Here is a 205093-nt window from a genome sequence, read left to right on the forward strand (position 1 = left end):
CACCTTTCGGAGCTCCAGTTCTCTTCCAAAAGAAACAAGATGGGAGCCTCCGATTATGCGTCGACTATCGAGCCCTCAACAAAGTAACGGTGAAGAACAAGTATCCCATCCCGCTCATCGCGGACTTGTTCGACCAACTGGGCAAACTTGCCCAAGTATTTCTCAAAACTCGACCTTCGGTCGGGGTATTGGCAGGTGCGCATTGCTGAAGGCGACGAAGCGAAGAATACCTGTGTGACCAGGTATGGAGCGTTTGAGTTCTTGGTGATGCCTTTCGGCTTAACCAACGCTCCGGCCACATTCTGTACTCTCATGAACCAGCTATTCAAGGAGTATTTGGATAAGTTCGTGGTCGTCTACTTGGACGATATCGTCGTCTACAGCCAAACGCTCGAGGAGCATGTCAAGCACCTTCGGACGATTTTCAAGGTTCTCAGGGAGAACACTTTGTTCGTAAAAAGGGAGAAATGCTACTTTGCTCAAACTGAGATCCTATTCTTGGGGCATTGAATCGGTGATGGCTCCATTCGGATGGACAAGTCGAAGGTGCAAGCAGTTGCGGAATGGCGAACTCCAAATAAGGTGCCAGAGTTGAGATCCTTCCTTGGTTTCGTCAACTACTATCGACGCTTCATTGCCGGGTATTCGAAGCGGGCAACCCCACTGACGAAGTTGCTGAAGAAGGAGCAGCCTTGGAAGTGGTCGGACAAATGTGAGATAGCATTCCAAGACCTGAAAGCTGCTGTCCTAGAAGAACCAGTGCTCAAATTGCCAAACTATGGAGAGCCCTTTGAAGTCCACACAGATGCTTCAGACTTCGCTATTGGAGGAGTACTCATGCAGGAAGGTCATCCGGTGGCCTACAAGAGCCGCAAACTCAACGAGACCGAGAGGCGGTATCCAGTGCATGAGAAGGAGATGACAGCAGTGATCCACTGTCTATGAGTTTGGCGACACTACCTTCTCGGGTCGCGATTTGTGCTGAGGACAGACAATATCGCCCTGAGTTATTTCCAAACTCAGAAGAAGCTCTCCCCAAAGCAAGCACGGTGGCAAGACTTCCTAGCTGAATTTGATATGGCAATGGAATACAAGCCCGGGAAGGCGAATGTCGTGGCCGATGCGCTGAGTCAGAAAGTGGAATGCGTGAATGCTGCACAACTGGAGGGCAGAGGTCAAGCAAGTCAGTTACACTCCAACTTCCTTTCCCGAATCAGAGATGGACTGTATAGTGATCCCCAAGCAGTTATCCTGATGCAGCTCATCAAAGAAGGCAAGGCACGACGATTTTGGGTCCAGGAGGGACTTGTTTACACAAAAGGGAATAGGGTTTATGTTCCCCGAGTGGACAATTTAAGGCGTAAACTCTTAAAAGAGTGTCACGATTCCCTTTGGGCTGGACACCCCGGCATTCACAGAACGTTGGCTCTCGTGGAGAGGGCCTTCTACTGGCCAAAGATGGGGATTGATGTGGAGGAGTATGTTCGAACATGCCTTACTTGCCAACAAGACTAGGCGGAGCAGCGGAAGCCGGTGGGACTTTTGGAGCCGTTGCCCGTACCAGAGAGGCCATGGGAGAGCATTTCCTTAGACTTCATATCAAGCTTGCCACCTGTAGGGGGACTTGGATCGATACTCGTGGTGGTCGATCGGTTTTCAAAGTATGCAACTTTCATTGCTGCTCCCCTACACTGTTCAACTGAAGAGGCGGCCAGACTGATGATGAAGGGTGTAGTGAAGTATTGGGGAGTCCCACACAATATCATTAGTGATCGTGACGCTCGGTTCCTGGGACGATTCTGGACCGAGCTATTCAAATTGTTGGGGTCAAAGTTATACTTCTCTACAAGCCTCCACCCTCAGACGGATGGCCAGACTGAAAGAATAAATTCGCTCTTGGAGCAATATCTCCGGCACTACGTGAGTGCCAATCAACGAGATTGGGTGAAGCTGTTGGACATCGCCCAATTCTCCTACAACTTGCAGCGGAGCTCTGCATCCAACAAGAGCCCCTTCGAAATTATCACAGGACAACAACCGTCGACTCCGCACACTATGGCAATTGGGTATACTGGGAGTAGTCCATCAGCCTATCATTTCGCAAAGGAGTGGCATCGAAATGCCGATATTGCGCGAGCTTACTTGGAGAAGGCGGCAAAACGGATGAAGAAGTGGGCAGACTTGGGAAGGCGACCACAAGAGTTCAAAGTTGGCGATTTGGTGTTGGTAAAGCTCCAACCAGCATCACTCCAATTCTTCAGGAACAGAGTTCACAAAGGATTGGTGCGTAAGTATGAAGGGCCCTTCCCAATTATCAGCAGAGTAGGCAATGTTTCTTACAAGTTGCAGCTGTCGGCGTGGTTCAAAATTCACAACGTTCTTCACGCCAGCAACCTGAAGGCCTACCATTCGGATCCGCAAGATGCTTCTCGAAGTGTTCCAACTCGGCTTCCTCCCATCACAGCCTCCTACGAGAAGCGAGTGGAAACCATTCTGGCGGATCGTAAGATAAAGCTACCCAGCGGAGCGGAACAGACAGAGTACTTGGTGAAGTGGCGAAAGCTTCCCCGAACTGAAGCCAGTTGGGAGCCTGAAGACGCCCTGCGACATGAAGAAGAAGTCATCAACAACTACCAACAAGCGTCGACGAGGGCGTCGACAGTTTAAGTGGGGGAGAATGTCACGAACGGTCGTCGCGCACCTGCAACAACTTCGTTCAACGAACCGTTCGTCGCTCACACCTGCATGTACAGCTGCTTGACAGTGTGTTTTCTCATGGTTTTGGGTCATTTTGCTTGTAAATATGTAAGTTCGAACAAGCTGCAGCGTTGCAAAGCGATCGCTCACCGAACCGAGCAAAACAGCCCCAAAACAGCTCCGTTTTCGCGTGCCGCGGGAGGTGAGCGGAGAGCTGCCTCCGCTCACCAAAATGTCAGCCATCTCAGACCCCAGGAACCCCCCGGGTGGCACAGGGCTGGATGGGGCTTCGGTTATATACCGGGCGTTGAACACTCTTTCGCAAGTTCGCACGTGACCTTTACGGGAACTTGGTTTTGCGCCCGGGACCAGGTGAGCGGCTGTTTGTGGGCTTGCAGCTGTTCGTTCATCCTTGAAAGCCTTGTTTTTCTCCCTCTCCCTCTTTTCTCTTGTGCACACAAGGTGTTCGACGAATTGCTTGTAAAGCTTTCCTTTTCGCGAGACTTCGGGACTTGTCCGTTGCTCGTTCTTTCGATCTAACTCTCTTTCTCTTTTACAAGTCCTTCGGGACCTGCGAGAGGTTACAAAGTGGCTAATCCTTGCAGAGCAAGATCGCAAGGGCGAAGCACGACTTAGGCAACGCAAGCTAAGTTCGCGTCTTTGCCACACGGGTGACTCGCGACTTAGGCAACGCAAGCTAAGTTCGAGTCTTTAGCCGCAAGGGTGCCTCACGCCTTAGGCAATTCCAGCTAAGGTCGTGACATAACGCTGGCAACAAGCAGATCTTTCTACTTCAAGCTGGTCATACATATCTTCTTCAAGATTTGACTGTGTTTCTTTCAATGGTCATGTTTGGATTTCCTGGAAAAACGAAGGGAAGAGGTCATCACAAACTGAACATATAATTAAACACATTTCTATAATTCATTGGCTTACTGCTGTCAATACCACGAAAAAGAGGGTTAAAACTTGGAAGAACAAATCCATATCGCCACCGTTTCAAATGGCCCCTTTTTCACAGTGGTGAATCATAGAATTAAGAGCTATATTACATGAGGAAAAGATAAGTAACAGAAAGTGAAGTTGGATTTCATAATCGTTAGATCTATCAGCAGTTATGACACACAATCTCCAGAGAACCAACTCTGTGCAACAAGAAACCATTGTGCAGGAACAAAGGAGGCAGATGGAAAGAGTCAAATATAAATGCATGCCTTAAACCAAGAAGTCCAACTCAACCTGGGTTTTCCTGTGTACATGATGCCTTCATCATGACAAAAGGAATCAGCACAGCCTGCTTGCTCATGTAGACATCCTTCTTCTTCTTCTCAAGATGAAATCCAAGCATATATAAGATCTGCTGTGATCATGAGATCAATAAATGAGTTGACGTGAAAGATGGCATGTAAACTGTAAAGGTTAACTAAACTTCATGATTCCAGTTGATTCCTCCTCATCAAATGTCACCAATGCATCCTTCTTCTTCCTCTCATGATGAAATCCAAGCATCTATAAGATCTGCTGTGATCATGAGATCAATAAATGAGTTGACGTGAAAGATGGCATGTAAACCGTAAAGGTTAACTAAACTTCATGATTCCAGTTGATTCCTCCTCATCAAATGTCACCAATGCATCAATTGCACTGGTTTTTATAAAGGAATGAAAGCTATGCATAAGACAGTGCAAAATTTATGATATACAGTTACAGAAAATGGACACATTTATACAAATACACGGAGAGAAAGCAGGGCTTATCTCAAACAGCAGTTGGTCAATGATACTGGAATTTGTTAAGTAAATACAGAATAATGACCACTTATCAACTATTTTATGGCACTATACAAATATTACCGCAGGCCAGGGAAAAATAATCAAATTTAAACATCTTTAAGATAGCTGGTCTTATCATGATTTGCAACATACAGCTGAAAATATTAACTGTTCTGGCCAACATGACTTATGAGTTTGTGTCATCTATTGAGTATGTATCATCGAACAAAATTTATTCACTATATAACGGGGAAAGAAACTTTATTTGTCTTTTGTAAAATTACATTTGGATCTTTGTAAAAAAACTTCCAAATCATGATTGCTTTAAGTGTTACATGCAAAAGTAAAGGACTCCCACCTGCCTACAATGGATAATACACTAAACTGTTTATCAAGAATGCTATCGCGAGATAGAAGATTATTCCACCGACAGCTACGCTCTGACTGCCACTCCATGTGTATGCTGCGCTCACCTGGAGTTCTGGAAAATTAATCTTATGATCTACAAATATCCTAAAGACAGAATGTGCCATGAAACATATGCCTTTAAGGCAATGTTTTACTCATGGCATATTCCTGAGTTACTAAATTGCAGCAATCAGGAAAAGGTCAGTGAAATACCAATTCATTGCATATGGATTAGGTGGTGAAACTAGTCACGAGTTTGTTGCTCCAAGGAGTACTCTCTCCACTCCCATATCATCAACTACCTAGATGGCGTTTTTCGTTTTTACTTCTACATGATTCTGAACTTACCTCTTTTCCTTAAACTAGAAAAATTATGCAAAACAGAAGTTGAATGTAATATAATAATATATAATACTCGAGATCATTTTACTCTTTCTGATCAGATATATAGACTGCTTAAAAACTAGTCACAGATGAAACCACACCGAAATCGTGGGACAACTGAAAAAAAACTACATATCATGTACCTTAATTGAGTTCCAAAGCAATCTTGGGGTAGATTGAAGCAGAAACAAGATATATTATAAACAAACAAATTTACTTTTATCGTAATATACTTTATATGAGATCTCATTAGAAAGTGGAAGACAGCAACCCAATATAAAAATGAAAACAGCAAACAACAACAACAAGACTGTAAGTCCCAACATAAAAATGAAAACAGAACAAACAAAAAAGACAATGACAAAACATAATGTTCCAGTTACCTAATTTCCTCTGCAAACGATGCAAAATGCTACTTCCATTTTTGTTAAGTTGCTGTTCATAAAAGAGGTCCTTGTAATATTAAGCCAAATCAACTGTAAGAACACTATTACCATCCATCTCATCCTGCAAAGAGCTACCTTCACACAGATGCAAATCAAGAAGCTAGAGTATAATCTAGCAATAAATGTGTGAATGATGATACCTGTATCTATATTCCATCTTGCCTAATGGCAATGTTCATGCCATTGTTCTGCACTTTTAACAATAATTTGTATGCTATTTAAGAATATTAACAAAGACATGTTGTAAAAAGAAAAGGATGCAGAACTTCTACTCCACAAATCTTGTTGAACATGAAGTGTACCCTCAGAGTGTTTCATTTTTCTGGCATATATAAGGCACCAATACAAGAACATAGGTACTAGCACTATTTTTCCTTACTGCCAACCCTTGATTGTACAATACTAGTCATTACATCAGATGTAAAACTAAGCAGTTACAGAGATACAATATGGCCTCTACCATTACAATCCAAGTAAAATGAAAGCCCAATAGCAAGTGAACAAAAAAATCTGTAACAACATAGAGAAAAGAAAATATATATGATGAACACAGTGACACACTCCAAATCACTTAAACTCCAATTAAAAGATCAGAATTGCTGACACATATCCAAATATTCATATCTATGCAAATTTGACTGCCTTCTAGCATCCCATTTGTGACAAAAAGCCCTGTCACTCCAATGCCAACTTACAATCAACTTGAAACTTTTCAATCCTGACGTAATCAGAAGTATATTTAGGCCAACCAACCCATTGATCAGGTTGGGAGGGACAAGGTTGGGCCTGACCAAAGTCGCAACCCTGTTTTCCATTGAGGTGGTAATACAAACATACAAGTAAAACTGCATGCTCACTTGGCATGTTATCCAACAAAAAACATTCTGGAGAAGATAACCAAATGAATTCATCAAACATCAAACTGTCAATAGGAGACCTCCATCTCCATACAGGGGTCAAGAAGACACGTACCAATCTAGTCAATCTCGGCTCCAAAATCTTCTAGACAAGGTCATGCACCCTCTTCAGTTTCTTACACCTTTGTTAACACCAGGTTCTTAAAAGCTTCATCAGTTGCCTTGTTTCTTGCAGAATCTTACTTATCCAGCACCTAAGACAAAACATAAAATTACCAATGGCTAGAGGTCTAACATATGACAACACAATGAATGAGCCACATTTGAATACAAGGTTTGGGGAGGGTCACTATATACAACAGAGGCAATTTCATGACTCGCAAACACTGATCATCCAGGTCAAGAATGAGCAACCTTATGTGACACCACTACGCCCTCAAAAATGGCTTAATGTTCAAAACAGCCAATCAATTGAACATGAAAATACTTATTCAAAACTGAAACCCAATAAACCCAACCAAAAACAATTAAACATTTCTACTCATAAAAGTGTGCATAGTACAAAACATACAGTATTTGACATGGAACCTCTATTTTGCAACTCCAACATGATATAGAAAATTTGCAGCTATTCACTGATGACAATAGGAATGGGATCTTAATTAGGGAACGATGCTAAATTTAATGGCAGAAATGAGAATGTTTAGAATACCTGATCAGTGCTTAGTAACAAACAGATGCATTTTAAAAAGAGGTGAGAATGTCATGGAACCTAAAGGCTAATGGACACATAGAAAGGTAGACCTTAATGGTTGCTTCAATCACCTCCTACTACCAAGGAGAAACATCCATATTACTAATAGGGAAAGGATCTGAAACTAAGGGAGAATTATCACATATAATAATATCAGTTATCCTTTTCGCAACACAAAAAGAGGAGGCACAAGGCATCGCAACCTAGCTATATGACTTGATAGACCTAGAACAATGTGACTGAAAATGCTTAAACCAAAATTAGCAGCAGCTTCATCTACCCGTATAATTTTCTTTTCAACAGATAAAGCTAGATTAGATATCTAACCATATAATTCAACTTAACAGATTCTCCTATCACATTTGATGCGGACTAAACTTGAGAGTCAACTATTACTCTAGATTTTACCCATGAAAAAGTCAGATATAATAAGGGCTTGCCATCAAAAAAAAAAAAAAAAATTATAAGTCCAATGCAAAGATCTAAACTCAAAAGAAACAACAATAGTTTATCTCAAAACTCTATATTACACTAATTGAATATGCAAATTAAACATACCTTGAGACAGCTCGAGCCTCCAAGGAAGATAAACACCAAAGAAAAGATTTGTCTTGCATATCAGCTGAAGAGGACTATACACCATGTCAAAGGAAGGCTATCCACAAGCACCTTTAGGCAATCCAATTGCAGCAGTTCAAGCTATTCAAATTTGCACTTAACCAAACACAAGAAAAAGCATTGGCAGAAAATGCATTCTTATAGAAACCAAGAACCTACATGGAAAAACAAACTACAAGAATTGGTAGCCGAGATCAAACATATACAGGAACAAGAGAATATCAAAAGCATCAGATGCAAGGACACCACACAAGGTAACTTCTATAATAATTCACTTTTTATTTTTATTTTTTTATTTTTTGGCTCAATGAGCAGTCTGCCCATTCTCAACACCCAACCCGTACAACACGCCTGCATATTTCTCAGTAGAACCATTGAAGAAAGACTCCTTCAACTTCCTGAAAGCACACGAGGTGAGCAAGCTGTCTGAACCGGCCTGGTGGCAGATCCCAACCCTCTCGACATCGAGCAGCTCGGCGAGCTTGTTGAGCCCCCCATGGAGGCTGTTGCAGAATTTCATGAGGTGCTTGATGTCGTACACGGTCGGAAAGTAGATCTTGATGAGATTGAAGAAGCCGGCCTGGGTCTCCGGGAGGTTCTGACAAGTGAGCAGCTTGAGAAGATACCCGAAATCGTAGCCGCTGTGGAAGGTAACCCAGTGGACGGAGTCATTAAGCACGATGCCCGACGACATGAGGAGTTCGCCAAAGCGTTGGGCGTCGATCCCTTTCTCGTTGTTCTTCTTGAAATCGATGCCGCTCTGACGGAGGAGCTCGATGGAGTCGGAGGCGAACACGTCCCGCTGGATGTCAAACTCGCGGAAATTGAACTGCCAGACGCAGCCGCGGTCGGTGCCGCAGGTGGGGAGGCTGCCGTGCTCGTCGGAGAGGGTAAGTCCCAGTTGGATGAGCTTCAGCATGTCGACGTTGGCCTTGAGGGTGGCATAGTTGAAGTCGGAGCTGGTCCGGAAGTTGCCCAGAGGGCGGCACACGATGCCGGGGAACTCCGTGTCCATGGCGACAAAGGGGAAGTCGTCCACGATCTCGCGAATCAGGGCGAACTCTTGCTCGAGGTTGTTGCTCCACACCTCGTGGATCTGGACCGTCTCGTTCTTGGGCAGGATCGACGACATCGCACCAACATCAATCGAAACCAGGAACCTGAAAGATGATCGATATAGGACCGGGGAAGAAAAAGGACGTATCTTTGGCGAGCAGAGTGGCGGGGATTTCAGGTTTTCAGGGATCACACTAAAAGGGGGGAGAAGGGATCGGGGAGATTCTTTTTTTGTTATTAAGATCGGAGGAGGAAAGAGCAGAGGAGGTGGTGGCGTTCAAGGACGCGGCATGAGCCGCTCCGCGAGGGCTTCGACCATGGAAGAGGATGCGGGGGAGTAGATTGGGAGATGGGCGATGGGGAAGAAGAGGATGAGGGCGAAATAATGCAGCGCCACTCGTTGCCGGTGCACTGCTGGCACCGGTTAGGCCTAAGGAACGGACGCGGCGTGGCGAACTCTGGTTGGTTATCGAAGGGAATATATTTTGTTCTCGTGGACTTCTTCCACTGAACGTTCGACACGTTGTCCGAGTCGGGTCCACATTTTGGGCAACGACGGGATCCCTGGGGACGTGGCGGGTCCCAACTTGGGCCCACGAGAAGGCACGCGTTTTTCTCCTTTATTATTATTATTATTATCATTATTGTTAGTAAATGTTATTATTATTATTACTGTTGTTGATATTAAAACCTCCAGTTTTGGACTTAATTGCATAGTAACTATTAAAGGGTTTCCTTTTTCTTTTTGCTCCTCATAATTTCGGTATATTTAACATGATATATATTAGATAATAGTTAATATATATCGTTTAATTAATTAAAAATATTTTTTTAATTAATACTAAAATAAGTAATAAAATAAAAACGAATTGTTGACGACTTCATACAATATGAAGATAGAGATCGATTATAATATACACAGCCACATAGAGAAAGCGAAGCCTTACGATGACATAAAGAGAGGAGAGTGAGTGGGAGGGAGACGAGACTGGAGTGAAGCAGTAGGCTCGGAATCGGGAGTCTACGTCCTCTCCATGCTCTCCACCATTCCTTATTCTACCTGCCTCTTCCTCTAAGCCTTCTCCCTACATGTGACATCGTTGTCGCCTTACCACAATGGCCAAATGCATGTGACCCGATATCTTCTTCTCCATCGCCCTCCACCCTTCGTCGCAGACTCCGGAGGCTGTGGCCTATGGCCATAAGAGGTCCTATGGCGTAGGCGACACGACTGAGCCGTGCCCCCGCCTCCCGAGGCCATGCGAGTCGGAGCGACTCGTGGAGCTGCTACAAGCGGAGCCCTCCGACTCCGGCTCTAATGAGATGATGGAGGCGGAGACACGACGGAAGAGTGAGGCTTTCAAAGAGCTCCAACGGTTGGTGGGCAGGCTGCAGCTAAGCGGCCACAACACTGACGGGGATCGAGTGGAGGTGGCGATAGCGACAACGATGGAGGCGTGGATGCCCGCGAAGGATGACTCTGAGGCGAGGGAGACTCTCATGATGCTCGAGGCAATAGCATAAGGATCGCTTCAACGCTAGTGGCAACAATTAAGGGTTGGAAAAATGTTTTCTTTAAGTCTTGCCTAGTTCATACGATTTATAGATAACTTAATTTTCTTTTTGTTTGTAAATCAAACACCTCAAATGCGAGATAGATATGAACAAAGGCTAATTGATTTATGTGGGTCCTAACCTTTTGGGGTATGATTTGAACATCCTCTCTTCTTATATATTTTTACATTTTGAGAAATTAAGATTTATAATCTCATAACTTTGATTTTTTATAAGTATAAATCTTTGAACTTTGAAAAGAAAGGGTGTTGGTTCCTCTTTAGGTGCAATGGTAGCTTCTTTAACTTCTCCTCTGCCCATTCTTGATCCATCACTTAAGGCATTGGCCTCAACTCGATCTGATTATCCTTCCACCATTGGTTAACTAATGAAGAAAAAAATCGTGAAAAACGTGACTCATTCTCGGTGAGGAATCAAAGGTGGAGTGGATTCTTGAAAAAGAACCAAATGCGATGTCTCATGCTCCTGAGGTGCTAATATTTTTAAAGAGTTCCCAAATCTTAAAGTCCTCGTAAAGAAAAAAAAAAAACAAAGAGACAAAGGTCAATAATTGACCTAAACAATGGCAAGTTTATGCCCTTCGCATAGCTAAAGATATTTGATCTGTCGAATCTAATTTCAGACATGTCATTATAGTCAAGATAGAAGGGTATAAAAAAGATAGAAAATATAGAGCAATGTCAAAATTGTAAGCAATATTACTGAGGGTCACTATGCAATGGGATAGTAAATGAGATCTACCACTCCCTGGGTTTTGCTCAATGTGGGTTATCATAATGAGGTACTAATAAGTTGAGTCATGAGTTATATGTCGACCCTTAAGTATCCTATTATTATAATATAGTTAATTTATTTATCTTTGATTTATAATATCATCATTACATCATAACTCTTCTTGACCACGTGTAGGGTATCAACTCCATTATTAATCAATAGTCTCTTATGATCGATAATCTCTACAAGGAGGTGAAAATATTAAAAAGAAAGAGAGGACTTCTAATGCTTATCATCAAAGTAGATGCTCGAGAAGTCGAGCTGGTGAGGTAGCTAGAGGAGGCCAAGCAATGCCTCATAAATCAAACTGAATAGTTGAAAATTATATAAAGCAATAATCACACACATAGAGGATAACCTGTTGCAACTTGTACAAGAGTTAGACTTAATGAAGACCTATAACTCTGAGCTTATTGAGCAAATTGTCACAGCCAACGAGTGGATCATGAGTGTGGCTAAACAATTGACCACTTGAATGAGTAAATTCATAATCTGAGCAATGAGATAGAGACTTTAAGGGAGGCGTTGGAGTCTAAGAGAACTATGATACTAAGATATCAAATAGAGATAGGGCTTGAGGAGGTTAGGTGTTGCCTCATATTAGAACAAGTATTATGTCACCTTAGCTCATTTCAAAATGAGCTATCTCAGGGTGGAGATTGATGAAATTCTATCCACCAAGTATCTTTTAGGATCTTAATAGCGCTAAAAAAGGGAGGGGGTTGAATTGGTACTATAGTAAATCTTAACTAACTTTAAAGCTTGATTAAAAGGCCCATATCAAATATATAATTAACCAAATATTAAGTACGAGTAAGAGTTACAAGTGAATAATAATAAGTAATCATAAATAAGAATTACAAGTAAGAGAAGGAATGCAAACTAATTTATAGTGGTTTGGTCTGACAAACCTATATCCATTATCGTTTCTGCTAGTCATAAGTGCCCAGCAAGCCAATCACGTGAGTGATGGCACGTGTGACTTGATACAGAATCTTTTTGCTTATTATATTTTTGGCGTATATCACTTTATAACTATTGCATAAATGCATATGTATAGTGATGTCCTTGGATTTGTGCAATGGGAATCGGATCGTGATGAGATCACGATAATGAGATCGATTCACCTTTAAACACATATCCTAAATAATCCCGGTCATAGGTTACTCGAGAAGGACATCGTGATAACCGGATAGACTGGTGTGCTGTATACCCGTCCATATGATGGATGCAGTTGGTCTCATAGCTGCTCGTGTAGGGACACTAGGGATACAGTACAGGTGCTCATTGGAGAATGAGTTCACTGATTGATCCGCTTACGGAATGCTGGATGGTTGATGATGCCTTATTGTCAGACAACGATTCCGTAGTCCTAGTGGTGTATCTGGTTCTTAGACTTGAGACACCAAGGATGTCCTGTATGAGTGCTCCACTCTTTGATACCAGACTTATAGGTTTGGCTGTTCCCAGATCTAGTACAGCTGGTCATTGGGAGTGGTAGTCGACCTTACGAGGGCTATTGAGTGTCGATAGAGGATCATCCAATCTCGGTATCATGAGAGGAATATCCCATGTGTTCTTGCTCAGACAAATCCCTGGCCAGGGTCATTCGAGTTGAGAGAGAAAGAGTTCTCCGGGAGAATCCGATTAGAGCGAGACTCAAGTAGAAACCGTATGGGTCTGACAGCACCATGCTCGATATACGGTCTCTGGGATATTAGATGGATGAGGGACTATAGGTACATGGTAACTGAGGACAGACAGGTCCAATGGATTGGATTCCCCTGTATCGTCTGGGGACTACGGCGTAGTGGCCTAGTACTTCCGTAGTCGATGAGTCGAGTGAATTATTACAGAGATAATAATTCACTTAGTTAGAAGGAGTTCTGACAGGTATGACTCACGGCCAGCTCGATATTGGGCCTAGAGGGTCACACACATATGGTAGGCATTGCGATGAGTAGAGGTTCGGATATGAGATATCCGACGGAGCCTTTGTCTTATTGGATGCAGATCCAATACCCACTAGGGAAAGGACCCATTAGGGTTTTGACACGGGATCTCTATAAATAGGAGGGATTCATAGCCTCATAGGCTAGAGTCTTTGCTTGCCCTTCCTATTCTCCTCTCCCTCTCCACCTCAGAGTAGGCCTGGAGTCTTGAGGAGCGTCGTCGCAACCCTGCTGTGTGGATCACCGCTAGAGAGGAGGACGCTTGACCTCCTTCACCCTCTCCTGAGGATCTGCAAGGAAACAGGGATATACGATCTCCCTAGGTAACACAATCTCTATACGCAGTTTTGTGTTTTGCGGATTTTGCGCACCAATCTTTGCACGACGACGAACATCTTTTTGGGAATCGGGGATTTTTGTTTTCTTGTTCTTCCGCTGCGCATATGATGTCGCCCCCATGATTTCCCAACAGTTTCCTCTTCCCTCGAGGCTATCGGCTTTTACTATAGATCTTTTTTCTAATGGACAAAGATCAACCATATTTGTTATAACTTTTTTCCTTTTTATAGGCTTATGAGAGAATCTTCACACTCACTTTTATAAGAGATCTCTCACCTCTATAACTTAGTAACACAACTAAACTCAAGAGAGAGGAAGAGACTCAAACAATATTTAAAGAAAAAGATACAACACTTCATAAACTCAAGAATAGATATTCGATCAACTAAGCCTGAGTAAGATATTTATAAGCCCCTTCAAATTCTCAAAATTTTGAGATATAGCTAGCACTACTATTGGCATTGGACAGTACCACCATCATAATTTTTAATATCATAATTTTGAACTCCGATGGTACTATCATCGTAAAGTTTAAACTCTATATGGTATTACTACTACCCTAGATAGTACTATTATTGTCATAGGTGGAACCACTACTAGGAAGGCTGACAAGCATAAACAGTGCTTATCGGTTTACTCATGCGATATTATCGCTTAGGCCTGATGGTACCACCACCTAGGCCTATTTTAGGCTTCCCGTTTAGCCTCCTAATAGGCTCAATTCAGACCAACTTCAAGCCTAATGACTTTCTTGATAAGTTGACATTGTTTTGACACATTTATGAAGCTTTCAGCATGTTGTGCGCTCTTCCAATATGTCATCTAATCTTCTCACACTTCGTTTGAACCTCTAACACATCACCCTTTCCTTTAGCATATCACCAATTCTACTAGCATGTTAAGTTTCTCATGATATCCATTCTTCCGACATAATATCTAATCCTTCCGACATAATGCTTGAACCTATAGAACAAAGTTTGTTCTGGCACGTTGACCAATCATTCGGCTCGATATCCAATTTTTGATACGATAATTATTCAATGCAATATCCAACTCTTCCACTTGATAGTTGGCCCTTTGATGGTCCAAATCTATGGTTGAAGTGTTTCTTATGTCACTTATCTTAAAAATATATTAGTCTAATAAACTCATCAATTACTTTTATCATCAAAATTTGAGATTCAATAGTATCTAAAAGACCAAAATGTTCTTATAGCTACTTAAGTGTCCGTTAATGATGATAAAATTAATTTTATCATCAAAATTTGATGATAAACTAATAATATCATCAATTAATTTTATCATCAAAATTTGAGATTCAATAGTATCTAAAAGACCAAAATGTTCTTATAGCTACTTAAGTGTCCGTTAATGATGATAAAATTAATTTTATCATCAAAATCCGAGATTCAACCAAAATAAGTCCAATAAACTCACTACATTGCCCTTCTGCTTAGTTTGTTATCTTGTTGTGTTATATTAATTTTTTTTATTATTAAATCTACTTATCCGACTTAGTTCATATGTCTTTACTTTATTGTATCACCAGGCTTGTCCACTCGATTTATCTTCAATTTTGATAGGTCAATGTCTCAGTTTGGTTGTAAGGGTTTGATTGAGTTGGTGTTGTCTATTTTAGAGTAACGAAGCTTTCTTTCCTCAAGTTACAATAGCTACACCCCGAAAAAATATATAATTTTACTAGTGATGCCAAAGAAACAATAGACTAATGCTTGATGCTTGGAGCACAATCACCCTATCTTGACCCCAAGTGATACCTTAAGAGTATAATTTTTTTAAAATTCGTAATGTATCATGTTTTTGATAGCACTACTCTTTTTGTTGTTTCAAAGTGATAGGTTTCACCTTGGACAACCTCGATGACCCGATAGGGTCATTCCCAATTTGATGCTAGTTTATCCCAAGATTCAATTAGCCAACTAACTTTAACTTTTCAAAGTACCAAGTCCCCGTAGTCTAACTCCCTAAGAGTGAATACATCGGTTATAAATCTTGACCATCGCTTTTTTGTATCTCAGCACCCTTTTGTGTGCTTTTACTTTGACACTGTTGATTAGGTCGAGTCCAACCTAAAGTTCTTCAATGGAGATTATTTCCAAGATTAGGTATTGGGGATTACGAGTGAGCTGGTGGCATCACCTATTGGGTCAACTAGGAAAAAAGCAAACTAACAACCTATATCATGCCTATTAGCATCTACACTTATTGAGTGAGGCTTAAGAACATATTGGTAAGTACAAGTATATGGTTAAGGATCATTCTTGGGGGTAAAAGACCTAAGTCATTGAATAGATATTAGTATCTCATCGATCTCTATGTCGAGATAGATGAACCAATGTGTGAAAATGATAGCTGCTACCCCCATTAGGTGAAATACTATAAATCAAGGGGCAAAATCTCTTCGCTCGAGCTGCATTTGTATGATATTGGGCCCACCTTCAAGTATCAAAAATATTATGAGAATATATCGTTAACATCGTGGTCATCTCAATATGGTTTTCGACTCATGTATGTAGGATTGTCCATGGTGCAAATAACAAGCTCTCGAGATGCCACTTATATAAAGACCAAGGACGAGAAAAGTTTCATAACCTTATCCCTCCAAAGCTCAAGTTATTAATACGAGGAAGATGAGTGTAATGATAAGCAATAAAAATTGATCCCTTTGTAACTACATAAAAAATGAGCTTTTATGCCCAATCATAAAGTATAACACCCTATTACTGGTCCTACCCATACCCTACAAGTATAATTAAAATAGAATGTCACTTTTTTATTTTTTTTATTACTGCTATTAATAGGAGTGTAGCGAAAAAGTTAATAATCTTAAGAGTAAAATATGTTATTTTACTAAATAAAATGATAGAGTTTTTCTCATATATATATATAGTGATTTTGACACATGTACATAATTTTAATCTCTAACCGAAAAATAAAACACACATGATTTATCCAAAAGTTATACATATAAAAATGCTCATAGGTCATTGTAGATATCTATATCGACATGAGTTCACACATGTTCATTTTTTTATCCAATCTCTTGAGTGTGGCATTAGTATTTTTATTTGTAAAATAGAATCTACTGTGAGTAATCACTCAGTAAGCATAACTTTTTATAATTTTATTTAAGTGAATATGTATAATGTCATATATAATATTTTAAAATTATCAAAATAAGTCATTTAATGATAAATACCTCATCCTTTGACTTTTTTAGCAAGTACAACATACAAAATAGTATATGCATAATAAAGAGGTAAAATTTTACATCAAAATAATTGAAAGTGCTTATATACACATGTAAAAAAAAAAAGTATATTCATTGACTTTTATACATCATATCATAACATATTCATGCACTCCTGTCGCATGTCATTATAATTGTAATGTATATATGTACTCTAACACCACACATAATATGTGTATTTTTACATTATATATTATACTACACATCATAGTACATACATGTATCACATGTCGGAATATATCTGTGCACCCTCACACCACATATAATCATATATGCATACATACAATATATTTTATTATAATTTATATATTTTTATACTTGCATAATATGTATATTAATATTAAGCTCAAAATAATTATATCATTCAAAATATACTTTTTAAAATATATCATAAATATGATAATTTATGTTATCACTATTTTATAGTGAATTAAACTTATATTTATCTAATTTAACTCACAAATGAATATGTTAAGAAAAATCATATTTCTTAATGATCGAGAATGTTATGGACTAGTACACCTATCAAATTAGGAGTATAAGATCATAAGATATCTTATTAAAAAACATATATCTTGAGTTGATGATTTATAATAATTTATAATAATTATTTATAGAAAAAAATTAATAAAATCTCTTATAAAATAAACTATTCTCAACATAAAAATGTATTTAAATTCTACCATTAATTTTTTAATAACTCAATATACAATCAAATGAACTAGTTAATATTAATCAAACCATCGTATAATTTTATGAAAAAAATTTCTTCACTATTTTAGTTGATCGAACTATATTGAATTATTATGAAATTTTACAAAAAAAAAAAGAAGACATATAGAATTAAATATATATCAAATTTTAGCTTAAATAAAATTATTTGAAGGCTAAATTACCCTCTTAATTTAACTATTAATATCTATTTTGTTATGCTAAAACTATTCTAGGACTATCTAAATTTATAAACCTCAGATCTTAGTGTATAAAGGTAGTATTCACTTAATTTTAAATCGTACAGAACCATAAGAAACTTTTAAAAATATATCAAAAGAATAGAGCTTAATCATATCTTTATAGGGGTAGTCAATTTAACTTAAATCTCTTCTCAAAAAATAGAAAATTTTAAGTATCTCAGTACACTTAAGTACATCTCTTCTAAAAAAATAGACAATCGTAACTCTGAACACCAATCTCATATTAAAGTTATACAAGCGGTCTTAAAACTATAAGAGATTCATATAAAACATAAGTAAGAATTAAAGATTAATTTGAAGTAGAAGTTATTCAAAATTAATTAAAAAGTTCAGTCTATAATCTATAACACTAAAATTCTAGGTATAGCAAGAGAAGAATTGAGTTTTTCTTACCTCAATTTTTCTTAAAGTTAGGGTTTCCTACATTATTAGAAAAGTTGAAAGAATAACTAAAGAAAGAAAGAAAGAAATGATTATACAATGTCAAAGTGGGTATAAAGGATAAGACTAAAATAAAATAGAAATATATAAGTGATTACTAATATAATTATTATATTATAATAACTTTAATTGAGTTAATTGAGTTTAATAAAAATAATATTTTTAATCTAAACTCATCCTTTAATCTTAATTTTTTAACATTTTTAGTATAATATTACTATTTGATTACCATCTCTATTTAATTTTTCATCATTTCATCCATTCTTAAGTAGCTTATTATCTTCTACATATGTAATATTTAAAACTCAAACTTCCTTACATCAATCTTGGTCAAACTCATTCAAGTTTTAAGATTTACTAAAGGTTGATTATAATTCAATCATCACTTTCGATCATTAATTCATGCTTATTATCATAACTTAGTCTGATACTCAAACATGATAATACACTTAGGTTTATTGGACTGAAGGACTATGCCATTTTATTATAAAATATGTTTACAGTAAATATTGATGCTAACGCATACGTAATAAATACTTTATAGAATACTAAGAAAAATATTTTTTTAAAAAAATATTTTAATTTTAAAAGTCAAAAATATTAGCACATTATTTATTATATTTATAAATATAGACATCATAAATCATATTACTAAATGATGATAATATATATATGTATTATTTATGTTTTTATTAACATATTAGTTATAATTCAATATATATAAGATCGAATACTAGAAATAAAATATTTTATAAAATATTCTACTAGGAGGTAGTATTTAACTACTAATAATAACATTCACTTGTCCTTTTCCTCCATGTAGGTAATAAACTAGAGACAACTTGTAATTACTTATTTTGAACCATTATTCACAAGAATAGATAGTGGGGGATAACATTTGCCTCCTTTTAATTGAGATGCTATATAAAGATAATGTGTCGACTAATTAATTATATTCTTCCTATCATCGTTATGATTTTGATTTTAAATTATAAATTCTAGGGATTGGAATTGATCATTAATTCTAGTTCAAGCCATTTCTAACTCAAATCATTAGTTTTTTACTTTTACTAAAATTTAAATAAATAATAATTTAAAAATATAAAAAATATATATTTTAAATCATGAATCATTGGTTCAAATTGGAATCGAAACGATTAGTTCTGGTTCTAAAAAATAAGAAATTATAATTGAACAGTCTAACTTCGATTCTGATTTAGTTTGATATCGATAAATTATCGACATAGTTAATTTTAATTCCACCTAATTTAATTTCGATTTAGTTTTGATTTTAATTGAACTACGATAAGAACTACTCTACCGAGGCTTCAGTTCTCTACTAACATGAAGACATTATAGACTCGTACATATTAATGCAGACATTTGACGTATCATTCTCGATGACATCCCAACTATGTTTCCGAACCCATGCATTAGAACGAGAAGTCATGCAACGATCCTTGGAATCGTGACATAACCTAACGACTAAAGTAACGACCCGGCCGTCGCGGTCACGAGCTCGACCACAAAACATGTGCAGACTGAAGTTACGAGTTCCGTTCGCCGTAGAGGCCGTCGCTCGTCGACAATCGCAAAAGCGGATGGTGCTCTCGATGTGCGCCACGTCACCCTTTTTTTGGTTGTCCCGCGTCGGATGGGGGGAAACACCCGTTTCACCCGACCCGAGACGGGCGTGGGTTTAACCCGATTGCATAATACCCAATAGGAACCGTCGCGTCCGCTTAAAACGCCTCCCTGTGAGACGCCCCCTCACCCCGTCGCTATGAAAGAATAGAGGAAACCTAGGCGAGGCAGCCCTAGCTCATCACCACCTTCTCCGCTTGTCACAAACCCTAGCTGTGGCTCGCCCGCCCATCGGCCGTAACGAGGGCCTCGAAATCGATCGCTTCCGCCCCATTCTCTCTCCGTTCCCGAGGATTTTCATGCCGTGATCGCCTTTGCGGGGCGGTTCGGGCTCGGGATCTGGAACCTGGCGAAATGGCGTCCACGGAGGAGTTGGAGGAGCGGCTGCGGGACGTTGGGGACCGGCTCGCGTCTCCTCCAACTGACGTCGGCGAACTCCTTTCCCTGCTCGATGTAACTCCTTTACTTCTGTATTGGTTATAATTTCCTGTTGCTTGGGTCATGGGTTTCTGCAACCGTGCAAGGGAAAAAGGGGTTGCGGATGAACCCTTATTTGGTCAATCCGTCTCTTCTAACTTAACTCTAGTCGTCTGAAAACTCCTATGATTATCCTTTTTCTAGGGCTCTTAGTTGAAACTTTTATCTTCGTTAGCTCTGTTGGTGTTCATTCTCTTTTCTATATTGATGATAACGTGGTACGAAAATTTCATGAACCGCTGAATTATTTCTGAGCTTTGATTGTATTCCATACTGAGAATTGAGTGTGCTGAGTGTTTAGTGTAAGGTTCTTCTTGGTTCTTTTTTTTTTTTTTTTTTTGTGGGGGGGGGTGGGGGACACACCTGTGGAAATATCTTCTCTATTGGTTTTTTTCTTTTAAGTTATAATGTTGCTTTAGATGCATTGATCAGTGGAATTTTATGTTTTATTGTTGTCCAATGAAGAAGTATGGTTAGTTTTGTCCGTCATTGGGTATTCACTTTTTGCTGCCTCAGAGTTATTTAAGGTAAAAATTGGCAACAATTTTGTTAAGATTCATGCTAGTGATTTGGCTTAATTCTGACCTTGAAAATTATTACTTGTACATGATCAGCACTTAAATAGTTACTATAAGGCATCATTGTAAATTAGACAAGAAAATATGTTAATGCCTGCTTCTTCTGTACCATGGGCACTCAAGTTATGTATCTACTGCATGGTTGATCCTGACAAACAAGGAAAGTTGAATTTTAGTGGAGGTGGCTTCAAAATATCATGCACATCAAGCTTCACATTTCTGACAATTGGTCCATATCATTGTTTTGTTGTATATTTAAAATCTGCACTTATAATTGCAGGAAACTGAAAGTCTTTTATTGAGAATTCAACAATCACCAAGTCAGTCGATGTTAGATGCTCTTTGCCCTACAATGAATCTGATGGTTGAGAAGAAGTTTTTGGAACACCCAGATGAGGATGTGAAAGTCATAGTTGCTTCGTGTACGAGCGAAATCACAAGAATAACTGCGCCTAATGCTCCATATGATGATGATTTAATGAAGGTCTGGAGACATGGATTCATAGTCTCTCTCTCTCTTGCATTAGCATAAATTTAACTTTTTTTTTTTGCTTAAATTGGTTTTCTAAAACCTTTTTTCCTTACAATATATAGGTGGTATTCCAGAAGATTGTTGATGCATTTGAAAATTTGGATGACACATCCAGTCGCTCATTCTCTAAGAGGGTTTCAATTCTTGAAACCGTTGCAAAAGTTCAGTCATGCATCGTGATGTTGGATCTGGAATGTGATGCTATGATTTTAGATATGTTTCACATTTTCCTGAGAACAATACGGTGAGGGTAGCTCTCTCTTACGATAGAATTATAGTAATCGGCCACCTTTAATATATTTCAGATGATTTTGTTTGGTGATTGTTTAACTGTACACTTTTGAGCCACATGCAACTCATGTCCTAGCGCCAGCTTATGTTTTCTTTTCTTAATGTTTCTATGAATATCAGGTAATTTGAAGGTTTGTTGGAGGGCTTTCTGAGTATTATTTGCCAAGATAACCTTGCAAGCTTTCCTTTTCAAAGCCTCCCTATAATGCTTTTGCTTCATATGCATAATGTTTCATGAAAATTACGAAATTATATAACCATAAATCCCATTCAAGATGCCTTATAGAATGGAATATTTTCCCATATCTGAATGCAATTAATTATAGCATTCTCTTTATTTGATTCATCTAGGAGTGTTGTAGAGACTCCAAGTCATGCTCCATTTTGATTCTCGTTACCATGTGCTTGTAGTTCATATCATGATTCCATGTTTTGCTCGAGGTTGAATACTACTTCGATGGTCTGTTGGGTTGGTGGCACAAATTCCAACACATGCCTCCCAACACCGTGTATACTCAAATCTTAAAATGTTCCATGGCATGTGCCGATGTACCATGTGTTATTATGCAGCTATGTGCTAGATCCACTTTGGTCTGGTCAAGGATTGGCATTGGCCCAATACCTGAACGTTAAACTATGGTTCATATCATATAATTGTTGTACATCTGATGCTTGTCTTCATTGCTACTGTGTCCTTGGCGACGTTCTTTTATATTTGTGTTCTTTTCAAAATTTTCAGGCCAAATCATAGTGAGAATATTTTTTGTTCAATGGGAACGATCATGACAGTTATATTAGAGGAGAGTGAAGAAATTTCCCCAGAGCTTCTCTCCTGCCTCCTGGATTCGGTGAAAAATGATAACAAAGTACAGTATTGCTGTAATCCTTTTTCTGTCTGTTGGCTTTATTATTTTCTCATGTTTTTGGTTTTTGTGCTCAGGACATCTTGCCCATTGCTCGCAGGCTTGCAGAAAGAGTAATTGCTGACTGTGCCTTGAAATTGAAACCTTATCTGGTTGAATTAGCTAAATCAAAAAAAGCCTTTTTAAGCAAGTATAGCAGAGTTGTTGCTTCTGTATGTCAAGAGTATTCTGATCAAGTGGAGCAAAATGACATGAATTCTGCTGCTGATGCTATGGTGTGCCAATCTTTTTTTAGATCATAATTGAGTTTTTTTTTACAAAGTTCTCCAATGTTTATGCTAAAGTTCAATTTTTCATATAATAATTTAGGTAGTATATGCTGTTTTTTGTCCAAAGAAGCTTAATTGGTGTAGCCAATTTACTACTGGAATTTTTACTTTGAATGATCTTGTGTTTTACATAATTTATCAAGCCTCAAAAGTCTATCTTGTGTGTATTTGTACCACAAAAGACACAGCATCACAGATGGTTTGATCAACACACCACATATTTTTGTTTAATGTGAATCTCATTAGCCTGATATGGTTTTTAGGAGTTGTTTTCTTTTTTGGTTGATTAAGTTTTCATGCTTCAGGCAGATGACAGTAAATTATCCAAGAAGACTGAATCTTCTCAAAAGCGGAAGTCTGAACTCTCTGGTCATGGTAACCAAATGAAAAATAAACGTGCAGCTAATAGAGATTGTTCTGCTATCTTGGGGTTAAAGGCTGGAAGACTAGACGACACTTCGGGTCCTAAGGTAATAAGTTTAGTAACAGATGAGCTGGTTATTCATTATTGAACATTGTCATTTTAAATATTTGCTACACAAGCAGAGCCTTCTTTCTGTGTCTATGTGTCTCCTATTGACAATGGCCATTATTTTTCTAATTCAGTATTTTGTCTATATGTAGAATCCTGGAAAACCAGCTCAGGTTAGAGAACCTGATCAAAGCATTGTTGGCCTCAAAATTAAAGTATGGTGGCCGGATGACAAAAGGTGAGTATGTCTTAATTTCATTCTTTCAAGATTACTTGGATGCCTTGATTAGTTGGTGTGAATTTGGACATGAAATATAGCGGACATGACTAAAACACAACAGAGATTGATGCGTGGCATCATTATGCTATTATCCAAAGTTATTTTGTTCTGTATGAAAAATAAAATGTGGACTACTGCACATTGGAGGTTTGGATTTGAGAAATTCTTTTCATATGGGGTAATGCATAGTGGACATGACTAAAACACAACAGAGATTAATGTGTGGCATCATTATGACCTTGTGATTGCTCAACATGGTTTTATTCTGTATGTTTTGATAAAAGAATTCAAAATTCCATGCTATTTACTTGTGTTTTATTCACAGGTTTTATGATGGTACTGTTGAAGATTATGATCGCACGACAAAGAAGCATAAGGTATCAAATGACTTGATTCTGGATCTTTGATTTTCTCATTTGGCTTGTTGTTCAATTTTCTGGATAGCTTGCTGATTTTGTGTTCCTCTTGAGATTCTCTATGATGATGGTGATGTAGAGGTGTTGTTGCTGAAGAACGAACGTTGGGATTTCATTGGAGATAAAATAAGAACATCTTATTTTATGGTGAGTCAGAATTGCCTAATCTAATTTTTAATTATGTGGTATTCTAGTGCTGACTTCTGCTGTTTTATAATCTGCAGGGGCAAACAAAAGATGATTTCAGTCCTGATGCTTCTTCAGAGTACGTACTGGTTTTATAATTTGAGCACAACGCATTTTGGTGATTAACCTCAACTTTACTACTTATTAACTCTTCATCCAAAAATCTAGTAGACCTATTTGTCTTTGTGAAAGCATTGGACCACCATTGGCTTTAACTTGCTAGTTCCTAGCAGCCTATTTATTCTCTAGAGCTTTGGTCATCAACTTTGCAGGATTGACAGCAGTAGCCCATAGTAAGTTCAACATAATCAAAAGAAATGAGTCCGTTATTGTTATTAGTGGTCAGAATTGAAATTAGGGTATGATCTGAGACAATTTTTGGGTAAATGATGTGCAATATGGTCAGGTGAAGAGAATGCCAATGGGGCATTTGCAAAGTACAGGTGTGTTTGAATGAAATGCTAGCCCAACCATCTCTTTTGTTACACCATGAAAAAGATAGCACTGCATACAAGGTTAATCAAGGTAAGAAGAAACACTTTTCCACAGTAGAACAAGGAAAGGCATGTGTTAAATATTTAAGAATACAGTTGAATCCCCGAGAGCTAATGATAGAAGTTTGTGCAGCAAGTCACAGTAAACATCGAGCTTTATGGCTGATTACCTATAGGTGTTCCAAAAACTTTTATGGGTCCCCTATTGAACACGGCGGAATATCCTCAACATGTTTACAGTTTCATGTTTAAGCTGTTGCTACTTTATGTTAAAGTTATTTTTTGGTCTTTGACATTTTTCTTTTTTTGGGTAAAGCAAAAGAGCGAAGAAACATTCAAACCATGTGGCAAGGGAAACCAATGTGGGAACACCAGTAAAAAGGTTGGTAAATTTACTTCTGCTACACTGTTATTTTCATTTGCCAAATGATGCAAGTTCTGAGTGACTTTTCTGGGTACATTGTTAGTGGCACACATTCCAGCAGTACGGGCAGCACAGAAATTCGTAAGCGGAAAGGTCGACCTCCTAAAGTGGCAAATTCCAACCATAGTCTGTTATCCGGTGATGACAGTCCAAACATATCAAGCAAATCAAAAGAAAAGGCTCCAAACAAGCCAAAAGATGATGTAGCTAAATCTGGCACCAAGCTCAAGAAGGATGGTGAGAAGGCGAAGGAACACAATGAAGAAACCCATAAATTGGATAAAAAACCTAGGGATATGGCCATTTTGGAAGCAACTGGTGAATCAAAGACAAATGGAGTTCCGGTGAAAGAAAAATTGAAGGTTCAAGAAACAGGGGCATCTTCCGCAAAGGTTTCATCAAAAGAAGCAGAAAGTGAGGCATCAGCTGCAAAGAAGCGAAAGATCATGGGCAATAGTTAGGGAATTGTAGGTTTATAGATTGTGTTGTCAAAGACCATCATTTCCTTCAGGTATATATGACTGCTGTCATTTGCCTAGTAACCTTTTATGCTGGTTTTGTTAACCTCTTTTATCTTCTTACTGTGTTGGTGGTATCCCGGCTGAGCTGTCTAAATAGGTTTAGGAATGGATGGGAGAGCTTGTAATGTTTTTGATACCTTGGTTCCTGCGATAGGAAGAAAGATGCAAGCCTCCACTGGCTCTCTTTGAAGCTTATGAACACCCCAGAATCTTTTTTTGTTTCTGTTTCTACTATTTATCAAAGTTTTTCTCCAATCCTTTTTAATCCTCATGGTTTTATGGGTGATGGTTGTAGGTGCCAATGTGCTCGTACGTTTTAGAGTCCCGAGTGGAAGCTTCCATGTCTCTTTGTTTGATCGGTCTCTAGGCTTCTTGTGCGTTAAGATGTTTTCAACGGGTGATTGACGCCTTTAAAATTCGTGATTCAGTTCTGTACGGTCGATGCATGATTAGGATGCTTCGGTTGCCACCTGGGCGTATTCGGTTCGACGTGGTGAGTCAGAAAGGCCGAAGTCGGTTCAACGTGGGCGGGAAGAGCTTCGAGACGACCGCCAGCACCCTCGCCAACGCCGGCCGCCACTCCATGCTCGGCGCCCTCTTAGAACCTCCGGCCGCCGGCTGAGGGCCAGGCCGAGGACGCCGAGTGCTTCGTCGACCGCAACCCGGCGTGACTTCGTCGTGCTTCTCAACCTCCTCCGCGCCTGCAAGCTCCACTTCACGCCCAACGTGCCGGAGAAGCTCCTCTACCGCCGCCCGTTGGCGCCCCTTCGACGGCCACCACCTCCGGCTGGCGGGCTTCCTGTGCGGCCACGCTTCCTGGCACGGCCATCCGCGCCGGCCCCGATGGCTGCTGCTGCTGCGTCGCCCACGGCAACATGGTCCACGTCTACGACTGGATGCTGAGCGAGCACCGACCCATCAGCCTCGACTACCAGCAGGTCAACGACGTTGGCTACTTTGACGCCGACAGCATCGTGGACACCAGCCGCGAGCGGCTGGGGAAGGGCGACGAAGAGATGGCCATCTAACATCAACACCGAGGAGGAGTTATGGTGGTTCCATGTATGATTTCTCCATCGGTGGCGACCGGTTGTTTGCGTTGCACAGTGAGGCGAACGTGTTCGACGTCTGGGAGACGCCACCCTCTCTCCCATAATGCAGTCCATCTCTTCATGTTTCTACGATGACTTACTCAAAACTGCTCATCTTTGTTCTCCCCCCAAACATAACTATTCCATAAAATTTTAGTTGACTGGTTGTTGATGAATGATAAGTCGTCGAAGCTGTATCCGAGATTTAATCATCAGCATAATCTATTTAATTCGCCTGGAAAAATTGGTGGCGGATGGTTCTTTGTTATTGTATGCTGCTATCATTCTGAATTGAATCAGCCAATGCAGAATCACAAGCAATCCAGCTTCGAAGGGTTCATTGTCACATCCATTCAATTAAAAAACTGTAGCAGTCTGTTCTTCCATCAATGCAACTAAATCACTTGAAATTTGTCGCTCATCTGCTTTCTTTTATTGTCACATCCATAGTTCTTTACTTGTATTTTTATTATATATATATATATATATATATAATATTATATTATACGAGTGAATATGTAATTGGCAAACATCGAGAGGGTGTATATGCAAAAGATCCCAATAAAGCCACACTTTCGCCAACTTCATATCATCACATCATCGTCTCCCCAATTCCGCATCGTCTCCCCCTTCTGTTATTTGGATCGCGACAAAGTTTGCGGGTATCGTGGGGGAAATTTTTATCGATCCCCCGATCGTCGATTCCCTTCTATCTATTTCCGTCGCCTCTCGTAATCGAAGGTTTCGTTGATCCGATGATGCGCGTGCGGCAGGAGCGGATCGTCGCTTCGAGAACGGACTAGGGTTTGGATCTGTCGTCTCGGTGGAGATCTTGATCTTCTAGGGCGTGGGGTCGTTTCTGGTGGCGGAGATTGAGACGGACGCCTCTTGCTTCGACGTGGCCTTCGGAAGGGAGCGGTAGAGCTTTTTTGGGTGGATTCTTTTGGTCGGAGGGGGATTCGGTTGCCCGGTGCTTTCGGGTTCCGGTTTCTTGGAATGTAGGTGTCCAGGATCTGGAAAAGCTGGGAAGGTTGGGCGCTGATAGAGTCAATTTTAGGGTTTCCTTTTGGCTGTGGTTGTAGATATCTAGCGGATCGCTGAAAACAAGTGTCTTTTTTGGATGAGCCTCGAGATATAGAGGACTTTAGTATCGCTTGATTCTTGTGGCGGTGAATTTTTTGTCGGAATCTTCCATGGAGCACGTTATTGGTGGAAAATTTAAGCTCGGCAAAAAGATTGGATGCGGATCTTTTGGCGAGCTCCATCTAGGTCTGTTGTATTCTTTTGTCTTTTTAGCTGCTTTGGGTAGTGTCCGATGTGAACTTGTATGCTTTTATTTGCTTCTATTACAGTTGATTTGATGCTAAGGTTTTTTCCACTGGCGAATTTGGTTCAGGTGTCAACATACAAAGTGGAGAGGAAGTCGCAATAAAGTTGGTATGTACTTAATAATGTTGAAAACTGAATCTAAAATCAAAACTTTTCTCAAAAGCTTTATAATGAAACGTTGATTATCTGAGCTTCAATAGGTTTGCAGCCATAATTGTTGAAATGGAACTCTAGATCTGTTTGCATGTACAACTGTTAGCCTATGTAAGTGGGTGGAAGGACATCTAAGGGAACCCAATTATAAGTGCAACCGATCCTTGATCCTTATGATGGAGCAATGCCGTGCAACCGATGCTTGTATTTCCTTTGATATGTATTACATATAATTTAGCATGTGATTTGGTATTCCATTATTGTGCTTATTGAGGTGTTCCTTCCTAAAGTTGCATCTTTGTTAAACATGAAAACTTCAATTATGCTTATGAATTTGTTTTGTAAAATATTTCCTGATAGTTGTTTTCTATAGTTCATCAACAAGTTTTTTATTTGCTCTCTACAGCATCGTTGTCGTTGTTGTTTTCATCATCTTCGTTTGTTGTCATCATTGTAGTATCAACAAGTTTCTTGTTTACTTTTTCATTATTTGATTATGAATATAATGATATTTTTTCTTGTCTTGTGTCTTATTTTGGTCTTTGTGGCATGAGTTGTGTTGTGCTGCAACAGAAAACTTCATAGAATTTACTACTTGAACTCTGATATATCAGGAGTCGGTGAAAGCCAAGCATCCTCAACTTCATTATGAGTCAAAATTGTATATGCTTCTTCAAGGAGGAAGTAAGTTAATCAGCAGTAATGATTACTTTTGTTTGGTTGGCAACGTTGGTGATGATTTTGGTTTTGCCTTTTTAACAAAGCTGGAATTCCACACCTAAAATGGTTTGGTGTGGAAGGAGAATACAATGTCATGGTCATCGATCTTCTTGGGCCTAGTCTTGAAGATTTGTTCAACTACTGTAGCCGGAAGTTCTCACTGAAGACAGTGTTAACGCTTGCTGATCAAATGGTTTGCATATCATTTTTTTGCTTCTTTCTATTGGAACTTTAACATTTACAAATATAAAGTGTAATATTTTTAAAGTGAGACTTTAGTATCCTGCTTTCTAGAAGAATTCCCATAATACTTGTCCTTGTTGGTTTTTCTAGATTAATCGAGTGGAATATATGCACTCAAGGGGTTTTCTTCACCGTGATATAAAGCCAGATAACTTTCTTATGGGCCTTGGTCGTAAAGCAAATCAGGTGGGTAGTCATGTTATGTTTTCTTTCTGATTCTTTCACTTCAGGCAGATAGGATTATACCTTAGTGCTAGTAAAGCTGTATCATTTATGATTAATTTTTTGTCTGGACTTCAAATTCGGACTATAATATTCTATTCTTTTAGGCACTGTTTCTGTTTTTGCAGTGTGGTAATGCTTATTGTTCATATAATAGATTAAGCCTTTGATGCTTAGATTAAATGGTTCGGCCGTTAAAAGTCACCCTTTATTGGCCTTTTTATGCCTGAGATAAATCTTATGAAGAAATTACTGCAGAATCAGAAAGTATGTTCCTTTTGTAGAACTAGAGAAAGACAACTTGTAGATACATTATAGAAGTTCACTCTGGATTTATATATCTCATTGCACCCGATAGTTCACATGAAAATAATGGTTAGATTTCCATAGTAACCAGCTATGTTTGGACCTTGGATGTGTGCTCTTTGTTCAGAAAGTGTTGAACTAATATTGATGCATTAGTTACACCGTTGATGGCAATGTTTCACAGGCGTTAGCACACACTGAGAAATTGCATGGTTTCACAGTTGACTTGACCCTGTCTCGTGGGCCAAGGCACTAGTGAGAGGAAGTTTCATAGGTTTATAACCAAGGATGGTACAGCTATGAGGAAGTTGTAGTTGCTGGGGCTAGCAAGAGACTGATGGATTTGGCAAAAAGCTGACATGGTATTCTCCAACATCGATCTTCCCTATGTTTCATTGAATCAGCATTGGCTCTTGGATCAAACTAGGACCTGCTTGGATCTGTGTCTTCAAAACTAAGCCAAATGGCTATGATCAGTCACAAGACTAGAACCCATTGAGATCATCATACAAGGACCTTTTAAAACAGGCTGGAAAACTATTTGTAACCAGAAAGTGGTGGAAATTGGTGAGATGTGGGCCTGATGGCCAGATTAGTCTGGTTGGTGATATAAACTTTTCTAGATCAAAGTCCTTCCTCTCCATTGGCTGATTGGACAAGGTTAGACATTGGCCTATGCTCCATGTCTTTGTTTGTAAATTGGTTGGTAATGACCCTTCTGATTCACTGGTGCATTGCAAAAACTGTGTCAGGGATCACTTAATTGCTAGGTTTAAGGATTCTATCATGGCTATTAAGGTAGAGTTGTGCATCACAAGGTGGTGGTGGAAAAGTGTCGGAGGAAACTCTTAGATTTTAGGGAGACATTATCTGAAAAACATGGAGAGCTTAACAGTGGTCAGATATTGGAGCTTGGCATGGGGTCATGGCAGGATCATCACCTCAACTCAACTACTGCTTGTTGCACTGGTGGCTTTGTGCTGATTCTTTACCTGTTGAAAACTTGTCATCCAAGTCCATATGGTTCCAAAGGCCCACATCTCTGAGCTGAAGCCTGGACTATAAATTACCTGGAGAATCGGAGGATTGGGCTGCTACAAACCCCAGTCACCATATCGAATCCAGAATTTCTGTATTACTTACCACTTTGCTTGCTAAGCATGTTCTGACTACTATGGAATTATTGTCATACGTCATAATCTCTCTTTATACTTTTTCTTCATTATAATCTCTTAGTTTTGTGAAGATTGATGGGGTTACTATTTTGAGTAGCTGTTTTTATTATGAAGTTATGCTGCAGCAACTTTATATTCTAATGACTTCTAGTGTGGTATTGCTTCTGGCATGTCTTCATTAATGCTCTTAGAAACAAAAAATTCAGAACAAAATTTTCCTTGGATTGCCTAGAGTTTTATTCTAAACAAAAATTTCATTATTCCACTTCTGGCATTCTCTTTTTCTTGTTTCTTATTTGACATTTGCTTTTAATGTCAGGTTTACATCATTGATTATGGCCTTGCAAAGAAATATAGGGATCTTCAGACTCATAAGCACATTCCATACAGGTAACTGTTTCTTGCTTTTGACATGCTAATCCTAAGATTTTCTCCTATCTCCACAGAATGAAACATTTTACTCAACTACACTTTTCATATCTGCTTGTCTAACATAAGGATGCTTAGGAGTAATTGTACGATTGATCACTAATATCATCCAGGATAGGCTTGAAAATTGTTTTCATCTTTGCCTTTTTGTGACTAACAACCTTGTCTTTGTTAAAAGCGATGAGTTCTGCTACTTTTGCTTCTAACATTCACGTCCACCAAAATTAAAATAAAGGCTATGATTGTCTGTGCTAATCTTGTGGGCAAAAATGAAATAATAACTTTTAGTATGAATACGTTGTGACTTGATTACTCTAATCAGAGCATGTCATGGATCAGCTGGTTCTGGGATGTGTGTGGAATTTACTTTTGAGAGAAATAATGGGGTTCCTTTATAGGTGTTAGAGAATGGGTGTGCTCATCACATCCTTAAGAACTTTGACTATTATTGTCAGAGATACCATGTTTTGTTTCAAGGCAACATGTAGATGTGTTCAAGTTCTTTGTGCAAGCAAGTCGATTTATGACTGAAAGTAAATTTTTAGAATTCTAATGTTGGTTCTAATTGCTGTAGAATGTATTGTGATATCTTTTACAAATACACGCCAAATTTTATGTTTCTTGTGCATGTTGTATTGATAAAACATTTTGGTAATTTCTCCATTCCATGTCTTTATTAGCATAAATGATCTTTTTGAGTTCTTGATCAGTTCTACTTGGATGTGATATATATTTTGTTCATTTACAGGGAGAACAAGAACCTGACCGGGACAGCACGGTATGCTAGTGTTAATACACATCTTGGGGTTGGTACGTATCTATCAGCCTGACAGTTGACATTGGTAACAATTTTATATTATTCAGCTTGTGGTTGCTCTTACTGAAGTTATCATGATTGTGTGCAGAGCAAAGCCGGAGAGATGATTTGGAATCTCTTGGTTATATGCTTATGTATTTCCTAAGAGGAAGGTCAAGACTGATTCTTCTCTTTCTTCATTGAATAGTCACTTAGCATGCTGTGATTCCCTTTACTTTTCCTACTCCTAATTTCTGGTTAATTTGATTGACTATAGCCTTCCCTGGCAAGGGCTTAAAGCTGGCAATAAAAAGCAGAAGTATGATAAAATTAGTGAAAAAAAGATGCTTACTTCAGTGGAGGTAATTGTGAATATTCTTTCAAATGACTTGATGGATGAACTATTGCCACTGCATCTTACTGGATAATGAGAAAAGTGAAAGTAAACTTTGTGCAATCTTTGTTGTGAATCAGGTACTTTGCAGATCATATCCATCAGAATTTGTATCTTACTTTCACTATTGTCGTTCCTTGCGATTTGAGGACAAGCCAGATTATTCTTACCTGAAACGGCTTTTCCGTGACCTATATATTCGAGAAGGTTAGTCCAAATATTATGTTTTGATGGCTTCCTTTTTTTATTTGTCATTTCTTAGTTGAATATTTATACTAGAAGTAGCTAATTTAAGTCATGGGGTGCCCTTCAAGCTTTACATACATCTCCCAATGTTGTGTAGGGCATCAGTTTGATTATATTTTCGACTGGACCATTCTGAAGCATCCTCATATTGGTACTAATCCTCGAACACGGGTACGTGTTTAAGAGTTATACATCACTATGATCTGTCGTTTTGTTTGTGTATTAATTCCGGTTCCTTGCACCAGCCAAATGGAAGAACAAGTGGAGCTATTGGTCCATCGATGGAAAGGGCAGAAAGAACTTCTGGTTTGTTTTCTTTCCTTGTAGGACTAATGGAAGCATAATATATGAATTGGCCAGCTGATTCATGTGGTTTTTCTATCAGTTGGGCAAGAGGTTCGTGATAGAATCTCAGGTGCGGTCGAAGCATTTGCTAGAAGGAATGCCTCTGGTTCTGGTCATCATGGTGAACACTCCAAGCACAAAATACCGGATGATGCACATATATCATCCAAGGAAGTGGTAAGTCTCTCTCTCTCTCTCTCTCTCTATCTATCTATCTATCTATGTGAACACACGCAAGTCTTAGTTTGTGGATGGTTAGTTGGGTTGGGTGTGAGGACTGCATGCTTGCACATGTAGTAAACCTGCCGCTTTAAGAAGATTCAGAATAGTTCTCCTTTTATTATATGTCCTTATTTCCTGTCAGTGCTATAACAGTCCCATTTTGCCTTTAATTTTAGCTTGAGTCGGAGAAAGTCCGTCCATCGTCTCGCAGTGGGAGCACATCCAAGAGGGCTATTTTCTCAAGCAGCAGGCCAAGTTCATCTGTTGAGCGTAGTGAGACTCAGCATAGCAGAACAAGCAGGTTATTTTCTAGCAGCCGTCGCCCTGCCAGTGCCCAAAGAGTTCAGCAGCCCATCATAGATTCCAGGTCATCATCCATCTCCAGATCAGCAGCAGCAGCCAGAGGCAGCCGTAATGAACCTCTTCTCCGAAGCTTTGAACGCCTGTCTTTTGGTTCTGAAAAGAGAAAGTAAAGAAAAGCTCAAGTTGCTGCTTTTCTTCCAGAGGGTCAGGATTATGATAAGCCTTTTGTATGAATATTTCACTCCTTATCATGCCCTGTCCAGTCCATATTGTTTTCCGGCCTGATGGTCATGAGGTGCCTTTACAAAGCCACCTTTTGCAACTTGATCCATTCAATAACCAAAGTTGAAATTCCCTGTAGTTCCTTCTGGGCTTTAAGTTGCCCAGGAGCAAGTCAGAGTCACTTGTTGGACACTCGTGAACAAATCCTAGGCCATAAATAACTGCCGTGTGTTGACTCTCTTTAGCCATTCCTCATTGCCTTACATCCTCTTTGGTACATAACTTTTTTTATTGTTTTGTTGCTCATCTGCCTGCAGAAGACTAATCATATGAGCAGGTTACGTTAACAAGAAGTGCTCATCCAGTTGTGATTTGAGATAGTCCAACTGCATGGTGTGTAACTTCTTGGAGGAATACTTGTGTTCCAGAATTTATCCCCCCCTCCCCTTCAATCACAAACATAGGCATAATATCATCTATTTACATGTCTTTACATGGTCATTATTAAGAATTATTACCCACTAATCCTCGTCGCCGCTGGTAGCTGTCTGGGATCGGGTCATCTCGAGGTACCTTTAAGCCGGTCACCCGCTGCTGGCGGAGGTTGGGTCGTCGCCCTGCCATGTCCAAACTATGTTCTTCAACCCCGGGCGGACGTCCTCCTCGCAGAACTTGGTGTACTCCAAGGTATCGCCGGAAGACTTGGAGAACTCCACCACCGCCACCCCGGCGGCCACCTCGAACACCTCCGCCGTCACCGCTAGCCGCCCCATCCTCCCCTCCGTCTTCCCCTCCATCGTCACCTTGTACGACTTGGTTCGCTCCACCTCGAACCCGAGGGCCCGCCCCACCCTCTCCAGCCCCTCCACGATCGCCGCCGCCGGCGACCGTGACGTGAATACCGTTCCCGCCTTGCGCCGGCTCTCGAACAGGGTCGAGAGGTCGAACCCCGTGGCCATGGAGGAGATGAGCTCGAACGCGTTGTAGAACCTCGGCGTCGCTGGTTTTGTGTCCTCGTCCTCCGAGTGTCGTGGCGGCGGAGGGATGTGGATGGGCGGTGGGCGGCAAGAGCCCTTTTTGAACCAAGGGAGCTGCACTATGGCCGGGATAGAGATGCGCTTCCCCGGGTCGACGACGAGGAGGCGGGAGACAAGGCGGCGGGCCTCGCCGGAGAACCATGGAGGTACCTCGTACTCAGCCTTGAACACCTTGCCGTACATCCGCGTCAAGCTCTCGTCCTGGAACGGGAGGAATCCCGCTAGGAGGACGAAGAGGATGACGCCGCAGGACCAGATGTCGGCCTTGGCGCCGTCGTACCCGCGGCAGCGCAGGACCTCCGGGGCCACGTAGGCCGGGGTGCCGCACTGAGTGTGCAGCAGGCCGTCGTGGCGGAGCTGCTCCGGGAGCGCGGAGAGGCCGAAGTCGGAGACCTTGACGTCGCCGTGCTCGTCGAGGAGGAGGTTCTCGGGCTTGAGGTCCCGGTGCGAGACGCCACGGCTGTGGCAGAAGTCGACGGCGGAGATGAGCTGGTGGAAGTAGCGGCGGGCCTGGCCCTCGGGCAAGCGGCCGCGGGAGACGCGGGCGAATAGCTCGCCGCCGCGGACGAACTCCATGACGAAGAAGATGCGGGACCTGGTGGCCATCACCTCCCGGAGCTCCACCACATTAGGGTGGCGAACGAGGCGCATCACCGCAATCTCCCGCTGGATCTGCTCCATCAAGCCGGCCTCACGGCGGATCTTCTCCTTGTCGATCACCTTGATGGCGACGCTCTCACCGGAGCTGAGCTCGCGGCCGTAGTACACCTTGGAGAAGGTCCCCTTCCCCAGGACGCGCCCCATCTCGTACTTCCCGAGCACCATCTTCCGCACCTCCCTATCGGCTTCTTCCGCCTCCATCCCCATTCCCTTCTCTCTTCTTCCTCTGTTCCCGATCAAAAGAACGAACTTGATCTCGCCATCGAACAGTAGCTCCGACTCTTCTGATCTCTTCTCTCAGTTAAAGGGGAGAATTTGACTCAACCATCCCAGGAAAGGCGCGACCTTTACCGCTACTCTCCTCTCTTCTCCTCCGTCAACGCTCGAAGCAGGAACTTGGAATCACCACACCGCGAGAATCATGGGATTTGTGGGCCTTCTGCAGCTGTTGCTCGTCCTCCGTCTTCTCTTTATCCAGAATACGTACCCGTGAAGAAAGATGGATTCTTTGCATCATCTTCCTCATTCTTCCACGCTTCTATCGTCAGACTACCCGAATCAAACAGTAACAGGACACAAGAAGGTCAGCACACTTCCAGTGGGCGGAGACCGGGGAACGCAGGAACCTGGTCAGCACACCTGGTTCGAAGGACGAGTAGAGCCGAGCTCATCGGTTGCTCCTCTCTCGTTCGGTGCGTTTGAGCAGAGAAGGAATCATCTCGGAGTAGAGTAGGACAAGATGGTTGTCTTTGTTTACCTTAATGCATCGCTTACGAGATGGCGGTGGGTGTATCATTATAGACCACAATAGAAGCAGCATCTGTCCCAGTGTTCTCCATGATTGCCAGGTAGAAGGAGAAATGTCTTCCAACACGATCCACACGTATCCTATTTGACTCCATCCATCTGTTACCTGCAATCACTCTCTCAGAGAACCTAACATTCATCCACACCGCCACAAACTCATAGTTTATCGATCAGAGATTGACTCCACGTTCTAAAATATAGTTTTCCTTCGCTGTATCGCTTTCATGAGTGATAATAATGCTATCCATATCAACACCAACGAATCTCTCTCTCTCTCTCTCTCTATCTCTCTCCCTCACATAGCAAGCACAACCTCCTTCGAGAAATCTGAAGGATCAAGTTATACCATTGTTGAAGTGACAAGGAAGAATGCAGCCACAGCCAAGAACATCACCATACATTAATATCTAGGCATCAGACATGAGATACAGACAAGGAGACGCTCATTCTGCATGGCCACCACAATCCCAGATGTCCAGTGATCAGTGAACGGAACCCAGATAAGTTGGCCAAGCTGCAAGCATGCATATTTCCTTTTCCTTGACAGGAGCATCCATGTTCTCTGAGTTCTTGAACACAAAGGTTGAGACACCAGAAAGAGAAGGAAGGAAGCCTTCCACATAGCAGAAGCAAGCAAGGGTTCAATAATTTTCTTTTCTCAGTGGATTATATGTATTTCAATTATATTATCTTCCTATTTTGACCATTTTTAGCTCATACTTCTACCCTACAAAATTCCAAATGTGTTATCCATCCATAAGCTATTTCTTGACTTTGACAGTCCTCCAATGCTACCTAATTCTCAGTGTAGTCTCACTCATCCTTTGGTCCTCATCAACTAGGCTGAGTTTTCTTCTATTCTCAGTCTTTATTCATGAGTGTCATGTCTTTATCAAGAGTTTTAGCCTCCAAACTCTTCCATGTCACATTCATTCATCCTCCATCACAAAGAATTATTGCACACTAGGCATACAATGCACAATTAATTGGGCCATTGGTCATCCACTAATTGATTGATGTAGATCATCCAATAAAAGTCGATTGCTTTCATCAATTTCGTTTAATTTCCCTTTGTTCTTAGCTCAATATCACCTATAAAGTAAAATATGTCAACTTATTTTCTCTTTCCTTTTGGTGAAGAGAAATGCACCATTGAGTTTGATTTAAATCACTATCCAATGAACTTAATCTTCATTAAGCACGCCGATTAGGGCTAGTAATAATGTTTGAAACAGGCCTTAATTTTTAGTAAGAGAAGCCCCAAATTTCAACATATGCTTCCAAACATGTTTTGCTCCATCACACATAGAGATTGCCTTCTGGATTACAAGTGTGTATGCATAGATACTAGTGGTGGTGAAACAGCAATTCCAAGATTCTTTGACTTCAACTGATCCAAATAGCCACTTGATGATGCATTCTGATGATGATTTAGCTTGTTTTATCTAAATTAAAGCATAAACATCCTCATATACCCTAATATATATAAATATATATTGGATCAATGATAACTCAGAAGGGTCTGAAGCTGAAGGAGATTTAAAACCTAAAAAGTAGATAGATAGAGAGAGAGAGAGAGAGAGAGAGAGAGAGAGGGTTATATATATAAACATGCATTTCACTCAGAGAAAAATGCAGTGCACATGAGGAGATTTAGTGCACAGAATAATGCTCTTTACATAATGAAGGTAAGGAAAGGGATGCCTTCCCCTTCCCTAAGGGATTTTGATGTCTATTCATTGGCTCGGTCTCAATGGTGCTTTCACTGTACACAACCTTCACATATTCCCAAGTGATGGGAGGGTCACATTAATGAAAAGGAAGATATATATCTTGCCATATTGATCACAAATGTTGGACCTATGTGTTCATTGATTTGGCTGAGAAAAGTTGCAGACACACATAATTTCTTCTGCTGTATCCAACTGCAAATGGTTTCAGAACCCCACGAAAGTGTCATGCAATCCAGTCAAGAGGAGATGCATGCATGCTGGATTTCCATGAGAGCCTTGGGTTTAGGGCAAGTCTGCGATATGCATGCCTCCAGCTCGGTGGAGGGTGACAATGGCATGCGAAGACAAGGATGCAGGCATCACTCATTGTCTTTGAATTCATAGGATGGTCAACTTGTGCATCAAGTGGATGAAGCACTAATATGGATGGATGAACGAAGACATGATTACCTCTCTGATTGTGATCTGGAGAAAGAGACCTTCTCTGAGAGGCTTTGCTGAAACTACTGTACCATTGAGGTAAATGAACAGTAAATGGAGTTTTCTCAAGGAAAGAGTTCATATGCTCTCTTCTTCCTCAGCTGTTGAGTAGACTGAAGTAGGTTAATGAACGTTTAGGAATGCAGTATTCGGCGAAATCTCTCTCTTCTTCTTAGTCTTCTGCTTCTGGCAGGGAAGATGCCAATCCAGATTGGGCAGCCATGATTGATCACCGTCACCGTTTACAGTTTGCTACTCTTTTGTGTCTTGAGGGAGAGGTCCATATCATGCTTCCCTTACTGATGTTGATAGATTATTATATATGCAGAATTCCTTCAGATCAAAGATCATCAATAGCTCTCAACTAGTAATCAAGCATTTTCTTTGATCTCAGCTATCAAGATTTCGATTCGGACAAGCACTGCATCAAAGATTAAAGAATGAGATCCATCCAATGGTTACTAATGATCCCTTTTAATCTTTTTCTTTAGTGCAGTGATCTCTGCATAAAATATTTGTCCAACCAAAGATTCTTCACAGTAATAAGAGTTTTATTACTGTTTACAATTTTGTGCGGTTTCGACAATCGCAAAAACTTTGGTCTAATGGATATGTTTCCAGTGTTTTATATTTCATTCGCACAAACATTTAGTGTTTTCTTTTCATTTCAAGTAATGATAAATCAGACGTGACTTCAAGATGATAGTTAAGGCCGATCAAAGAAACATTAGTGATATTAAGCACGTAGCTAACACAAATCTAACATAGATCATCTCATAAGGATCAAGATTATTACAAATTGAGCTTGATACCAGTTAGAGATAATTTTTGGTCAATCATTCACATACCAGTTTCTAAATTTGAGTGTGTTTTGAGTCTAGTGTTGATCTATATATGAATTCCTTAGATCTTGTATTTGCACATTCTCTGAAAAAAAGATGCACATAAAGTTTTACTTCCTTACATATATTCAATCCTTGCAGATCATTAGGGTTTTCACCTTTGAACACTTCCTCCATATTCTCATGAACTCAAACTCTTTGTGCATGTAACAATCTAATAAGACTAACAGTTCATTCTTCTACCAACATCAAATCCATGCACTTGTAAACCATGCAAAGTAAGTGTTAGCATCCAACTTTTAGTGCATTGTCATAATAGCCAAAACTATGATGTGGAAAGGTTTAACTTTTGTGAAATTTGCAATTACAAAATGTTATGTATCAAAATGAGCATTGCACAGATATATTGCATCATCTCCCAGTTTGAGCTTATCAAGTCATTACTGTGTATTAAGTAGATAAAGATTGTATGACAGAAAGACTTAGTGTTTAAAGCAACATTGAAAGGGAAATGGTGAAAGCAAATTAGTATCCTTATGGAATCAGAATAGAGAATATTACACTTTTCCTATATCTTCTCTGCAACAAAGATCTATTTAGCCATAATAATAGTTTTTGTTATGGGAGATTAGGAAACATAGAATGCATTTTTCACATGAACCACCTTATGCCACCAGGTTTACCAAAGAATTAGCTTAATTAAACCTCACATTTGAGTAAATTACTTTGTTGATATTGGAAAGAGAAAAGGCTGCAGTGGGAGCTAAACAACACTTTGTTAGTTATGTGTTCATGTCATCAATAAACACATAGACCACATGTTTTCCTCTCTCTCTCTCTCTCTCTCACCATCAATATTGTATTCATCAGACAACATTGAAAGATGCAGGTAACCACTGTTCTTAACATGTTGTATGCATGTTAGCAGGTGTGGTGCAGGGAACTTTGGACTTCCAATAATTTGGTCCAATTGGATTAAGGGGATGCAGACATGAAGTGGACATGTCATGCAATGCCTTTTTCCATTAAATATAGTACAAGGATTTGTAATATGATACAAGTAACTCTGTACTTCAAGGTGGCTTGGAAATCCTATGTTCTGCCCAATTTCTTCATGTAATTCCTAATTAATATTTATAGAGAAATGACACATTTATTCCTGATATGTTTTGTTTTTAACCATATTTGAGAAAAAAAATGCTGTGCTTTGACTCCAAGGAAAATATTAGTAATTAAAAAAGATTAATTATGGGATACATATTACGTGAATCCTCTCAAAATTAAAAGGAATATATATATATATATATATATATATATATATATATATATATATATATAATTTTATTTTTTATTTAAACAAAGTACTACAGGATAATTGGTGGGGAGATGATCTCATGTACTGTCCTTGACACGTGTCCCAACGCAATTGGTTAGTACGTTCAATCGAGGTGACATTACCTCGGGAAAACCGGTTTGCAACCGACCCAGACCGGACCAATTAATTAAACCGATGCGGCCTCGACCGGGCTCCCGCGCCCACCACAGGATCGTACGACCTGCATTCCGCCACGTTTCCCGAGCCAAACGCGATGGCGACGACATCTCACGTCTCGCTCGGGCCCACTTTCCTCGTTTGCCTCGTCCCCTGGTCGGGCGGCCATGATTGGTGCCGTCACGTGGCGTGGCTTCCGGAGCGGGCGTGATCGCGCCACGATTCGTGCGGTCGTGGAAACGGACGGTGGATTTCAGGGTCGCGTGCGGGGAGCCGTTCGGGCACGTGCACGGTGAGGGCTTGGGAAGTACGCTGTGCCCACCCGGCCCAATCGGCAGTCGACAGAGTCCGGAATCCCTAAGAACATTTCCCTCTCCTGCGTGATCCTGATCTCTCTCTCTCTCTCTCTCTCTCTCTCTCTGTGCGCGGGCGTGTACGACGCAAGGACGAATTGTATACGCAACAAATAATTAGGAATCAGCAGCGGCATTTAAGACGATCACGTCTTGATCGCTACAAATGAAGCGAGGCGGCGAGAGAGAGTAGCCGGAAACCCTAATGGAAGAGTTCCGCAGAGAGAGAGAGAAGGGGACGGGCGCGTTCCTCTTCTTCCATCTTCTATTTGGTGGTGGATCTTCTTATTCTTCTTCTTCTTATTCGTCTTGGTTTGAGTTTGTGGTCGATTGGAAGGGGGTTGTGGAGTCTCGTCCGGGGCGGTTGGGGGGGTTGACAGAAGAGAGTGAGCACACGGCGGCGATCGCATCGGCGGGGTGCCATCGCTGTTGCGTGCTCACCTCTCTCTCTGTCATCCCGATATCTCCGGATCCGTTTCTTCATCCGATGGCGATCGTGGTGTCTTGGTGTGGAAGTGGTAAAAAGAGTGGCGACGGGAAAAAGGTGAGGGTGCGTTTTGCTGGACATGCGCGCAGGCTCTTTTTCTATGTCGGCAGCTCGTCTCTGAGCAGTCTCGTCATGGGCGGGTTACCGAGGTAGAGAGTAGGAGTGTCGTATCCGGTTATGATGGTGGTCGTGTACTTCTTTCCATTTCTGGAGGTTTCTATTTTTCCTGATACAGCTACGGAAGCAAGAAATCAAGGAAGAGGAAGACGGTGAGAAAGAAAAATCTCATCTTGGTGGATCTGAGAGTGGAAGCGTGGCTTCTGCGTTGAAGGCGATTTGCATCGGGGAGCGAGCTCGGATGGGTGCAGATTCAGACGTCTCCTCCCTCTCTTTATCTTCTGCTTTCCGTCTTTATCTTCTGCCGCTTACTCGGATTTATGGAAATCGCTGTTGACCGGTCGTCGTCGTCCTCTTCTTCTTGTCTGCCTTCCTCGCCTTGCCTCGCCTCACTCTCCTACTAATGCTTCTTTCCTTCCCTTGCTTTTCTTGTCTTTGCAGATGGATGATGAACTGATCTTTGGAACTCGAAGGCCAGTTCCATTGGTTACGATAATCTCGAGGTGGTGTCCTCTTGCTTCTCGTATTAATATCTTTTTCTTTATTGCTCGAAATGTCTCGGCTTGCCTGCTTTCTGTTGCTGATTCCGACCCTATTCCTCTTACTTATTGCATGCACTTAAGGGTTGCTGCACGCATGCATCAAGCAATCATTGAGTTGGTTTTCCTGTTGGAAGTCGGATGAATCTGTGGATGCTCCATAAGGCTTCGGTAAGTCGTCGGACTTCGTTTCGTGGTCGACGTTCTACCTCATTACTAGTTGAGGAAAGAGTCTCGTCTGCTTTTGGTTATGCGACGGAGGGCTTTATTCCTTTGGTCACAGGAAAGCTTTATCACATCGGGCAACAATGGAGCTTCTTATGGTTTCTTTCTCGGTTAGGGAGTGAAATTGTGCTTTTATATTATATCCAACTTGATGCATATTAGATTACCTAAATTCCTGTCTTCTGATGTGACGATGTGAATGGCTATAGCTATAGGAATGGAATTTAGGAAGAGAAAGTTCATAAATTTAGGTCTTTTCTTTGATCTATGCCCTTTACAATGCCAAGAAAATCTTGTTGACAGAACTGAATTTTTAGGAACCCACATAGAACTTAAGATCAGATATTGTTAATTCATTGGAAAATCTGTGTTTGTTTTCCACGGGATGAAATTAAAATGTCTCCTGTTTAACGAGATTGTCACGTTTGCTAACATAAGATTTGATTGATCTGTGGTAATTTTTTTATTATAATTATACTTATGAGTTTATGAGGCATGACTGACCCTTTTCACCCTTTTTACCATGAAACTTCTGCCAAATGGACTCTTTAACCACAGCATTTTTGGGGACAAGAAGAAAACAACAATACAAAAGCTCAAAGAAAGCTAAATATTGGTTGAATGATTGATGAAGAAAAAGCAAGTACTGAATCATTGAACGTGAAGGGGAAGCATATTGATTGCCTGATGGACTATGACAAGGAATTGTCAGGGGGAATTTCGGTGGTTATAAATCTTTTCATTATAGTGGAAAAGACAATGTCCTACCATTTAGCTCATAATCATTTGACCCAATTCATTTGTGTCATTCCAGTCCTTGTTCTTCTACAGCTATTTGATGTGTTTTGTATTTGGAAAGATGCTATAATGTCGATGTCCTTCAGAATCATTTACTATTTTATTATACTTACACTTATTTACTTTACATATTTATGGTCCTTTTTTGAGTTGCTTCCTATTGCGTAAATGCTTGTTTAAGTTTGGTATCGATTCAGGAGGTTATACAGCTCTTCCCTTAATTAAGTTGTCTATGATGGATAGAAATGAAGTGCATCTTAGTGTTGCTTGTTTTCCTGAACCCTAGTAGAGGCCAGGAATATAATTACCTGCATTTTTCATGATTCTAAACACCTTTGTCAGACTACAGATATGTTCCTGTCTTTATGTTCTTACATTTTTGAGAAAATATTCCATGCTGGCTTTCCTACCCAAGTTCTTTAAATTTTCTTTTATCTTTTCTCTAAGCAGATAGAAGCACTACCAGTTTTACTGGATAAATATTGTTGCTATTGTTAATTCTTGAACATATTATCTTATCTATATTTTGCACAATTTGCTTCAAAATCAGTTAAGTCTGACTAATTCAGCACCATTGCTTTCTTGATCCAGGATTACTATAGTTCAATAACCTGGAAGGACACTTTTATAACAAAGATGTTTCTTAAAGTTAGATTTAAGGCTAACAGGGATTCAGAATTTTGATGACACATAGAACAAGTTTTTTAAGAAAGAATTTACTTCTTCCATTCAAATACTACATAATGTGTGCACAAGACTCCTACAACCGGACTTGGATTCCTTACATTACTACACACATTTCTCCTTGAACAGTAAGCTGTCTCCTTCAAAGACCACACAGTCTAAGTGACTTTGCAAGACAGATATCATCACATTTTAAGTGATAATGTATTACCATGAATGGTGTTTGATTGGAAGAGACTGTAAGCAAATGTTATCTGGGTTGGCATTTGTTGAATTGACTTATTAGTATACATTAAATGTTCGTTAATGTGCTGACTTCTTAGCTCTTAAATGGCATTTACTTTGTTGACCTTCTTTTATCAAGTCCATCATTGATTCTTTTGATACAGAAGGTCTATGTGCTATTTCGAGTGCAACACTGTCATTTAATGTGGCTTAGAAATTGAAATACAAGATATAGATGGATTTATTGGAACTTTCTGAAAGCTTTTGTTCTTCTCGTCTGAAATCTACGAAGCAAATACTATATCTGAAATTTAATTATTAAATCCCTTCTTGATTTGTTTCTCCATGTCCGGACCGTCAACCAAGCTTTTGTTCTTGTTGTCTATCTTTCTAATATATATTTCAAACTATTGCGATATCTCATAGAAGATGAGAGCAGAAAGGCCCCCCATGAGACATGAGAGTAGAAAAGGAGATCTAAGTTAAAAAAGGAAGACACAATGCAGAATGTGGGTTTTGGTAGGGTTAAAGGTTACAATCTTATTGTTATAGGCAGATGAGTTCATTCCCATGATTTATACGATTACCTGAATATAGTAGTCTTTGGTATGCTTCTATTTATCTAGGAAATAATCTGGAAATGCATCTAAAGCTTACATGATTGGAGAAAATTCGTGAGTACTGAATGATTGTATGCTTTTGAATGCTAAAAAATACTTGATATGGACAAATTCATAACTTGACCATATCTTTTACCCGAAGTCCCTTTGTGGATGAGGGATGTCTTCAATTTCAAGTTATTTTCTTAAGGTCTGTTGTGTGGTGCTTTAGGGTTTTGCACTGCCATTGGCATCTTGATGCTTTTGTCTTATCAATTCATAAATCTAATGAAACAGTGGATTTGTGTGAGCTTTTCTAATATAAGAATAGATTGTAATTGTACCATGTTCAAGGTGTGAGTTTTATGATGTGGTTCATATTTGGTGATCATCTTGATATGAGATAGACATAAAGTGATTTATTATGTTTAAGGATTGTAGTAACTCAGCATCAAGCAAGGATTTTTTTTCCCTGATTATATACATAAATGGTGCATCGTTCGCTCTTCTTTATAGCTGCAAACATCTTTCTTTCCTTTCATGATTCCAAATTGGCAAACTCCAGGATTTGATTGCTGATTTAATTCTTGTTGTGGCGCCAAGCTCCGTGATGATACAACAAAATTGTTGCTGTGTAGCATCTACTGTTGCAAAAATTACACATTTGCCAAAGGTATCAGGTAACATCTTAGCCAGAGTTTTGGATCTTTAACCTGATTCAAAGTTTCAATTGAGTCTTCACATCTGTGGGCATCGGTGCTTATATTTTGTTCCCTAAATTTTTAGAATTAATTGATTGTGATGCTGTCATTTTGACGGTAGCAAGAGTTTCATAGCAGAAGAGAGCCATCTCCAGGAGCATCCTTCGACAACGTTTCTTCTTGTGAATCATTAAGCTTGGATTGGAAAGCTGAAGCAGAAGCCATCAAGTTGAGAAGCTTTCATCTGGTAAAGACCCCTTTCTTTAGTTATTGCTGCCCCTTTCTTCATCAAGAATTGTCAATCAGATAGAAGAACTCTTCATTGATCTGTTAGTAATGCATGGAGCAGATGGATCCTGAAGTGGAACCAAACCTGTGACAGCAATGTTGTGGCACCACATTAAATATTTTCGGCCATGCGATTCTAGTTTCCAACATGTCTGCTTTGTTTGCAGATGCGACCGGTCACTGTGCCATGTCTTGGTGATCTTTCTACATGTCAACAATCCCTCAAGAAAAGATGGGAAACAAAGCAGAGCAGCTACACAAAACAGAGCAAGAGACTAAGAAAACAGTGGTCCTGATCTCCATGGCTTGTGGGGAGTGCAGAGGCATCATAAACATGGTATGCCTCTACTACTGTCCGAGTCCCATGCATGTCCAACCTAGATTAGGGTTTAGGAAGTATATGAGTTACAACTCACCATGATTCCGAATTCGAGTGGTGATACCTATAATATCGAAGCGAAGATGTTCTGTAGATGATGATGAATCTTATTGAAATCTACTTGTGCTTTCTGCTTTGGTTGCAGAATACCAGACTTGATGCACTTGATAGCAACTGCAAGAATTAATGTTTCCACGATCACAAGAGGGAAGGAGAGAGAAATGTCGTCGTGGTCTGTAATGTTCACAGGCTGCCATTAATGGTGCTTCGCCAACGAGTGTGTGTAGGAAAGGGAGGACGAGGAGGGAGTCACCGGCCTCATTGTTCCATAGTCAGAGCTACCATGGTGTGATGAAAGCTTTGCCATGTCTTCATTTCAAGCTCGGCTGCGGTTGGAATCCTCCTCCTGCTTTGACTGTCTTGATAGCCAAACAGTCTTTTTTTGAGGTAAAAGTCTCAACTGCTTTTGAGCTGCCATCTTCGCATTGACCTCAAGGCGCTGACTTTTCCTTCCTTTGTCGCATGCGGCACTATCGACGACCAAATCCAATTTGACAGCCATATAAATTCCTCAGCCTCTCGTGTGGAGTCCGTTGCTGCCCCTCTAGAAGTGAAGAGATAGAAGTCAACTTTAAGCCATCAGAGAAAGGTGGAGATCAGCATAAGTCGGTCGAGAGTTGTGATTCGGGCTATTAAGATAGCAAGAGGAAATCTGTTTCACGGATACGTGCCATCAAAGGTGTTTTGACTTTATCCTCACCACAAGATTATTTCTACATGTGTAAGCAATACTTTTTTGATATATTTTGTGCTACTGAGGCGTTGACTAACTATGGTTGACTTTTTTTTTATGGATACTATTACCACATTGAAATATTATCGTATGAACATACTGGAAAATGTTGACTTACTAGCAACAAAAAAATAAACGATGTAGATGATTAGCAATTCCACCAACAAATTTAAACTAATTGCATGGGACCAATTCGCTTTCACGTCTAACCGATTGTTGGTGATTGATCGATTGAGATATGAGGTGAAAGAGAAGATCTCTAAAACGATTACCAATTATTGAGTTTATTATAGAGGGTAATAACTTGCATAAGGAAGGCTATATTATTTTCGAAAATAATCCTAAACAGTATATCCATTTTTGCTAAGAAAAATATAACTCAATAAATCAAAAGAAATTTAGGATTGCATCGGAGTGGAAGGTTTTATGTTCAAATCTTATGCACGTCACTCATTTAAAGAAAATTATTCTTTCCAATTAATTCAAGTTACCCAAACAGCCTATGGCGAGTCAAAGTTCAGCAACCAACAACAGATGAATGGAGGGATGAGAGAATAGTACTCAACTGTTGCTCGACTCGAAACCCCAAATAATCATAGAGTACGTGAACTTCTCCATGAAATCAATTATTTATGTCCTCGATAAATGTATATAAAAGTCAATCGAAACTTAGATGTACAAATATGAAAAGTAATATATTGGTCATCTCGCCCTCTTTATAGATTCGACCACAAACTTTGACAAATTTCGTTGACTTTACCAAAAGTCAAAGCCGAAGCATTCACGAACTCGGCCAAGCGAAGTCATTGTTCTCGGCCGGCCGGGGGAACCGTTTATATGAACGCTTGGTCTTTGCACCCTCTCTTTCTCTCTCTCTGCTTCTAACTCCTCCATGGCATCTCGACTTGTCTTCTCCGTGTGCTGGTTCGTCCTCCTCCTCCTCCTCCTCCTCTCTTCTGTCTGTGGGGGTAGACGCCTCCGAGGAGAGTCGACGGCGCTCACGCTCGAATCGGTGAGGAAGTTCTTGACGAGAGAGGAGGATAGCATAGTGTTCAGCCTCATCGAGAGGGCCAAGTATCCATGCAACGCCCCTGCTTATGATCCTTCTTACTTGGGTCGGGCCACCAAATTCCATGCCCTGTCCCTCGTCGACCTCTTCGTCAGAGAGACGGAGGCAGTGCAGGCCAAGGTTTGACTGTTGCATTCATCTCCTTTCTCATGCTTTGCTCCTCTAAGTTTTCTCTTAGGAGTTGACTTCCTTCCTGCGGAGACTCATCTCCATCCATCCACTCAAATCCTTTCCTACCGATAACCAATTTAAAAATAATTATCATAATATTAGGAGTTTGAATTTTATATATTATTTCTCTGTTTCGCTCGGATTGATATTTGCTGTCAGTGTCGAAGTTAATGTGTGCATTTAAAGCACGATATTTACTGATCTTAACTTTTGTTCGTTTCTGATTCCAAATATTTGCTACGTTACAACGTGAATGACTTGCAAATCAATGTTCTATAGGCTGGAAGATATCAAAACCCTGTGGAGATCCCCTTTTTCCCAAAGCATATGACGTTGCCATCAGTGCCTCCTTACGACTTCCCAAACGTAAGTAATCTTCCTCATCTCTCTGCAAGTGTCAGTCCACACAGTTCTCATCCGTGACTCTAATTGTGCGCGCACCCACCGCAGGAATTGCATGCTGCTGCTGCATCTGTCAATGTCAGCAACACCATATGGCGTAAGTACTTCGATGAATGGCTTCCACAAATCACTTCGCAAGGGGACGATGGCAACTACGCACCGACAGCAGCTGCAGATCTCGTGTGCCTGCAGGTAAGAACGAACGTGAATTGCTGCGCTTACAGGAAATGAGAAAAGGAAGCTAATTTGGGTACTATTTGGCTATGTCAGGCTCTGTCAAGAAGAATCCATTACGGGAGGTATGTGGCAGAAGCGAAGTACAGAGAAGCCCCACAAGATTACAACACTGCAATTAGAGCTAAGGTCAAAATGTCCCACCTATTTAGTCGTCTATAGGTTTGTGTAGATCGATACACTAGAATATATGACGCTTGCTGTTCTTCGTGCAGGACAGGGATGCCTTGATGAAGTTGCTGACCTTTGAAAGCCAAGAAGATGCAGTGAAGAGAAGGGTGGAGGAGAAAGCCAAGGTGTTCGGGCAAGATGTAACCTTGGGGAAAAGGGTGGACGACAGCAGCAACGCCACCAATTATAAGGTCGATCCAATTGTGGTTTATAGACTCTACGGCGACTGGGTTATTCCTATGACAAAGATGGTTCAGGTGGAATACCTCCTCCGTCGCCTTGATTGATGCGTGCGGTGGATTCCATCTCATGCTTTGTTGGATTTGGATGCAAGCGAAAGATACTTGCTCCGGTGAGGCTCCTCCGGCGGTTGATTTGTTCTGTCGTGCATCCCTTTCACAGCTCCATTTGTTCCTGAAGAACAGCAAGCTCTTTTAGTAATTTTCTTTACAAAGACACAGACAACTATTATGAATAAAAAGTGCATCGATCCAATTCAGATCGCGAGTCGGTATAGCTTCAATCAAATTTGATCAGAAGCAAGCTCTTTTCTTATCTTTTGCTTCAATCAAACAAGCATAACAACCTCAAGGCATAGCTTAAGATCCAATAAGATTCGATCGGATTGATCCATCATGTCATAGTGTATCTAATGAAGGGCAGAATACCTACATTTTCGTGTTTAAATGACAGTAGCAAGATTTAGCAACATGGTAGCTTCTCAAAACTAATAGAAATAATTCAACAAGAAATACTGATCGACGGCGCAGTTCTATAAGATGGTATTAGAGGTTTTCGATACCAAAAGGAAAATACAAAAATACCAACAAACATCTGGCCCGAGTGTTAGGCGCGCCATTGGTATCAGATGAATATAACTAGCTCGTCATCACAAGAGGACAACCACAGGATCCGAAAATGGCATCTGCAAAAGTACCACCCCAATTTTCAGAAAGTAATACAAAATTCCAAAGACTTCAATTCACTATGCTCAGATGCAGAAAATGAGGACAATGAGTGTGTTTGGTATGAATCGATTATATTATTATCTTCTCAATCTACACGAACTATACAAAACCTGCAGGCTTTGCTACACTGTAACAAGATGCAAAAGAAAAGAACGATGGATGTACTCAAGCATGAACTTTCAAATTGCATGCCCTTTTGCTCTAAATACTAAGGTTCTGTTAATTGATCGGACTATCACATGTAGTAAGCTGCATTTTGGGCCATGACCCCAAGCCATTCAATTAGCAAGAGAAGAGTGCAAAAGGAAAAGAAAAAAAAAAAAGTCAAAGCGAACTGATGGCATGCTTTTATTAAAAGATTCTGTTTGAAGATCAACAACTTTAATGATCCACTCTCGTGAAGTGAAATCTAAAAATCTCGGACATGATTGCTAAAATCATGGTTCTGTTGAATAGACATGTTGCTTGCTTGCTGCCAACATATCTAAGGGCACAGCTCATTAGTACCTCAAATAATTCGATGGCATTGGGAAAAGTACCCTTGTAAGCGCAATGGAGGGGCTTCTGTATAGCTAAGTACACTAACATAACCATGAACAAGTAAATTCTGCAGTCACATCAAAACAAGCACGTGACCGCCCATGTACGAAGTCATGCAAGAACACTTGCCATAGGATCTCTACAATAACGGTGACAAGTACTTAAATCCATGATCACAGGTCGTACATACACCTAAGACATAATCTTTCTTGATATACTTTATGCCTAACATCCTACAACATAATGTATTTGAAGAGTGTTAAACCTTCCATCTAACAACTGAAGTTGAGCCCAAATGATAAAACAAAACGGTCCTTCAGCTTGGTGGAATAAATCCAATTCAGGCATAAAAACTTGAACAAAATGGATTACAGACGTGCACTCAAGCAACTCAATTTGATATGCATACAAGTTATCTTGAAACCCTATTTCCATTCTCAAAATGGTCTGTTGTGTTTTGAAATCAAGCGTACTGGTCACAAGATGCAACTGATGTCACGGATGCTAAATAGCTAGATTTGTTTGCCTGGGACATGAACGACTTATGACTCATATAATATGTAGTCAAACAAACATAGAAAGCAAGTGTACCGGTCACGAGATGCCAATGGTCATGGATGCTAAATAGATAGATATTTTTCCTAGAACATGGACGACAAATGACTCATGCAATGTGCTGTTTAACAAACATAGAAAGCTGACCTTGAAAGTTTCTCATTGTGATGACCTTCAAGAACTCAAGAAAATGATCAGAAAATAATTTCAAACATTCAAGCATAAAGGTGAAAAAGATCAAGGAAAAAGACCTACCCCAAACTTCCAGGACCATGCCATGGTCGAGGTGCCACGGTTATATTCATCAATGCACCCTGCCTGACTATTACTAAAGGTATTGGATTGCCCTGATTGGACTGCGCTTCGGCCACGAGCCTTGATTGCAAGTTATCACCATTCTCAACATTCCCAAACTACACAAATTCATCGATGAGCAGCAGACCATCTTCTGCAGCAGGTGAGTCATCAGCAATTTCATCAATAATAGCAAAAGGTATGCTCAATACCGCTTCCTCTATTGTCGAAGAATCTTGAGATGTATTTTCAGACAGAGAAACTGACATATCTGCGAGTAAGCCAAAAGTTCTAGTTACAGGATTCAGACTTGAACCTCTAATTACAGTACTTTCTTATTTTAGTCACATACTTTGACAACAACTGGATTAACGGATATGTCAGATAAGTGAGAGTCTAAAAAAATCATATGGGAGCTTATGGTCCTAAATTAAGTCTCTCTTTCCCGCTGGCAAGTTTTCAGAGTTCATAATAAGCACCTACATGAAGTAGTTGCTGTGGACTTCATGCACAGAGTTAAACAACTTAGACAAAGGTTCCAAACAAGCATTATATCTAGAAGCAACGTCAACCTAACATGTGTATATTAAGCATGATTATGCTTCAAAGTAATTTACCAAACGAATGACCATTATCAGATATGCAGCATCAATGTAAACCATGCCAACTTCCTTGTTCCTCTAACCTTAAGTACATGACTAAGCAGACAGCACTGTTTTATTTTAACCTCATACCTGAACTCTTTGGCGCCAACGAGCAACTTTCTGTGATTCCCTTGTGATCCTTTCGCAGCACTGCAGGACAGAAAATATGATTTAGCAGAAGATTACATCTACTCCTTTTTTTATGTATCCCAATAGAGAGCAATAACAAAGAAAGAACCACATCAGGCCTCTTAAGCATCTAATTTATCATATTTGTACTCCCTCATGTGGTTCAGAAAGTGTCAAATGATAGAGTACTTGGCCAGGTAACAGATCCCACTAACAGAATATATAAGATGGGTGCCATCAGACTGAACAAGTCAACTATAAATTGAACTAATGCTAACAAAGTGCAAACTGATAGTAACATGTGATGTTCTAAATTCAAATTCAGCTGCAACCAAAACATATAATTGAATCTTAGTCCACTAGATAACTCCATCAAAAAATCTCTACTACAGCAGCTGACAATACCCAGGAGAGTAGTAATTGCAATACTAACATAGTATCAGACCACCATGCATCCCTATAAATTACAAGCATAGAAGACATCACCAGCGTACCAGAGAGCCGATGACGTTGCGATCGAACAGCCGGAACTCGATATCTGCCCTAGGAAACCCCTATATCAACATCGAAGCTCAATTTTAGAAGGAACGAAGGGTTTCCACTAAATACTCCGAAAATCGATCAATCCGAAGACGTAGAGCATGAAAGCGATGGAGAGATCAAATTAGAAGGACGGAAGGGAATTCACTAAATAGAAGAAGAAAGGGATCCCGTTGGTGTCCTCCTCGATCGGTAACGGGCTTGGGATTTGGGGAGAGACATCGTCACCTCGGAGTCGACAAGGTTGCCGGAGAGCCCGGGGCCACCAGGGCCGCAGAGGGACTCGATGATAGCGTTCATCTCGCCTGCATGGCCGCCCGCATGTCCATCAGCGAGATCGTCTCCGCCTTCAGATTCGCCGCCACCATTCTTGCACCGGAATCGTCGGGTTGCTCATTATATATATATATATATATATAATATTTTTTGGTCACGTGCGACATGTGTGATGCCTCTTCCTGTGGAGGAGTATCGTTTGGAGCGTATCGGATTCGGATTCGAATCCGAAACTAAAACGTATCGAAGTGGACGCTTCGCCCGTCTCAGTCGAACTCGTCCCCTTCATCGTTGCAAGCGTAAGAGCTTGCGAAGTGTCTTCATCGGCTCTAATGTAGAGGAGAGATCGAAGTAGAGAGAGATGTTGAATTCCCTTCATCAGCCTGCGATGCTGAGTTCCCTTTCGATTGTATGTAAGAGAGGTCAGGTTTGTGTTTAGCTGACTTAGATAGATAGGCTAAGAACCAACAAGTCTGGTTAACTTATGTTGAGAGGATGAGGAAAGGATACCACATCTGGCTGATGAGCAAAGGTGGCTGATCTCAACATTGTAAGGATTGCATCATTGATAATTTTTCATACACACCATATGGCCCATCTGAAACACACTGTTGTGAGAGAATAATGCAACAGAAATTGCCATCAAATAAAACTATCCTTTGTTAACATAATAAAATATTATTCTGAAGCTTTTGCTTCTAGCAATATGCTAGAATTTCATATGAACTGTAAGCCAACAAAATAATGGGCTCTTACAGAATTTTGTATTACAATACTGCAGCAGGATGAAGATGAAGAGCCTTTTGGCATGTCAGATATACTCTGAATGACTACTTACAAGGGCATTAATCTTCTGTACTTGAAATACCACAGGAACAAACAAAAAATAACTAGGCCACATACTCCAGTAATCACAAGTACCCACTGGAATGCGGATGGTACATCAAATAAGGCGATCTCAAAGTTCATGCCAAAGATCCCTGCAACAACCCCAAATATGGCGACGACAAATGTTGCAGTAGTTAGTAGCAACTCAAACTGGATCAACTGATTCCGGACATCATCCTGAAAGAAGAAGTAATCCATGTCAAACGGAAGAGCAATATGACTCGTGTAAGGATTTTGCTAAATCAATTATTCAAAACAACAAATGCATATGAGGAACAGAACTGATGGCCTTTTTTTTGCATAAAATACTGCGATATGTATTCTTGATGCTGAAGCAGTGTAAGTGCAGCGGAAAAATTTATATGTCAAATACTAATGGATTTAGGATCACTTGAAGTTATAAAATTGATGTCCATTTCATGAATGATACAGTTTGATAACAAACTAGTGCCGTTAGTGATAGTAAAGAAAACAAAACCCGATAGATGGCCTGATGGTTCAATCCTTCACGACTCAGTATGTAATTTATTGTACAATTTTCCAAAGCAAAAAAAACATGATACAAACAGAAGAGTATCGACCATAGTATCACTACAATGCTACTTACAATTATCAGATGGAAAGAACAATGCAAGATACATGATAATTCTATGAAAATGCAAGCAGTGTCCGGCAAAAGTCTAGCAATATAACTCAACTTCATTTAACCTTAAGATATAGTACTAGTCCTCATAAAAAAATTTGAGGTTACCATTTTCACTAGAGATCTACAAAGTACAAACCTACCTGCAACCTCTCAGATGGCAGTTTGCTTGGCTAGCAAAGCAAAGGCTTTAACAAAAACTAGACAAAGAGCCTTATTCCAACTGAGCGCAGTGTAGAATAGTGTCTACCATATCTGAGTAGCAAAGTTTAAGCTTGAGGCACTCATTCAAAAACCATATCTGACCGTTCAATTATAAACTACCATTGTTCTTATCTTGTCTTATGTCTAATACAAAGCCACTTCCATAGTGGCTAAGAGTGTAATTTTTCAAACACGATACATATACTGATACTTCTTTCAAGGAGATGGGAATATCCTTCACCACTCGAGTGCAAACTGAAGTAAAGAAATTTTGGAGAAATAAATAAATTTTGATCAGCAGAATAAACAAAAAAATTTCTGTTGGAGTCAAATGGTTTGATGTCCTATAACAAAACAGCAGTTGCTGTTTTATATGCTCCGAAATTAGGGAAAGTTGAACTTGTCAAGTTACTATGCCGCTAAAAGTGCAAGATGTTTCCAGCGGATTTAAATTCCTGTTCCATAAGGCTACCTAGCTTGGTATAGCGACAACCTATATGTGAACATAAACTGCACTGGAGATTTTGCTGCATTTCAGTCATCACAGCTGGCATCCTTGTCAAGCAAGTCAAAGACTCTATCAACAATGTAGACCATTCAACATACATCCATCATTAGATAGCAAAAGTTCTTACATGAACTGGTGAAGACATAATATTATTCAAATATAAATGTACCATTAAACCATTCCATTACAGTATAAGCAGGTTAGGTAGCAAAGAAATTATTAGATCCATGTCATCATGTTTTTCGTCAGTCAGGATTTTAAAATACAAGTTAAAGAATATGGATGTAATTGTTCACCAAGTCTGCTCTAAATTGTACACCATATGATAATAAGTGATTTCAGTTTGGAAATAAGCTTCTTCTTTTTCATTTCCTCGTATTCGATGATAATGGATCAGTACTCATGCCCATTAACACTTACAAGCTCGTACTCTTTGTTAATATAATAATTATAGAACACTCTAGCAACAATTTCGATATAAATGTCTTTTACAAATGGATACAAGCAATTAATAACCTTGATTTAAAAAACATCAGGAAAGCAAGAGCAAAAAATACCAGCTGAATGTTAATGAAATCCTCTGTGTCATCAATATACTCCTTCAACTGCAAAAAAAAAAAGTGCAACAGACCAACTGTTCAGATTTTCAAATATATGATAACAGGATAGTTATGAAAATATTGCAGTGCTTACCGAAGTTAGCTTGTTCAGGGTGCTATCAATGACCACAAAGTAAGCTTCCAACAGCATTTCCAACTCTTCTATGTTCGATGTAGTGCTGCTGGAACTTTTCATACTGTCATGTCTGCTCCTGGCAAGACTTAAAGCCTTCTCGAGCCTTTTAGATTCAGGTGGTGAAGAAACAGGTGAAACTGGAGCAGAAACTGATACTCCACCAGCAGAATTGAACCCATGGAAAGATTGATCACCACAAAATGATGCTTCCATCCGCCTTTTTTTGTCTGTTAGATACATTTCAGCCATATCACCATCATCATCCATCAACTGCTCTATTTCATCTCTGACCTACAAAAGCTTGGCATATAATTAGCAAGTCTGAAAACAATGATAAATTTGTTAAGCAGCAAATAACGTGTTGGCATACCTTTTGAACTCTCCGAGTCAAAGCAAGAAGCCTGCTTTTTAAGCGACGGACACGTTCCAAGTTAGAAGTACTGATCTTCGATGTCAACTCATCCAATAAGGGGTACGCTTCAATTTCTAGTTCTGCAGCCTAAAAAATCATGTAGAGAACTTTGAGTTTTCTATAGCTAATTCCAGAAGTACTCATATATGCACCACCAATCAAATCACATTCATTAAGTACAAGTTCATTTGAGGAAACTTTGAGCCTTCACAAGTACTGTATGATCAGGAACAACCAACTATACGACAGAATCCTTGGCAGGAAAGAGTTGCACCAATATAGGACAAATAAGTAGCTCGACAAGAAGAATTCACCATACACCAAATATGAGTGAAAATCTTCTACGTCCTCATAGCATGGGGATAGTCATATAAAAGTAGTCAATCAACAAAAAAGCAAGTTAAATTTTTTAATCATGTCTTAAAGGAATGTCAAAAGTTGATTACCGAACCCATCTCAAGGTTATATTTGCTTACAAGATTGCTTGAGATAATCAACTCTTGCATTTTCAGATAAAGGTGCAGTTTTATTATTTGTAGCTTATTGGTAATAAATGCTTTTACTCAGAATCATAAGCAGCAGGTAGGAAAAAAAAAAGTAGATCAGTGAGAACCTCCAGCATTTAAGTCTGTGAGATTAGCCATATCTTTTCTTACTCAATATAACCATGTGATGGCTTATTACCAAAATGATCAAATCCTTTCTCCAGCATTAATGTTGTGAAGAACTGTGTATTGCTACTTGCCATTGAATTAATTTGCTTATCAGCAAGTATATCTATTTTTAGGTCTTGCATTGATGCCATCATTTACTTAATCCATCATCCACCAAACCCTTTAATTGCTTATACAATTGCCTGCAATGGTTATTGGAGAGGCCATTGTCTAACACCAATTTAATGTCATATCAAAGATAGCCAAAATCTTTACTCAAATGGCATCAATTCTACATCCAATTCCATTTCAATCTAAACATAAACGTTAGATTTTTCTCTATTTATCCACGGATAATCAACTAAAACATACTCAAGATCCTAATTTTGACATCAGTTTCCAACAGTAGTTAGTTTCATATCACTCACACCACTATGTATAAATGGTGAAACAATGAAAGCAAGAAATTAAATTGAAGTTTCAGGAATTAACACCATATTATTGCGTAAAAGACCTGGAATTGAATCCAAATCAGACTAGAAGAGATCGCGAGAATAGACGAGGAGAAAGAACAGATCGCACCTGTGCGTCGAGGAAAGTGCAGGCGGCCTCGAGGGCGACCTCGAGGGCACGGAATTCGAACGGCAGGTCATCGGGCGACGGCTCACCACCAGCGAGCACGTCCCCCGAGCCGGCCGCGAGGCGGCGCTGCAGCTCGATCACATATTGCAGGACGTAGCTGTCGAGGGAGTTGAGGAGAAGCACCTCGTCGGCGGTGATGATGCACCGGATCTGCTCGAGGTTGACGACGATCGCCCGCTCCCGGCCGAGGATGGTGGAGGGGTAGACGAAAAGGGGATCGAGGAGGCGGAGGTCGCGCGCGGGGAGGTCGCACCGCCGCATCATGGTGAACTTGTCCACCTCGATGACTTGCGACGCGGCCGTGGCGGCGTCGACGCGGATCCAGGAGCGGAGGCTCTGCCCCCGCTTCTTGAGCCCGGAGAAGTCGACGCCCTGGAAGAGGGGGCGGCGGCCGGTGGTGGACTCGCGGGCCGCCGCGACAGCCACGGCGGAGGTGGAGGTGGAGGGCTTCCGGGGGAGGAGCCGCTCTCGGAGCTCCGCCATGGGGGAAGCGGCGGAAGGAATACGAAGTAGGGACGGCGGAGCGGGGAGGAAGAAGGGAAGCGGAAGCCTATCGTCTTCGTTATCTTATCTACCTATTGATCTACCGAACCATCGGTCTATTGATGGCATCAGAGGCAGTCGCCGTCTCCTCCTCGAACTCGAAGGCGAGATGGATTGCGAGGAGATGCGGGTAGGCGAAGGATCGCACGACTCCGCAAACTTCCAACGGGTTCGAGACCTTTTGCCCACTCATTGTCTGGGGCCCGGTGGGGCACGGAGGAAGACGTTGGCTCAGCCGTCTAGGCAGAAGCACCATTCAGGGTCTACCGTCCTGACACGGTTGACGGGTGGGGCCCTTAGCACGAGATCACTGTGTTGTGGTAAGCGGAATTCCGTGAATCCTGTGCGAGATCACACGGCTGAGCCCGAACAATAAAGGCGGAGTGGTGCGAAACACAGGACCAAAGCATACGCAAGGGTAGATTCATGCTGGATGTGTGTATATATTCGCATCAATGAGCTCATCAAAATGTCCGAGTAGTACGAATCCAATCCATTAATGTTTGGGCTCCCATCGACTCTCTTTTTCATAAATAATTAATCTCCCAAAAAATCATTTAAAGAATATTTTTATAAATATATCTGAGGTTATTTTTTAATAAAAATACCACATATAATATTTTTCGAAAATAAGTAATATATACCATTTAAAATTAAATATAGTATATACACATATAATAAGATTAATTTTGATCATCGATTTGAAATTAATTCAACCTGTCTTATTTTTTTAAGCATTTGATTTCTCGATTGTGTTGGGGGATTATTTATAGTATTAACATATGTTAGATGTTTTATTGCTTGTGTTATAGATGGATATATTAGATACAATGATATGTTTTTTTATGCTTATGACATATTTTGGACTATGTCAAATATTTCCTTTTTTCTTTTTGTTATTAGGTGGATATCATGGATATTAGGATTATAAGGAGGGGAGGAGGGCAAATTAATATTTTTGAAAAGTTAAAATGATATGAAAATTCATTCGATCAAACTCCTATAGGAAATATGTTTAACTTGGAATGAATAAAAATAGTGAGTAACTAAATAAGTAAACAATAAGAATCAAAAGCACAAAGGAAATGCACACCATATTTATGGTGGTTCAGTTATCACGACATACGTCTACTCCTAATTTCTCGGCCGTCGAGGTTATCGGATTTCATTAGTGATATTCTTTCAATGAGCGAAGATCATCCAATCTTATTACAATTTTTTTTTCTTTTCACAAGTTTAAGAGAGAACATTTACAACTCTCTTTTACAAGTGATCATCACACCTCCCTTAGAATGACTTAGAAGTTAGTGGAGGAAGAAACTTAAGACTTTCAATAGAATTTACACACTTAGAATTATAAGTTTTTCGTGCTCTTTTCTTGCTGCATTAAGCCAGATTGAGTGATATATTTATAAGCCTCAAATTATTTAAAAAATGGAGCCAAAAAATCCTATCCCTAGATTTTTGGGATACTAACAGTACTATCGCTAGTGTTGGGCAATACCATCACCTGTAGCATTGAGCACTAAAAGTACCACCACCAGTCTGGGTGGTACTACTGTCTGACAATCTAGAAGATTATGTACTGACGGTACTATCATTAGTATAAGTGATACCATCGTCAGTTTGGGCAATACCACTGCCTATAACACTAGTAGTACCATCGTCGAGTTTTTCGGAAATGTACACTCGATACTTTCTAGCTCATAGGCGATTTCACCACTTGAACCAACTTTAGGTTATTAAATTGACCTTTCATTAGACTCAATTCAAGCCCAATAATCCCCTAATTAAGTTGACATGGTTACATTGAAAACTAACTCAATTAGACTTATAAACTACTTCGATCAAGATACAAACGATTACAAACATGAATCATATAGTGTCCGACATGTCATTTGTTCATTTAGTGCTTCGTCCGAAACTTTGATGCATTGTCCTCTCATTCGGTATATTGTCCGATCCATCGGCATATTAACCTCCTACAATATACGATCTTCTTGGCATAATGTTTGATCCTTCTAGCTCGGTGCCTGAACTCATGGCACGAGATCCATTTTCTAGTATGTCAATCAATCCTCTAGTCCGATATCTAATTTTTTGATATGATACTCTCCGACCATATTTGATTCTCCTACTTCAATCGATTTATCTTTCTATAATTGAAGTTAGTCTCACGCCACTCAAATGCTCATTAAATCCACTCAAATGCTCATTAAATCATAACTTCATAAATTGATTTCATCAAAATTCAAGATTTAATAATGGATACTTTAGAACACATTGATTATTTTATTTTATTTTTTATCTTAGAAGAGCATAGTGGATGTAAAGAAAGTAAACAAAGTGGTTTGCAGTTAAAGTAAATTATACAAAAGAAAAAGCAAACCATATTTTTATAGTGGTTCAGTCGTCATGATCTATATCCACTCCACCGATTCCTCTTCCGTCAAGGCTACCGACATCCACTATTGGTCTTCCTTCTATAGACGAAGACCAATTATCTTTTATAACTCGATTCTCCTTTTACCGGGTTAAGGAGATAACCCTTACACCCCCACTTACTCCTCTCTCAAACAATTCTAACACTTAGAACTTTTGAGAGGAGTTCATATAAGACTGCAATAGCATTTCTTTCTATTTTTACTCTCAATTCTTGTGTCTCTTAACCAGAGATGAGAGGGGTATTTATAGGCTTCAAGTTGATTCAAACTTGGAGCCTAAAAACATCTCATCCCGGGTCTCCTAGGTACGGGCGGTACCACCGCCAATGTCAGTCTGACATTAACACTGCACTAGGACGCCCAGATCGGTGAAACCATCGCCTGACATAGTCTCGAAGACTATGCCATGACGGTACCACCTATTGGGTCACTGTTTGGGCCTTTCATTGGGCTCAACACAGTCCTTACATGGGCCCAACTGACCCCTAATTGTGTTGGCTCAATTTCAATCCCAATTATGTGTTAACTATAAATTTTAAGACATTTACTAAGCTAAACAAGTTTGTAAGTCTAGTTTCTTCCGACGAGCTTCTGACGATCTTCCGACGAACTTCTGATGATCTCTCGGCAATGTTCTAGTGGACTCTCGGTAAGCTCCTGGACTTCACGATGATCTTCTTAGCGAGTTCTGACGAACTTCTTTGGCAAGCTCCTGGACTTCTCGATTGGTTCCTGCAGAACTTTCGACGAACTCTCGAACGCCCAACAAAATCTCGTTCTCAACTTCGGGACTTCATTTTGCTTTATGCCTTGCTATCGCGGTTATTCCTGCATACGTAAAACACACTTCGATCTAGATAATTATTACTAAGCATGAATCATATTATCCGGTATGTCATTGGTCCATCGACGCTTTGTCCGATTCTTCGGCGCATCGTCCTCTCTTGTGGCCTATTGCCCAATCGATTAGTTGACTTCTGTAACTCTGATATCCTTGGCGCAATCTCTGCTCTTTTTGGCCCGATGCCCGAATCTATGGCCCGAAGCATTCTATCGATATGTCGACCGATCCTCTAGCACGACAACTAATTTTTTGACATATTTTTCTCCGGCCCAACATGATTCTTCCTACTTTAATCGTCTCTCCCTGATCGAAGCATCCTGCGTCATTCAAAACGCAGATTAAACCTTAAATACTTATCAATTAGTTTTATCATCAAAATTCGAGATTCAACAAATATGATGAAAAGAACAATTAGTGTGCATAATATTTTTATATACTTTTGTTGTTAATATTAATAAAAAAATAATTATATGATGAAAAAAGATCTCATACCAAGATATCTAATATATATATATATATACACATAACTCTAATATTTAAATTATTTTTTTCTCATTTTCGATGCCTAATTAAATTAGGAGTTGTTACATTATGTCAATATAATAAAAAAAATAATAGGAAATTTTCAGGATTTTTTCTTATATAATTATCATTCACTGAGTCCATTCTCGCTTTATATGACTCAATGTTAGGAAAAGCAAGAGAATAAATAAGAAACGATGCAATTTTCTCTCAATTTTAACTGATAAAGCTCAATTGACAAGCAAAGCTATAAACTTCTCCACGTTTGGTTGCTTTCTTGTTCTACTTGAAATGCCAAGAAGGACAAAGTAGAAGAAGATGCAGAGCAGCAGTAGCAGCACTGAGATGCTACCAGTCATCCGCTGTGATGCTGGAGGAGGACATCTCGATGCTGGACGACGCTATTATCCCACGGGACGACGTGAACGTCACGGTCGTGTCGCCTCCAAGGTACCGTTTCAGCCTGTCTAAGTCGTCGGCGGCGTCGAGCATGGTCGGCCGCCCGGCGGGGCTCTCGTGGGAGCAGACGAGGCCCAGTTCCAGCAGCTCCATGATCGCCACCTCCCACACGTTCCTCACCTCCAGCCTCTGGTCGCACGCCTCCCTCATCAGACCCGAGTCGATGACGTCCTCCGGTCGACTGCGGTAATGCCTCTTTACCCACCGCTGCAAGCTCAGACCGTCCTCGCTGCCGAACATGCCGTCGGTAGGCCTCTTCCCGGTGACCGTCTCCAGCACCAGAATCCCGAAGCTGTAGACATCTCCCTTCGTCGACGTGCTCCCGCCGTATCCGTACTCTGTTCGAGCTCAGAAGCAAGACGACGAACGAAAGATTACATCTTGAAGATTTAGTGTCTTAGATACGTACCAACACTTGAAAGCAATGGGAAGCGGCACCTGGAGCGACATATCCGATCGATCCACAGAGAATATTGGCCGTCGAGTTGGACGTCGATGCGTATGCCGTGTTTCCTTCTCCCACTGTCATGACCAGCCTCGCAATGCCGAAATCGGATACCAGGGCGGTCATGTCGTCGTTGAGGAGGATGTTGCTGGGCTTCAGATCACAGTGGATGACCTTTACCGGTGAATGGTGGTGCAGATAAGCTAAGCCCTCAGCAATGTCGCTGCAGATGTTCACACGCTCCAGTAAGCTCAGCTGCGGGGAGTCTGGTTTCTCTGTTTCCGGGTAGAGATGGCTCTCCAGGCTGCCATTGGCCATGAAGGGAAGCACCAGGGCTTTGAAATCTGGAAGACTACAAGCTGTTATGATCCTCATCAGGTTCCTGTGCCTAATGTTCTTGAGGACCTGGCATTCCCTCTTGAAGCTTCTGGTGGAGTTCCCAGATTGCAGCTGCAGAACTTTGATTGCAACTAAGCTACCATCACCGAGCACTCCTTTGTAGACATGTCCGAAGCTACCCGAGCCTATCAATCGGCTTGTCTCGAACCCCGCGGTGGCCTCAGCGAGATCTTTGTAAGTTATTCTTGGGAAATTTGATGAAAGGTTCAGAGAAAGATTCCCTGCTGAATCCCCGTCCTCTCTTCTGCTCATCAGTTTTCTGACGACCATGTAACCTGTGGCACACATGACTGTTACCAGGAAAGCTGATACAGCCACGATGCTGACGAGCAGTACGAGGGCCTTGTGCGAATGGATCGAGCGTCTGTTCTTGCGATGGCAGCTGGGAATTCCAGGCAGCGAACCGCACAAATGATTCCCTTCGATCCATTGCGGTGCCAAGGAGTTGAAGACGCCGGCTTGCGGCAGCGGCCCAGTGAAGTTGTTGAAGGAGATGTCGAGTAGCCTGAGGCTGCTGCAGTGCTGAAGAGAAGCTGGAATCTCCCCTGAGAGGCCATTAAAGGACAGGTCCAGCGACTGTATGTTCAGTAGGCTGCCCATTGAGTTCGGGATTGGTCCTTGAAGATGATTGCGAGAAAGATTCACCAGCTCGACTACTTCGCAGCTTCCCAGGCTTGGAGGAATGAAGCCACTGAGTTCGTTCGACGACAGATCGATTTCCCTAACCTTGTCCATTTTGCTCAGCTCCGTGGGAAGCTCCCCCTGTAATAGGTTGTGTGACAGATTGAAATATATGGCCATGGAGCTCAAGCCTGCAACGTCAGCTGGTATAGTCCCTGTGAGTCTGTTATAGGACAGGTCTAAGAGTTCCAGTTTCGTGCTTCCCAGGCTGGAAGGTATCGATCCCGACAGCAAGTTTTCACTAAGGATGAGTCTCCTCAGTTGAGTTAGATCTGCTAAGGCTATTGGAATGGAGCCTGAAAGCTTGTTTCCCGATAAGTCTAACAGCCCTATCTGACTTGGATCATTAGGAGGAGTTGGGATCTCTCCGGAGAGGGAGTTGCCAGACAACCAAAGCCTTTGTAGATTGGGCAGAAGAAACAATTCCAAGGGAATGTTTCCATGCAAGAGATTGATCGACAGATCCAGCCAAGTCAATTCGGAAAGGTTAGATATCTCTGATGGGATAATCCCCTGAATGAGATTGTCTCGGAGATCGATCTCCGAGAGATTAGCACTCAGATGGCCAATAGTTGAAGGCAATTCACCTCCCAGGTTGTTCCCCGCCAGCTCAAGCTCCTCCAGATGAGTCAGATTCGCAATGGCATTGAAGAAGGGAAGGAGATTGGAATTCTGACCGTCACCGGAGAAATTGTTGTAGGAGAGGTGAAGTATCATCAGAGAAGACAGCTTCACCAAAGTCTCCGAGGGTAATATGCCACCCAAGGAATTGTTCTCGACATCGATCTCCGCCAGAGCTGTGGAGTTAGATAGAGAGCGAGGGATGCCACCCATGAGCTGGTTTGAGTAGAGCAGGAGGTTCTGCAGACGAGGAAGGTGGTTTCCCAGCTGTGGAGGGATGAAACCAGTGAACAGATTAGTGGAAAGGTCGACGTAGCTCAACCGTGAGCAATTGTACAGGAGAGCAACAGGGAGGTCGCCATGTAGCTGGTTGCTGCCGAGGTCGACATAGCGAAGCTTCGCAAGCATGCCGAAGCTCTCAGGGACGGTGCCTCGTATGTTGTTGCCTCTTAAACCGAGCAGCTGAAGATTAGATAAAGATCCAAGCTCAGCAGGAATGGATCCTTGGAGCGAGTTCTCCGACAGTTCAAGCAGGGTAAGGCGAGAAAGATTGGACAGGAATGGTGAGACTGCTCCTGCCAAAGATTTGCCTTTGAGATCAATATTGACCACTCGTGCAGGATTCATGCCACAAACCACGCCACTCCACCCGCAAACATTAGTCTTCTCGCTCCAGCTGCCAAGAGCGTTCTCTGGATCGACAACTATGCCTTTCTTGAACTCTAGAAGTGCGGATCGGTCGATTCTGATGGTGCCATTCTGACGGAAGGGGTGAACAGGAGAAAGGAAGAAGAGAGAAAGAAGGGTGGGGAAGACAATGCAGTCCATTTTGTCACATATCTGCAGCCATGACTCGTTGTACTTCTTATGCGATGATGCTGCATGCGGAACTCCACAGTGAGTGCGATGAGGAGGTGGCAGGAATCGACTGCTCCATTGATCTTAGTGGACATCAAAAGTTGGCCTCGAGGAAGCTTTCGGATCTGCGAGGGTGGAATGTCGATATGAGGTACAGGAAGTGGAATCTGGATGCGGTGTGCGCTTGTGATTGGACAAGAAAGAAGACATGATGTGGATGTTTGCAGTTCCTGATGAGCTGCTTGTTCCAGCGATTACCTTGAGAAACCTAATCATGTATTGTATCATCACACCGCCTGCTGCGGCTTCTCCACCATGGCCACCACCATCAACCGTGGCTCGCAGTGCAAGTGCTGCTGCGTTGACATGATGATGAGATTTCGAGGAAATGGTCCATCAAAAAGACAACCATCGAGTGCCAAAGTTCCTTCTTGTCTCCCACAATTGTGCGGTACCGAATGCTCGGTTTAGTTCTTTGTTTTGTATTTTTTTCGAATCTTAAGGAAACTGTTGATCTCGAATCCAACGGTCGCGAAAGCCGCGATGCTTGAAGCTTATTAAGCGGATTTGAGCGGCCAACAGCGACGCAGCATTCGAAATTGGGCGAGCGGCGGGAGAGGCGCGAGAGATGGCGGAACAGCGGCGGGGGAACCAGCAGCAGCGCCACCACCACCATCCGGCGGTGGACGACGTGATGAAGGTCTTGAGCAGGGCGAGCCGTGACCTCCTCCTCGTCCAGCGCCAGCTAGATCAGGAATTCCAGCGTTCCTACCCCGACGACGTGCGTGATCATAGGGTTTTATCTGGTCTTGTTGTCTGTTATTGTTCTGGCTCTGACCTCCTTGGCCTGCAGGTCAATCCCTGCAAGATTGTTGCTCGCATCAAGAAGATCCAGGAGGACTTGGTCTCGCTCAAGGAACTCTGCCGCGAGCTGCTCGCTGAGAAACAGGTTCTTCTTTCTCTTTCTTCCGCACGCAACAATTAGGGGGGGGCAGCGAAATGATCTAGTAGAAAGCGAAAGTTATCATCTTGGAGCATATGGTGTTACTTGTTCTTTGGGCTCTTTGGTTTGGTATAGATATGTCGGCGTACGAAGAGTGTTCGATAATATGCACCTGTTTGCAGCCTCGGTTAGAGTAGCACCAGAGATACAAATTGACTTCGTTTAAGACAAGGAAAAATCTAGCAAGTTATCTTTGCATAGGAAACCTGATTGATAAGTATACGATTCACATGAAACTACTGCATCCCTTATCACTACTAATCTGTCATGTTATCTCCATAGGATATCAGTGTACAATGTAAATGGTGATCATTTACCATATTTTGTAGCTCTATATGTTGCTGGGTCATCTGCTTCGTGCTTCTAAGTTGGCCTTTTGTCACGAAAATATTGATAAGACTCTGGCAACAAACTCCACTAAAATTGGGAATAAACTGTCTGCTCACCGTTTTCGTCTGCAGGATTTAATTGACAAAACAAGATCAGTTTTGGTTGGGCAAAGGCATTCATTGCAGATGTTATTGGCTTCTTCTGGTCTACCTTCAATGAGTGAATCTGATGACATGGCATACGCAAATTTGAACCAGGTGATGGATTCTCTGTTTTTGTTTATTCATTCTGATAAATTTTTGTGTGTTCATTCTCATATCCTGTTTTCATCTTTTAGTAAACTTTTCAGAGGTTCATCAAATATTTTCTGTTTAAGCATCATAATCTGTTCTTCATATTTTATGTGACTCTGTACAAGCAAGTTATAGGCAACCATTAATTGAACACTGTGAAATGCCCCTATACAGAATAGTATCAGATGAGGTTTGAGTCTTCAGAAAGGCAAATCGTGTTATGTAAGGCCTGTTAGACAGTTAACGCATATAATTGGTAGATCCAATGATTCCCCATTGTTGCTGAAGGTGTAAGCATACGACTATTTGCTTCTCCTTTGTGCTTAGTTTTTCAAGTGGCACTGGAAACTACCGTTTCATGTAGAATCTCTATCGATGCTAATTGTTTGATTGTATTACTATGTAATAATACTACAAAAAGGGTATCCAAACTTACTCATAGAAATTTCATCTCACTGCCCAATGGGATTACTGATCCATCGAGACTGGGTTAAATGATTTGCAGTGAAAAAGACAGGAATTGTTTGCAGTTGCAGCTTGTTGTAATCATCATGTTTGTTCTAGATTCGATTGCATTATAGTTATAAATGATCATGCTCTATGAGATTGTTGCACTTCTTAAGATTGAAGGCACTGTTGTTATGATTCCTCACCTATAAATTGAAGCTCTTCACCAACTTCACATTGCTCAATACCCTTAGGGATGATCAATCTAGTGGGCAAAGCAGTCTAACTCGTTTGCAATATACTTGCAATTGAACAGGTTATTGACGAATGGACAGCTCAAGTGAGAGCAAAGACTGGTAATAGCACCTGCACACTTCTCCATAACATAAAAATATGAGTAACTTTCTTGCAGAAAAGAAGACTGAGATGCTAGCTTATTTCAGGGGACGAGAAAGACATCGGTGAGGATATAAATCAGATGCTTTTCTCAGCATTAGTTCAGAACAACTAAGGTTAGAGTGAAGAGCAACAAGGAGATGAAAGCCCTTTGAGCTAATTTGCATAAGGTACGCATTGAATGATGTATACATACACTGATGAACTTTAGAATGCCATGTTGGCACCTGGTTGACTTGCTCTGTGTAGATCTTAGTTGCCTCTTCCACGACATTTGAACCTTTGTCATGCGCTAGTTCCTAATATAAATCCTCCCAAACCTATTCTCCTACTCCTGTAGGCCACCCATGTGTGATTATGTATCTTTTCTATCGATAATTGCAACATCTTCATGTTTGGATGCATTCATTGCAAATTTTCTCCTTTTCTAATTTATTTGGCTAATTATCTGTTTTATTGATCTTAACCAAAGCTTTTTAAGTTACTTTTGTGATAGCAGAGAAAGAAAACTGTTATGTCCTTCTTTTACGGGGAGGTGCTGTTATAATATCACGGACTTAGTTGTAATTGCCTAAGTTGCGCAGTACTCTTACGGCAAAATCATAGACTTAGTTGGCGTTGCCTAAATCGTGAAGTATCATTACGTCAACTTTTCAAACTTAACTGAGATTGTCTAAGTCATAAGACGTCTTTGCGATATATGAGTTCGTAAAAGGTTAGCTTAGTTGTAACCTCATACAGGTCTCGAAAGACCTGTAAAACAACAAGTTGATTAGTTTGAAAATGAGTGGTGAACAAGTCTCGATGTCTCGCGAAGAGGGAAGCTTTACAAATAATTCAGCGAGCAATTTAAGTGTACAAGGACTTTAGAAGATCGAACGAATAGTTATAAGTTTGTAAACAATTGTTTATCGGGTGTCAGGTGCGAATACAAGTTTCCGTCAAGTTAACGTGTAAATTAGTGAAGAGTATCTAACGTCTGAACTTGGAAAGTAAGTTCTCATCAAGTTAACATACGAACTTGAAAAAACTTTAAGACTTCTTCGACGTCGCAGATTTCAAAAAAATATTATTACTTTAGTTAAACTGGGATTATTTGTTTTTGATGCTGCAATTAAACTTGCAAATGATAACATGGATGCCACATTCAGATATAAAGAACTTTTGATTGAGAAAGTCCAGAAAGCCTTCTGTACCAAATAGATTAGCCTTCACTATGACTCATAATCATAAATTTTGCACAATGGAGGGAGAAGACTGTTTTTTGGCAGATTAGGATCGAAACTAATCTGAATCATTTGTCATGATGGATCTAATGAGATAATTAATCCATAAACCTAATACACTTAAACCATATGCTCAATATGATTAGGTCCAAAATAATGATTATATTCTCATCATCTAACCTTCCCAAATCAATTCAAAATGATCACAAACTGAGTTTGTGACATAAACAAAAATTTGTTTGATAGTTTCAGAAAATCCAATCACATAGTCCAAGGAGTGGCACCACCATCACCAGTGCTACCACCACAACCACAGAGGCATGTCATCCACAGTGGTGCTTGTGGCGTTCACAACACAGGAACTGTGAACCCTACAAGAAGACTGTTTCCCTGCGACCACCGGGCTCCCATGAAAGAGAAAGGAGAGAAGACAGAGTAGTAACTACAGAGAGAGCAGTTCTTTGGGTGTGCAGCTTTTGCTCTCCTTTTCCTTCCCTGTTAACACGTGTATGGGATGCAAGAAAGCAAGCAAGCAAGCACCCAATCACGAAGAAGATGATGTGCTCCACAACCAGAACACTCCCAAAGATTTGTGTGGGAAAGAAGAAATCTAGTGTCAATTTCATATAGAGTGAGAAAGTGATGGGGACAAAAGCAGTGGCTGAAACATGAGGGAGAGCAGAGACAGTGGAATCCTCTCACACCATTATTGAGCATAAGAAAAGATTGGAGAATTAAAACTACAATGTTGCTCCACATTTTAATTCCAAGCAGGAGGCCTAAAAGTAGGTTCCCTATTTCCTAATTTTACTCCTCTTAAGTGCACCCAACATGGAAATCATGAAACCAAGTGAGATGCAAACACAAGAAGGAACACCACATCTCTAATCAGTTGTTAGTTTACACAACATTACTGCTTAGTCTATTCAGTAAGATAGTGACTGATTGATTTATTTTTTTTCGAAGAACAAATAATAATAATAATAATAATAATAAATTGGAGTCCAGAATTTATAGTTAATATTATATTTTATAGTTAATCAGCAAAATAAATCATCATCACCATATTTCATATGTATGTTAAAAAGACACTCTTTGATTTTTAATCTTTAAATATTCTATTAAAAGTCTCATACTATTGATTTTTTATAGATTGATTCCTACATAAGTGTTTTTACTTAGGGATTTTTTTGGGACAAAAATATCTTTAAATTTTCATTAAAGTAATTTGATCACATATATTATTTAAAAAAAATTATTTTTGGTAATTAATTAATGATCTTACAATCACTAATGATATGATTCAAAGATGATTATCATCATTTTTATATTTAAACAATTTTTGAGTAATATATATGATCAAATTATCTTAGCAAAAGTCCAGACATGAATTTTTTGTGTTTTTTTGGGCGAAATACCTTTTATTTGTAAATACTTGAGGTATACCACTTCAATGGTGGTCAGGAAAGTAGGTGGCCACACGAAGACATTGGAGGCAAAGCACAGTGCTGTTCCATGGACCAGACGATGAGGCAGAAGAGGCTTGTCGGCATGGAAGGCGCCCACGTGGGAGGCGGCCACCTCAGCCTTCTTCCGCCTCCGTTGGAGGCCACCATGCTCGCGCAGGTGACCCTGCACCCCGGTCAAAGCAGTCAAAGCGGCAAGCCAACGCAGTAATGGGGGGGACTGTGGAGGACCAGCGCGCGGCATCAGACTCGCAATGCAGTGAGTGAATCAAAAGGGACCTTTTCCTTGGCTGTTTTACCCTTGCGGATGGAGCAGTGTATGCATGCTCAGTCTCGGCTTCTTGCAGGAACGAGAGAAGGTGGAAAGGACCGGAGGATAACTGCTCTATTAGCTTCCCCTTACGAAGATACAGAAACACGAGGAGGAGAGAGAGAGAGAGAGAGCAGCAGCAGCAGCAGAGGTAGATCTCGAGAGATCTCAAGGAAAGCGATGGAGCTCAGACACCGTCAGATCTGCTCGGTATCAGAGACGTCGGGCTCTCTCTCTCTCTCTCTCTCTCTCTCTTCAGGATATTAGATAGAATCGGGAAGCCGGGCTGCTGCTGCTGCTCCTCCTCCCATCTCTTTTCCTCGCTCCTTGTAGAAGACGATGGCGTCCTGCTCTCTCTCCTCCTCCTCGAAGCTCGATTCCAAGCTCACTCCATCTCTAGTCCCCTTCCTTCGCGAGTCCCCATCAGCCACTTCTCTTTTTCTTTTTCTTGCTGTTCGTGGATTTCTCTGAGCCCAATGCTGCCTGCGAGTCGTTCGACTACCGAGAGTGTCGTAGTAATGCACGTCGTACGTGGGCGGTGGTCGGACCATGGTGCCCCTGCTCCGGTTGCTTGCCACTGTGCTCCATCTCGAGGGGGTAATCTCGCCATTTCCCGGCATTGCTCCGGTGGTCCTCCCGGGCGGAGGTCTCGTTGTTGGCTTCTGCCCGCCCGCTTGCCCCCGTGCACATGGGTGAGCGATGACCGCTGCAGCTACATCATCGCTCTCTCTCTCTCTCTCTCTCTCTCTCTCTCTCTCGTGTTCTGCTCTGTTTACGCTGATCAATGCATTAGGAAGCAAAGAGCGGAGAGCAGCAGAATTAAATGATGGTAATGACTGCTACTTTTTATCCGCATGATGGATTTAGCCGTCATCTCATTTCCATACTCCCGAAAGAAGCTCGGTGAGCGTGCAAGGGGCTTTTTGCTGTTGCTTCTGCGTCTGGGTGGGTGAGAGTGAGAGAGAGAGAGAGAGAGAGAAGGGGATGCAGGACGAAGGAGAAACGATGAGAGAGAGAGAGAGAGAGAGAGAGAGAGAGAGAGGAACTTCCCTTCCCCAAAACGGAGCCATCGATACGTAAAATCCGGGGGAAGTACGTCTCCTTGAGGCCCGAGTTCCCGAACTACCCTTGGGGCTCCGTTGCTGCCTCGGGAAACGAAGGGCATTGCGGTCACTTCCTGTGGGTGGAGCTGTGTATGGGGTACAGCTCTCCATTTCTGTATGGGACGTGGAAGAAGCGTGTCGCGTTGGGTTTACATATAAAGCGGTAAAAGACAGCGTAGGGAAGAGGAGAGCGAGTTGTTCTCTTTCTTCCTTTCTCTCTCTGCTTTAGTATGCTTTGTCTAGTGTTGTTGGGTGTGAGGCAAAGCCATTGATCCTCCGCAGCGAGTCTACCGAGTTGGGATGGTGAGCACTCATCACAGAAGATGGACCCGTACATGGATTTAGTGCTTGCTTTAGCTTCTGCTTTGCTTTGCTCTGTTCCGCCATATGTGATGGAGAAGGAAGAACGTAGGCCAAGCTCAGCAAAGCAGGCAGTGCTACGTCGAGGAGAAAGAGAGGGAGGATTGGCATTGTCTGTTCCGGAGGCCTCTTTTTGCAGCTGACAAGAAAGATCGAGGAAGGAACGGCCATGGAAAGGGTGGAGGCGGTGGCAGAGAGGCCAGCCATGGCGCGGCGGACGGGCGAAGGCAGGCCTCATGACGGTGCAGGTGAAGACGACGATGCACTACGCGAGGAGGCAGCCGACGTGCTTTAAGGTTTGTGTGCTGTGATATTGGTGTAAGCGGCTCAATCAGTTATCTCTTCTTCTTCTTCTTCTTCTTCTTCTTCCTCTTCTGTTTCCTTTTTCTCTTCTTCTTCTTTTTCTGCCTACTACTCCCATTACCACCAACATGCTGTTTTGTAATAGCCTCTTGGCGTTGCTGCTTTGGCTTCCACTGTTTGATCCTGCGAGTGACGTGGGTTGGTGGTGGGAGGAAAGGGATGGGGTAGGGGAGGGTGGGTTGGCACGGCATGCTTCATGCCACACATCTCCCTCTCCCACAACTCCCGTTGTGTAACCTTGGGATGTTCTGTTGGGTTTCTCTCCCTTTTGTCGCTTGTTGATTGGATGGGTTGCTTAGCATTCATCTTTTAGAACAGAGAGGGATTGCAGCTTTCACCCCCGCCGCCCCTCTTCCTGCTTTCTTGCTTGGGAGAGGGTTTTGGGTGGTTCAATCTGCGTGAGAGAACAACAGCGACGATGGATGTGTCAGTCTGGAATGCAATTAGTGGGGGTGGTTCATTTTACCCTTTGGATGCATGAGAAGTGTAGCAAGTACAGGCTTAAAGACACTGGCCACTGTGTCAGGACTGAGATCAGGTTGCCCTTAAGGCAGCTGCTAGCTATATAGCCTGATGTCGGTGCGACTGCCCTATTGTTTACTGCAAAAAGTTGGAGGAGAGTCTGCACATATGCCCGCACCATTCTCTGCTTCAGGGATAAAGAGTTCCCAAGTCACCACTGCATAGGTAGTCTCCAGAGGCAAAATCCTTTTCTATTAAATCATGCCTCTGTTTGTGTTTAAAAGCAGCGATTTCTTGAACAGACTCGAGAAAATAAGTTCTACGGCAGTTCAGATGGGTTTCCCCTTCTACCACATGATGGGATACCAAAGGTGATAGGCAATGCAAATCCACCAAACCCAAACAAAGCAAATGCCATGCATGATATGTAGTAGTAGTAGTAGTGCCATCAGCCCATATTCTATCTGGAGGCTCAGTTGAAACCATATCAGCCAAAAATCAACGGACAGTTGTGATATCTCATTTTCCAGCGTAATTAAGCATCAAATAAGCATAACAAACATCAATCTTGGGCAAGCACGGCCGCTCTCTTCTACATTTTCAAAGCATGACATTTATTTAGGGTGCCAATCTTCATGTAGACCTTATCATAAACTCGAGGACACCATTTGACACCCAAGTAGAATATTAGAATATTGGTTGGATCACTCGGTAGTACTTATGCAGGCTGCAAATTTTATGTCCAAACAGCACCTGATCATGCATGAATTCGGTCTATAAAAAATGCTGCTGGTGGTCATCGTGGCACACATAGGAGGCCACCTAGAGCTATTGCTTGACACCAGCATCCTCTGTCCCGAACGCCACTGCACATTCGTGTGAATTCCTAGTTACACAAGGACCCCTCCCTGGTCAAGTGTGGCAAAAGGGATCATAAAACACTACTAGAACTAAAAACTTGGCCAACTTTCTGCACAACATCATCTTCCTCGTGAACTCTTCTCATCTCTCCATCCCTTCACCTTCCAAGCAGGATCCTCTGGCATCATCTTTCAGAGTTTTATCCCCATCTTCTCCTTCCTAGTAATGTAGATTGGGTCCGGGCGACACTGCAGTTACAGCAGAAGCAGCAAATGCTTGGTATATCAACAGGCCACCGCCTGGGAGATCTTGTTCCACTCTATCTTTGCAGGTGTAACCATCAAGAAGTATCTTGTCTGTCCAAGTGCCTGCCAGTCCACGGCCACCGAAGATGGTGACTGCAAGAGAGAATTCTGAAGGGTCAAAGCACCTGAGGACCCTCTCGATTAAGTCCTGCTGCACCGAGGTCAGAGGATCAAACCCCATTGCCTCATAACTAGCGTAGCTGAAACCCTCCTCGGGTGTCACATGGATCGTGGAGAGCGACGGGCCATGAATCCCATTCATGGAGTAGCCACAGGGCTCGAAGTCGAAGTCACATATCTCCATCTCAGGAATAATATTGGAGATACCAGAGAGCTTCGTCATGGCCTTGGCAGGACACTCATGTCCTTCCACCGAATTCTTAAAGAAGATTAACGCCCGTTCAGTGTTCAACTTAGTCATGCACATCTCGAGGGTGACCATCGGCAGCTCAGGCTTATTGGCAGCATAGTATATATGCCATTTTCGATCTGCGTTCGCTGAATCACCAATCACATATGCATCACCACCTGACTCGAGGCTGCCAAAGAACTGATTGAGCACAGCAACTTCATCGGAGAAGCTACGGTGGGGGGACGGCTGTGCACCAGGAAAGATAAAGGTCCCACGAGAGTATTTAACAGAGAAAACAGAGAGCGAAAGCTCTGCAGCAAGTTCAAGAATTCTAGGAATGGATAGGAGGAGCTTCGTGGTCCCGCAAGTCTTGAGGATTATTTTGTAGGGATAAACAAAGAGGCTGGATTCGGAGAGGACATATGAATCGAAGTTCTTGTTCGAGAGATGAGACACGATGGTGCATCGTGCCAGATCCAGAATGGAATCGATCTGTGCCCGTGAAAGAGCACGCAGCCCCCAACCATGGGCGTCCACAAAAATGGGTGCCTCGGAGAATGTGATCTCCAGGCGCTTCTCGTATCCCTCGAAACCAATTGGTGAGGCCAAGGGAGGGTTTGGAGTGTCCAGCAGTGAGATTGCCATCGAATCAAGCAAGAGCAAGTGAGAGTGGCAACGACAAGAAGAGAACAGGAGACCAAAAGTGTTCTGGGAGGAGGTTTGGATGTTAGAAAGCAGCTATCTTGAGATTGTTTATGAGCAAAGCAACAGAAATCCTACTCTACCGAAGAAGGCATCTGAAAGGGGTCTCAGGATGGCTTCCTCACACACTGCAGAAGATCAAAATTTAGCAAATGATCAGCATTCAACACACCAAATCGAAGACATCTTAGTGTCAGACTTGGTTCTTACGTTGGAGTATGCAGCAGACTGGAACTTCTTGATTCCACCGTTGGGTCGGATGTCTTCGACGGTGTAGCCAAGGGGTGCTTCGTGCTGCAATGAGCTACTACTGCTACACTTTTTCTTCCCACCTTTAGACTCCATTAAAACATTTCGAGCTTCCTGCAACAATGGAAGAACAACATGTCGATCTTTACAACCAAACAAAATAAGAATCACATGCATTAAAAGACCAAGAGAAGAGAAAAACTAGCTATAGTCTACGCCTAGACATACTACAAAGCATGAGACGATCAAGAGTCATGTCCAAAGCATAACATTATTCTAAGCATTTTTAGGAGACCCCATAAGTAAAAATTAAACAGTGTTCATATTCATCTATTAACATAAGCAGAAAAATAACCTAAATCAAATAAAAAGATCATTCTTTACAGACAAAATAAATATATAGGAAGGATTAGACCAAATTGTAAGGCAAATCTAATGACTGCATCGAGGTTAGAACAAATCATGCCCTAATTAATATGAAATCAAAAGAACACACCGAGGGAAAAACAGAATGAAATTAACGAATTAGGGTTACAATACGACGACACCGTACAAATTCGGCCCGGAACAGTTAAAGATCTTCAAACAAGCAAACAGGAAGAAGGGCTACAATCGCGAGATGCGATCACCAAAACCAACTCATATCAAGGGCCATTTGATTCTCCATCCACCATCAGAAAAGGATTGAACGGAATACAACCCATATTGTGCCCATAGAACAACGACAACAACCGTTGATTGATCAAACGAATCGTGAGATGAACACGACTGATGGAATTGCAAGAGAAGACAGAGACGGAGAGAAGGATAAGCTTACGATCGAAAGGCCAAGGAGGATCACCGCGGCAGCCGAAGCCGAGACTCTGCTGATCCAAACCCTGGCGGACGATACGAGAGCCGAAGAGGAGCCGGGAAGATTGAGAGAGAAAGAGAGAAGCGGCGAGGAAGCGGGAGGAGGAGGCCTCCCTTTATATAGGACGCAGAGGGAGTCCGGGAACGTAAGGAAGTCTTCCCAACGGAGACGCTATCTCTATCTGAGAACCGATTCGGTTAACCTTAACCGTCGCGGTCCAGCGAACGCCACCAATAAGAGCGTTACATCGGCGGGTCCTCGTATCTTGACCAATCGTCTGCTCTCAGCTTCCTCGTATTTGTGTTTCCTGTCCCTCCCAAATCAACCAACCCTCAATTTTCCATTAATTAATATTAAAGTTTTTTATATCACATCATCATTCTAAGTATTATTAATATTAAATTTAAATCAATAATATATTTATCAAAATTTTATTATAAGTTAATTTATGGGGTGTTATAATCTCTCGCTATTTAAATATTTGACATCCCTATTGATTACTAATATAACTTAAAATCAAACTCAATCTCATTCATGGATAATACTTTCTTATTTGAATTTATGTAAAATCTATGTTTTAATTATTTAAAGATATATCTATACATTTAAATAATTCTTACAACATCTGAATGAGATTTTTGGATGATTATGCTACATTTATGCAAGACAAAAGATGATTTGGGCAACAATTGGCACTGATGAGGTCACAATCCATGCTCAGTATCACCACTCCCTCTCCTCTCACAGGAACATAAAGAATCTGGCATTCTCCACTCCTCACTTGAAATCCTACTTGCCACTCACTTTCCTTCTGCATGGAAGATTCAAATCATCCACCTTTTAGTTTTTGGATGGTCCATTATGAACACACACACAAAAAGAAAAGATTTCATCAGCTACATATTCGACTTGTCAAGGTGGCATGACCTTGTTGCACATATCTACTTGGCTTAGATTCGCTTGGAGAATGATATGCTGTCCACCAATACCTCCAAGTAGTGACAGACCCAGCCACCACCTTGTGATCATTGTGGTTATTGTATTGTGCTTGGATGATCTCCATCTCCCCCAGGACGCTTCCTTTCTCGTTCTAATTCTATTGCACCAACAGCACCATGGAGATTTGTTTTTGCTTGTTGCTAGGGATATACTTTGCTTCATTCGGAATGCTCCTCTGGTGGATGGCACCTCCACTCCATTGGCCATGCTGCTGGCCTTTCATTTGTTCCTCTGTTTGTGATGTGTAGTGTAAGGCTTTGGAGCTTTGTGTTGTCAAGTTGATACTTTTGATTTGATGATTTCTTGTCTCTGTCCACAGGTTGAGAAATAAAGGGAAAACCACTGCTCGATTTCCTGCTAGCCTTCATCACTCTTCACTGCAACTCTGAAGTCAGACTTCCTCAAACAACTGTAGCAGTTATTGTATAGCCACCATAATCTTGATAGATGTTGCTTCTTCACCAGCTAAGAAACTTGATTAATTGTCTTTACTGCAATCTTGTGCTTCACTTGTCATCTTGAGGAAACCTTGCAATGCTTTCCAGCTATTGCCACAATGAGGAAACCCTTCTCAGTGGCCTGTGGTTTTAGTGCCATTAATATCCCCACAAACAGTGATGGATTCAAGGAGTAAATGACAAGTGGGGGGAGAAATATCATGTTTTACCACCTAAAAAGTGACTCCAAGGCCATGCTTATCTTTAGCTTTAGGGAAATGGCAAATTGAAGGAGGAAGGAAGGTGCATGGCCTTCACCTTTGTCTTGTTTTTCCACTCCTCATCTTTGCCTTTTAGCTCTTTTCATCCATGATCCTCTTTTACATTAAAGCTTGCAATTAGTCGAACGTGGGCGAATCACTTTACTCAGGTGAATGCACTTTCCTTTCTCAAACCTCTGTGTTTAATCATGCATGTTCATAATAATTCAAAAACCTCTCTCTTGTTGGTGAATGAATTCAGAACTGGCACATTGCATGGAGTATGTATGACATTGGAGGTATATTGAGAATGCTACCCTTCTCTCTGTATCATCTATTTCAATCAAGACATGTTGCTACTGCCAGCAGCGGCCATGCATGGCTAGTGGAGCCTGTACAGGTCCAGGTTTCTAAGCCAATCTTGAAGGTTAATTGATCTTTGAGCAGTAGAGGAGGTGGTGGTCATCTGCTGCCATGGGAGTGATGTAAGCTTCAAGACAAAGAAAGATGAATTTGAAGGCTTTGGAGAGAGCAGGTGGTAGAGTGAGAAATCGTCGCATGTTATTGCTCAGTTTTCGCCTTCTGATCTTTGCCACTTCGTGAATGCTCATCTCATTACTTGTTATAAGAATGTTGAATACTCATTACACTGTACACATACATACTTTATACTGTCACTCACTCATGTTCATATTTCAACATACATAATGATTGAGAAGATCACATACTACCAGTTTGCAGGCCTAGTTTGACCCTGCGTCACTACCATTTCATGCTTCTTATCTCTCCCTTTCTCCATCATGCTTTTCCTGTCTTATCAAGACAGAGCTCTTGTTCTTAGTTCTGGATTCAATCTTTGTAGAGATGAGTACTTCACCAAATGAGAGCTCCTGAAAACATCTTGGCTACTTCTTCCCTAAATCTTGATGACCATGGCATTTTTGTTAGCTCTATGACAGGGGCACTGAATGGGACTAGGATTCTTGGGGCTCACCATTGCTGCACCTCAAGATCAAGAACAAGGGGTTCAATTCTAAGCAGGTTCCTACTTTGTGCAAAGGTTCTGTTCCAGTCCCACAAAAAAGCAGAGGCCATTTGAGCTCACAACAACAATGGCTCAGCACATTGCACCTCTTCCAACGCCGGCAGAATCCAATCCCGCCTCTCCCCCTCGCCTTTATCCAAAGCAGACGAAAGAAGCATAAACAAAACACACTTCTCTGCTTGCATCTCTCTTTCTTTGCCACTTTCTCCTTTACCAGCTCTCTCTCTCTCTTCCCTTCCTTTTTCTTCTCTCCCAATGCAAGGGAATGAGTGGAGTCACGCTGAGAGGAGGGGCTTAGTACATGTTGGTGACTCCCCCACCCACCTCTCTCTCTCTCTCTCTCTCTCTCTCTCTGCAAGCTTCTGAGCTCCATCAGATTCTGACACCCAAATCAGCTCCCTGATTTCGAATTCCTCTGTCCCCCCGACTCTCTCTCATGAGTCCATGCATGGCTGCTTTACTCCCATGTCATGCCCCCATCATGGACCCCTCCTCACATCAGCACCATCATGGCCGTTCATTGAACATTCTCATTGCTCCCATCACCACCTCTTTGCTCATGATGAAATGGCATGGCACCGAACCTCAAGACCTCATCATGCTCAGTCTTCCATCCACTTCTCCCTGTTGGTCACATATATCAAAACACCCCCTCGGCTGTTTGTTCTCTCTCCGCTGCTCCCATGGCTTCCAAGTGCTGCTTCTCAAATCTCTTCGTCTTGTTCTTCTCCTTCTGCAATGTTGCCTTCTCCTTTGAGCCACTTAACATGGAAGGTGTGTACTTGTTGTTGGCTCTTCGCTGTCTCAGTCCTCTGTTCTCGTTCTCCCTTTGTGTGTGCTTTCCAATGCATTGATTCCCTTGCTTGGTCTCCAGTGGAGGCTCTGATAGCTATTAGAAGCGAACTGCATGACCCACATGGGGTTCTGAGCAATTGGGACGAAGACTCCGTGGATCCCTGCAGCTGGGCGATGATCACTTGTTCCCCAGAGAATCTTGTTATTGGCCTGTGAGTTCTTCACACCTCTTCCCTTCGCTAGCCACCTAATTCAAGAGATGTTTCTTGGTCATTTTAGATCATGTGAGACTCGTGAGAACATGGTAGATCTTTCTTCTTCTCTGTTCGAGCCAAAGCTCTATTTCTCTGGCTTGATTCATCAGCAAAAGCTCGGTTTCATCTGCTCCATTAAATGTGCTTTTCTTGCAGGGGAGCACCGAGCCAGAATCTTTCAGGAACGCTCTCTGGGAGGATAGCGAACCTCACCAATCTCCAGCAAGTGTGAGTTACGCTCGCTAAGCTCTCATCTTGATCCTCAAAACCCTTCCTCTAATCTGTCAACTGGTTGTGTCCTGCTTCCTCTTCAGATTGCTACAGAACAACAACATATCAGGTGAGCTGCCACCAGAGCTTGGACTTCTCCCAAAGCTCCAGTCCTTGGACCTCTCCAACAATGGCTTCTCCGGCAGCGTCCCCGCGTCCTTGGGCCACCTCGCCAGCCTCCGATATCTGTGAGCCATTGACCGGTCTTCATCCTTAAAAACCATAGAAAGAATAAGATGAAGATCATCTCCAACATCAATCCAAGTCCAAGCATGTCTCTCCGGTTGTTATTCTAATCCTTTCTCCTCGATCTTCTCCACAGGAGACTCAACAACAACAGCTTGTCTGGGTCCTTCCCCGAGTCGCTGTCAAGAATTCCACAGCTCTCTTTCTTGTCTGTTACTCTACTCTCTCGCAGTAGAATGGATTGTGCTGTTTGTTCTATACTATCCCGAAGCTGAGAACTTAACAAAGCTTCACTGCTTTCCAGGGACTTGTCTTGCAACAATCTCAGCGGGCCGGTTCCTCTATTCCCGACCAGAACTTTCAAGTAAGCGTTTGGAAGTATTCTCCAGCTCCAAGACTTGTCTCTAACTCCTTCCTCTCTTTCCATATCTGTCAGCATCGTGGGCAATCCTCTGATATGTGGAAACCGGAGGACGGAGGAGTGCTCGCGAACGGCCATCCCCAGCTCTCTTCCTTTCCTGTTAGATTCATCGGCTCAGAGTAATCAGTGCATCTCTTCATCAACCCGCTAATCTGTTCGACATGCAGCAAGTTCAGATTTTAAGCTGGAATTTGATGTGCTGCGTGTTTCAGAGAGATCGAAGGCCAAGAAGCTCGGCATTGCGATGGGTGCCAGCGTCGGTGGCTCGTCGCTCTTGCTCCTTCTCGCGTTGGTGCTCTTCCTTTGCCGCCGAAAGCGGCAGAAGAACGAATGGATCCTCGGCCTCGGTGGTAAGCGGCGCATGATCGTTGAGTCCTTCCTCTACAGCATAATTGACATTGAGTAGGCGTTTTATGAACAGACAGGGAAAAGGAGGAGGGTGCGGTGATGGTGGGGCTGGGGAACCTGCGGCGGTTCACACTGCGGGAGCTGCGGGCAGCGACGGAGAACTTCAGCGGGCGCAACGTGCTTGGGAAGGGCGGGTTCGGGCACGTGTACAGGGGGCGGCTGGCCGACGGCACAGTGGTGGCGGTGAAGCGGCTCCGGGCGGACGCCGTCGGCTCTGGCAATGGTGAGGCGCAGTTCCGTACGGAGGTGGAGATGATCAGCCTCGCCGTCCACCGCAACCTCCTCCGCCTCCTCGGCTACTGTGCCGCCTCCTGCGAGCGCCTCCTCGTCTACCCCTTCATGCCCAACGGCAGCGTCGCCGCCCGCCTCCGCGGTACGCTCCTCCTCCCCGTCACATCCTAACACCTCTGTCCTGCTCTCCATCGCCACCGCAAGCCTTGAGATCCTCTCCAACTGCTGTGCGATTGCGATAAGACATCTCTGCCGTAGATTTCGTGGGGCATACAAGATCGGACGGGTATGCCACGAGCATTGGAAGGGTCACGATTGAAGAGGATCCCATGCCTTTTTCCCGGTCCGCAGTGAGCCCCACTTCGTGTTTCTGTCGTTTGTTGGTCTGTTTGGGGTACGGAAGCGGCGAGTGCATTTTATTTATTGAGTTGGCGTAAGCCGTCCTCGTCTGATGATGACGCACGTTGTTGACGTGGTCTCTGTTTGACAGCCATGACTAATCGCACCCGTTCCTTACTCCGATCTTAAACTTTCATTAAGATTCGTGTCCTCTGCCTCCTCGCCTCAGGTAAGCCTCCGTTGGACTGGAGCACGAGGAAGCGGATCGCGCTAGGCGCGGCCAGGGGCCTCCTGTACCTGCACGAGCAGTGCGACCCCAAGATCATCCACCGGGACGTCAAGGCCGCCAACGTGCTGCTCGACGACTGCTGCGAGGCCGTGGTGGGCGACTTCGGCCTCGCGAAGCTCCTCGACCACGGGGACTCCCACGTCACCACCGCCGTCCGCGGCACCGTCGGCCACATCGCCCCCGAGTACCTCTCCACCGGCCAGTCATCGGACAAGACCGACGTCTTCGGTTTCGGCATCCTCCTTCTCGAGCTCATCTCCGGCCGGCGCGTGCTCGAGTTCGGCAAGGGGCCCAATCAGAACCAGAAGGGCGCCATGCTTGATTGGGTATGGACGCATACTATCACCTCGGACATTGAGGCACTGTATGCGCGTGGTCGAAGTGTTTGATGCCGCCTCGTCTTGCATGTAGGTGAGGAAGGTGTACCAAGAGAGGAAGCTCGATCTTCTAGTGGACCGGGATCTCGGCAGCAGCTACGACCGGATCGAGGTGGCGGAGATGGTGCAGGTAGCGCTTTTGTGCACCCAGTACCTCCCCTCCCACCGCCCGAAGATGTCAGAGGTGGTGAGGATGCTCGAAGGCGACGGGCTCGCCGACAAGTGGGAGGCTTCCAACAGGCCACTGGTGCAAGTCAATGCCCCCAACTCCGACGCTCATTCGGATTCCAACGGCTTCTTCGTGCTTAACAACGACGACGACGATGGTAGTGGTGATGGGAACAGCGACGGTGATGCTGGTTCGGGGGATATCGACATGGTCGAAGAAATGGAGTTATCTGGTCCCAGGTAGTACTCGTGATAGTAGAATTAACTACTCCACCTTAGTAGTTTGGATATAATTCACTGACACAGAATTAGATTGACCAAAGTATATGTTGAGTTCTTTAATTCCTGTGCAACTTTGCAAGCTGTTGACATGTTGTCGGATGCTCCTCGTGAAAGACGAAAGGAGAATAGAATTCTTTTTCTTCTTTGCTGTGGTTGCGAGAGAAAAGCGATTCCTTTTAGCAGCCTTTTGCACCGCTTTGACGATTCCTTGTGCCCGGAATCACGCTATCGCGAGAATCTACAGCCACCGTCCGATGTTCATCGATAATATATACGATGCTGCAATTGCATGGACGTGATGCCGCCACGTGTGAGGAACCCCCAGCCGAGCCATGGGCACGGCGGGAACGGCCGCGAAGTTGGCCACTTACTTTGACAGACTTCTAATTGCCCGAAATACCCCTGCTCGATTTGAAAGGTAAGTCGCGGATACGTGGGCAATATTGTCATTTTGGGACGAAGACCGGTGTCCTTGCCTTGGAAGTGGATCGCGTCCGAGGGATCGAGGACCGTTTCCTTACACGACGGGATCTGTGACGCGCACGTGTCACGGAGGGCATGTATATATGGAAGCATTTACGCTGGATTATTTCACTGAAATAAGAAAATGATGTATTTATGATCCCACACAAAAGCCCAAAACCCAGGTAGGTAAAAGTGTGTGTGTATATATATATATATATATATATATATATATATATATATATATATATATATATATATATATATATATATATATACACACGATTTTCTTAATAAATATCCTTATTTTGAGTATTTCTCATCTATTCTTCCCTATTTTAATTTTTTCAAACCATACATCGAATTTAAAAATATCTAAATTATCTCTTATCCTCGTTGGACACATCACTACCTTCTCCATATATCATCACATCGCTACTTCACACCCATCATTATCTTCTTCTCATTTGTCATATTAGATTATGGTCTTTAGATGCTATGTGATAACGATGATCCCACTAGACCCTCTTCACACGAGAGTTATCATCATCACGCCCTCTCATTTCTCATGTGATGACGATATAGAACGATGTAGAGGGGAGGGGAGGTGGTGGCAGATATAGCAAAAGTAAAGATAAATTTCTTAAATATAAGAGTTTTTTTAATCATAATATATATATATATATATATATATATAATTATCCTTTCAATGACAAGAAACACTCAATAACAATAAGAATTTCTTGAGATGCTGTGCCAAAAATAAGAAACTTAAAGGTTTTTTTTTTCCAGAAATTCGCCCTTAAAAGAAACTTCAATCGCTTTCTTACAGTTAAACAAGAACACGTCCTTAGAGAAACCAACCCACCAGCAATACATACTTTACAACTCACCTTCCGCGTTACCCACTTTCGTCTTTGTCAGAATCAATTGACACAAAGCTGAGAGTCCCACATGGGGCCCATATTAGCTTCTAATTTTCTTACGGGTAAAACGAGGGTGACAAGGGTGTATATAAATATAAATATAAATATACATATACATATCTATGTATATATATATATATATACATATATACACATATAAATAAATAAATAAATAAATAAATAAATAAATAAATAAATAAATATATATATATATATATATATATATATATATATATATATATATATATATATATATATATATATATATATATATATATATATATATATCTTTGCAACCCTGTCGACTTCTTTGTCTTGGCGAGAGCAACTTCTCCCGCGAAACGCCGACGATAGCGACCGAAATGGCGAGCAGCTCCAGGGCCTCCCCGTCGGCGTCCCCGGTCCTCTGCGCCTCCTTCAACCAGGACAACAGGTGAAGCCCCCACGCAACCTTTCCTGTCGCGGTTACGGTTGAATTAGGGTTTCAAGTGTTCATCGTTCCCTTAGAGATTATTTTGCTGGAGAATTCGTATAGGATGCGACATATTTTTAGTGTATTTCTCGATTAGGATGACGCCTTCTTGATTTTGAACCTTCAAGAGCGTAGCGGAAATGGATTCTCGATTATTTTTGCCCGAAATCTTAATCAATGGTGTTCTATTTGTGTGTCGCTCTATTCCCGTTCCATATTTTAATCGGCAGTATTTTGATCGTAAATCGTGGTTCCTATTCACTTTGTGTTGTTACATCAGCACAGATTAAACGAGTCTTTTGTGAAATGAACCTAGTTGCCATTCTAATTGATATTGGGGATTTTGTTAAATTTGATTGCATCGGAAGAATTAAGGGGATTGTTTGGCTGCATATTTGAATTCTATATATTGTTTGTTTGTTGTGATGCAGCTGGTTTTCTGTTGGAACAAAAGATGGGTTCAAGCTTTTTGATGCACGGACTGGTAGATTGTGCTTTGAAAGAGGTGAGTTGATCACAGAACCAGCCATGCTTCCCTGCAGTCTTTAATGCTATATATACCTAAGCCTGTTACTTTTATGATTGTCTTGTTTGAAGTTTTTTGCTAGTGGCCACTTCTAGGTTATTTGCAATTATCATTTTAGGTTGGTGTTCCTTTGGTGAAATGATGTCTTACTACTGAAATGAAGCATCTAGAACTCCTTGTCAGTTGTTCGCGCAAATTCCTTTTGACAGTCTTTTTATTCATTGGTGGACCTTTGAACTAAGTTCTTTGTGGTTGGGAAATCACAAAAAAGTTGGTATCTTACTGTGATTTTATCATTTGAAAGATATGCAATTAAGCTAAATTCTTGTTTGGACTATGGGAGAAATGAGAGAGTAACATGGCTCCTTTAATGGATGCTCATTAAACTGCAATTGGTAGGTGATTTTTTTTAAAAGTCGAGGAAGACAAGCTTTGAGGTTCTTGATTGACGCTGTATGACATCAGCAGTTGATTCAATACATTTCCTTCTCGCTGATGGGTAAGCTTATGAAAGCATTTAAGATGTTGTTTCTTCCTTTAACATAATCTACGATTTCACTCCTGCTTGATAACCTGGTTATGGCATCTACTTGAAAGTTCTGATCAGAGCAACCTGAGTTCTCAACAGACAAATTAAAGGAAACCAGGTAACTCTTCCCATTAAAAAAAGAGGAAAAAAAGAAATATATACTTAAGGTTTCCAGTTTCGGATGGATCAATCCATACCAAAAATGTGGCGGCATACTGATCGGACAATTTTGTCAGGTTCCAGTTTCATAGAGGACATACTACCCAGTCTTGCTCTGATACCTAGTTGTACTAGAAAATAAGTCTACCGCTTAATGTTGGTACACTTCCACCCTTTTCCCTTCTTCCTCATCTGATTCCCTTTTTTTTATTTTTACTAGTAGTTCCTTTCCTTTCTTTATTATTCTCTTTTATAGATTTCTTCAAATTGCTTACTTTCTCCATCAAATTTCTCAAATATCTTTTATTTTAGAGCATTTCTCTCCTCCTATGGGGCAGATTCTTGAGAGGAAACTTGGAATTTTCAAAGTAAATTTGAATTTTGCAACCATATTTATTACTTATTTTTGTTTCTTAGGAGTTGTTTTTTTGCTTAGATTAAGGTGAAAGATGCTCATTTCAAGCATGCATTATTGGTAAATTAAGTTCGGATCTACATGCATTTGGCATCCATATATTTAAATGTAAGCTGGGTTTGTGCATGTTTATCTTAGATCCAGTAAGATCTAGTCTAGTTCCTATAGGATTCAACCTACATTTGCATGGATCTAAGATAGATTTATGCATATCTGGCCAAAATTTGTGTAAATCTGCTCAAGATTGGTGTAGATCATCGCAAATTAGACTCCATGTAAATTTAATAAACTACATGTAAATTTAGGTTGTACTTCCACTACTTTTGAATAAAATTTATTTTTGTGTATCTCAAGGTTCAAAATTTTGGTTCAAATAATTTAAAGGATTATGAAGAGACCTTATTGGAGATGATGTATATAAGACAAGGAATCTTACTAGGCCAAATCCATGCAAATTTAGTCTAAATCCATACTTCCTGATGGATGTAGCCTAGTTACATGCATATCCAAACCCTAATTCAATTGCTCAAGTATAATTTTGTAATAACGTACCTCAATGTTCAAAATCTTCGAGTATTTGAAAGCAATTTGGAGAGATTTTATTGGAGATGATACATATAATACAAGGTGGCAATCTGCAATGGAGTGGCTATCCATGAAATCTGGTAGCAACATGGTGATGTAATAAAGTGATGAATAAATGGATCTCTCAGTGTTACACCATGTATTTTACTAGGCTTGGTAATAAAATGTCATGATTGTACAAGTAAAAGGTTGATAACAATATTTCCTTAGCCAAAAGCAAAATAGGATTCTCTGTATGTGTGCAAAAAGCTGGATCTATATTTGTAGAAACTATTTCTATTAAAAGGTCCTTCACAGTTTAACAAGATGTTGCTCAACCATCGAATATTTATACAAACCACATTTATCAGTAAGATTACATTCGACAAGAAAGTAGTTGTTCAATCATTTTTGTAGATTATCAAAAGCAAGAGTCTGATATGTGATACTGTTAATTTGATAAGGAGAGTACTTTGTTTGTATTCTTGTCTTGTTGCAGAAATAAAAACTTAATTCTGTTTCGTGTTCACAGCTGTTGGTGCATTCAACATTGTTGAGATGCTTTTTAGCACAAATCTTCTTGCTATAGTTGGGGCAGGGGAGCAGGTACTTCGAGCACGTTTGTTTTAAAGTTATGCTTTCATGAGCCTTCTTATTGGCCTACAGATATACAAACACTTGTTTGGCTATGCTTTGATTTGACTCGAACAGCCATCACTATCTCCTCGGAAACTTTGTCTTTTCAATACTCTGACTGGATCTGCACTCAGAGAGTTAAATTTCTTGACATCGATCGTAGCTGTCCGTCTTAACAGAAAAAGGTTGTTACTGAACCATTGTGCTTACCATTTCCTTTATAATCTCCTCAGTGGTTGAGGTAGATATTTGCAGCTTGTATATAACAGTCTGAGAATCAACAATAGATTCTAATAGATGCAAATAATGGAACTGCATGGTTTTTATGTGAATATTTACTATAAGTAATTATGTTAATTGTAAATATCAAACCTTTAAACATTTTTAGATATACATGTCACCTGTTACCTACAATTTTGAATCTTTAAGCTGAAACTTTCTTCTCTTTCTGTAGTGCTTATTATAATGTGTTGCCTGTTGATCTTAAGAAGCTTGCAAACTACCTTGTTTTATATATATCATATATTTTGCCTTATTATTTTTGTTTTTTATGTAATTTTTTGTTGCATTCATATTTTTACCCTACTGGCTCCATTATTTTCTTCATTCAGTTTGACTTTCAGATGATACAAAGTGAATGATATATGAATTACTAAGCCTTGAAGTTTAAGCACACATCAATTTGACATCAAATTCTTCTGTTAACAAAGAAGCCAATTCATCTTTAGAGTTTTTTTGCTAGCAGCCAGCTTGCTTCATAGTTCTTTCCTGTTTTTTAGTATCAATTATGACAAAGTTGTTACTTAGACTAAATTAGAAATTGGTTCAGAAATATGCAGTCCATCAAGCTGATAAATGTAAAAGAGGAATGCATATACATGCTTGTGGTGCTATGTGTGGCAGATTGTTATCTTTTAGCTTGCATCTTGTTGAGAAAATATTGCAGTTGCTTAAAAGGGAAAGATTATTAGAGCTAACCAAATTTTTATTAATTGTTTATCCTATCTAATAAGTTCCACCACACCAAAGGTTAAATTGAGCTGGCCCATGAGAAATGCCATTGCTTGTTATTCCCATTCGTTACAATGTGACTTGCATCATTGCCAACTATATTTTAGACTGGATACTCACAAAATTGACTGCAATATTTCCTTGAAAAATGTTTACTTTCTTTAAAATTCAACTTCACGTACATAAATATGCTCCTTATTTCATGAAAGAAGCCTGTATATCTTGCTGTACCTATGATCAACTTGTACATGTAACTGTTACATATTTGTGAATGCATAAGCTACAGGTTACATTTCCTTGTGATTATAGCTTCTTTATAAGTTGACACCCTTCAATGGGAGTTGTATTAGTGTATGCCTGGAGTTGTAATTTGTTGAATTAGTTTGCTTTTTGATTGTTTGATATATAAGATGCAAGAGTATGTTTTTATGATTTTTCATGATATTCTGAATGTCATCATACTACACCATGCAGGCTTATCGTCGTCTTGCGAGATAAAACGTATATTTATGACTTGAACAGCCTTGTTATTCTGGAGACAATTGATACTGTGCCAAACAACAAAGGTCATAACAATTCTCCTTGTCATTATTTTGGAAAAAAGAAATGTTACCACTTTCTCTATAGAATTCTCTATTTAAGTTACCACGAAGCATCTAAGCCAATGTTTTTGAAGCATCTAAGCCAATGTTTTTGCTAATACTCGAAGCATTAACCCTTTTAATGTGGAAATGACACATTAATGCTGGTCTTGCTTCACTATGTTGTCACTGTTCCTTCTATTGTCGTGGTGGAAATCAATGGGTTATTAACGTAGATGATGATCAATAGATCTTAGAGCTTAGATTTCCATGGTCCTGTTCATCTAACTTCGGTGTTTATACTTTATCAATGGGTTATCAATGGCCAAGTTGCTTTACTTGAGCCTCAACTTCAGAGTTTTATCTTCTTAAAAATGAAACCCCTATGCTTAATGATTGACAATATTCTTAACAAGCTAGTGTTGCATTGGAATTTTACACTTTAGTTTGAATTTTACACTTTAGTTGACAATATTCTCAACTTTAGTTTGCATTGGAATTTTTCACAAGCTAGTGTTGCATTGACAATAGATTTTTCATAAGTTTGATTTAACAAGCTGTGGAAGTGGGATAAAGCAAATTGATTTTTCTTGGACCAAGCCATATTTATATAATTAGTTTTATTTTTCCTGTTATATTCTTTCTCATTATTATTGTTATAAATACCATCAAATTGTTAAGATTTTGATAATGATAGCACCTGAATTTTGTTTCCTTTCTTGACCTAATACTGAAATGCCTAGCATTTTTGATGTGTTGCATGTAAAATCTCATATATAGGGTGGACTATATCTTGCTAGCTTAAGTTTTCGGAGATAGTGGTCACGCAAAAAGTATTTTATCATGGTACCTTGGCAAGTTGTGTTGGATCATGGCTATCTTTTTCTCTAACCCATCTTTGATTTTGCCGAATTTTCACTTGCATATGGGACTTTATGCAAACCGCAAAGCACTATAAATATTTTTCTTGCTCTGTTATCTTGAATTGGGTCAACATGTCAAGCCATGAATACTTCATCTAGCTTGCACATCGAGCAGAATATTAGAGTTTTTATACATAATGTTGGGACTTTCCTACTAGGTATCAAGCAGTGGTTACTGGCTAATTGTATTGTGTTTATACTGGAGTAGTTTACGGTTGTATGCAATATAAGAACCATTATGCTAGGCCAATGCATGTTATGCTAAATTGTTGGTAGACTATTGGAAAGAACAAAAAAATCCTGGTATCTTCCATCATGGTTTAGTATAAAATTTCAATTCTAGTGTCTTCAACAAAGAACAGACAGATGATCACATAAAAGAAGAAACATTGATCCATGTTCGAAAAATGATAGCAGACCAAGATTGAAGAAGTCAATGATTGAATTGCTTCCTTTTTTCTTTCCTGTTATATTTTATTAAAAGAGGAGTATGTTATTTTGTAAATCCTTATATTTTTCTCATATGTTTATCCTCTTTGTTTCCGATACATTTTCTCATAATTACTTGCTAGATAATAGTAAGCATATTTTAGATGTATCATTTTCTGTCCAGTATCCATTGTTATGGAAACTGTAGAAACTTATACTTTATAATTGGTCAGGTTAAGCTTATCATGTCTTTAATAGCCAACTATTTCTTTTCCAGGGCTCTGTGCATTTTCTCCTGGATCGGAAAGTTGCTATTTGGCTCTTCCAGCAAGTACAACTAAAGGATCTGTTTTAATTTACAACACAGTTGCACTCCAATCAGTCTGTCAGGTTGTCGAAAAAAAAAATTCATTTTCACTATGTAAATTCAGTAGCATAACATATCAGTAAGGATATGTTGTTATGCCAGTTTAAAGGAACTCCATATTAAAAGTTCATTTAACATTGCTTCGTATTTTTTGGGTGTCAAGTGTCAAACTTTCTGACCAGAGAAGCACAGAATTCTCTCTAAAATTGGGAGATTTACACAGCATTGTTGACTTATTAGGAAGACTTGAATTCCATGAAACAAAACTGAGCGTTTAGTTGCAGTATATCTGCTTCGATAAGCTTCCCTCCCATTTACATGAATGTTGTTTGGCTTTTGCTTTTTAGTGTGTTCTGGTTTTATCCCTAGGCCTAAGCAATTTCTCTTTCAGCCTGTATCATAAGTTTTTCTTTTTCCTTTCCGAAGAATCTTTTGGCACTCTTTTTTTGTAGCTTATTTTACCTATTAGAGCATATATTCTCTTAAATGAACTTGTTAATTTAATGGAGCCATGTATCCTCCTCTTTCCTGATCTTGTGCACAAGATTTAGGACATTTTGAAACCAGTATTTTCTCCAGTCCTTTGTATTAATCTTGTGGACTGCTTCTGATCTTTTTTCTCGAACATCCTTAACTGTATTTCCTAATTGATTAATCTATTTCTTGCTGCTGCTACTACAGCATTTTTAATGTTTCTGCTTAATAATTCTTGATGTCCTTGATTTTCCATAATAAATAACCTTCTATGAATGGTACATGGAAATTACAATTATGATTTTGAGAGCTGTGTACTCTTTCAACAGATTGATGCCCATAGATCACCATTAGTTGCAATGATATTCTCTTCTAGCGGCACATATCTGGCAACAGCTTCTCAGCAAGGAACAATTATCAGAGTGCACCTGGTTTCACAAGCCACTGAGGTTACTGCAAATCTAAAGTTTGATATCCCTAGATTGTTTGGAATGATCTCATGTATTGAAATGCATATTATATATGTTTAATCTTATTCGATGTTCTGCAGTCATATAGTTTCCGGAGAGGAACATATCCATCAACAATCTATTCCCTATCATTTGGACCATGTGCTGATGTACCAGAAGTTCTTGTTGCCACAAGCTCATCAGGCTCTTTGCATGCCTTCTTGTTGGGACCTGCAATAAAGCAAAGGTTGGAAAGAAAGTTGTGTGTCTGCAATTGAATTCATCTGCACATGACAATGGAGTTTACAGCTATGCTGGGAAACTAGCTCATGTATTTGTGGTCTTTTAATTGCTAAGCTTTTGATATCTGGTGCTTCATCCTCATCTTCTCCTCCACTTTTTTCAGAAGAAAACCAAACAGAGTAATTGGTTCTTTGATCCCTGACACATTGAGTGATGCCTTTGACCATGCTTATCATCACATTCTTCACAATGTTGTCCCTGCCTGTGTCAAAAGGTCAAGCTGAAACTATGCTATCGTGGATTTTTTTTTCATTACTTTCTAGGAGTTAATTGGTTGCTTAGTCTCTTATTTTTCTTTCCTTTCTTTTCTTCAGCCATGTTAGGATCCACAGCATTGACAATATTTCAAGTGCTCCTGGAGTTTCTGGTTTTCGGTGAGTTTTTTTGCTGAATGAATGTTCAGAGCCTTTAGCATGACTTTTCATTTAGTTGCTCTTTCTGTTTAGTCCTTTGTTTTGTTCATCAAAGATGAATGGATCACTGCTATGCGTGACATGGTTGACATGTGTAAGGCATATGAAACATAAATATTAGAGCATGTTAAACTGACCAGGCCATTATTTTTTTTTTTCTATTTTTGCCTCAGTATATCATCATTTGACTAATATTTAAAGCCATTGAAATAAGCACTGTCTCATTTGGTTTATGTGGCACTGAAAAACAAGATTTAAGAGGTAATTCAATTCTTTATTCGGGCAGCCACTGCAAGTTCACTTATATTGTTAGCTTTTGGTTGAAGCAGCATATTAACACTGCATTAGTCACTGCTCATCATTTTCTCTACTTATCTATTGTTGACAGATAGGGAAGCATTGTAGTTCTAAGATATAATTGAGCATCAGGTTGGATGGATTACATCCGGTGTGGCTTTGTGCAATTTTAGCGAAGTAGATTAAATGGTTAACTCATTGCATGACTGTTGTGGTACTTACCTAAAGCTTTTATAATCAGACTTTAATGGCAACATCATGTGTCTGGTTTTCTACCTTAGGATACATGAAGTTACAGACAGAGTTTCTTTGCTATTAGATCTAATCACGTTTCCTAGACATGGATTTGATTTCGCAATCATGTTATTGTGTGACTTCTGTAACATGTCATATCGGACTGATAAATGAGGCTGACGGGAGTTACCATAGGACAGTTCGTTTTAAACATGGGTTATTTATTTTGAGTTAATCCACCTGTTGCTTGTTCATGGTTTTACCGGTTCCAACTAAAAGCGGCATTACTGTTGTCTTGTGCTTATCTATCAGGGCATCCATTTTCATCATCACTCGCAATGGCTACTTCAGGGAGTACAGCTTAAATGTCACCAAGTCGAACGAGTGCCCGTGGAGCTTGGAGCGTGAAGTCAATCTATTAGATACCGTCTCCAATGATCCAAATTAATCCTGTGCTGTGCTCGTTCTTGGTCCTACCACTGCTGACGCATGGAAAGAGGATGTCGGACTGCAACACAAAGGAGTCTATGCACACTTGTGAAGCAAACAAAACGCGACAGGTGATTGCACAAAGATTGATCGACGGAAATGGGTTTTCATGGACCGGAGAGCTTGTTGCTTGTGCAAAGATTAGCGTGTGAATCCTCTTACTCCTCACTGTAGTGTACATAGCGGGCTGCGGATACAGCAACCATCCGCGTGATTCATTTTATCACCATGTTTCTCGAATGCACAGGGGCTGGGAAAAGATCCGAGGAGATGCCGTCTTCCTGTATTGACATGTTTTATTGCTCGATTTGGTTGATGATGGTCTGCTGCATTCCAGAGGTCTCTCAATACTCCGCTGCTGCTGATAAAAAGGAGGTATCATCCTCTTCCTCTGTCACTGCTTGCATTAAAACCTTGTCAGCGTGCCAGCGTGATTGTTTGCTTGAGATTTTCATTTTTTTTTTTCTTTTTTACTCCAATGGAAACTAAGAGCTTTAGATTTATTGATTTATGAACCAAAATTATTTTTAATTCCAAAGTCTTCAATTAAATCGATTTTGTATGGATTTGAAAAAAAATAATATAAATAGTTAAAGTTCATGAAGGGGTAAAAGAAAGCTACTCGTGCTTATTTTAGTTATCATTTTCTATGCTCGAACGCAATATTTGTGTATCGATGCCATTTCTATTCCGTGCTGCATCATCCTTCACTGTGGAAACCATTATCGAAAGAGGCCTTTGATGAATTTATATTCCATTTTGCAATTACACGCCAAAAAATGTCATTCTTTATCTTCATTGATTCGATTCTTTTACGTTAAAAAATGATCGACAACAAAATACAAAAATTACACACGCGTTCTTGAAATTGTCACTACAGATTGCGACCTCTTTAAATTTCTCCGTTACCTCATTGTTGCGGATTTCATCGGCGATGCCTATTCGTTAGGTTGACTCCTTTATCCCACACATCATGGCACAGCGTTGTAGCATGAATCCTCGAAAATATAATGCATTTCTACCACGCTTTTATGGCGTAACCATCATAGATGCTCTGTGGAAGGTTAGTTATACTTCCACGATGTTACCATAAATGTTAATTAACCTTAGGAGTTGTGTAGAGCGATTAAACATACAAAACTGTCTCACCTCCACGATCTGTTTAGTGTGGAAATGGCATTACAATATATGCACGTCTATCCCTCCTTTCTGCCGAAGCAGCAGCAGCAGCAGCAATGGAGGAGGACGTGGTGGTTTACCTGTTCTGTTCTTACACCTGAACAAATGCTTCGCTGTTAGTTCGTCACCAGCTACAGAAATCAATTGTGGGGAGGATGCGATGTACTGGACTGAGTATTTCTAAATCTAAGCCTTTTTACTTCGTCCTGCGTGCAGATTAGCCTGCGGTGCCAAGCACAAGCGTCAGATGCGACAAGCTTAGAAGCGTGTTATGAAGCCAGGGAATGCGAGTTATTATACCTCCACTGCAACTCACAAAGCTCCTGTATCAGCTCCTTCTCCTTAGTTGCTGCTTCCATCTGCAGAACCAGAGACGATCAAAATTATATACATCAGAGTGACATGTATACTTCTTAAAATTAAATGCGTCTTCATCTCTCCGTTATGGGAACCTTTAAACTTGCCAGTTATAAAGTGTCCTACCACATAAATAAAGCACACTCGATGATGTTAAGACTTAACATATAAGCTATTAATTAGCACACATAAAAATAACACACAGGCTTAGTAGTAAAAAGATCAAAAAGTATGATGCATCTGTTTCACAATAGAAAACCATTATTAGCATACCAAAGACTTCTCCGTAAATATAGTCGATGTCAACATGGAGACTCCCTCGGTTGAACGACTGGCTGGATTGGACGTCGATGATAACTCGCCAGGGCTTAGTTGCTTCATCAGGCTAAGGATGTTATCCTGCAAAAGGAAAAGGGAAGAAGATATTAAGGATCTATAAACATCAGATTAGGAGAGAAAGTAGATGCCAACTTCGTACCCTTTGAAGTATATTTGCCTGCAAAATGGAATGCAGATGCTGATACACGGAATAACCAAGAAGATTTGATGCGGCTTCAACTGATGATTGTATGCTCGGTGAAGGAAGTTGAGAAAACACCTATGCACTCAACAAATTTGCAAAGTCATCCGATGAAAAGAAAGCAAATATCAGGAGTTTCATGCTCCTTGAAACATACATTGGCATTGCTGAGATGTAGCAACCTTGTTGATCTCGATCATAGCTAAATTACGTGCTTCAAAATTAAAACCAGGGTCTAAAGTCATGTAGCACACCCAGCACAATGCTCGGCATACACCAAACCGGTCGGGCACCAACACATCATGATAGAAAATGAATTTTTTGAATAAAAAATAACATATTTTGGGGTTACGAGCTGGTACCAGTGAAGAAAAAACAGAAATGTACCGAAAGCATGGCTTGATGTTCGATCTCGATATTGTGGAAATTAAACATCTTACTTAGATTTCGACTAGTTCGATCCAATAACAATCCAAACCAAGGTTTGTCATACCGAAGCGTACCGCTCGTATCGGACGGTATGTACCGGTCCAACAGGTTACCGATATGCAAACCGCTCAATACCGCTACAGTGCTATAGTACTATACTGTAGCACTACTACAGTATAAAAAGTATAAAATTATTCGGTACACCAGGGTGTACCGCTCGGTACGCCCTAATGTACCACCCGGTATACCGGTACCGTACCGTATAGAGCTTGGGTCGAAACGCCGGTACGGTACGGTACGACGAACCTTGATCCAAACAAATCAGAAACTTGAAAGTATCCCTTCAAGACAAATATTTTCGGAGGTGACTCTTGCTATTCCTTCTCTAGGAATTTCATGATGCTACAGTATGAACAGTCTAAAAAACCTTTACTTGCTGGAAAAAGAAAAATCGCTGGTCTTCCTTTTCCTCTTCAGTAAGTCTACGAAAAGTGATTTATGAAACATTTGCAAAATAAGAGTGACATCAACCATTACTGAAAATCCTGTGCTGATAGAAAACTTTCAGTTCTCTACTCTGAAGATTGTCATGACACTTTAAAGTAGCATATATCATTCTCTTATCTTCTTTTTCCTCTTCATGAATTAGGCTGGGAATAAACATAGACATTCAAATTGTCTGTATTCTATCGACATCAATTACAACACCACATTTTTATAAAATATTCAAATTTCAAATGAAAAAAAAGCTTGGCATCAATAAATAGTGGGCATAAAGAACTAGCTCATATTTCCAATTATCAAATTGATCAATTCCAGCAATAAGCACCACTTATGAGGTTTTGATATAGTTTTATTACCTATTCCATAAGATATTCTATTAGGGCCCAAACATTTTGGTTCTAATCATAGTCAACAATTATCCATTGTGAGAAGATGGAATGACTAATCCATTTCATATGATATTGCATGCTTTTTCTATGTAAATGAAAATGTAATCCACTAACCTGCATACTATGACTCTTCTGAAGGCAAATAGGTGTAAGAGCCTGTTGTCGTCATAAACCATATCAGAATTAATTATTTAAAACCAAAAGAAATAAAGTTCAGACAACTTTTATTAGCTTATCTTATCCAAATCAATTTTATCAGACAACACTTTAAAACGGCCTTTCCGCTGAACAAGTGGATGCTTTGATTTGTCATCAACATCATCAGCACCTGATATAGCAAGAATATCTGAATCAGAGCAAAGTATCGGGATATTACTCCTACGAATGCAACTTGTTAGCTAAGTTACAAAATAAAGAGTATTAAAAAACATTAAAAATACTAAAAATTACATTGCTTGCCTGCTGATTTAGATGGTTTATGCACCACGTCAATAGGTGTGTCAACTACCGTCTGAAACTCTCCATTGCAATTTCCGATATTTAAGAGCTGATTTTGTTTCTTCAGACTATAAAGTACTTGATATTAGTTAGGTCAAAAACTTAGTTAAAGTAAATGAAGACCATAGCTCAATGCATAGAAGATTTTCCTGTGATTCATTTATACGTTTCAGGTAAATCCACAAGCGACCTGTTAAGTATTGACCCGAAAAAGGGATTCATTTCAAGCACTAAATGAAGGAATAATAGGATTTATATTAGCAAACATTATTCTAACAAGAAACACCCATAAATACTTCTAGGAGGACTGATATGTAGTTCAGAAAAGAAAAACAAGAAAGAGAATTGCTGCTTCTAATATCACTTCACCTTTTTTTTTCCTCCATCCATCAACAGTTTCATCAATTTGTCATATATTTTGTTTTTCACATATGCAGCTTCTCTCAGTCTCTAGTTTGGACTAAATCCTATGAGATATTCCACTTCAGATACCTCTAATAAAGAAAAAGTTTGTATGTGATGCAAATGTCATTAATGCTAACCATCATCCTAGTAGCAATTGTAAACTTCACACAACAATAAATAAATTAAACTATAATTGACAATAAAAAAGTTGGGTTGAGGGGGAAAAATTCTTTTGCATATGTAAGGCATGACATCAATACAAACAATAATGAGGGAATAAAACCAATGTAAATGCAAATAAACAAACAATAACAGAACTATTGCACATATTCTTATGCTATATTCCGTAGAGGACATATCAAACCTCTCTCCTTTTGATAAGGGGATAAGTTCTGCTGAACACAGATTTACAGAATGCCTCCGTTCATGAAAAGATTGAGAAAACAAATTATCTTTACGCTTTTCATCAAAATCTGATCTGCAACTTTCACTAGAACTGTTTCCCTCGTGGTTAAAGTGCAAGTTTTTCTGGAGAACATTTCCATCACTAGAACCAGCAGTCTTAAATTCATTGTTTAATCCATCAGACTTGCTTCTGAGAGAGAAAAAAGAAGAAAGTAATGAATTTGATAGTAACAGAGTTCAAAACTAGTTGTAAGTATGATTACCTTAAAAAAAATAATGTAAGATTAAACCACCAAAACTTAGTAGAAGTTAAGGGTGGCTGCTATAAGGTTTTTCATATATTACCTTTGATTGCATCCAGGTTGATCAGTTGACAAAAGAGTTGATTCGTGTGACATTACTTTTTTCTGATGATTTGGAATGCTGTTAAAAAATGAAGATCCAATGAACCTAATAGCACCATATTAAATAGATAAAGAATTACCGCATCATCATCTCCATCCTTTGATGAGAAACAAGGTGTGGCTTCTGATATTCTTTCTTGCAATTCATCAATCTCAAGCATGTGGCGTTCATTTGAGTCCCTGATCTCCTCATTTTCTGGAATCTGACAAGAACACTTGTAGTTCACAAAAACAGTGTGCAATTAATTCATAAAAAGGAACAGAGGGACTCATGCTTACCAATGAAGCCTGAGCCTTCAAATCCTCAACATCAAAGTTCCATGCACTAATTCCTCTTTTATACTCGCTCTATAAACAAAACAGAGACCTTTGTAAGAATCAAAGGCTACTAATAAGTAAAAAACATATGTAACAACATGAATCATAACCCAAACTCTTTACCATGAAAGCTTAATGCATTTCATATAATAACAAGTACTTAATAGCTAATCCAATCTATTCACCATAAAAAAATTACTTTCTAATAGCATAATGCTTTAAAAATCTAGATAAAATAATTACTTGGAGCAGAAGGTAAAATAACTATCTTATCAAAAGAACGTATTAGCTTCATCGTAGTGGCATTTATATTTTAATTGTTTGGAGCAGAGGGAAAGAGAAATAGGTATATGATACATAATTAAGTCAGAGAACCTAAGCTCAAAGCATTTCCTTCATCCTGAATCACTTAAAGAGAAAAATGCTTTCAATTAACTCAGGTTAGGAAGTGAAAACTCAAACCTGTGATAATTCTTCCTTCTCACTATCAAGCATTTTCTTCTGTGCAAGCAAATCTTCTTCCTTTGCCTATATTTAATGCAAAATCTTTATGAAAAACTTTAATGCCAAATTAACTATAGGTAAGCTAGTATCACAATTCACTACCTTCAGGGCTTGATGGCGATCACCTAAAGTAGGCAACCCATCCAAAATCTTTCGTACTATGTAGTCTTGAGACCTAGCTTGCTTAAAGAATGGTTGTTTCAACAGTTTATGTGCAGAAGGTCTTTTTGAAGGATCTTTCACCAAGCACATTGCAATCATGTCCCTAAAAGACTAGCAGCAAAAGTGGAGTTCAAGAATTTTGGATGTTCATCCACATAAGAAGAATGCAATCAAGCATAATAGAATGATACCCTCGAGAACTTTCTGTCTCTTTCATAGTCAAGGCCTGGAGGAGCATTTTGCAAAGTCATTAGCAAGACCTGCCAAGTGACTTGATTTAATAACTGCCTCATAAATAAAAATGAAACTTACTAATATGATAACTTCCAATTGCTCTTGGCTATCCGTATAAGGGATAACTAAAATGAAAAGAAAAATTAACAGAGTAGTCCAGAGTTCCCATGCTGACGCTTAGCATTGAAAATATTAAAAATACAATAGACAAATGATGCACATCCCAAATTGATAGAAATCATACCTTAATCGGAGGATATTTCGAGAAAGGAGCATGACCATGAGCGAGTTCCAAAGCAGTAATCCCAAAAGACCATATGTCAGCCCTGCCATTAATTTGTGATAAGTGCTATGCAATAATTAATAATGACTTAACAATGAGAAAGTAGACCAACTTGAAATCATAACCATGCAGTTGTTCCATCACCTCAGGTGCCATCCTATATAAAGAATAACACAACTTTCAATCAGAGGATATTAGATGATAATCGTACAAAAAGTTCTAATTAGAATAGCATTGCACCAGCAAGGTGTTCCCACAAATGTATTCCTTGATCTTTGCCTATCACCCGAATCGAAAAGGCAAGCTGAAACACCAAAATCTCCAAGCTTGACACTACCTCTTGCATCAACTAGAATATTGCCAGCCTAAAAAATGGCACAAAACTGGCATATCAATGTTTCACGAGAAGATAATTGAAATATGCACACCAATACCTATGATAAAAACCTATAAAAAAATTTCTTGAGGTATACCTCATTCCAGGCTTGCCAAGGTTAGTCAAAATCCAATTTGCCCAAGGTTAAGATTGACTTGGTTATATGATAGAATAGGTTCTAAAGCTACCTAAGCTTTGATAATGAAGCAATCTCGCACCAAGGCTAGTTGTGTGCTTTATCAGCATAGAGCAGTTCATTATCTAGTAGCAAAAACATGCAAAGAGAGCTATTGCAACATATCAATTTGTTAAACCTAATCTGGAGCCCATTTTGGTGAGTATATCATGAAAAACCCATAAATTTTTATGGCACCAACTAACACAAAATGATTTCTATCATCCAAAGATATAATTTAATTTGCATGTCTCACAAAATCATGTGAATAAGGTGTGTGACATCTTTGCATGCCCTTGATAATATAATCAAGCTAATGTGACATCTTATTCTGAAGTTACAGCTTAGAACAACATACTGAACATGATTTTTGATATATAGTTATTAGAAGATATTGTATTATCAAATGTTTCTATTATTACTTAATAACAAATAAATATGCATAACATGATCTGATACATGTTTCTATGATTCGATTAACAAAAGTCACAAAATTTATATTGTCCTATATATGCAATAAAATAAGTTAAATTTAATTTCCTTAGAGAAAAAATTGATAAATAAACCCATAGTGAAAAAACACATTTTATTCATTATATTAACATCTTCTTTTAACCTTGGTAACTATCTTTTACTACTAGATAACATGACCTGTCATTATACAATTGGCAGTCAAAATAAAAACATATAGGGAAATAATTATAAGGACAAACAGGTGAAAAGAAAGTCCATTAAGTCTACGTAAAGATGAATCAACTCAGTCATACCTTAACATCACGATGAATGTGTCCATGATTATGAAGATATTCCAATCCTTTCAGTACTTCACGTAATACTGTTGCGATCATAGGTTCCTCAAAGCCATTGGGAAAGACAGACTTCATTATATGAAGACAAGATCCTCCCTCCATGTAAGGCATGACAACCCATAAGGTGTGATCATTCACAAAGGAGCAATGTGCCTTGAGAACATTAGGATGGTCTATCAAGATCATAGTTTGTGCCTCACGATAGATGTTGCTCTGAAAGGATCATATAGAAATAGCTTAATTACAATTTAGTGCAAGAAAAGACAACAAATGTACTAACATTATTGATAAATTATTTATAAGATTTGTCAGACAACATGACAATATGCAAAGTAATCTAAATCTTTGAAGGTTGTTGATGATTAGCAAATAAATTTGGAGGCTGTTAATGGTTAGCAAATAAAGTAGACAAAGTTATGACACATGTCCTGAATATACCCTATGAATTAGGATTATACATAAACAATGACAGAGAACCAATAGAAACATGTTTTGTTTTAGTTGTAATGTTGTATTATCCAACACATGCAAATAAAATGATTAACAATAAGTAGCAGATGCTAAACTTTTTGGTCACATCTATCACCGTCAGAGAAAAAATGATTACTGCAGGAAGTTGTCAGAAAATTGTTAAAGAGAAGGATGACAGGACATGATTGAATTCATTATGGTACAAGGAACTGAAATTTAGAAACTTTAATAAATGTGGGTGACAAATGATAATTCTAGAATTAAAAATCAACATATAAATACATGATATACAACATTAAACTACTTGTTCTACCAGAGGATCATCTCCTAACAGTTCGCATTCTTTTATCATGGGCTGAACACGATTGTAAGGTACATATAAATATTCAAATCTGCATATCATTCCAAGGTAAAACTTAGTCAAATCAAATTAACAGCATAATGTACGAGCAAAGTTGAATCGGCCATAAGCAAAATTTCAGATATATTTTAGCAAGAATTGTCATTTGATTTGATCATCGGTATACCACGAAGGAACGAATCTATTCATTTGACGAATAGCCAACCGAATATTCATGAAATTAAGTCAATAATGAAATTGTTTGTTGAATTTAAATCGGGGACCAATTCTCAATGAACCGATCGATTTCTCTCCTCGAATCAAAAGACAGTAAGAGTAAAGAACCGAGATGATTGTGAATACTAGATCAAACGCACCAGATCGCTGTTGTTCCTCTCAAAATCGACGATCTTGATGGCGACGACCTCGTCGAGGGGAGCGCAGAGCGCCCGGTAGACCGACGCGCTGACCCCCTGCCCCACCACCTCGAACAGCTGGTAATCCTCGGCGCGGATCGGGTACTTCTTCCTCTCCATCGCTCTCTTCCCAGCGGTGACCCCTGCCACATCAAACCCCAGAAATCGATCCATGTTGGGATCAAACAAACACCGAAGAACACGAGAGGATCGAAGGCGCGAAAGGGATCGAGAGAGATGGGAAAGGATACAGACGATAATGGACGCCGGTTCGGTCGGACTGGAACGGAGGATTAGGGATCCGGAATCCCGGATTGGAAGGGAAAGAGAGGGGCGGAGGGGAAGAGTTTTTATCAACGAGGGCTTCTCTTCAGCTTTCTCGTGATCGAGAGAGCGACGGCGAGATTTGAGCTCTCTCCTCGTGCTTATATATGTAGAGAGAGATAGAGAGAGAGAGAGAGAGAGAGGAGGGCAAGTTTGTATGGAGAAAGCGCGCCACGGGGACGAACACAGCTCTTCGGACGGACTGAATCACCCCTGCAAATTTGAGGCGACATCACCCCGTAATTACTGGGCAGTACGCGAAACCCTTATCTGTACGCAAGCAGCAGAGGTGAATGGTGGTGCCAACTGGAGCCAATCGCCAGAAGGCGGACACGCGCCATCCCTCGAGGTACGAATAAAGATAAGACGATCGGCATGGATTGATGGCAGTAAGAATGTCGTCATCTATGTCGTATATCTCTTATTTGACAGATAAGACTTTGCTGAGGTTTACCCGCTTCACATACCGGAGTTGTTGGAGAGAGTAAATGAAGCCTCCATGGGTCCCACAAGTCGCGACATTGTGTCGATAATAATTATTATCATAGAAGCTTTAGTACAACTTGCAGCATCGATACTTGGCTCTCTCACCTGAGAGACCAGAGTTCAGGTCCCCAACAACAGAATCATTGTTTTAATTAATTGTTTTAGACTAACATTTCTTATGGTTTTAATTAATATATTTGTTTCTTTTAACGTGGATAATTGAGAATCTGGGTGGAAAGCTTGGGAGGTAAATTGTGCCTAGTTTTCCTTCTATTTATATATTATAAAAGATGAGTCCAACTACAGCCTTTTTTTTGTTTCTTTCGATATGTCTAATTAAGAATATATGAAGTGTTACAACGGCATGTTATACATTAACACAGTCAAAATGACCACCACCGGTCCGCTACTTCAAAGCATACAGCTTAAAGAACATAACCAAATCATGAGGGCATTTACGCATTGTATATAATTGGATTAAATGACTATGCTGATCACATGGTAGCAGAAAGGAGTTCAATTTTTCATAGGATAATATCAACATACAGATACAAAGAGGTCGTGATTCATGCTCCGTAATGCATGGCAGATGCTCGGCAACATGGACGACGATTTAAGCTGCATGCTGTTCTGCTGCATGAATAGTTCATTCTTAGAGAAAAGACGGTCATTTCTGTATGTCAAATTTTGGAGTGATGCTTGTTGCTCTGCATGACACCAAACAAGTCACAGTAAGTTACTTGCTTCAGCTGTTATACAAGAATGAAAATCTTCAAAAGATGCATCGAATGCATTAATGGATGTGCATATGAGGACAGTAGATTGAAGAACACTTACAGTTTGGTTGATTGGGACTTCTTTGTCTTAAATTGTTGCATCACTTCCTTCTCTATGAAGAGCATTCACACATTTACAAATAAAGAATAGAAGCACCGCGCCGAGGAGAAGCATCATGATGATTTCCACTATTATTGCTGACCCAAGCACTGGATATGTCGAAAGTAATATCGGTCACAGACAATATCAAATTTATCACAAGTTGCTAGTCGTTGCTTTGATCAAGAATAGTACAATCCGTGTATGAAGCAAAGGTAGTAAACACAAAGAAAAAAAATGGCAATCAAGAGCTTGGCTATGCCAACTATATGAGCTGCTTGAATAAATAAATACCTAATCTACTCGATACACATTCTGACACCAAGAATGTGGTGAAGGTACGTACCAACACACATTTCGGGGAGAGAGATGTTAAATAGTGATTTAAAAGTGCATCCTATTAATAGTTTTGCTAAATGAGTAACAAAACTAAATAAAAAATGTTGTTTATTGAGTTCAGCAAAATGGAACTATTTTAGAATGAAATCCAAGCTCCAACTTGACTAAAATTACCATTATGCTTTAATTAAAACCCTCTAATTTCTCTCCTTGTTTCTATGCAGATGTTAGGTTCTTTCTGCTGCTGTCTTCTATATATATGTAGTAGCCAATGACATAGATATAACAAAATAAGAAAAAGAGAGTGGAGTTATAATCCCATCAGGAGGATTGAGACCGTACTCATATTGCTTAGAATCAATCATGGGGAGTCCAAATTGTAAATCAGCTCTATTGAGCACAATCTACAACACTTACAGAAACTAGAAATAAACAATTCTGCATCTAAAATATTTTACCATAGCATAAAGTGTACAAAAAATTAGTGGCAACAAATTTTAATTTGGTCAACACTATAGCTGACAGAAACTTGTTGAATTTTTATATGCAATCCCCTTTAGAGTATTTAGATCATGATCAATTCTATGGATCGTTAGTATAAAGTCATCAGTGTTCCATGCATGAATATATTTTAGATCTTTCATTTTTTGTTAGCTAAAATATATCCCAATCATGTGAATTTTGGTTTCAAATGTTACGGATGACATTGATCATGTTCATTGGTGCTGATCTTACATCATAGCCTTTATGATTGAATGAGGTAATAGTATTGAGGCCTAAATCCTCCCAATAGGGTTCTAATTCAGCACAAAAAGAAAAGCTAGCGAAGTGATGCCCTCTGGAGAATCAGATTATAGTATATATATATATATGTGTGCGTGTGTGTGTGTGTGTGTGTGTGTGTGGTATATATATGTATATGTAAATGTATATTTATATGCCTTTTTATTTGACATCACAAATGAACATTGCCAAAGGATGTAGAACAAAATCCGTACCAAGAGCTTCCATTTGGCTAACAGGCCTTCTTTTAAAGAGATTAACAGTGACCTCATTGTAAAGCGGCAATGACATCATCTCTAGACAATCAGGATAGCATCCATGATTTCCCAAATCATTTACAGTCACAGTCAACGCAGCATCACTCTCTGTAGTCTGAAAAAAAAAAGTCTTATAATTTTCTTGTGATCTTCAACTTTCACAAGTAAATAGAAGAGTCATGAATTATTCTCTGGGATGAATCAGATCTTTATGTTTCCCATTATGTCTAAAACGTAAGGATTTAGTTATCAGATTATGAATTACATCCAGAAAGATGAAGAATTTTAACACAATCCTCAAATTTCGGTATTAGATGCAGCAAAAGATGAAGAACAACCTTGTGTTGTGTAGAGAAGCTGCCAAGATTTTTAACTGGCCCAAATGCCTAAGATAACTGAATTAGAAAAGCCCAAATTCCCCGGTAATTGCGCTGACTTGTTTCACCTTTTAGATGCATAAATCTGTCCTCTTCAATCATGTCGATAACTGTGTTATTGATGTTCCTTCATTTAATAGTCAGTTAGAACTTTTCTTAGTTTTCAAAATATAATTATATCTAGTTTTATCTTTGCTAGTAACACTAAAAACTATCTGAACATAATCCATAGTCATGCCTTGTTGCCTAACTGACTATTTTGATCCATAAAATAATCAACCTAATTCTAATAGTAGTTCTATGAAAATATTCTTTAAGTTTAAGAAATTGTTTATGATTATATAAATACTAATCATTGAGCTTTGTTGAGGGAAATAGCACTAGTTAATTAATAACCACAACTTTTTTCTTTACTGAATCTAATATTTGTCTCAGCGCTTCCATTATGCCACTTGGCACCACCTCCTAACTTGGCTCATCTAATCGGAACATTCACAGATCTTATAAAGATACATTTAATGCATATAGAAGAGTTTACATTTGTCTTTTCATCCATAGAAACTATACAAAACTGTTCAGTTAATTCAATCATTTACTATGATATCCATCTCAATATCACCATCTTCAGAAACTGCCAATTGAATTGTTTATGATGTTTTTTCCTACCTGTCCAACAATTATCATATACTTGGCTCTGCTACAACCTTTTAAATTCTTGGATTTGTTGGAGTAGACTATGCCTTTTTTAGTATAATTAAATTTCTACGATTTGCACTTCATATAACTCTCTCGAATGCTTTATATGACATCAACCAAAATTTTATTTTCTGAAATTTGCTTGCAGCACCAGTTTGAGTGCTTTTTTATGGCATCAATCAAATGCAAGTCATGCTGAAGTAAAAAACCACTTCTAAATTGGACTTGTGTGAAGCACTTTGAAAAGAGATGTTCAATAGGCTCATTCGCCCAGTAACTGGACACAAATCATCAACCCCATGATCCAAATTGCTTAATCTTAAGTTACCATTAGTATATCCTATCTAGCCTCCATAAACCAACACAATCCACCATCAACTTCTAATGTGGAACTAATTGACGCATCACTTCATCCATTGATAAGAAAAATAATTAAGATATATATTTTCTTTGACCTAATTTTTAAAAAGATTCAGGACATGTATAATACAAAAAGGAATTAGAGCCACACAATATGCCTACTATAACATGATATTAAGCTGTAAAATTTGCATAGTGTTCTGAACTTACTTGATAGAACAACCGCTGTATTGCGTTGTTGCAATCACCAATTGAACCATGGAACCTAATTCCTTTTCCTTTAAGCACAAAATGGTTGGATATTGTCACAAAAGTTTGAAGAGGCTGCCACTGGTTGCTACCCTTGATTTTCAGTTCAGCTGTGTTAACAAGACCGACTGGCAGAGTAGTTGATATGGTCCCATCATTTACTTCCATGGACAACATGACCCGAAAATGAGACTTGTTACCTGAAATGTGAGATCAAAATAAAAATTTATTCATATACCTAGTCTAATAAAGTACAAATCTAAAATTTTTATTACCATGAAGAATAAAAGATTTGACTGCAAAATCCAATTCTAGTTATTCAATGGGTCTGGACTTATCAAGTAACAATTACATCATTCTTTCTGCAGTAATACAGCCAAAAAATATCCTTGTCATTACAAACCATATTTCAGTAGCAAAACTGAATTTCTGAACCTACAATTAATTTATTTGCAATTTCATTGGATCTAAGATGTCAATGTGGTAAACTTTTGATTTGACATCTACAAATTCATATCAGACAGCTGGTGATGGATACAAAGTCCAAGCTGCATTATTCTACTTAATTTTCTAGAAACTAATATTGTATACATTCAGTATATGATCCAGATGTATTCAAGGCCTCAAGCATCATCAGTCCACAAATATGAGACATTTAACCATGGCTGTTCACTTCATATTATAGAATCACCACTGTCATCCCAATTCCTAAGATAAGGAACAAGTATAGGTGTTAGGTTTCTGCACTTCAAAGTACATTCCTAATTTGATTAATTACTTTAGTTATCTTTTGTTAAATTTTTCAATTTTGTAACTTTAATGAAATAATTCTTTCTACGGTGCATAATTACTCCAGAATTTCTTCAGTAAAAAAAATTACCAACAAAATTGAAAATGTCCGAGTCCATGATTAAGAACTCAAACGCATCTCTTTGCTTGTCAAAAATCTGCAGTCCATTGTTTCCTTCCTTCCTTGCCAAACTGATAAATTTAGGAGCACTGATAATAGGAGGATCATTTATTGGCTCAACAAAAACTGGAACACGAGCTTCCTGTACTCCATTTTCATTCATGGCATGCAAAGTGATAACATCATTTCCATAGAAGTTCTCATTACTACATGGAAGCAAACAGAACCATTACAAGATAAAATATTAAAATCCTGAGCACTTAATTTAACCTACTGAAATAAAGAAGCTTCCACATTTAACCAAGTCAAATGCTTCCATTAAAAAAGAACAAAAGAAAAAAGAAAAGCAAGGTTCTAAAGTCAAATTACATGTTACATGAAGAATATTAATGAACATCGAGGAAAAAATGCTTACATATTATCATGATCAGTTGATGTCACTCACTGTAATTTGTTGCTTTGCCAATTAACTGCTAAGTGATAGAAGTGCCCAGTAAACTGTGAGGGAGCCACTGCCAAATTTCCCTCTTCCACAGCCTCTTGATTTTAGTTACGTAGTTGTTAAACAACCATAAAAGGGCTAAATCTTACTTATGCTAAGGAAGCTTCCATATTAGGTACACGATACTGGAAATATCACTTCTAGGAATCAAGGTTTGACGTAACGAAGCGTATCGCTCAATACAAGCAGTACATACCGGTCCAACAGAAGATCGGTAAGGGTAGTACATCGGTACACCCCAGTGTACCGTGTGTCGGTATGTTCTGTATAACTCGGTATAGCTCGGTACGTACCATACCAACAGCTAGTCAGTATACCGATACAACCCAGTAATGCGAACCATGCTAGGAATATGAGACTATATTTCATTTTCTGTCTGTATATGCCTTCAACTTCATGTTGAAAAGACCCAAGCAGGGTAATATTTAACAACAACATGATCCAGGTATAATTACTATTAAGTTAAATTATGCCGCAATAATTACTTCAAATTAATAGCATTGAAGAACCTCCACCATATTAAAAATCATATTTACTGTCCTGTCGTATTACAGGTCTATGCAGCACATCATTAAATTACAAAGTCGGATAGCAAGGTCTGTATATGGACTATAAGCATCTAACTATTCTTTTCTAAATAGAAATTAACAAAACGGAAAGAGACCTCAATTCTGCAGTATGTGCATTATAATTCTAATAATATAACATAAATTACAAAATTCTGCATGTTACCCAAGATATTTGACAAATTGTAGAGCAGAGTTAATTGTTTCAACATGGCCAGAAATTACTAAGTCCTTCCTTGCTCTATCATCCCTGGTTGCTGAAAACAAACTTCCCTTTGTTTGCTGAAGCTGCATTTGCATCGGAGAAAGAAAGACATTACCAGATTGTGCTCTTATTGCAAGAGAAATATTTTGCTTCACATCCGAGTACATAATTTCAAATCCAGGAAAGCCACTGTCACATATCAAAATTTACTGCAGTAAAGCAGGAATTAGGTACAAAAAGTTTGCAGTAAAGTAGAAAACTAACCCGAATTTGGGGCTTATAATGTCTTCAATTACATGCAATCCAACAGGTAAAGAAACAAATTGAGGTGGCTTGCATAAGACAGAGATAAGGACCACAGCAGTAGCAACATTCTTGTTAACATCAGATATTGTATAAGAAAAAGAGTCTTTCCCAAAGAACCCCTGGTAAGGAGTGTAACGAAACAATTGCCCATATTGCAACAGTGATCCATGAAGCGGCTTTCAAAAACAATAGCAATTATTAATTAGCAGGACATATTCATTTCAATGTCAACCACGCATCAATAGAACTATAATCATAACGTGTAATGCTATTGAAGTTAACTAGTCCAATGGACAGATAGGAATAAGAGAGAAGCTCACATATGCTCATTAAAATGAAAAAAATGGTGCATAGAGAACTTTTTTTGGACATGTAGTTTTGAAATTTTTAAAAATATATTTGGTACCAAAATCTGGCATGGGATCAGTTTGATTGGACTCCAGCAGTTCAGGTCATCAACCTCCACTGCTACACAAGCAGCTCTGACTTATAGTCAATACAACACATGAATCATGAGCTCAGACATTTTCAACAATACCTGACCCATGCAACAGAAAAAGTCAGGTTGGATGCATAGAACCATAGTAAATTACACTTGGTTCAGGTGTGATCAGGACTGAATATCATTATTTTAAAGAACTTCCTGATTCAAACACAACAGACAATAAGCAGAACTTAATTGCATCAGGTATGATAAACAAAATCAAACGTCAATGTTAGTACCAAGAGGTTGAATAAGTTAATCCGAGTGTCTTAACCATGAACTGATTGTGTGTTGGACAATAAACTGCTTGAACACAATCATCTTAATTGCTATTATTCATCTGAAAGTCTTTTTTATGGTGATACACTGGTGTGCAAACAATGATTTTGATTCTTTTATCTGAATCAAAAGATTGCAGCTCTTCAGTGGTTCTGTTTCGAACTTCAAAAAAATTTAAAAAACATCTGCTTTCCAATCCTTACAATACCTAAATAGTAAATAGTGCAAAAGCAGTAACACTTGCTCAGTGCAAAAGGAGGTGCGTGAATGGGTGGGTGAGTATGGATTTAGATGCAGGTCAGAGGATGGAAGGCAAAAGAGGAAAAAGAAAAAAAATGAAAAGTGAACCCAAGAGGAGAAGGGCAAGTTGTGCAGTGGTATAGTCTGTCGATATCTACTAAGTCTGTTCTTCCAAACTTAGGGCACTGGGTTTAACTTTTGACATAGGAACTGGATCATCACATTAACATGGAAAACAGTAAGTGTCGCAAGTTGCCATCTGTTTAGATGCTTAGTTGGATGTGTCCTAACACCAGAATACATGTTTTTTTAGTTACAAATAGAAAATGTCTATGACATGGCAAACGTAAATATTAGAAAAGTAATTCAAATTGACTGATAAGCATGAAATGAGCAGCTAGAGATTTAAAATCTTACTATTGAAAATTCAATTATATTAAAATTTCCACCTGCAATATAATCATTCATAAGGACATCAAAAGCAAGTGATTCATCCTCCCAGACATAGATGCTATCATTGGTGACCTCAGAAAAATACTCTCCTGCAAAAAGAAAAAAGAAAAAAGAAGATACAGTCACAAGAAAAGCACAAGTAACAGCAGATCAACATAGATGCATAATTTCTCTCAAATTCTTATCAAACATTTCCAAACAAGCATGGATAACAACAGATCACATCAGAGAACAATCCATACTTACATGTAAATGTTGGAAGTCAAGAGCAAGTTCCAAAAATCCAGAACATAGATAAACCTAACTGCTCAATCATTGTCAAAATATAGCTTTTTTACATTCTTCTAGCAGTAATCAGATGTCACATATACAGATGTCTTCGAATATAGCAACTTTAATTACACATGTCATTGTAAAGTTCTGAGGTAGTTATTCCCCTAACCAAGAATGAAGATATCACAGGTTTAGTAGTATGAGATAGCTACATAATTTAAGAACATGAACTCAAACATAACAAGCTTTTTTATGTAAGTTACAACATTAATAATTAAATATATTGTTGACACTGACAACCAATTACATCTGGTAGTTCCTAAGCCCTAACTAGAAAACAATTGATACATACTAGTTCTTTTTCAAAAGTAAATTTTATACTATCGAATTCAAACATATTTCCAGGTAGGCCCTTTTCTCATCCTCACTGCATACCATGATCTGGCATGCTCCCAACATCCAACCTGAGTTATCATTATGTCACCTACTAAGGTAAATAAAGGTCTGCATTTTCATAACAAAAATATAAATGTCAACTACCGATGGACTATTTAATTCATGATCTGTTTCATAATCATTATCCACTATGTTGACGATATTATGAAAATTAGTGTCAATTGTTCTGCAGATGCAGTATCTGATATATATATCTCAATGCAAGATGCTAATTATTTATAGTTGATGGTAGAAAAATGACAAAAGAGATCACAAAATATATGGAGTCATTAAGTAGAACAATAAATTTTGAGTTATTACAGCCTGCTTAATATATGAACAAAAAGATTATTGGTCTAATAATGTGTTACAAGAAAACGATGAAACTATGACAGACAAAAAGTAATCATTTTCATTCAAACAAAATTTGTCACCATAAATTCAACACATACAGTAACTTATCCAAAACTTACTTCCATACACGTGAACCTCAAAGGGACAAGGAGACAAATGCTTCTCCTCAAACAAGATACATATATTATAAGAACCAAGATCTCTTGCCATGTAGTAACCAGTGTATGATCCATCTTCATTGTTCAGAAAATCCCATTTAATGAAACTTGAACTATTCACAGAATACACTTGTAAATTCAATTTTGTCTGCTTTGATGAAACAGGATTCCAATAGGAGTCCACAATTTGCACTAAAACTTCATTTTTAGCATGTCTTTTAACATCAGATGCAAAACGCAAAACACTTGATAATGACGTATCAACCAAACCTGAATAATATGAGCAAATAATTACTTCATGTTGGTTAAATAAACAATATTTAATAAAAGTCTTAGTTCAATATGAATTAGATTTAAATATTGAAGACCATTAAAACCAGATAATGCTAAGACTTGTTGCTAATGTTCTTTAAATAAAATAAATTCGGAACAACCAGTATTAAGCCTAAATATTCACAATTTTATCAACCAAATCATTAGGATTGCAATGAAAAAATTATTATTTAGTAATTATACTCCTACTGTTTAAACCAGACAAAGAAGTGAAGTTATCCAATGAGACTCAATTACAAATATGTTTTGGATTTTCTGGAAGGCCATAAATAATAATTTTTTTCCTGTAGGTAGGCCTAATTTAAAAAGTATTTGTGAGCATACTTTATTCAATACGAGTGACTATTCTAGATTCCATGAATCTGAAGGGAAAGTGAAGGGAACTCCTGCAAATGTTAGCCGGACAAATCCACCTGAGTGGATAAAAATTAATACTGATGGATCTGTTTTGCAACAGGATGGAGGGCTAGGATACATCCCTCTAGATGCCACTGGGTCCCACAGGATGGGAGGCCTTAAAGTGGTCAAGCAAAAATCAGCTCTTTAATGTGAAGCACTTGCTGCCAGGGAAGGATTACTCGCTGCTTGGAAGGAAGAATTTAGTAATGTGGTGCTTGAGACAGACTCCTAGTGTTGAAAAATATGATTTTGGATAAGGTGTTTATTTCACGATCCATTAGGAACATTTTGGCTGATATACGGGCTTTCAGCAAGAATTTTGTAATGTTTGCTTTCCCTTATAACTCTAGGAAATGTAATCAAGCAGTAAATTGGGCTACAAAGTAGGGCAGATTAGGTAGAGTTGATGGTTTTGGAAGGAGAATAGATGTTCTTCTCTTTTAAAAATTTTGAATGACCTTCATGGCTCTATTTGTAGACTTCCAAAATATTAGTACAGCATTTTTTTTTGATAAAAAAATCATCTAGCAAGAGTTTGTATGACAATAGTTATTTTGGTTATGGTAGAATACAATTATATTGCATGATTCATGAAAATTTGTCAATTAAAGGGCTAAGAAAAAGAAGGGCCTATAGATTTATATGGGTTTATGGACAGCAAACTATGCACATAATAATGAATATTAAATTACCTGGAGATGCCTTCATCATATAAAGATTGCCATCATTTACAGGAATATTTCCACAGGATATCCATATTTTGTAGTCACCAGATTTCTCTGGAGTATAGGTAACATTAAAATCACTAAATCGTGCTGTTGAATTCCCAATAATCTAAGAAAGGCAATTGAGTTTAGTCCTTAATGAATATATCAACTAATCTACTCAAATATGGAACTCTTACGGTGTGATTGTCATTTGCTGGCAATGCAGGAGCCCATCTAGCAGATCCATCAGACTGATGAGCAACATTGCTATGCTCTGTTACATATTCATTCTGACTAAAATACATAATTAAAAATAACAATGGAAAGGCACTACGAGAAAAAGTATCTCAAATTCTTACCAATAAGAGTCTGCAAAGGGAATATAATTGGTAGAACATTAGAAGTACCATTTTCACTTAAGATTTCCACACGTATCGTTTCTGCCTCAACTGGAGATGGATTATGATACAGGTCCTCCAAATAAACTGTAAAGCTTGATATCTTACCAGCAACAGAGCTTGCTAAACCAGACCCATTTGCAAAACTGTTTGATTCATGACAATAACCTAAGGAAACACAAAAACATCAATTTTTATACCAATAATATGTTTATGAAAATAACGACTTAGAAAACAACCCAAAACAAGTCTGTATTCTGCAAGCATCAACAACTAAACGTTGCACACAAGAAGTGACCGGCCTTTAGCCAGGAACTTGGAAAGGAAAATTTACTGGCTATGACATTATTAAACACCTTAAACTGAAAAATTACAAATATGCATAATCAATCAAAAACACTTTCAAATGTAAAATCAACCAGATGAAGAAGATTCTGACAGAGACATTTCAATGAAACTTGGAAAGTAAGAAATTGACATCATACTGATCACAAAGTAGCATATTTTGAAGAATAATGGGTCTATTATCAATTTATCATAAGGTAGCAAGAGATCTCATTAAGAATTTAAGAAAGTGAATATTAGAGTATATTCAATATATTATATATTAATAAAAGAAAGAATGTGTACCTTGTTTCCACTTTCTATAATAATTTTGTGCACAATAAAATATTCAACAACAATAATAAGCATCTGTAAATTATAGAGAAAATTGTTCCCTGAAAGTTAAACAAATTTAATCTTAATGTTAGCATTCAAATCAATTCAAAGTACGACATTATTTTAAAACATCTAATCAATAATTTGCTGGTAGACTTAACTAGAAACCTCAAGCAACACAATGTCCACAGGACATACGCTAAGATGTTTGCACGAGCATTCTCAAATCTCAGCAGTAAAGAACAGAAGCTATATAACTCAAGAAGTTAACAGAAATTGCAGCATATGCTTAATCATCGATTTTTTTAGTTCATGTATGATAATTGTGGTGACCAATAAGCAAAAAAAAAAAAAGAAGAAAAAATGGAAAATCTAAAAATCTTTAAGACTTCTTAAGAAGACAAACCTATAAATACAGAGAAATCATATGTCATGTTCCAGATACTTTCATGTAGCTTTGCATCAAAAATGATAAGCATGAATTCACCAGGTTCAGAAACAACAAAAGAAAGCAACTGGGTTCCCTGTGCAACCTCTTCAAAGAATAAGTCAGCTATAGGGATGGACAAATTAGTAGCCTTCTCAACCACCCGAGCATCAAATGGATAGAAACCTGGAACTAAGTTTCCAAACTGATCTTTTTGATATATAAAAATTTCCAGCTTCGAGAACACCTGGAAAAAATTTGTTCTATACTTCCATTCTCCTTGACTACTGGTTATATTCATCAGTCCTGTCATAATTGAAAATAAATTTATATAATCAAACTATGCATAAACAAACAGCTGACAATTTAATAAACCAACAGATGGCATCAATATAAAGGATTCAAGATAATATACTTTCTATATATAAGAAATACTAGTTACCATAAATTGAATCCTTGTCCTTCGTATAAGAAGAACATAGGAAAGACATCTGTTTACAGCTTGCATAGCAGAATTATGGAAAGATATCTAATTTCTTCTTTATTGCTTATACATGTAAAAATGGTTTGTGAAATTACGAAGCATCTGTTTACATCCTCATACACAATTTACATATTGTGTATAGTTACTGCATAATATATTCCACATAATGTAGAACATGTATAAGGAGACCGTAAGTGGAAAAAACCTGAAAAAGAGAGTGGAAGAAATCATTTAAAAACATATATGATGCATTTCCATCTAGTTGTCAAACTACAGGTTCTTTAAAAAAGTTAAATAGGCTGACAACATCAATTATGACATATATGTCAGTATACATATGAGACTAAAAAGATTACCTATAGACAACCCAAGTCTTTCTTTATGGGATGGTACCTGTAATTTGCATCTTCTAAATGTATTTCTATGAGTAAAGCTGTAAAGTTGGTTCAATAAGTATTTAGTGCCTTTAGTCTAGATATGCATGTATCTGAAGCAGGAATAATACACATGACAAAGCCATTATAACCTAAATCATCTCCAATGTAGAAAAATACAGATGGAACACAAGAGTAAGTGAAGTGGCCGACCTGGTTTTACAATAAATGGTAGAGGAGACCCTCTCAAAGTCAGATCATTACAATGGACACGCAACAAAAGACTTCCAGCAGTCTTGGGAACAAATTCCATGCCAAAATACCCCAGTTCATTCCATCCATTAGACTGGACATCAAGCAGATCAGCTGTAGATCCATTTTCATAAGAGGCAGACACCATAAAGTAATCTCCACTAGGTCCATCAATCTCTGATGAGATAGTATTCCCAAATGCATCTTTAAGAAGCAGAAACAAATATGCTTTTGTTCCAGCAACAAACTCAGTGACAAAATTCATCCAAGAAACCATGCAAGCAGGTGGATATATATGCCCTTTAAAAAACATGGTTAATTAGAAATAAGTGAATTGCAGAGTAAAATTTACAAGTCATGCAAGATCAAAAATCTCATGCAAATAGTGAAAAAAAGAAAAAAAAAAAAAGTGAATTTCTATTCTTTTATATTTTACTAAACAAAAATATCAATAATGTTAAATTTCGGATTATCCCAACGAAAGAAAAATGAAATAAGCAGAATGTATGATAATATTACAGATCGAGTAGCTAAATTCAGTGGATAAAACTAAACAACAATAAGGAGGGAGGAGAAGGCTCAGTACATTCTAGAGAGAATTTATAACAACAAACTAGAAGTAACTTATATTTAAATTTACTTGTATTAGGTTAGGCCAGGCCTCAAGTAATTTTGGTTTGGTTGTATATGACTTTTCATGTTTAATAATTCATCAATGCCACAGAGAAACTTAGATTTACTTGTTTCTGTTGGAAATAAGAATTCCAAATAATTTTTACTGCAGAAACAAATCAGGTATGAATGTTCTAATGTTGGTTGGCAATCCCATAATGAGCATATATTGCTTGTTAAAGTACTAATACCACAAGAAAAAGGCTAGGGTTTTCCTCGATACTAGTTCATTGTTTTCACCCTTCTGAGAAAATTTGGTAGACTATAAATAACAATGCAAAGAGAGTAACTAATATATGAAGGATATTATTAAAGACATTAAATTGTAACTATCTTCTGTATCATATATCACATCATATATACATCTAAGTTGTAGAAGTTTTATCAAACATAAATTTTATTTAAAATATTTATGCATTTTACAGGATGTGGAAATAGCAGAGTCTTGAAATTACATTAGAGGCTACGTGTCCAGATGGACAGTAAACGAAAAAAATGGCACCTCAAGTTAGCTAAAGCTAAAACATCAATCTGAAACCAGTTTCGCAAATGGTCAAATCAATACAGCACCAATATGTCAGGCGGTACATCAACCTAGAATGCTTGGTATCACCAAAAAATAAATAAATGAATAAATACTGATCAGTAACCAATATTGATCTTTTGGCAGTGCTGGTAAATATTGGTCAAGTACTGGTCCATTTACAGGTCTGCATTTGAGACCTGGTCAAAAATGGATTTCTCTTTTGAGTTCTACTTTTCTTCCTCTGTATTTCTTGTAGGGTACTTTTCATTAATTTTCCCATGAATAGGCTATTCTGACTGGGCTTAAAGCCAATACCTAAAGTTGAAGCATATGAGTTGTCTAGATTTGGCTCAAAAATTCGAAGAAAATATATAATGCATATTATACATTACAGTTATTTTTGCTTATTAGACATTATAATTTACATTCTCTAATCGTTTAGTCTGGAGTAGTTTGATTTCATCTTTAAAATTTTCTAATTGTCAATAATTTTAAAAAGAAGAGAAAAAACAGAACAAGAATCTTAATATTGATCATTTAATTTGAACTAATTTCCAAAATGTTATATGATGTGATTTCAAATTTGACAAAACTGGATTGTAAAATATCCGGTGATATTTGTATATCAAGATAATGAACTTCTCTATCAGATGTGTTACTTTGTGTTCAATGAATAAATGTAGCATTCTCAATACCCAACTTGGAACATATGAATCATATAGATAGTAGGAGATGATGATAATACAGCCAAGAAAATGAACACAAGGTAATAAAGAAACATTATAAAAAATAAGCAACAAGAGCTGCTTTTTTTCATTAAGGCAACTTTTTTTTGTATGTGTGCATGTGTATTGCAATTGTGCTCAATGCTCTGGTTCTTCTTAAGATATCCTACTTTTGTGATCAAATTACATATAATCACTAAGCCACAAGGTACATGAGTTACAATGTATCAACAGAGCATATACACATTTAAATTATATCAAATATGACAAATGAACAGTAAACTTACCATTCATGTCATCAGCTCTTTCACGGTACTATTCTCAGATTATTACATGCAGGACCTTAAAAATATAGTGACAATTAATTAATAAGTGAACAATTGGATAATCTGTTAGACTGTTACCACAAATCATATACATATTATGGGGTTCATTTGAAAATGCAATTTATGCGTGTTTCAGTGATTGTTCAAAAAACTAATTACAATTGGTTTCTGTTCAATCACCAACTCATCAAATTATTACTGTTCTCTTTCATCAAGAAGAAAATTGTAATTATGACCTCAAGCAACCAAGTTTCTATTTTGTGAGGATTATCTTTCTAGTACTTCCAACAGAAAATAAAATCACTGCAGAAATATTACCCTTTCATTGAAGTCTTGCAAAGTTGTATATATAGGCAGATGTCACTATCTTACTTCATAGAGATATAGACAAAACCAAAAAGAAATAGTCTGATGCAGAAGCTTAAACTATACCAGTCGTAACAGTGAAGTGGAGAGATGAATCGAGGATGCCAATATTTTCATCAGTTATAACCACAGGAAACTGTCCTACCCGTATGGGAGTAAAAGATATATTCCAAAAAACAGGATCACCATCTAGATACTGAAGAACACCTGATATATATGAACTGTTTCCTTTCTTCCCATTAATTATAAGTGAAAAATTCATAGGGGCTATGCTAAAACTGGAGTTTCTGCTTCTGCACGAATCATCCAATATCTTAATCTTAATAGTTGCTGTGTCTCCTGCTTGGAATGCATTCTTATCATCTAGCCAGCCAAAGGCAATGCTACGTAAAGGCATATTACAACCATATACTGCAACAGCATTTGTTATAAAGGCATAGTTAGAAACATGAGAAAGATCATATAATTTAACAACACACTTCTCCCAAAACTAGTGAAAGTCCAAAACCACTACTGAAGTAACTTCTCAAGACATTGTAGGCAAAGTCGGAGATACATGGCATGATACTAGAATGATGGCCCTTGACCTTCTTCATCATGTTTAATTTGTGTCAGTCAACACAGGACCATTGTCATACCATGTTCGCGCATAAGGGGCACAAGACATGATGATGAAAATGAAGTCTATATGTGCAAACAGAAATTCACTTGGTAATTCCCAAGATCATAGATTCAGAAGTGGCATGTGACAGATTATTCATAGGTTTCTATTTATTTTCTCTTCACCCTGGGGTTAAAAGTCACTCATGGTGGTAGCAGACCTAGCTATTCCACACAAGTCTATCAAAATATCTTCATGCTTTCAGCTGTTCCATCAAATCAAGAATTTAAGGTTCTACAACCCTTCAGATGATGCATAAACATATTTGTCTCTTATCACGATACAGGCATATGTGCTACATCACGACAACATGAAGCAATATGGATAAACCTCTAAAATCCCACTTGATTTTCCTGATATGCAAACAGCATTGTTGCATTTAAAAGTAGTCTCGCTGCTTCACAGGATACCATGTTCAGAGCCAATGGAGCTTAAGTTCTCCAGAAAAACAATATATAGCTTCAGATATCACCCGTACGCAACTGTACCACACCAATCTGATATCATGCCAACATACCAGCAATGGTATCCAACTAAAACTTGGAATCTAACTGACGGAACTATAAGAAAACCAAATCGAAGAAGCAAGCATTCAAAGGCCAGATTGCTTACTTCAATTCGTTACAAGTTACGGGGTGTTAATCGACCAATTATTCATTTAGGAATGATGCTTAATACTATACCTCGATCGACAACGAAACAATCGAGTTTCCAAACTAAGGTGGATTTACCGATGGGGTTCGGCGCATCAAGCAGTTGAAGCAAGCAAGGGCGAGAGCAAACCGTACCTCCCGGAGATTCATCGGCCAGCGAGGGAACCGGAGGCGAAATCCAAAGAAGAAACCCTAACACCAAGAACGAGATCCTAATCACGGCGTCGGAGTTCCCCGATCGATCGAGGGAAGAGAGGGAGAACTTGAGGAATCGGGGCATGTTTGAACTTTCGAGACGGGAAAAGGCTGGGAGAAAGCGACGAAAGACGACCGCTATCGGAGCGGTTATTGCTTCGATATATCCATGATCCACGACGCGAGCGGTTGGCCCTGTTGCACGTGACGTAAGGTCTAGCACTTGAGTCTCACGTGTCTGCGAGAGAAATGGTGCCATTCAGCAAGCTCGTTCAACTCAAGGTAACGAGGTCGGCAAAATGAGTTGCAGAAAACATGAACGTGAGCTGAGAAGAAAACGAATGAAATCACGTTGAATTTATATGAAACCGATGGACAAAATGATTATTTCAACGATTGACTTAGGATGACCCTACATCAACTCTAAAGTACAGTCGTTAGATGAGTATTACACAAAGGGTTAATTATACACTACCTTATGTGGTTAGTTATTTTTAGCATCTCAGTTCTTATATTTTAAAAAGTTATAATAATAATCATATTACGAAAGTAAAATATTTAATCTTATTTCTCCTCATACTATCGACTTTACTTATCGAAGATACCGCATATACTATCACATACAAAAAGATACTAAAAATAAAAATAAAAAGATAATTTCATTATCCTCACCGTCCAAAAGATGTTAATTTCAAATAACTTATATGAAAGCTTTACTATCCTCCCTCTAGCTTCGTCATCCCTTTTGGCTTCACGATCCTCTCGGACAACTTACTTGTTGGGAAACCTCAAGAGAGCATTACATACGCAGCAAAAAAAAATAAAAAAATAAAAATAAGTTTTCTAAAAATAATTTTATATCGAATCGCGTGCGATGATTGAAAGGGAAAAACTCATGAAACAAAAAAATGCGTAAGATGTGAGATGATCTCACCTAAGGGAACTCATATATCCTTGATCCACATATCCTAATCTATGGATAAACTCATGTTTTTCTCTTTAGCAGTAATCCACATGACGAATAAAGCACCAACATAACTCCTCTTGCGATGCGTTCTTTCCTCGCTTTCACGCATTACCACCACGTAGCAGGGGTAGTCCTTTTTGCTACCATCTCGCACCAGAGATAGGACAACCAATTGAGAAAGAAGCAAGGAGAGGAGGATAGGGGGTAGCAACTAAAGGGTCCAAGCCTTATAACCCTTTTAGTAGTCTTATATCCCTTTTATATAGAGCTTCCATTACTAATTCTAATGGATTCTGTCATATTGGGTACTGGATCTCTATTCAATTACCCTGCCATATTGGATATTAAATCTTCATCCAATTATTTTTAGCTTAATGGAAATTAGATCTCTATCCAATTATCTACTCTAAGTTATTATTGGGTCTCACCTAATGGATCTAATAAAATAAGGGTTTATTGGATATCACATATCCAATACTCTATTCGTTGCATCATCCATTATATGTGTATAATCCTATTAGCCTAATACCAAGTTGGTCGTAAGTTACACCTATCAAAATTCCTTCTGATTCAGTAAATTATAATCTCATGATAATTCACTCAACTTATTGACTATAAATGTACTAGGCCACTATGTCATAGTCCCAAGATGGTACAAAGGGATCTAATCCATTTAACCTATCTACCATCAGTTATTGTGTATATATATTCCCTCATTCATCTAATATTCTAGAAACTGTATACCGGGCATGGTTCTCTCAAACCCATACAGAATCTACTCAAGTCTCGTTCTAATTGGATTCTTCTAGAGAACTCATCTCTCAATTCAAATAACCCTAGCCAATAATTTGCTTGAGCAAGATCACACGAGACATTCCTCTCATGACTCCGGAGCGACTGATTCTCTATTGATACTCAATTGCTCTCGTAAGGTTGACTATTACTCTCAGTGATCGACTATGCTAGTTCTGAAACTTCCAGACCTATAAATCCAATATAAAAGAGTGGAGTGCTCATATAGGATATCCTTGGTGTTTCAACTCTAAGGACCAAACATATAATTAAGATTATGGAACCATTATCTGACGATGAGGTATCATTAATCATCTAGTATTCTGTGAGCATATCATTTAGTGAACTAATTCTCTAATGAGTAATTACACTATATCTCTAGTGTCTATACACAAACAACTATGAAACCAGCTACTTCCATCATATGGATGAGTATATAGTACACCGATCTATCCGGCTATCTCGATGTCCCTCTCGAGTAACTTATGACCGAGAATATTTAGGGTCTATATTTATAGACAAATTGGTCTCATTATCATGATCTCATCATGATCCAATTCTCATCGCACAAATCCATGAATATCACAATATATTAATCATCAAATATAAAGTGAAAAAAAATATAATAATAATAATAATTATTATTATTATTAAAAAAGACTATGCAACATGTCATTACTCACGTGATTGGCTTGCAGGACACCTATAACTAACATTACTAAACAATAACATTAGTGGAGGGCACAAGGTTAGTGACTCTTTACGAACCACTGCATTCTAAAGGTGATTCAGGTGTCGCCTTCGATCTCTATAAAGCCCAAGGACAATGCAAGAGATGAGGATCACCACTGATATTGTTGTTGGGTTGGTCATTCAGGAGGATAGCGAAGTCGGAAGAGAGGATAACAAAGTAGAAAAAATGAGACGATGTAAAAGATGAGAATTGCCACTAGCATCATCGTTTAGGTAGGTCATCCGAGAGGATAGTAAAACCGAAAAAAAGATAATGAAACTTTCCCATAAATTAATTTTTTATGAAATTAATATCTCTTCAACGATAAGAATATTTTTTTAATGTTATTTCTGTAACATGTGTGGTATCTTTCATAAGTAAAATTGATAGTTTAAAGAGAAATAAAATTAAATATTTTAATAGAATTATTATTTTTATGAAATAGTAAATATAAGTAATTATATGCATCGAGTATAATATGTAATTAGCGCTCGCACAAAAGCTACAGCAGCAACCGGAGGCGTCGATGGCGTGCACCGCCACGGAGGCCAGCAACGACGCCTCCCTCTTCGTCCAAATCACGTCCGACACCGTCCACTACAACCCCTTCGACCTCTCAGCTTGGCCCAACAGTATGTTATCCGAGCTCAACGCGTTGCACCTCTCCCACCTGCAATGATCAGTGCCGCACCCAATGACAACTAACATAATTTCGATGTTTTCATTACCGGTACCGCAGAGCCCCCCACCATTGCCACCGTCACTCCCTTGCCCCCAATCGGTACCTACGACCTTAGGCCTGTTCCTCCTCTTGTCGCTGACAACGGTTGTGGTGCCTCTGGTTCGGATGCGCAATCTGAAATGATCCTACCTCCAAGCGATCTGAAGCGGTCGAGAACTTGCTCCTCTTCATCCTCATCTTCATGGGTTGGAGTGGTCAGAGGACGGACTAGATCGTTGACGGAGGTGGCAACGTCAGCGAAGCCGGCAGCAGTGTTGTCGATGGCGGTGGACACTCAGGAGGAAGGAGTCTGTTTGGTTCACGTGCTACTGGCTTACGTAGAGGCGATGCGGTAGGAGAACCTCAAAGCGGCAGGCACCCTCGTGAAGCGCATCTCTCTGCCGGTCGCTTCCCAAGGCGGTCCGATGCTGAAGGTTGCAGGATACTTCGCCGAGGCCCTCGCTCGTAGGATCTACCGTAATCGCCCCCTTTCCCTCCACTAGGCGGATCGCAGTCTCAAATCACCCGCTCTACACGACCTCCTCCTCATGCACCCTCGGCAAAGGCCTTGAGAGGCCTTTGCTGGCTGCCGTCGCGGGTCATCCTAAGCCAATCTCGCCTTTCTGCGATTGAACGACGTTATTAATAATTAAATAATTTATTATAATTTCATAATTATTGAGAGTCAAATGTAACTCTTAGAAGTACGTAATACACTGGAGAAATATGTAATTACCCATGCAGTCCACTTGAGTGGAGGAAGAAGATGAGGCCACGCGCATATATCCTCTGCGTCATACCGCACACAGAACCAAATCAGACTAACGCTGTTGTCTTCTGCCCGCTGCGCGCATTCCACGGCTCATCCGCTCTTCCCGATGCCCACACATGGGAAAGCTCACAAGACAGCTCATGGCCCAGGGGCAGCTGGCAAATGGGAAGCGGACAAGGCGGCACCCAGCCAAGGCCCCCGCTATCACGGCTCCCCCGCGGTCGTCTCCCGGTCGCTCGTCCTCCCGCGGCGACCGGTTCTACCGTCGTCAAACCGCGCTTTTACCCTCGCTTATGCTACTCCACTCCTCCCCTCTTCACGTGGCAGCGAAAGACTGGTCACAGCGCGATTCGGACCATTCCCGAGCGACAGGTTAACGCCCGCTCACAGCCAGAACGAGATATCCACCACGTCACCAGACTGGCTATCAATTCAGTAACCCGTTCAGCCACCCTCACCGTTGATGGACGAAGAGTGTGGGTCCCGGCACAGAACCAGGTGGGAAAGGTGTCCTGGCCAGCGAATGAGATCGATGGTGGTCCCGATTCGTCGGGGTAAAACAAAAGGCGTTCCTGCTATTGTTGCAAGGGAGGAGAATGTACTCCTAACGGGGGAATAATATATATTGCGAAAGGGAGAAAAGGGAGAAGAAGAAGAAGAGAGAGAAGAGGAGGGATAAGACAATATTTTCTCCTTTTTATGTTCTACAGCGTACAGTCTGGCCGTCCATTCGACCGCGTTAACGCGCTTTCGGTCGCTCCTCCAAGCTCCTATTTATATCTCCCCCCTTCGCCCTTGCTTCCTTGGCAGGTGCAGCAAGGCATTTGCACGAACACCTCACTGCCCAGCCACTCCCGTCCATCGCCCCCACCGCCCTCTTGGATCCACATTGTCGCTATTGATCGATTCAAGAAAAGCAGTGAATAGGAAAGAGATGATGAGGTTGATGGAAGCTGAGCTGTTTCCTTCGACGCCGGGGAAGGTGAAGATCGAGCGGGCGCACACGATCAATCGACAGTTCCACCGGTGTTTCGCGTCCACGAGCACCATGTTCCTGTGGGCGCTGTTCTTGATCGCCCTCACGGCTTCCTACCTCAGCTTCCAGAGCTTCGTCGACACCTCCTCCCACTACTTCAACGCATCGTGGGGCGGGATGCACTGGGAGAAGCAGATCCGGGCCTCCGCCACGGTTCGTCGCCCCGGTGGCATGTCCGTGCTCGTCACCGGCGCCGCTGGGTTCGTGGGCACTCACGTCTCCCTCGCGCTCCGCAAGCGCGGCGACGGCGTGGTCGGTCTCGACAACTTCAATAGCTACTACGATCCCTCGCTGAAGAAGGCCCGCGAGGCGCTTCTGGAATCCCATGGCGTGTTCGTGGTGGAGGGGGACATCGACGACGCCCGCCTCCTTGCCAAGCTCTTCGACGTCGTGCCCTTCACCCACGTGATGCACCTGGCAGCCCAGGCCGGCGTGCGCTACGCCATCGAGAACCCGGCGTCGTACGTGCACAGCAACATCGCCGGGCTCGTCACGCTGCTGGAGGCGTGCAAGTCCGCGGACCCGCAGCCGGCGGTGGTTTGGGCGTCGTCCTCGTCGGTGTACGGCCTCAACGAGAAGGCGCCCTTCTCGGAGGCGGACCGCACCGACCGACCGGCCTCCCTGTACGCGGCCACGAAGAAGGCCGGCGAGGAGATCACCCACACCTACAACCACATCTACGGCCTCTCCATCACGGGGCTCCGCTTCTTCACCGTCTACGGGCCCTGGGGCCGCCCCGACATGGCCTACTTCTCCTTCACCCGCAACATCCTCCAGGGGAAGCCCATCACCGTTTACCGCGGCAAGAATCGCGTCGACCTCGCCCGCGACTTCACCTTCATCGACGACATCGTCAAGGGCTGCGTCGCTTCCCTCGACACCGCGGAGAAGAGCACCGGGAGCGGCGGCCGGAAGGGGAGCCCGGCGCAGTACCGCATCTACAACCTGGGCAACACCTCGCCGGTGACGGTGCCGGCGTTGGTGGGCATCCTGGAGCGCCACCTAAAGGTGAAGGCGAAGAAGAACGTGGTGGAGATGCCGGGCAACGGAGACGTCCCGTTCACTCATGCCAACATCAGCTTGGCGCGGGCCGAGCTGGGCTACAAGCCGACCACCAACCTAGAGACCGGCCTGAAGAAGTTCGTCAGATGGTACCTCTCCTACTACGGCTACAGCCCCAGAAGCGGCGGCTCGGCAGCAGAAGCAACAACAGGATCAGCCAAGAGCTTGTAAAGATGCCTCTTTTCCTTTGGTTTCCGGATCGATTTTTGTTAAAGTTAGGTCCTTTTTCGTCGAGGAAGACCATCAAGTAACCGCACTCGGATTCTTTTCTTGAGGAAGGGGAGAAAGAAGGAGAAGAAAAAGGCAAGAAAACGAAAGAAAGAAGCAAGACAAGGGCTCTGCTTCGCCTCTGCCAAGGCCTTTCTTCAAAGATGAAGCGAGAAGGAATAGAAATCCCCGTTAAAGCGTGTTCTCCATCGTTTGCTACGGTGATGATTCCTGTGACGGACATTTTTGTCGGTGCTCGTTCCGACGCAATCCATTCTTCTTCTCACCGGTGGGCGGTGACACGGGAAAACCAGCGGAGATGCCGTCGTTCTCGTAAATACCCGGACGAGTCATCCTGTTCTTGGGTCGGTCTCCGTACCCACGACGACCGGCATCACATGCCACCCCGCCTCGTTGTGACTCACCACGTTTTGATGGGCCCCGCCAAGTGACCAGGATAGAAACACGCCTTTGCGCACCCACCGGCGGTTGCTTCTGTGGGTGTGCAAAGCACAGCTCTGGTTGATTCCCCGTGATGGACGGCCTTGATGAAGCCCCGTGGCCTCCGGCTCACAGCGCATCAAACACCAATGGGCTCCCAGTTTGAGGCGCAGCGGATCATCACCCGCTGGAGAAACCAACGGTGGGCCCCGACGCCGCTTGAGCTCTCCCGAAATGGTCGGCGGCCACGTGGGCGGAGGGCCGTCCACCGCGGCACTTGTCCAGATACGTTGTCAGGCGTTCGCGGGGGCTGCCTCCGTTACGGAAGCATCCCGAACCGTGTTCTGCCGACCATTTCATGATTTACCCAAATAACCAAAGGAAACAATATATTATTCGACTCCTTATTTCGAGTCGATATATCTAATTAAAATTTTGGCAAAAACAGATATTAACACACACTATAATTAAATCAAGTGGATATGTAATGCTGATATGACGTGTAAATGCGCCATGCTAAATGATGTCAGCAAACAGCTCTCGTCTTATCTGTCTCTATCGTCTTCTCGGGCATCAGCGAAAGGGGAGTTACCTTAGTGTAGTCCGACGCGGAGCGGCATCAGTCCAAAAGTTCTTCCATTAGACCCTGATAATATAGCACAAAGAGAAGCGTCAGGCGGAACGCAGCATCGTCGCGCATGGCACCGAAGCGATGATACGAAACCTGGGAAATGAATGGTTCGGCATCGGTCCGGCTAAGAGAATGCAGCGAGTGCTTGGTGAGAGAGATGGACTGGTCTCCGAGACACACTTCACCAATGTCGTCCAGCACCATAACTTGAACGGAGGGGCTCTTCGGCGGAACCATATCCTAGAAACAAATGTTGCCGGTTACCGGCGAGATGTGACGGGATGAGCAATACGGAAGTAGAATCATGTCGGAGGAAGAACACCAGATACCACAGTCAAATCGATGTCCATCTCTGACATGTAAGACGCTATCGCTTTGGAGTGATCCGCGAAATACACCCCCTCGGAATAACTCAGTTTTGCTTTTATTTCTTCGGGGAGCACGGGGCCGAGTTGCCATCTCAAGCTCCGGACGATCTCCGCTCGGTTTTGCCTGGCCATCAGCGGCGGTATCTTAAAAATGAAACCCGAGGTGCTCGTACGAGAAGGACTTCCATCTCGAGGGAGGGAAAATTCTTACATGTAAGCCATGAGGCAGCGTTTATTGCGAAGCAACGAATGGTGATGGATAAACGCACCCAAGTGATCTCCGTTTCTGGTTGTTTGGACATCCAACTTCTGCTCCATCAGTTTCCTGGCTTCAACAGAGTGCACATCTGCGACATCGGAGATACTATACATTTCCGAGAAGGAAGACTAGTGGGAACGTACCTGAATAATGATTCGAGCTGCAGATGGTGTTCGTCGCACTCTTTGATAACTTGATCGAATGCCACGTTCTACATCCAAGTTTTTGGTGTCAGATATACTAAATACCTAATAATTGATCGGAGACCGGCGGTCACCACCCTGAAATCTCCTAATGTCTCAAAACCGTAGTGTCATGCTAGCCAAGGAAGGAAGGGATCTTCGATCGATGAAGATAAAAAGATCACCTTTGCTCTTCGAACGTTCTACCTCAGTAAAGAAATCGATTTGCCATACGACTACTAACACCATCTTCCAAAGGCAAAAATTGTCGCACGAGCACATGGATGAGGCACAACCATGCAACTGGAGCAGTATGAAGATGAGGCAAGGAACGACTTACGTTAAAGACGGTCAATTGACCGGATTCACAGGATGCTTGCTCCTTCAGAAGCTGAGATGCAGATCGCCCGTACATGCTGGCTCGAATTCGAGAGCTCCAAGATCATAAGAGAGTCGGAATGGGAGCAGAAAAGTTGTGGCTGTTAGAAGCAACGAGGAAAACCAATGGAAGTCATGCCGGTAATATGAGTCTAAGTTGCAGTGTTCATCATCGCCAACGGCGACGACAGCTTTGAAGCAAAAGCAACATAAATAATAAAATAAATAGGTCACAATCAAGGTCTGTCATACCGAAGCGTACCATCCGTATCGGGCGGTACGTACCTGTCCGATAGGTTACCGGTACGTGGACCGTCCGGTACCGCTACATTGCTACAGTATTATACTATGACACTGTTACAGTGCTACAGTACTATACTGTAATACTGCTACAGTATCAAAAAAATATAAAATTATTCGGTACACCAGAGTGTATCGCTCGGTACGCCCTGATGTATCGCCCGGTACACCAGTACCATACCGTATCGAGTCCGGATCGAAACGTCAGTACAGTACGATACGATGAACCTTGGCCACAATGACTTTGATGAAGATGCAAATATATACTGTGCTAATTATTGTATGAAACTTTCAACCCTTTAGCTCAAGATTATGCTAATAAATATATATTATTTTATTATGTCCAAAAATAAATATATGATCTAAGAACCTAAATCACTAAAATTTCATGTACGGTATTCTTTTTTTTTTTTTCCCACAATGCATATAAATGTATGATCGAAGAACGTAAATTCAAATGTTTTTCTTAGAAATAGATAGTTGTTTGAAAAACAACAAACAAGCTCTAGTAGGAGTCATGAAATGCTAGATCTACTATGACCAAAATTATAAGCATAAAATTAAGTGTTTTCAATTTAAATAAAGAGGTAAAATGAGGATTTACGACTCCTCTCGACGATGATCACCGCTCTATCTCCTTCGTTCCTCGTCCTCAGATTGATTGAATGGGAGAGAAGAGTCTATTTGTCTTAAATAAGTGAGGGGAAGTCATTTATGGCATGATCCATAATTTTTAATTTCGTAATTAATATATAAATAATTAATAATATCATACTCAATTTGTTTATTCATATTATGAAATAATTTTAGTAGCTGAAATTTATTTATAAAATAGGATACGCTTATTAGGAAATAAATTATAATAATAAGCAAATACTAATTAAGAAATTTTTAGCTTAAAAAATAAATAAAAATATATGATGACTACATTCCGCCTCTCGAGTTTATTCCTTGTTCGTTGATTCTTCGTAGGTTTCTTAATTTAAATGATATTACTACTAAACTTTGTTTTCCTCAAGAGGTTTTCAAAATTTATCTTATTTCTCACTAATAAGATAAATCCTTGATATATTTTCAGAACATCGAGATATGAAATATTTAACATATCCTACAAAGGCAAGGCCAGGATCAATCGATAAGCTAGAGATCATATTCCTATAAAATTTCAAAAAGGACTCCCAAATGTGAGAGCTAATTTGTTTATGTGATTAAACCTTGCAACTACTCGAAGATGTTTTTAGAATGATATAATCTCCAAATGTCAAAATCCTTCTAATTTCATCTATATAGTTTATTCTAAGCTCCTTTGGATAATGTTAGCATCTCTTTCAATAAATCACGATCCACATAGTTTTCATTTTCTAATGGTATCCCAATATATAGGTGATCTATATCTTCTATCGTAAGGAGCTTTAGAAGGTACTATGTGAATGTTGAAATATTAATAATTATAATAAATAAACTTAATTGATTGTAAAATTTTATTTTTATTTTCTATCTAAATCATAGGCACATACTCTTAAAATATCCTCAAAGGTTTGTATTATTCTTTTATATTAAATATTAATTTGGGTGCGAGAAACTATATTAAATTTTAATCAAGTATCTAAAGTTTTTTGTGAGCTTCTTCAAAACTTATATTTAGATGTGAACCGCAAATCTCACTTAAATATAATGATAACCAACACTCCGTGATTTCGAATGATTTGTCTAATATATAGTTTGCATAATAGTATACTCTCCCTTTTATTCAACATTAAGTTATTTCTATAATATTTCCACAAGTACTTATGCTTAGATTTTATTGATTAAATAAATATTGGGAGACACACTCACCTATATTTCTCTTCCTGCCCCATGATTGATATCTCTGATGTAAATCTCACAATACTTTAGCACTGTTGGAATAAATGGTAAATCTTAATTTATGAACTTCCTCAAATACTTATATTATTATCAAGTGACTTTCTAAAATAGAAAGACTATCCTCTATTTGTCAAAATTGATCTCAGTTACCTATTTAACTATGATTTGTAAGTATATATCTTTTATCTAACTTTCCTTTATTATCACATCTTGGATTTTTATAGGTATATCAAGAGCTACATAAATAAATATCACTTTATTAATAATTATAAATTATAAATTATTATTATAAATTATTTATTCATCATAAATTATTCATGAAGATAAAAGTCATAAGCTTTATTGAGAAACATGGCGATGTTTGTTTATGGGGTGGTGAATCAATGCTATAGAAAATTTTAATCAACTTTAAGATAAAAAAATCCGTATCGAAAACATGATTAATCAAATATTGAGTGTGAGTAAGATTTATAAGTAAAGTGAATGATAATAAGTAAAAAATCATAAATAAAAGTCATAGACAAGAGAAGGAATGCAAATTGATTCACAATGGTTTGGTCTTTCTAACATATATCCACTCTCTATTTCTTTTTCTTTGAGGCTATTAGTTTTCACTATCAATTTTCTTTCTAATGGACGAATATTATAATTTTTTTTTTATAGGCTTAGGAGATTATAATTCTTTTATAATTTAGTGTCATAACTAAACTCAAGAGGGAGGAAGAGACTCAAACAATACTCAAAGAGAGAGCTACAATACTTATAAAGTCAAAAATGGATGCTCCATCAACTAAGCCTAAGTGGGGTAATTGTAAGCTCAAAAAGACTTCTAAAATGGAGGTAAAAATTTAAATATCCTAAAATTCTAAGATATGAGTGATAACTAATATTGGGTGGTACTACTATTGTAACATTTGACATCATAATTTTGGATTCTGACGATATAACTATCATAAAATTTAAATTTTTAATGATATTACCATCACCCTAGATGGTTTTACCATTTTCAAAAAGGCTGACAAGCACAAATAGTGCTTGAATTGAGTTGTAATAGTTGGTATCGTCTTTTCTCTTCTCGTTTCATATATCTTTTATGATCAATCATATTATTATATAGTTTTTTAAATGATATTAATGAGTCACGAGCCTAAATTATTATCGCTCGTCCCTAATATTCATCGTCTATGACATTAATATTATGAACACTTCATCATTACTAATAATATGACTTATTAAAGCTAAGTTATGTGTGATAACTTTTAGATTTTATATATAATCAATAATAGTATTTCTCTCTTATTTTATTTTATTTATCATAGTAGATAAAAGACTTAGCATTGAATGCGAGAGAGATTGCCAAGGGTGGCTTATAACTTGGACGACACTTCTTTTGTAGTGTTGCACGAAAAGATTAGTGGTGCTATAGAGCCAATTAAAGCTTAAATGACTTGTAGAATAAAATGATTTTGTCGTAGCCATAACTTATAATCAAGATTTATCGTTCGGATATGTTTTCTTGGTATTTAGATATTTTCTGATGGAAAACTAAGAGAGTCATCCATATAGCCTAATAGATTATATCCAAATAGGAGGTTGATGAATTATATTTGTCAAGATGCGTAATTGTCTATTTTGGATAGTTTGAAGGGAATTCAGAGCTATTGTACTAATAGATTTAAGTCCTATAAGTTGAGACGAGCTATTATTTCCTAAGAAACAAAACTTGGAGCATCAAATATAGAAATGAGAGACATGTTGAGAAGACGCTATAATAATAAAAAAATTTAGAACCAATTGATGATCTAGTATACGATGAAGATTTGAACCAACTTATGATCATGATGATTTGATATGTTGTTAGAGAAGATATGGAAAAGGCTCTTCTTTTGACAATGGCAGTGAGGACAATGGCAATAATGGAGTCACAAGAGAGAAGATTATAGATCTATGATGAAAATTATAAATTGGGATGAATATCATCAAGTGATGTGATTCATCATTGCAGAAGAGCCACTAGCACTATGTGAATAAGGTTGCCAATTACCGGTGGTGACAATAAGGTGAAAGAGGCACGAATAGAGGAGGTAGACGATTGACTAAAGGAGGAGTTGAGGGAGGCTTAGCAGATTTGTGATTTGAGTCGAAGGAGGTGTTGAAGGACACCACTAAAGTCGGCAACGACGTTCGTGGCCAATGAGAAGGTCAACGATTGACTGTGGAGATGGTGAGGACAACTGCATTGACAGCCACATAATTGATGCGAAAGTATAAAAGATTCTTGCAGATCAATCAACATAACGGTAGAAGAGTGGATATTACGCCAAGGATATCGGAGTTGCGGAGTCAACTGGCCGATTGGGCAATAGACTGCAGGAGAGAACGATGCGCCGAAGAATCGAACGAAGCGTCGAGGGACCAATGACATGCCGGACAACTTGATTAATGCTTAGTATTAATTGTCTAGATCGAAGTTTACTTTAGATGTACAGGATTAACTACGATGAAAGTAAGACATGCAGTAGGAGTTACGCCAGAGTCAAGACTTTGATCACGTTGGGGGTTCAAGAGTTCGACGGAAGTCCGGACGGTCGTCGGAAGTTCTACAGGAACAAATCCGAGAAGTCCAGGAGCTTGCCAAAGAAGCTCGTCGGAACTCGCCAAGTGGATCATCGCAAGTCCAGGAGTTTGCCAGAAGTTCGCATGAGCATCGCCGAAGGTTCGTCGGATGTTCGCCGGAAGAAGTGATTGACGCACCGGAGCAAGTTGCAGTAAATGTCTTAAGAAATATCGTAGTTAGCATGTAGATTAAGTTAGGAATGGGAGGTGATCCCATTAACTTAATCTGGGGGCAATTGGGCCAAATGGATTAGCCCATTTAGACCCAGAATTCCTATTAGGCGGTGGCACCGCTAGGGCCGGCTGTGGCACCGCCCAAGAGACTTGGTCTCCTAGGAATTTTGGGCGATAGTATTGCCCCTGTCAAGCGGTGGTACCATTGATAGTTATTACTGCCAACGGTGGTACCACCCCTGTCAGGCGGTGGTACCGCCTGAGCTCGGTCTCCGAGCAATGTCAGGCGGTAGTACCGCTCAGTGATAGATGACAGGCGGTAGTACCACTAGGACCCCGAAAAACCGGGAGATGGCACTTTTCAGCTCCAAATTCAAACTGAATGGGGCCTATATAAACCTCACCCTTTCTGCATGAAAGGGTAACTGAAAGCTTGATCTTACTCTGTGATTTTAGAGCTCAAAAGTATTGTAAAGGCCAAAAGTTCTCTTCCCTCTTTTCTTCCAAGTTTTGATCATTCAAGAGAGGAGTGAAAATTCTGTAAGGGTTGTCTCCTAAGCCCGTCAAAATGAGTGAAACTATAAAAGGGTGGTTGGCCTTCGCCTATTGAAGGAAGGCCTCTAGTAGACGCCGGTGACCTCGTTGGAGGAGAAAGCCGAAAGTGAATGTAGGTCACGTTTAACCGAACCACTCTAAAATCTGGTTTGCATTTCCTTTGTGCTATTTATCTTAACTACAAACTGCTTTCCTTACTTTACTTCAAATACGTTTCCGTAAGCTTTCAAAGTTATTATCTGCACGAAACGACTTTTACGTCGGAATCGGATTTCAACGTACAAACACAATTTTAATCGTCGAAAGTTTTCCGCTACACTAATTCACCCCCCACCCACTCTTAGTGCTCTTGATCCTAACATGGCGATGATTTGAGAGGTAGTAATTGATGGGGTTAAAATGATGGGAGAGGAAGAGGAAGAAGGGGAAGGTTGAGGTTATAACCGAGGGTCCTGAAGAGGCAGGTGTGGTAGGGGCACCCGGGGCAGCAAGAGCACCCAAGGCAACAATGGATAGAACTTATTAGCAGTAAGGAAGGTGAGGGAGAAGGTTCCCTCGAGGAACTCTAATGCTGGTATAGATAATCAAGGAAAGGGATTATTGTTGCTGCGACAGCAATGACAGCAGATGACAGTAGATGGTAAGGAGATTGCTATTGCTAGGTAGATTAACAAGTTCTAATGAGGAAGGGATAAAGGGAGGAAGAAAAGAAAGTCTTTTGCTTGAAGCAAGAGAGCTCTGATATCATAAAGAGTTTCGTTGTAAAGGAGATGATTTAATTTATTGAGGTAATGCGTATTTATATATATGTTGTGAGAGAGAGATTTTCCAATCATGTGCTTAAATCATGCACTTTAATTATGATTGATCCTCAAATTATAGATTGATTGAGAATTAGAACATATAAGAAATGTAATGTTGTTATTCCATATTTACCTATATTATGATCTTATATCAATAACCCCTTATTTTATCATCGTTGACAATGTCGCTCCTTGTTAACATCGTCGCTCTCGACCTTGTTATTTGCATATGTCACTTGCCTCCCCTTTCAATGCCTCTTTGCTCATACTTGACACCTATGCGATGATCTCTTAATGCTCGCTAGGTATAGCTAGAGGTGACGCTACTTGTCGCTCAACATCATTTGACCTTACTTGTTGTTAACGTCGTTCGATGATGTTCGATTGACTCATTGCGCCCTCACAACTATCTTTTGAGGATGAGGAAGAGAAGGAGGAAGAAGAAGAAAGTATTTAAGTCTATTTGCAAAAAATTAATTTAGAAATATTAATAATTTTCAAAATGAGATTGTAAAAAATAAAATGAAGGTTGCACTAGTAATTTTTCTTTTAAAAGATAATTTTACTAAGTAATACTTAGGTCAATGTATATTTAAAATATAGTTTTCATCTATTGTTTATCAAATACTCAAAGTATTGTACAACTACACTGCACATTCACTTAAACTTTTTTTATCCAAATGCACATTAAAAATATAAATATATTCTCGAACATCATCCTAAACTCTAATTAAATTTTTTTATTTATAATAAAAAATTGAGGTAACATCATACATTCTAAATTTATCATGCATCAAAAATTTATTATTACTTAATTTCAAAATTTATAAAAAAGTTATCAATTAAAACATAATTTAAACACTTTTCATGAATAAAAAATATCATCAATTAATTTCAAAGTTCATAAAAATTATATCAATTAATTCATAAGTTGAACACTTCTCATGCATCTAATTTCCAAAGTAAAAATATCATATCAATTAAAAAATATTTTTCATACATTCAAAAGTTTAACATTAATTAATTATAAAATTCATAAAAAAATTATCAACATAAATTGAATGCTTTTCTATTTTAATCATAAATTAGAACTTACCGATCTCCTCGATAATGACGACTGCCATAGAAGTTTTAAAAAGAACAATTTCTTAGAGAAGAAAGAGAAGGGAGGATTCGTTTCTGACGTTAGAGAATTCGGATTAGAGATCAGAAAACTAATTTAGGTATGGTTTTGAATATGATTATTAATTAGTTAATTTTAGCTTTCTAAGTTAACCAGGCTTTTAATAATATTAATTCTTACTTGCCATTACTTTACTGTGAAAGATGAGGTTTCAGATGAATTAAAAAGAGACAAAGTTTATTTGTGCTTAAGTTGTACTTTAAGCTGTGATTGAAGTTTCTGATGACAAAAATGCAAATGGTATTTAGGACACATTTAGGAATTTATCAAATTTTTAGAATAATCAAAATTGTTAACAGGGAAAAATAAAGAAGAAAAATATGATATTTGTTTATATTTTATGGATGATTAGTGAATAATATTTTGTCTAATTAGGAGAAAGAGCGTCTTGTTTATTGAGTTAAAGATTCACATTTTAAAAGTAATATCCCTGTCTAGCCTATTTTAAAAGTAATATGCATGTATTTAAAATTAATGCATATGTTTGAAACTTATGAAAATGCATGATTTGCACTTATGAAATTATATATGGAAGTATCGATTCGATAATTTAATTATTGAAAGGGATTGAAAATGATTGATTCCTATTAGTTTTAAATATTATATATATTGCTAGATATATTTGATACTTGATATTGCATGACTAGTATGATTATGATCTCGACCCTACCAATAGAAGAGGTTATATATTGGTATTTGTTCATAAATTAGTTTCTTTTGATCCTAACATAGGTATCTTGTCACAAGGATACAAGGTGATCATAATTGTTTGTATTATTATGATTGTTGATTTCGATATATACTCTTAGCTATAGTTATATTTATTCTAAATTAGATATGCATTTTTAGGTATATTTATTCAAATTATAAAGAATTGATCTTCATCATTTGTATGAATATAATATTTATTCTGATATGTCATATAGTCATAATTATTGTCTTGTTTACTCATCAATGGATATAAAACTTATGTATGGTATTTGAATTATTAATCAAATAGTGATTTGATGTTTTCTATGCTTGATTGTTTTGAAGATACAAATGATTGCAACAGTAGTTATAATTATTTATTTGTATGCATTGTAATAAGTTTTGGCTGTTGTATGAGTTATGGCATTTATGTTGATTGCTCATATGCATTCGAATTATTAATTAAATAATAACATGATGTTTTCTACAATTCGTTCTGAAGGTAAAAATGATTGTAGAAGTACTTACATATATGAGTTATGATGTTTACATTGCTTGCTCAAATGTCTATTGTTTATATGAGTTATGAGTTATGATTCCTTATTTTTATAATTAATATTTTAAACAATTTTAATAACTGCAATTTATTTCTAAACTATCGTATACCTTTTAGGAAATAAATTATTCTAACAAAGCAAAAAAATATTAATTGAGAGAGCGATGCCTGATGTTACTGGGCCGACGGATAGCAGTGGATGCGGGCTTCGGCGAAGGGTCGGAGGAGATCTTCCCATCTCAGGGATCTGACTGAGGGATCGGGCAACTCGAGAGGAATGAATCCGAGATGGTGATGAAGAGTTCCTCGAAATCGAATACTCGAGAACAAATTCCATCGGCGGCTGCAGCACGGAGCAGGAATTGCCTGCGAAACCCTAGAGAGGCAGCGATATGCGAGGAGTAAGAGACGAGGGTGGAGTCGGGAATGAAGCAACGGGGGACGAGCAGAGATCGCCCACCTTTGAGCGAGGACGACGAGGGAAGAGAGAGAAGGGGCGGAGGAGATAGCAGCCGTCTCCTTCTCGATCCATGGGTCTTCACGAGACGCCGGAAACAGGCGGGAAATGGGCCTTCCTCCGCATCCCGCATCTTAAAGCTCTATAGTCACGAATCATAAAGCATCGAGAAGTGAGATCTCCATGAGATTTGACGTCATCGTTCGCCCGGCCCGGCTCGACGAGTCGGGCTAATAGGGATCTCGAGACACGACGTCACGCGGTCACATCCAACGGTGGTAGCGTGCCGAGTCATTCAGTAGTTGAGGGCTCCACGATACAGCCCCAAACGGTACTCCCCCCGTACCGTACACACCAAACACCTCTCTGGGAGCCAGCTCTCGTGTCATCAACTGGAGCTGTCTTTACCTCGATATTCCTGACCAAGGTACCAGTTACATTTACTTTTCTGTCCGACCCGGAATTAATACCAATCTAACCCGAATCATAACTTTTGGGCCTTGCCATTGGGACACCCCTTCGTTCCCGAATAATTAGGTCATTCTTGCTTGTTGCAATTGTCTTCGTCGTAGTGGTGATGATACGGATTGTCATTAAATTTCCCATCGATCGACTCTTTCTTTCTCAAATATTATACTTCCATGACCATATCGATTTCTGGTCGATCCTTAACTTTGGTTTATACTTCTCCTGCTTCATCGTCATCATCAACTCCTAATATTCGAGAAGGGATTGCTGATGCCTGGAACCTGTTTGTCGTTTTGCCAATGGATCTGTGCCATTTTGCCGCTGTACGTGGCACACGCATGAATTCCCGTTCTCCCAGCCAGGCGGCATTGTCAGTCGACGTACGTGTGTTGGTTGAGATGTTAAAAGCCTTCAATTTCCCACTGCTTACCTCTCTCTCTCTCTCTCTCTCTCTCTTTCTCTCTCTTCTTTATTGCCCTGACCGCCATGTTCTTCCCACTTGGAAGGTGTACAAAGCTTGGCCGAGCAGAGCATTCCGGGAGGGCATTTATGGGACTCAATTTCGAGAGACGACAATGTGGCAGGGGGACTGGTAAGAAGGCAGTAATCACCGAGTAAAAGTTCGGCAGCTGCGACGTCGACCCACACCAGCCCCGCCCGACGTCCGCCATTATCGTCCGCTACTTGCACCGCTTTACAATCGTTCAGTCCCCTCGGTGCAGTTGGAAGCTCGTCTTCTTCATGGCTGGGAAGAGACCCGATATATCACGACAAACAGGTTCGTTCCCGTGCCTGTAGCTGACATTATTGCTGACACCACAATAGAACTCACTGAGTAAAAAACAAATCACAAGCTCTGGTTTCTTGTTTCATAATTGTGGGGATGATACACATGCTATCACCAGCTCCAGTGGGGCTGGTTAGGTGTCTTCATATTTAAGCAGCTTCCTTCCTTCTCCATGAAGTAAATGGACAGCGGAGGGTGGTCACAGATCGAGTTTATAGACTATCAAACAGATCGTGGGCTCGAATTTTTCCTTGTGTTTTGTATCTCATGGATTAAACTACAAGGATAGGATGCATCAGGGCCAGAAGGGGAAGAAGATATTATACATTTCATTTTTTACCTTTTTGGTTTTTATTTAGATGAATTATGATGGGCATAAGTTGTCTCAATCTGAGATATATAGAATCAGTGTCATGTGCATAATCTGCTTAGGGTCATTGATTTCATGCCTCACAATGTCTATCTTTTCCTCTTCTTGTGTCTCTTGTAGCCCAGTATTGGTCAACGAGAGTGTATATTCTTACTACTTAAGATCTTGCTTCCTTCTTGAGTGCAATATTAATTTTCACACACGTTTTTTATTGAATACTAAATCATTAACAGGTAAAATTTCTCTTGAAATCTTGTTGATGATCTAAGCATTTAATAAAGTTCATCGAAATCGCCATGACATCTATCTGGTCGATACCTAAACACGTTTTAATTCAGTATCTTTTAGTAAGCATATTAAATCCTCTACTTGTCCTTCTGTCTCCTCCTTTCTTCCTTCCTTGTTGATCCATGTGGCCTCCTTCTCGAATGCAATATCAATTTTCACACACATTTTTATTGAAAATTCTATATCAGATGCACAAAAGATTTTCTGAAATCCCTCTTAATAATCTAAGGATTTGGTCCATGTTTCAATGATTGGTTGAAATTATCCTCACATATCTAATTTTAAATCTTCTTATTCAGTTTGTTGCCAATCCATCTAATTAGCTGGAAGTTGAAATATATATACATACATATATATATATATATATATATATATATATATATATATATATATATATATATATATATATATATATATATATATATATCAATTAATTCTAACAAAACTAAGCTGTCTCTATTGATATGTTAAATCAGGATGCAGTGCTCTTGTTCCTTTTCTCCACACCATAAACATGGCTGTTTGAGATCATGCATATGTATATAACTCAAGATTTATACTATGTGAGATAAATAAATAGGTATATATAATTATTCTTATCTGGCAGTGAGAGAAGAAAAAGGAATTCTCATGTCATGCGCATTGAATCTTCATGCGACGGCTCTCCTTAGATCTTCACTTTTGCCACTTTCACAGCCACCATTAATTAGTCCCATACTCTGTTGGATAGATAGTTTCTCTTATCTGACGTTGATAGAACACGTGGTGGTCGCAATGTGGCCAAAGCAAACAGGGCAAATGGACCAAGACCACAGAAACAGACGCCCGAGGAGGCTGTGGCAGCGTTAGCTTTGCGAGAGGAGAGCAAACACTTGTGGCAAGAGGGAGGGCAGAATGATCAAACAGCGTTAGCTGAGGAAACACTCTTCCTCTTTTCCCCGTGGCATCAGAGGTGAATTTAATTGAAGTCGTTGATCATGATGGTGGAAGAAGGTGGGTAATTCAATTGAAGTTTTGCTTGTTGAATGGGAATATGGTCTGGGGGAAGGTTTTATGTATTGATTGCGAGTTATAACCACAAGGAGTTAGTGACAGAGGGAAGACTCTAGGAGCAGCCATGGAATGAGGCCTGTGCTAATGCCCAGAGATTGTGGTGGAGAGAGATCTTACGGCTCTTTGATAGCTTACCCTTAGCATACCTGTGTGCGAGAGTCAAATAAGGCTTCCCATAGGCATAGTTGGTTACCTACATTAATTCAATATCTCAGTGGGGTCTTCCTCCTCCAAAGCTACTGAAAGAACATTATATAACGAGAGGATTTAACTCCTCACCCCCACAAGACAAGGTGATCGACAGCAGAAAGGAATAGCAAGCACTGTGATTAGCGAGCTCCCTTTCTCTTCTGAGTTCAAAGAAGAGAAATGGGTGCTCCCTTGTCTTCCTGGCCTTGGCAGAATCTGGGTGCCTACAAGGCATGGCTTTTCTCTGAACTCATTCCTCTAATTTCTGTCCTCTCTCTCTCTCTCTCTCTCTCTCTCTCTCTATATATATATATATATATATATATATATATATACATATAAATATAAATATAAATATAAATATATGTTTATTTGTGTGTTCTTTACATCATTTTTGATGTCAGTGCAGTATCTTCTTTATGGTCCAATTATAGCCAAGGTGATCAGCTCGAGGCCATGGGAGGAGGAAAGCAAGGAAGGGCGATGGTGCCTCCATCTTATGATACTGTTTGCACTCAGGGGGCTCATGTACCAGCTCTGGTACTCCTTCGGCAACATGCTCTTCCTCGTCCGTCGGCGCCGGATCTTCAAGGATGGCGTTGACTTCAAGCAAATCGACCAGGAGTGGCACTGGTACGCTCGGATGGCAGATTCGTGACATGCAGCCACTGTCGAGTTATACTGGATGGCTGCCTGACGAACTGAGCTTTGTTTACAGGGACAACTTCCTGATACTGCAGTGTATGATTGGAGCCCTGGCTTGTCTCATCTTTCCATCTCTGCAGAGCCTCCCTCGGTGGGACCTGATGGGACTCCTTACAGCTCTCCTCCTCCATGTGGTGTTCTCAGAGCCGGTGTTCTACTGCTTGCACAGGGTTCTTCACAGGCCCCAGCTCTTCCAGAACTATCATTCTCTGCATCACTCTTCTCAGGTGCCTCAGTCCTTCACAGGTAACACAGCACGCATCTCTTCTCGCTTTTCGGACAATCCATGCACGATGAATTACAAGCTGATGATCTGTTCTGTTTTCAGCTGGATTTGCCACGCCTTTGGAGCACCTCATCCTGTGTGTGGTCATGGGAGTCCCTCTTCTCGGAGCCTGCTTGGTTGGACGTGGCTCTGCTGGGCTCATATATGGCTATGTGTTGCTGTTTGATTTCCTAAGGTGCATGGGGCACAGCAACGTCGAGATCTTCCCGCATGGATTATTCCAGTCTCTGCCTTTGTTGAGACACGTCATTTACACGCCAACGTGAGTGATCATGCTCTGCCACACCTTTAGATTTGGTTGCATGGTTATCCAAGTGACCGAACCACTCGGCTTTCTCTCTTAAATGCCTCGATGATATGGACATATATTATGGTAGGACAAGCTTTAGCTGTGGCTTCAAGTTCTTAGCTGGGTTTGGTATGCCATTATTGCATTTATATCTTCTTCCTTGTTATCATTTTGTTGGGCTGCATTCAAGTCTACCCCTCTAGTGATAGTATTAAGGCTTCTTTCTAATCTTGTTAGGTTGTTGGACGTACATTCATGGAAATCGGGATGCTGTTTGCTATCTTATAATGCATTAATGGCAGCTCTTCCTCTAGTTTGCTTTAATACTGCTTAGGTTAAAAGGATGGGCACATAATGGTTTTACATGTGCAGGTACCATAGCCTCCATCGCATGGAAAAGAAATCCAACTTCTGCCTTTTCATGCCTCTCTTCGATCTACTGGGTGGGACATTGGATGACAAGTCATGGGAGCTGCAGAAGGAGATAAGCTCAGGTATGCTTTCGCATATTGTTTATTTGTATCTACTGGGTGGAACATTGGATGACCAAGTCATGGGAGCCACAAAAGGTCATAAGCTCAGGCATGCTTTCACATATTGTAGCTAATGTTGGCATCTGTGAGAGGTAGAAGACAACATCAAAGCCAGATTCAGACCTGTAACATCTATAAGAAAAAGAACTCAGATATCAGAGCTAATCCACGTATTATAATTTAAGCAGGTTAGTTGAAGGACATCCATAATAGATCACCTACAAATGGAGAGATGTCACACCACTGATAATTACCAAATTGTAGCTCATCTTGTTCTTGCTTCCTGCATTTATTTACTGATTGTTAAGCTGTGGGTATTTTCTTGGTTTTGGGGTCCATCATTTCCATGTCTTCATCATTGTTGACAGTGACAGGTCCAAATATTTTCGACACTGAACCTAACTCAGATCCAAGACATCTAATTATCTTGTTAGAAGTTTTCATTATGTGTACTGGTTGTCACCTTCAACTATTTTGGTCCTTCCAATGGAGTATTATTATGTCTGCCGAGCAGACTTCATGTTCTAAGACATGTAAACCCGTACGGATGTCAAAGTTACTGACGCAGTTCAGATTTTTACCGAGTGAAGTGAGCTCATCGAGATGATGCATGCAGGAAAGAACGAGCAGGTGCCTGACTTCGTCTTCCTGGCGCATGTGGTGGACGTCATGTCGTCGTTGCATGTGCCGTTCGTCTTCCGCAGCTGCAGCGCCCTCCCGTTCTGCACCAAACCCCAAATGCTTTTGTTGTGGCCAGGTGCGTTCGTGACCATGCTCATCATGTGGGCGTCGTCCAAGACGTTCTTGCTCTCCTTCTACACCTTGAGGGGGCGACTGCACCAGCTATGGGTGGTTCCGAGATGGGGATTCCATGTGAGCTTCATTTGTGGTATACACACCTGTGGAGTCTCCTCGATCTGAACAGTGGTTGCATCTGTTCTTTGCAGTACTTCCTCCCCTTTGCTACGGATGGCATCAATGATCAGATCGAGCAGGCCATCTTGAGAGCCGATAGGTTGGGGGTCAAGGTTCTCAGTCTTGCAGCATTAAATAAGGTAGACTTCCTGTTCTTCCCACTTAGATGTTGAGCAGATTCCCGATTCAGAGTTCCCACTTGAGAGCATTCCCGATGTGGAGGAACATATGTTTGGGTTTGTCCTTAGTAAATCGACAAAGAAATGTGATTTACTTTTGATGTATAAACACTGTTGGAATATGATTAATGACTCCCTTGCAGAATGAATCGCTCAATGGCGGAGGGACACTGTTCGTGAACAAACACCCCGACCTCCGAGTTCGAGTAGTCCACGGCAACACCTTGACCGCCGCCGTCATCCTCAACGAGATCCCTTTAAACGTCACCGAGGTCTTCTTGACCGGCGCGACGTCGAAGCTGAGTCGAGCCATCGCATTATACCTGTGCCGGAAGAGAGTCCGTGTCTTGGTAAGCTCATCTCCTTCTTCGTTCACAGCTAAGAAGCGAGCACCATCGTCAACATCGTCCCCTCTCTTCCTGACAGATGCTAACTCTCTCCACCGAACGATTCCAAAAGATCCAAAAGGAAGCCCCGGTGGAGTGCCAGGAGTACCTCGTTCAGGTCACCAAGTATCAAGCAGGGCAGAACTGCAAGGTAATGTTCGCTCATGCCGGTCTCAGGCGGGCGGCCTGCAAACTCCACACTGATATCTCTGGTTCGCTTGGGTCTCCAGACATGGATCGTGGGGAAGTGGATCTCTCTGAGGGAGCAGCGGTGCGCGCCGCCGGGCACGCACTTCCACCAGTTCGTCGTCCCCCCAGTCATCAGCTTCCGGAGGGACTGCACCTACGGCAAACTGGCCGCCATGAGGCTGCCGCAGGACGTGCAAGGACTGGGAATGTGTGAGGTAAGGTCCCCTGCTTCTCGTCATCGCTTCACAGTGTCCGAGCATCATACTAATCACTGCTGCTGTTGCGGCGAGGGAACAGTACACACTGGAGCGAGGGATCGTCCACGCGTGCCATGCCGGCGGGGTGGTGCACTTACTGGAAGGTTGGACGCATCACGAGGTCGGCGCCATCGACGTCGACCGCATCGACGTCGTGTGGCGAGCTGCGCTCAAGCACGGCCTCACGCCCGTCTGATACACCCACGCTCGCCTTCTTGGTCGCTTCAGCCGAAGCGTTTGCCCACATTGCATGTACCTATAGATTGCGGTGGTGATTCCACTGGGAAAAAGGATTCGAATACTTGTCTTGCTTGCTCCAAAGCTCGTGTCGTGATGAAATTACTGTGATGTGATTAAGGCCCCGAGGGCCAATTATCTAATAATGTTAAGAAAGGAAATCTATTCTGTCTTAATCCTTTGGGATCGGGCTATGTGTCACTGTTCATGTTGGATGGCAGATGCTCTGCTATTCGCCGGCGTGTAGCAGAGGTTTGATTTGACATTCCACCCATCGAAAAAGATGGTATCGTTGAATGCGCATTTATGTGGATGACAAGGCGAGGGGGGCAAAGATCGTACCATCGATAAGGAAATATATTCTCCATCCAATCATGAAACCTACCGTCGTCATCTTTCACTTGGCAGTAAGGCTGTCTCCATGGTGCAGAAGCTGCCATGGAGCTCAAGCATGGGACTTCGGTGGGAATAACTGCATTCCAAATCACATCATTTTATGGTCGGGCATAACTCATTGAACTCGGTCTGCAAGCCAATCGCTAGCAGATGAGTGTGGGTCTGATAGTGATCGTCCAAACCGATGAAATTGGGCCGTCCGGCCCAACAATGTAAATTAAAGTAGGGTTGATGGCGAGATCATTCCGAGCTGTCTCTTTTGGCCCATGAATTAGGGTTTTGGAGATCGACAAGACGATGAAGAGAGGATTGATTGGGCCAAGAAGAGGCTGAGTTAGAAGGAAGCCGGATGAATCGAAGGTGATGGCGAACCACGCCGATTCCATGCGCACGTTCAGATATTTTTCTTGGTAGGCGTGTGTCCGTGCTTTAAAAATTCGACCTTTATTTGAATTTGTTGAGTAATACTCTCTCTTTAGTAGGTGTTCATATGTTTGCTAGTTAGATGTTCTAGTTTTATCATGGGAAGAACTTTATGTTGTGAGATCAATGTGGCAAGAGGGATTACTGCAGTGCAAATAGCAAGCAGGAAAGAGGTTTTAAATCTACAATCTAAATATATTTTTCATGCATATATACTTTATTGCTGGTCATTTTGATGAGTTCGAGGAGGATTAACAAAGTTTGGATTCATTTAGATGATCACGAGAACCCCAGTTTGTCAACCTGATACAATTTGTTTGGCAGACGGGAAATGATGTTTGTTGATGAATGGAGTTCTACTTTCTTGGTTTCGCATGTTCACCTAGGAATCTAAGAACTACTAGAAGAATCAAATTTGTAGTAGGATGTTGCAAATTTAGGATATCATTAGAGGGAAAGGGACTTGGAGGACTTGAGAAAAAGATGAACTCAACGAAAGGGAAGCAATGAGAATCCTTTTTCTTCAGGAAGAGAGGTCCTTGTGTCAAAAGGCACACCACATGCATTTACACCCTGTCGCCTATAGAATGAAGACTGTAACAAAGAAACATTTGGCCACATAAATCACAGAAACTCAAAATTTTGGGTTCTCCTTTGTGATTGAGGTTGATGGAATTATGCTGTGCTGCTTTCCCTTTCTCTTCTCCTTCTTAAATATGACAATCAAAAGCAGCAGAATCCAGAAATCATGCTTGATGGACATGGTTTTCTGACTTGTTTAGTTTCGAGGAAAGATATAAAATACAGCATGATCTGAACATATATTGTTCTAATATTTGAATTTCAGAGGATCTTTTTTGTCCTCATTTTTTTGCTTAATCTTGGATGGATATGCGCTTCCTGATAACTATCATCTGAATCGAAGTTTAATATAATATGCTATGTATATGTTTTCTATAAATATTATTAAATAAATTCCAGTTTGTCATATCATGATTCTTATGTCGTTTATTCAATAAGTTGATTGTTCAGTTATTCTTTTCCAATTATCTTATGATTTGTGCATATGTTGTGCTTATATCACATCATTTAATTTTCTTTACTATGCTCCAATATCCAAAACCAAAGTATATATTTCTAGTAATGACCTTCTCGATGATTTTGCCTTTTAAGCAACTGATAGGGACATAAATGTTTGAGAGCCTTTTTTCTTCCTTCCAACTCAAATTTATCTTAAATAATTCACAATTCAGTTAACGAGTTTTGTTCATTATTTTATTGAGCAACTTCCGATTTACCCACGGACAGCCAATTGTTCATACTAGAATTGAAACCGTATCAATTAACTGAGCGGCTATGCTTGATGTGCTATTTAGGGTGATGCTATCTTAGTCAATATTAGTGGAATTCTCTGATGCAAGACCAGATCTGCACAGGCACCAGACTGGTTAATGTACAAATGAGCATTGCATTATTCAACCGAAAAAAGAGGGGAAAATCTTGAACTTTTGCCAACTACAAACTCTGAGGGAACTGAGGTCACATGTAGTAAGTTCAGTTGACTAAGATCATTTTTTTTTTTTCAGGTGAAAGGTTGTTAAGTGATGATTCTTACCAACAGTGTCACTGTTTCTTGTCTATCTGATGGATCACACTTGCACATATCTTTTCTCTTGGCAAACAACATCTTCGCTTCAGTCTCATCAATCACATAAGAGTTGTCTCAATAGGTGTTAAATCAAATGTGCATTTCTAATACTGGATGGTTGATTCTTAGCTTTTCTATATATGGCTCAAGATTTGGTTGACCACCTCACATGTAGATATTATGACAAATATCAAGTGTTAAATTGTATTGCATCTGCTAGACATCCTTTGTCAATCAGACTAATTATTTTTATAGTTGATCGGGAAATAGTTTAACATAATAGCACATTTATTGCTTGCATCAACGTTCTAACTCTGAAGGCTTAGACATATGACAACAATTAGGAAAATTCAGAAGAGTAACACTATCTCTTCTTATCAATTTGGTGCTGGAGGGCAAAGTCTAAGATTGACAAAAGAGAGCTACTTATGCATCAGCTGGCCATATCCCACTGATTAAGCCTTGCAATCGATAATTGCAATCACCTCTAAATCATGGTTTGAGGTGGAGTTTTATTTACATTAGGTGCAGGAGTATAAAAGCATCCAGAAAAAGATAACCAGAGTAATCATCCTCATCTCAAAGATATGGAGCCTTTAAAAAAAGGAAATGAACTTTCTTCCATTGAAATGTTTCTCCTTAGCTGCATGATTGAGTTTAATCATTGCAAGTGATCCTGGGAAGAAACTATGATGATCAAGGAAATTGAGGAGATACAATGAGATAATCTTGCCAAATATCTTATGAGAAATGCTAGTAGGACTTACAGCAGAAAATATACTTACTTTCTATTTTTGACCATCAAAGCCTGGATCAGGATATGGCTTAAGACAAGCCATAGCCTGAAGCACCATGAAGGTTTGATATTCTCTCCAGAATAATTACATGCAGCTCTAGGAAAGAAATATACTCAGCAGTTCTCTGAAGCAGTTCTTCTAACCCAGCTTCTTCGCATCCTGGGATGATCTTCTTGAGCTTCCTAAGTTTCCATGTCACCAAAGGTTGAACATGGTGAGTTGTGCCTCTGGTTCTCCTTCTGAGGGAAGTTGAGGGAACTCCTATTGTTGATGACCTAGCCATGCAAGAGAAAGTTGATGAGATTTAGGGAAGTTGGATCGAGTATAAATAGACATGAAAAGGTGATTTCACTGTGGCATTTGGGAACAACTGTTAGCCTTCTAAACCATGCAAAGCTTATCAGGACAACCGATAGTAGTCCTTGGAACTTCCTAGATCACTATTTGTAAGCTGACCTATAACTATTAGTAGAAATCAGAGCATGTGGGCTCTGTCATTCTTACTTCTAAATGGTCAATCTGCCCCCATTTTGGGACCACCCAGGTTAACTTAATGGCCAAGTGGGGAAGATACTCATTATTTCTGATGTGCCTTTTCTTTTTCGTGTTTGGCTTTTGGGTCAAGGAGGGGGGAGGTACATACTGATTTTACATAGATTTTTTGTGTGTTGTGAAAAAAATGCAACAGTGACTATATTGCTTATTGATAGAATATAATGTATGATAACTAATGTCATGATGTCAGTATACATATCAGACTATAATCATTATGCAACAGGGTCTTCAGGATGCTATAGAACTAAAAGATTTTATCTTTTTTTTTTTTTTAAAGTCGACTTTGATATGAATGCCCTGTTTCCTGACCCCACTTTGACCTTTTTATCAGAGTTAGAATAATTTTACTGGAGATCTTTGTGGTACTAGAATAGTAATTACACTTTTGACTCTTAAGATACTGAATGAAAAGCTTACAGCTCCTACTACATACACAAAATTACTAGTAGAAAGATCATATTCCCAAAATAGGAGTCCTTATGAATTTCAGATCTGAATTAAAAGAGGATATCCAATCCAACTTTTTTTTCTTGTTGGACAACCTACTCTTAGATGAACAAAGCTACATAATCCTGAAGTTGAACAATGCACCTTCTCATGTTATATAATGTTGCAAAATATATATGTAGATAGTTTGACAAAGCTGGAGTAGGCTGTCACTGGGAATGAGGTGGTGACATGCTACTCATCACAAGACACTTGTAACAAAGTCTTGATAGTAACCCTCATATCAAATTGTTTTTCTGCATAATCTTCCTGTTAACAATCGGATCCATGTCAATTTTTTAAGAATGGTTCTCTTGCATAAACTAGGATACATTCTGTTCAAAATTCCTCTGGAACAGACTAATCCAACTCCTTTGAAAGAGCTCAAGGTTGATTATGAACATGCAAAGCATCTTGGGGCTCGATGACAATAGTGTACCAGTACCAGGAGAGAAGGGTGAGAAGAGCCTTCACAAGGAGTTTGCTCCTCCGTCTGCTGTCTATTTACCTCTGAGTCTTTAGAGAAAAGGTAATTGATGGAATCTGGTTTCAGAATCTTGAAATACTCAAAACTAGATATAAGCTCAAAATTTTCAAGGTTGGCTTTATATTTACTAGGTTTACCCTGCCCTTTGTTGAACTACATCAACTGGTTCCTGTCTGCTCTTTGTTATGTTCTTGCTTGTCATCATCATGTCTTGTTATCCAAAAGATGAATATAACGTTAGCTGCATGATATTAGGATCTGGTTGAACCTTTCAGGTCCAAAAAGGGACAAGGGTCAGCTTTATCATCATCATTTAAGGATGTGCAAAGGCAAAGTTCATCTGCAGCACTTGCTGTATTCACTTGTGACAGATGGGCAAGTCCAGCTTCGCTTTCAAGACACTGATGGAGCCTATTCAAGGTTAGTGGGCATGAACATGGGCAACCCTTGATACATGGAAGACTGCTTGTGAACTTGCTGACAAATCTATCCGGTCATTCAAATCCTCCGTGCATATATGGAAGAATCTAAACCTGCAGTATGGGAGAAATATCAATCACAAATGCACATACACACATATTCCAGAATATCTTCTTTCAATAATGGCTACTTGTTCATAACAATTGGATTATATATTAATTCTTGTACCTGCAATGTTGTATCTGCAGGATTTCTTTTAGTGCATCAAAAGTGCTCAGGAGGTATCTTTGTTTACAGGAATGAGAATCTATCCCTTGGATTATACCAAATGATCTAGTCATTCAATAGCAAGCTTCTAAAACAAATGAAGAGGACAAATGCAAGTTAACCATTCTGTGTTGGTTTGATTCACTGGTAAGAAAGACACTGAACCATCTGTCATTCTCATGTAATTGTGGATATACCAGAAAGATATTAACATACTTAATTATTTTTCCAGTGCATATACTGCCAGAAACTGAAGGCAGAGGGATCACAACAGGATATATAGAGAGAGAAAGAGATTTCACAACAGGAAGGAGAGGACAAGTAGGTGGTTTATGAGGGTAGGCAATACCAAGACAAGACGCATGTGCATCTATCTCCCATGCTCTTCCAGATGACATCTCAACTGAGAGAGAGAATGAGAGAGTGGCAGGAGACATCAAGAGTTGATCAGCAACCTCACATTAATATCAGACATCTCTTTTTGTGATATGGATGGTACCATGCACTAATTACTCCCCACCTGTTTGGTTGTTGGTGTACTACATGATAACTGATCCATGTGGGAGCAATACCAGACTGCTTCAGCTAGCAGAAATGACATGGCCTGGGAAGAAAAAAACCAGCTCTAAGATGCACATCCAAGGAAGCTAAGTCAACATGTTGGGCCATCCCACCACATGGTGTCTGTGTGTAGGTTTTCCTGCATCACATGTGACTTCCCCTTGTTTTAAGCTGGAGAAGTTGAAGCTTGAGTGGTGTTTTCAGCTCTAGTTCTTTGGACAGTGCAAGAACTCTACCAGTGCTGTAGTGGAGTCAAGGCTGCAGTAACCCCTCCTACTTGGCTGGGATGTCTGTCAATGTACCTAGACAATCTCAGATGGTTTTATGTTTAGAATATCAAGAACTCAAAATTTTCAGAAAATATGTTGGGTGTGTCCCTTTTTTAATTTTTTGGAAAAATGACTTGTATCATTTATTTCCCTTATTCTTTCTCATATAGGATATTTTACATGTAATCTGTTTGCTCCTTTACATACTTTGGTTGTTCACTCAGACCAAAAGTTTTACAGTGTCAACCTTCCTCTATGGCATCTCATACACTTACTGACCAACAAATCCAGCACTATGCAGAATTCCATGTGCATGTAGAGATTCACATGTGCTTTTGGAGCTATTCCAAGATTAATTCTCATGTTATTTGACATCTAGACATTGTTTTAGAGCATAGAAACTCATCTAAATCATGATTAGAAGGCATCAACATTCATGCTACTGTTAGTATGATAAGGATTAGCAAGAATTAAAGGAAAGAACCAACTTCTACTGTTAATGTTGCTACTGTTGTAGAAAGTAAACTATATGACCTAGCTCATCACTAAACCTTCAAAAATTAGTTATCAACAGTAACTAATGAGCTTCTCTTCAAAATGATTGAACTTGATAGATTTTGCCCAGTAATCATCTTTATCACAAACAAATCTTTGGCTAAAGTGGCAGAAAGCTCCACAACATGATGCATCAACTTTTTCTTCTGTTTCCAGGATTTTAAATGGCTTTGAGTACTGCAGGTGTTGGCTCCCAACATACTGTTGATACAAGTGAAGCTGGTAGCATGTGCTAATGACTGGTTGAGGCCCATGATGGTGGTAACTAATGATCTATTCCATCTCTAATTTTTTATTCTGTGTGATCATTTACAAAGATGTAAGTGTGCTGCTACAGCTAATAGATTTCCTTGGTGAAGTCATGTAAAGAACCTATTTCTTTCAATTAACAGTGTTAACAATGGGCATCATCAGCTTCCCTGCAACTCAATGGAATGCTGTGCACCTTAGTATCAGCCAATTCTCATAAACCATTACGTATCCTCCTGCAGCAATCAGCTTGTTTGGATTTGAATGAAAGCCAGCAAGACTGGCTTTTCTCTCCTGCATGCTTTGGTCATGCAATTTGGGTTTTTGCTTGCTTCTCTATTTGCTTATTCCCTGCTCACTCGCCCTATTTCCGTGTCCGAAAATTAGCACGAGAAAACTACATGGGTAATATCTCCATCAACACCAACGACAGTAAATCTACTCAAAATCCATTAAAAGACCATTCTCTTGTGGAATAACTCTGCTCAGTTTTGGTCATTTGGTTTGTTTTCTATCATGAATATTACCATCCAAACACAAGCAGCATATGACTCGACAGGGCTAAGGATTCCATGCACATCACAACTTTACACAGCGACAGTCTCACACCATATTCCACCGAGGAGCGGCAGCCACCCCCCACAACCGAGAAATCAATATCTGCAAATGGTGGAGAGGGTCAAACCCCACGTTAACATGAGCCCCAATCCCATCCCCGTGCAGAGACGAAAGGCATCAGCTGATACGGTTGGTGGAGCTCATCACAAGAACAGTAAGTTTGGCATCGGAAGCAAACAATGCCCCAAACCAGAGCTTCGTTTGCAAGCCAACCTCCTCCTCTTGAGTTGTCATTTCCCAGAACGATTGCAGATAAATCTTACGATGGGGAGAAGTCGTCAAATCTTGGTTCGGCTGAGCTCTCAGGGCACAGAAATCTCAAAGAAAGCAAGAGAGGAAGGAAACCCCAGAAAGAGGCTTCTCCTTGGAGATCTGACAGTGGTTTGGACTAAACCGAGCAAGAGATACGGTGGTGAGACGATTGGATCTCTGCACCCCACCCCCAATCCTGGCGACGCGTACGTGTGTGTGAACGGATGCATGCATATGCACATGCAACGTTGCTGGGTGGCTTACGCAAGTCATTTAACTAAATATATCGAAGACCTTCTCATCCTACCATCATCTTCTTTGGATCCTTGAGTTTGATCTGAGCGTGATCTTACAATGAATAAGTTAACTAGGAAAGGTCAGTGCTGGAAGGTGGAGATCAGCAGATTGGCACACAAAGAGTAGATGACTTCATCTGAAGAACTCGAGTGTGTCATCCGTAGTCAACTTAAAACAGAACAAAGTCAATGGCAATCCAACAAAGCTTCACACTGGCACATGATGATTCACAGTGTTATTTGATCGTTTCATGGTATGCTTTGTAGAGAACTCAAATGATGATGATGGTAAAAGAATATGGAAAGAAGGAGTACTGCTTCAGATGCAATAGATTTTGATGCTGATGATAGCTGAGTTCTTTTCTCGGGTTTCATGAGACTGTAAACAGCATTCTTCATATAAGAAAGCTCAGTAATCCATATATAGTTCTATAGATCAATCAGTTCTATGTCAAAGTCATCATATTTGCTCATACTTTCTTGATGCTGAGTTCCCAAACTTACAAGGGAGAGTTGAACTGTTGATGCAATCCATCTTTCTTGGGAGGCCATTTCAGCTCAATTTGTATGTAAATCCACTTTGACATGTTCTATATACTTTTCTAATATGATTTCAATTATAAATCCACCTTCCTGTGCTAATATGATTTCAATTATAAATCCACTTTGGGTCTATTATGTTGTTTGCTCACTTTAATAAAGATAATTAGATTTTTAACTTTTGCCATTTTAATTTGTTCCATTGTTTTATTATTCGAGTCTGGTCCGGTACTTTATGTTAGTTTAGCAGACCAAACCCGAGTACTCTCGACTGGCCACGCGTAACCATAGATCGTACTCACGTGAGAAGCGCGTGATAACGAATCATCCGTGCTCTCTTACCATGTAAATACTTCGGTCGATTCCTCAATTTGTCGCCTCGCTAAATAAGTTTTTTCCCTAAGACGTCTCTTAGGATTATGTCGGGTAGACTACGCCCCAAGCGTCTATCTTTGGCGTCAATTATAAAATGTATGTATACTTTTAATGTCAATATTGTAAGCTAAAAAAAAAAGTTTCATTACCTTAAAAGAGATTACATTAACTCGATCAAGTTTCTACATCTTAAAATGAAGCTCCGACTTACTAAGATAAACGACTAGTCAGATGAACAATCTCAAAGATGCTACAAATAGAAGACATAAGAAACAAGTTAGGTAAACCGACGACTCAAACCAACATAGTATGATGTAAAAGGCTAGGCATTGGGATAAGGTGATGAGTCAGGATAGTAATCAAAAGGCACTTCGGGTGCTATCGGGACTTATTGATCCTCAGGATAATCAGTAAATGTATCCTCTTTGAGCTCTATTCTAAAGTGCCTCGTCTTGAAATGAGATAAGGTGATATAATACCCGTATTGATATGAGACGATCCCCAATCTCTCCAAGCCGCTCCTGAACCCAATAGAGGTCTTGTAGTCGATGATTATCTCTTCCCGATACCTTGGTATCATGCATTGCTCACCCTCTAATGCCTCCTTTAGACCCCCAAACCTGCTCAGTGATGCTCATGACTTGCTCATCGATCGTGATGACTCACTCAACAAGTTTTTAGTTACAAGTCCACTTTGAATCTAGCTCTAGGGTAATTTCTCGATATAATTGACAAGGCATCACTCAACCTTCTCTAATTGCCTCACTAGCTTATCCCCTGGAGCCTCTACGTCAACAATGAGCACAAGGTCTCTTCTCTTATTTTTCAATCCCTCCACTTCTTCATGAAGATTATTGATTATGAGAAACTATTGGTATATGACGGAGCCACAATAAGAGTCATAATATAATGGTAATACTACAAACTAAAGACAATGAGGTAAGTAATAAGGAAATAAAGGATTAGCCATAACTTAACTTACTAATACTTCATTGTGGTAGTATATGTCAATCAAAACCTTTGAGGGGGAGCAATAAATCTGCTTTACCACCCCTAAGCATAAGGACCCCTGGTAGTACTGGTCTGTCATTATGCTGTTGCCTTATACTTTCTACCTCTCTTGTAAACCCTCCTACCTTAGTTGTAGTGGTGCACTTAGGGCTAGGTTTGGTAGGTTAGCTATCTACAATGCCGCGAAATATAGAGATTTTACCTTGCATATGTTAAACATTGACCTCTACCTCCCTCATCTTTTCCCAAAAAAGGACCTTAAACTTTTGAGGCCTTTTAAGGATATCGACCCCTCGAAAGCAAGAGACACTTCGTTTGGTTCATTCGTGGGAATCTGCTCCCCCTCAAGTTTCTCGTCCCGTTAGGGGCGGGACACCTTTCTCACGACCCTATTCTTCTTCGACTTATTGATGCTAGAAGGATGATCGATTGAGTTGGGCTTGAGACTTCAATTGGCGACTCACAAATAGTAGTTAGAGGTGTCGAAGAAGCCACTACCATGTCTGAAAAGGAACCAATTCTCTTATTTTTCAAAGCTTGAAGGTCCATATATACAAAAGATCAAAACCACAAGGCTACACAGATTAGCTCTATTTAAAGTACAAAAAGAAAAGAGAGAACGAGACATTTAAGTCATACCTAGGGAGTTAGGTTGAGACCTGCATCGATTAGCCAGTCCTTATCCATCTTCCGAATAGCCTCGAAAGAATAGAGTATATCTCCCAATCGGAGCACTTGGTTTGCCTCCTCATCTAACAAGAAGGGAATAATGTTATTTATAAGATGTGTCGACTAAGCGAGGCCGAACCCTCAACCCCGACCTGAACCTATTATTGAATCTCGGATTTTGATGATGAAGTCAATTATCATTTGTTGTCTAATGTATGTGTCGAGATAAGTGTGCAGGATTAACTACGATGAAAGTAAGACATGCAGCAGGAGTTGTGCCGGAGTCATGACAATGATCACGTTGGGAGTTCGAGAGCTCGACGGAAGTTCGGACAATCATCGGAGGTTCTGCGGGAACAAATCCGAGAAGTCCAGAAGCTTGCCAAAGGAGCTCGTTAGAACTTGCCAAGTGGATCGTCGTAGTCCAGGAGTTTGCCGGAAGTCCGCAGGAGCATCACCGAGGGTTCATCGAATGATCAACGGAAGTTCGCCGGAAACTCGTCGGAAGAAGCGAGTGACGCACCGAAGCAAGCTGCAGAATATGTCTTAGGAAATAATCGTAGTTAGCACTTTGATTAAGTTAAAAATGGGAGGTGATCCCATTAGCTTAATCTTGGGGCAATTGGGCCCCTGAAGAACTCAAATTGGGTCGAATGGTTCAACCCATTCGGACCCAGGTTGCTGTGGGAGGTGCAACCGCCCAAGCAGGGAGGTAGCACCGCCCAGGCTATGTCTCCCAGCGAGACTGGGCGGTGCAACCGCCCCAGCCAAGAGGTGCAACCGACCAGGGCTCAGTCTTCGAGCGAGACTGGGCGGTGCAACCGCCTGAGCTCGGTCTTCGAGCTCTGGCAGAGCGGTGCAACCGCCCCTGACAGAGAGATGCAACCGCCTGGGCTCAGTCCTCGAGCTCTGCCAGGCGGTGTAACCTCTCCAGTCAGGAGGTGCAACCGCCTGATCCCGGAATTCCGGGATTTGATCGTTTTGAGCTCCAAATTTGAACTGGGTTGGGGCCTATAAATACCCCACCCATTCAGCACTGAAAAGAAATAGACCTACACCGAATTCTTGATCTTTTCTGTGATTCTAAGAGCTCAAATTTATGTAAAGTCCAAAAGTTCTCCTCTTTCTGTTCTTCAAGTCTTGAGTTGTAAAGAGAGGAGAGAAAGGTTCTGTAAGGGTTGTCTCCTGAGCTCGTCAAAAGGAGTGAAACTGTAAAAGGGCGGTTGGCCTTCGCCTATTGAAGGAATGCCTCTAGTTGACGTCGGTGACCTCGTCGGTGGAGGAAGCCAAAAGTGGAGTAGGTCAAGACTGACCGAACCACTCTAAATCTCTGGTTTGCTTTTATTTTGAGCACTTTATCATTACTGTAAACCTCCTACATAGCTACTGCTCTCTGCGCTTTTACGAACAAGTTTCTAAGTTCTGATCTTTCTGAATCTGCATTCAGACATAAATCGGTGTTTTCGTACGATCTTTACATTGCAGTTTACATTTACGTTTTGATTCTATTTATAACTGCAAACTGTCTTCTGCGCTTTTACGAATGAGTTTCTTTGCAGTTTACGTTTACGTTTTGATTCCATTTATAACTGCAAACTGCCTTCTGCGCTTTTACGAACGAGTGTCTAAGTTCAGATCTTTCCGAATCTACGCTTAGACGCAAACTGCGCTTAGACGCAAACTGCGCTTAGACGCAATCTGAGCTTAGACGCAAACTGCGCTTAGATGCAAACTGCGCTTAGACGCAATATGCATTTAGACGCAAACTGCATTTAGACGCAAACTGCATTTAGACGCAAACTGCGTAAACTGCGCTTAGACGCAAACTGTGTTTAGACGTAAATTGCACTTAATCATAAGTAATCTTAGAATCGGCTTTTGCATCAAAATAATTTTTATCGAACGAATGCAGTTTTCGTTTTTAATCGCTGAAAGATTTCCGCTGCACTAATTCACCCCCCCCCCCCCCCCTCTTAGTGCTCTCGATCCTAACAATTGGTATCAGAGCCCGGTTAACTCTCAAACGGATTAAAACCCAAGAGAGATGGCTTACGCCGGAAACCAAGAGGCCCATTCCATTACACGTCCACCCATGTTTAATGGGACGGACTACACCTATTGGAAGACCCGAATGAGGATCTTTCTTATTTCTATGGACGTTGAACTCTGGAATCTTGTCTAGAATGGTTTTTCAAAGTCTTCTCTTCCAATGATCGATTGGAACGATTCGGAGAAGAAGGCTTTCGCTCTTAATGCAAAGGCTATGAATGCCTTATTTTGCGCACTTGATAAAAACGAGTTTAATCGTGTTTCGATTTGTGAAACTGCATTTGATATTTGGCACACACTCGAAGTGACTCATGAAGGCACAAGTAGAGTGAAAGAGTCAAAAATCAATCTTTTGTTACACTCTTTCGAACTTTTTCGGATGAAACCGAGTGAGACTATTGGCGAAATGTTTACCCGTTTCACGGATGTTGTCAACGGTCTAAAAGGACTCGAAAAAAGTTTTTCGGATTTTGAGCTCGTAAATAAGATTCTAAGATCCCTTCCTAAGAGTTGGGATCCTAAAGTCACTGCTATTCAAGAGGCAAAAGATCTAAACAACTTTCCTCTTGAAGAACTAATTGGGTCATTAATGACCTACGAGATGACTTGCAAAGCTCATGAAGAGCAAGAAGACATCCTTCCAAAGAACAGGAAGGATATGGCACTTAGAACTTTGGAAGATCACTTGAAAGAAAACTCAAGTGATGAGGACTGTGATGATGACTTGCACTTCTAACAAGAAAATTTAAAAAATTCATTAAAAGAAACAAGTTTAAGAATGACACTAAAAGTAAACTTGAACCCAAGAAAGACCAAGTTATTTGCTATGAGTGCAAAAAACCGGGACACTACAAGAGTGATTGTCCCCAAGCCAAAAAGAGAACAACAAAAAAGAAGGCGCTCAAAGCAACATGGGATGATTCGAGCGTGTCTGAAGAAGAGGAATCTAACACCGAGCAAGTTGCTCATTACGCCTTAATGGCCATCGGAGAGGAGGTAACGAATTTATTAGATGCTGATTTATCTTTCGATGAATTATTAAATGCCTTCCATGACTTATTTGATGAATGCAAGATTATCAATAGAAAATACAAATTGCTGAAAAAGGAGCATGATAGTCTTACTTGTGATTTTGATAAGTTAAAAATTGAATATCATGATAGTTTAAATTCATGTATCAAATGTCATGATCTAGAAACTCTCCAAAAAGAATACCTGCTACTTAAGGACACCTTGAAGAAATTCGAGGTTGGTAGCAAGTCATTGAACATTATCCTTGCAAACAAGGGTCATGTTCCAAAAAGAAGTGGAATTGGATTTGTGAGAAGTCCTCACCTAAATCCAACACCTTTATAAAAGGCCCCATCTTACATGTTCAACACCAAGCAAAATGTAACTTTTGTTACAAAATTGGACACAAGACGCATTATTGTCCATTCAAGAAAATTAGTCCAAACAAATTGATTTGGGTTCCTAAAGGAACCATGATAAACTCTATGCAACATGATAAACAATGTAGATCTATCTTTGAGGCACCCAAAAGCAAATGGGTACCTAAAAATCATCCTTTCTTGTAGAAACCCACACCATCGCAAGCTAGGAGCAAGAGATGGTACCTTGATAGTGGATGCTCAAGGCATATGACCGGAGATCCATCTCAATTCTCTAAGCTCACTAGCAAAGACGAAGGCTATGTCACCTTCGGAAACAACAACAAGGGTAAAATCACAAATGCGACCTAGATACAATCCTATTTAACTTTTCAAGAATTAGAAACGTATGATTCCCAAATTCACATATCCCTGGATTTTCGAACCCATCAATTTCATCCTTTCATAACCTTCTAATTTAACTCGTATCATGAAATGACTAACTCTGTCATGAACTTGCAAGACTTATCAACTTGAAGAAACTATCACAAACATGTATACGACATTGAGAATGTGCACATTAAAAATCTATCTTGATCGTGCCAAAGTCTCTGTCTTAAAATGAAAATTCTTACGTAATTACGTAAGTAAAGTTGATTACTGGGAATGAAAACTCTCCTCAAGACAGAAAAATTCTCAGATCAGAACAAGTGTTCACCAGGCGGTGGCACCGCCCCAGCTGGAGGTAGCACCTCTAGCTGTCACGTGTTGCAAGCGGTTGCACCGCTCCAGCCAGAGGTGCAACCGCCCGCAACTCTGCCCCTTTATAACTCAAGCTAGGGCCGGCGGTGAAACCGACCCCAACTCATTTCCTTCCCTCCTCTACTCTCCTAAGCCTCCTCCATCCCCATTTCCCCCATCTTAGCATCCCAAATACTCTTCATTTCGAAGCAAAGCATCAACATTCCTTCCCTCTCTTGAAGATCCCTCTCTTGAAGATCTCATTAAGGTACTCTCTAAGAAGCCCTTAAACTCTGTTTCTTGATTCATTTACTTTTGCTCATCACTATTATTCTAAACAGCAGTAGTTATGGGATCTAGAAGATCCTCAAGGGACAAAGGAAAGAGGAGATTAGTAGAAGACTTTGATTCCACCCTTTTCGATTCAAAATACCATGCTGAAAAATTTTCCTCTTTTGAACTTAGGAATGTCAACAAGGGAAAATACGTAGATTTAAGTGAGCTAAGAGACTTAGAGACAATCCAGTGGTTTGCAAACTTAGATCTACTCCCTATCTTACAAATTAATGAACCCATCTATCCAAGACTAGTAAGATTGTTTTACAACAACATACTAGTAGATGAAGAAGAAAGGATGTCCACCTATCTCTTAGGACAATATATTTCAATTACGGATAGATTCATTTGCGACATGATAGGCATTCCCATGAAAAGTAGAGGACTTTACTTTAGAGGATCATGGGATGATGAAAATATTGGAACAACATACGTTGAAGCCCTACAAACAATTTTTGCCAATCCGAACTTAGAATTTGTTCCTAAAAGTTGTGAACATTTACTGCCTCTAAACACTAAGGTACTTCATCACATCCTAACTAGCATCATTCTTCCTAAACAATATCATCATGATGAAGTAAGCCAATTAGAATTAGGAACTATGTATATGATCATGAAAGGAAATGACATCTGTCTTGGTTATCTTATCCAATAAAACATGTTGGAACTATCTAAGAAAGACATGATGCTCCCATATGGTGGTATAATAACTAGAATAATGAAAGCCTATGATATTCTAATACCAGCGGAAGAAGAAGTAATAAAAGTAGATAGATTCAGCATAATTAATAAAAATCTACTTCACCGATTAAGATGTTTTTATAGAAACGGTAACTGGGTTAGAATGCCAAGAAGAACTGATCCCCCTCAACCTGAACCAAAACCGGAAACACCAGTCTTTAGGGGTACCCAATCTCCCCCGATCTGTCCCTTTGAGGAAACACATCCGTTTGAGCAAACTCACACATCATCTGTCGAAGATATTAGGATTCGGATGGACCGATTCGAACAAAGACAAGAACGGCTTGAACTTCGACAAGATCAAATCCTAATTGAGCTGCAGTAAATTCATCGACAATTTGACTCTTTATTTAGGCACTTTAACCTTCCACCTCATGAATAAGCTTGTATGAACACAATCATCCGTTGTTGTTATAAACTCCTCATGAACTTTGTCTTTGATATGGCATGTTGAAAACTCCTTATGTTACTCATCATGAAGGACTTTGTCTTTGATATGGTTACCTGATATGTTGTAAACTCCATATGTTACTCTTTACCTTGATCCGTAAGCATATGCAAAGTTACAAACATCTCTTGTTGTTTATCTCGGATTTTACATTGAAACTAAATGTTTTGAAAACCTTATGTCTTGATAAATATAAAGTGACATACCAATGTAGTTGATAAGTCAGCAATATGACATTGATATGAAACATCAACTAGCTGATATCTTTACAAAACCTCTAAGTGAAGAACAATTTGATTTCATAAGAAGAGAATTAGGAATGTTGATGTGTCCGAATACTTAAACTAGTTAAAATTATTTTTCGGACGTTATTGATTACTATTACATGCCTTGGTATCACTTGATCAAATAACATGTTGGAAATTATATGACAAATGTTTTTGAAAATCAGTAGCTTACTCATATCCGAATGCATGTAAGAAGTTCATCTTATTTTCGGTTTGAATGCTAAAAATAGGATTTTCCTGTACACTCTTATGAAAACTTTTTGAAAAATGAGTTTTCTCCTTCAAGCAACGAACTATAACATAACAAGGAGAAGAGATTTTCAAAGTATTATATGTGTCATGCCTTCCTTTATGTGCTTGATAACCTGCTGGAATCACATCTATCATGCTTTTTCATAATGCTACCATGCTTTTTGTTGATGACAAAGGGGGAGAAAAATATGAATTGATATGGTTGCTATTACTGATGTTATGATTAGGCCATACCTGCTATCACTAATAATGATATGGTTGCTATTACTGATGTTGATATGGTTGCTATCACTAATGCTATGATTAGGCCATACTTGCATCACCAAGAAATATATGATTGCCATATGCCCTGTATCAAGATATCAAACAAAAATTTGCATCGTACGAACTGATATCTTACCATGTGATGCAATGCTACACTTGCTAAAATATTCAAAATGTGTATATCATGTAATGATATCAAAATCTTGCTTCACAGCTTTACATGTCGATATCTTACAATATGATGAATTGCTACAATAACCATCATTAAACTTGTTAAATTTGAAAATGTATGTCAAGCCTTGACATCATCTTCAAAGAGATACATTATGATAGGAATCATGATGGGAATATGTCTTTTGAATTTATAAAGTTTTTAAATTCAAGAAGTATGGCATATAGACAGGGGGAGTTAAGGTTAACTCCATTATCAATTGATTGTCATCATCAAAAAGGGGGAGATTGTTGAATCTCGGATTTTGATGATAAAGTCAATTGTCATTTGTTGTCTAATGTATGTGCCGAGATAAGTGTGCAGGATTAACTACGATGAAAGTAAGATATGCAGTAGGAGTTGCGCCGGAGTCATGACAATGATCACGTTGGGAGTTCGAGAGCTCGACGGAAGTTCGGACAGTCGTCGGAGGTTCTGCGGGAACAAATCCGAGAAGTCCAGAAGCTTGCCAAAGGAGCTCGTCGGAACTTGCCAAGTGGATCATCGCAGTCCAGGAGTTTGCCGGAAGTCCGCAGGAGCATCACTGAGGGTTCATCGGATGATCGACGGAAGTTCACCGGAAACTCGCCGGAAGAAGCGAATGACGCACCGAAGCAAGCTGCAGAATATGTCTTAGGAAATAATCATAGTTAGCACTTTGATTAAGTTAGAAATGGGAGGTGATCCCATTAGCTTAATCCTGGGGCAATTGGGCCCCTGAAGAACTCAAATTGGGTCGAATGGTTCAACCCATTCGGACCCAGGTTGCTGTGGGAGGTGCAACCGCCCAGGCAGGGAGGTAGCACCGCCCAGGCTATGTCTCCCAGCGAGACTGGGCGGTGCAACCGCCCCAGCCAAGAGGTGCAACCGACCAGGGCTCAGTCTCCGAGCGAGACTGGGCGGTGCAACCTCCTCTATCAGGAGGTAGCACCGCCAGAGCTCAAGTTTCGAGCTCTGCCAGGCGGTGCAACCGCCTGAGCTCGGTCTTCGAGCTCTGGCAGAGCGGTGCAACCGCCCCTGACAGAGAGGTGCAACCGCCTGGGCTCAGTCCTCGAGCTCTGCCAGGCGGTGCAACCTCTCCAGTCAGGAGGTGCAACCGCTTGATCCCGGAATTCCGGGATTTGATCGTTTTGAGCTCCAAATTTGAACTGGGTTGGGGCATATAAATACCCCACCCATTCAGCACTGAAAAGAAATAGACCTACACCGAATTCTTGATCTTTTCTGTGATTCTAAGAGCTCAAATTTGTGTAAAGTCCAAAAGTTCTCCTCTTTTTGTTCTTCAAGTCTTGAGTTGTAAAGAGAGGAGAGAAAGGTTCTGTAAGGGTTATCTCCTGAGCCCGTCAAAAGGAGTGAAACTGTAAAAGGGCAGTTGGCCTTCGCCTATTGAAGGAAGGCCTCTAGTTGACGTCGGTGACCTCGTCGGTGGAGGAAACCAAAAGTGGAGTAGGTCAAGACTGACCGAACCACTCTAAATCTCTGGTTTGCTTTTATTTTGAGCACTTTATCATTACTGCAAACCTCCTACATAGCTACTGCTCTCTGCGCTTTTACGAACAAGTTTCTAAGTTCTGATCTTTCCGAATCTGCATTCAGACGTAAATCGGTGTTTTCGTACGATCTTTACATTGCAGTTTATATTTACGTTTTGATTCTATTTATAACTGCAAACTGTCTTCTGCGCTTTTACGAACGAGTTTCTTTGCAGTTTACATTTACGTTTTGATTCCATTTATAACTGCAAACTGCCTTCTGCGCTTTTACGAACGAGTGTCTAAGTTCATATCTTTCCGAATCTGCGCTTAGACGCAAACTGCGCTTAGACGCAATCTGCGCTTAGACGCAAACTGCGCTTAGACGCAATCTGAGCTTAGACGCAAACTGCGCTTAGATGCAAACTGCGCTTAGACGCAATCTGCATTTAGACGCAAACTGCATTTAGACGCAAACTGCGTAAACTGCGCTTAGACGCAAACTGTGTTTAGACGTAAATTGCATTTAATCATAAGTAATCTTAGAATCGGCTTTTGCATCAAAATAGTTTTTATCGAACGAACGCAGCTTTCGTTTTTAATCGCTGAAAGATTTCCGCTGCACTAATTCACCCCCCCCCCCCTCTTAGTGCTCTCGATCCTAACACCTATAAGGAAGAAAAGATTCTTCCAAACCTTATTATTAGAAGGGGTACTACTAAAATTGAATCCCTATTGAGGAGCCAAGTAGTAGTCTCTTTTTTTTTTGCATAGCTAAAAGTAGGCAGTGAACAGTGTGCGAGTCGAGATAATACTGATATATCAAGATTCTTCGATGAACACTACTAAGTAATACCATAAGTTGTAGAGTCATATATGAGGGTGATATCCTCCACCATTAAAGGCAAGAAACTCACTGGGTGGAGGAAAAAATAAAGTCCTACCTCTATAGCATTAGAAGACAAGCAAAAGGATCTGAACATGTGGTTAAATGGATGGTCATCGAGCCGAGAGATTTTCAAATAAAATTTGACCATAATAGAGTACTTGATCCGTAAGTGATTCATGAGTTATGCACTCATCACTGAGTCTTTATCATACATACTTTTTATAGATTCTAAGACCCATACAATCTTAGAGTTTATGAGAATTAACTCTTATGAAGAGGGGGAGGTCAGAACTTCCTCACCCTTGGGTTGTCTAAGGATGAAGTATTTACCTCCTCGATCGATTGATGATCATGAGATTGGGAGGAACTGGTGTGACAATGGAAAGACATCGCACCTAACGATATAAAGGTAAAAGAGCGAGATGCAAAAAGACCGAGGTGCTGTTGAACCGATATGCCCAAAAAGACACAAAGCTATATAACCAACCTACCTTGGAGGCAATCGAAGCTAAGTAGAGTGGCTCATAAGAGTCTTTGAAGGCTCAAATAAAAGAATGAGCCTCAACCCTCCAATGCTCAAGGGGGATTTATAGGGAGGTGATTAATCTCTATCCACCTACGATGATGGCAAAGTGTCTCTTAGGGTTGATTCCAAAGGGATATCAATTGATGAAGGGATATTTTAGAAAGCATGCAAATGATCAATATGCAAAGACCATCTCAAAAGCCACATAAGTGATTGATGTACGAAAACTACCTCAAAAAGCATGCAAGCAATTGATGTGCAAAGAATATAATGAAAAACATAAATGTATGAGTTGGGAAAACCTAACCCACATTAAAGAAAATTCGTCATGACGAGAGATATAAGACAAAATATGCATAAGACATGTGAGTCGAAAACTCGACCTACTTAAAAAAAAACCCACTATGGTGGGATGCACAAGATAAAATATGCCCGATGTGTCGAGGTCAAGAAGTTCGACTTATGTCAGAAGAAACCCGTCATGGTGGGAGGCATAATATAAAATATACCTAAGGTATGCAAATTGAGAAAACTTAACCCTCGTTAGAAGAAACATGCCATGACGAGAGGCACAAAACAAAATATGCTTGAGGTGCGAAAGTCGAAAAGTTCAACCCGCGTCAGAAGAAACCCGTTACGATAGGAGGTACAAGATAAAATATACTCGAGACATGCAAGTCAAAAAAACCTGACACATATAAGAAGAAACTCGCTATGATGGGAGGCACAAGATAAAATATACTCGAGACACGTAAGTCAAAAAAATCTAACCCGTATAAGACGAAACTTGCCATGGTGGGAGACACAAGACAAAATATACCCAAAGCTTATAAGTTAAGAAAGCTTGACCTACTTCAAAAGAAAGCCACCACTATAAGATACATAAGTCAAAGTATGCCAAGGTGCCAGGTCAAAAAATTTAACCTTTGCCTTCACCCAAGGCGAGGGGATTTGGAAGCCTGACCCCTTCCTTTGCCATGGACGGAGAGGTCGAGAAGGTTGACTCCTACATCCATTGAGTCATGGGGGTCAAAAAGATAGAAGGAGGTCAAGAAACCCGATCTCGTTCAACAAATATGCATCCCTCGATGACACAAAGGTGTGACTATATGTGTCAAATAAGCTAAACGTGCTACTAGGTTATTAATAGATTGAAGAGATATAAGTTTGACATGCTTAATAAATTAGATGTCACTTCAGACTCCTCTCGCAAAAGTCACAAAGCATGCCTTGGAAGGGGGGATAAGTGATAGGGAGTACAGATAATCATCATCCAACACGTAATGATCATGTGAGGCTCATGATGAAAAGAAAAGATGGAGGATACCTTCCATTTGCTTGTCCATATGGATAAAGGTCCAAGGTAAATGATTATGGGCTATCCATCATTTGTTGTCCACGTGGACAAAAGGCCAAGGGGAGACTGTTAAAGGTGGTTATATGCTATTATCTTGTAAAATATTTTATAAAATATTTTATCTATTTATGACTAAGTATAAAAGCCCGTTTTCAATAGAAGGGGAGGAGCTTATCTTTTTTTACTATTAGCGTTCACATTTATATATATTGTATTAGTAATTTAGATGGCAGAGGGATCAAGTTAGGAAACTTCTTTTGACTTTGATTTTTATGCAGGTGATACATCAAGTGCTTGACATTTTTACCTATGAGATACTTTGGATAATCCTACAGATACGAGTCTGGATCTCATCGAGCTAACTAAGACGTTAATAATATTTTTTCTCGTCTAAGTTTCAAAAATACCTCTTTAAATATAAAACATATGCATTGAGTTCATCTTTTATTTAGTTTATTATGAAAAAATTAATTTAACAAATAGAGAAAAAAAGTGTCACTAAAAATTGTGTTTCAAGTCATTGGCGGATTTGAGTTTTGACTTCATTTATCGCGAGAATCCGACCGTCCATTGACCCAGGAGTAGGTCACAGGATCACCCATCAAAAGTTTCACGCATCTCGAAGCGTAGTGGACGCGTCATTCCAATATGGTGGCGGGATCATAGGAACGTTGATTCAATGTAATGTCTCATATCGGACGATTCAGATCAAAAGTTGGAGCACGGCAGTATAAGACCTGGGGGTAATGTATTCTTCCTACTTTGCTTGCCGAGTGCTCGATCTCGATCTCGATCTTAGGGTTTTGCTATCTGCGATCGACATGGATGCCTTGGACTCCGCGGTGGATCCCTTGAGGGAGTTCGCCAAGGACAGCGTCCGCCTCGTCAAGCGCTGCCACAAGCCCGATCGCAAGGGTAAGACGCTCCCATTTCTCATGTCAGATCGTTTCTCCGCTCGATTCGGTCGATTTGCTCGATCGAATGCTTCCTGTCTCTTGGATCTTTGTCTTTTTCCCTAAAACTTGCGCTATTCGTTTGGATCGGCCGGGTCGGGATTGCAGAGTTCTCGAAGGTGGCGGTCCGCACGGCGATCGGGTTCGTGGTGATGGGATTCGTCGGGTTCTTCGTCAAGCTGATCTTTATCCCGATCAACAACATCATTGTCGGCTCCGGTTAGGTAATTGGATCTGAAATCCTTGTGGTCTATGTTGTTGATTCAGCAAAGGAATCGGGTTTTCATGCATTAGGGGTGAAAAATTGTGGTCGCAATACATGAAATAACTTCGACTTAGTCTTTGTGTTTGAAGTGGTTACAGTGTCCGATGCTCTCGATATCTTTCGAAAGAGATGTTTCAGTATTTGGTTTGTCCGATTACTTCTCTTTATTCATAAACTTATCGTCTGAGCAAACTGCTGGTTTTTGTCCATGTCAGCATGATTAAACTTCCACTGGAGGTTTGATGTCACCTGATGGATCCATTACATGCTTAACTCAAATTACGAATATAGCAATGTGGTCCAATGGCACATAAAGGTTAATGACTTTTTAGACGTATGTTTGCAGAAGGCCAATAAGGGATTTGGCTGGCTATGTTTGGAACTCAGATTACAAATATGTTGTTTGTTTAACCTTGTTCACTGTCATTTTGAATTACCTTGGATTTGTGGAAAGGAACATGATTATATTGAAAGGCCAAGATGTCTAGTTAGAGGACACCACCACTTTCGATGATACCTTGAATCTGTCATGCATGAGCAAGCTTCCATTTATCAGAAAAAGGAAGTTGTGCTTGTTTGGAGGCTTTTGTGAATTGATTCTCATAAGTTAAACAAGAGGGTAGTTACAACATTGCTAATCTTTATTTGCCATTTCACATGTGAGTCGACTCTGGGTCTTTTAGTAACTTTATATAACCCTCGATTTTTCCTCTCTCTGTGAGCTATCCATTGTAATTTACCTTGTGTTTCTCATCCTCCCTCTTTCAATTTTTCTCTTTACTTGTGTGAGTGATTGTTTCTCTTTCTTTCAATATTCATCCATTTGCATTGGTAGTCTTTAATCTTTTCCCTTGCTTTTACTTTTACTCTCTCTCTTTGTCTCTCCATGTACAATTGATCAAAACACTATGTGCAATCCTCCTTTGGCCTCTCCATGTGCGTTTGTGTGCATGTTCTTATCATCACCTGTGATCTTTGTTCACCTTTCTTATTGTAATATTTTCAACTTCTGTGTCATTTTCAAAAATTAGAATTGCAATGTGAGGTATAAGCTAAGTTTAAATTTTCTAGGTATCCACTTGTTGGAAGATTCGATTTGGTTCTATTTCATTTAACTTAATTCCTCTTTTGTGGTAATTATCACCTAGCTCCTTGGAAGTAAAACCTGAAGCTTGAATGTCTAGTTTATTCTCATCTATTCTCCATTCTTTGCCAAAGGAACATTTGAAATTAAATAATGCATTAAGTTGAAAATTGAAATGTGTCCATACAACTTGAGTTATCATGCTGGATTATTATTTATATAATTTTTATGGATTTTGCAATTCTAATTGTTTAGGAATATTTTGATGAATGATAATTGATTCAAACCTTGTGAAGCAAGTCCAAGTTCAGGTCTGGGAATGTGTGGTCTCGAGTTGGGCCATATCTAAGCTGAGCCTGGGCTGTGAGCTTTATGAGCCTTTGAGCCTTGAACATGCCGGCTTAATGAAGTTTGGATACAGCTTTTGAGCTTGACTTGGATTATATAAAAGGACAACACTTTCCTGATGCCTTACTCCTGACAAATTGTGATTCCTTGAGTTGTGGACACCCCAAAAAGCCATTATTGCTCTTGGCTCCTATGGTGCCCAGGCCACAAGATCTTCCTCCTTGAGCTGCAAACCTTGCTCCCTCTTCCTCTTGTTCGACGTCCTTGACTGATAACTGCCACCATGGTGTCCTACTCCAACACTTACTTCTACATGGTCACCATTTGCCAACTTTTCTAGTCTCATGTCTCATCTTTTCTGCCTATACCCTCCGCTACTTCCTTGTATGTGCAACCAAGACCTTCAACTATGATAGTCTAGGCAGTAGTAACAGATGCCTATCTCACAGAAAAGGTTATATATATATATATATATATATGTATGTGTGTGTGTGTGTGTGATGAGTTTTTGTCATATTTACCAAAGAAGAATTTCATTGTAATTTGAAGGTGATAGCCCAAACACCTAGGTTATCTCCTTGGTAACTATAACTTCAATGTTCGGGGAGACTTTGATGGTGATATTGCTGGAGTGATTTTATTTAATGAAGGAGTAAGGCAGATCAGGAACACCTTTTGCTATTTAAATTGTAAACCTGCTACTTCGTCTATTTTTCTGCCCATATGCAGTACTGATGCTCACCTTGCTTAATCTTCATAGGTAACAAACGTTTTATATGTAGTACATATAAAATCATGCAAACGTTTGATACATCATGACGATTTTCATAAGCTTTGCACTTGTACTTGACATGCCACTTCATTAAAAGCAAATGCTGCTCCTGTTTGAACCTTTTTCTTTTCTCCTCTGATGTTTCTGGCTGCAGGAGCTTAAGTGGCCCGAGGGGTTGCGTGCTGTTGGACGAGGAAAATGTATTTGCCATCCTATTGGTTTCCCCTGCTCCAGCATTTTTGGTGTCACTGTGAAGAAAACTTGGTACTTGACTTCCATGTATGATCGATAACCTATTACATGGACCTTCTCTGTCTGGAGAGCTATAGATCCAGGTTCTGGTATCAGATATGTCGAATGTAGCGGTAGCATTTGTTTGACATAGTTGCCACATTTTGTTTGCATGGCTATCATCTGCAAAATGTGGGGCGTTAAACTTAAAATTCTTAAAGTGATGCGTGGAATATTCCTCTCTAATCTTAACATTTGATGCTTCACCATGCTCCTCCTCTTAAGCTTGCATGAATCCCTACTGGAGAAGTCCTTGGTGCCATCATCTGCAAGATGTTGACCTGAAGCTTCTTAGCGGAGAGTTGCGGTGGCAACGACAAAAGTCAAGTAAGTTTTTATGTGCCTATCTGTCTGTATATATATATTTCCCTTGGATAAATAATTCTGATGGTAGGATGTTATATGTGCTTTATTTGAACGGAAGGTGCATTTTACCGGAGCAATTATTATAATGTATGTAATAGGACAGGAAAATTTAAGATCATCTAGTGATCAGATCGGTTGCCGACACAATAGAGCCAACCACGTTAAAACAACCCAACATTAAGCGTTTGCAGCTTTCTCTACAGGACAGCTACTGTCATGCGCCAAGGCAATCGACAGGAAGCCTGCATGCACGAGTAAGAGTTTGCTGCTGTCATACATTTAATGTTCTCCAACACCATAACCAAAGAACAGTCGATGATGAAACGCACATCTTAACAACCCTCGAGCAAACAATTTGAATGATATCAACAAAAACATGAGTTTCGATTTTTTTCACATAAGAATGACACCAAAGTAGAGGATCGTAAGAGGTAATGCGAACTAGTACAAGTCGATACAATCCGTGAGGTTCCAGCGGTCAGCAGAGGGGTCGGAAGTCAGTGCCGGCCGCTTGATATACTGAAAGAGCTCACCTTCATTGGGGTTGCCACGACCAGAGGTGCCTCCGGCGAGTCGCTCACCGCAAACTTCTCGTGCATGAAGCGGCTGTCCACGATGGATTCATCTTTGGGGACGATCTTGTAGCAGTAGCAGCTCTTCAGCCCTTCCTGATTCTTGTAGCACTCGTGGTTGCTGTCCTTTACTTGCTGGAAGTTCCAGATGACACTAAAATTGCCGAAAGTCGCAACCAGATGCCTCTCCCGCTTACCATTGTCAGTCACCTGGATGCATAGAAATCACAAAACAATCAACCAAAATATCGATGGAGATGCAAACTGCTGTTAACCACAGGAGACAAAAATGAAAAAGGACGCACAAACAAAAGAAAATTTAACAAAAGAGCGTTAAGAGTAAATGAAAAGAAAAAAAAAAAAGAAAAATGGCGCACATTAGAATGAAAATAAACTTTAGTTTTCATATCCCTTACTTCCGCAGGGATCACATTATGTTTGTAGTACCATTATCCAACAACATACCAACAGCACTATATAAATTCACACCTAAATGGACATATATAATAAGCAAAGAAGCAACCGTGGGGAAACATACAGATTAAGAATATTACAGATGATCGATGCCTCTTGATGTCCAAAGACACCAAGATGGCACAGAGAGAGTTTGGGAGGATAGCATCCACAAAAATAAAGAAAAGAAGCTGACAGAGTGAAAAAGAAAAAGATGTAATTCAGTCTCATATCAAATGTAAAAGGAGATCTGAGCTGGTTTATAGTACTAAATGAATCTATTGCTATTAATCTGAGCTAAAGTATTTTGAGTCACGTAATTCTAGACCTATCAAATTAATGGATCAGTTATTTCATTCAACCGAATCATGACATCAAAGGCATACAAAAAAAACTAAGATGAAGAATACCTAATTAAAGGCATAACTCATGTAACTCTTAAAAAAATATTTTGATTGAGTGTAATGAAAAAAATAACTGCAAAAACATGGAAACACAGAAAAGCTAAAGTTGAAATTTTCTATTGAAAGACAGATTACTTATGAAAGACAGATTTCTATTCAAAAACAGAAAACAAAAAAAGAAACTAAACTTCGAACATGAAGGTGTACACGTTTAATAAACTCGAACTCGGTAGTCACAGAAACGTAAGTTACAATGACTAATTCCTAATTTGAAGAACAACAAAATAATTATAAACTCTAAGATGTCACAGTGAATGTTGTGACTAGAAGACCATGCCAAAAATTACATGAACACAATCAAATATGTTAATCCCAGCGGCCAAAACATTTAGTTCAATCAAATAAATTAAGAAATCAACTAGAACTTGAGCAACAAAAATCAGCAGCAAACATGAATTGGAGATTGTACATTATGCATTTTCAAAAAAGAAAAACTAGGGGAATGTCAGTCATACCCATGAAAACTGTCCCCCACGGAACTTATTGTCGGTGCCAGCCAGCTGCGAGTCCAGTGGAGTAAGCTTCAATAATCTTGGAGCAGCAATCCTGTGACCTCTTCTCCCACTAAATCCAGTCATCTCCCTTCCATCTTTGTCCTTAAAGACTGTGCTTATAAGTATTAGGTATGTGTCTGTTGTGCCCAATACCCACTTTCCATCAAAAGTAACATCCACGTGAGTGATCGGTGATCCAAGTCCAGGGAATGCAGTCTTTGCCACCCTCATAGAACCGTCTGAGTATAACCGTATCTTCCCATTCAGAGATCCCACAACAATAGAACCATCACCTGTGGTAGCAAAGCACTGAAAATTTGTCCCTTTAGAGAACTGGTGACCTTGCTTCCACTGCAACACCGGGGATTCCATTTGAATTGCAATGTTCTGGACCATCCCTCTTTGGTCCCGCAAGTCCCAGCGGCAAAGAGTATTATCATCCAACCCCAAAAAGGTGGACTCTGATGGATCCAACTGAGCACCCTTGCTATCATTTGCTATGTCTTGCATGGTAATATTAGTTCCATCCTTCTCAAACTTCCACTCTGTGACAACCTTCCCCGTTTCAATGTCCAACTGATGAAGCCCAGTTGCACGGGAATTCCCTTGTGCTGGGCTCATCAACAACATATTGGTCTCTGCTTTCATCAAAAGTGCCTTCTTAGGTGTAGAACACCCGCCAGCTCGGCCACCACTTCTCGAAATATTCACTGAAATCCCCTTTCCATGAACCCCATGGCTAAAGTTCCTGAGAACCTGGATCCCAGAGTCACTCACCAAGAAACTGTTGTCAAGTGCACCAAGTGCGAGGCTCTGTATCCCACCTCCATTGGCCTTCTCCTCGAACTCCTCCAGCAAGTCCTGGTTGACCCTGGTCGGCATAGCCAACGGCCCAGGACTGCTTTCAAAGTATTCTTCAGCATCTCCCCAAATGCTCTCTTCTTCTGCCTCTGGTCGCACCCACGCCATGAAATCCTTTCCGAACACCTTCACCTTGTTCGCCTCGTTCGCTGCAAAGCCGTAGGTGTTCTCAAAGAGGCAGCTTTGGTACTGATTCTGGAACTCCCGATACCCTTCCAGCGTGGGGAATTTGATGGCCCACACCCCATCGGCGACGAAATCAACGCGGCGCTGGTCGGGCAACGACTTGAGCTGCAGCTCCGGACCGACCCTGACGCGGACCCTGGCGCCGATCCGCAGGAACCAAGGGGAGGAGGACGGGTTCTCATCCTCGCCGTCGGAGTCGCCAGAGAGCGAGGGCCGAAAGAAAGCGTAGGAGGCGAGCTTGTCGGAGAGGACCCAGCGGGCGGCGGGGGAACTGCCGCCGACGTGGAGGTAGAGCTTGACAGAGTTCGTAGGGCTAGGGTTCTGGGAGGAGGGAGACGGCGAGGAGTAGGGCTTAGTATACTGGAGTTTGAGGGATTGAAGCTGCCGATCCACTTCGTCGAGGGAGTAGGTCGGGGTTAGGGTTTCCCCCGATCGGTGACCGGTTCCTCCTTGGTCTTGTTGTTGTTGTTGTTCTCCCCCTTCTTCTTCGTCGGAATCGGAGAGCTCCAAGGCCTCGCGGCTGTGAGATCCTCCCATGGCGAGCGAGCGAGCGAGCGAGTGTACGAGAAGCGGGCAAGATTTGAAATCGGAAGGGAACTTATAGTGGAGAGAGCGCGGGGATTCGAACTCGATATTAACACCTGCCTTTAGCGGTGAGGGTACCGATCGGAGTCTATGCTAATAATTTTACTACTCCTTGATCATTTACCCGGTAATCTCCGTTACCTTATGATCGTATGACGATGTGGGCCAGGCAGAAACCCCTCGTCTAAAGGTGGGTAAAACTGGCAGTGACTTGTTATTGGGTAAGAAAACTATTTCGTTTTTCATCGCACTCCTAAGCAGGGACCCCGGAAGGTGGGGCCCACGTGGATCTCATGCATGTAGCCAGTCACAAGACTGGTAGGTGACGCTGGTAAGGTAAACATGGTCAAAGAAGAAAGCAAATTTGCGAGACGGCAGAAACGCACCCTTCTTGTTTGCTTTGATCCCATCACCGTTCATATTCCAAAGATGGGTCTACCATCTCAGTGAACGGCTGAGATTTGAGATTGGCCGATACGTGAACACTTGTCTTTTCGAGAGGATCATGTGGCTTCGCCTCCGTCCTCCTCTCCCCTTCCACCCTCCGGAATCCAATCGCAATCCTTCGGATTGGGGTTAGGGTTCCGAGAACCCGCGGTTCGTCGTCTTCTTCTCGCCACGCATCCGGCTGGAAGGTCCTCCGCGAGGTAAGCCGCTTCCCGGTGGTAGAAGGGCGTACCTCGACGGGCAGAAATCTGTGAGGTTCTCCCTTGACCCGACCAAGGAGCTCATTCCCATCGATCTTGTTTCATGGAACCCTTCACTTATCTGTGGTGAGATCCTCAAGCCGACTTATGCTTTCTTGTTGCCATTTCTTTATCAGATTTTGGGGTTGTATCCACGATTGTTGCGCTTGTTCTGTTGGGCAAGAACGACTGATTGGTATAAAAAAGATGTCTTTTTGAATGTTAACCGAACTGTTTATGCTGGTGGATGGGTGCAACACGTGCTCTTTAGTGTTCTTATTAAGGAAGACTTGTATCCAATTGCGCTCCATTAGCATACCATACAAATAGAAATAACTATACTATTTTTTTCCTCGAATCTAGTCATGCTCCATCATGTCGGAAGAACATTCCAATTATATCTTTCTTCCCTTGGTCACTTCCTTATGGAGTAAATATTTTCTTTACAAAATGCTCAAAATTTCAAAATGACTTAAGGATACAAGAATGTTTACCATGCAATGATGCCTTTGCAATTATTTGGCCTATATTCTCTGAATAATTAAAGGCAACAACCATAATAATGCTTACCATGCATTGACATACAGCTTGAATTCGTATATAAACACCCCTTATCTTATTTGTTTCCTTTTGATGAGAGGAATATTAGGATCAGGGAATTGGACATTGAACTTTATATAAAATCTAAATGTTTAGTCATGTAAGCTAATGATAGTCATGATTGAACTACTGTCCAGATGTGGAATGAACCAACAAATGAAGAAAGTAATCATTACTGAAGGGTCTTGTAGTCATGATTGTGCATATTATGGAAAATTATTTAAAGAGAGTGTTGAGAGGGTAAATGCCTTCTGAGGATACTAAAAAAGAAATGCAGCACGTATGTAGTCAATCCTATTTTCATTTGTTATGAAGCTGAATAAGTTGTATTGCCAGGTTGGATTCCATGTGATATTTACTTTGTATCTGACACTTTTGTATTGACATGTTACCATTGATAGGCTCCATTTCAGTTGCAGTCACATTTTTCATGAGTGTTTTCATTCTGGTTCATTAAATATCATCTCAAATGAAACAGCTTAGGTTGCTCTCTAAAGTTAAAAGGAAGTTAATTTCATGTAAGCTGTAGTTTATTGCTGGAGCAAGTTTGCCTTTATTGCAAAGGATTAATGATGGATCCCTTGACAATTATTATCAATGTTTTATTTCCACTGCACTGGTGGAATTTTGAGTACTTCTAATAAACATAAATATTTAATTGAACAAATGCTTGTATCATGCAGATCAGTATCAAGATGTTGTGAACTAGCTGGGACATGCATTAGGATGAAATTGGCAAAGCAAAGTGCATCTGAATTGTTAACTATATAAAGATAATTCCACTGGAAACTTGGAACTGTTGAACAAGCAAAGTTACTTACGCTAGATAATCTGTACATCTTTGTTTCCAAAATGTTACTTCCCGACTTGATTCATCCAAAATCCTTCCAGCTTCATTTGGATATTACTCTGGTCAAGGCAATCAAGGATTTTTTGTGCCGGTATCATGTCTGTTACGTGCCTGTTAGCCTTATGTCAACATGGGATGGAGATTACCATGACATATTGGCATTTCTGCCATATGTGCTGTCCTTGTGGCAGGCACATGTAAATTTATGTGCATGATAGTTGATACTGTATGCAGGCACTGCATGCAGCACCTGCCCTTTCCCGGTGATGATAACCTACCCACTTGTATGGGTGGGACAGAGGACCACTGCAGGTAAATGCAATGTTTTTGACTAATTAACAACAAGCATCAGCATTGGTTAATCTTCCCTTGAATTGCTTACTTTGGTTTGGTTGGCAATTCTTTGTTCATTAGAAAGCGATATAGATACATGTTCCTCTAATCTTATGAACGGATCATCTATGTGCTTGTATTTATAACATTTACATATATTCTTCTATCAAACAAAATATTTGAATCAAACATTGGCACCAACTTTCTAATCTCAATCTTTTGGGATATTAGAACTTGAATATCTTTAATTTTTATTAATGTGTAACTCATGCCGCTGGCTGACATAATAGTTTACTTTGTCAATTTTATGGCACTAAACATTTCAGTCGCTTGTTATGTATGCATTTCTGAGTTTTTCTTACATATTATCCTTGCATCTGTATTTGTCATAGCTAAGCTATATCTTCTTTTTTTCTTTCATCTACTTTTTATCATTCTGTCTCTCAGGCGGATAGAAGAGGAATGAATACCTCTTGCTTGCCACTATTTTACTGTATGAACATGTTTGTTGACATTGAACCAGGTCCTTTTCCTCTTGGTTTGCTTAATGACTACAGAAAGGTCTGTGCTTACACATAACATCTCAGATCTCTTTTTCTTGCTCTTTATCTTGGTTTAATCTGTGTTAGTTGTGTGCATAACTTCTGATTGTTCTTTAAGAGTTTTTACCCAATTTGAGCTATCATCCATTGGCAAGGATGGGGACATACATGGATGAATGATAAGGTGCATCAATACCATTTAGTTTAGATGAGTCACATAGTCCTCTGTGCTTCAAGGTAAGATAGGTCATGGTAGTCATGGCAACAGAACAGTCTTGTGATTTAGCTGACAGGTCTGGAGATTGACTTTTGGATCTGTTGGAAAGCTCCTGCAGGCTTTCCAGAAACCAAAATGTCTTCGAGCATTGGTCTTGGTGTTTGAATACATGAGGCAAGATATTAGATACTGATCTCAGTAGGTTAGCTCTAGTAGATTGTATCTTGTATGATGGATATAATCTGCTAGAGCTAACCTACTGAGATCAGTATCTAACATCTTACAATATGTGATTGCCTATCTAATGAAAATGTGCATAACTAAGAGGTTTGTCATAGTGTTCTTTTATAAGAGTTGATCATATTTACATCAGGAATACTACAGATTCTTTTCACTGGGAGAGGAAAAATCTCCAGTACCTGCTATGTTCAATGCAACTAGGTAAACCGACTCTTTGGTCAAACTGGTTTCTGTTCTTGTATCTGTTCTTTGATGATGTTGTTTGCTTTGGCAATCTCTGTAACAATGCTTGTTTCCTTAAAGGACATTTGGAGGGCATCATCTGGTTGGCAATCTTATTTCTCTTGTGCAAATAAACCAGCTTTCATGCATGCCCATAATTCTGCACCATTCAACGCTTTTTTTTGTTTTTGCATCATATTTTATGATTCAAAATTGCAGGTTCGTTTTTTCTTGCAGATGGATGATCAACTTCTAGACACTATATGTGAGGTTTTTGTATCCTCTTTAAGCACAGAAGGCGCCTGTATTGTTCGAGAGGGTGACCCCGACACAAATGCTTTTCATCAACATATGACAGACTGAAGAGCTCTACTGCTAGTAGAGGTGGAACTGGTTTCTTCAATTCTGTGATGCACAGGCCTAGTGATTTCTGTGGTAAGGAACTTCTTGATTGGGCTCTTCTTCCAAAGGCCATGGTGAACTTGCCTTCCTCTAAGAATTGTAAGAACACTGGCTAAAGTTGAGGCCTTTGGAAAAGCTGAAAGCTGCAGCACTCTCCATTTCTACTCTCATCACTGGAGGACATGGGCTGCCTGCTTCATTCAGGCAGCTTGGCATCGCTACAGGAGGAGAAAGATGGCAAAGGATTTGAGTAGGAGGGAATCATTTAACTCCCGGATGGATGCGTCCCGGATGGATGCGTCGATGCTGAAAGAAGATGAAGTCAACATAATTCCACGAGTACTTCTCACCCAAAACAAAATCTTGTGTTCACAGTTCTAGCTAGGTTAGCCTCACTTCTCTGTGGACACTTGTGATTGGTTATCATTGAACCTGTTATGAGGACACCTGCTTGCTTCTCACCAGATTACAGTTGAAAGAGAAATTCAGATGAGCAAGGGTTTGTACTTGATAAAATATGATGTTGAGGATGTAAATCTTCATCCAAACAAATCTATACGCATGGCTACTCTGATAATGTGGTATCATCTTAACTGAGTACAAGTTAAGATCGTTTCTAAACAGAATGGCATGCCTGCTGTACAATCTAGATGTATTTATCAGTGTAATCTTGTTCAGGATGAAATCGTCACCATATTGTGTTTTCAGTAATTTTGGGTTCATCTCCATCTTTCTAATCCTACCTTCAACTTTTTATTCAACTATTGGTGTTTTGGCCTTTCTTTCATCATATAAAATCGTATCATAGTAAACAATGATTACTAATCATAGTTATCATTGTAAACCTTTTGCTTTGTTTGAGCAGAACACTTTTAAAGAGATTATTTGTGTATTAGTTCTTAAATGTGAGTGAGAGTAGAAAAGGATCAGCTCTGAGAGAACAAAAGAGGGAGGGGCCCTCCTGACATCAAGTCAGATTGTCAAAAATGGCCTCATCATCTTCAAGTTGAATTGGATTCTTTCCTCTGGTGCATGTCAAATTGAATTAGCTCTTCTTCTGTTGCTTCTTTAGATTGGATCAGCTTTTTTATTGCCTCATTGAAATGCCTCAGACACCACAGGTGAAAAGTGGAAGCTCCTTCAAGCATATATACCCATGGAATCACTTGGGACCAGAAACAAAATGACTTGCACTACTTGCTGAAACCATGAGCATTCTCTTCAGAGTCCAATCCACTCTCCCAATCTTAGAAATTGAGGTTAGATAGAATGTTAAGAAAAAGCTTTCTACTCCAGAGGAATCATCAGCCTTCTGTTGTGCAAAAGTGGGTTCCTTTTTGTGGCCCAGTTTTAAGGAAACCAATGACAAAAACAATGGAGTTAAAAAGAGAGGGAATGAATGAATGACTTTATGCAGAGAGAAAGTAAGCTTTCTGAGTGCACTCCACTTGGCAAATTGTCCATGTTGTAGACATCTTTTTTTCACTTTAACTTTTTGTAATGATTCTTCTTTCCTCATCTGTTGCTCAGATGATTGATAGTGTCAACTGCCCTCATCTCTGTAAAGGCAGAACCTTTTCCATCTATTATGGTCACTACCACTGGCCAAAGAGTAGCAAGGCCCAGTCAAGTGCTTTCATTATCTCTCAAGGAGGAGAGAGAGAGAGAGAGGTGGAAGGATGAGGGAAGCAAGGCATGAGCCTTTTTGAGTGGGGAAGTGAGGGTTAAAGCATGATGGTGTCATGTAGATGTGGTTTGGTAGAGATGGACAAGGGGAAGACAACTCTCAAGGAAAGTCCATGGCACCACCCTTCAAAGCAACTGCTACTTTTGTAAAGGGGAGATCCAAAGGAACTTTTCACAGGGCTGGCTTGCTGTCAATGCCCCTTTTATCTTCTGAGCTCATCATGATAGTATTGATGATGGTTTCCTTTTTTGCTTTGTTAATATCATAACTGCTATCTTTTGATGTTTGCCATTGTCTCATTTTATGTAAGTGACAGTGTTTTAATTATTCGAGAACTGACTATTATATTATTAATTAAATTAAAAGTACTTAAATTTCTCTGTATGATTTCTAATAAAATCTTCTTATTTTTTTTTCCTCTCGTACTATCATTGATACTAATCATCTCACATCTTCTAATTATAATATCCATACGTCTTATTAGTATATGTTCATCGTATCTTAAATAATTCTCCTTATTTTATCCTCGAACGAATCTTCATATAATGAAATATTTTTTTTTACAGTTTTCTCTAATAATTTCAAACATCAGTATTCTCGTATGTCACATATTTTATAAATAACAGTAACAAAAAAACCAAAAATACATAAAAATTTTTTTTACAAAAATAGTGACAGCAGGAATTGTCCTTATTTAGAGAGAGATTATGATTAAGTACTCAGATGTCCATTCCATAACAATTTTATGTAAAATTGCTTTAAGACAAGAAAAGAAGAAGAAGAAGAAGATTGCGACCAAGATCTAGATAATCATCAAAAGAACATTTATAAACTTAATCACGAGGAGGACGATGACAACCATATATATATACATGATGTCGAAGATAATGAAAATTTTTCATCCATGAAGGTCTAATAGAATATTTATTGCCAAGTTCTTAACTTTGTAAATAATAAAAAATAATTATTTAATTTCCATTGTTGAACAATCCACTTCATTAACCAACGAGAAGAAAAGCACAAACCCTTCTTAATCAAATGAAAAGCAACTGTTATCCGATCATAAAGAGAAGAAAAGTAGGCGGAAAGTTTCACAAGCTTTAGGTAAGTAGCAAATGGACAAAATCAGTGACAAGTAGACATTAGAAATTGAAGAAGATAAAAATCTTCAATAGTCAATCAGATAACCTCAACATAAGTCGATTAAAAAATATATAAAAAAAATATTTTTGTGTAACTTTTAACCGAGGCATAATTATCGAGATTTGAAACTTCTCGCTCTTACGGGTATCTAATATATTTTAGAAATCTGACTTGAGCATCACAAAGATCACATCGAAAACCTCATGTTCTTCGTCGGATTAGAACTAAATTGATCAACCTTCCCACCAACACCTTTTACCATCAATTAATTTTTTTAATTATTTATTAGCCCTTTATCTTAGCGATTAATACCATCACACATGATCGAAGAGACATGAAATGATCATAATTTTCATGTAAATTAAAATTAATCATTTACGATTTACGATTGAGTGAAATTACTCATTTACGATTCCAATAAACAATTCAAGTCATAAAAAAACAATTCTATTTACGATTTTAATGGACTGAAGGTTGGTAATCCCCATATAACTTATTGCTTTGTTTCAATACATCGAACCTAATATGATCCCTTCCTAGCTCTATTTAATAGTATGCTTTCAGAACTCTCAGCTGATACAAGCATTTAATATTCATATTACATGATAGTTGAATGAAAAAAGTAAATCTAGAAAAAGAATATCTCATAAGACATTATATATGATGTCGATGTGCACTAACTCAGATGGTAAAGACATCCGATTTCCTTTCAAAGGATCGAATCTTGGTTGTCTATTTTTCTCATGCCTATCTTACGTGATGTGTACATCACTGCACAAAACTGTGTGCTTGAATGCCAAAGGACAAAAAAGAAAAAAGTAAATATTATCCGACACCAAAATAACAAAATTGCATCACATTTCTTCTTATTACAGCAAGATTGTCCAACGTGAAGGAGGGCTCAGATCCGATCTTAGTTTGAATTTAAGTTTATGGTAAATTTAATATCAGGAGATAAGTGGGTTGGACAAGGATTCTATAAAAAAAATTACGTTAAGAGCTCCCTAATAAGGGATTTGAAGGATTTCAAAAGAATTTAAGTATACATAAGGTTCTTTTGTAATGAAGTCTAGAATCATTGTATTCGAGGTCATGGTTAAATGTTTGAAATGGTTATGTGCTTTCTTTGACAATCATATAGTATCGAACCCATAAAACATAAGGTAAGCTGAGTTAACTTTCTAGATAACTAATTCTATAGGATTGAATTAGTTGCTATATCATCCAAATGATTATGAGGTATCAACCGCATAATGGAAAGGTGTTCATAATCTTTCATTAGCCCTCCCATCAACAGTCATGATGTAACTTATGCAAAACTTCCTATTTAACTATTCAATCTTTAAAATAATGCTTTGTACTGATTCGATGTCATTGAAATAATACTTTGGGGATCATATTATTATTAAAATAATATTTTATGTTTATTTGACTACTATAATCAGAATAGTACTTTGAGCCATTTCAATTATGTTTGTTGATGGAATAGAACCTTAGGCTATTTTGATTGCACTGTTATCGTAACAACCCGTAAAATTATTTTAGTCATACTACCATCAAAATGTTTTGAGACATTTTTGACTATGCTATGGTGGGAATAGGCTATTTTGATTGCACTGTTATTGTAATAACCTTAGGCTATTTGACTATGTTTTGATTGCATCTTGGGCCATTTCATTTTGTCGGAATAGCGCCTTAGGTTATTTAAGTTATATTGCTATTCGAATAACACATTGGGTCATTTTGATCATCATGTTGTTATCAAAATAATGTCTTAGGCTATTTCGGTTACACTACCATTAAAATAATATTTTAGATTATTTCATGTAATCGTTCGAATTGCACCTTAAGTCATTCGGAGGTGCTATTGTCAGAGTAGCACCTTAGATCGTTTGAGCCATGTTGTCATTGAAAAATTGGCTTGGATCATTTCGATCATTAGTGATGAAATAACATCTTTGGTTATTTTAGTTGCATTGTTAACTAGATAATGTCTTTGGCTATTTTGGCTATGCTATTATTAGGATATATTTTTTGATCAATTTAGCATACACTGCTATCAAGGAAATGCTTCTTAGATAATTTCTCAATCTGTGTGACTATCAAAAGATATTTTTGGACTGATTAGGCCATGTTGTTGTGGAGGAAGATATTATTGTTATATTCAATCATATCATTATAGAAGGATGCTTCATGACCAATTCAATTGTGTTTTCATAGAGGGATGCTTTATGATCGAATTTAGCTACAACATCATTTAGAGAGCTTTGTGCTCGATTTTGATCACATCATTGTAAAAGGATACTTCTTGGTTAATTGGTTATGTTATTGTACAGGGATGCTTCATGACCGAGATTGGCCATGTCAAACATCTAAGGACACTTTTGATTGATTTTGATTGCATCGTTATAAAAGGATGTTTCTTAATCGATTGATCATATTATTATATATGAATGCTTCATAGTTGGGTTTAGTCATGTTGTCATTGAGGGAGACCTTAGGTTTGACCATGTCATTATTGAGGAATGTTTTATGGTTGGGTTCAACTATATTATTATAGATGTGTTAAAAATTATCTCTTCAAGTAGTTCAGTCATATATTAAGAACCACCTCTTTAGGTAATTCAATTGTACTAGTGTAAAGAATTATTTCTTTAGATATATCGATAGTATTGGTGTTGAGAATCACCTCTTTAGGTGGTTCAATCGTATTAACATTAGAAGTCGCCTCTTTAGGTGGTTCAATCATGTTAGTATCAATCATCTCTTCTGGGTAGTTTAATCATATTGACATTGGGAATTGCTTCTTCACATGGTTTGTTATATTGGTGGCTCCCTAACAAAACCCTTTAATACCTTAGTAAGGGATTCAGAGGATTCGATCAAGTGTCAAGTCTAAGTGTTGAAAAAAATTTAAGTACAAGAGAATGCACTTAAGAGGTCTCTTTTTTAGTGAAGTCTAGAACCATTGTATTCGTGGAGGTTGTGATTAAATGCATAAAACTATTAAGTGCTTTCTTCAATCATAGATGCAATCATATTGCATTGAACTAAAAAAACTCAGGGTAATAGTTGGCTAAGTCAACTTCCTAGATAATTGATGACTTCATAGGCTAATTTAATCACATTATCAGAATAGCACTTTAGGTCATTTCGATCGTGTTGTCGATGAAATAGAACCTTGTGCCATTTTGGTCATATTACCATCGAAATAACCCCTTAGTTCGTTTCAATCATGCTACCATCAAAATAGTGTTTTGGACCTTTTTGACTATGCTATGGTCCACCTTAGGCCATTTCGTGCTGTCAAAATAGTGCCTTGGATTCAAAATAGAGCCTTGGGTTATTTCAATTATATTGTCATTTGAATAACATCTTAAGTCATTTCAATCATCTCATTGTCATCAAAATAGTATCTTGGGCCTTTTCAATCGCACTACCATTGGAATAACATATTGGGTTGTTTCATCTATGCTATCATTGGAATTGCACCTTAGGTCGTTCAGAGCATTACTATTGAAATAGCGTCTTGGATCGTTTGGTCCACTGCCATTAAAATAATGACTTGGGCCATTTTGACTACTATTGATGAAATAACACCTTGGGTTGTTTCAATTACACTATCATCAATATAATGATTTTGGCTATTTCGATCATACTATTATTAGGAGATACTTCTAAGCAAATTTAGCTTATGTTGCTATTAAAATATACTTATTAGTCAATTTTTCAACCTATGTGATCGTCAAAAAATATTTTTTGATCGATTAGGCCATATTATCGTGGAGAAAGATTTATAGTTAGATTTAGTCACATCATTTTAGAAGGATGCTTCTTAGTCAATTCAATCATGTTATCATAGAGGGACGCTTCATGATCGAGTTTGGCTACATTGTCGTCGAGGGACGCTTTGTGCTTTATTTCGATTGTGTCATTACATAAGGATATTTCTTAGTCGATTGATTATGTTACTGTATAGGCATGCTTCATAATCAAGATTGGCTACATCAACACCTAGTGATGCTTTATGATTGATTTCAATCACATCATTATAAAAGGATACTTGTTGGTCAATTGGTCACATTATTGTATATAAATATTTCATAGTTGGGTTTGGTTACATTGTTGTTGAGAGACGCTTCGATCGTGTCATTGCCACACTTTATGGTTGTGTTTAGCTATATTATTATAGAGGTGTTGAGAATTCTCTTTAGGAGGTTCAATTGTGTAAGGCAGTTCGACCATATTGGTGTAAGGAATTATTTCTTTAAGTAATTTGATTGTATTGGTGCTGAGAATCACCTCTTTGGGTGGTTCGACAATATTAGTGTTAGAAGCCTCCTCTTTGGGTGATTCGATTGTATTGGTGTCAAGAGCCATCTTTTTCATGTAGTTCAATCATGTTGATATTGAGAATTAGTTATTTACGTGATTTGTCGTATTGGTGGCGAAAGCCATATCTCTTCGGATAGTTTGACCATATTAGTGTTGAGAATCATTTTTTCGAATGGTTCAACTATGTTGGTATTAGGAATTGTCTCTTTAGATAGTTTGATTGTGTTAGTATCGAGAACCACCTCTCCAAGTGATTCAAGCATATTATCATACTACTTAATCCCGTAAAAAGATAACATGATATAATTGTAGCCTTCCGTGTTATTGCTCAAGCGCAATGATAGCTCGGAGCGATGCTTAAGTCAATAAGAGATTCAGAAGATTCAATCAAGTGTCAAATATAAATATTAAAAAATTAACTCCAAGAGAATATACTCGAGGGATCTTTTTTAGTGAGATATATGACTATTATGTCCAACAAGTTAATGATTAAATGTCCGATCATATAGGACTAAACGAGCTATTATATTATTTTAAAAAAATAATAAAATATCAATCATAAAACAGTGAGATATCGATCAACCAACCTTCCACGAATGATCATTGGCACGTCTCCGATCAACGTAACATGATATGAAATATTACAACAGTATGTGGTAGATTAAAGGCGGGCGTGGCCTGTGGGAGCTGCAGTAATAATTAAAGGCAGAGGCCGAGCTTTGACGAAAAGCTGGTGACGGACTAATAAACAACACACGAAGTGGTTAATCGCATTCATTCCCTCGCTCTTCTTCCCCGACCCACCCCCACCTACTACCGAGAAGCGCGCAGGAATAGGGGAGTGGCAGGCGAAAGCGAGCGGGCGTGCGAGTTGTGTTCCAGAGAAATATAATGATGCTCGTCTGTGTCCTCCCACCGATCCCTCCGTCAGCCTTTGTGGTCTTTGGCTGCAACTTTACAAGTACACGGTAAGAGAGATAAGACTTGTTTACGCTTAAAGGTTGAATGGATAGAAAGTTACTGCGACAGTGCATCAGCATCGTGTGCTTAGTTTAGTGGAAGGGAAAAGGGTCGATGAAGAAGGGCAGGTGGGAAGGTGACAATAGGCAGCAGTTGAACTACAAGAGCTGATCGAGATAAATACGCAGGTAATTGTCATTCTCTTATCTTCGCCATGGTTGAATATTTCCTGGTCTTGATGTCACCAATGGCTGCTTTTTAGCTGCTCCAGCTTCTGTGTTTGTGGAATGCTGTCCTTTTGCTGGTAGATATAGCTGCGATGGCTCAGCTTGAGTTGTTCCATTGGAGGACAAAAGGTGGTGTCATCTATTTCCTCCGCCCTTATCAGTCCAGAGGTCATGAGAGGAAACCTTAACCAAAATATATGGTTCCGAAAGAAAACGTGCTTCTCTTTGTTGTTCTTGTTGGTTTTGTTGTGTATACCTTCCACCACATCTCTCTCTCTCTCTTTCTCCGTGATTCCCAGTCTACATCATCTCTCTTATAATCTTTGTTCTATACTCTCTCTCTCTCTCTCTTGTATAGGTGAAACTGTGTCGTACGTTCTTCTATATTGTCGAGCTTCGTAGTTCTTCTTGTTGTTAGTTGGAGCTGCAGACAAAAACAGGGATCGTTGCGTGGATTTATATTGGATATTGCGGAGAGAGAAAGAGAGAGAGAGAGAGAGAGGAAGCGATGAGGACGGAGGTGGCAACGATGCAGCAGATGCTGACGCCGGAGGCGGCAGCGGTTTTGGTGCGGTCTATTGAGGAAGCGGACCGGCGTCGTCACGGCCAGACGACGCCGCTCCACGTGGCCGCCAACCTCCTGGCGGCGCCCTCGGGGCTCCTCCGCCGCGCTTGCACTGTTTCCCACCCGCTCCTCGCTTCCTCATCCCACCCCCTCCACTGCCGCGCCCTCGACCTCTGCTTCTCCGTCGCGCTCGATCGCCTCCCGGCCAGTGCAACCGGCTCCGACGCCGAGCAGCCGCCGCTCTCCAATGCGCTCGTCGCCGCCGTGAAGCGCGCCCAGGCGCACCAGCGCCGCGGCTGCCTCGACCAGCAGCAGCCCCCGCTGCTCGCCATCAGGGTCGAGCTCGGCCACCTCGTCGTCTCGATTCTTGATGATCCCTCCGTCAGCCGCGTGATGCGCGAGGCCGGCTTCTCAAGCCCCGCCGTGAAAACCGCCATCGAGCAGTCACTCTCCTCCAATTCTGCCACAGTCGCCAATTCGCCGAGCCATCCGGTCACGAGGAACGTGTACCTTAGTCCTCTGTTGCGGCAGCAGGAGAGAGGCGGGCAGGACGCGAGCAAGAGGGAGGATGTCATGAAGGTGCTGGAGATAATGACGAGGCCGAAGAAGAGGAATCCGGTGCTTGTCGGAGACTCCGACGCGGCGTCGGTTATGGAGGAGGTGCTGCTGACGATCGAAAAGGAGCAGCTTGGGATCGACACTCCGGCATCACTACGTTCGGCACAGGTGGTGTCCTTGGAGAAGGAATTCATGTTTCTGGAGCGAAGCCTGATACCCGTGAAGATCAACGAATTATATGGCTTTCTGGAACCCAAGATTCGTGATTGCTCCATCAGTGGCGGCGTGGGAGGTCTAATTCTTGATCTGGGGGACTTGAAGTGGCTCGTGGAGAACCCAGGCGGACATGGAGCGAGCCCAGTTCAGCAACAGCAGCAGACAGGCCGTGCGGTGGTCACGGAGATGGGGCGACTGTTGGCCAGGCTGCGAGAAGACGACGGAGCCGGAAGCAGAGTTTGGGTGGTCGGAACGGCGACATGCGCCACGTACCTGAGATGCCAGGTCTACCACCCGACGATGGAGGTAGACTGGGACCTCCAAGCTCTGCCCATCGCGCCGAGGTCGCCCCCGCTCGCTGGCCTGTTCCCCAGGTTCAAAACTCTGCCACCACTCTGTTCCTCGCTGTTATGTCTTGTCCGCCATTGCCTCAGACTGGTTTTCTCGTCAATGCTTATCTTGCTCTGCTCATTTTAATTCATGGTGATTCTTGCATGATTCCAGGCCCGGGAGCAATAGTGGAAGCCTAAGCAACTCGGCCACAGTCGTTGCACAGCCAAAACTGTCACCGGCCTCTGGTGCCGCTGCCATCGGACTGAGTCGAGCTTTGGAGAACACCAAGTGTTGGCAGCCGATAGCTTTGTGCCATCTTTGCATGCAGGGCTATCAGCTTGAGCTGGCTAAGACCGTATCAGAAGAATCTGAGAGCCATTCTTCGGAGCCCAGAGAGGATACGAAGGGAACTCTGCCTCGGTGGTTGCAGAATGCAGTTCCCAGCAGGAAACCAGCGTCTGATCACCTTCAGGTTAGAATCGACTGCCGCTCTCGTTTTCATTCCCTTGAATCCAAATAATGAACGCCCTAAATATGTACTGTTCTGCAGAGGAATGAGCAAGAGCTTCTTCAGAAGCAAAAGGTTGAGGAATTGCTGGGGAAATGGCGTGGCAGATGCACTCGCCTGCACCTAACTCGCTCCCCTCGTCCACAGCAGTTTCTTGAACCGAGATTACTAGCAGTCTCAGGAACCATTTCGCCGACTCAAGGTAGCAGTGATCACAGTCTGAAGCTGAACTCGGTGGAGCACCAAACCAGCCCACCAGTGAAGACCGACCTTGTTCTGGGGCTTTCGCAGCCTCTCGATACCCCATCGCAGAAGCCCCGTAGCGAGTGCATCGAAGACTCATCGAGACAACGCAATACAATCACAGGTGTCTCAGATGTTGTTGCTCTGCAGAGGCTCCGTAGTGGCCTAACCGACGCCGTCAGCTGGCAGCCGGAGGCTGCCTCTGCCATTGCCACTGCAGTGACGCGACGGGTGTCCGGGAACCGAGGACTACGCAGCGCTGGGGCGAAGGCTGGCTCATGGCTGCTCTTCACAGGACCCGATAAGGTTGGAAAGTGGAAGATGGCCTCTGCCTTATCGGAGCTTGTTTTCAACACTGCACCGATCAGAATCCACCTCGGTGACGACGGGGAATCGGATGTGAGCTTTCGTGGTAAGACTTCGCTTGACCGTGTTGCTGAGGCCATCCAGCAGAACCCTTTCTCCTTAATCGTGCTCGAAGACGTCGATCATGCCAACACTCTGGCTAGGAGGGCTATCAAGCGTGCTATTGAAACCGGCCGGCTTGTGGATTCTCGCCGACAGGAGGTCGGTCTCGGGAGCATCATCTTCATCCTCATTTCAGATTGGTGGCCTGACGATCTCAGGAACTCAGAGAACTGCCATGGTGCTAAATCCAGGTGGCAATTGGAGCTCTCCTTCGGGGAAAAGAGCAGGAAGCATCGTGCAGATTGGACGTCGAAGAATGATCAGCCGATGAAACAGAGAAAGCAGTCCTACCTTTCTCTCGACTTGAATCTGGCTGTCAGCAGAGATGAAGACGATGATGATGCCGAAGAAGGTTCATGGAATTCCAGTGACCTCACAATGGAGCACGACCGCAAGTTTGGGCAGCTCGCCGTCGACCCCCCGACATCATCATACGCTTCTGAGCTAATAGATCTATTGAGCGAAGCAATTGTGTTTAAGCCCGTAGATCTTAGCACGATAAGGAAGACAGTGTCGGATTCCATTTCATCGAGATTTATGAGAACCATGGGCAACCAGCAACCCTTGGAGATAGACGAAGATGCACTGGATCGAATAGCTGGCGGAGTTTGGCAGAGCGGAGCCACCAATGTATTCGACGAATGGTTCGACAGGGTGTTGGTTCCCAGCATCAATCAGATGAGGAGCAATTCGGATGTCAGCGACAGAACTATCATAAGGTTAACGTCGGTGAAGGGCGGCTGCGCTGGGAATTCGCTGCCGAGCTCCGTTAGCATCGCCATAGATGGAGCTTGAAGGGCACGACGATGCGCATATGGAGCATGTTAGGAACTAACTATTCATACGGGGAGATGGAAGCCTTTGATGAAACTATGTTCTGTAAACGTATCTATCTAATTCTTCACTAATCTTTTGTCCTCCTATAAATGGCTCACTTCCACGTTCCATAACCTTTCACTTTGTTCCAATAGGAGGAACGCTTTTATCATTAAGATATATTTTCCTAATAGTAACAATTTATCCTGTAAAATATTTATTAGAGCATATTTTGACAGTGCAAACGAGGCACTTATCTACCAAATACTATAATCTATCAAAAATAATAGAATCGACTTGTTTATTTATGGGCAATTTCTTTCAACATGTCCATCTTTTTTGTTTTTTTCCGGAAGGTGACATCAATTTTTAGTTTTTTTATTTGAAGCTTACTGTTTATAGCTTTTTTGAACCATTGATAACCCTCTTGCTATTGATAATATTTTTTAAAAATATAAAATATAAATTTATTATTTATATTCTTGATATTATTATTATTTTTTCTTTCTCATAACCTCACATTTTTTGTCGACACCCCTCTTAGGAAGAAGATGATATTTTTATTTATTTACAAAGGGATAGTCTAGAAATATTAAAAAAATTAAAATATATTTATAAATAGTAAAAAAAGATTGTAAATAATAATTTCCTTCTTATTTGATTTTTTTTTCTTTAATACACTAAATATCCTTCATCATAGTCATCATCTCCTCTGAGTTAGTATTATTCGTTGTTGTCTCAAATTTATTTTATTATTTTTTGTCTCGTTGTGACTATCTTCATCTCATCGTTTTTACCTATGTTTTGTCACTTTTATCTTTTTGTTATAATACCATCACTTTCTTTCCTTCCATAAAGTCTCGTTATCTTTATCCTATCGTTTCGATTTTATAATCATCTTTTGACTATCGCTATTATAACAAAAGATATTTAGAGTCTTAAAAAATATAAATTAAAAATTAAAAATATTTTTTTCAAAAAAATCATCCGTTATTTTATTTTGTTAAATATTAAAAAAATCAAAATTCTCTTTCCTTTACTTCCTCACATGTGGCCCACAGATTATACTTCTTTACAAGGAGCACAAAAAAAAAAAAAAAGAGAGCTCATCAAAGTGGCTTTTGGGCGAACTTTACACAGCAAGGATGGAAAAGAGGGAATATGACAGTACGAGTTAACTGTTCCCAACTTTTGTGTGTTCAAAGCAGAAGAGTACGTGTGTGTTTGTGTGTTAACGAAGGAGAAGAGTACGAACTGGAATCCATGCGCCAGGAATCTTAGTGCGGCAAGGCACGCCCACCGAAGCCGAGGCGCTTTAGTGCATGATGATGCCTTCGCTCGGCAACCTTACGGCCTTCTCTTTCCCTGCGTTCTCGTCGCCTTGCTCTGCACTGTCTCGCTTTTCCTGCGGACAAACTTGGCAGGGCATTAAAAGCGTAAAGGCAACGCGTTGGCACAGACTTCAATGGATGGTTTGGGAGCACCGACCCGTTGAAGTTTTGCTACTTTTCCTGCACATGAGAGCCGAGGCAGGCAGGACTGGATGTGCACAGTCGGATGCGACTTGTAGGTAGGAGTGTTGTAATCGAATTATAAAAATTAAACTAATAAGTTTAAATTAAATTAATTTTAAATTATTTTTATTCGAATTAATTCATCACTAATTTAATTTTAAAAATTATAAATTAATAAAAAAAATCTAATGTTAGATGACACGTGATTATCATGCAAGATTCAAGTCATATTCTATCCATTTACGTGTATAAAGATTTAAAATAAAAAAATATAAATTTTCTTATCATTGATTATAGTAAAAAAATCAATCATAAATTTTCTTCTCTCCTTTTTAAGATTTTAAGATGAGAAAGATAAATCTAAACCTCATTCTCTTCCTTTATAATATAATAAGATCATCCCAAACTTTCTTTCCCTTTTTCAAGATATAAAAGTCCATCCTAAATAGGGAAATGAAAAAGGAACTCTCTCCTTTCTTGAATTTCTTGAATCACCCGAGCCTACAATTAGGGATATCAGATTACTAATTTAAGCAATGAAGAAATCGAGTCGAAAAACCTCCTCCAACCTTGGTCATTATGTATGTTACATCTCGAGAGTACAATTCTTCCACCTCAATAGCATAATACTTTCACCTTGGGAGCCTAATATTTTTGTTTGAAAATCTTGGAGGCGACATCACATGCGCAGTGTAAGAACATAAAATAAAATTTTCAATTCCCAAAGATATGTTTGTCGTCGTGCGAAGATTGGTGCATAAAAATCCATGAAACAGAAAACCACGTGTGAGATAGATTATGTTACCTAGGGAGATCATGTATCCCTGAATCCCTGCAGATTTATAGGAGAGGGTGAAGGAGGTCAAGCGCTCTCCTTTCTAGTAGTGATCCACACAATAAGGTTGCGATGACGCTCCTCAAAACTTCATGTTTGCTTTGAGGTGGAGAGGGGGAGGAGAACAGGAGAGGAAGCAAAAGACTCTAGTCTATTAATCACTAGTTCTCTCATATTTATAGAGGTCCCCTGTCAACTTAACCCCAATGGATATTGGGTATTGGATCTTCATCCAATTACCTAAGTATCTTATATTAGTGTATCTCTATCAAATAATCTCTTATGGGCTCTTATTAGATTTTATCCATATGATCCAATAATTCAAGGGTTTATTGGATATCCAATAAGATAGAGGCTCCGACGGATATCTCATATTCGAACCTCTACTCATCGCAATGCCTACCATATATGTGTGACCCTCTAGACCCAATATCGCACTGGCCATGAGTCATACCTATCAGAACTTCTTCTAACTCAATGAATTATTATTATCTTCATAATAATTCACTGTCTCTTCGACTACGGATGTACTAGGCCACTACGTCGTAGTCCCCAGACTATATAAGAGAATTCAATCCATTAGACCTATCTGTCCTCAATTACTGTGTACCTATAGTCCCTCATCTATCTAATATCTCAGAGATTGTATACTGGGCATAGTGTTGTTAGACCCATACGGTTTCTACTCGAGTCTCGCTCTAATCGGACTCTCCCGGAGAACTATTTCTCTCTCAATCCAAATGACCCTAGCTAGGGATTTGTCTAAGAAAGAACACATGAGACATTCCTCTCATGACATCGAGAGTGGATGATCCTCTATCGATACTCAATAGCCCTCGTAAGGTTGACTATCACTCCCGATGATCGGCTATGTTAAATCTGAGACATCCAAACCTATAAGTCTGGTATCAAAGAGTAAAGCACTCATACAGGACATCCTTGGTGTCTCAAGTCTAAGAACCAGATACACCACTAGGACTACGGAATCGCTATTTCATAATAAGACATCATCAACCATTCAGCATTCCGTAAGCGGGTCAATCAATGAACTCATTCCCCAATAAGCACCTGTATTGTATCCCTAGTGTCCCCACATGAGCAGCTATAAGACCAACTGCATCTATTATATGGATGGGTATATAACACACCAGTCTGTCCGATTATTTCTATGTCCCTCTCGAGTAACCTATAATCGAGATTATTTAGGATCTGTGTTTAAATACGAATCGGTCTCATTATCGTAATCTCATCATGATCTAATTCTCATTGCACAGATCCAAGGACATTATAATATATATACAACAAATAATATAAAGTAATAAATGTCAAAATATAATAAGCAAAAAGAGTGCATATCAAGTCACACGTGTCATCACTCACGTGATTGGCTTGTATGGCACCTATGATTAGCAATCTCCCACTTGACCTAAAGTCATTCACATGCGTGTCTAATCTCCATCAGACTCTTGTGATACTCAAATGCAATATCAAACAATAGTTTTGTTAGTGGATCTACGATATTATCTTCGGATGAAACTCTTTCCACTACTACATCTCCTTAGGCCATGATCTCTCTAATAAATTGGAACCTCCTCATAACACTTCTGATGACGACAAAATCATTGTCTGACAATAACAAATCATTAACCATCTAGTATTCCATGAGCAGATCAATCATAAACTCATTCTCAAATTAGCACCTACACTATATTCTTAGTATCCCTACACGAGCAGCTATGAGACCATTACCTCCATTATATGGACAGGTATACAGCACACCAGTCTGTCCAGTTATTTCGATGTCCCTCTCGAGTAACATATGACTAGAATTATTTAGGATATATGTTTAAAGGTGAATCGGTCTCATTATCGTGACCTCATCATTATCTGATTCTCATCGTACAAATCCATGAACATCACAATATATATATATATATATATATATATATATATATATATATATATATATATATATATATATATATATATATATATATATATATATATATATATATATATATATATATATATACATACATATATACATATATGCAATAAGCAATATAAAGTGATAAAATATAAGATAATATAATAAGAAAAAATATATATATATCATATCACACGTGTCATCATTCACGTGATTGACTTGTAGGACATCTATGACTAGCAATCTCCCACTTGACCTAAAGTCAATCACATGCATGTCTAATCCTCATCAGACCATTGTGATGCTTAAATGCAATATAAGACAATAGCTTTGTTAGTGGATCTACGATGCTATCTTCAAATGAAACTCTTTCCATTACTATATCTCCTTGGGTCACGATCTCTCTAATAAACTAGAACCTCCTCAGAACATTCTGATGAGACCCGAGTTCGCTTGCTGGAGTAATCGCCCTATTATTATCGCAATATAGGGGAATCAGCTCCTTGCTGCATGATACACAATTCTTATATGCCTCGGACTTGTACTTCATCAAGTACACATATTTATACCTTAAGAGATTATCAGTAAAAGTAATAAAGTAGGAGTAACCACCTATGGTATGAGTTGATATAGGACCACATACATCACAATGTATAAGTTCCAATAACTCAGTGGCTCTCTCTCTAATTCTACTAAATGGAGAGTTGATCGGTTTTCCACAAATGCAAGACTTGCAAGTCGCATATGACTCATAGTCGAATGAATCTAGGTATCTATCCTTTAGTAACTTTTAAATCCTTCCCTTATGGATATGACTTAGCCTATAATGTCACAAGTATACATTATTCACCTCATCTTGTTTACCTCTTGGACACACTTACATTAATGATATATGGAGTAGTGTTTCGTATAAACAAACCATTATATAATATTCCTCTCATGATTATCTCATTATCTAATAATATTGAACAATCATTGTTCTCAAAAACTAATTTATATCCACTAACTATTAAACATGAAATAGAAATAATATTTTTGATAATAGAAGGAACAAAATAGCATGTATCTAATGCAATAATAGCTCTACCAATCAGAAGTATGATGACTTCACCAACAACTGCTATAACTTTTGCTCCATTGCCCATCTTGTTGGGAAATCATGGGGGGCGACATCATATGCGCAGCGGAAGAACAAGAAAACAAAAATCCCCGATTCCCAAAAAGATGTTCGTCGTCGTGCGAAGATTGGTGCGCAAAATCCGCAAAACACAAAACTGCGTATAGAGATTGTGTTACCTAGGGAGATCGTATATCCCTGTTTCCTTGCAGATCCTCAAGAGAGGGTGAAGGAGGTCAAGCGTCCTCCTCTCTAGCGGTGATCCACACAGCAGGGTTGCGACGACGCTCCTCAAAACTCCAGGCCTACTCTGAGGTGGAGAGGGAGAGGAGAATAGGAAGGGCAAGCAAAGACTCTAGCCTATGAGGCTGTGAATCCCTCCTATTTATAGAGATCCCGTGTCAAAACCCTAATGGGTCCTTTCCCTAGTGGGTATTGGATCTGCATCCAATAAGACAAGGGCTCTGTCGGATATCTCATATCCGAACCTCTACTCATCGCAATGCCTACCATATGTGTGTGACCCTCTAGGCCCAATATCGAGCTGGCCGTGAGTCATACCTGTCAGAACTCCTTCTAACTAAGTGAATTATTATCTCTGTAATAATTCACTCGACTCATCGACTACGGAAGTACTAGGCCACTACGCCGTAGTCCCCAGACGATACAGGGGAATCCAATCCATTGGACCTGTCTGTCCTCAGTTACCATGTACCTATAGTCCCTCATCCATCTAATATCCCAGAGACTGTATATCGAGCATGGTGCTGTCAGACCCATACGGTTTCTACTTGAGTCTCGCTCTAATCGGATTCTCCCGGAGAACTCTTTCTCTCTCAACCCGAATGACCCTAGCCAGGGATTTGTCTGAGCAAGAACACATGGGATATTCCTCTCATGATACCGAGAGTGGATGATCCTCTATCGACACTCAATAGCCCTCATAAGGTCGACTACCACTCCCAATGACCAGCTGTACTAGATCTGGGAACAGCCAAACCTATAAGTCTGGTATCAAAGAGTGGAGCACTCATACAGGACATCCTTGGTGTCTCAAGTCTAAGAACCAGATACACCACTAGGACTACGGAATTGTTGTCTGACAATAAGGCATCATCAACCATCCAGCATTCCGTAAGCGGATCAATCAGTGAACTCATTCTCCATTGAGCACCTGTACTGTATCCCTAGTGTCCCTACACGAGCAGCTATGAGACCAGCTGCATCCATCATATAGACGGGTATACAGCACACCAGTCTATCCGGTTATCACGATGTCCCTCTCGAGTAACCTATGACCGGGATTATTTAGGATATGTGTTTAAAGGTGAATCGATCTCATTATCGTGATCTCATCACGATCTGATTCCCATTGCACAAATCCAAGGACATCACTATACATATGCATTTATGCAATAGTTATAAAGTGATATACGCCAAAAATATAATAAGCAAAAAGATTCTGTATCAAGTCACACGTGCCATCACTCACGTGATTGGCTTGCTGGGCACTTATGACTAGCAATCTCCCACTTGACCTAAAGCCAATCACCTATGTGTCTGATCCCCATCAGACCCCTGTGACGCTCAAAGACAATCTGAGACAATGGCTTTGTTAGTGGATCTGCAATGTTATCTTCGGATGGAACTCTTTCCACTGCTACATCTCCTCGGGTCACGATCTCTCTGATAAGGTGGAACCTCCTCAGAACATGCTTAGATTTCTGATGAGACCTAGGTTCCTTCGCTTGAGCAATTGCCCCGTTGTTGTCGCAATATAGGGAAATCGGCTCCTCACTATCCGGCACGACTCCCAAATCTGTGATGAACTTCTTCAACCAGACTCCCTCCTTTGCTGCATCTGATGCAGCAATGTACTCCGCCTCTGTGGTCGAGTCAGCAGTGGTATCTTGCTTGGAACTCTTCCAGCACACTGCTCCTCCATTCAAGGTGTACACATACCCTGAATTCGACTTGCTATCATCGACATCAGACTGAAAACTTGAGTCAGTGTAGCCTTCAACCTTAAGGCTATTACCTCCATATACTAGTAAAAGATCCTTAGTCCTTCTCAAGTACTTAAGGATACACTTTACTGCTTTCCAGTGCTCCAAGCCTGGATCCGCCTGATACCTGCTCGTGACACTCAGAGCATGCGCTATATCAGGCCTAGTACATAGCATGGCATACATGATAGACCCTATTGCTGAGGCATAAGGTATCATATCCATGTTCGCCCTTTCTTCTGGAGTCTTTGGGGACATACTCGTAGAAAGCGATATCCCATGTCTCATCGGTATGAGACCTCTTTTGGAATTTTCCATGCCAAACCTTTTGACAATAGTTTCTATGTACCTGGACTGGGACAAGCCAAGCATCCTTTTGGATCTATCTCTATAGATTCTAATCCCCAAGATATAAGATGCTTCTCCTAAGTCCTTCATGGAGAAGTGTCTAGATAACCAAGTCTTTATTGTGGATAGCATTCCTATGTCATTCCCAATGATGAGGATGTCATCCACATATAACACCAAAAAGCTAATAGCGCTCCCACTTACCTTTCTGTATACACAAGGCTCATCTTCGTTCTTAACGAAGTCATAAGATCTGATTGCCTCATCAAATCTTATGTTCCAACTTCGGGAAGCTTGCTTTAGTCCATAAATGGATCTAAGCAACCTACACACCTTATCTGAGCAGTTCTTGGACACGAATCCCTCAGGTTGCATCATATACACCTCCTCCTCCAGGTTCCCGTTGAGGAATGCGGTTTTCACATCCATCTGCCAGATCTCATAATCATAGTGTGCTGCAATAGCCAATAGAATTCTGATGGATTTTAGCATTGCTACGGGTGAGAAAATTTCGTCGTAGTCAACACCTTGCCTTTGACGATACCCCTTAGCCACTAGCCTTGCTTTATAGGTCTCTACCTTTCCATCTACTCCGATCTTTTTCTTAAAGATCCACTTGCAACCGATGGGTACAATACCTTCGGGTGCATCAACTAGGTTCCAAACCTTATTGGAGAACATAGAATCCATCTCAGAATTCATGGCTTCTTTCCACTTCCCGGAGTCTATACTCATAATAGCCTCCTCATAGGTCTGAGGATCAATATCCTCTACATCCTCTGCTCTAATATGTCCCACATATCTCTCAGGAGGATGGGATACTCTATTAGACCTGCGTAAAGTTGAAACTTGTGTATTAGATACCTGAACAGACTCGGGCTGTAGAGTGGTGCTTGAGCTTGGTTCTCCAACCTCGCTCAATTCTATCATTCTCCCACTGTCTCCGTCAAGAATGTGTTCCTTCTCAAGGAACACTGCTCTCTTAGCTACAAAGACCTTTTGGTCCTCGAGATGATAGAAGTAATACCCACAAGTTTCCTTGGGGTATCCCACAAATTTACATCGCCCTGTCCTTGATTCTAACTTATCGGGGTTGTGTCTTTTAACATGGGCAGAGCAGCCCCAAATCTTAACTACTTTAAGATCAGGCTTCTTCCCTTTCCATATCTCATATGGTGTAGACACCACCGACTTAGTTGGAACTCTGTTCAGAAGGTAAGCTGCGGTTTCTAGGGCATATCCCCAGAATGAGATGGGTAGGTCAGCGAAACTCATCATGGACCGTACCATATCTAATAATGTACGATTTCTCCTTTCAGAGACACCATTGAGCTGAGGTGTATAAGGATGTGTCCATTGGGATAATATCCCATGGTCCTTGAGGAAGTGAGTAAACTCTGTACTTAAGTACTCACCTCCTCGATCTGATTGAAGAGTTTTGATACTCTTTCCAGTCTGGTTCTCCACCTCATTCTTATACTCTCTGAATTTCTCAAAGGCCTCGGACTTGTACTTCATTAAGTACACATATCCATACCTTGAGAAATCATCAGTAAATGTAATGAAGTAGGAGTAACCTCCAATGGCATGAGTTGACATGGGTCCACATACATCACTATGTATGAGTTCCAACAACTCAGTGGCTCTCTCTCCAGTTCCACTAAATGGAGAGTTGGTCAGTTTTCCACGAATGCAATGCTCACAAGTTGCATATGACACATAGTCGAATGGATCTAGATATCCATCATTTAGCAACTTTTGAATCCTTCTTTCATGGATGTGACCTAGCCTACAATGCCACAGGTATGCACTGTTCAACTCATCTCTTTTCCTTTTGGACATATTTATATTCATGATATGTGGAGTGGTGTCTAACATAAATAAACCATTATGCAATGTTCCTTTCGTGATGATCTTATCATCTAATAATATCGAACAACCATTGTTCTCAAAAACAAATTTATATCCACTAACTGTTAAACATGAAATGGAGATAATGTTTTTGATAATAGAAGGAACAAAATAACATGCATCTAATGCAATAAAAGCTCCACTAGGCAGATGTAGGGCGACCTCGCCAACAGCTAAAACAGTAACTTTTGCTCCATTACCCATCTTGAGGTCCATCTCACCTCTCTCTAGTCTCCTAGGCCTTTCCAGAACCTGCAACGAATTACATATATGATAAGCACTACCGATATCTAATACCCATGTGTTATCATAAGAGTCTGACAAATGGAGACCGATCATGAATGTACCTGAAGCTTCATCAAGCTTTTGTTTCGCCCTTTCTGCAAGGTACTCTTTGCAGTTTCTCTTCCAGTGCCCATCTTTACCACAGTGGAAGCACTGGCCTTTGTCCTTTGTTGGGTCTTTCTTAGCAACCTTTGCTTTACCTTGTTTGCCCTTGCCCTTTCCCTTCTTAAGGGACCTTTCTGCTTTCCTTTTCTTTCTGGTCTCACCAGTGTAGAGAACTGGCTTCTCTTTCTTAATAGTACTCTCTGCCTCCCTCAACATATTGAGGAGCTCTGGGAGAGTCACCTCAAGCTTGTTCATATTAAAGTTCATTATGAACTGTGAAAAGGAATCTGGTAGGGACTGAAGCACAATGTCCACACACAAGTTATCCTCTAGGACCATTCCTAGACCTGTGAGTTTCTCTATCCACTCAATCATCTTTAGGACATGGTTCTGAACCGGTGTCCCCTCAGTCATCCTAGCGCGGAAAAGGCTCTTGGATATCTCATATCGTTGAGTCCTTCCCTGTTCCTCAAACAATTTATGGATATGTAGGAGAATGGATCTGGCATCCATCTTTTCATGTTGTCTCTGTAACTCTGGAGTCATAGAGCCCAACATATAGCACTGAGCAAGAGTGGAGTCATCAATGTACTTCACGTAGCGAGCGATCTCATCCTCGCTTGCCCCTTCTTCGGGCGTAGGCATCACTGTATCAAGGACGTACACGATTTTCTCCGCTGTGAGAACAATTCTCAAGTTACGGAGCCAGTCCGTATAATTTGGACCAGTGAGGCGGTTGACATCAAGTATGCCACGTAAGGGATTTGAAAGCGACATTTTCTGAAAATAAAGATGTAGCAAAAATGAATAACATGCAGATTTTGCAAGAAATAAACAATCAAGATATGGACTTCTATCTTAATATGCTCCCACTATTTTACTAACGAGTCACGCGACACCCTCAGCACGTGAAACGGAAGTCTCCGGCAGACTTCTAGTGGGGATCAGGATCCAATCAGCGTCTTAGTGTAACCTCGAGGGACTCGACCAATCACACTAAGCCTAAAAGGTAGACAACTCTTGCCGATCACAACTCCTTGTGATTCCCGTCCTGTTCGGCCTCCGAATCACCATGGCCTCGAGGGACTCGACCAACCATGATGCTCGGTTAAGTCAACACCTTCGTTACAAGATGAGTCTGATTTGATGATATACCCTCGAGGGACTCGACCAAGCATATCATGCCCTCAGGTCACCGGTGACATCTCTATGTCGTAAGCAAGATAGCGAATCGCGATATAGGTGAGTCTCGAGGGACTCGACCAACTCAACCTACACCGGGATTCGGTTCCTACTCATAACGATGGAAGGCCACGTGGGTCAATCTAATTGCCTCACGTTTACCGACTTAATATTATCGAGAGATGTTTCTATGATTTGGTCTCCTATTATGACATGTCACACATGTACATATTTAATATATATCTACATCGCATGCAAATATATATACATATCTAGTATGTGTATAAGCAATCACACCAGATGATCATGGACCACAACCTAATATGATTAGGCCCGAGCCAGTAGGCCTAATCACTCACATCAAGATCTATGTGTGCAACGGTGCATCTCCATGCCTTGTGATCGTCCATCTCGTCCTCGTTGGTTCCGTCGACATCTTGATGCATCTTCATGCATCACGATCGTCCGTCTCGTGGGTCCCGCTATGGCTTCCACGCTCCCGCTGCGCCTCCTCATGTGATTACAACTTAATCATAGGCACGCAGGCCCGACAATAAACGAAAAATATAATGGAGGTTCGCAGACCTCAATAATAATAATCACAAGTACACACATCACACGGTCCATGATCATCCGTCCACTCATCATACATCACATGTATAAATAATCGTCATTATGTAGGACTACTAGATAATAAAAATAATAATCAACTAAACCTTTTAATTAATTAATATTTTCTGAAATCAGGGATATATAGGGAATTTCTCAATTCCTAAGGGTATTTTCGTAATTTGGACAAAAGACAGAAACTGAAATTTCTCAAATTCCGAGGGGCAAAACTATCTTTTGCGCAGAAAACCCTAATACCCTTTCCCCTTTTCGCTGCTGCGCCGCCGCCGCCGCCACCCTGCTGGCGGCGGCCTGTGCGGCGAGGGCGAGGGCACTGCCCTCGCCTGCAGGTGGCACGCCCGCTGGGGTCGCTGCCGCTGCAGGTGGGCGCCCCCGCGGGCGCCGCCGCCTTCGCGGGCGGTTCTGCCCGCGAGTCAGCGCCCGCAGGTGGTGCTGTCTCGCTGGCGGCCGCCCCTGCGGGGTTTTTGCCCGTGGGAGCAACGGCCACAGGCGCCGCTGCCCTGCGGTGCCTCAGCCCGCGCTGCTGCCCCGCGGCGCCTCTGCCCGCGGGCTCAGTGGCCACAGGCGCTTCTACCGAGCGGGCTCCCAGCCCCGCCGGCCGCAAGCCTGCTGCAAGCAGATTGCCGGCCGGCTACTGCAGGCACAGCGCTTGCGCATGCGCCGGCGCTGTGCTGCCTGGCTGCGGCTGCGGCTGGCTGCAGGCATGCAGATCGAGGGCAGCAACTGTTGCTGCCCTTCCTTGCTTTTGCGTCAACGATTTTGACGTCAATATTCTTCCTAAACACAACACACGCAGTTCAAAAACCAATCATTCGCACGAACAACCTGGCTCTGATACCACTGTTGGAAATCATGGGGGGCGACATCATATGCGCAGCGGAAGAACAAGAAAACAAAAATCCCCGATTCCCAAAAAGATGTTCGTCGTCGTGCGAAGATTGGTGCGCAAAATCCGCAAAACACAAAACTGCGTATAGAGATTGTGTTACCTAGGGAGATCGTATATCCCTGTTTCCTTGCAGATCCTCAGGAGAGGGTGAAGGAGGTCAAGCGTCCTCCTCTCTAGCGGTGATCCACACAGCAGGGTTGCGACGACGCTCCTCAAAACTCCAGGCCTACTCTGAGGTGGAGAGGGAGAGGAGAATAGGAAGGGCAAGCAAAGACTCTAGCCTATGAGGCTGTGAATCC

At 40.1% G+C, this 205093-nt stretch overlaps 20 protein-coding genes and 3 long non-coding RNA genes across 56 annotated transcripts; 13 read left to right on the top strand and 10 right to left on the bottom strand.

Annotated features, from left to right (window-relative positions):
* Positions 1–8195: 8195 nt before the first annotated feature.
* LOC135593025 (probable CCR4-associated factor 1 homolog 7) lies at positions 8196–9355 on the bottom strand. Its single transcript, XM_065082824.1, has one exon. The coding sequence runs from the start codon at positions 9066–9068 to the stop codon at positions 8241–8243; it is 828 nt and encodes a 275-aa protein (XP_064938896.1). The 5' UTR covers positions 9069–9355; the 3' UTR covers positions 8196–8240.
* A 10710-nt stretch (positions 9356–20065) lies between these two features.
* Positions 20066–25868, top strand: LOC135593026 (sister chromatid cohesion protein PDS5 homolog C-like). The gene is made up of 12 exons (XM_065082825.1): positions 20066–20415; positions 21298–21501; positions 21612–21793; positions 22580–22706; positions 22781–22978; positions 23338–23502; positions 23657–23742; positions 24110–24161; positions 24255–24347; positions 24425–24465; positions 25197–25262; positions 25348–25868. The coding sequence occupies exons 1-12, from the start codon at positions 20317–20319 to the stop codon at positions 25763–25765; spliced, it is 1731 nt and encodes a 576-aa protein (XP_064938897.1). The 5' UTR covers positions 20066–20316; the 3' UTR covers positions 25766–25868.
* A 1633-nt stretch (positions 25869–27501) lies between these two features.
* Positions 27502–34269, top strand: LOC103997847 (casein kinase 1). Its single transcript, XM_009419174.3, has 14 exons — positions 27502–28185; positions 28313–28353; positions 29013–29082; positions 29163–29311; positions 29452–29547; positions 31384–31454; positions 32242–32303; positions 32399–32462; positions 32567–32651; positions 32764–32890; positions 33027–33100; positions 33175–33235; positions 33315–33451; positions 33673–34269. The coding sequence occupies exons 1-14, from the start codon at positions 28110–28112 to the stop codon at positions 33967–33969; spliced, it is 1410 nt and encodes a 469-aa protein (XP_009417449.1). The 5' UTR covers positions 27502–28109; the 3' UTR covers positions 33970–34269.
* Positions 34270–34399: 130 nt separating this feature from the next.
* On the bottom strand, positions 34400–36660 carry LOC103997848 (CBL-interacting protein kinase 16-like). The gene is made up of 2 exons (XM_065082826.1): positions 36358–36660; positions 34400–36267 (listed from the first exon to the last, which is right to left on the bottom strand). The coding sequence occupies exon 2, from the start codon at positions 35923–35925 to the stop codon at positions 34606–34608; it is 1320 nt and encodes a 439-aa protein (XP_064938898.1). The 5' UTR covers positions 35926–36267; positions 36358–36660; the 3' UTR covers positions 34400–34605.
* A 4369-nt stretch (positions 36661–41029) lies between these two features.
* LOC135593028 (uncharacterized) lies at positions 41030–47318 on the top strand. Of its 25 annotated transcripts, none has more exons than XM_065082830.1 (8): positions 41081–42532; positions 42653–42739; positions 42852–42903; positions 45665–45772; positions 45922–46047; positions 46256–46425; positions 46613–46914; positions 47026–47318. In XM_065082830.1, the coding sequence occupies exons 3-6, from the start codon at positions 42877–42879 to the stop codon at positions 46382–46384; spliced, it is 390 nt and encodes a 129-aa protein (XP_064938902.1). In that variant the 5' UTR covers positions 41081–42532; positions 42653–42739; positions 42852–42876; the 3' UTR covers positions 46385–46425; positions 46613–46914; positions 47026–47318. The 25 variants fall into 25 exon arrangements, 4 of the variants coding, with proteins under 4 accessions (XP_064938902.1, XP_064938900.1, XP_064938901.1 ...); XM_065082828.1 differs by lacking the exon at positions 42852–42903 and having other exon boundaries at positions 41085–42369; positions 42471–42532; XM_065082829.1 differs by lacking the exon at positions 42852–42903 and having other exon boundaries at positions 41085–42274; positions 42471–42532.
* Positions 47319–48106: 788 nt separating this feature from the next.
* LOC135593030 (chorismate mutase 2-like) lies at positions 48107–49722 on the top strand. The gene is made up of 5 exons (XM_065082831.1): positions 48107–48449; positions 48780–48866; positions 48951–49094; positions 49173–49265; positions 49352–49722. The coding sequence occupies exons 1-5, from the start codon at positions 48153–48155 to the stop codon at positions 49592–49594; spliced, it is 864 nt and encodes a 287-aa protein (XP_064938903.1). The 5' UTR covers positions 48107–48152; the 3' UTR covers positions 49595–49722.
* Positions 48662–53366, bottom strand: LOC135593032 (uncharacterized). Its single transcript, XM_065082832.1, has 7 exons — positions 53206–53366; positions 52932–52991; positions 52399–52447; positions 51877–51935; positions 51626–51783; positions 49574–50232; positions 48662–49088 (listed from the first exon to the last, which is right to left on the bottom strand). The coding sequence occupies exons 1-6, from the start codon at positions 53275–53277 to the stop codon at positions 50172–50174; spliced, it is 459 nt and encodes a 152-aa protein (XP_064938904.1). The 5' UTR covers positions 53278–53366; the 3' UTR covers positions 48662–49088; positions 49574–50171.
* A 509-nt stretch (positions 53367–53875) lies between these two features.
* LOC135593033 (magnesium transporter MRS2-1-like) lies at positions 53876–58629 on the bottom strand. Its single transcript, XM_065082833.1, has 5 exons — positions 57879–58629; positions 56602–56730; positions 56190–56522; positions 56054–56101; positions 53876–54318 (listed from the first exon to the last, which is right to left on the bottom strand). The coding sequence occupies exons 1-5, from the start codon at positions 58419–58421 to the stop codon at positions 54088–54090; spliced, it is 1284 nt and encodes a 427-aa protein (XP_064938905.1). The 5' UTR covers positions 58422–58629; the 3' UTR covers positions 53876–54087.
* A 3846-nt stretch (positions 58630–62475) lies between these two features.
* LOC135593034 (putative leucine-rich repeat receptor-like serine/threonine-protein kinase At2g24130) lies at positions 62476–65878 on the bottom strand. The gene is made up of 2 exons (XM_065082834.1): positions 63189–65878; positions 62476–63088 (listed from the first exon to the last, which is right to left on the bottom strand). Exons 1-2 carry the CDS (start codon positions 65722–65724, stop codon positions 62640–62642), a joined length of 2985 nt encoding a protein of 994 aa, XP_064938906.1. The 5' UTR covers positions 65725–65878; the 3' UTR covers positions 62476–62639.
* Positions 65879–66086: 208 nt separating this feature from the next.
* Positions 66087–68631, top strand: LOC135593035 (uncharacterized). Its single transcript, XM_065082835.1, has 5 exons — positions 66087–66535; positions 66608–66703; positions 67219–67344; positions 68144–68183; positions 68271–68631. The coding sequence occupies exons 1-5, from the start codon at positions 66383–66385 to the stop codon at positions 68336–68338; spliced, it is 483 nt and encodes a 160-aa protein (XP_064938907.1). The 5' UTR covers positions 66087–66382; the 3' UTR covers positions 68339–68631.
* A 2644-nt stretch (positions 68632–71275) lies between these two features.
* LOC135593036 (S-adenosylmethionine decarboxylase proenzyme-like) lies at positions 71276–75844 on the bottom strand. Its single transcript, XM_065082836.1, has one exon. The coding sequence runs from the start codon at positions 75674–75676 to the stop codon at positions 74594–74596; it is 1083 nt and encodes a 360-aa protein (XP_064938908.1). The 5' UTR covers positions 75677–75844; the 3' UTR covers positions 71276–74593.
* Positions 75845–79882: 4038 nt separating this feature from the next.
* On the top strand, positions 79883–83748 carry LOC135583364 (probable LRR receptor-like serine/threonine-protein kinase At2g23950). Its single transcript, XM_065082837.1, has 11 exons — positions 79883–80350; positions 80451–80583; positions 80782–80853; positions 80940–81083; positions 81218–81289; positions 81386–81445; positions 81518–81621; positions 81715–81852; positions 81924–82283; positions 82710–83095; positions 83181–83748. Exons 1-11 carry the CDS (start codon positions 80149–80151, stop codon positions 83556–83558), a joined length of 2049 nt encoding a protein of 682 aa, XP_064938909.1. The 5' UTR covers positions 79883–80148; the 3' UTR covers positions 83559–83748.
* Positions 83749–85283: 1535 nt separating this feature from the next.
* On the top strand, positions 85284–94859 carry LOC135593039 (autophagy-related protein 18b-like). Of its 3 annotated transcripts, XM_065082842.1 has the most exons (12): positions 85358–85417; positions 85888–85961; positions 86382–86481; positions 88182–88255; positions 88361–88470; positions 89771–89862; positions 91507–91619; positions 92400–92519; positions 92621–92766; positions 92926–93036; positions 93137–93196; positions 94079–94859. In XM_065082842.1, exons 3-12 carry the CDS (start codon positions 86478–86480, stop codon positions 94212–94214), a joined length of 966 nt encoding a protein of 321 aa, XP_064938914.1. In that variant the 5' UTR covers positions 85358–85417; positions 85888–85961; positions 86382–86477; the 3' UTR covers positions 94215–94859. The 3 variants fall into 3 exon arrangements, with proteins under 3 accessions (XP_064938913.1, XP_064938914.1, XP_064938915.1); XM_065082841.1 differs by lacking the exon at positions 86382–86481 and having other exon boundaries at positions 85284–85417; XM_065082843.1 differs by lacking the exons at positions 85358–85417; positions 85888–85961; positions 86382–86481 and adding exons at positions 86578–86629; positions 86748–86830.
* A 388-nt stretch (positions 94860–95247) lies between these two features.
* Positions 95248–104060, bottom strand: LOC135593037 (serine/threonine-protein kinase BLUS1-like). 4 transcript variants are annotated; one of them, XR_010479362.1, is made up of 21 exons: positions 103689–104059; positions 103395–103576; positions 102165–102419; positions 101087–101211; positions 100959–101003; positions 100808–100889; positions 100521–100589; positions 100270–100440; positions 100126–100191; positions 99625–99693; positions 99426–99548; positions 99287–99348; positions 98901–99131; positions 98084–98199; positions 97870–97961; positions 97748–97789; positions 96270–96389; positions 96065–96190; positions 95735–95793; positions 95405–95656; positions 95248–95309 (listed from the first exon to the last, which is right to left on the bottom strand). XR_010479362.1 is itself a non-coding variant. In XM_065082838.1 (20 exons), the coding sequence occupies exons 2-20, from the start codon at positions 103551–103553 to the stop codon at positions 95575–95577; spliced, it is 2094 nt and encodes a 697-aa protein (XP_064938910.1). In that variant the 5' UTR covers positions 103554–103576; positions 103689–104059; the 3' UTR covers positions 95340–95574. The 4 variants fall into 4 exon arrangements, 3 of the variants coding, with proteins under 3 accessions (XP_064938910.1, XP_064938911.1, XP_064938912.1); XM_065082838.1 differs by lacking the exon at positions 95248–95309 and having other exon boundaries at positions 95340–95656; XM_065082839.1 differs by lacking the exon at positions 95248–95309 and having other exon boundaries at positions 95340–95656; positions 98093–98199; positions 103689–104057.
* Positions 104061–104689: 629 nt separating this feature from the next.
* On the bottom strand, positions 104690–121617 carry LOC135583373 (protein GAMETE EXPRESSED 2-like). 3 transcript variants are annotated; one of them, XM_065082844.1, is made up of 16 exons: positions 121444–121617; positions 120061–120405; positions 117341–117679; positions 116249–116575; positions 115144–115350; positions 114982–115058; positions 114770–114911; positions 113307–113615; positions 112090–112214; positions 110628–110845; positions 110325–110552; positions 109061–109296; positions 108142–108380; positions 106457–106613; positions 105081–105229; positions 104690–104950 (listed from the first exon to the last, which is right to left on the bottom strand). In XM_065082844.1, exons 1-15 carry the CDS (start codon positions 121586–121588, stop codon positions 105108–105110), a joined length of 3216 nt encoding a protein of 1071 aa, XP_064938916.1. In that variant the 5' UTR covers positions 121589–121617; the 3' UTR covers positions 104690–104950; positions 105081–105107. The 3 variants fall into 3 exon arrangements, 2 of the variants coding, with proteins under 2 accessions (XP_064938916.1, XP_064938917.1); XR_010479364.1 differs by lacking the exon at positions 106457–106613; XM_065082845.1 differs by lacking the exon at positions 120061–120405.
* Positions 121618–126198: 4581 nt separating this feature from the next.
* On the top strand, positions 126199–127820 carry LOC135593041 (UDP-glucuronate 4-epimerase 1-like). The gene has a single exon (XM_065082846.1). The coding sequence runs from the start codon at positions 126423–126425 to the stop codon at positions 127755–127757; it is 1335 nt and encodes a 444-aa protein (XP_064938918.1). The 5' UTR covers positions 126199–126422; the 3' UTR covers positions 127758–127820.
* Positions 127821–142464: 14644 nt separating this feature from the next.
* On the top strand, positions 142465–146559 carry LOC135593042 (very-long-chain aldehyde decarbonylase GL1-1-like). The gene is made up of 11 exons (XM_065082847.1): positions 142465–142638; positions 142817–143040; positions 143126–143358; positions 143441–143660; positions 144060–144181; positions 144837–145093; positions 145168–145275; positions 145458–145664; positions 145741–145851; positions 145931–146104; positions 146187–146559. Exons 1-11 carry the CDS (start codon positions 142588–142590, stop codon positions 146340–146342), a joined length of 1863 nt encoding a protein of 620 aa, XP_064938919.1. The 5' UTR covers positions 142465–142587; the 3' UTR covers positions 146343–146559.
* Positions 146560–147053: 494 nt separating this feature from the next.
* LOC135593043 (uncharacterized) lies at positions 147054–152786 on the top strand. Of its 2 annotated transcripts, XR_010479366.1 has the most exons (5): positions 147054–147189; positions 151016–151217; positions 151451–151595; positions 151844–152009; positions 152095–152786. It is a non-coding gene; the product is annotated as an uncharacterized LOC135593043 (long non-coding RNA). The 2 variants fall into 2 exon arrangements; XR_010479365.1 differs by lacking the exon at positions 147054–147189 and having other exon boundaries at positions 150388–151217.
* Positions 149449–150050, bottom strand: LOC108953802 (uncharacterized). Its single transcript, XR_010479368.1, has 2 exons — positions 149636–150050; positions 149449–149526 (listed from the first exon to the last, which is right to left on the bottom strand). It is a non-coding gene; the product is annotated as an uncharacterized LOC108953802 (long non-coding RNA).
* A 16145-nt stretch (positions 152787–168931) lies between the features above and the next one.
* Positions 168932–172119, top strand: LOC103997862 (protein transport protein Sec61 subunit gamma). The gene is made up of 3 exons (XM_009419188.3): positions 168932–169115; positions 169262–169377; positions 171777–172119. The coding sequence occupies exons 1-2, from the start codon at positions 168947–168949 to the stop codon at positions 169375–169377; spliced, it is 285 nt and encodes a 94-aa protein (XP_009417463.2). The 5' UTR covers positions 168932–168946; the 3' UTR covers positions 171777–172119.
* Positions 172120–172671: 552 nt separating this feature from the next.
* Positions 172672–175846, bottom strand: LOC103997863 (protein CYPRO4-like). Its single transcript, XM_009419190.3, has 2 exons — positions 174224–175846; positions 172672–173061 (listed from the first exon to the last, which is right to left on the bottom strand). Exons 1-2 carry the CDS (start codon positions 175844–175846, stop codon positions 172777–172779), a joined length of 1908 nt encoding a protein of 635 aa, XP_009417465.2. The 3' UTR covers positions 172672–172776.
* Positions 175847–176356: 510 nt separating this feature from the next.
* Positions 176357–180697, top strand: LOC135593044 (uncharacterized). The gene is made up of 2 exons (XR_010479369.1): positions 176357–176667; positions 179822–180697. It is a non-coding gene; the product is annotated as an uncharacterized LOC135593044 (long non-coding RNA).
* Positions 180698–188007: 7310 nt separating this feature from the next.
* LOC103997864 (protein SMAX1-like) lies at positions 188008–192137 on the top strand. 2 transcript variants are annotated; one of them, XM_018831150.2, is made up of 4 exons: positions 188008–188299; positions 188374–190051; positions 190182–190482; positions 190561–192137. In XM_018831150.2, exons 2-4 carry the CDS (start codon positions 188847–188849, stop codon positions 192022–192024), a joined length of 2970 nt encoding a protein of 989 aa, XP_018686695.2. In that variant the 5' UTR covers positions 188008–188299; positions 188374–188846; the 3' UTR covers positions 192025–192137. The 2 variants fall into 2 exon arrangements, with proteins under 2 accessions (XP_018686695.2, XP_064938920.1); XM_065082848.1 differs by having other exon boundaries at positions 188008–190051.
* The last annotated feature ends 12956 nt before the right edge of the window (positions 192138–205093 follow it).

The sequence above is a fragment of the Musa acuminata genome, chromosome BXJ1-9 (assembly GCF_036884655.1).
Source record: "Musa acuminata AAA Group cultivar baxijiao chromosome BXJ1-9, Cavendish_Baxijiao_AAA, whole genome shotgun sequence".
Lineage (NCBI taxonomy): Eukaryota > Viridiplantae > Streptophyta > Magnoliopsida > Zingiberales > Musaceae > Musa > Musa acuminata.

What these genes read in the sequence shown, in the direction of transcription:
- LOC135593036 (XM_065082836.1), bottom strand. Translation starts at nt 75,676, where the DNA reads ATGGCAATCTCACTGCTGGACACTCCAAACCCTCCCTTGGCCTCACCA.
- LOC103997862 (XM_009419188.3), top strand. Translation starts at nt 168,947, where the DNA reads ATGTATTCTTCCTACTTTGCTTGCCGAGTGCTCGATCTCGATCTCGAT. An exon ending in CCACAAGCCCGATCGCAAGG is followed by an intron (nt 169,116 to 169,261) that starts GTAAGACGCTCC and finishes TCGGGATTGCAG; the next exon opens with AGTTCTCGAAGGTGGCGGTC.
- LOC103997848 (XM_065082826.1), bottom strand. Translation starts at nt 35,925, where the DNA reads ATGGGGATGGAGGCGGAAGAAGCCGATAGGGAGGTGCGGAAGATGGTG.
- LOC135593025 (XM_065082824.1), bottom strand. Translation starts at nt 9,068, where the DNA reads ATGTCGTCGATCCTGCCCAAGAACGAGACGGTCCAGATCCACGAGGTG.
- LOC135593037 (XM_065082838.1), bottom strand. Translation starts at nt 103,553, where the DNA reads ATGGAGAGGAAGAAGTACCCGATCCGCGCCGAGGATTACCAGCTGTTC. An exon ending in CTGCATGGTTATGATTTCAA is followed by an intron (nt 100,890 to 100,958) that starts GTTGGTCTACTT and finishes AATTAATGGCAG; the next exon opens with GGCTGACATATGGTCTTTTG. An exon ending in GAGACAGAAAGTTCTCGAGG is followed by an intron (nt 100,441 to 100,520) that starts GTATCATTCTAT and finishes TTTTGCTGCTAG; the next exon opens with TCTTTTAGGGACATGATTGC.
- LOC135593032 (XM_065082832.1), bottom strand. Translation starts at nt 53,277, where the DNA reads ATGAACGCTATCATCGAGTCCCTCTGCGGCCCTGGTGGCCCCGGGCTC. An exon ending in GCAACCTTGTCGACTCCGAG is followed by an intron (nt 52,992 to 53,205) that starts GTGACGATGTCT and finishes ATGTTGATATAG; the next exon opens with GGGTTTCCTAGGGCAGATAT. An exon ending in GTTGGCGCCAAAGAGTTCAG is followed by an intron (nt 51,936 to 52,398) that starts GTATGAGGTTAA and finishes GCTTACTCGCAG; the next exon opens with ATATGTCAGTTTCTCTGTCT.
- LOC103997847 (XM_009419174.3), top strand. Translation starts at nt 28,110, where the DNA reads ATGGAGCACGTTATTGGTGGAAAATTTAAGCTCGGCAAAAAGATTGGA. An exon ending in CATAAGCACATTCCATACAG is followed by an intron (nt 31,455 to 32,241) that starts GTAACTGTTTCT and finishes GTTCATTTACAG; the next exon opens with GGAGAACAAGAACCTGACCG. An exon ending in AGATGCTTACTTCAGTGGAG is followed by an intron (nt 32,652 to 32,763) that starts GTAATTGTGAAT and finishes GTTGTGAATCAG; the next exon opens with GTACTTTGCAGATCATATCC.
- LOC135593034 (XM_065082834.1), bottom strand. Translation starts at nt 65,724, where the DNA reads ATGGACTGCATTGTCTTCCCCACCCTTCTTTCTCTCTTCTTCCTTTCT. An exon ending in GATCGGATATGTCGCTCCAG is followed by an intron (nt 63,089 to 63,188) that starts GTGCCGCTTCCC and finishes GAGCTCGAACAG; the next exon opens with AGTACGGATACGGCGGGAGC.
- LOC135593042 (XM_065082847.1), top strand. Translation starts at nt 142,588, where the DNA reads ATGGGTGCTCCCTTGTCTTCCTGGCCTTGGCAGAATCTGGGTGCCTAC. An exon ending in CACGTCATTTACACGCCAAC is followed by an intron (nt 143,661 to 144,059) that starts GTGAGTGATCAT and finishes TTACATGTGCAG; the next exon opens with GTACCATAGCCTCCATCGCA. An exon ending in GGAAGAGAGTCCGTGTCTTG is followed by an intron (nt 145,665 to 145,740) that starts GTAAGCTCATCT and finishes TCTTCCTGACAG; the next exon opens with ATGCTAACTCTCTCCACCGA.
- LOC135593035 (XM_065082835.1), top strand. Translation starts at nt 66,383, where the DNA reads ATGGCGGAACAGCGGCGGGGGAACCAGCAGCAGCGCCACCACCACCAT. An exon ending in AGCGTTCCTACCCCGACGAC is followed by an intron (nt 66,536 to 66,607) that starts GTGCGTGATCAT and finishes CTTGGCCTGCAG; the next exon opens with GTCAATCCCTGCAAGATTGT. An exon ending in TCAAGTGAGAGCAAAGACTG is followed by an intron (nt 68,184 to 68,270) that starts GTAATAGCACCT and finishes AGCTTATTTCAG; the next exon opens with GGGACGAGAAAGACATCGGT.
- LOC135593028 (XM_065082828.1), top strand. Translation starts at nt 42,710, where the DNA reads ATGAATCTGTGGATGCTCCATAAGGCTTCG. An exon ending in GGATGCTCCATAAGGCTTCG is followed by an intron (nt 42,740 to 45,664) that starts GTAAGTCGTCGG and finishes GGCAAACTCCAG; the next exon opens with GATTTGATTGCTGATTTAAT. An exon ending in AAATTACACATTTGCCAAAG is followed by an intron (nt 45,773 to 45,921) that starts GTATCAGGTAAC and finishes TTTTGACGGTAG; the next exon opens with CAAGAGTTTCATAGCAGAAG.
- LOC103997864 (XM_065082848.1), top strand. Translation starts at nt 188,847, where the DNA reads ATGAGGACGGAGGTGGCAACGATGCAGCAGATGCTGACGCCGGAGGCG. An exon ending in CTCGCTGGCCTGTTCCCCAG is followed by an intron (nt 190,052 to 190,181) that starts GTTCAAAACTCT and finishes GCATGATTCCAG; the next exon opens with GCCCGGGAGCAATAGTGGAA. An exon ending in CAGCGTCTGATCACCTTCAG is followed by an intron (nt 190,483 to 190,560) that starts GTTAGAATCGAC and finishes ACTGTTCTGCAG; the next exon opens with AGGAATGAGCAAGAGCTTCT.
- LOC135593033 (XM_065082833.1), bottom strand. Translation starts at nt 58,421, where the DNA reads ATGGCGGAGCTCCGAGAGCGGCTCCTCCCCCGGAAGCCCTCCACCTCC. An exon ending in TGACTCGGAGAGTTCAAAAG is followed by an intron (nt 56,523 to 56,601) that starts GTATGCCAACAC and finishes AAGCTTTTGTAG; the next exon opens with GTCAGAGATGAAATAGAGCA. An exon ending in ATTTCATTAACATTCAGCTG is followed by an intron (nt 54,319 to 56,053) that starts GTATTTTTTGCT and finishes TTCTTCTTTCAG; the next exon opens with GATGATGTCCGGAATCAGTT.
- LOC103997863 (XM_009419190.3), bottom strand. Translation starts at nt 175,846, where the DNA reads ATGGGAGGATCTCACAGCCGCGAGGCCTTGGAGCTCTCCGATTCCGAC. An exon ending in GTGGGGGACAGTTTTCATGG is followed by an intron (nt 173,062 to 174,223) that starts GTATGACTGACA and finishes CTATGCATCCAG; the next exon opens with GTGACTGACAATGGTAAGCG.
- LOC135593041 (XM_065082846.1), top strand. Translation starts at nt 126,423, where the DNA reads ATGATGAGGTTGATGGAAGCTGAGCTGTTTCCTTCGACGCCGGGGAAG.
- LOC135593026 (XM_065082825.1), top strand. Translation starts at nt 20,317, where the DNA reads ATGGCGTCCACGGAGGAGTTGGAGGAGCGGCTGCGGGACGTTGGGGAC. An exon ending in ATGATGATGATTTAATGAAG is followed by an intron (nt 21,502 to 21,611) that starts GTCTGGAGACAT and finishes TACAATATATAG; the next exon opens with GTGGTATTCCAGAAGATTGT. An exon ending in ATTTTCCTGAGAACAATACG is followed by an intron (nt 21,794 to 22,579) that starts GTGAGGGTAGCT and finishes CAAAATTTTCAG; the next exon opens with GCCAAATCATAGTGAGAATA.
- LOC135593030 (XM_065082831.1), top strand. Translation starts at nt 48,153, where the DNA reads ATGGCATCTCGACTTGTCTTCTCCGTGTGCTGGTTCGTCCTCCTCCTC. An exon ending in CTCCTTACGACTTCCCAAAC is followed by an intron (nt 48,867 to 48,950) that starts GTAAGTAATCTT and finishes CACCCACCGCAG; the next exon opens with GAATTGCATGCTGCTGCTGC. An exon ending in CAGATCTCGTGTGCCTGCAG is followed by an intron (nt 49,095 to 49,172) that starts GTAAGAACGAAC and finishes TGGCTATGTCAG; the next exon opens with GCTCTGTCAAGAAGAATCCA.
- LOC135583373 (XM_065082844.1), bottom strand. Translation starts at nt 121,588, where the DNA reads ATGCCCCGATTCCTCAAGTTCTCCCTCTCTTCCCTCGATCGATCGGGG. An exon ending in CAGCAAATGACAATCACACC is followed by an intron (nt 114,912 to 114,981) that starts GTAAGAGTTCCA and finishes TGCCTTTCTTAG; the next exon opens with ATTATTGGGAATTCAACAGC. An exon ending in CAATTTGTCAAATATCTTGG is followed by an intron (nt 109,297 to 110,324) that starts GTAACATGCAGA and finishes GCTTCCATGTAG; the next exon opens with TAATGAGAACTTCTATGGAA.
- LOC135593039 (XM_065082841.1), top strand. Translation starts at nt 85,347, where the DNA reads ATGGCGAGCAGCTCCAGGGCCTCCCCGTCGGCGTCCCCGGTCCTCTGC. An exon ending in TCCTTCAACCAGGACAACAG is followed by an intron (nt 85,418 to 85,887) that starts GTGAAGCCCCCA and finishes GTTGTGATGCAG; the next exon opens with CTGGTTTTCTGTTGGAACAA. An exon ending in TAGTTGGGGCAGGGGAGCAG is followed by an intron (nt 88,256 to 88,360) that starts GTACTTCGAGCA and finishes TGACTCGAACAG; the next exon opens with CCATCACTATCTCCTCGGAA.
- LOC135583364 (XM_065082837.1), top strand. Translation starts at nt 80,149, where the DNA reads ATGGCACCGAACCTCAAGACCTCATCATGCTCAGTCTTCCATCCACTT. An exon ending in CTCACCAATCTCCAGCAAGT is followed by an intron (nt 80,854 to 80,939) that starts GTGAGTTACGCT and finishes CTTCCTCTTCAG; the next exon opens with ATTGCTACAGAACAACAACA. An exon ending in CGTCGCCGCCCGCCTCCGCG is followed by an intron (nt 82,284 to 82,709) that starts GTACGCTCCTCC and finishes TCCTCGCCTCAG; the next exon opens with GTAAGCCTCCGTTGGACTGG.